This window comes from Eulemur rufifrons, chromosome 27 (genome assembly GCF_041146395.1).
Source record: "Eulemur rufifrons isolate Redbay chromosome 27, OSU_ERuf_1, whole genome shotgun sequence".
Classification (NCBI taxonomy): Eukaryota; Metazoa; Chordata; class Mammalia; order Primates; family Lemuridae; genus Eulemur; species Eulemur rufifrons.
In genome coordinates this window covers 13,522,882-13,767,173 of record NC_091009.1, presented here as the reverse complement: position 1 = coordinate 13,767,173, position 244,292 = coordinate 13,522,882, and the positions used below count along the sequence as shown (strand labels likewise).

General features: G+C 36.7%; 4 protein-coding genes, 1 non-coding gene and 2 pseudogenes across 8 annotated transcripts; 3 read left to right on the top strand and 4 right to left on the bottom strand.

Moving 5' to 3' along the window:
- The first annotated feature begins 34,928 nt into the window (after positions 1 to 34,928).
- RNF2 (ring finger protein 2) lies at positions 34,929 to 70,532 on the top strand. Its single transcript, XM_069459452.1, has 7 exons — positions 34,929 to 34,981; positions 58,286 to 58,374; positions 62,320 to 62,480; positions 63,144 to 63,359; positions 67,739 to 68,011; positions 69,522 to 69,693; positions 69,978 to 70,532. The coding sequence occupies exons 2-7, from the start codon at positions 58,288 to 58,290 to the stop codon at positions 70,077 to 70,079; spliced, it is 1,011 nt and encodes a 336-aa protein (XP_069315553.1). The 5' UTR covers positions 34,929 to 34,981; positions 58,286 to 58,287; the 3' UTR covers positions 70,080 to 70,532.
- Positions 35,230 to 43,135, top strand: LOC138375694 (adenosine 3'-phospho 5'-phosphosulfate transporter 1-like; annotated as a pseudogene).
- On the bottom strand, positions 65,681 to 65,793 carry LOC138375895 (small nucleolar RNA SNORA40; annotated as a pseudogene).
- A 4,967-nt stretch (positions 70,533 to 75,499) lies between the features above and the next one.
- On the bottom strand, positions 75,500 to 111,044 carry TRMT1L (tRNA methyltransferase 1 like). 4 transcript variants are annotated; one of them, XM_069459260.1, is made up of 16 exons: positions 110,425 to 110,856; positions 108,835 to 108,981; positions 105,776 to 105,886; positions 103,495 to 103,608; positions 100,303 to 100,367; positions 99,152 to 99,281; positions 97,660 to 97,783; positions 97,100 to 97,179; positions 95,368 to 95,617; positions 94,566 to 94,778; positions 92,993 to 93,183; positions 84,042 to 84,120; positions 81,232 to 81,398; positions 80,459 to 80,521; positions 77,785 to 77,911; positions 76,516 to 77,676 (listed from the first exon to the last, which is right to left on the bottom strand). In XM_069459260.1, exons 1-16 carry the CDS (start codon positions 110,657 to 110,659, stop codon positions 77,424 to 77,426), a joined length of 2,349 nt encoding a protein of 782 aa, XP_069315361.1. In that variant the 5' UTR covers positions 110,660 to 110,856; the 3' UTR covers positions 76,516 to 77,423. The 4 variants fall into 4 exon arrangements, with proteins under 4 accessions (XP_069315364.1, XP_069315362.1, XP_069315361.1 ...); XM_069459262.1 differs by lacking the exon at positions 108,835 to 108,981 and having other exon boundaries at positions 110,425 to 110,476; positions 110,591 to 110,856; XM_069459263.1 differs by lacking the exons at positions 108,835 to 108,981; positions 110,425 to 110,856 and adding an exon at positions 110,931 to 111,044 and having other exon boundaries at positions 75,500 to 77,676.
- A 151-nt stretch (positions 111,045 to 111,195) lies between these two features.
- On the top strand, positions 111,196 to 182,518 carry SWT1 (SWT1 RNA endoribonuclease homolog). The gene is made up of 19 exons (XM_069459330.1): positions 111,196 to 111,228; positions 116,542 to 116,631; positions 118,385 to 118,468; positions 120,261 to 120,319; positions 123,823 to 124,561; positions 128,818 to 128,877; positions 130,072 to 130,201; positions 131,263 to 131,361; positions 131,777 to 131,965; positions 135,699 to 135,792; positions 137,097 to 137,242; positions 138,707 to 138,870; positions 140,857 to 140,995; positions 144,818 to 144,966; positions 150,727 to 150,911; positions 158,507 to 158,638; positions 174,721 to 174,787; positions 179,331 to 179,395; positions 181,630 to 182,518. Exons 2-19 carry the CDS (start codon positions 116,551 to 116,553, stop codon positions 181,757 to 181,759), a joined length of 2,712 nt encoding a protein of 903 aa, XP_069315431.1. The 5' UTR covers positions 111,196 to 111,228; positions 116,542 to 116,550; the 3' UTR covers positions 181,760 to 182,518.
- Positions 182,519 to 187,396: 4,878 nt separating this feature from the next.
- LOC138375864 (U6 spliceosomal RNA) lies at positions 187,397 to 187,503 on the bottom strand. Its single transcript, XR_011231569.1, has one exon. It is a non-coding gene; the product is annotated as a U6 spliceosomal RNA (small nuclear RNA).
- A 193-nt stretch (positions 187,504 to 187,696) lies between these two features.
- On the bottom strand, positions 187,697 to 208,650 carry IVNS1ABP (influenza virus NS1A binding protein). The gene is made up of 15 exons (XM_069459427.1): positions 208,358 to 208,650; positions 202,420 to 202,644; positions 201,210 to 201,338; positions 200,819 to 200,988; positions 200,612 to 200,687; positions 199,232 to 199,405; positions 198,808 to 198,933; positions 197,326 to 197,433; positions 192,599 to 192,728; positions 192,127 to 192,351; positions 191,601 to 191,722; positions 191,382 to 191,508; positions 191,165 to 191,296; positions 190,853 to 191,026; positions 187,697 to 189,607 (listed from the first exon to the last, which is right to left on the bottom strand). Exons 3-15 carry the CDS (start codon positions 201,318 to 201,320, stop codon positions 189,354 to 189,356), a joined length of 1,929 nt encoding a protein of 642 aa, XP_069315528.1. The 5' UTR covers positions 201,321 to 201,338; positions 202,420 to 202,644; positions 208,358 to 208,650; the 3' UTR covers positions 187,697 to 189,353.
- Between the last annotated feature and the right edge of the window lie 35,642 nt (positions 208,651 to 244,292).

Here is a 244,292-nt window from a genome sequence, read left to right as displayed (position 1 = left end):
GTGTAATCCCCATTTCCATATTGCTCAAAAACATTGAACATTTTTATATCTTTTAAATTACATTATCAATATTATCATTATTCCTTTTAATATTTGTCAATTTGAGGGTCAAAATAGATATCACATTCTATTGTTCAATTTACAAATTCTTAATGAGGAAGATTAATTATATTTTCCATGGGTTTTCTGGCCATAAGTATTTCTTCTTTGTGAATTAATTGCCTTCCATTTTTCTATTGATTTATTATTTTCATTGATATGGAAGAACTTTATATGTATATTAAAGTTATTAACCTTTTTACTATAACACACATTGCAAATTAAACACATTTTTCTTATTAAAGCATATTTCCCTGTACTCTTTGTTGAACTTTCTCCTTTGAATATTGGGCTAACCATAGACAAATTGTAAAATCAATTAAATTTGTACCTTCTCATCTTAGCACTCTTGTTTCCCTCTTATCTTTATATAACTTCTAAACAATGCCTAACTTAATATCACTTATAGGTTGTTATACATAGCATTTTATATAAAATAGATTAACTGTTGAAAGTCATGTTATGATTTTTTTTTTAAAGAAGCTCCTCTATTTACTAGCTGCCTCATAAAAAATTGTTGTAACAATCTTATACATCCTGTCTTAGGGGCACAAGCTTTAGGGCAGAAAAGACTAGGCTCCAATACTCGTTCTGATATTGAGTGGCCTAGTGATCTTGGGAAATAACCGAAATTTTCTAAGCCTCATATTTTTATCTTCAAAATGGGTATCTGTGAAAATTAAATGAGATCATATATATAATACATATTAACATACCTAACATATATTTAGCATGCTTTCAATAAAGCTAGTATGCTGACAGAAAATAAGTGAAAAGGTGCTTTAACTGTTATATAAATGTTAGCTCTTTTTATTCATGTGTTTATTATAGTACTTTTGTTTCATGACCAGCATGTCAAACTTTTCCAGGAGACAGGCATTAGTACCATTTTGGAAAGGAAAAAGGTGTATATATTATATTTTAATTGTATATTTTTTTTTAAAAAATAGCTATTTTCATAATACAAACTATAGAAAGCTAAAACTGAATAAAATCTTCTTTGGAGAGAACGTGTTGAAGATGTAATCAACTGCTCATCAATGATTCTTGAAGTTGCAGGAGCTCCAGGAGTGGGTGGAATTTTTATTAGAAAGGGACTTAGGTTTTTTTTCTTTTAAGTTGAGAAACATTTGCTCAATGTGTTTTTAAAATATGAATCATCACAATTTTATGTAGACCTCCAGCATTGCGTAAGACCTTCAACACAGAGTAGATATCTAAGTACTTTAACAGAAACTGATAAAGTCTTTGAATTAGGATGACAAACTCTAGAACCAAAGAGACATTTAGATATGTAGGTACCAATCTTCAAATCTAACAAAGATCAGACCAGCACACTTGCCCTTGTGAAAGCTGTAGCCATATTTTTGCCAAAGATTAACAGCTTCTATGGGTTCTTCTGAAGAGATGGCTTTGAACTACAGTACTTTGGGGAAGTTGTTAGTTTAGCGTTAGTGCACAAAGGAAAGAGTGCCACCTGCTGGACCAGCAGTGATACTCCCTGTGGGGCCACAGCCTCCTGGCAGCGTGGGAAATAACACTGACCATATCCAAATCAAATTCATATGCCTGCACTTACATCAGTTTAACAGTCACTTGACATTATTCAGCTATTTATTACAAATACTAACATTCCAGATTCTTTTTCTCAGCTGACAAATGAATTATTCTAGAACAGGGCTTTTCCTGCTAAATTTATTTTGGGGATTAATTCAATGATTTTACAATGCAAGCTTGTACACATGTATAAGATTTGTACACACAAAATGTGCTTATAACACACATTTTGACATTAATTATACTTTGTAAAGCACATTTTTTATTCTTTTCTCTTAGAGTCACAGTTCCCTCTTCTCTTTATAGTGCAAATTACCAACACAGTAATTCTAGTGAGGTGTCAATACTCACTGAGAAGTGAGAGCCAGGGCTCTGAATCCTATTTTGGTATGTGTGGATGGGGAAATGGGAGGAAGTATTTGCAATGGAACCCTAAGGGGACATGAGAACAGTGGGACTGATCCATCAAAGTGGGGAGGGGTATCATTATATATCACTAATATTGTTTAGATTAATTGCACATGGTGATTTAAGAAAATGCAAGCTGAGTTAGTCTTATTGCTGCTTTTCAATGCTCTAGGATGCACCCCTTTGTGCCTGAAATAAGGGCAAACTACTCTCTCAGCATTCCCTCCAGGATACCTCTGATGGTTTGCACTCTCAAATGGTGTGGGGAGTGGGGCAGAGATGTCCCAATGTATATGCCTTGGGTATGGAAAGAATACACCATCTTCTGCCTTGGCATGATTTAATGTACCTGATTAAAGCTGTCTTCATCCACACTGCTTTAAATTCTTTTTTCTGTTTTGACATTGTACCAATTATCAGTTCATTTAGGTTACAAATGATAAAGCTATCATATTAAACCCCTTTAGATGAACCCATTTAATCAGATTGCATGCCTCCTAAAATTTAGCTAAGATCATCTCACTGCCAGAATAACAGCATTGAAGGAGAAGAAGGAAAACGTAGGAGCATGGGGTCCTTTAAAACACATTATGGTAGTCTATCTCCAAACCAAGCCAATCCCCATCTTGTCTAGGATTTCTCTATTGTAGCTATTGAAGAAGACTGTTTGTTTTCCCTGGGATTGATAACCTGGTAGGATGTGAACATTTGTCTACCAGAAGGAGAACCCCTGATTAGAAGAAAAGCATTCTCTGATGACATCTCATTAGTTAAGCCCTGGCTTGCCCAGTTACACAAAACAATAAATACTTCCATTTTTGTTTGTTAAGCAAGTTTGAATTGGATTTCTGTCCTCCTTCCCAACCAAAAGCATTTGGACAAATAAAAGGCTTTAAATATAGTGCTTATATGCAAGACTGAAACATTCTATAACTATACTATATCCTTTATATAATTGATTAAAGCAAATATAAGCAGACTGCTTTCTATGAGTGACTCGCATATACCAACAAATGGCAGTTTCCACACTATATAACAATTTACATTTCCAGTCATTTGTCATTCTCTATAGTCAGCTTTGAAAATGGTTTCTTTTCATTCTCAGTGTTTGATTAATTATTGACTATACATATACACGCATTCCGATTCACATTTAAAAGCAGCTAGCTCAAAGAGCCAGATTTTGGTAAGAGAATTAGCAGTCCTTCTGCACATCATGACCTGAATATGTATAAATATAGTCCCATCTTACTCCCATTTTGATAAAGGTTGGATGCTCGGCGCCTCCAAATCTCATGTTGAAATTTGATCCCCAGTGTTGAATGTGGGCCCTGGTGGGAGGTGTTTGGGTCATGAGGGTGGATCCCTCATGAATGGCTTGGTGCCCTCCCCTTGATGAGTGAGTTCTCATTTCATTAGTTCATGCAAGAGCTGGTTGTTTAGAGGAGCCCGGCGCCACCTCCTCTCTCTCTCTCACTCTCTCCTCTCACCCAGTGACAGGCCTGCTTCCCCTTCACATTTCACTTTCACTGGAAGCTCCCTGAAGCCCTCACCAGAAGCAGATGCAGGCGTGATGCTTCTTGTACAGCCTGCAGAACTGTGAGCCAAATAAACCTCTTTTCTTTATAAATTACCCAGCCTCGGGCATTTCTCTATAGAAGTGCAAAATGGAAGAATGCACATTTTATTCATTTTTATAAAAAATTAGATTCATAAAATTCTAACTTTTAGTTCAGATCATGCTGCAATTGAATTAGGAGGCATGGCACAGTTTGGGTTAGAACTAAATCAGATCGGTAGAAATTCTGCAACTTTAATGAATATGCTTTGCATAGTGTTATTAAAGTTATAGCTATATAAATTATATCATTTAATCTTAAAATCTTGGAAATTATCTACTATAAGAGCCACAATAACTTTAATTTAGAGGGAGCCCAGTGCAGACAAACTAAGCAATACTGAGAAAGCTATCACAAAAGTGAGTATAGGTAGAAAACCAACTGGAGAACAGGTTAACATCAATCTTCTGGATTTTCAATGGAATTTTTGTATGTTTTTGTTGTTTTGTTGTTTGTTGGGGGGGGTCTGCTTTGTTCTTTGGTTTTTTGACATATGCACTATGATCTTAATGACTATGGCTTGGTCTCCAATGCCTAGAACAGTACCCGGCTGGCTTACGGTCAGCACTCGATAAATGTTTGTTGAATCAATGAGTGTTCTACAATGGATACAATCCTTGGTGCAACAAGATTTTTTCAGTAATTGCTTTGGGTTATAAGAAGTAGCCATTGTGGACTAAGCCAGAAGGAATTTCATGTGTCCTTTTGTCAAGCTTCCTCATCCTAATGTTAAAGAAACTGAGACCAGAGAAGGAAAAGTGACTCCTCAAAACAGAGATAGGATCCGGAAATCACTTAACAAACACCTATCAAATACCCACTACTTGATAAATGCTTGTGCTGTTACAAATAAGGGGGGTATAGCAGAGCATAAATAAGGCAGACAAGGTCTCTGCCTTCAAGGAGCTTCAAGGAGCTCTGCTTTCCAATCAGGAAGGATGATAAACATGTAATTGAATAACTAAGATAATTTCAGACCTTGATAAATGATGCTATTAAAATACTAATAGAGAATGTTATGGTGGAGAATGATGGAAGGTGGAGAGAAACACGGCTGACTCAGCTAGATTACTCAGCACAGGATTCTCCAAGGACTGTCGTGTGAGCTGAGCCCTGAATGAGGAGGAGGCAGCCGTGGAGGAAGAGTATTCAAAGTGCAGGTGCAAAGGTCCTGAGACAGGTGCAAACTTGATGTGTTTGATAAAAAGAAAAACAGCTATAGCGTTTCAACTGGAATGAAGAGGGGAAGAAAACACCACACCCTGTAGAGCCCTGTTGGATTTTACTACACAGTGTGATGAGACACCATCAGAAAGTTTTGAGGAGACGAGTCATATACAGTTGACCCTTGAAAACCTGGGTTTGGACTGCGGGGATCCACTTATATGTGGATTTTCTTCTGCCTCTGCCACCCCTAAAACAGCAAGACTAACCCCTGTTCTTCCTCCTCCTCCTCTTCAGCATACTCACCGTGAAGATAATGAGAACAAAGATCTTTGTGATGATCCACTTCCACTTAATGAATGGTAAATATATTTTCTCTTCCTTAGGATTTTCTTACTAACATTTTCTTCTCTCTAGCTTACTCTATTTGCAAGAATACAGTATATAATACATATACAAATATGTGTTAATCAACTTACCCATGACTGTTTTGTCATGGGTAAGGCTTCTAGTCAACAGTAGGCTACTAGCAGTTAAATTTTTGAGAAGTCAAAAATTATACATGGACTTTTGACTGTGTAGAGGATCAGCACTTCTCACCCCTGTACTGTTCAAGGGTCAACTGTAATCTACTTTTCATTTTAAGAAAATCATTTAGGCTACCGTGTAAAGAACGGACTGGGGTAAAGCAAGAGAGGAGGCTGTGAGACTGGTTGGAGGACTGTCCTAGTAATCCAGTCACTTGGTGGTCACTGGGACTAGAGTGGAGCAGTAGAGAAGGTGAGCAGCAGCTGGACCCAAGATCTATTAAGTACCAACAGGACTGGCTGCTAGATGCATGTAGGCAGTTGAGCAAATGAAGATGTCATTCACAGTGATGGGAAAGACACTGGGAGGAATGAATTGGGAGGATGGGGAAATAATTAGATCTGCTTTGAACATGTTAAGTTTGAAAATTTTAACAAACATTCAAGTGGAAATGCCAAAAGGTTGTTGGATAAATAAATCTAGACCTCAAAACAGAGGTTAGGGGAAGAGACATGGATTTGGAAGCCATCAATAAATAGATGATATTTAAAGCCATGGCTCTAGGAAGAGATTGCAGGTAGGGAAGAGAGAACCGAGGACAGAGTCTGGAGCACTGTGAGAAATCTTCTGGAGGCAAAGGAGCCAGAAAAAAGGGCCATCAGACAAGTTGGGAAAATCAGAAGAGTCTGGCTTCATGGGCATCTGCATGGGCAACCTAGATAAGAACTGATTCTTATCAATATGGGAATGGAGGGAATGGGGGAAGGAAAGCCTGGCTGCAGTGTATTGAGATGAGAATGGGAGGTGAAGACAAAGAAGCAGCAAGTTAAACATGACCTTCAGAAATTTTTCCATGGAAGGAGGAAGAAAAATGGACTGTTGGTTGGAGGGGAATGGAGAGCCGAGGGAGATACATTAGACTGCTAATACAATGACCCAGCAGAGGAAAGGAGCTTGATGACAAAGGAGAGCAAGGGGAAAACTGAAGAAACAAAGTCCTTGAGAAGGCAAGAGAGGATGAGGAGCAAAGCCATGTGGAAAGATTGGCCTTTGGTCTTGGACAGAGCAGGGATGTTTTTCCCACTGTCATTCAAGGGAAGGATGGGTGACTGAGCTCAGATGCAGGTGGGCTGCAAGATTTGGTGAAGAGCTGAGATGGTTCTTGACCAATTCCATTGGAGTTGGATTCAGTTTTCCCCAGTCCTGCTTCAGAGTATAAGCACATAGCCACCATTAGAATTGTACTGGACACAATAAGTGAAATTTTGAAAGATGTGATTCCTACGTTTATTGATTTGCAGTGTGAAAATAGTCTGCAAATGTGATAATCTAAGCTTAGTGATCCAAAAATGTTGTTACTTAATTAAATGGAATTATTATAGCACTATTCTTGTTTTGAGTTCAATATAAAAGAGACATGCTTCTCAGTTTTTAGTTATTCAAAGGGATAAAGTCGATGCACTCAGGAAGTGGAAAAGATCTGGGTCCTTGAAGTCATTGTTGAACCACTGAATTAACCAACTCTGAAATAGCCCTATTCCAGTTTCTTGTTAGGTGAGTTAATAAGTATACTGATTGTTTAAGCCATTTTTATTGATTACTGTCACTTAGAGCTGAAAGCATTTTAACAGGCATAGTATTTTATTGGAACAACTGGTATCCATTTGGACAAAAATAAAGCTCAGATCTCACACAAAAATAAATTCCAGATGGATGAAAACATAATCAAAACTAAAGGTAGCTATCGCCATTCCTAATTTGGTATGGTCATCAAAGTAGCAGAAATTTTTAACTAAAAGTTGTTTTTTTAAGTTTTGATTTGGTTATTCTAAATGATAGATAAGGCATTTAAACCAGACAATCTATATGGATGGATATTTTGTCATTAAGACATTTTTCATAGTCTGTTGTTCTCTCTTCCCATTTTAATATTTTAATATGTTGCATTTTTCTTAGCTATAAAATATTATGTATTAGATTCTTACAGATAACATCATATCTTTTCCACAATTAAATATGAAACTCTCAGTAGAACCCTAGGTCTACCTCTTTCCATTCTATCTGGTTTTATGAGTAAACACTATTAGTCATTCTATCATTTTTTGTGAGCCCTTGCGAACAAAGACTACAGGCAGTGACCGTAGTGTTGTATCCCCCAGCACCTGCCACGATGCCTGGAGCATGAAGGCATTCAGCAAAGGTTCATTGAATGAATAGATGAACACATGCACACGTACATAAGAGAAAATGGAGGGAAGGTCATTCTTTTTCTGCTTCTGCAGACTTGCACAGTCAGAAAGAAAGAGTAAGTCACTGAGGGTTCATGGTAAGTTCACAGACAAAGAAAGAGAGTTCATCTTCTTATCCAGCTCATAAACTCTAAGGAGATATTGCTCAGGGATTCTCCCTGGTTGCAGTTCTGAGAACTTGTAGGAGAGTCGAAGATAACATTTATTGAGTACTCACTGTGTATTGGATACTGTACTAGACAGTTTAATACATTATTTTATCTTCTCAGCAATAATATGAGATAGAGTTCATCCCTATTTTATAGATAAGGAAGGGGCTGTCTTCTAAAGATGCTGAACAGTCTATTCAACTGTGGGAATTAGCAAAACCTAAAACATTCAAATCTATGTAGCTCAGTAGACTGAACTCTGCCTATCTAAGTTCAAAATTTACTATCTTCCTCAAGCAAGTGTTCTAACTTGGAAGCCAAGTTATAGAGTAGGGTAAAAAATAAATAACACAGCAGTAGATCTATACTATTTTTGATCTCTTCTTAAATAAAAACATCGAAAAACTCTCATTGTAGCTATTCAAAAGGTACTTGCAACAAAGTAGTCAGGAATTCCACTAGGATTTACCTTGTTAGATTTTTTTTTAATTTACCATCCAGCTCTTTTGTGGGGAAATTTACAGATACAATGGATGAATATACTATTGCTTTTTGTTACCCTATGCTAATGAATGTATCCACTAGAGTAGCTGTGATGGTTAAATTTTATGTGTCAATTTGGCTAGGCTATGGTGCCCAGCTGTTTGTTCAAACACTAGTCCAGATATGGCTGTGAATATATTTTGTAGATGTGATTAACATCTACAATCAGTTAATTTTAACCCTCAGTACTGTGGATGGGCCTCTTTCAATCAGTTGAAAGACATAATAGCAAAACTGAGGACTCCTGAAAAGGAAGGAATTCTGTCTCAAGACTATAACATAGAAACCCTGCCTGAGTTTCCAACCTGCTTGCCTACCCCAAAAACTTCAGACCCAAGACTGTAACATCAACTCTTGCCTAGGTTTCCAGCCTACAGGCCTGCCCCATAAATTTCAGACTTGCCAGCCCCTACAATTGCATGAGCCAATTCCTTAAAATAAATCTCTACAGATATATATATATACACACACAATGTATATATAATATACACATACATATGTAATATGTATACATACATATATATAATCATTTGGGTGAAAGAGTGTTCATAATGTTCATCTGTAAGAACTGAAAACATTCAGAATACTTTTGGGTTTTTGGTCAGAAGTTGCACTATCTTTTAAGCTTTTGGCACAAAAATATTAACATAGGGGCAATGAGAAATAATAAGCAGATGCTCTATATGGTATAAATATTTAAGATCCTTGGTTCTGTACATTTTGGCTCTTTTTGCTCCAATTACTTAACCTCTTGTGGATTCGCTCCTCCAGTTGTCTCTCCAGTCTCAGCACTTCTAAATGCATTCTCCCTGCTCACACAAAGCTTTAATGTATATGTATATGAGTTCTGTTTCTCAGTGAACGTTGACTCAGACAGGAGCTACACTATTTGCAACAGATCAAAAATAAACAAGTGTTAAAAAGATAAAGGCAATTAGGAGTCTCTGTCTCTCTTTGATAGCATTTATTCAGAAACATAAATCCCAAATCTGCTTGGGGATCCTGTGACCTCTAATTATAGTACATACAGAGCAAATATTAAAATAAATAAAATTAACTTTGGGCCATTGTAATGTCAGAGATACATGTGATTGATAGGTTTGAGAAAGTGCTAAGGCCATGATGAAGTCAGACAATGAGAAAGGGCTGCAACTTTAAACACTTTGAGGTACTAATTTCAGGGATCCCCTAGGATTTGGTTCAGTCCTCAGCTGGTATCCAGATTGTGTTGCAACGTCCATCTTTAGATGTGCCCTAGTTAGTTTAAAACCACTAAAATATGAAATTAGAGCTATCAGAAAAGCATCTGGAGCCACCAAAAAAGCTGGAAAGAATTGCAACTATGACAACGTACTGAGTGATTAGGTGGCAGCCATTTAGCAATATTCGACAGTGCGGGGCAATAAAACATAAAATAAATTGAATTTTCTGAAGTTCAAGTGTTAGAAACATATCTAGTTCTCTGAAAGCTTACACAGGTAGATATTTTAGCTCTTTAAGGAGCGCCTGCCACAGACCAGGGTGTTTTCCGGAAACTGGACACAGCCTCCACCCCGAGAAGGTGAAGGTCTAGCTGGGGAGACCATCAGATAAGATAACAAGCAAGTACAATGATTCATAACACGTTCAGTGCCATAAAAATGATTTATAATACCATTCCATTTAAAACGATTTACGAGAACACCTTCCACAATGGACGGAATGTTTGCATCCCTTCAAAATTCGTGTGTTGACATCCTCACTCCCAAGGTGATGGCAGTAGGAAGTGGGACTTTGGGGGGTGATTAGGTCACGGAGGTAGAGCCCTCATGGATGAGATTAGTGCCCTTATTAAAAAAAGAAGAAAACAAAAAGATCTGAGAGAGCTCTCTATCCCTCTTTCCACTATGTGAGGATAACACACGAAGTCAAGCAATCTGCAACCTGGAAGAGGTCCCTCACCAGAACTCAACCATGCTGGCACCCTGATCTCGAACTTCCAGCCTCCAGAACTGTGAGAAATAAATTGCTGTTGTTTATACACTACCCAGTCTATGGTACTTTGTTATAGCAGCCGGAATGAACTAAGACATCTTGGGCAAGAAGAACAGAAGGATTATTCCGTTAGAGAGAAGGGGGTTGCAGAGGGAAGGCAACAAATGCATAGCCTTACCCAGACCTTCCACCCAGATCTTGCAGTTGAGGGGACAAAGACTGAGGGAGTAAAGAGAAAAGAGACCAAGAGCAAGGAGTCATTCTGAAACACTCCAGGCAGAAAGAGGTGATTTCTAAAGGCACAGTCAAGTCCAGGGTCAGGCCAGCAGTTTGGCTTTGCTGTGGGGCACATGGTGGGGCACTGCTGAGGGTCGAATGGGAAAGACAGGACTTTGTGAGAGGCTGCATACGGGAAAAGGAGGGAGAGACACACCTGAGTGTCTGGTCTGGGGAACTGTGGCTGGCAGAGAAGAGAACACTAAAGCTTTCCAGAAGGAAATATCTGCTTTGGGAGGAAGATGATGAGTTCAGGTGGGGGATATTGAGAATGAAGAACCAGTGGAGCCTCCAGCTGGTGATTTCAAGAAATCACTTAATAACCTGGTCTTCCTCTCAGGAGAGAGTTTTAGGCTAAAAATATAGGTTTAGTTATCACTAGCAAACTAGATGAGATTCCTCAAAGGAAGAGGGCAGGACAATAAAAGAAGAAAACCAAGGAGCAAACATTGCTTAACCCTAATGTTTAAGAGGTAGGCGAAAAGAGAGCAGCCCTGCAGAAAACTGAAAAAGGTCAAGGAGGTATTATTGGGCATTTTTGTTTTGTTTTACTGAGATAACATTTACCATCTTAAACGTTTTAAAATTTACCATTTGAACCATTTTTAAGTGTACAATTCAGTGGCATTCATTACATTCACCGTGTTGTGCAACCGTTACCTCTGGTTCCAAAATGTTTTCATTATCCCAAACAGAAATTTTGTAGCCATTAGGCAATAGCTCCCCATCTCTCCCTCCCCCACCCCAGCCACTAGTAACTTCCAATCTACTTTCTGTCTCTTTTAATTTGCTTATTCTAGGTACCTCATATGAGTATAATCATATAATCATATTTGTCCTCTGTATCTGACTTATTTCACTTAGCATAATATCTTCAAGGTTCATGTATGTTATGGCATGTATCAGAGCTTTTTATGTATTGTGCTTTTTCATAATCAGGAAACAGAAGCTTGGGGAATAGCAACTGTGGGTATATCAGGACTCATTATTAAGGCTCACACCCTGGAGCTTGCCGGGTCAGGAAGGAAGGAGACAAGTCACCTGGGAGGCCAGAACTGAAAGCTGAGTGCAGAAGCCGTGATCCATTCACCAGAACTCTGTGTAGAGCAGAGAGGCATGTGGGAGTTGGAGGTCACTGAACACAGCTTCATCTGAGAACCAGATAGAAAACTGCATTCAGACTGATGAGTGAACCCAACACAATATTCCCCTCTTCTGATGGGAAGGCCTGGTGGGAAACAGGTCTGGGAACAGTTCCACGGGTCCAGGGGAGGGGGAGGGGTGGGTACCTCTACATGCAGTTACTGGCTGAAAGATAAAGAGCACAAGCCAGAGAATTACATCGAAAATAGGTCATCGAGCAAAGGAGGACAGAGGAACTGAAAGGCAGGTTCGATCCAGATGGAAGAGGAACATCCAGATGGAATCAATGAAATACTCAGACCCTGCTTCAAAAGCTAGACTCTATTAACACAAGCTTTGTGTGAGCAAGGCAACTTCATTGGAGATGCTGAGACTGAAGACACAAGAGGAGCAAATCCAAGAGAAATAATTGGAGCTAAAGGAGCCAGGGGGTACAGGACCGAAGTCCCCAGATATTTATGCCAGATGTGGCACAGCCTATTATAATATTTCTGGTTGCCCCCACGTTAATATTTTTGCCACAAAATCTTATATTAGTGTAACTCCTTATATGATATTGGTGTAACAAAAAAAGTATTCTGAATTCTTTCAGTTCTTACAGATGAGCATTATAAATATCCCCTCACTCGATTGATTAAATTATCGATTGAGAAGTTAAGCTTCTCATTGTACAGCATCTACCTCAATCAATGTAATCTTTTTTACTTACTTGCTTTTGAACTTGGATCAAACAATGTAATTATGCCTTATAGTAAATGTGTTCACTAAGCTCCTGAATCTATAAATTTCTTAATTTTGTTGAATAAAAGCCAAAGAAAATGTAGAAAGCTATAGAAGATACTCCATATGATATTTATCTTTTTAAATCTATTAAGACTTAATTTATAATAGTATCTATCCTTGAAAATGTTCAATATGCACAGGAGAAGAATGTGTATTCTGTGGTTGGATGGAGTGTTCTGTATATGCCTGTGAGATCTAGTTGGTTTATTGTGTTGTTTGAGTCCTCCAATTCCTTACATATCTTATCTGGTTGTTCTATCCCTCATGGAGAGTAGCGTATGCTGTTATTGTAGAACTGTCTGTTTCTCCCTTTAATTCTGTCAATTTCTGCTTCATAGATTTTGATGGCCTGTTATTAGGTACAGAAATGTTTATAATTATTATATATTTTCCTATATTAAACCTTATATTAATGTATTATAATGTCCTTTGTCTCTTGTAACCTTTTTTTTATTTAAAGTCTATTTTGTCTAATATTAGTATAGCCACCTCTGCTCTCTTTTGGTTACTATTTGCATGGAATATCCTTTTCCATCCTATCACTTTCAACCTATTTGTGTCTTTGGCTCTAAAGTAAGTCTCTTGGAGACAACAGATCATTTTTTTTATACATTCTACCAATCTCCATCTTTTTTTTTTGGAGACAGAGTCTTACACTGTCGCCCCAGCTGGAGTTCACTGGTGTCATCATAGCTCAACGCAACCTCAAACTCCTGGGCTCAAGTAATCCTCCTGCCTCAACCTCCCAAGTAGCTGGGACTACAGGCATGTGCCACTATGCCTAATTTTTCTATTTTTCTGTAAAGGCAGGGTCTTGCTCTTGCTCAGGCTGGTCTTGAACTCCTGAGCTCAAGCAATCCTCCTGCCTTGGCCTTCCAGAGTGCTAGGATTAGAGGCGTGAGCTGCCATGCCAGGCCAATCTCCATCTTTTGATTGGAGAGTTTAATTCATTTACATTTAAAGTAATTACCTATAAGGAAGGACTTAATTCTATCATTTTGCTATTTATTTTCCATATGCATTAGAGCTTTTTTGTTTCTCATTTCTTGCCTTACTATCTTCTTTTGTGTTTAGTTGATTTTTTTATAGGGAAATATTTAAATTCCTCTCTTATTTCCTTTTGTGTATATTCTGTAGCTATTTTATTTGTAGCTACCACAGGGATTATATTTAACTTCTAAAGATACAGTGCTCTAATTTGAATTTATACCAGATTAATTTTAATAACTTACAAAAATTCTGCTCTTTTAACAGCTTCATCCCCACCCATTTCAGTTATTGATATCACAAAATTTTCTCTATAAACTTTGTGTCCAAAAATACAAACTAATAATTTTTGATGCATTTGTCTCTTAAATTATGTAGTAAAGTGTAAAGCTACTAAAGTTATAATAATACTATCTTTTAGACACATATTTTTTTTAAAAATGTATTAGTCTCTTAAATCATGTAGAAAACAAAAAGTAGAGTTTCATGTCATTGTTTTAGCAATACCTTTCATAATTGCCCATGTATTACCTTCACAAAGATCTTTACTTCTTCCTATGTGTTTGGGTTATTATCTAGTGCCTTCTCATTTCAATCTGCAGGACTCCCATTAGCATTGAGGGGAGATCTAATGGTAACAAACTCCCTCAGATTTTGTTTATCTGGGAATGCCTTAATTTATTTCTCACCTTTGAATCACAGTTTTGCCAATATAGAATTCTTGGTTAACACTTTTGTGGTTGTTTTAGCATTTTGAATATATCAGCCCACTGCCATCTGGCCTCCAAAGTTTCTAATGAGAAATCTGCTGATAATATTTTTGAGAATCCCTTGTATTGGATGAGTCCCATCTCTGTTGCTGCTTTCAAAATTCTATTTATCTTTGCCTTTCAAGTTTGATTATACTGTGTTTCAGTGTGAGTCTCTGAGTTCATCCTATATAAAGTTTGTTCAGTTTCTTGGATGTTTATATTCATGTCTTTCACCAACTTTGAGAAGGTTTCAGCCATTATTTCTTCAAATCATCTCCCTGTCCCTTACTCTCTTTCTTTTCCTTCTGGGCTCCCACAATGCATATGTTGGTCTGTTTGATGGTGTCTCATAGGTTCCTTAGACCTTATTCACCTTTGTTTAATCTTTCTTCTTTCTGTTTCTCATACTTGATAATTTCCATTGTCCTGTTTTCTAATTCAGTGATTCTTATTTCTGCCAGCTCAAATCTGTCTTTGAATCTCATCTGTCTGTCTAATGAAGAATCTCATCTCAATCTGTCTAATGAAGTCTCATTTCAGCCATTGTGTTACCGAAAACTCAGCACTTGTCCATGAGGCCAGATCAGAAGAACAAGGACAAGTGATTTGAGGAGGAGGAAAGAGAAGTCTTATTACTTTGCTGGCAAAGGAGGAAAAATGGTAGAACTTCTCGTCTCAAAATTCAAATTTCCTGAACATTCACAGAAATACAGAGCTTTTAAAGGATGGGTTCTCAGCTTCAGGCAATTACTTTTCAACTACAGTTTATGATTCTGATCATCCTGTCTCTGCTGAAGACAATCTCATGACCTCCGCCCAGGATCTCCCTTTACCCGGCTGGCTGGACCATCTCCTGTTGCACAAATAAGCAAAAGACTTACCCTACCCCTCCAACCACTCGCCTCAGGCAGAGATGCAGGCTTTAGTTCTCAAAAAGGAGTGGAGTGTATTTTAAAAAGACAGAAAATATTTTTGCCATTTTTTCCAAGCCATTGCCTCTGTTACATATTGCTCACTCTCAGTATTTTCCTTCCGTATCTGTAGGAGGAGGGGTGACCACTCTGTTGCAATTGTACTTTTCAACTCTAGAATTTCTTTGTGGTTTCTTTTTAGGTTTTCTAGCCCTTTACTGATATTTCCATTTTGTTCATATATCATTTTCATGACCTTCTCCATATCTTCCTTTAGTTCCTTGAGTATCTTTAAGATAGTTGTTTTAAAGTCTCGGGTAGATCTATCATCAGGTCTTTTTCAAGTACAGCTTCCATTGATTTATTTTTTCCCTTTTAACGTGCCTCCTTTTCTGTTTTTGTGATTGTGTTGTTGAAAACTGAACACTTGAATTTAATAATGTCATAACTCTGGGAATCAGATTCTTCCCTTTGCCAGGGTTTGTTGGTTTTTGGTTTTGTTTTCATTTTTGTTTTTCCATTGTTATAGCCTGTCTGTTCGCCAAGGATCAGGCTAAGGTGTATGCCTAAGTTCTTCTCAGGTCTTTTCTGAGCCTGCACCTTCCCTTGGGCATGTGTGGTGACTTTTTAACTTCTCACTTATGTGCAGTTGCTTTTAATGTCCTTGTCTTCAATGTCTGGCTCCTAAAATGGAGAAACAAAATAAAGGGGGACAAAAAGTGCCAGCCCTTTAAGTACCCTGGAAGTCACTTCAGCCAGAGGGGAAGGGACTCAAAATAATGGGAGAAGGTACAGAGCAATGGCCAGCACCTCTTTTTCTGCATCCCTGTGATTGGAAGCGGTTATAAGAGCACAGATTCCTGATATTTGGAGGTCAAGGTCTGTTTTTCCCACCTTGGCTCCTGCAATTTATGCACATGCTGCTCCAGGAACACTTGCACAGTTGCCTGCTACGGGACTGAGAGGCGGGGAATGGGTAGCTGCTACTAACAATAAAATGGACCAACATTAACAACTTACCATCCAAGACTTCCCCTAGAAGTTGCAATTCTTTAATAAACTCAAGATTTCCAAAATAGTTATATGAGACAGATTCAGCCAGCGCAATTGTTGTGTACGTGGAGACACAGATTTCTTGTGCTTCCCACTCTACCATCTTCTCAGAATCCTCTCATCTATGCTACCTCTTTGTTCCCATGTCTCATGCTGACCCTACTGAGTCTCACCTTCCACTCAAAGCAATCTATTGAAGTATCTTTCTAAAGTAAGACAATTCCCTCCCTAAGATAAATTCTGGTGCCACTTGTAAAGATAATATTTTTTTAACCTTGCTACATTTCATATAAATCTTCCTATTTATCTTTTCACATATTATCAAATCCTTTATCACTATACTTATAAAAGATCATTATAATATCTATGGATACCAATGAGCAAATATCTTCTGCTTTGTCAGAGAGGCAAACCGTCAACAGAGAACAGATTTCACTAAATTAAGGACACTTACTAGTGGCAATTGAAAAGTATATTACTTCACACATCAAAAAGCACTTAAAGAGCTATTCATTTTGCTGCCTAAAACACGTAAAAATAAAATCACTTGGCTATTTAGCAGATTATGAGTCTGTTAAATGAAATATATTAAAGGCTTTAGCAGTAAACCATGTCCACTCAAAGCACAAAATTCCCTCCACATATCTAATGCTATTTCTCATTTTCAAACAAATGTCAACCTTGAAACAGTTCATTTTCTCAAAATTCTCCAAGAGTTATTTTAAATTCTAGTGTCTTTGGACTTTTTGTCTTCATTTTCTTTCTTTCATCTCCTGGAGCCCAGCTTGGATTCCTATTAGCTGAAAATAATGAGCTACAGATTGTTTACTTCACACCTAATAGTACCCACAGTGAGAATGACAGCTTGTTATAACTAAGCAAATGAAATTACCATAAGGTCAAATTATGATAAGTCCAAAATAGCTAGATGATCACAGATCTGGGTCACTAGTCTATCTACCAAGAACATGCTGAATAATGAAATAGGTAACAGTTATTAGCCATCTATTATGTCTAGTCATTTCAGATACAGATTCTCCTTTAACCCTTCCCACCTGGGCACAAGGTGAGTATAAGCATCCCTATTTTATAGTTTGGGAAATGAGGATGAAAGAGGTTAAGCAACTGGCCCTTGCCCCCGAATTAAACAGCTAGGAAGTGACAGAACTTGATATAAACTCAATTTTTTTCTGACTCAAAAGCCTATGCTCTAAATACTATGAGATTTTGTCATGCACTACTGCTTTTCATTTTAATATTCACATTCACACTCCAAGTATTTTTATCCGAAATTAGGAATTAGGACAGCTTCCTTGTTGATATCGAGGTTTAATCAGCTGAACAGATACAAATTAGGTAGCATTTAGACTTCTTATGAAGACCATGCCACTAGTAATTTTAATATTTCCAAGAAAATATATAATTTATTTTTCAAATAATAATCTTATTTATGTTTTAGTTGATGAATTCTACATATTTTCTGGACATTATTTACTGAATCCTGGAAAGTTTTTATTTCTCCCAAAACATAAAGCAATATACAAAATATTTTTTAAAACTCATTTCTTAATGATGATTAAGAAAAATTCCACTTTTCATCATCATGCCTTCATTTCCCTAAATCTAATTCATACTATACAATAGTACTCCAGTCTCCTGCTCTGCCCCTACAGACATAATCACATACCCAGGACCACAGACACAAGAATATCTGATGAATTCATGTCTACAAAGATAAAGGATAGTGATTTTTTCCTCTCCTCTATAGAAGGAATTTCAGATATGGTTTAGTCAAAAGTCTCCTGATAGACAGAGTAATAGTCTTTGGCTGAGCAATGCTGCTGACCTGAATTAAATAAACTTCAAGGATTTAATTTTTTAAATATGTTTGCATTCATGGTTCAAGAGGGCCAATATAATATTAAGTATGCAAATGAATTGCAATTAATTAATAGAACATTTGTTACTCTATTAAAGACTAATGCCAAGTGAGGAACACCAAAGACTGCTAGAATACCACAAATCTAGGCAATATGGGGGGCTCTGAACTTTTGACATTTTGCCACTAGATTAATAAAAATTTTTTAAAGTTATAGTACCTGTTGTAGGGGAGGTTTCAGGGAAATGGTCATTTTCATACACTATTGGTTGGAGTATAGTTGGTATAACTTCTCAATTGGCAACTTAATAATGTTAACCAAAACTTGAAAATATTTAAACTCTTTGATGACCAATATGTCCACTTTAAGCAATTCATCCTATAGTAATACTCGTTGTTAAAGAAATTCACATGTAAAGATGTATGTAAATTTTATGTATCCAACATTTATGTGCAAGGATGTTTACCATAGATTCTTTTCCCCAGCTTTAATGAGATATGATTGACAAATAAAAATTATGTATATTTAAGGTGTGCACCACGATGATTTGCTACACCTACATATTGTGAAATGATTACCACAATCAAGTTAATTAACACATCCATCATCTCACACAGTTACCATTTTTTTGTGTGTGTAATGAGAACACTTAAGATCTACTTAAATGTTCTTAAGTGATCTACTGAAGTTCATAGATTATTATAAAAGGAACTTTGAAACAACTTAAATATTCAACAATAGGGGATCAGTTCATTAGTTAGTGGTACATTGACAGGATGGCATACAGTAGGAAAGGCAATATAGTTGGAGGATAGGGTTTCAAATCAGACAAACTAAGGTTTCATCTGACTCAATCTGATATTCACTGTGTGACTTTAACATCTCCTAGCCTCATTTTTTTAAATCTGTAAAGTGGTGACAATAGTACCTACTGCACACTTTGGGAGACCGAAGCAGAGGATTGCTTAAGGCCAGGAGTTCCAGACCAGCCTGAGCAACAGAGTGAGACCCCCATCTCTACAAAAATAAGAAAATTAGCTGGGCGAGGTGGTGCACACCTGTAGTGCCAGCTACTCGGGAGACTGAGGCAGGAGGATCACTTGAGCCCCAGAGTTGGAGGTTGCAGTGAGCTACCATGACTCCACCACACTCTAGCCTGGGCAACAGACTGAGACCCTGTCTCAAAAAGAAAAAAAAAAAGAAAAAAGAAAAAGGTACTTATTTCATAAAGATGTTATAAAAATTAAATGAAAGAATGTATGTTTCTAAACACTGAGTACATTATCTAACACTTGAGAAATATTTTCTGTCCAGTACAAATATTTTAAATATTATTTCACAATAGGGGAAATGTTTATAATATTAAGATTTAAAGTATATACAGATAATGATTACAATTATAGACATAATTTAAATATTCCTGTAACCTGTTCATATGAATGCATCAATGCACAATTTTTCCCTTTTGCCTCTTGCTGGGTAACCCAAGCCCTCAGCTCTGCCTTCCCAGTCTTCCCCAGGCGTTTCTGAGAAGCCCCAGGGCACATCTCATCTGCATTCCGTTCCCACAGTACCCAGGCACCTCCTGGTGTCACCTTATCCAGAGCAACTGAGTTGAAATTTCCTTAGCCTCCAAGACTAGTCCTGTTGTTAAATGTGCTCTCTGCACTTCTTGGCTGTGGTACCGGAACCTAAACTAAAATATTCTTTAATTGTTCATGGAGAATTAGTGTTGCCTTACTTCTACTAAATTTCGTAGTAATTACTCTTTTTCATTCCATTTGTTTTTTGGGTTTTTTTTTTTAGTCATTTGTACCCCATAATCAACACCTTATTTTATGGTACTCTGTTTTTATTTTTATTTTATTTTATTGAGACAGAATCTTGCTCTGTCACCCTGGCTAGAGTGCAGTGGCATCATCATAGCTCACTGCAACCTGAAATTCCTGGGCTCAAGCAATCCTCCTGCCTCAGTCTCCCGAGTAGCTGGGACTACAGGCATGCGCCACCATGCCCGGCTAATTTTTTTTTTTTTTCTGTATATATTTTTAGCTGTCCAAATCATTTCTTTCTATTTTTAGTAGAGACGGGGTCTCGTTCTTGCTCAGGCTGGTCTCGAACTCCTGACCTCGAGAGATCCTCCCTCCTCGGCCTCCCAGAGTGCTAGGATTACAGGTGTGAGCCACCATGCCCGGCCTAAATAATTTATATATATATTCTTTCATCCAACCCTCACAGAAACAAGGGTGATGAGGCAGATGTAGTCCCAATGCTCATCAATGACTCCATAACCTCCACTGAATTTCCCAGCCTCCCTTGAGAGTAGATTGGGGCCACGTGACCAGTGCTGGACAATGAGTAGAAACAACATGTGCCTGTTTGGGACCAAGGAAGTTAAAAGCTGGTGAGACTCTTCCATCCCTCTCTTCTCCTGCTGTAATAATCTTGGCTTAGAATCCTATAGCCACAAGAGGAAGCAGAGTGCCAGACCTGCATTGGAATCTGTGATAGTGAGAAATATAATTTCATTGTGTTAAACCACTGAGATTTCAGAATTTGTCTGTCACAGCGGCATAACCTATCCTGTCCTAACATAGATGATATTCAGAATATATGATAAGTAACACAGAATGGGCACTCATCTATTAGAACTAATGCAATCACCGATGAATGAATGGTATTGGTTGTAAACAACTGTCATGGGTGTATGAGTCCATGCCAGTTGAATAGCCCTGAAAACAACCCCACAGCCAGGCATGGTAGTATGAACCTGTAGTCCCATCTACTGGGGAGGCTAAGGTGGGAGGATCACTTGAGGCTTGAAGCCAGGAGTTTGAGGCTGCAGTGAGCTATGATCGTACTATTGCACTGGGCAACAGAGCAAGAATCCATCTCCTAGGAACAAACAAAACCAAAAAACAAACCAAAAAAACCCTGCAAATTTATCCTCAACTTTATAATGGATGAAACTGAAGTCTAGAGGGGATCAAGTGGCTTGCCTAAAACAATGCTTGCAAGTGGCAGAGTACGGATTCAAATCAGCTCTGATACAATGCCTGTTCTTTCTCTCTCAACATTCTGCTTCCTACTTGTTGAATGGTGCCTAAATTACCTCCACAATGCATCCGAAATTAGACCGTAATAGCTTAATTGTTTATTTAAACCATACGGTGTGGCTAAATAGTATACGTTTATTGTTGAATTTCCTATAACTTGAACTCATTCTTCCTTCTGCAGAGGATGTCAGTATTACATCTTGCTTTTCCTTTTAAATTTCCCTTTGGTCATTATTCATCATTACTCCTGAAACTGTGTTATTTAAGCTGATACATCCAACTTTATGGTACAACATATATTAAAAAGGCAAGAGAAAATTAAATTGGATGAAGTGCTTGGCTTTTGGCATAGTTCTTTCACTCCTGCTGCTCATTCTTCATTTAAATTCATAAGTCTCTTTTCTCCATGACAGGATAATCATCTCCACAGCAACTAACTATTATATCACAAAGGACGATGTCTGTGAGTGAGGACAGATCAGCAGGAGCTGAGCAACACTTCAGCAACAGAGATTCTATTTTCATACAAATACCTCTAATTATAATAAGCTAAGGAAGAAATATATCGTTCCCTCCCCTTTTGCCCCCCATAATACAAGCAGAGCTCTTGCTACATAGTTTCTCCCAAACATAGTGCATTCCACCACAAATGTGTTTAATAAGAGCATATTCCTAGGTAGAGATGATATCACCTGTTATCACAAAGCAATTGTGTGTCTAGACTGAAAAGCAGGCACTAGTTGAATTAAAATCACACAGACATACTGCATGATTTAGAGCAGAAATTGATGCAGTATCCGTGTTGTAGATTGCTGATAACATTCAAAACCAAACAAACAAACAAAAACCTCTTTAAAAGTGAAAGGAAAGGTACAGAAATTGTCACTTGGCCAAAGCTTAAGTATTACCAGAGCCTCTCGTTCCAAAGAGGAAACTTAGAAATGGTGTGGTCAGGAAGTTGACTACTCATGACAATGGTAAAATGAATTAAATTTGAAATGGGTTTGAACATGTTACAACACAATCTCAAGGCAGCACTTTCATTGGCTGGGAAAATTCCCCAGGGAAGCTGAAACCACAGTACATACTGGTGATCAAATCTAAGAGAACAGTGGATGACTACCAGATGCTACCTACGACTCATTGTTTTTACATCAGTTTCATAGAGCTTAAAGTCTAGTCATATTTTAATCTATGATACACAATCTTACAAGTGATATGCTTGAAGAATATCAATCTTGCCTCTCCCACCAGAGGTGATAAGCATCTTGAGGGCAAGCACTATGTCTTTCTTCATTTGTTTTTGTTTTTGTTTTATTTTCTTTGGGGTTTTTTGTTTGTTTGTTTGTTTGTTTTGGTTTGGTTTTTCCTCTAATTTTTAAAAAAATGTTATTTATTTATTTACTTACTTATTTTGGTGCTATGTCCTGTGTAGCTATGCTATTTCCTATAATGCTCACAACAATCTATGATAAAGAGATATTGTCTCCATTTAATATTGAAATAATAAGGTCCTTAGACCTATAGGACAGCAGAAAAAAAAAATAACTGAAGTTGACAATGTCTTTTTGCTTTTTTAATCCCAAAGCTCAAATGAGTTGGGTAGCGAAGGGTTCCAGAATATGCCACTGTGTCATAAAAATTATTTTGAGCAGCAGGCAGTTGAGTTTGTGAAATCTCTTTTCTACTTAAAAGCGGAGCCTCCCAAAAGAATTTGAATAAAAATCAATTGTCATGGATCCCCTTCCTGAGAGCAAAGAGATTGACTCTTATCACCACAAAGAGAAGAAAGGTCTCCACGACACACCTAAATGGACATTGTCACAAAACTGTCCTCTCTCCCATCTCTTCCCCTAGGAGCCCATAAGTCTTTCCAAAAAGTCATTTGTTTTCCCATAAGTGCCCTTCTCCTCCTCTCCTTTCCTTGTTAAGATAGTATATTGGCCTCAAATTCTAACTGCAGCACATTTTTCTGTGAACTCCTATATATAAGTGATTAAATCTCTATTCTCTTGCCAATCTCTCCTCTGTCAGTCTAATTTGCGAGTCTTCCAAACTTGAGCCTAAGGGCATAAAGGAAAGGTTTTTCTTCCCCAGCAGTTGTAAGGTGATCACCACTCTGGATTCTGTTGTCACTGGAGACCCCATTTCAACTAAAAATAGAAAAAATTAGCCAGGCATGGTGGCGCATGCCTGTAGTCCCAGCTACCTGGGAAGCTGAGACAGGAGGATCGCTTGAGCCTAGGAGTTTGAGATTGCTGTGAACTAGGCTTGACGCCGTGGCACTCTAGCCAGGCAACAGAGTGAGACTCTGTCTCCAACAAAATAAATAAATAAAAAGGTTTTATAACTCTATAGCCATAACTCATTTTGTGTTAACATGGAAACATTTTTTCCTTTCATGTACATGATTAAAATGAAATAATTTTTCTTTTTTTTTTTTTTTTTTTTTGAGACAGAGTCTCACTCTGTTGCCCGGGCTAGAGTGAGTGCCAGTGCCGTGGCGTCAGTCTAGCTCACAGCAACCTCAAACTCCTGGGCTTAAGTGATCCTACTGCCTCAGCCTCCCGAGTAGCTGGGACTACAGGCATGCGCCACCATGCCCGGCTAATTTTTTGTATATATATATTTTAGTTGTCCATATAATTTCTGTCTATTTTTAGTAGAGACGGGGTCTCACTCTTGCTCAGGCTGGTCTCGAACTCCTGACCTCGAGTGATCCACCCGCCTCGGCCTCCCAGAGTGCTAGGATTACAGGCGTGAGCCACCGCGCCCGGCCTAATTTTTCAATACTTAAATGTTGACTTGAAATAATAGACTTTTTAAAGCTTTATTTAAAAAAAAAACAAAACAGATGACAGACGGAGATGTTTTGTTGAATTCTGGCTATGAAAATGGGATGTCTAAATTCCAGATGAGAATGGAGCAAATGGGGACGTGTAGATGTTAATATCAGAGCTGTAGTTTCCAAGAACGTTTTGCTTTAGATTAAGTAAGAATTACTCAGAGAATCTTGGGTATTTCTAAAAATGAAAATAATTACATTTCAAAAACTAGAAGTTTCAACAATTTCCAGATTAAGAAATGGAGGCCCAGTTAATGTGAAAAGGTGATTGGAAAACTTTTACTCTAGCGTACAACTGGAATAAAAGGAAACCCCTGGACCTGCTACAAGTCCGATTCTCTAATTTCAAGTTGAGGGCATATTCCTGTGCCCTGGTCATGGGATGGCCTCCACCATTAAAATACATCTGGTGTAAGTTCCTGCCATATGTGATAAATCAATGCATAGCAGATAATAAATCTGGAAGGCTATATTCTTACAGGCTTTGGCTTCTAGTCTCTTAGCCTCTGCAAGTTTGATGATTTTTTATCTTAGCTTATCTATGTTATAGTCATAAGAGGAGGCCCCAAACATAGAATGTACTTTAGAATTAAGAGCTTATCTCCAAAGGCATTCAGCAGGCAACTTGAAAGGACCAATCTCTGTTACTGTGTCTTTATGAGCTTTGGAAAATCGACCCCACTACTTCATGGAGCTGAGCTTCTTGTGCTGTGGTCCTTTTTACCCAATTATGCTTAGTAATTAAGGATTATTACTGAAGTATAATGGACATATTCACTATTTGGCTTATTCAGAAACTTATTCTTTTATTTTATTCCAAATATTTAAAAACTTAAGCACTATTTGATTAAAGCAGGGCTACCGATTATAAGAAGGCAATTTAGAATAGTGGTTAAGGGTATGGATTTTCTCATCCTGTTATTTAGAGGTAACTTAGTACTGAAGTGCTTTAAACTTCTATTTTCTAATCCATAAAATGGCAATAATGATAGTAACTTTCTCACAGGGTTGTTGTGAAGATTAAATGAGATAATACTTATACAATACTTGACACAGTACCTGACACAGAGTTTATGAGATAATAGGCTATTAGCACAGTTGGGAATTTACCTACCACTCTTCTAATTTCCAGGATTAAAACTAATATTGCCATGACTGGAGCCCTATGAGAGATACTATTCTATAGTGTGTAATTAATAACAGGGCTCAAGAGAGAGTTATTCCTATTGCTGTTACTCTTATTGGCTGCATGCACATTTGGTATGTGTCTGTCTCCCCCACTAAATGCTGGGTTCTTTGAAGATGAGGTCTACATTTTACATTTTTTTGAATTAGTGAGGCTGGTTATTTGTAGACTCCATAAGGGAATAATGTAGAAATGAAACATGCATGCAAATACACTCAAAACATCAATTTTACACTTGAGTTATTCTGTGGTTTTAAGTAATTGTAAAGAAAAATTTCTTTTAACTCACCTGGGGCTAGTAAAGCAACATAGATATTATAGCTACACATAAAAGGACAGTTAACAATCATATATTACTCTTTGTTTATATTTCGAAGAAGGTCATATCATATTTGAGATACCTATTAGACATCTAAACATAGAGGTGAATGGGGAGTTGGCGTAAGTTTGGAGAAATTTGGAAGTTGTCAACATATGGGTGGTACTTAAGACCATGTAACCGAATAGGATCACCCAGGAAGAGGGTATAAATTAAGATGGAAAAAAGGTCCTAAGACAAAATCCTGGGACATTCCAGAACTTTAGGGTTTGAGGTGATGATGAGAAGCCACAAAGGAGCCTGAGATGGAGTGGGCCAGGGGCTCAGAGAAATTAGGAGAACCATGACAAATTATCCTATGTTCAGCTGTCATTGTCCCTGGCTCTTCTCAACTCATTCTTTGATTCCTCATATCTATCTTGGTTTTGGTTTTTGGTTTTTTTTCCCCCCAATTTTGGTGAATTGTTGGATCCACATCTCCAGTTTTTTTAACTGGCCCTCTGCTTTTCATGACCTTTACTCAATAATTCTGGGTTTTGCATGTGTCTTCAAATTTGTCCCACTTGTAACTTGAAGACCTAGAGTCTGGGTCAGGGATATCCTTTTGCCAGCCTCAGCTCATATCAGCCACATTGTATCTCCCACTTTTTGTGCCTTCTCCCCACTGGAGGAGAAGGAAGGGTAGCTGCTCTTGATAGTCTTGGCTTCAGACCCCCTGATTCAGTTTTCAGGTGAGTCCCTTTTTCCTGCATTTCTTTCTTGCCTGTGTATTGTATTCTTGCTCCAGCTCTGGGCATTTGGCCAATTTGGACAAATATCCTGTCCTTTTCAGCCAGTTCCTGGGTCCCTTTATCTCTGCACAACCCTACCCCTACTCTACCCCAACTGCAGTGGCTAGTGCTCTTGCTGTGACCCCTCAAGCCATTTGTGCCAGATTTGGAGGAACGTCCTGTCTTCTGAAACCAGCCTAATATTAAATACATTGTTCAAGCTTTTTACCAGATGGTGATCTCAAAGTGTCTGGAAAATAAAAATTCCCTGGAATAGAGGTATGTAAGATGGGAAATTCAAATATTAAATTCTCAACCTACAATTGTAGTTGCTTCCAGCAATCATGTGCTAAATCAGTAGGAATTTCTTGAGGGAGTGCTAAGGAGACTAATTAGCAAACAACACCTGATATTTTCCCTAGAGACTGTGGGATATAAATTAGTAGGAGGAGAGTAGAGTGATAATTATATAAGTCCTAGAACTGTTTTGAAATGTCTGCTATTTGAGGGATCTATAATCATCGGTTGGTCCCCATTTAGCCTAAATTCTTACTAAATAGGGCTAGGAATGTTTAGGGGAATGGAGATTAAGGTCTAATAATAAATCATTTGAATGCCTGATTTTCAAGGCCACTACCCAACTAGAAACAAAGAATTTTGGAGTTCTAGTTTTTCTATTTGTTTTGGCTAATGATGCCTGATCTAGAACAGCTATTTTCTTTACCACAGTCCTTTATTTAATAATATGGTAGGTATATGCTAAAATTTTCATTTTATCAGATGAGTTTTCTTTTTATATGTAATTGTATCTTTACTGATTTTATGATTGAAACACAATGTTTTATTTCAGTGTGAAGCATTCAAACAGTATAGAAATTAAGAAATACTATAGAAAGTGAAAGTGTTCAGAAGTCCTCCTTTCCTCAAATATAATTTCTTTTAATAGTTTGGTGTATATTCTTTTGGATTTTTATTTGTATTATAAAAATGGAGTCATGTTGCTGGATAACTTGATTTTTTACTTATTAATATATCTTTGATATCTTTCTATATCAGTACTTGTAGCTCTATCTCATTCTTTTTGACAGCTACATGATGTAGTACTGTATGGATATACCAAAATTTATTTAGCCAGAAAGAGTGGTCTATTTTCAGTTTTTTACAAACACAGCAACACAAAGATTAATACCTATGTACATATTTCTTTGCACACTTGTGTGAGTACCTCTATAGGAGAGATTCCTAGAATTGGACAATTCTTAGGCCAGAAGATATACATGTTTAAAATTTTAAGAGATAACTGCCAAATTGCCCTCTTAAAAGGTTGTATCATTTTTTTGTGCACATCAATAATGTATGCAATATTGGTGTTCATAAACATTGATTAATGATGAGTATTATCATTGCTTTAACATGAGAAGTAGAAAATTCTATCTATTCAAATCTGCATTTTCTAAATGTTACTGTACTGTTTAATTTGATATTATTTGTTAAATATATAAAGCAAATGTATTTAGTACATGCTTTTTACAAATTGTAGTTATTATCACTACTTAGAAGCATACCAGAGTATCTTAGGAACAAGGTAGATATCTACATATATTTAATACATGTACATGGCATTGTGTCAAATGCTAGGGCCCTAAAGATGAGTTAAGACTGGTGTTGAAAGATGAATAATAGCATGGTGTCCTCATGCTACTTTCACTCTGGTGGTAGGGTAGGGATGTACTTGCATACTACTAATTGAAGCAAGTAAACAGGGGAGAAAGACAGATGCTAAATGTGGTCTGAGAATAAAACTACTCAAATTTCAAGTTCCAACTGGAATATTAAGATTAATGTAGAGTATTTTAAACTTTTACTCATGATAGTGTGTTTTGACAGGACTCCTTAAAATCAACATCCAAATACAGTTCTACTTGCTGATAGTTCACCAAGAATAAGCTTTCCTGATGGTCATTATTTTCCTTAGATAACTGCAACATTATCACCCAACGTCATGTAAGTTCTCCTGCCCCAAGATAATTCCCATGGTATTCAATGCCAAAGATAGAAATCTCATTTCTTGTTAGTTCTTTTTCACTTCAGGGCTCTCCATTTTCTGCATTTGTTGATATAAAAGGCTTTTTCTTTCTTTTTTTAAATTTTTTTCAGTACATTACATGGGTACAAATGTTTAGGTCATGTATATTGCCTTTGTCCCACCCGAGTCAGAGCTTCAAGCATGTCCATCCCACAGATGGTGCACATCACACCCATTAGGTGTGTATATACCCATCCCCTCCTCCCCCCTCTCATCTGCCTGACACCCGATGAATGTTACTACCATATGTGCACTTAAGTGTTGATCAGTTAATATCAATTTGATGGTGAGTACATGTGGTGCTTGTTTTTCCATTCTTATGGTCCTTCACTTAGTAGAATGGGCTTCAGCTTTACGCAGGATAATATAAGAGGTGCTAGATCACCATTGTTTTCTGTGACTGAGTAGAACTCCGTGGTATACATATACCACATTTTATTAATCCACTCATGTATTGATGGGCACTTGGGTTGTTTCCACATCTTTGCAATTGTGACTTGTGCTGCTATAAACATTCTAGTGCAGATGTCTTTTTTATAGAATGTCTTTTTTTCCCTTAGGGTAGATGCCCAGCAATGGGATTGCTGGATCAAATGTATCCAGCTCTACTTGTAGCTCTTTGAGGTATCTCCATATTCCTTTCCACAGAGGTTGTACTAGTTTGCAGTCCCACCAGCAGCGTATGAGTGTTCCTATCTCTCCGCATCCACATAAAAGGCTTTTTCTGTACCATGAATGGCATGGTGCTTGTCGGTTATGTTTGTGACACTACCTTATAATGCAGTTTATATTTACTATATGTCAAGTTCCAAGCTAAAGGCTGGTCTGAGGATATGGCCAGACCTAATTAGGGGCCAAGTGAGAGAATGAATAGGTTGGCAACTAGCTAAAAACTGGATCATGTGGAAGAAGAGACAGGTGCATTGAGAACAGGCCCACACTAATCTTTCAAATTTTAGGAAAGGATCAACTAGGGCAGCTAATATGATGAAGTCCAAGAGTGAAGACTGGTAACCAAGGAGGTGTATGTGCCAAGAAGTCATAGAATTGGAAATCCACTAACTATGAACTTAAACACTTATAGGACAAAGACTAATTATAATTAGATCAGAGGAGGAGTGAGTGTCGGAAAGGTTCACAGGAAGGTGAGTTAGGCCACCTACTGATCCCTAACAGGAAGGGTCACTGGCAGCTACCTTTATCCCATCTATTCCTGTGTGGCAGTCTTCATAATGCATAGGAAACCACAGTCAATTCTGATCTTATAAGCATGACCTATGAAATGTGCTTGTTTTAAAAAAAAAATAATAAAACAAAAATTTCCTACAGAAAGACTAGAAAGTCTTAGAAAGTATCTCTTCTAGGATGTAACACATAAACCCTTAGTATTTTAGGTTGACCAGAATGTTTGTTCAGATTTATTCTAAATTATAACCTACTTTAGTATGTTATTCAATGTACATTTAAATGATTTGTTTTCGTGGAGTATACAATGCTAACGTCTCAGCAGATGGATACTGCAGAGGTTTCTAAATCTTAATACAGTTTAAAATAAAATAAAATTTTCTTATATGGGTAGAATTTGGCAGTTCTTTTAAATTCTTTACTGAAAAACATGTGAACTGTATTAGATAAGAGATATCTTCACCCTCCATTCTCTCGCCCCACAAACAATCATTCTAGCATCGTGCTTCTCTTAATCGGGAATAACTAAAATGTACATAAAGGCAGTTTGAGCAAACTATAGCTTGATTTAAACAGTTTGCACACTTCATCTGTACTTTCCTACTGGGATCTTCTAGCTTTCCTTTCCAGAGGAATTTCCTCTTTAGTTCTGAGTTTTGACCTGAATTATCTCTTCTTTATTGGTCTCTAAGATGATTCTTGACATTCCTAGATCAACACCAAGGCACAAATCCCACCTCTTGCAGTAAACATTTTGAAAGAAAAAATAAAAACCTGTGAAGGTTTGTTTGACTGGAATAAACTTTCTTCATGTTAGAAAACTAAAATCCGGTAATTATTAAATCATGCTTTATTTTATATTTGAAGACGGATAGCACAATAATATCTCCCACGTATATACTCCATTATGAACTATAAAGAAACAATAATTTGTGTTGCATCAGAATGAAAATTTTAATTCATTCTTTTGGCCTTTCAAACACATGCTAGTTCATTATTTTAATAAAATTCACTAACAGATGTTAGGCAGAATGTGGCCACATCTGGGACATATAAAATACCATTCCAAGTCTCCATGGGAGGGAAATAGCAATATTGTTTAGTTCTCCCTAAAAGTTTTTCTAACTAGACCATCTCATTTAACCTGTTTAACGCCTTTAAGTTGAACAGTTAGCAAATAAGAGTAGCACCAATTATTTTGGTTGTCTTGGGAATATAAAAAGGCACTAAAATACCAAGGGAAGTATCACGAACAGAAATGCACTATGCTGAAATACAAATAAAACTTCACTAAAGCTTGTGGCTACAGCTATATTTTTTCAGCTGAAAAGGTCATAAATCTTGAGCTGCCAGCTTCCTGAAGCCACCTTGAATTATAGGTCTCTTTAGGCCTTTCTACAATGTCCCTACTTAACTTGGCTCTTTTAAAGAAAGCACAACCCATCTAAAAGATGGCAAATAAAGATATTGGTAGAGGATATATTTTGACAATAGTATATACAGATAGTAGATAAAGCCCAAGCTCTTCCAGTCTTCTAGCCTACCTTTTACTTTTAATTTTGTTTTGTTCTCTTAAAGTATGTTTTCTGATAAGACAAAAACAAAACCTGCCAGTTTCCTGTTAATGGATCAGGGTCACAGACTATTGTATTTAGCGTCATCTGTGGCTTCTTGAAGATAGACTACACTGAGGGTTGGAATAAATAATAATGTTGAGAGGAAGCTCTGGAAATGATTGCCTCACGTACCGCTTCCTCACTGGAGAGGAGAAAGATGCATTTGTGCCTGTGGCACAGAGCAGTAAGGCAGATGTGGCATAATGAAAATATCCCGCACTGGAATCAAATGACCAGGGTTTGAGCCTCTGCTCTGCAACTTACTAACTCAATATGTGGGAGAGTTATTGAACCACAGAAGTCGTAATTCTTTCCACTATAAAATACGAATAAGGCTTGGGAAAACTGTCTGAAGTTTCAGTGAAATAACGGATCTAAAAGTGCTCTATAAACTGTGATACATATATAGCTTAGTATTAACAGGCTCTTGATGGCCTGTTCATTTCAGATGAACAGATGACAATTAGATACTTGGAGCATGGCTGAACAGAAATCCATGCAATGGATAAAGAATAGGCAGATGTGAATTTCCATTTAAGACACACTGCCTAAATAGAGAAAGCCTCTGGAGGGACTAAATGCAATCTTGATAGAAATTTCTGCTAAGTTATAAAAGTGAGGCAAATAGTATATGTGCTATTCTATTTCATATACACAGTGGGATCAAATAATCCCTGTCTTTCATTCTCTTAACATGTATGTACTGAGTGTCTACTAAGAGCCAAGCTAGTTTCTAGGTATATGCTGGCGAATGAGATTTCTGCTCTCAAGGAACTTACAGTCGTATTAGTATTTTTATTCTAAGCGCTGAAAAAGCGATTGGCACACACTAGATACTCAGTAAAAGCTGGTTGAACTGAACTACTCTAATTTTGTAGCATGACCATAGCAGAATGCCAGGAGAGAGGTGATTTTTTTGTGACCACTTAGAGATCTCTACCCAATTCACCATGTGATTAACCTGGTACTACTTCTGAGCCTTGAGAGAAAAGAATCTTTTTAACTAGAGTTCGTCTAGTCATCCATTTATAATATGATACTTCTATTATGTAGTGTTAATTTAATGTTCTACTTAAAATAAAAACACTACTAGTTAGTATAACATGCAGGCAGAGTGTTACTAGAAAATGTTTTTCAGGGTGATATCCTTTATGTCAGTTCAAAACATTAGCAAAAATAATATAGTCTGGATATGGAAAATCACTACTGATACATCGACTGTGGAGTTTATATTGATTTAACATATAACTAAAGCAAAAGGGAAGAAAATGGAAAGTCCACCCTATTTATATGACAGCCAAATCTTAACAGGTACAGAGAGTTTATTTTTGAAAGTATAACTTTCTTGAAGTCACTCAAGGGAACCAGTGTTACGGAATAAAACTTCTTGGAGTTTTTTCATAGCATCTAAGAACCAACTGGTGGCATTGGAGTGGTTGACATTAGTATTGTTCACCAACTTCCCCACTCCTCCTGAACTCAGTGTAAGGACTCAGTCCCCTTGTATATATGTGTGGGGCTATGCAACTAGTTCTAAGCAATGAAATGTGATCAGTGATCTATTTCCCTTCCAAGCTAAGGCTATGAAAAATTCATGGGAATTCTACATCACTTTCTTCCTCTGCCACAGAGAATGGGTTGCTGTGTTCCAGGTGATACAGCTACAGGATGGTGGAGTCTGTTAATCTGGTTCCTGGAATGACTGGAACAGAGTGAATCTGGCTGGTCCACATGAAGCATGATCAAGCAATAAACTTTTATCATGTTACGGCACACAGATTTTGGAGATGTTTGTTACTACACCATAACATAATCTTTCCTGATTAACATAGTCGGGGAAGATTCATAGTACTCTCAATGCCAAATTTTTGAATAAGAGATAAAATAGATAAAATGAGTTCCATTAATTTGTCAGTAGTGTTTTTCATATTAAGGATGTTAGCCTGAGGTCTAGCTTTTTAATCACATTTAATCCAGATATCCCATAAGTTTTCCATTTTTCCACTAATTCTCCTGAGTCTTTTTTAAGCACTATATTTAACTTTCATCCATAAAGTTCCTGTGCTTTTTACAAATGATCGCTTTTCTTCAACATCAATTGAATTGTTTAATCTAACCACACATCATGATTTTCAAAAGCATTTTAATTAGAGAAAAAGTTTCTAAATTATGAACATCCTGTCTTCCTTTAATTGAAATACATATGTAGTCATCATGAATAAAGAAGGGAGATGTTTCTGCAACTGCACTGTCTCTAGAAAGTGGACTCTCACAAGACGGGAGAAGCAGAGCATTCCTGATTAATTTGATTTATTTTTTTCTACATTGGAGGAAGAGCTTAACCTTGAAGAACTTGGAGAGTCAGAGAACTGTCATTTCTTATTTAAAGCTATGGATAGTAGGCGAAAGTTTTCAAGCCATTGAAAAAAGAATAATGCTTTGCTCTTGTTTACTTCGAAGGATTGTTAGGTAGCATACATAATACGCTGTCTTTAATATTTTAATACCTGTCCTCTTCCACCCATCCAAGCCTATCTGTCAAAGACCAACTCAATCCTAGCTCCTTAGGAAACCGTCCCTGAACACACCAGCTGGAATTGCTAGTTTTCTTTTCCAAAAGCCTACGTAAATTCTTATTATTTATTTGGAATCGATTATAGAGGCTGTTAGAGAGTTCAAGAACTAGAAAGACCTAAGAATCAACACAATCTTCTCATTTTACACATGAGGAAAATAAAGTCCAGAGGAGTTATGTAATCTATTTAGTGACATCGTTGGACTCACATTGGCGGCTATAAACTAGTTTGCCCAATTCCCACTGCAGTTCATTCCTTTATGCTACAAGTGCCTTCAGATTTACCATCTGGTATTGTTGGTTACCTTTTCAAGAGAACACGACATCTCACCGATAGTACATCTTGAGGTCAGCGAACTCTTTTACTTCTTCAGCTCATAATTTATATGCATTAAGCGTCGAATAATTTCTTGCTAACTGGTTGTGTTTTAGTAACGATTACATCTATTTAATCTATTACTTCTTAGATCCTCAGGTGCAGAAGGTAATACTGGAAGGGGCCAAAGAAGTAGGAATAAAGCATCAGCAAGGTAAACAATCAGAGCCGATGAGTACAATCAGAATGCTAATATAAGCCTAGAGTTGAAGGTCATTTTCCCCGGAAAAATTAGACCTTGCAGGTTTATCCTGCAAGGATGAAAAGTGTGTGTGTGTTGGACGGGGGTGGAAGGGTGCCGAAGTTCAGGTGAAGTTCTGGAGTTGAAAGCCTAATTAGGATTTTTACCGGGTGGGATGGGTGTAAGAGGACGAAGTCGAGAGAGAGAAGTCTGAGCCCAAAGCCCGGGAGCCGGCCAGGAGGCGTCATCGGTGGGCCGAGGCAGGGGCAGAGGAGCCCGAGGAGCTAGACGTTGAGAACGAGGTGGCGGCGTCGTCGTCGGGCGTTGCCCGGGGGCTGCGTCGGCCGCGGTGGGCGCCGGGGGGCGGGGCCGGCCGGCCGGGGCGGGGCGGCGGCTCGGGCGCTCCAGGCCAGCACGCGGCGGCGCCCCCTCCCCTCGCGCCGCGGGCCTCCCCGCGCCGAGCACGTCTCCGTCCCGCGCCTCCGCCCCTCGCTCGCTCGCTCGCTCCTTCCCGCCCTCCCCGCAGCGCCGGCCGAGCCGGCTTCCCCTCAGTCTCTCATGAATATTGAGCGGCCCCTGTTGTATTTCCCGAGCTCCATTGCGGAAGCCGAGGCTCGCCATATTGTGCGGCGGCGCAGGCGGCCGCGGCAGCTGATACCCGAGTCTCGCTCCGGCCGCGGCCAGCGGAGCCCGGGGCTGGGGCAGGAGCCGGTGAGTGGGGCGGGCGAAGGGCGCGGGAGCGGCGGGCCGGGACGCGCGTCCGCCCGGCCGGGCTGTGGACGGCTGACGCCGGCCGGGCAGCCGTGGGGGTGGGTGTGTGTGTCCGCGGGGGTGTGAGGGGAGATGGCGCCGCCGCCCCCGGGCGCTCTCATGGCGGGGCAGGCGGCTTCTCATTGTTCCCGTTTCTTCGAGGGTCATGGGAAGGGAGTGAGCCAGGTTGGCGAGGCACCCAGTCGGCGATGCGCCAGGATTCGTTCCTCTGCAGCGAACCCCTCGCTGCCCTCGCCGGAGCGCGGAGGCCGGGGCTGCGGTGCGGCCCCCTCGCTTCCCGGGGCGGGGGCCCCATCCTCCCTGCCGCCCCGCTCCGGAGGCGGACGGAGTGGAATGCGGGTTTTTCCTCGGGGCTTCCCCCTCGCTGCCAGGGATATGTGTCTGCACCGTGGGGGTGGGGTAGGGGCACTTTGTGCAGATATCCTTCCTTCCCCCCGGGGGGCTGGAGTCGGGGTCGCGAGTAGAGGAGCTACTCGGCGTCTGGGTTGCTTGTTGGCTTGCGGGGAGACCCCTCCTGTTTCAAACATTCCTGGAGTGCCGCCTTCTGCTCGGGAGTATCTGTTGCTGCTTTCCAGAGCCGCGAGCTTACCTCGGAGGAGTCGTGGGGGGAGGGGGTGTCTCGGTTTGTTTCTGATGGAAGCTTCGCGTTCTGAACCCCGTCGTTTGCGCTGAGATCCTTGTTACCCAGTGTCGCCGGGGAGCCTTCGTCCTGGTGGTCAGGATCGTTTCCCTCCTACAGAAGTTGCTTTCCTGCTCTCAGAGACGGTGTTAGCAAAAATTGGTTTCAAACTTCGAGGGTCATTCCGATTATTTGCTCACTAAAACTAATTATAGATTAATCTCCTTGAAGCCCCTTTGGTTATCTTTTGTGAGCTCGTCTGAAGATTTACAGAATCATTGTAAAATGGTTTGAAAATATCAGATGTCTTTGAGGTGTGTAAAGAAATTTGTTTACTGTGAAAATGATATGCATTTAGCGTTTTAGTAATATACTGTTACTTCTTTTAAAAATTAAAAAATTGAGACGTGGTTTCAGTGTTTTAAACTGAGGAGTGTTTAAAACTAATGTGTGAGCGATTTGCATTACATAATCTACTTGGGTAGTTCCAAGATGATCAACTGGTATACTTAGTGTATAGGTAGATAATCTGCTTTTATTAGGGGTAATTGTTGAATAGTTTAATAATTTAGATTGGTGTTCTTAGTTCTTTTAGTGAAATTTGACCTTTAGATTTATAAAGAATTTAAGTAGCAGCAATATGACTCTTGATTATTCCTTTTTTCCTCTGAAATTTATACTTGTTACAATCAACAGGTATCAAAATCTTGATTGTACACTTAACCTACTTTTTAGTGAAATAAAGGGTAGTTATATAAGACTACATTTTCCAGGGGTAGCACAGCAAATATGGCCCTTCACTTTTCTAAGGGTTTTAGTTATTTCCCTCAGTTACCCTTTTGGAACCCACGTTTGAGGTTAAATATAGTAGATGGAGAATGAAGTGGAGAATTTGTGAAGGAAAATTGCCTGAGTCAGGCTAGTCTGTTTGAGTATTTGAAAAACAAACTAATGATCCTCCAGTGTGCTGCATAGAAAAATTTCAAATTAAAATCACTAACATAATGTAGACAGTTCAGATATTCAAAATACTGAGAATTTTGAGTTTTTCTCTGCCTGTGTGGAACACTGTGCTAGCCAGTTCCCACGTTTGAGTGGATAGACCAGGTCAGCAGACATCTTTGGAATTTCATTACTGACCTTCAGTTTGTGGTGTCAGGTCTATCTCTTTAATCTGATTTATTCATGATTTGTGTTTATATTATGCAGTCTTTGGAGTAAAGGTGATATATGCCTAATGAATAATATATAACCAGATGTTTCAGTGACAGTTTCATTTTCTATACATTAGCAAAGAGGCATAATTCCTTCCAGCAAGAGAAATGAGTTAACATTAAAATGCACTTTATTAAAATTATGGCAGTGTTTCTTGTATGACTTAAAGCACTTCATAGTTTTATAATGACTCATTTGTTAAATTCCGGGGAAACTAAAAATGCATCATAGTTTGCAGTTTTTAAAAAAAGGAAAAAAATTGTGAGATTGTATTCTGCACACACAGATCTACAGTTGATTTTTAATCAGTGTTTATTACACACTCTGCTGACAGACATTGCCATCAGACACCAGTTGTTTAATTTCTTGATTGATTCATTTCTCTGAAATCTTTGCTGTTGTAGTAACTTATTGACCGTTTATTTGCATTTAATTAAGTCCCCATAAAATTGGGGGTACAGAGGTACAGTAACATTTACCCACTGCGTTCTCTAAAGGTCTGCTATCCTGTCTTCCCTCACTACTTTTTGACGCTTTCTACCTAATGTGTCTACTGGGTCTTCTGCTATTTCTTGTGTGGGGACTACAGTTTGGTTGATTTTACATAGGTATACTGACTGTGGTAATGGGACTCCTGGCATTTAAGTAGAAGCTAGTGTTCTTAGGCAGGAGCTAGGTGATGAATCCCTCACTCTGTAGGTGCTAAGAGAGTAGGTTGCCCATTGTTTAATTTTATGCTATGTGGAGGAACTTCAGTGGAACTAGCCATGTTCTTAATTCTCTTTTGCCTTATGGGTTGTTAGGCAACGGAAGTGGACTACTGTGATTGGGCCTAGTGATATGTCTTGTTTGATGCTCAGCAGCTATATACATTGCTAAAAATTCTGAGAAAGATTCCTATTGCATAAATTTGCCTTCTCCCATTTGTTTTTGAGAATGAATTAATAGGTTTGCTGCTTCTACATACCATTTACTGTCATTTTTAAAAATTGGTTTATCTGTATTAAGTGTAATAGTGAAAAATATTTTTTGAAATTAACCTTGGATTAAATTGTCTAAAGAGGGCACACTATTAAGTGTAGTAACAGGCCAAATGAAAGATATCTAAGCATTTTGGTTGTTCGTTTTCAACAGATGTGTTGGTTATGGGCTCTCCTGCAAGGGAGATTTCTTTTTGTTTCTATGTTATAGAGTGAAGTTGTATTTTATGAAGAGGTTAGATTCTAAAGTCAGTGCATAAAATGAAAATCACATGCAGTAAAAAATTACACTTGAAAATTCCTTAAGAAGGCAGAACAACATTCCATTAAGTTCATCTGAGCTTTGTTGTTGGACCAGATTGCCATTTCTTTCCTTGTATATTAGATGAAGTAGCTAGCTTGCATTTAGGGGTCTTGTTGAACAACAGGAAAAAAAAAAGTCTTGAAATACAAGAATCACATTCAGCACGGTCTCATGCCACGCTGTTAGAGGCACATGGGAGCTGGGAACTGAGACCACTGGGGAACAGCAGAACAACTTTACCATTTCACATTATCTGTAGGTTATGTGCTGTAGTAAAGGGAGGAGGGTGTGTGTGCTTGGAATAGCCTGCACTAAAGTATTTCTCATTTCCTCTCTCATTTAAATTATGTGATAGTTTAAATCACAAACATTAAGTGATCTTAGTGCTGTAACTTGAGGGAAGCAAATTTAGAGGGTTTCAGGTTATCTTTTATGAAATAGATTTTATTTATACAATAACTCAACTTTTGTTTACTTTCCCGTTCAGTGAAGCAGCAGGATATCTCAGAGGAGAGCATTTAGAATCTCTGTATTTAACAGTGTATTGGAGTCCTGTAGACAAACCAAACTTCAGTAGGAATTTCAACAGAGGGGACTTAATATAGGGAGTTGGGTAGATGAGTGTAAGAGCAAAAAGGGAACATTGCAGTAATCAGAACCTAAGAGCTGAGAGGAGAGGTTCCATGGACCTAATGTTGGACTTTTGAGTAGGTCAGCATTGTTCAGTTGCTGCTAATACATATAAAGGCATGTGATACAGCTGGTTCTGGGAGAACCAAAAGGAGCTGGAAGTGTGAACCAATTGCTGCTGCCAGGGCCAGGGGTTGCAGTTACTACTTACAGGAATTGGAAAGATGTCCCTTCCAATCCCTTCACCCATCTTCCTGTTTTCCTGTCTCCATTTACTGCTTCCATTGGCAAAACCTAACATGGACCTGGCTGGCAAAGCAGTTGGTGAAATACGGTTGCACCGTCTCAGCCACAGCATAGAACATAATCGAGGAGGATGGTTTTGGTGTTGAGAGACAATGAGTAAATGATCTGCACAAATAGTGTAGGTTAAAATATTATAAACGGAATTCTGTCCTGACTGTGCCTTTCAAAAAGCATTTATTGGTGGGGCGTGGTGGCTCATACCTGTAATCCTAGCACTTTGGGAGCATGAGGTGGTAGCTCAGGAGTTCGAGACCAGCCTGAGCAAGAGTGAGGCCCCATCTCTACTAAGAGTAGAAAAATTAGCCAGGCATTGTGGCATGAGCCTTCAGTCCCAGCTACTGTAGAGGCTGAAGCAAGAGGATAGCTTGAGCCCTGGAATTTAAGGTTGCAGTGAGCTATGATGACACCACTGTACTCTACCCAGGGTGACCAAGTGACACTCTTGTCTCAAAATAAATAAATAAAAATAAAGTGGATTTCTTATTAAAAAAATTTTTATTGATTATCTTCTGTGTGCAAGATCCTATACGAGGGACTAGGGGTAGAAAAATGAAAAAAGGTCTCTGTCCTTGAGTCATTAACAGCCTAAATGGGGATGACAAACTACTGTAAAGTGTTGTGAATGCAGTAACAGATGAGTGATGTGTTTTGGGAGCCCAAAAGACATAACAGCCAACTTGCTGCTTCTCTGCCTACCTAAACTTAATGACTACTGTCCTGATCAAAAATCCAACTTCATTCTTTCTGTCTGCTGTGTTCAGCCCGACTCCTGTGGAAACTTTCTCTGAGATGTTTAAATTTGTCATATTATCCATAAGCATTTGTCTGTGCTTTATTCATCTGGATGAGAAAGACCATCACTTTCTTCACACTTTTAGACTAGTACTCTCTATAGATGTGTGAGAAGTACTTGTTTTTGTAATGGATGATGGGAATAAAATATTGACCATTACCTTTGCAGACATTGTTTCCTCCTTCCAAGATCGTTAGGAAATTGGGTAACGTTATTTGATTTTACAGATGTGAGAATTGGAAGGGTAAAACCATCAATTAATTTAAAATGCATAGCACCAAGAGGTGATCTAGAAATGAGACTTTGGATTCCTGATCTGCTCTATTCCAGAGCCAACAGTTTTGGCAAGGATTCCCTTTGATGGCTGAATAAAATCCTCCCCTGCCTCTTTTATTATTTTATAAACTTATGTTCTAAAATCTCACAGTTATTTTGGGGAGGAGCAGAAGTCTTTCATTTTAGTTCCTGAAAATAAAACATCATGCAGTTTCTTAGTTGTCCACTCTTTGTCTCCTTTTTTTCTTCCGCCTTGTATTGATTGCCGCTACCTCTATCAGCTAACGTGAAATGTACAAGTCTACGGTACTTCATTTTGACTTCTTTTTAGAAGAGTGTTCTGCTTGTTTCCCCCACCATACGCACACCACGTTGATTTAATTTAAAACCAACTAATTCTTCACTTTTAAAAAAAAGATGTATGCCTCCATGCCAGTAATTGCATTAGACTCTCACTATTTACACTATTTGCTATATAGAGTCTTATTCAGTCTGGGACGGCTGTCTTGGAACCCAGCCAAATGTTTTATAGAAGGCTTTACTATATTACAGAAGGGGTAGTGTTGTGTATAGTAGAATTCAGAATTGAATGCAGGAGACTTGGTTTCTAGGCCTGGACCCACTACTGGCAGGATTCTTGGCCTTTCTGAGTTTGTTTTCTTTTCTGTTAAAAAAAAGAACACCCTTACTGATCTTACAGATTATTGGAAAAGACATTAAGAGGTAATATAGGTAAAGGGATTTTTGTAAATAGTAAAGCACATTGTAAATATAAGGGGTGTTATGTGAAGAAAGAAAAAAAGAGAGAGATCCATTGATTCATGACTTGGACCCTGAGGACAGTTTTGTGTCTCTTTTCTCAAGTTTTTTAGTTTCTGTACTTAAAAGAAAATTGTTAGAGTGGTAAAGGGGTGTGGGAGGAGTTATAGATGCCCTGAAACCCTAGTTTTCACGAGTTTGCTTCATAGTGTAACATTCCGCCCCCCCCCAGTAATTTTTTTTAAGGTTGACATATCTCATTAATTTTTTTCCACCTGGGTTAAGTATCTTATTTCATGAGACAATATCTGAAACTTTATGCATGTAGAAACAAAGCTGTCACTTTGGAGGTTGTTTAAATGACAAGGACCTGAGGGAATAGGAAAAACAGATGGTACAGGTTGAGTATCCCTTTTCCAGAGTGCTTGCAGAAGTGTTTTCACATTTCAGACTTTTTTGGATTTTGGGATAGTTGCATTGTACTTACCAGATGAGCATCTCTAATCCAAAATGCTCCAGTGAGCATTTCCTTTGAGCATCATGTTAGTGCTCAAAAAGTTTCGGATTTTTGGATTAGGGTTGTTAAACCTATTTTGTCTGGAAATTACTATTGTAGTTTTGTTTTATATGATAGTTATATCAGTTGCAGAAAATCTCTCTTCTTTTAAAAATATATTTAGAAGATTGGAAATTGTATCTGTTTAGTTTTAATGAACCTATCCTCTTTTATTCTTGATCTTAACACTTTTAGTTAGTATATTTGTGAGGAAAACAGGCTCTGTGAATTAGTGGAAGTGGAAAGTTGTTTTTTTAAATAGCTATGAGGTACTATGTTCTAAGAACATTTCCTCCTGTGACTGTAAAGTAATATATGTTAAGAGCTCTCAAGCATTGGTAGTTAAATACTGTCTAAAATATTAACACTGCCTGGAGGCAGTGGAGGGAGCACAAGGTCTGGGAACTCGCATTCCCTGGACCCTCTCCACCCCATGTGACCTGGACCATGGACGCCAGGTGGTGCTGGGTGCACACCCCTCCCCGGGGGTGGATGGGGAGACTCCTGAAGCCCCTCTGGAGTCATGGACCCAGCTGTGGTTCTTCCGGTATTTGGTGAATGCTGCTGGCGGCCTCCTGGTGCAGTACTTCAGGCAGATGGAAGAACTACCTGGAGATAGGCAGGGGTCTTTGCTTTCCCCTGGTGGAAGCTGTGTGTTTGGCAATGAGCACAAGGCCTTTGATGAGGTTCCTTTGGCTCCCTGGACAGAGACAGCAGAGACCACTCCCATGTGGCAGGCCCCGAAGCTGTTCTTCTGTACTATAGGGCTCCAGGTCTCTTCCCTGACTTGGGATGTGCTACAGGAAGGAGTGATGAACCGCAGGTGCGGGGCCATAGCCGCATTACCAGGTGAGCGCTTCATGGACTCACAGTTTCTGGTGCTAATGAACTGAGTGCTGGCACTGGTTGTGGCTGGCCTCTCCTGCGTCCTCTGCAAGCATCTTTGGTATGGGGCACCCAAGTACTGGTACTCCTTTGCCAGCCTGTCACATGTGCTTAGCAGCTGGTGCCTATATGAAGTTCTCAAGTTTGTCACCTTACCCACCCAGATACTGTCCACAGCCTCTAAGGTGATCCCTGTCATGCTGTTGGGAAAGCTGGTATCTCGGTACAGCTCCGAACACTGGGAATACCTGACAGCCGGCCTCATTTCCCTTGGGGTCAGCATCCTGTAGACCAGAGCTGTGCACCTCCCCGGCCTCCACACTCCTAGGCCTCATGTTACTGGAAGGCTACATTGCTTTTGACAGCTTCACCTCAAACTGGCAGGGCTCTCTTTGCCTGTGTAATCAGTGCAGGTGATGTTTGGGGTCAGTTTCTTCTGCTTCTTCATAGTAGGCTCACTGCTAGAGCAGGGAGCCCTCCTGGAGGGGACCTGCTACATGGAGTGACAGCGAGTTTGCTGCCCATGCCCCGCTACTCTCCTCTGCTACATCATTGCGCAGTTTGGGGCTGCTGTCTTCACCATTGTTGCGACCCTCCGCCAGGCCTTTGCCATCCTTCTTTCCTGCCTGTATGGCCGCACTGTCGCTGTGGTGGGAGGGCTGTGGGTGCTGTGTGGTCTTCGCTGTCCTCCTGCTCTGAGTCTATGCCTGGCGCCATCTAAGGCATCTGAGAAAGAAGGCTGTGCCCGTTGAGTCCCCTGTGCAGCTGTGAGGAGGGTGGAGGGGGGTCTGAGGGGTAAAGTGAAGTAGGGCCCTCTCACCTTGCTTGTTTTCCTCTCGTGTGGTAACTTGTACTGTAACTTATCAGAAGTGCTGGCTCCTAGGGTGTTTTCTCAGTAGCACAGACCAGCTCTGCAGCTGGGAGTGGGGAGCCCAGGAGGTAGCCTTTGCCTTTGCCTTGAGTTACCCATCCTCCCATGGGCAGGTTGTGCTGAGTCATAGGGTAGACAGTCCTCAGTGTAGAGGGGTGGGAAGTAGAGTCAAGAGGGTAGAGGGGATGGGAGGGGGGTACAGGATGAAAAAATTTCTGTTGGGTACATTGTACACTGTTCAGGTGGTGGGTAAATTAAAAGCCTTCTCCACTATGTAGTTCATCCATGTAATAAAAAAACCACTTGTATCCTCTAAATTCACGTAAATAAAAAGTGGAAAAAGAAAAAGAGGGCCTTGAACAGCTCCCTCCGCCTCCTCAAGTTCCTTGAAGTCTTGCCCTGACTATTGGCTCTGCCACTCAAGACTTCCTCCCTCTGCAGATACCTGCATTTCTTACTGCAGTTGGCTCAAAATGCTGCTTTCCCGGGAGGGTGAAAGATGATTCTGTGCTGAGGACGGGGATGGAGATCCCTGCCCAACACCACCCGGTGCTCCTGGTTCCCTAGGCTGGTTCCATGAGCCGGATGCAGGTTGGGGGTACTTTGGAAATGTAACTTTTTGCTCTTATAATTTTACTTTTTTAAATTAAATTGCCACACAAAAAAAATAAATAAAACATTGACTAATTTCTCTATTAATGTTATAATCATTATAGTTGTATTGAAATATAGGTCCTATTTATCAGTTTGGGATAGCCAGTTATAACTTACTAGTGTAGTCCCCTGAAATTTTTTTTTCAGAAGTCTCCTCACTTTTGAAAAGCTAATATTGCAATTATGTGTAATATAGATAACATTATTCATGTCAGTTTAATTTGTTCTGAAACCTTTTGGGTAATCTTTGGAATAATTGATTTAGGATAATTAAGACTATTGGTGTGACAGTAAGAAAAAAAGTTTTAGAGGGTAAATTATCCATCATTCGTTTCTAAAATGGATTGTTTTTAGTTTTAATCCCTCTCTCTGTTCAATGTGTTGCTAGTGCTTTCGGAAGTAATTTAAGAGTTAATAATGGGGGAAATTCATAAATTATTACTTAAATTGTCTTTTAGTCAAATATTATAAGTTGAATTATTTATTCATTTTTAAATTTATTTTTTAATTTTGGAAAATCGAAGAAGTAGAAAAAATCATCCATGCTTTCAGTACTCAATTGCTCTTACATTTTGATATAATTCCTTTTGGAAATAAATTTTAGTTATTTTGGTCTGGTGTGGTTTAAAACATACTTTTAACTATATTCTACATGTAGACCTAAATTGACTTGTGTTTTAAAATCTAACTTCAAACATCCAACATTTTCTGTGCCATAACCAGTTTGGTAACATTTTTAATGATTGCATAAATATTTCAGGAGAATGTACCCCAGTATATTTAACCATTTCCTTGTGGTTGGATTATAAGGTTCCTTTTAAGTTTGTATTAATGTTGCTAGGAGATCCATCATTCATTGTGGCAGTGGGACAGAAGTAACTAACAAACAGTACCTGTTGTCTCCATAAGTTTACCTTTCCAAGAATGAGTCTGAAACTGTTTTTGATGGCAGTAGCTTGTTGTGCAGTACAGTTGAAAAAAACTAAGAAGGAATTAGAAAAGATAATCTGTTTCCCCATTTAGATGTGGGAATTCTTTTCTAGATAGAGTGGAGCAGGTATTTTTGGCCTTCAGTTCAGAAATCTCTAAGGATCTGTGAATACAGCAGTCCCTCTGTATGGGCTCTGCATCTATAGATTCAACCAACTGCAAATTAAAAATATTCTGGGGAAAAAAATAATACAACAGTTAAAAAAATATAGTATAACAACTATTTACATAGCATTTACATTATATTAGGTATTACAAGTAATCTAGAGATGATTAATGTGGGAGGATATGTGTAGGTTATAAGCAAAGACTATGCCATTTTATATAAGGGCTTTGAGTGTTCTTGGATTTTCGTATCTGCAGGGTTTTGGGGTGGGGGTCCTGGAACCAAGGGATGACTGTACTCTGAAATTTTGTGTGAATGTGCTTTTGCATAATTTTTTCCTCCAGAGGTGAGAGTTCCTCATTTTCATCAGATTCTTAAGGGAGTGTGTGAATCCAGAAAGGTTAAGAACCATGGACTTAGAGGACTTTTGTTAGATAATGGAAGTAGAGGGAAAACTATAAAAAGTGCCCCAAACAGTAATCTCTTGTGTTGAATTAATACTAGTTTTCTTTTTCCTTTATTGTTCAGTTATGTGGATTGAGTTTGCTTATGAAAGAGTGGATTTCACTACTTAAGTTTTTCTTTATTTGAAGAACTTACGTTAAGATTATCAAAGTTTAAAAGCAATCGATTTTTTATAACATGCTCATTTTCTATATAAAGAGGTTTAGATCTGTATATTGACTTGGTTAAAGTAATTTTGATTTCCTGAATATGTAAACTGTGCCATATTTTTGCTGCTTTATCAGAGGTGTAAGATTTCTTTCTATCCTTAAAATTTCTGATTTCTTTTTCATACTTCCTCTTCTCCCTAGTACCTGGCTTTCTTTTAGTCTTTGAAACCTCTAGAGCTACTTCTTCTAGGATTAAATTTTTTGATGCAAATTGCAAAAATCTGGAGACAGGGAAGGCCAAAAGAGAAGCCAGATTAACAATTCTAATTTTGGAATTGCTTCAAGAACAAAAAATGAGACTTAGAGGTCTCCTGAATCCCAAGTCTGGCTGCCACTATTCCCTATAATGTTTTTATTTTTTTCTTTTTCTGCAAAAGAAAATCCACCGTGTGTGACAAAGGGACACTGGAAACATTCTTTACTCCTCTGTTCTTAAGACTGTCTTAAACTGTGAAAAATCTATGCTTATTGTAATATGGTAATAATAATAATGGGAGCTGAAAAATGGAAGAGGGAACCCCATAAACTCCTAACAAGTCCATGTTACCTTCTAGAACATAACTTTTTATGTAGCTCCCATTTAGCACAGATGCAAATTATGTCTTTCATCATGTTACCTTTCAAGTATTTCTGATCATTTTGTATATTAAAAATTGTTATTTTTAATGATAAAAAATTTCCTGGTTGCCGCAAACATCTCCATGTTAATGGCATTAATATTGCTGTTATTGTAATAATAATAGTATGTTTGGTTAGTGGTTAAGGGCATGGCTTTAGTCAAATAGACCTACTTGGGTTTGAATCTTACCTCTAACTATTTACTATGAGACCATTAAGCAAGTTGCTTGCTTGCTTGTTAGTTTATATTTTGGCTCAGTTTCCTTGTTAAATGAGGGCATTAATAGTATCTACTCCATGGGGTTGTTAGAATTAAATGAGATTGCATATAAAGTGGTAAACACTGTAAATATTACCTAATACAATATTATTTCCTAGGACTGGGATTACTGGGTCAAAGAATATGGAAATTTTTTTGTCTCTAGAAATATATTCCCTAGCTGCTTTTCAAAAGGGTATCCAAGTTGCTGTTAAAGTGTGGAGGCATCAGCCTTTCAACTTTTTCTTCTTTTGTCTTTCTTAATCTAGTTAGTTTTTAGGTCACTACGTGGCCACAAATTTAATTTGTCAGCAGATTATGCCCTACCCAGAAAAGTAGAACCTGTTAGAATGTTTTCAGTGACACAAAGGAATGTTGCTTTGACTTCCCATGTCATCACTTGCTAAAGCTAACTTGGCACTTGGTGGACATTTCTCTTCCCAGGAAAGTGTAACAACCTCGGCATATACCACTTTTCAAAAGTTGTTAACTTCTGGCATGTGGAGCTCTGGACTAATAACAGTCAATAGTTAGACTTCTCTTTTTAGCTTTGTCATTAATTCTGCATTTCTGTAACTCTTTAAGCTTTGCATTAATTGTGTTTCACACCTCCCTCTGAGAGATACAGATAATTGATCTGTCTGTGCCATTGTCTGTCTGTGCCATATGTATTTATTGGGGGCCAGCCATACTTGGTGATAGCAGAGAGCAGCAGTCAGGAGTCAGTAGTGAGCTGGTTACTGCTATCACACCAGTATGCTATCTTATTTGCAGGTTCCTGTGATCTGGGTAGGGATATGAAATGAAATTGGTAGTGTCCCTTGCTCACTTAGACTCAGAATTTTCCTGTTCTGCTTAGGAAATCACCAGTGTCCTTTGTGCCTCTTGGTCTTAGGGCACTGGGAGAATTAAAGGTAGTCCTGTGTAAATTGTGAATGTGGTGAATTTGTTGTATAGAGTTGGTGTGTGTTCAGGGCTGAGAGTCTGGATTATGCCAAAGTTTGTGATCTAGACTACTGTTGGATCACTAGATTTAAATAGTTGGATGAAGCAGTAGACTGAAAACTTCTTAGGCAAGCAGAGGTTAAAACATCCTTAGAAAAGGTAAAAAGAAATCTAGACTGGCAGGTGAGAACCAGGAAGAATGAGAACCAATATAAGATGAGTACCAGTGTAAGGAATGTGTCTTGTCAGAGGGACAGTTAGAATTAAGGAGACAAAAATATAAAGTTCTTGGCCGGGCGCGGTGGCTCACGCCTGTAATCCTAGCACTCTGGGAGGCCGAGGCGGGTGGATTGCTCAAGGTCAGGAGTTCGAGACCAGCCTGAGCGAGACCCCGTCTCTACTAAAAATAGAACGACATTATATGGACAACTAAAAATCTATATAGAAAAAAATTAGCCGGGCATAGTGGCGCATGCCTGTAGTCCCAGCTACTCGGGAGGCTGAGGCAGTAGGATCGCTTAAGCCGAGGAGTCTGAGGTTGCTGTGAGCTAAGCTGACGCCACGGCACTCACTCTAGCCTGGGCAACAAAGTGAGACTCTGTCTCAACAAAAAAAAAAATATAAAGTTCTGACCAAATTAGACAAAAACAAACAAAAAGACCCACAAGTGCAAAAACCAAAAACCCCCAGGTGTATAGCCTCTAGCACTAAGACTACCAGTTTATAGGAAAATTTATAGCTAATTTGTTGTTTGAGATGTATATGCAATCAAGGCAGGTGGATGTGGAGAAGTATGGGATTAGCTATTTTAAGACAAGGGAGAAAAAGGCAGAAAGCCTTGGGTATGACCTGGGAAACGAGATGTATCGATTTTAATAGGCAATATGCCCTTTTGACTTCTTTAAAAGAAAAGATTGGAGGAAACAGCTGGTTTTGGTTGGTGGAGTTGAAAAAAGTTGCTAAAAGTAGAATTTTTTTTAGCTCAAGAGAAACCGTACTGTCTTTAGGCACTGTATGTCAAGAACATTTAAGCAAGCTTTAATCCACAGAATATTAGAGTTAAGAGGGCTCTTGAGGGTACTTAATATAAAGCCTTAAATTTACAAATGAGGAAATTGGATTATCAGCTAAAGTGACTAGCACTTATTCACCCAAGAATTTAGAAACAGCTTCTTTACCATTAGAAGTATTTGTAGAAAATTGTGGCTATTCCTATTTCAGTAACCAATATTCTTGTTATCAAATTGTCTCCACCTAGTGGCAGCAAATATTTTACAAGGCTGAGTAGAAACATTGGAGAGAACTGATAGGGAGAATTTTTCACTGCTTTTGAGGAAGAGTCGGCCAACCTGGTGACAGTTGTGTTGCTTTTGCAAAGGGGATTGTAGAGACGGTGTGCCCAAAGCTTACTTTCATATTTCGTAACCTTATTAAGGAATTTGTATAATCTGTATAACTGAAATTGGGCAGTCATTTAGTTGACAGTGTAGGAAGTTATAGTGTGTTAGGCTTGCTTTACAGTTTTCATATACACATATATATAAACATAAAATATACATATTCACATATATAAAATTTCTTCTCTTCCTATATTATGAGTTAAAAGCATGGTGACTTTATCAGTGAAGAGAGAACTAAGCAATACATGATATTGGGACAACGTGCCAATTAAATAGGGTGGAAAATCTAGAATCCGACCTCCTAAATGTAAAAAATGAAACTCTGAAAGTATTAGAAGAAAGCACGGGTGAATGTTTTTATAATTTTAGAGTGTGGATGATCTTTCCAAAGAAGCCATGGAAGAAAAGATAAGTACACTAAAAATATACAAATTGTGGGGTTTTTTGTTTGTTTTTGTCCAATTTTGTCAGAACCTTTATGTAAAAATCTATAAAAAATAAAATTTGTGTCCTAAAGTATTCAAAGACAAAAAAGACAGAGCAACAAACTGAGGGAAAATATTTAACACTCATGTTAGGCAAAAGGTCAGTTTCCTTACCAGAAGGAGTTCTTACAAGTTAACTTTTAAAAAAAACTAATAGAAATGGATATGAATAAGTAATTGACAGACCAAAATATGGCCAATAAATCTGTGAAAAGATACTTAACCTCACTTATGATTGAAGCTTGCAAATTAAAACAATGAAGTGTCATATCCTGCTTATCAGATTGGGCAGGCTTTTAAAAAAATTTTGATAATCCCTAATTGGTATAGCAGTTTAGCAGTATTTATCACACACACAAAAAATTCCTTGTCTTTTAACCAGTAATTCCACTTCTAGGAATTTGCCAACCACAACTTTTTGCCAAGGGTAACTTCTTATTGTTAAAGTCAGCAAAACATACACTAAACCAGTGAATGAATTCAGAGCCACATCTTTATTGGGAAAAGGTTTCAGGAACTTCTAGTAGCATTTGAAAATGTTAGTAGTTTCTTAGGTGACTGAAACACTAATTTTTATATAGAATTGTGATTCTCAACCCTGGCTGCATGTAAAAACCATTTGACTGGCTCCCCTCCCCACAATACTGATTCAGTTTGTCTGAAATGAGATCTTAATATCAGATTGGTTTTTTTTTTTTTTTCTTTTTTTTGGAGACAGAGTCTTGTTCTCTTGCTCTGGCTAGAGTGCAGTGCATAGTCATCATAACTCACTGCAACCTCAAACTCCTGGGTTTAAGTGATCCTCCTGCCTCAGCCTCCCGAGTAGCTGGGAGGGACTACAGGCACGCACCACCATGCCCAGCTAATTTTTCTATTTTTTTGTAGAGATGGGGTCTCGCTCTTGCTCAGGCTGGTCTTGAAGCCTCAAGCAATCCTCCCACCTTGGCTTCCCAAAGTGCTAGGATGACAGGCGTGAGCCACCATGCCTGGCCAGAATTATTTAAAGGCTTTCCAGATGATTCCTTACATGAGAACTACTTCACTGGAGGAACACACTTTCCTGTGGGTGCACGTATTTTTCTTTTGGTGGAAGACAAGATTATTGGGCAAATAAACTAAAGTTTATATTTTTCTTCACCTTCTCCCACTCTGTTGTTGTTTTTTTTCCTGATAATTGGGGTGTAGCTGGGGTATTAGTTTCCTATTGTTGCTGTAACGAATTACTGCAATTTAGTGACTTGAAACAACACGTATTTATTATCTTACAGTTCTGGTAGTCAGGAGTCTAAAGTGAGTTTTGTGGGATTAAAATCAAGGTATTGGAAGTCTGTGTTCCTTCTGGAGTCTCTAAGGGAGAGTCCATTTCCTTTCCTTTTCTAGTGAATTCAGCTTTTCATCGCTTCCTAGAAAATGTACGGTAGTCCTCCCTTATCCATTGTTTTGCTTTCTGCAGTTTTAGTTAGCCACAGTCAAACTGCAGTCTGAAAATATTAAATGGAAAATTCCAGAAATAAACAGTTCATAAGTTTTAAATTGTGAACTGTTCTGAGAAGCATGATAAAATCTCACTCAGTCCTGCTTGGGATGTGAATCATCCCTTTGTCCAGCATATCGATTCTGTATGCAGTACCTGCCCATTAGTCACTTAGTAGCCATCTCAGTTAGCAGATTGACTGTGGCAATATTGCAGTGCTTGTGTTCAAGTAATCCTTATTGTACTTGATAATGGCCCCAAAGTGCAAGAGTAGTGATGCTGGCAATTTGGTTGAGCCAAAGAGAAGCCATAAAATGCTTGCTTTTGTAAGTTGAAAAAGTAAAAGTTCTTGACTTAATAAGAAACGAAAAAAAATTGTATGCTGAAGTTGCAAAGCTCTATGGTAAGAACGAATTTTAATTTTAATTTTTTATTGTAAAATATATGTAACATAAAATGTACCATTTCATCCATTTTGAAGTATACAGTTCAGTGACATTAAGTGCATTCACATTGTTGTACATCCACCATCGTCTTGTCTCCAGACCGTTTTCATCATCCTAAACTGAAACTCTGTACCCATTAAACAGCAACTCCCTACTACCTCATTCCCTCAAGTCTCTGGTAACCACTATTGTAGGTACATCATACGAGATCTTTGTCCTTCTATGTTAGGTTTATTTCACTTAGCATACTGCCCTCAAAGTTTATCTACACTGTAGCATGTATGAGAATTTCATTTCTTTTTGAGGCTAATATTTCATTGTATGTATATACCACATGTTCATTCATCCATTGATAGGCATTTGAGTTGTTTATATCTTTTGGCCATTTATTATAAATGATGCTGTTATGAACATGGGTGTACAAATATCTGAGTCTCTCCTTTGAATTCTTTGGGCTATTCATCCAGAATTGGGATTGTTGGATCGTACAGTAATTCTGTGTCGGACTTTCTGAGAAATTGCCGTACTGTATTCAAAAGCTGGTGTCACATTTTCTCACCGACAAGGCAGTGCACAGGGGTTCCAGTTTCTGCATGTCCTCATGAAGGCTTGTTACTTTCTGTTTTGTTTTGTTTAAATAATAGGCGAATGCCCATCCGAATGGGTGTGAAGTGGTATCTGATTGTGATTTTGATTTGCATTTCCCTGATGATTTGTGATACTGAGCATATTTTTCACGTACTTATTGGCCATCTTTGGAGATGTGTCTATTCAAGTCCTTTGCCCATTTTAATTGGGCAGTTTTTTTGTTTTTGAGTTGTAGGGGCTCTTTATATACTCTGTAAACCCTTTATTTTATCAGAAGTGATTTACAAATATTTTCCCCCTTTCTGTAGGTTGCCTTTTTACTCTTGATAGTGTCCTTTGTATAAAAAGATTATAGTTTTTCTTTTGTTGTCTGTGCTTTTGATATATCCAAAGAAATTATTGTCAAACCCAATGTCATGAAGAGTTTCTCCTGTGTTTTCTCATAAGAGTTCTAGTGTTAGCTCTTAGGTTTAAGTCTCTGATCCGTTTAAATTTTGTATATAGTATGAGGCCAAGGTCCAACTTCATTCATTTGTGGGTGGATATTCAGTTTTCTTAGCGCCATTTGTTGAAAAGACTGTTTTTTCCCCACTGAATGGTCTTGGCACCCTTACTGAAAATTATTTGACCATATGGGAGGATTTCTCTGTTCTGTTTCATCAGTCTCTATGTCTGTCTTCATGCCAGGATCACATTACTTTGATTACTGTATCTTTGTAGTAAATTTTGAAACCAGTAAGTATGAGTCCTCCAACTTGGTTCTTTTTCAAGATTATTTTGGCTGTTTGGTAATCCCATGAGATTCTGTATAAATTTTAGGATGGGTTTTTCAATTTTTGCAAAAAACATCATTGGGATTTTGATAGGGATTGCACTGGATCTGTAGATTGGTTTGGATAGTACAGATGGCCCCGACTTGCAGTGGCTTGGCTTATGATTTTTTGACTTTCAAATGGTGTGAAAGTGGTATGCATTCAAGTGTGCACCTTGACTTACAATGGGGGCTACATCTGGATAAGCCCATTAAGTTGAAAATATTGAAAGTTGAAAATACTTTTGACCTTTATTTTATGATGGATCGGGATGTAACCCCATCATAGGTCGAGGGGTATCTGTATTGTCTGTCATCTTAACAATATTTAGTCTTCCAATTTACGAACATGGGCTTTTTAAAATTTGCGTATGTCTTTAATTTCTCTCTGCATTGTTTTATAGTTTTCAGTGTATGGGTCTTTCGCCTCTTTGGTTAAGTTTATTCTTAAGTATTCTTTATGCTATTCTAAATGGAATTGTTTTCTTAATTTCCTTTTCAGATTGTTCATTGTTAATATGTAGAAATGCAACTGATTTTTGTATGCTGATTTTATTTTCCTTGCCACTTTGGTAAATTCACTTGTTCAGCTTTTTACAGGGTTTTTTTTTTTTTTTTTTTTTGGTATAGAATTTTTAGGGTTTTCTACATGATCTTATTTATAAACAGATAATTTTACTTCTTCCTTTCCAATTTGGATGCCTTTTCTTTTTTTCCTCCTCCCCACATGCTCTGATTAGAACTTCCACTAGTGTGTTGAATAGAAGTGGTAAAAACACCATTTCCTGTTTTACTGTCTCTTTTTAGAATCAACATCTACATAGCTACAAACTTGGGAGCCCTTCTTTACTTTCCTTTTTCATTTCCTATATTCCGTGTATTTTACCTCCTAAGTATTTTGAGCTCTGCCCTTCTTATTTCATCCTTACTAACAGCCCTGATGTAGGCCTTTCTCATCTCTTCTTTGGATTATTGCACAAACCAATTAATTAGGATTCTTGATTTTCTCAAATCCATCCTCTAATGTTGCCAGAGGTGATCGGTCTAAAATGCAAATCTAACTTTGTAGTTAGTTGCACTTTCCTGACACCTTTGCATGGTATGTTAGGCCTCGCTTATCTGGTCCACAGTTTAAATTTTTCCACCTCATCCTGTGCTACTCCCTGCCTCCCTCTTTCCACTCATTTAATAGTGAACCACTTGGAGTTTCCCAAACATACTATGCTTAGCTGTGCATTTGCTTATTATGTTGGTCCCTCTGGACTGCTTTCTTCTCCTCGCTTGGTTAACTTCCACTTAACCTTAAACTCCTCCTACAAGGAGGAATCTCTTCTCTAGGAAACTTTTTCTGATATCTCCCATTTGATTGCTTCTTTGTGCTCTTGTAGCATTTACCAAATTGTAGTGAAAATAGGTTCAGAGGTTTTCCTCCCCGTTAGCCAGTAAACTCTTGGAGGTTCTCATTTCCTATCACATGGTAACTCTTGATAAATGTTTCCTAAACTAGTGAATTCATTTGTTTTTTGTTATTAGTCTGTTAACATCTAATATGGATATGGAGAGGGGACAGAAGAAAAACAAGGCTGCTTGTAACTACTGTTGACTAACATTGGATCTTGATAGGTGTATCTTGAAACTTTAGAAATAGATTAGATTGGGCTATTAAGAAAGTATCTGTGTGTGTTGGGGTAGTGTTAGAAGAGATGAGGTAGAGATGAGTGATGGGAGAAGTATGGTAGGAGGGCAAAGATCACACTAAATTATCTAGATACGCTTTTAAAGTGAAGCTTTAAAAATCTCAACATTTATTTTCACTATAACAATAACTTAATTGTAGAGAGACTAGAAACATTAAATTTATTACCAGTACTCAAAGATTTAATTTAAGACTGGGTAATGAAGATTTGGCAGGTCACCTTTGAATGGTTCCTACTATATGTTCCACAGTGTGGAAAAGATACAATCTAACTGGGAATTGATTATATTAGCTTTTTAAATAAAGAAGCTATTAGGTTACCAAAAGTAATTTGGATGCATATTCCAGATGTTTAGTACAATGACAAGTTTTTCTATAAAGAACACTTTCTTTGTGTCTTTAAAAGCTTACAGAAATTAGTGTCTGTCTTACAGCTGTAGTTTTAGATTAAACTGCTGAAAGTGGTTTTTACAAGGTGATAGTCACTGCAGGCAGTGTTGTGATGGCAGTTGAATTGCCTACTCAGAATTTATTATTGCTTCCTAGTTTGCCTAGTCTAGAGTAAATTTCTAAAATCTAATACCTGTATCCTATAAACAAGCAATGTTTTAATTAAGGAAGAAATTTTTGCCCATTCCCATGTTACATAATACAAAGAGGAAAAGAAAAATGCTAGAGATTGGGAGAGTTAATTTGATGTGACCTTTATTTATTTTACTCTGTTCAGATGGCACAATAACCACAGAAGGAAAAGATATATATCTTATTAAAGAGGAGAGAGAAAGCTTCTTAGTTTTGTTTCATAGTGCTTAGGGAGGCATATCTAAAATAAATCATGAAAAATACATTGTAGGAAAATGGAATAATCTAAGAAATTTAGGAGTAATTATATTTTCTGATATGTATTTCATAAAAATAAAACAAAATTTGAAAACAAATTAATGAAACAAATGACATACAGGGTAAAGACGTTGTCTGTGGGGAGTTGGTTATGTTCATTGGTGGGTCATATTTTACCTTTGGCAAGAGGGGTAAGCTAAAAAATGTCCCCCAGAAGATATCCACGTTCAAATCCCTGGAATTTATAAATGTTACTTTAATTGGAAAAAGGCATCTCTGCATATGTAATTAAGTTAATAATTTTGGGATGAGGAGATTATCCGGCTTTAGCCAAGGAGGCGCTAAGCGTCATCACGTGTAGCCCTATAGAAGAGGGGGCAGAGGGTGATCACAGCCACACAAGAGGATGGGGCAGTGTGACCACATAGGCCGGTTGGAGTGATGTGGCCACAGGGGAAGGAATGCTGGCATTTACCTCAAGCTGAATGAGATAAGGTACAGATTCTCCCCTAGGGCCTCGGAAAGATGCACAGCCCTGCCAATGTCTGTATTTTGGCCCAGTGATACTGAATTAGGACTTCTGGCCCCCAGAACTGTGAGAGAATAAATTACTGTTGTTTAAAACCATCACATTTGTGGTAATGTTACAGTAGCCATAGAAAACTAATATAACAGTCATTGTTGAAAACGTAAGTGGGCATTTCTAAATAATCACATTTACCTAAACTCTGCCTCTTTTCCGAGGTTATAATTTATAGCTCGCTCATATTAATCTGTAGTTTGATGTCACGTACTATGAATAACCCAGACAATTTTTTTTTATGATTAAAGTAGCTGGTAAACATTTTTTAGGCACAGAACTCTTGAGAATTTAGCCCAAAATGTTAAAGTTCTTTTCTTGAGAAAAATGTTTTATCCAATCTGGAAGCTCCCTTCTTATAGCTGCTCTGGTAAGAGTATAATTCAGACTCCTACAGTTTTACAACACAATGTTAGCTCTTTTGCCTATACACCTGCTATTTAAATATGAATTCCTCTTTCATCTATACCGTACAAAATATACTCTTGAGGCTCTTATCCAAGAATTGACTTGAGTTCACTATGATCCAGCCCAGCATGTGCTGGGGTCTCACTTGAGACTTCGGTTTATGGAGAGTCTGACCATGAGAATAAAGGCTACGTAGGTTCTCTGTGCTTTAGCAGTATATCCTTAATCGTCAGCAGTGTATTATCTTAAGCCCCTCAAAGATTGCGTATGTGTTTGGGACCAGGGAGTGGGGAGCATAATCCAAGAAACATTTTATAAACAATCCACAAATTTCTAAGGAAATGTGAACCAGAAATGTCTCGTAAGCACGGGACCAGCTCAAACTGGGCCTGCTCTTTTGACAATGTGGACTTAGGTTTTACATATAACAGAACTAAAAAGTGCAAGTCATGTAGCCCGAGCATGCACAATAGAATCTGGCAAGGCAGAGTACCTCTTCAGCAAGCACATTTTGTGAGACAGTAATGACAAAAGCTAAGCTGACTTTCCCATAGCCATGGGGGTGACTTCCCTGGTCACCAAGGCAGTGCATGCATTTTGGAGTTACCTTAACTTTTCCCTGTAAATTGTACCAAAAATACCTACTTAAGTTCTTTCATTTGTATCATTCTTTCAAATACAGAAATTTGATTCAAATGAACAAACTAAAACAAAACAAAACATGGGAAAGGTAAGAGAAAAGAAAGATTTAGCAGTTGGTCAAATATTTTCTGTGTGAAAAGAAAATATTTTTATGTTTCTGTATGGTCAGGGCAAGTTGGTTACATGGTCACCAAATTGTTTGATAGATTTCACCTGCTCATTCAGTTTGTACATCTCAATGAATTCATGCAAATGAGGGTTGTTTTTGTCAGTGGCCAGATCATGTAGTGTTGTTTTGTTTTGTGGTTTTGTTTTGGTTTTGTGGTTTTTTTTTTTTTTTTTTTGAGACAGAGTGTCACTCTGTTGCCCGGGCTAGAGTGCTGTGGTGTCAGCCCAGCTCACAGCAACCTCGAACTCCTAGACTCAAGCAATCCTACTGCCTCAGCCCCCTCCACCCCCGAGTAGCTGGGACTATAGGCATATGCCACCATGCCTGGCTAATTTTTTCTGTATATTTTTAGTTGTCCAGCTAATTTGTTTCTATTTTTTTTTTTTTTTTTTTTTTTTAGTAGAGGTGGAGTCTCGCTCTTGCTCAGGCTGGTCTCGAACTCCTGAGCTCAAACAATCCTCCCGCCTCGGCCTCCCAGAGTGGTAGGATTACAGGCGTGAGCCTACGCACCCAGCCCAGCCCAGATCAGATCACGTAGTTTTAATAGCGACTGCTTCACGCTTTTATCCAAGTGTAATGCACACTCCATTGTGTTCAGCCCACCCTCCCAGGCATCATGGTCTGGTTTCTTGATATCCTGAAGGAAGATGAGGCCACTTCTGTTGGTTGTGCAGCTTCATTACTTTGTCAGCACATTCTTTCTCATCATGAGATTGGTGAAAATATATGTTCAAGTTCTTCAAAGCCACGTCATTGAGGACAAAGTAGTAAGGCATGGACAGGTATATGTGAGGAAGCATAGAGGTCTAGGTTGATCTGGCAGTTGGTGGTCCTGGTGGTAGTACTGGCACACTCGTGGGAGGGGGACATAGTCTTCATGGTGAGTGGCTGAGAGGTGACAGCACTGAAGCTGCAGGAGTGGCGTGGGGAGGATGGGGAGGTGGGAGGGCCTTGGGGCTTTGAGGATCATGGTACCAGCAGATTCAGTGTCTGGCAAAGGCCTGTTCCTCACAGCTGGTGCTTTCTGTCAGTCCTTGTGTGGCGGAACATCAGAAAGGCTTCCTCGGGCTGCTTTGTAAGGGCACTAATCTCATTCATAAGGGCAGAGCCCTTCTGACCTAATCACTGTCCGGAGGCCCCACCTCTTACTACTGTTGCATTGGAAATTAGGTTTCAACATAAGCATTTTGGAGGTGCACATAGGTTCAGACTGTGGCCTTCCCTTTCAAATACTAAAATTGTTTTTGTCTCCTTTTTGTTTCTAGCTATGTCTCAGGCTGTGCAGACAAATGGAACTCAACCATTAAGCAAAACATGGGAACTCAGCTTATATGAATTACAACGAACACCTCAGGTAACACAGACTAAGATAACTTAAGGGGAAATATAAGACATGTAAACTGAGGTACATTTTTAGAAAATGGAAACAAATAGAAGACAAAGTAATGACACATTTATATACAAGCAGTCCTGACTTATATATGTGCTTGGCTAATACTTCATCGATTCAACAATAATTTGAATACCCTATACAAGCTTCTGTGTTAGACATAGGTAAACAGTGGTGAATAAAATAGATGTGGCACCAGCCCATGGCATTTATGGGCATTAAACAAGTAAATATCCATAAAATTACATGTGAGGAGTTGTGTAAAGGGCAAGTCCTCCATGTTGTAACAAGTAATAACAGGGTGCTAGGGAAGACTATTTTGAGAAGGTAAAGATGGCAAAGAATGGGGGAAGAGCAGGTTAGAAGACCGTAAACATGCTTAAAACTGGACGCAGTTTAAGTTTGAGAGTCTAATACAACAGGCAGGTAGAGATGCTAACCATACTACTTAGGAACTACTTATAAAATTTAAGGGATTGTCAGCACATTTTGAGCAGTGGAAATGGATAAAGTCATCCAGAGAGATGAGCAGAAGGCCTATAACTTCATCCAGAGGTGCTTGAACATTTAGCAATTAGGTAGTGGACAAGGAGCCAGTGAAGGGAACTGAGAGGGGCACCATCAGAGTAAAGGAGAGAAAACTAGGAGATTGGGGGAGAGGGGGGATTGAAAATCTGAAGGAACTATTTCAAGAAGGAGGATGTAGTTAATGTGTTCAACAATGCGGAGAAATTGAATAAGATGAAGGTTGAGAAAAGTGTATATTTATATTAGATTTGGCAATACAGTTGGCCCTTTGTATCCATGAGTTCTGTGTCTGTGGATTCAATCAACTGCGGATTTGAGAATATTTTGGAAAATAATTCCACAAAGTTCCAAAAAACAAAATTTGAATTTGCCATGTGCCTAGTACTGCATTGGATCCATGTAAATGAAGTGATGTGTAGGCATTGTATTGGGTATTGTAAGTAATTGAGAGATGATCTGAAGTACACAGGAGGATGTGTGTAGGTTATATGGAAATACTATACTATTTTATGTAAGGGACTTGAGCACCCAAGGATTTTGGTATCTGTGAGGGTTCCTGGAACCAGTCCCAAATGGATATACAGAGAGACGACTGTATGTATTAATACTTAATGACCTTGACAAGAGCAAATTCACTTGAGCAGATTATAGTAGGTTGAAGGTTAAATGGAATCATGATGCATTCTCATTGGTTCACATCATGAATCAAGGATATGATAATTGTATGTATATGTGGTCCAGTAAGAGGGCAGGGGTGAATAAAAGATAAACATACGATTCTTCAGAGAAATCTGGCTGTGAAGTGGAACAGAGCAGAGAAGTGGAACAAAAACTGGAGGGGAATGTGAAATTAAATTTTAAATTTTGTTACATGTCTAAGATGGAGATAGAGTGCCCCTCCCCGCCCTTCCCTTGCACAACTCTGGAGTTCATCATTCACAATTTACTACTTGGCAGCCCAGTTGAAATACTAATCTTCTAGGCTGATTCAATGGAAAGGGATAGATTGCTGAAGCCTGAGAGCAAATAGAATAATCAAAAGAGGATGTCCTCGAGAAGGTACAAAGGAATGTACCTTTGATAGGAAGAAGCATAGTTTCTCTGTGAACAAGAGAGGAGATGAGGATTTAGAGATTTGGTAGAGAAGAAATGAGGGAGCTCTGTTTTAGTGAAATATGGTAAGGTAGTCTACTGAAAGTGTTCAGGTGGAAAAAAGTGCAGATAGAAGAAAAGGTGTAAAATAGCACAAAGAAAGGAAAAGCGAGTTTGACTAACCAGTTGCTGAGCAATGTTGACGCCCATTTAAGGCTGGTGAATTTTTTTTTTTTTTTTTTTTAAAGAGATGGGGTCTTGCTCCGTTGCCCAGGCTGGAGTGCAATCAATCATAGCTCATTGCAGCCAACTCCTGGGCTCAAGTGATCTCGTGCCTCAGCTTCCCAAGCAGCTGGGACTACAGGTGTGCACCACCATGCCCAGCTAACTTGTGTTTTTTGTTTTGTTTTGTTTTGTTTTAGATAAGGGGTCTTGCTGTGTTGCCCATGCTGGTCTTGAACTTCCTGGCCTCAAGCAGTCCTCCTGCCTTGGCCTCCCAAAGTACTGGCATTACAGGCGTGAGCCACCACACCCAGCCTGAGTCTGGTGGTAAAATTTTTAGTGATACCAATGTTGTTTCCCCTCTCCCTTTTCCCCTACAGTGTTACATATCTGCACAGGTATACCCCTGAAGAACATAGAAGGTTGAGTTTATCTAGGGTTGGGATTTTGTTAGCCATGTTTTAAAGAGGGAAAGAACAGACTTGCTTACTACCTGGGTCGTCATCATTCTCTCTGAGTGATAGTTTCCTCATCTATAAAATGAAGGTTATATTTGCATGTAAGTATTAAACTATGTAAAGTAAAATACAAAAAGTACTTTTTTTTTTTTTTTTTTGAGACAGAGTCTTGCTCTGTTGCCAGGGCTAGAGTGAGTGCCGTGGCGTCAGTCTAGCTCACAGCAACCTCAAACTCCTGGGCTTAAGCGATCCTACTGCCTCAGCCCCCAGTAGCTGGGACTACAGGCATGTGCCACCATGCCCGGCTAATTTTTTCTATATATATATTTTAGTTGGCCAGATAATTTCTTTCTATTTTTAGTAGAGACGGGGTCTCGCTCTTGCTCAGGCTGGTCTTGAACTCCTGAACTTGAGTGATCCACCCGCTTTGGCCTCCCAGAATGCTAGGATTACAGGCGTGAGCCACTGCGCCTGGCCAAAAAGTACTTTATGTATAAATAAAAGTTGAAATATAACAGGCACTTAATAATGGTAGTTGTTAGTGTAAATGTAAATATATTTTACTCAAGCCTATTAGGAATACTACCTGTAGTTTCTATGTTTTTCCTATTGGAGTAATCAATCTTTTGACCATATAAAGAAAACACAAGTGTGATGGACAGCTAGTGTCAGGAGCCTACTGGAAGCTGCTTACTTCTGCCTGCACGTTTCTTTATAATACCCACTGTACTAGAGCTCTCCTCAATCCATAGGAGGTGGTATTGGTGGCCTTAGAGCTAGGTTATCTTTGTTCTTGATGCTGGCTTGCGGGAAAGGTGCATAATGGTGGTGAAGCAAGTGGGATTCACTAATTGCTCTGCCGCAGGGGAGATGGTGTCCTGGAATTTTACATTGGAAGTTCAAATGCATTTTTGCAGAGAAACATTTTTAGGCGTGACAGTTGGATATAGTGATACATGTTAGGCTTCAGCTGTATTTTGGTTTAAATCAGCTTGTGAATTAGCCTGAGAACCTGATCACTTGGTATAAAATTGTTCTGTGAACCAAGACTTTTTGAAGTTCAAAAGTGATTTTAAAATGAAATCCTTTTAAACTACTTACAAATTAGAGAATACTTTTTTTGGAATCTTAAAATAGTTTAATGGACAATGCAAAATGTAATGTATGTCAAAATGGTGTAATTTTTGAAGATGAAAATTCTAAGAATCCATTTAGCCCTAACTTCCTCATTTTGCTGGTAAGAAAACAATGTTAAATAATTATTTAGGGTCACACAGCTAGTTAATATAATGTAACTAGAACTAGACCCTAGGGCAGGTGATTCCAAATTCAGTGCTTTTTAAAATTATACCAGGCTAATTTCCCATAGTTGTCTTTTAAATACATTAATATGTTATCTTTAAAATAAGAACATTTATATAATGTGGTGGGGGGGCTGAGGGAAGTTGGAGAAGATCATAGCTATGACAAGGCTGGCTGTGAGATGACGGTGGTGGCTAGGTACACATACATGTTCATTTTTACCATTTCCTATACCTTTATATGTTTGAACTTGTCCATAATAAAAGAAATTAAGTAGCATTTAATTTTAAAGTGACTTGTTTTACAGGAGGCCATAACAGATGGCTTGGAAATTGTGGTTTCACCTCGCAGTCTACACAGTGAATTAATGTGCCCTATTTGTTTGGATATGTTGAAAAATACCATGACTACAAAGGAGTGTTTACATCGTTTTTGTGCAGACTGTATCATCACAGCCCTTAGAAGTGGGTATGTTGAAAAGAGTTATACTGGGTACTTAAATGGTACCTTGACAGTGCTCTCTGGGGTTTGGGAAATACATTATTCTCTATAAGTATTTAGTTGAGAACTAGAAATTTTTCTAAAGTCTAGGTTTTAATTATTGGAGAATCTTTGTTTTGAAACAGTTGGTTTTATACAATTTTAGGAGTATCTATTTTGAGGAAATTATAATTACAAAGCATGAAACCATGGTTTTTCTGCTTCTTAAGTATATAAAAGAATATGCTTATTAAACTGTTATTTCAGTAAAAGAACTGATACCATATAAGTTAATAATGCATAAGTGGTAATTTTTCCTTATATGGCATGCATATGAGAAAGGGGAAATTTAAATTAGTAAAGAGTAGATTTTTATTTCTAAAATGGTTATATATAAATTATTGAGAAATACGCAAATTTTTGTCTTTTGGCAACTGGTATATAGAGTGTCTTGAGGTTTCCAAAGTCTTGCTTACCCATAGTCAGATTTTCATGGAAATTCAGATTAATAAGTTTAAGTTTCTGTGACTTGGTAAAAGTATTGGCATAAAGATGATAACTTTCCAGAAGCTGGATATTTTTGTCTTTAGCCCAGAGATACTGACATTATTTACGTTTGCTTTCCCCTCCTTTTTTTTTTTTTTTTTTTAGGAACAAAGAATGTCCTACCTGTCGGAAAAAGCTAGTTTCCAAAAGATCACTAAGGCCAGACCCAAACTTTGATGCACTCATCAGCAAAATTTATCCAAGTCGTGATGAGTATGAAGCTCATCAAGAGAGAGTATTAGCCAGGATCAACAAGCACAATAATCAGCAAGCACTCAGTCACAGCATTGAGGAAGGACTGAAGATACAGGCTATGAACAGGTATATGGGAAAGAGGGCTAGAGAGGGTAGCTGTTTTCTGAATACTTTATTAAATATTGAATTTGCTTTTGGAAAAGGTAAGAAATATAGTAACAAATAGTAGTTATGCATGCTTACCTTTTCATGTAGGTATAATATATGCCTCTGGGCATAATGGGGCATTCCATTTAAAATTCTGAATCTCTTGTACCTACTTCTCCATCCACTTACCATTCTATTTCTCCTCTTCATAGTGTAACTCCTTCAAAGAATTGCTGTGTCTCTCTCCAAATTCTTTCCCATTCTTTTTTTTTTTTTTTTTTGAGACAGAGTCTCGCTTTGTTGCCCGGGCTAGAGTGAGTGCCGTGGCGTCAGCCTAGCTCACAGCAACCTCAAACTCCTGGGCTTAAGCGATCCTACTGCCTCAGCCTCCTGAGTAGCTGGGACTACAGGCATGCGCCACCATACCCGGCTACTTTTTTCTATATTTTAGTTGGCCAGATAATTTCTTTCTATTTTTAGTAGGTTGGTCTTGAACTGGCTGACCTTGAGCGATCCACCGCGCCCGGCCTCCCATTCTTTTTTGAACTTCCTCCAGTCAGACTTTCATCCACACCATCCCATCATATTGCCTTTATCAAAGTTATCAGTGACCTCCACGTTACCCAGTCTAACTGCTGATCCTGAGACCTCATCTTAGCAGTATTGGACACAATTTCTCCTTCGAATAGCTTTCTTCATCTGGCTTTCAGGAGACCATATTCTTTCTCCTGGTTCCCTGTGTATGTCATTAGCTGTTGCTGCTTAGTTTCTTTTGCAGTTTTTATTTCAATTCCCCTAACTCTTAAAAGTGGAGTGTGCCGGGGATCAGACTTTATTTCTCTCTTCAATACAAAGTCTGTCTCCAGATTATCTCATAAAATTTCATAGTTTTAATTACCATCTACATGCTGATGACTCCCAAATTTATATGTCCAGCCTTGATGTCTCTGAATTTTAGACTCGTCTCCTCTTGGATGTCTAGTAAGCATCTCAAACTTAACATGATCAATACTGAGCTTGTAATTCTTATCCCCTGCTTCCGTTCATTCTTGCTCATTTTAGTTAATGGCAACTCCGTCATTCCACTTGCTTAAGCCGAAAACTTTGGAGTCACCCTTAAACTCTTTTTCTCAGTCTGTGAATAAATATTTGTAGCTTTTTCCACAGTATGTTCAGATTAGTCCAGGCCACCATGATCTTTCATTTGAAGTATTGAAATTGCCTCCCAACTGGTCTTCCTGCTTCCCGTGCTACCCCCATGGTCTGTTACCAGCACAGCAGCTAGAGATCCTGTTAACTTAGAAGTAAGATCAGAGCTTTTTACTCAGAACACTCTTAATAGCTTCTGTTCACATTCGGGTCAAAAACCAAAAGACTTTTATGGTGGCTTCCAAGACACTACGTAATCTGGGCACTTTCCTTACCCCTATCCTTTTTTCCTCTCTGACATTATCTTCTAATGTATTTAGATCCCAGGGAGAATTAGCATTTTCCAAGTAGGAGAAGTAGTAAAGCCCCATCTCAATCTAGTGGTTTTCACCGTGGCTGAAGGTGGGAATCACTTGGGATGCATTTAAATCTCAGGGTTTAGGTGTCATGGCAGACTGAGTAATCGGGGCCCAGGCTTTACTGTTTTTTGGGTTCCTCAGGTGATTCTAAAGTGCAACTACAGTCAAAAACCACTGACTTAAAGGTTAAAAGATGTGCTCCATTCTAAATATGTTACTATTATTACACTAACCTACCACTCTGTCTTAAAGTATTAAATGTTGAATGTATTTATTTTTAAAGAATTATATATTCCCAAGAGTTGGTAGGCCTTTAATGTATTTAAAGAGCAAGAATCCCCTTGGCAAAATCCTTTACAAGTAGTCTTTTGTCTTGTTGGAACATAGAAACTAGAAAGCAGTGGGGCTGTGTGACAGGAGTGCCTTTCATATGTTGGCAACTTGATTACAGCTTCTTAACTGTTCTTTAGACTCACCAAGCACGCTTCTGCCTCAGGGCATTGGTACTTACTGTTCTCTTCTTCCAGATAATCTTCCAGTCCCTCACTTTCTCACCAGATGTCTGCGAAGTTTCCGTCTTCCACCCCAGGACTCTGTACTTCCTTACCCTTCTGGCCTCATTTCTTCTCCACAGCACTTACCATTCTCTGACATATGGTACCTGCTGCAACTAAAATATGAGCCCTAAGAGGGAAGAGGCTATGTTAGTATCATTGACTCTTACAACGCCAGTACTTAGAACCATGCTTGGCTTAAAGAAGCTGCTCAGTAAATATATACATATTTTTTCATAATATTCCTTCTTATATGTATCAAAACTCACACTGAACAATGAGTTCTGCGTTGCAAAAGAGGATTTATTTTTTGCACCTGTCTGTATCAGTAAATATTTTTGAATATGTGAATTTTTTGTGTAAGTTCTTCCTTTATATTGAATTAAAATTAATCACTTATGTGTAGCAGTCTGGCCTGTCTTCTGTCAAAATACTTAATGTTGGATTCTACACATATTTCAGATTCTACTCCTAGTTTTCCAAATACTTTAATATAGATATATATTGTCTTAGATGCTTCTCTAAAGGCTGAACTTTCACATTTCTAATTTCTCACATGACATTTCAAGATTATTGGTGTCATTCTTAAAATACTACTGTCAAGACAGTATGTAGTATTATAGATGTGATTTGATAAGTGTAGGATATAAAATAATAGGCTATAAATCTCCTTTATCTGAATATTATTCTTTAAATGCTGCCTGCAGTTACATTAATCTAGCTCTGTCACTTCGATCTTTTTTTGGAAATAGGTGTAGAATAAAAGTACATACATTAATTCTTAGTAAACCTGTTAGAGCTCTGTAATTTATGGCCAGTAAAACAACTTTTGCTTTAATTATCGGTTTTAGAAAATACTTAAGTGTAGTCCCTGTATGGTCACTGTCGAGAGTTTAGGGGTGGGGGTGGTTGTATGCACGTTCTCGTGTGTGTGTGTGTGTGTGTGTGTGTGTGTGTGTTTTAAGAGATAGGGGTCTCGCTTTGTCACCTAAGCTGGAGTGCAGTGGCGCTATCATAGCTCACTGCAGCCTCAAACTCCTGGGCTCAAGCAGTCCCCTGCCTTAGCATCCCAAGTAGCTGAGACTAGAGGTTACAAGCCACTGTGCCAGGTTAATTTTTTTTTTTTTTTTTTTTTTTTTTTTTTAAGAGACGGGGTCTCGCTGTGTTCCTCAGGCTGGTCTAAAACTCCTGGTTTCAAGCAGCCCTCCTGCCTTAGCCTCCTGAGTAGCTGAGAAGACAGGCACAAGCCACTGCATCTGGCCCCAAGTTTTTTTGTTCCATTATTTTTTTCAATCATAGTTTGTCATTTAATGTGTTAGCCAGTCCCCTCTTGGTTTTGAAATGATCTATAGATTTTATAAGCAGAATTTAATTTTTTTTTTAAACGAGTTCTTAAGCAACTTCCTAACCTGTAAGGCTGCTGTTTCATCGTCCTGGCAATAAACATGATAATGACACTGTTCTTAGAAGTACATGTCATCCTTTCATATTGCTTTTTCATCATACATCCCTTCTTTTTTCTTGTATATAGAAGTAGAGAGACAGGTGATGCGGTAGAAAGAACATGGTTTGGTATAACATCCTAAGGTCTAGCTCTGGCACTTACTAGTTGTATAACCATAGGCCAATTATTTAATCTTGTACCTCAGTTTCTTCACTTTCTCAACTATAAAATGGTGGTAATGCTAACTGCCTTGGCAGGTTGTTTTGAAGAGTAAATGAGGTTACATACACAAAGTGCCTTGCCCGGTAATTGGTTTTAGTATTTGAGCTTGTTAGAGAGCTGCCTCCACGTCCATCCCATTCTCCTGATTGGAATCATTTTGCATCGCATTAGCAGTTAGACTGTGAGGGAGGTGGGGTGGCGGGGTGCTTGCCGTCCTTTTCAAATAGTGTTTCCTTAAGAATTTCTATTTAAAGAGGCATAAATACCTTCCCTCAGAACTTTCACATTTCATACCTAAATCACGCCTTTCTTTAAACATAATTTCATAGTGGACAAAATGATCAAAATATAAGTAATGATTTGCCAGTAATTCTTACAGTCTTTAGTTTAATAAAGAAACTTATTAAATGAATAGATACACTTGTTTAAATCATTTAAATGTTTGTGTGTGAGAGATTTTCTTTGAAGGACAAGTGGGGAACAATGCCATTATCCAACTTGGAGCAAATACAGTTACCAAGATTTTTTAGAATTCTAAAGTTCAGTAGTAAATATGCTTCAAATTTGATGCTTTTCAGGACTAAAAGCGTAAACTTTATACATTCTTTTTTTTTTTTTTTTTTCCTCTAGATTACAGCGAGGCAAGAAACAACAGATTGAAAACGGTAGTGGCGCAGAAGACAATGGTGACAGTTCGCACTGTAGTAATGCGTCCACACACAGCAATCAGGAAGCAGGCCCTAGTAACAAACGGACCAAAACATCTGATGATTCTGGGCTTGAGCTTGATAACAACAATGCGGCAGTGGCAATTGATCCAGTAATGGATGGTGCTAGTGAAATTGAATTGGTGTTCAGGCCTCATCCCACACTTATGGAAAAAGATGACAGTGCACAGACAAGGTAAGCATGTGGGTTAGTTTCAGATTATCTGAATTCAGAATGTTTAATTTGGAGTTAAAAGGCAATTTTTCAGAAGTAGTAGTAGTGGTATATTTCATTCCATTGACTGTTGGGGTTCAGTTTGGATACATTGGCTGCCTAAATTGTTGTTTTTTTTTTTTTTTTTTTTTTTTGAGACAGAGTCTCGCTTTGTTGCCCAGGCTAGAGTGAGTGCCGTGGTGTCAGCCTAGCTCACAGCAACCTCAAACTCCTGGGCTCAAGCGATCCTACTGCCTCAGCCTCCCGGGTAGCTGGGACTACAGGCATGTGCCACCATGCCCGGCTAATTTTTTCTATATATATTTTAGTTGGCCAGATAATTTCTTTCTATTTTTAGTAGAGACGGGGTCTCGCTCTTGCTCAGGCTGGTCTCGAACTCCTGACCTTGAGCGATCCACCCGCCTCGGCCTCCCAGAGTGCTAGGATTACAGGCGTGAGCCACCGCGCCCGGCCAATTGTTTTTTTTTTTTTCATGTGCTTTCCACCTGAAATTGGAATGACCCTTTTGGGTAGGAGAGGGAAAAGGACCATTCAGATTTTTAAACAATCATACTATGGTGCCAATAGGCTCTAAAATTCACGCTGGCAAGGGTGGCTGCTGTGCTACGGTGTCTCTAGCATACTGCCCGCCACTGAATGCAGATAATAATCAAATATTTATTGAATGAGCGGTTGAATGGTATGCCATGCTTTAAAAATCCCAAGATTAACACTTGTCTACTCAGTCTTAGAAACCAGATAGTTTAATTTTTAAACAATAAGAAATTTGCTTATATTCTAACTATTCCTCTTCCTGCTGCAGCCAACAAATTCTTATCATTGGGGTTTGAGGCATATGTTCTTTTTCCCTCCTAAGTACTTTGTGTTTAATTTTTTTTGTTGCTTCATAACACATTTTACTTAGAAGGTAAGGTAGGTAAAGTTTTCATAGGCCAGCAGTCAGATAGTAAGCAGGTAGTTTTCTTCTGTACTTTTCAATAAGAAATTTTTAGACGGTAAAGCAGTAAATTTTCTGATATTATTTTGTTAGTAATTGGGACATTTACATTTTACTTAGCTTTTAAGAAATGTATTAGTTCCAGGCCAGGTGCAGCATCTCGTGCCTATAATCCTAGCACTCTGGGAGGCCCAGGTGGGAGGATCGCTTGAGGTCAGGTGTTCAAGACCAGCCTGAGCAAGAGTGAGACCCTGTCTCTACCAAAAATAGAAAAAATTAGCCAGATGTGGTGATGGGTACCTGTATCCCAGCTACTCAGGAGGCTGAGGCAGGAGGATCACTTGAACCCAGGAGTTCAAGATTATAGCAAGCTATGATGGTGTGCTGCACTGCACTCCAGACAGAGTGAGACCCCGTCTCTTAAAAAAAAAAAAAGAAAGAAAGAAGGAAATATATTATTAGGTCCATAATTTAAGTAAATTTTTCTCATTAGTGTATTCTAGAAGTGAAATTTTTGATGACTTATTCTTCCAGATACATAAAGACTTCAGGTAACGCCACCGTTGATCACTTATCCAAGTATCTGGCTGTGCGGTTAGCTTTAGAAGAACTTCGAAGCAAAGGCGAATCGAACCAGATGAACCTTGATACAGCCAGTGAGAAGCAATATACCATTTATATAGCAACAGCCAGTGGCCAGTTCACTGTGAGTATTTTCAGATAATAGACAGTTTTGAAACTTGGAGCACGTCAATCACCTGAGTGGCAGGTGGTGGGGTGGGGTCTAACAAGACCGTGTAGAACCCTGGGACCCTGAGAAAGAAACTGCAACAGGGTAGTTAACTTTTTAATACCCTTTGTTTATTCTGTTGTGAACAGTGTAAGAGATACGTAGTTAATTCCCAAGATTTTTTTTAAAAAAAGATTCTGTGGATTTCTATTTTTGTTTCATCACAGTTTTCATAATTTTTTCTTTCTTTTTTGTTTTAGGTATTAAATGGCTCTTTTTCTTTGGAATTGGTCAGTGAGAAATACTGGAAAGTAAACAAACCCATGGAACTTTATTACGCACCCACAAAGGAGCACAAATGAGCTTTTAAAAACCAATTCTGAGACTGAACTTTTTTATAGCTTATTTCTTTAATATTAAAGATGTACTGTCATTACTTTTATGGACAGATCTTGGATATGTTGTTCAGTTTTCTTTCTGAGCCAGACTCGTTTACACTATTCAAATCTTTTCCCCTTAATTTAAGATATCCTTTATGGAAGGGACTGCAGTTATTCAGTACTTTTTGTTTCTTTAAAAATATTATCTAAGTTGTGTGTTTTCACAAAGCGTGGTTCCATTTGGAGCACCCTTTGGACCCTGGAATTTTTCATAGTTCTGTATTCTTAAGTAAAGATTCTGTTGGCCGTCTTTCCCTCTTCCCTCAAAAGTTTTTTAGGCCTACAGAATGTTAAATAATATGTATTCTGACTTTTTTGTCCCCGGAGTTGTGTATATTTATAGTTTTCTATATAAACTGTAGTATCTTAATGAAGACCAAGGCTCAAGTTTACTGTGCTTAACAACAATTCTCATAGGATTGTTCTTTTCATGGTATTTTGTTCCATAATATCTCATTTTAAAAAGAAGTTCTTTATGAACTTAGTGTCCATCGTCATGCAATGTTATTTTTTTTTCCCATTCTTTTTCCCTGTAATTTTGGAATTTTTGGTCTTGGAAAGAGAATCAAACAAAATCTTAAGTTCTATGAGAACTTGACTCATTGACAGATTTTCCTTAAAGAAAAATTAAATTGGTAGTAATATGTAGTCTTCAAATGTATATTTAAGAGTGCTTTTTGTTGCATTAATTTGCTGTCACTTCAGTTCTTTTATTATGTGTGTTTGATGTTTTTCCTATTAAAATACCAGAGATGAGATATTTTGCACTTTAGCCTTGATAAAAAGTACAAGATATGTTCAAAGCTTCCCTGATTCTTTTCTTATTGGTAGCCACGGAAGTTTCAAGAATAACATGGCACATGGAACAATGGAGAAAAGTTTGCTTCCATTTGAAAAGTTTGTTTAGCATTTTGGGTTGCCGTACCAGTTTATAAATTTGGTGCTCTGTTAATTACATTCTAGAAGCAGGTTAATGGAGCTTGAGCCCTGCCTTGATAGGTAGTGAAAGATAATTCCGTAGAAGAATGCCAGCCAGTAGGGTAAAGTCATTGTACTCTTCCTAATTTTTATGCTGAAGGACAGTGTTGGGTGTTTGGGAGCTAGAAGGCTTTACGCTGACAGGTCAGAAATACGATTGACTTGTGTGTTATTTTTTGTCCCTGTCCTGATTCTAGGTGTGTTTCCAAGTTTATATTATTGCAGTGCTTAAAAATACATGTTTGCATTCAGAAATTAACCTCAAAGGGTTTTTAGATAGGAGGGAGTACACACCTCCAGCAAGTACCATTGTAACGAAAGTCTGTCTAGTCATTGTAAATATCTATCTGTCAATTTTGACAGATTGGGGCCAGCTTGATGTTTTAAATCTTCAGCCCAATATAAAAAAAACTTATTCAATTTTTTTACCATTTTATTGAAAATATTTAAAATCTGTTTTTACAGTTTTTTTTTGTAATCTGTGCCATGAAATTTGAAAAACCACCAAAAATCAAGGGAACTTTTATATTCGATTCCTTTTCTGGTGTAATGTTAACTTGTATAGATTAATGCATGCCCACTGAATATAACCCTGCTTTTGTGATAAAACTGCTTAGATTTTGTTGGTGACATTAGATTAGTGGTTGCATTAAATAACTAAATTCCCATTGTGATTTATTAATTGAAATTTTGTCTTTAAGCAAAGAGTTATTTGTGAATATAAGCTTTGTGTTTAGAGAATGTATGTGTTTTTATCTGTCAGTATGGGAGGATATAAACTACATCATTAGTGAAGTCCTTGGACGTGTAATCCTTTGTGAAGTTCAATTATAGGTATTTGATAGAGCACTGAGAGAGAGAGAGAGAGGGAGAGAGAGAGTGTGTGTATGTGTGTTTTGGAGCAGGGGGAGGGAGGATACTAATTGACCATCACTGCCAACCAAGATTTCATAAAATATTATTCAAATAATTTCTATAATCACTTTCTCAACTGAGGAACAAAGGGTTGACCAAATGTATTGATGTACAATTTTGCCTGCCTCAAATGTAGCCCTGCCTTTAAAAACCCTGGCTTGTAAGCCACTAAGGAGTTTAGGTCTTAAGCATTAGCTGATTACTCCTTGCTTGACACCATGTAATAAAAATGCCTCTTTCTTCTTGCTGCAATTCTCTATTTCTTTTTTGAGACAGAGTCTCACTCCATTGCCCTGAGTAGAGTGCCGTGGTGTCAGCCTAGCTCACAGCAGCCTCCAACTCCTAGACTCAAGCGATCCTCCTGCCTCAGCCTCCCAAGTAGCTGGGACTACAGGTGCACACCACCATGCCCGGCTAACTTTTCTATTTTTAGTAGAGACAGGGTCTCACTCTTGCTCAGGCTGGTCTCAAACTCCTGAGCTCAAGTGATCCTCCCGCCTCGGCCTCCCAGAGTGCTAGGATTATAAGTGTGAGCCACCGTGCCACCATGCCTGGCTGCTTCTTGCTGCAATTCTCAACTTCAGTGTGTGACTTTGCTTTGCTGGTTGAGTGGATCCCAGTTGGGTTCAGTAACAAAACTAAACTTTTATTTTACATATGTCTTTATGTCCTTTAATAAAGGTATATTTTCAAGTGACTAAAAGCATGAGCTCTGAGGTCTGCTGGGGATTAGATCCTCCTGGCTCTTGCCAGTTTTAGAGTGGCACTGAATAAATTAATCTTGTTTAGCTTTAGTTCCTTTTTCTTTTTTTTCTCTTCTTTTTCTATGAAATACGGATAATAAGAACTGTCACAGCCCAACCAGGCCCACTGCCCCACTGCTCAAGGGGAAACCAATACACTGGAATCGGTGTTACCACAGAGAAATTTAATATTACATGTGCCACGTGAGGAGATGGGAGGAATTTCTCAAATCCGACCCCTCGAAAATTTGAGAGAAAGGATTTTTGAAGATAGTTTGGTGGACAAAGGGGGAGCGACTGAATCCAGTGATTGGCTGGGTTCAGGGTTGAGGGGGTAGAATCACAGGGCTGTGTAAGTTGTCTTCTTGTGCTGAGACGGTTCCTGGGTGGGGGCAGCAAGACTAGTTGAGTCAGTTCCTTGGTATGGGCCACTATTCTGGGTGAGTTGGCCAGTCCACCAGAATGCAAGGCCTGGAAGATATCTCAAAAACTAGCCTTAGGTTTCACAAGGGCAATGTTATCTATGGGAGTAACGAAGAAAGCTAAGAATCTTTATGCCCATCAGCTGTGTGACTCCTGAGTAGTAAGCAATTATAGGAAAGCAAGCTAGGGAACAGTGGCTGGTTATACACACATTTAAACTATACCTATACCTTTGCAGAGTTCAGGCCTCTACCACGGTTCCCACCTTGTGGCCCTTTGTTAATTTTATAAAGGGCAGTTTCAGATCTACTGTTAAAGATTATGATATAAATCTATAAATGTTATAGAATATGTATAAATAGTGATGTGTAGTACTATGTTTCATATAAACTATTACCATTAATACTCCACTTCCTAGGAAATGTTTTTATACTCGGTAAATTTTACTCCTGGGCCTACTTCATCTAAACTCCTCTCAGTCCACTTCACTGCATAAAATTAGGTAGAAGACGTTTGCGGTTTCGGGGTAACTCATGTACAATTTACTCACATTTTAACATTGTCTTATCTTTTCAGGAGAGCTAGGGAAAGATCTTTGGGCTGGAAGAGGGCTTGGTTCTTGCAGAGGGAAAGGGTGGCAGAAGAGAAGGGGATCGTATGGGCATGGTTGATGAGGCTCTGTAGACAAATAAGACATTGTCTTTAGATGTTCATTCTTTGTAACCTCTTCTTGGGCTTGGGGAATTCCCTTTCCTAATGCTGAAGAAACTCTTATCCTGGAGACTAAAATTGTGAGATGTTCACTGTTCCAGCCTAGGCGGAGACAGCTGGAAAACACAGCTTGATCCTGCAGATTGGCTGAATTCCTATCTTGTTGGGTCTTCTGAGAGTAGAGACACTGGTGAGGAAAGTGACACTGAGAATTGAGATAAGAGTTTTAGAAAGACTTGGATGAATGAGTATTCTAAATCCCTGATCCTCACTTTAAGTGAACCCCATAGATACGCTTGTTACTTTGGCTGATGACCCCTTAATAACATCATTTAGAAGAGTTAACTTGCAAAAAGAAGTCCATTTGCTTTATCCTTACAATCCTTCATTGTTTCCAGGACATAGTTTGAGTCAGATCCTAATATAAAGTATAATCTAAAAGAATGCATTTTTGGAACACATATATTGCTATGTGGAGAATACCCATGGAAATAGATCTGAGTATGTAGAACCTTAAAAGAAATAACAATTTTAAATTGGGTTAAATTAGCAATATGGGTTCACCTATAGCAGAGATTCTAGCTCAGTTGTCACCTTTAAACTGCTCCAAATGGTCCTTTTTAATCGGTTGAAAGACATTTTCACTCAGCAATGGCTCATCTAAATTGGAAGTAATATGATAGAAATTCCTTGATAAAATGTAGAGAAAGGAAATCGAAAACAGAAGAGGGGGAATGTTGGAGAGGATTTAATATGTGTGATCCTCTAACTAGATCCCTCCTGAGAGTCCAGTTGACTCTCTTTACCAAGGCATTGGGAAACCACTAGTGAGCAGAGCACCGAACTCATGGAAAGCTTTATAGTGTGTTTGTCTGCCAGGGACGCCACCAGGAGATGGCTTCAGTTGAAATGGACTCCTTGATTCAGTGGGCACTGCCAAGACTATCATGTCAGGACAAAGTAGTTCACTTAATTGCTAGACTAGAAAGGTGGGCGCGGTTACTAAATAAGCAGTAGGACAAGATAATCAGTATAACACAAGGATTGGCCTTGGCTAACTGATCATGTGATTTAAAGGATCAAAATGGATAACCTCCACGGTCCTATTTGATTTTTATAACTGAAAATTATAGGTCGGACTTGAGCCACTATGGTATTTCCAAGCCCTCACCCAGTTCCCAGGCCTGATTTAGCTGGATTCCTGGAGCCCTTTGAGAAAAGACCCTGATATAACATCACAAATAATGCATTCGTGTATCTCTTCACCTTCTACAAAGTAACCTGTGGCCATTTACCAGAGCAATTATGCAATGCAGAAAGAAATTTCTAGATCTTTGGGATTACTGAACTGGTCTTCAGTTCTAATTTGGGGGAACCAGAACATCACACAATTTATTCAGAATGGAGTTTTATGGAAGTTGGTATAAAAGGAATTTTGACTCAAGTCTATCACAGTGATCCTCCCCCTCCAAACCAATCCCTTGGTTACTTCTCCCATTTCCTGAGTGTATGGTTAGAGTATTAACATAAGTAACTAGCAGAGTCGAAACAATAGTTTCCTTAACTGGTTTCTTTTGTTTACCAAATTTTAATGGAGAGATACAACTGAGGTCGTTTTACACTATGGTCAACATTTGCAGTATCTCAAATTACTACTATTGTTAGGGGAACAAGGTTGCTAATGTAGAACTAAATGGAATTTTTAAAGTCATTTCGTTTTTAGACTGATACACTACCTTATCACAGAGTTCCAAACTACTTCCTATCAAACTTTTCTTAGAAAAATCTGTCTTTATGTGTGAAATTAATACACATACATATTAATACATATTTTAGATAATAGTTTATGTTTCTGTATTAAATTAGGCTCCTTGCATTAAACCCAACTCATCATTGATCAATATGTCATGCTGATAAGCATTTAGCAAAATTTGAGACTGATATTCAATTTAATGATATATATTAAATCAGATAAATCTGAATTCTGGTTTACCTTGTGGATTTATAGTAATTTTTCTTTTTAATTGTACAAACAAAAAAGAAGTAACTAATAATTTTTATTTCTTTTTGTGCTCATTTGTAAGTTAAAATTTTAACTGACAAGAATTATCGAGTATTTTTTATGGTCATTACAGAAACTAACTTGCACTACCTATTCCTTTGTTTTACTGAAAATGTATGATTATGTTAATTGGAGAAAGAAAAAAAGTCCTCTTGGGAATATCCTGTAATAGCACAAAGCGATTTTCCCTTATTTCTGCTAATTAATATTCTATGTTCATCTAACCTCCACCCCCCAGATTTTTTGTATATGTCATAGAAACACTTTTTTCTTATGTGGTGTGTGTAATTCAATCTTTCAACTATAACTGTACTCCCACCCCAGCTTAGTGGTTATAAAAAGTTACTTCCCCCAAGAAATACTTTAGGGCAAATGGATTAAATTTTTGAGACAAAATCGTAAACTTTATACCAAATCCTTTCATCTAAAATCATAAATTTAAATGAAGCAAAAATGATTGATTAATGGAGACAAGATTTTTTTTTCCAACTAATTTTTATAGTTATGTTAGCTTGGGCTACTTACACAAAAAATTTGTACAAACACACACACAAAACCCAAAAAACCAAACCAAAGAAACAAACAAAAAAAAAACCCTCAAATCAAAAAACCCTCACTTCATAAGGTGACAGATTTTACTTCTGAGAGGTAGTACAACCAAGCAAATGAGTATTGTACGTGCATTATCCGAGGTGGTACCTGAGATCACCCAACCTGTTTAATTTGTAACAAAATTTCTCTTTTTCAGGGTTTCAGTGCTTGTGAATAACTATTATATTAGAACAGTGGTCTAAATTTGTTTTGACAACATTTTGAAGCTTAGTCATCTAGACCTTAAACTTATAAAGAAATGTGTTTCTATCTCAGGCAAGTATTTAGTTTCTCAAAAGCCAGAAATAAAAGATCAATGTGGGAAGAAGTATGATTTCTTAAAATGGGAACACATTTTAGCTTTATAATTGTGAAATACATTAGTGACCTGGAAGAACACTCTTCTTCCTATTTCATTCAGAGTCATTTTAATAGGTCAAAGGCTTTACTTTCACTTTGTGCACTGTAAACAGAAAAAGAAACATCATGAATCCGTTTAAGATGTGATTAAGAATAGCAAAAGATGGCTTCCATAATGTACATAAAATTCCAGACACTTCACATGTGAAAAATTTCCAAATTATTAAACAGTAGGGTGATCTCAGAAACTTGGCTTCATATAAAATGGTTCTATTAAAATTTTAAGTTTTCTTTAAAATAAGAAAAACCTGAAAAAGCAAAGCTCCCAAACCAGCTAAGTTAGAAACTGCTAATTTTCTGAATGAAAACAATACTGTTTTTTATTTTTACGCCACTGAATTGAAAGAATAGAAAAAGAACTAGAGTTGGTATAGAGAACGATTAGGCCATCTCTACAGACACCTGAGAACAGATTTTCTATGTTTACCATCTTCTGCAGCCACTTGCCTCTGCTTTGTCATTCACTGACATTTCGACCCTGTCAGTTACTGTATCTTCGGAAGCTGACTGGACGTGGCCCTCGGACTGTCCTCCAGTGTAGGTGGGCGTGCTGTACTTTAACAGGATAGATTTAAACTGCATTAGAGGCGCATCTGTACGAACGCCCATTGGGTCAAAATGAGTTCGGCTTACTCGGAAGCCTGCTTGAGACAGATAACACAGAAACTTCTTTAACCTGCAATGAGGAAAGGAAAAAATATAATTAGGATCTTGTATTTTTATTTAAATCACAGTATTATTAAAGTATAAAATAAAACACTTTGCCATTCACTGGCTATCTTACTTTGGCATATTCATTCCTTTAATGCTGTGTCTGTGGATGTTATAATAAAAGGGAGGATGTTCAGTACTGACATCAGTCTTTTGCTTCTTGGCTAAAGTTGTAATCATTTCATTACTTTTTCTCTTTCCTGAAACACATACAAACATACAAAGTTAGCATTCCCTTAAAACTTACAAGCCAAATACTTTCATAATTATATATTGTCTCAAGTTTAAACCTCTGATACCATTTCAACCTATCTATCCAATCTTAATTCTTACAATAAGATAATTTGTTCTATGTATTTTCACTGCCCTTCACTCATGTAATTTTAATATTTAACTGTTAGCTGAGTCAGAACTTCCTTTCCACCTTCTTAAACTTCAAGCCACAACTCTATTTGCAGCTCCTGTAGGAAGCCATTTATGAATTCTGGGCCAATCACTTCAGAGATTCATTATGTTAATACCACACTAATCAGAACTTGATTAAATTCCGTCATTTTTTTTTCTTTCTTGTTTCATGTATGTAGGTCTTTTATACATGTAAATCCTTTCTCCTCAAATTATATTCTAAGTTCCTGAGGACAATGTCCTTCATTTTTATACCTGTACTCTCTGCTAAGTGCCCAGTATTGGATATATAGTGGGTTTTCAGTGAACACAAAGAAAAACACCACTAAAAAAATCTCAAAAGCTTGAACACAAAAACTGACAAAGGTATAATGTATGGTCTCATTGCCTACTTTCTTACCACAGTACTTAGTCTTTCCACTTTAAGTGGAAGGAGGCCAGCACATTAACTACCATGTGAGCTGTATTTAACTCCTACTAGTTTTGAGCCAGGGGCCTTGTGAAGCAAAACCTGGGCAAAACCCTGCAGATGGTTCATGAAAATCTTAATTTGTTGATGTTCTTATTGTTAAAATTAATATTGACAAATTAATTCTAAAAACATGGATTAAATGAACAGAAGTCAATATATTTTGTTTTTCATTAAATTAGAAAGGATCATTTTGTTTTTGAAGTTTTTATTCTATTTTCATAATAAAACACCATGGCCGAAAGGAAATTTTTTTTTTTTTAGTGTGGCAGTCAAATGTGCTAGCCAGTAAGATTCTAGGAATGTAACCTAAAAATCACAAAGGGAAAACAATTGAGATAGCCAATATTATAATGATATTTTGTCTGAATGTTCAACCCTTGATGATTTATATATGAATACTATGGTCAAATTTTATTTCTTCAGGAAAAGCAATTAGCATTTGCTTAAGCAGAAGTATTCAGAAGGCAAATTTCATGCATGAAATGATAAATTACATTAAAAAATAAATATAAATTACTGTTGAATTGTTACCTTTTTACATAAAAATAAAAACCAAAAATGACAACTTGGGACATATCCATTAAGTCATAAAATCTGATTACGCCCTTGCATGAAGTCTAACAAGACACTCAGTGAAAGGATACATAGATTTAGTATAAGTTCTAGGGAAGTCTGAGACAAAAAAGCCTTGACATAATACCTTAATAGTGACTATCATCAGCAGTACATGGATTTTTTTGCCTGGTATTTTCTATCATGGAAGATTTTATGTGTTGATAGACCAGTCTAAGAATAATCATATAATATTACAGTTATAGAAGAGCCCATGGAGATTAGTCTAATTTTCTTAATTTATATATAAGAAAGGCTCGGAAATTTTAAATAATTTTAAAGCTTATTTATGTTTTACTTTATTCTAAAAAGGATTTAAGACAATTCTGCTGAAGGTGAGGGACCTAGCTGTGGTTACATAACTAATAACACAATGAAGTAGAATGATGCTCTTAAATCTGTGCTCTTTATAATACATCATAATGCCTCTTTTTCTTTTTTCCAACAGAGAAATTAAGTGGAATATATCATTTAAAGTGATTTGGATGTTAACAAACTAGTTCAAGATGCTATATCAACAAAACTGTTGGAAAGAGCAGACAGTAATTAAACCATAGACTATTAAAAGAGTTTAAGATTTCTTCTCTTTGAATGTCAAAACTAAACTGTTAAGCAACAAATACAAAATTACAGCTTGTAATCACAGGCCACTACTCTTTCAACCTTAAACATTGTCTATATTTTTACCTATATTAAAAACAGCTGGAATCTAAAGTTGTTTTTAAAAAGTAAAACAAAACCTTAGACATTAAGATACTGAGAATCTTATCACCCCTTTGATATGAATTTGCAATGTCTAATACAACTGAATTTCAAAGCATGCACATATCCTAAATAAGAAAGGTCATATAATTCTTATGGCTGAGAATAGAGTCTTCAGGTTAATCAAATGGAATTGCTATAAATCATATGTTGATGAGCAATTTTTAAAAGAATTAGAATAAAATTTAATATTAACTATAATTTTATCATATATTATTTGATCTTATTTTGATTCACATGGTTCCTTAAGATTGTATAATTCTTTCAAGGGGATCACCATATATTACAGATGTGAACAAAGAACATGTTAACAGAAACCTTGAACTGTAAGAATGCTGATAACCAAGTTTTACTATAGTTTTGTTGTCAGCATATGATGAAAATGTATTTTTAAGTGAGCTACCAAAGCAAACTTTTCCTACCCTTCTGCTACATGCCTTTTTGCTCTGATACATACTATATACATACATATATAAACATATATATACATACATACCTTGTGCAAGGTAATTATCTGTTGTGGTATCATCTGTAGTTTTAATAAGTACACCATTTTCTTCTAAAGTGAAAATAAATGGGAAAGTAAAATACTTTAGAATGACATTAAACAATAATTCAAAGTTTAAATAAAGGTTTATGGAATTCCACCCACACTGCTTTTATGAATATACAAGAGATTCTGTGGCCAAAGCAAGCTGCAAGAATTATATTTTTTAACCGTCCATAATAGCAGCTTCTTCTAATTACTCATGAAAATGCTAGGATGTTAATAGGCTCGCCCCTGTATCAGTAGCTAGATAACACTACAAAAGCCTATTTAGGCTTTCTCTTAAGGAGAAAAAACTTAGCTTTACTGAGTCATAAGTATAAATCTAGTTTCTGTGTCTCAAAGACATTACCAAAATTTTTGGCCATATCACTGTTAGAATTACCTAAGGTTTCTCTTTCTAGAAAGCAGATATAGGGTAATAAAATCACAAAAGACTTTTAGTTTTTTTAATCTAGTAGAATTAAAAACAAAAAAAGGGATATTATCTTAATAAAATCACTATTCATTTCTGGCCTCTGAGTAAAACCCTGAGGAAAACTAGGCAATTAAAAAAAGCTGTTAACAACCAGATTATAATTAGATTCATCAGAGAGGATTTACTTAAAGCGCACTATTCATAATTATATTGCCTCTGATTATAACATCATATAAAGATTAAAAGGATACAGTATTTTTGATAACCAATTTGTAAACTAGTAAGCTAGGCTTCAATTAGTCACCTTGCTTGTTGGGATTTGAAGGTGCATTAACTGAAAACTGACTTTGAGGAGTACACTCTGATTCAAAGATTAATGTCTTTATTAGGGTCTGAATGTCATCTAAGCCATGGTGAAGAGATTCAAATAGCATTCTTTTGAGGAATCCAGTATTGAAAAGGGAACTGGACCTGAAAAAAAAAAAGGAATATATAGAGAATAATTGGATTTGAGAAATGTTTATTTTCTGTAAAAAAAAGTTTTCATAATTTAACCACAACTAAGATATATAATTCATTACAGGACAGTAACACTAAAACTTAAAAAGAATTTATGATTTAATTAAAAAATTTTTATTTTCTGTTTGCCTACTCCTCTTATCATGTCAGTTCTCTAAACTATAAAGATTAGTCAAGGAGATTTCATTCATGTTAAATCAGTAAGAATTCTCCTGCTGTGGCAAATGATGACCAAGAAAGAAATGAACAACAGTTTATGGAGCCCTCATAAGGAGTACAATGCCATGGCACATCGGGTGTGTAGAGAATACACCAAAATAGAAAATACAATGTTGACCCTAGAAAAGCCTAATCTAGACAGGATCTCGACAGGACAATAGTATAATGCAGGGGTCTTCACAATGCACATTCCAGTCAGTAATAGGACATCTTAATTCCAGTGTGTTTATGGTGGTGGGGTAGAGTGGGAGGAGACATATATGGAAATTACATATGGTTCAAAAGTCACCCGGGGGTGAATCTGATATGCTTCCCATTTGAGAATCACAGGTATAATGGAAAAAATATGAAATTCTGAGTCAGATAGACCTGGATTCCAATCCTGGCTTTAATATTACTAGCTATGTAATCTTGAGTAATTACTGCTTTTGAGTGACATATTCCTCATCATGAAATGGCAAATAAAACTTCTCGGCCGGGCGCGGTGGCTCACGCCTGTAATCCTAGCACTCTGGGAGGCCGAGGTGGGCGGATCGTTTGAGCTCAGGAGTTCGAGACCAGCCTGAGCAAGAGCGAGACCCCATCTCTACTAAAAATAGAAAGAAATTATATGGACAGCTAAAAACATATATAGAAAATATTAGCCGGGCATGGTGGTGCATGCCTGTAGTCCCAGCTACTCGGGAGGCTGAGACAGGAGGATCGCTTGAGCTCAGGAGTTTGAGGTTGCTGTGAGCTAGGCTGACGCCATGGCACTCACTCTAGCCTGGGCAACAGAGTGAGACTCTGTCTCAAAAAAAAAAAAAAAAAAAAAAAAAAAAACAAAAAACTTCTCTAAAAGACTTGCTAGGGGATTAAATGAAATAGCATATGTACAATGCCTAGTACAAAGTATATCCTCAAAGAGTAGTAGCTATTGTTATTAGGGTTAGCAAACATATATGAAAAGATATATGATTTTAAAGTTTCAAAATGGGTGAGCAATGTAAGATGTACTAAAGAGAATTTAGAAATTATTTTGGGTTGAAGCACTAAAGAGACACTTCAAAAACGAAGTACAATTTGAATTTGGGCTGTCAGAGAGGGGAAAGGTATTCTGGATGACAGGAAAGACATGAACAATGGCTGTGAGTGAGGAAATCATAAGGGATGACTAAGAACTCAGCCCCGAAAGTCAGAAAACCTAAGTTCTGGCCCTGACTGTGCTAATAACTAATTTTTTTAGTCAGTTTTAGCACTCACTTAAAAACAATATGCTATAATTTCCCCATCTGTAAATCTCTTACAGATTACATATGCTCCCATCATACAAACCTATCTTTTCCCAAGCAACCTTTGCTAGGATTTCTCAGCTCTAGGTCAGCATCAGCAAATGTCCTCTCTGAGGGGCCAGGGCAATCATTTCAAGTTACCAGCAGCAATAAATGAAGAGGTAAAGAAGAAAGAAAACTAGTATTTCCATATTACTGGTATGTTGGGCTAGAAAATCTTCCTTCCAGATTTAGCAACCTGTTATTCTTAATTTCCCCAGTTCTGACATCTATGAGTAGGATCAATATTGTAGCAGATAATACAGGTAAGAGAGAACTAGAAGGTAAGGCTGACTAAGTCATTCTTAACCTAAGAGCATTTACATAGGATGAAGATAAAATAATGGGCCTCAGCACAAACATAATTATCATTTGGGTCAATTTCTAGGTTTAGTAGATGGCTAAGCCTTGATCTTGTAAAGTAGTGTGGAAGAAATTTGCAATGATTCTTGTCATAGTGCTGTTAATGAATCTCGAATTTCTACAAAAATCTCCAGTAACAAACAAGCTTAAGGTAAGGATTTTGGTTAAAAACAATTTAACTTTAAGGCATTAAAAACACAGTACCTTATTACCAATGATACAGAAGCACACATACATTAAATATTTGCAGTTGTGCCTCACCTAAACAGCTTTAAGTAAAACAAAGGCAGATACTTTTACTCACTTCTCACTTAAAAATTAATTCCTCTAAGCCCTTTTATATTAGTTGGCTCGTCTATAAACAGTTATTGCAATCATTTCACAATCACATCCTAGTTCTACAAGGATCAAATGAAAAAAGCCTCTTTCTTACTATTTGGAAATGAATTACCTAGTTTGCAGACCATCCAGACCTCTTTCACCCCCCACTGCCTTTTCAGTTTTGTCACAAATTAGGGAGAATAATGATGGAGAAAAATTTGAAAATAAAAAACACCTCGGGTTCACAGGGGGAGGCTAATCATAATTATTTGCCTAGACTTAAAAATTGAATCTACAGTTGCTTGTCTTCTACCACATAGTCAAAAGTCAGCAATCAAAACATAAATCAATTCTGAATATGTTACTATGTTTAGGCACATACCAGAGAGGTCCAAGTTCTATTGCTGTCTTTCCAGGCATACTTCCGTGACAGTTACAGGGCAGTTGTCTATATGGGTTTTCTGTAAAAAAGATAACAACAAGAGTAATCAAAGGAGAAATGACTAATATAAATAACAGATATTGTTATATTAATAATAATTTGCAGCTACTATACACTGAGGATCTACTATGTGCCAGGTATTATGCAATGTATTTTATACATATTTTAAAATTTAAATCCTGACAGCTCTCTGAAGTAAGTACTGCTAAAATCTTAGTTATACAGATCAGAGGATTAAAGCTTCAGAGAGATTGTGGAAATCCATGTCAAATGGCTTAGTAGAGGCATAAGGATACTAGGTTTTAGTTACCATACTACATGAAATAATATAATAAGGAGAAAGTCTTGTGAAGTCCAAAAGACATCCATGCTTTAAAATTTACTGATTGGGATATAATTTATGTTCAATAAAATGTATACATTTTATGTAACCAACTCTTAATGAAAATATAGCCCCCCCCTTCCTTTTTTTTCCAGACAGAGTCTCATTCTGTTGCCCCAGGTAGAGTGCAGTGGCATCATGAGAGCTCCCAGCAACTTCCAACTCTTGGGCTAAAGTGATCCTCCTGCCTCAGCCTCCCGAGTATCTGAGACTACAAGCACATGCCATGATGCCTGGCTAATTTTTCTATTTTTAGTAGAGATGAAGTCTCATTCTTGCTCAGGCTGGTCTTGAACTCCTGAGCTAAAGCAATCCTCTCACCTTGGCCTCTCAGAGTGTTAAGATTATAGGCGTGAGCCATTGCACCCAGCTGACATTTCTTGTAAGTTAATTTTTCTGCACTTGGGAAGAAAATGAGTTATTCTATTCTCTAGGCTTGATTCATATTCAGCCCCCCAAAATGTAGCCTAGAAGAATCTAATTCAGATTAAAGGGCAATGAAAGGCCTGATATAATCACAAGGAAATTGGGATAAGTACTACCAGTATTCTTAGTTTCCAAAATGGGGCAATATTCTACCATCGGACTTTTAAAATCATTCAAAGTACAGTCATTTATTATTATTATTATTGTTTGAGACAGGGTCTTGCTCTGATGCCAGGCTAGAGTGTAGTGGTGTTGTCATCAGAGCTCACTGCAGCCTCCAACTCCTGGGGTCAAGTGATCTTCTTGCTTCAGCCTCTTAAGTAGCTGGGACTACAGGTATGCACCACTATGTGCGGCTAATTTTTTTTTTTTTTTTTTGTAGAGACAGGGTTTTGCTATTGCAGGCTAGTCTCTGAATTCCCAGGCTCAAGCGATCCTCCTGCCTCAGCCTCCCAAAGTGCTAGGATTGAGTCACCACGCCCAACCCAAATAGTCATTTTAAATCAGAAACTCTCCAACTTCCCTGATTCCAGGCTATTCCTGAGTTGATGATTCACTTTCTTGGAATGGCCTGATCTGATCAATCACTCCTAGATATATCCAGAACTGAGGATTATAGTGGCAGGAACATAAGTCTATTAGCTTCTTGCTATCTGATGATATCACTGTATTATTTAAAGCAATTAAGTGGTATAATGCATAGTTGTAAGATCGTAGTTTAGATTTACTTAAAAGCGTCAATCACTGTTTGCTCCTAGGTCTACTTTTCAGTATTATTAAACTCTAAGCCTTAATGGAAGGATGTGGTTATTACTGACATTAGCTTTGTTGAGAACTATATTCCTCAAATATTATAAATATGCTAGAGAAGTCTTCTCTTGAACCATTAAATAGCCAAACTACAAATACCTTACAGGCAGTCATCATCCAACTCAAGATGGTGATTTACACTACAGTTTTGTTAGTTACACCTACTTACCACAGGCAGACAGCACACACATGAATTTATCTTCATGTACTCTGTAAAATACTCCAATCATACAAACCTGTCTTTTCCCAAGCCCCTTTGCTAGGACTTCTCAGATCTAGGTTGGCATCAGCGAATTTCCTCTCTGAGAGGCCAGGGCTATCATTTCAAGATACCAGCAGTGAAAAATGAAGAGGTAAAGAAGAAAGAAAACTAGTATTTCCATATCACTGGTATATAAGCCAAGAAGGCAATTCCAGATGAGTAATTTAAAAATATTCTGTGACTTATATTTAAACACAATAGTTTAAATACATACTTCATGTCTGCTGTTTCTTAAAGCTTAATTAAAATGAGAGCAAGGAATAAAAATTAAACCACAAAGATAAACAAAATGGGATAGTGGGTAACAAAAATGAGGAAGGCTAATAAAATTTTAGAAGCAGGAATCAGATACACAAATGGGATAACTGATTTAGCAGACCAAGCCTAACCCTGACATGGATAGATGGGCAACCAACAAAAGATCAAGCCCATTAGTGCTGTTGGACCCTGAAAAACCCTGAGAATTGAAGGTACTGATTGTTTTTAAAGATGAGTATAGGGTGTATTACAAAAAAAGAGGCCTAGTTAAACATTTTTAAAGGGCTCAATTAAGACTCACAGATCTTCTCCAATACTCACAATTAGGCTTTTGTGTCTTCCCAACTCAAAAGGTGAAGTTAATCTTTGGTGAGGCTCAACTATTGAGGACCTAGAACCAGGGGGCTTCAGTCATAGGTGAGGAGATGTATGAAAACAGAGGGATTAGAAAAATCTGCATAAATGGTAAGACCTTCCAGTCTCTGTCCCTAGTGTAGCTCTCTGAGAGCTGACAGAATATTGGTCAATTCCCCTCTGGAAAAATTTACCAATCTAAGAGAAAAGACCTATACATGTGTTCACATGTGGGGGTCTCCTGTTATAAAAGCAGACTGGTGTCTTCTCATCACAATAAATCCATCAGTTTATAAGCCTGCCCCAAGTACTTCCAAACACTTTTCAATGTGGACAACCAAAGACCACCAGACATTTGCTATTTACTATGACAGATAGAGAACAAAATTACAAAACAGAAAAAGAAATAGGAAACAGAAGAACTGAACAAAACAACAGTAACAATACAAAAATAAACAACCCCCCCATCCTCCCCTAGATGGAAAGTATACCAAGCTATAATCAATTCTTAGAGAAGACTAGATTTTGCATTCCTGAAACAAGAATAGGACAAAAAAATGGAAAGATGAGAAAATATGAAACAACTCTTAGGAATGAACAAAATATGGCAAATTTAAATAGGAAAGTTCAAAAATAAAAATCAAGGAAATATTCTATAAAGTAGAACTGTCAAAGAAATGAAAAGCAGAGATATTAAAAAAAAAATCAGAGGATCAATTTAGAAGATCAAATATAACTAAAAGTAGTTCCTGAAAGAGAGAACAGATACAATTTGAGAGGAGAAAACTGTCAAAGAAATAATACAAACAAAATTTCTGAGCACTGAAGAACTCAAGTTTCTGATTTAAAAGATGAATTCATACACATATTAGCATAAAATTATTTTATAATATTGCGTAAAGAAGAGATGTTTTAAGAGCATTCAGAGAGAAAATAATATAAAGGACAGAGGAACAACAGCAGACTTCTTTTTGGAGTCTACAAGACAATGGAATAATACCTTGAACATTCTGAGGAAAAACAATTTCCAACCTAGAATTCTACACTTGGCCATGCAATCCTTTTCAGGTATCTATAGGAAAAAGTGTTCACTCAAAATGAGGATATAAACAAGGAAAGTGGAAAAATACATAGGATTCAAGATATGAAATTTATCACAAAAAGAAAGCCAAAGAAAATTTTCCAAATGATGGTTGTTCCATCATGGCATGTGACTGGGTTGGTTTAAGAAGCCAAATACTCTTCTTTCATGAAAGAAAGTTAGAAGCAGTTAAGCATGCTGTTTAGAAATATGGATGTAAACATTAGAAGAAACAGCTATGAGATTTTAACTGGTTACTGTAGGGAGTCAGGTAGAGATCATTATTTTATTAATAAGACTTATGGAACTATTTGACTTTTTAAACTGTGTTACAAATTGATAAAAATTCTGAGAGATGATTTCTTTCAAGGGCATATTCAATACTCTATAAGTTCTGTCTGACTGCAAACAAAATGCAAAAACAAACCATATTGCTTTATAGTTATTAATTGCCAAGTCAAAAATTCTTTAAAATGTTTGATTTAGGCCGGGCGCGGTGGCTCACGCCTGTAATCCTAGCACTCTGGGAGGCCGAGGTGGGCGGATCGTTTGAGCTCAGGAGTTCGAGACCAGCCTGAGCAAGAGCGAGACCCCACCTCTACTAAAAATAGAAAGAAATTATATGGACAGCTAAAAATATATATAGAAAAAATTAGCCGGGCATGGTAGCGCATGCCTGTAGTCCCAGCTACTCGGGAGGCTGAGACAGGAGGATCGCTTGAGCTCAGGAGTTTGAGGTTGCTGTGAGCTAGGCTGACGCCACGGCACTCACTCTAGCCTGGGCAACAGAGTGAGACTCTGTCTCAAAAAAAAAAAAAAAATGTTTGATTTAAAAAAACTACAAGCTAGAGTCCTAAATTATAAAGCAACATGAAGGACTTTTGGTAGAGACAGAAACATGTTAGATTTTTATGGATTCAGGATCAAATTCAAGCAGTGTGTATTGAGTTTAGTTTATTTGCTGATATTGTAAAACAACAACATTCTGATAGACGACAGGATAAAAAACTCAATATAAGAAAGAATGAATTGATCATTTTAAAGGCAAGAACACCATCAGTAACGCTGGGGTATAAGGTAAAGTTGGGTATTCTCCTGATTTTTTTTTTTTTTTCACTGAGGTGAAATTCACAAAGCCAATAACCTTTTAAACACTGAAGATGCCTATTTGTTACATAAAAGAAAACTGAACAAAGAAAAAATAAAAAGGAAACCAAAGTCACTAAATCAATTTTCCATTTGAGGACCAAAATGTTCCAAAGTTTCATCAAAAATATTCATGAAAATCTACTTTCTTCATTTATTTATTTATTTATTTATTTGAGACAGGGTCTCACTCTGTTGCCCAGGCTACAGTGCAGCAGTGTCGTCATAGCTCACAGCAACCTCAAACTCCTGGGCTCAAGTGATCCTCCTTGCCTTAGCCTCCTGAGTAGCTGGGAATACAAGCTCATGCCACCACACCTGGCTAATTCTTCTATTTTTTTGTAGAGACAGGGTTTCACTATGTTGCTCAGGCTGGTCTTGAATTCCTGGCCACAAGCGATCCTTCTGCCTCGGCCTCCCAAAGTATTAGGATTACAGGTGTGAGCCACTGTACCCGGCCAAAAATTTATATTTTAAAAAGCCAGAGTGGATTTTCTAACTCTTCTGATTCTGTTGCATTGAAAACAAGATTGGGATGGTAGATTGAACATTTAAAACTTGCTTTTCTTCTTACTCCAAAGCTCTAGTTATAATAGAAATGATATTTTTGTAAGTAATTCCTAAATAGTGCTAGAAAATAAAAAGGCAGACAATTACATATCCCAAATTGTTCAGTATTTTCTGAAAGCTGAGAGATCACACTACCAGGGGAAAACCACATTGAAGAAAATAGCTCTTAAAGGCAGAAACAGCTGTACAATAGAAGTACTTGAACCTAAAAAACAAAGATGACTACAACCAGAGTGGCTCCAGGGATTGGTTGGAAACTGTTCTTGAAACAACTTATTATATTACTACTTTAATCCTTGATTAGTGGGTTACAGAAGATATCTGCCCTCACTTTGAAGTGATGAGGATAAGTTTAGGTTGAAGAAGCAAGACAATACCCCAAATTTGATGAAAAACACTTATCTAAGATCCGAGAAACTCAGTGAGTCCCAAATATGATACAAACACAAAGTGATCCACTCCTAGGCATGCCATAATCAAACAGCTGAAAGCCACATGGAGAAAATCTTGAAAGCAGTAAGAAAAAAAAATCAAGTATAAGGAAATAATAACATATTAATGGCTGATTTCTTATCAGAAGCAATGGAATAAATTATCAAAGTACTCAAAGAAAAAAAGCTGTCATCCAGCAAAACTATCCTTCAAAAAGGAAGGTGGAATAAAGATATTCCTAGATTCACAAAAACTGGGAGAATCTGTTGTAGCAGACCTGACCTATAAGAAATACCAAAGGAGGTTCTTTAGGCCAAAAGGAAATGATAGAGTATCTTGAATCCAAAGGGAGGAATAAAGAGTACTGGAAAGGTAATTATGTTAGTAACTATAATATATGTATGTGTGTGCGTGTGTGTTTTCTTTTTTCTTGTCTTAATTTCTCGGAAAATCCTAAGATTATTTTAAAAAATAAATATAATACTGTACTGTTGGGTTGGGTTATATAGATATAATTAACATATGGCAAAAACAGAATGGGGAGGTAGGGAGGAAAACAGAATTATACCAGAGCAAAGTTGCTACATTTTGCCAGACTTAAGTATTAACCTGATGTAGATCAAGATAAATTAAAAGATATATTGTAATCCCTAGACAAACCATTAAGAAAATAACTGAAAAATATATAGCTAAAAAATCAACAGAGGAGTTAACAAAATGAAATAATAAAAATATTTAACACAAAAGAAAGCAACAAATGAGGAACAGAGGTGAGAGGACTGCTTGGGGTCAGGAGTTTGAGACCAGCCTGAGTAACAGTGAGACCCTGACTCTACAAAAAATAGAAAAAATTAGCTGGGTGTGGTGGCACATGTTTATAGTTCCAGCTACTTGGGAGGCTGAGGCAGGAGGATCACTTGGTTCCATGAGTGTGAGGTTGTAGTGAACTGTGATCACGCCACTGCACTCTAGCTGGGGCAGCAAAGCAAGACCCTGTCTCAAAATAAATATATATATATATATATATATATATATATTATATAATAGGAACCAAGGAAATTAAAAGGAATCATTAGGCAATACGTGGCTTAACCCTATGTAAATAAAATAGAAATGCTAGGTGAATACTGCTAAACTTTTAAGGAATAAATTATTCTAATGCTAGTTACACTGTTCCGAAGAATTGAAAAAAAGGGAAAAATTCCAAATTCTTTTTGAAAGGAGCATAAACTGATATCAAAGCCCAACTAAAATTATGCTAAAAGGAAAACTATACATCAACTCATTTATGAACATTAAAACAAAAAAATCCTTAAGAAAATTAAATAATAGAATCTAGTATAACATATTAAGAGAACACTTCTTTTTTTTTTTTTTTTGAGACAGAGTCTCGCTTTGTTGCCCAAGCTGGAGTGAGTGCCGTGGGATCAGCCTAGCTCACAGCAACCTCAAACTCCTCGGCTTAAGCGATCCTACTGCCTCAGCCTCCTGAATAGCTGGAACTACAGGCATGCGCCACCATGCCCGGCTAATTTTTTCTATATATATTTTTAGTTGGCCAGATGATTTCTTTCTATTTTTAGTAGAGACAGGGTCTTGCTCTTGCTCAGCCTGGTCTTGAACTGAACTCAAACGATCCACCTGCCTCGGCCTCCCAGAGTGCTAGGATTACAGGCGTGAGCCACTGTGCCCGGCCTAAGAGAACACTTCTTGATGATAGTTTATTCTAAGAAATCCAGGATAGTCCAATATTGGAAAATCTTATTACAATTAATCAAATTAGTAGTTTTAAAGAGAAAAACCATATAATCATCTCTACATATGCATAATGAAAATGCATATGACAAAATTCAACACCTTGATAAAAATAAAAGTGGAAATGAAGGGTACTTCGTTAATATGATAAATGATAGGTACCTCAGATGAAAGGCCAGGATCATGGTTGAATCAGAAAGCACTAGAGGGAACTAAAATAAGGAACATGACAAGGCGTCCTTCATTACCACTATCACTTAACATTTTACTAAAGTACTTGAACAAATGGAAAGCATACTATGTTCGTAGCTTCAAATCACACTAACCATCCTAATTTAAGGTGATCAAAGTAAAATACCAATTGGGTTATTTATTTACTTTTTTACTATTAAAAAAAAGATCCAATACTGGGACCACAGCTTAAGAAAAAAAGAGTTTTGAGGAGGGATTGCTGTAACAGATATTAAATAACACTAAAAAGCTTCTGTAATGAAAATAGTGTGGTAGAGGTGTATGAACAGATAGATATCCAACCACTGGAACAGAACAGAAAATCTAGGAAGAAAGTCAAATACATGTGGAACTTGAGTATAAGATGAAGGTATTCTCAAATCAGTGGAGAAGAGGTAGACTATTCAATAAGGCATAACCTACCCTGAATAACCTAGGAATAGGAAAGCTCTAACTGTGGACAAAATCCAGAATATGTAAGTTCAATTTTAACTTTACAACAGCAACAAAAAACTTCTGCATGACGGATTTTAAAAAATAGATGTAAACACATGTGACATAATGTGAAAGAAATTTGCAACTCATATTAAAAAGGCTAAACTCTAATAAAGAGTTCTTAAGAATTCATGTTAAAAAAATACCAAGAAACTAAAAGAAAGCAATAAGAAACTGTTTCTATGTCCCAGGACAGAAACAAACAGAAACACCTTTATGAGGGCATGAGCCACAGCTTTTTCCTTCTATCCCAGGCCTGGCATATAGTAGAGGCTCAATAAATGTCTGTTGAATGAATTTTATAACTGATGGCTTTTACTATATATTTAGCCAGAGACATGAAAATTATTTTTATAAAGTTAAATTAATGATTTGTAACAGCCTAGACAAAGAGGTAATCTGATTTATGTTCCTAAAATTAGTTGAGAGTGGAAACTAAGTTATTTCTAGATGTTTCAATAGAGGGCAGGGCTAGAGAGCAATTGTATAGCACGAGTAAATAACTTTAACACACTCACACGAATGTCTTGTCTGTTGATGAAAGGAAATCCAGTATAGGAAATAACAAAGTTAGCACTGTAATCTTTAAAATCAAAGGACAACGATATACATAATTAGGGATGTGATAAAGGCTTACTCATTGGAGGCTTATAGATAAACACATATAGTCAAGAGGAACTTGAATTTACCTTCTACCATATTACCATCCTTCTGAAAAATTCTCTCTTCACACCACTGACAATGGATCAGGTATTGAATCTTCTTGGCTGTTTCATCTGCTGAAGTAGGTCCCCTCAAAACTCTTACAACTACCAACACAAAATGTTCCAGAGCCACTGCAAACAGTACTTCTATGCCTTTGTTGCATCGGGCTGCAGCTCTATAACAAATTTTTAAAAGTTATTTGGAGGCTTATCATTTTCTCTTGTTTGGCATTAGATTGACAATACTAACCTGGACAGTAAACTATGAGGGGTGAGGGGGTTATGGGAAATCAGGAAAAATTCAACTCTTAGTAGCAGTGCTTTTAAAAAGATCATTACTGTAACTTTTATACAAATTAAAATACAGGAAAATAAAGGACGTTGGCAGGGTCTTCAGTTTTTGTACATTTTCCCTTATGGTACCCTCTTACTAGGACTATATTCTCTGGTTTTCAGTGTCACTTTGTTTCTTGTCATCACTATCACCTTTCTTCTTTTTTTTTTTTTATCTATTTTTTCTATAAAATTTTCTTCCAAACAATATATATTTATTGAGTAAAGACTATATGCAGGAAAGTATGCTAGTGGCTGAATATTAAGTGAAAAATCAATAGTCAAAGTTCTTTCCACCATTAATTTTATAGACTTTTAGGATTAATTTCTACTAGATATACCATTTATGTACTTAATTTTCCCTCTTCAGTCATCTACTAAATTTAGTTCATGTGTATTAATTTTAATTTGTTGATGTTATATTACAAACAGTTTTAAGTATGTGCAGTAGGTCCCTAGCATGTACAAACTGAGCCTCAGAGTTTCAGTTAATTAGGAATTAACCCTTAAGGTCTATGAAGTTTAATAATCTGTAGTTATGCTGAGGTAGGAATTTTCACCTAACTGCTGTGAAACTAGTGTTAGGTTTAGTGAGTGAGCTGGCTGATCATCCATTATCTATATTCTCAATGTCCACTTATATATTATTATTATTATTCTAACATAATAGTTTACATTTAATAGGTACTCAAAAAAGTCTTCCTTTTTCTCATAAATCTGTTATTAAATTCTGTTTGGAAGTCCTAATGAGAAACAGAGAGAACTTGTTTTGTAAGTAAGATCATTTCGCAGAATCAAGTTTATAAGCCATCATTTTATTCAAACTATATAAATAAAGAAGATAGAATGCATATGAAATAAATAGTTGTTTTTAAATTTAAAGAGTTTTTGCTTTTCCTTTTCATGTTCCTATCCCTTATCTACCCTACATTGTTGAAATAAACTGATTTGAAATTAACTTTCACTTTTAGCTTTTGTTTCTTACTACTTTAATTATCTAATAATATTTCAAGTTAGAGAGTTAAACTGAATATTCCAGGTATAAGCTTTTAAATAAGATTCTAACAGATGCAACATAAAATTAAAAACAAATAAAGATTACAAATACGGAATACAGAATTTATGTTTCATGTATATTTTGAAAAATAAGATAAGCACTTCTTATAATACTGTCTCTTTTTATCATATACTAAACATACTAGGTACATTGCTGGTGATTTGGTACCTTGCCACAGCGGCGACAACAATTCGGGCCGCTAGTTCCTTGTAATACTCAGTTCGGACAATGTTACATCCGTAGTGACGCCGGGCAACGTGTTGTGCCTTGGCATATAAAGAACTGATATCTGTAGAAGTCACTGACACTATGCCAAGGTTTCTTATATTTCTGAATGCAGAATCTAGATAGTTCACTGATGTTCCAAAAGGGTCTAGATGTCTAAAATCAGAAGGAATATAGACATATGTAAACTCATATTAGTAACCAAAATTATACCATTGTAATTATTTCTAATGATAAAATTCCATGGATTCAAAAGTATAATACTTGCAAATCTATTTTACATACACAATTCTGTTTTTAAAGTAAGTAATAAAATGAAAGTATGATATGTAAGACTTGTAAAAGTAAATCAGGCTTAGCAGAAAAGTGTCAGGGCCAGGCATTTTATTTCAAATGCTAGAAAATTTCCTTATTGCACACTGCAGGCCAATGTCAAAAAACTGTATTAATTTAAATATATAAACAACAACAAACCCTTAATTTTTAACTACCTCTACCCCTGAAAATTTCAGATCAGTTTAGAAAGTGACATAGCAGGCTGTGCGTGGTGGCTCATGCTGTAATGCCAGTGCTTTGGGAAGCTGAGACACAAGGATGCTTGATTGAGCCCAGGAGTTCAAGACTGCGGTGAGCTATGATTGCACCTCTGCACCCCAGCCTGGCTGACAGAGTGAGACCCTGTCTCAAAAAACAAAACAAAACACAAACAAAAAAGAAAGTGACATAACAAATCTTTTCCACTTACATGAAATCAAAAGATCTCAAATGCATCAGTACATTGGCATCCATTTTGGTCACCTTAATATTACCAAGGTTTTCTTCTCCTTCTTCAAGAATATCATCATTCTTTTCCTTTTCTTTACTGTCCATCACCACTTTCAATTTGTTTAAATGGCAGTTTTCCTGAATTAATGTCACTGAGTTTTCATTCAAGTCATTGATTGTAACTTTGACTGCATTTCCAAGATGTTTTGCCCACTGTAATCCCATTATCCCTTGGGAAAAATGTGGAAGAAAATGTTTTTTAAATTGTAATAATTAAGTAAAAACAGTATAATACTAAAAATATTTTATAAACAGAAATAAATTGCTTCAAAATTTTGATATTTTTGTAAGTAATTCTTATTGTACTTCCTCACTACAAAGCTTCTGAAGAAAATGTGTCTAACAGATTTTCATTAATACTTCTTATAAAACCATTTTTATGATCCTTGTTCAAATAAAATCTGTTTTTTATTTTTGTGGGATAGTAAGTTGTTTATTTTGTGGAATAGCAGGCAGTTGTTATTTTCTTTGTTGGCTTTCTTACATTCTTACAATGAAATACCTTTTTTAAATAAAATTTTAAAAAGAAACCCAATATACAATACGAATAAGAATGGCATTACTCTGCTTGAAGGGAAGATGGGAAGTTGGAATTCTTCCTGTTCCTCTTGCACCAAAATATGAAAACCAACTTTTCCAGACCAACACTGCACAACAGCACTGTTGTGAATTAAAAAGAGTAACTTTGTATATGTAAGCAAATGATCAAGAAGAATTCACACCAAGAAAGCCCCTTCTCAGAGCTTTCCATACCTACTGGATTTAAGTCATACGGATATAAATTACAAAATGGGAGATGGTAACACAAGCCCAGCAAATATGGATTAGATACCCCCTTATGTATTGGAAGTATTGACCATCTTCACCATACATGTGTCTGATAAATGGGAAAAATTATTATCTCTTGTAAGGACTATTTCTAATATATTTTCTTATTTTCACAACAAGCTTGTGAGATAAGTTCTAGGCTCCCTCATTTTGGGGATGGGAAACATGCAAAATGACTGCTACAAACCTCAGATGTTTACAAAGTTACATTAAAAAGAAAAGGCTAGGAATGTCTTCCTTAGACATTAGCTTTAATGATTTCAGATTAAAAAGGAGAAAAGAAAAAGGGTATCTGTAGGAAAACACTGCAGATATGTCAAACAACTGAAATATATGGTCTTTTGTCTGGATTCTGATTAGAATTTTTAAAAATATTGAGATAATCGGCCACATCTAAACAATTGATCTTAAAGGATTTTTAATTTTTTTTAGGTGTAATAATGTTATCATGGTTTTATTTTCTTTAAATCCTTATCTTTTAGAGATCCAACTGAAATATTTACAAATGAAATGATATATCTGAGATTTGTTTCAAATTAATGGGTATGGATGGACTAGGGTATGACGTATTGGGGATATAGATAAAACAATACTGAGCATAAGCTGCTAAGTTTTCAAGTGAGTGATGGATACACAGGGATTCATTTATTATGCCCTTTAGTATATACTTGAAATTTTCACAATAAAAAAATTTTTACCCTAGATCTTTAATTTTTTTACATCAAAATATTTGGTTAGCTGTGATATCCATATACATTTTCTAAGAAGAGATACTGCAAAAATCTGATAAATAAAAGGGGTTCCAAAAAAGCTTCCTAACTTACCGGTGGCTCCAAAGGCATCTAGACATTCCAAAGGTTTTCTTTCCTCAGCCAAAGCAGCCAATGTACAGAATATTAGCTGCCTAGAAGAAAGTGACAATCTGAAATAATTTTACTTTATCATGGCTTCTTCATTGTAGATTTTATTTCATTTAAGAATAGTGAGAACTGAGGTTCCTAGTTACTATACAAACTATTTTGAAAAAAGGTCTAGTAATATATTCCCAATTTAATTCTACAAGAATTAAAAATATGTGAAATTAAACTACAAATCTAATTGTATTCTACTAACAAGCATTTATTCATTTATAGATAAAACTTGCCCACAAAAGCACAAGCCTGTTCAGTAATTATATAAAGTTAGGTCTGTTTTACTCTCCCATAAAGAAACTGGCTTGGTAGCAAAAAAGAAAGAAAACAATCATTCTGAGAAAATGTTAAAATAGATGACTTTCATTCTGTACCTAGTTTTAAATTTTAATATGTTAGAACATAAAGGTTGAGAGAAGATACATTTATAATAATCTGAAACATCTCATAACCCTATTTTCAATTTATCTTACCGATTTAGTTTCATTTTGGGATTAAAATAGGAATCTGTTTTCTGAGGTATAGAATAGTTGGGACAAACTTGTACATCCGTGTCTGCCTCTTTCAAAATTTCATTAGATGGTTTAGCAGTAGAAGCTAAGATGGAAAAAAAAAAAAGATTTCCAGGGAAACACAAAATAATTCTAAACATCTAAAACAATATACATTTTGAAAAATAACTTTATTATTTTGTGTTAACGTAAATAGGTGGACAGATATAAAAAACCCAAAACCAAAGAACTGATTTATTCAGCACTGTTTCTGGAAAAGAGTAGCACTCAGTTAGGTATTTGGTGAATGAAAGAAAGTTTAACTTAAAATCCTGACTGCCTAGCACATCGATACATCTGTATTACAATATATAAGAACAATCACCCTAAAATAGCACAAAATCCTAAAATACCTTTATGATTCATCAAACACTACATTGTGTTTGCACAGGTTGGATGCTAAATATATTTTACTGTGGTATAATCATTAGAAAATAAGTATCTCTGTATGGTTGTATTCTCTTAGCCAGCAAGCTAGACTTCAGAATACTCTCTCATAGTTATGATTTTAAATCACGAATTACATGCAAATGGCTATAAAGTAATGAAAAAATGATTCTACATTTAATACACATTAGAATCATTTAGCTATAAACTAAAATGAAATACTGATGTATGTTTTAAATATTTAAGAAATGATACATATATAGCATGCGTAGGGAAAAACAATTAAGATTCTTTATGTTTTGATTTCTGAATACAACCATAAGGTTAACTGTATATATTATATATATGGCACCTATATTTCTCTTTCTACACTGCCAAATAATAGTAACCTTTCCTAGCATTGTATTATAAATCCTTCCATACCCACTGAAGAGGCATGTCACCTCAGCCTTTCTCAAACCAGGTTCTGTGAGAAAATTAACCTTTATAGAAAATTAGCTCAGTGACTAATTTTTTCAATTCTTAAAAGAATGGTACATAGTCTCATTCTAGATGTACAGGAGAGAAATCAATCATTATATACAATGGCTGCTTGAGGCCATTAGGGCTTAATTTAATTCTTGAGAAGGGATTCCTAAGTAATAACAAGTGATTAATGATTTGATATCACTCAGAATAATGAATGGCTTTTATTTCATTCTACATTCTTTCTCCAGCAATAAGTATAACACAGTTATTGATATAAAAGCTGCCATGAATATAATTCTATAATCTTTCATTAAGATACCTATATTACTTTAGTGTCACTTGCTTTTTTCTTCACCATTAAATATATGTTAAATTGAGAACAGTTCAATGTTACTGGAAACCTCACAGAAAGAAACCAAAACTTGAAGTAATGGATTAGCAGTCAACTAAAGTATTTGGTTAAATCAGTATATTTTATCTGCCTGATGGCTTTAAAGAATAACTAGACCATTATTTAAGGATTTACTTAGTAATACTTTAATGAGATTTCTCAACTTACCAGTAGTATACCTGGATTTAGTCTCTCCTTTATTCACATGGCGCCTAACATGTCCTAGCATATCAGTCCTTCTGGTGATTGTTGCTGAACAAATGATACAATGATAATGGGCGCCCATTTTATTGGATATCTATCAGAGAATTTAATTTAAATAAGTTACTAAGATAATGAAATACAAGTGTAAGTTTGCAAATGTTAATGTGTCTTGGGTTTAATGGTATAGAAGATAATATTAATTTTGCCATGTGACTTTGAAAGGATCTTAACTTCCTTCCTTATATTTACATATGCTTTTTAATCTTACTTTACCATAGGCCACAAGTTTAGTTTCCTAGTTTTCCCCATTCGTTATAATCAGCACATAATTATACTAGTGCTGCTACCTCCTATTTACTTGGGACCTCAGAGCAAGTAAGGAATAAGCAACATTACACAGGGTTCCTTATCATACTATTGTTATCATATGCAGAATATCTTGGATTGGATTGATGGTTTAGGCACCATCTTGACTACTGTTCACAGAACACTTTTTTCTCAACACTTTATTGTTTTTAGTGACTCAAAAGAAAAATTAATAATGAGGGCTCAATAAGCTAATATCCATTCAGGATATGTCACTAAAAAATGTTATAGTTTGTAGAGCTTGTATTCCCCTTAGGTCAAATATATACTAAAAATAAACACATGTATTTTTTAAAGTTATTAAGATTTCAGAAAGTTTCTTGATTCTGTCAAATTGAACTTAAAAGGAAGAACTTGGAGAGGATTAATATGAAATTGAAACATACTAAGATATTTACTAAATCACAGAAATTGAAGGTCCTAATCCATGATCAAAATTTATTTTAAAAGAAAAAAATTACTAAGTTCTCCATTCCAAAATTAGTAAATGGGTTAATTTTCATTTTAAACATATGAGAGCAATTTATCTGACTGAAATTAAACACTATAAAATGAGAAGTTCAATACAGCAATCCTTTTTTCCATACATTTCATATATCTTGTATATGATCATCTGAAAGCACTCAGATACAGAATTTCAAAGTAAACCACATTGCTGAACACGCACATCTTGGTTTTAAAGTAAGTAAAAATTGCTCTTTCTTTACAGAGGACTAAATTTAAAAATAAAAAATATAATATCTGGTTACCTGTTCTCCAATAATGTTTGGTTTCACTGGCCGACAAGGTAAGTGACAGATGCACATCCTGTAACCTAGAATGGAGGTTCGTTAAATGTTCAATTATCATTAAAAATTATAAACAAATTTTATTTTATAAGAATTGGGGGTTAGGTGCAGTGGGTTATGCCTGTAATCCCAGCATTGTGGGAGGCTGAGGTGGGAGGATCGCTTGAGGCCAGGAGCTAGAGACGAGAATCATAGTGGGCATCATAGTGAGATCTGTCTCTACAAAAAAATAAAAAAAGTTAGCCCGGCCTGCTGGTGCACACCTGTAGTCCTAGCTACTCAGGAGGCTGAGGTTTGAGGACACCTGAGCTCGAGTTCAAGGCTGCAGTGAGCAATGATAATGCTACTGTGCTCCAGCCTGGGCAAAAGAGTGAGACTTTGTCTCTAAAAAAATAAACAAGGAATTGGGATTATTTTTATATTTGTAGTATCATAATTACTTGAATGCGATTGCTTTTGCGTACACATTTGTTATATATGAACTATACATATGTGTGCATGTGTATATATGTATACATACACACAAATACAGGAGGATCCAGGTTCAAATTCTAGTTCTGCTGTGACTGTTTTATTTTTGGATTAGTCATTTAGCTTCTTTGGGACTCAGTTTTACCATTTATTCTCTGCCACTATGACTTTTTCTTAGGCTTCATCATCTTTCCTTCATGCTATATTTGCCATTATACAGACCCTTTTTCATCTATGTTATAGCACTATCTTGGTTCTCTTCTCATGCTTCTTAATCATCTTTACAGATCCTCCTTCTTCTCTCATACCCTGAAATGTAGATATTACTTAGGCTTGGTTGGCTACATGACTTTTTTTTCTCATTTCCTTGGTAACTTAAATTCCTTTCATGATTCCAATTATCTCTCCTGTGGGAAGGAATCCCGAGTTATAGCTCTGGTTACTAACTCATGATTCTAGAAAGCCAGATCCACATTTCCAATTGCCTATTAAGGAAATATAACCGAATATCTGGTCAGCATTTTAAAACCTACTTGTCAAGACTAAGTTGATCATTTCCTCTTAAACCAGGTCTCTTTACTGTTTTTCTTTATTTGAAAGATAATGCCTTACAATCGCTCCTAACTCAAAGCCTGTAAATTATTTTTAACTTCTTTCTTCTTATACCATTTCTTACTTGTGTATGTTGAAGTACCCCAGGAGTTAGCCCTATATGACTTCTTTTTTCCATCAATATGTACTCCTATAGTTAGCTCATCTAGTCTCATGGCTTTAAATACCATCTATATTCTGACAACTCTCAAATTAGTATCTCTGGCCCCAACCTCTCCCCAAAACTCCAGATCCATATAGCCTATAGGCTACTTGACATCTCCACTTAAATGCATCTCAACCTTTACGTGCCTAAGTCTCTGGTCCAGGCCTTCTTTCTCACACCTGGTCCTAATGTAGTCTTCTCCAGATCTTTAAAGGCCAACTCCATTTTTCTAGTTGCTCAAGTTCCAAACCCAAGCATTCTTGGCTGTCTTTCTCTTATATCTCACATCCATTCTTTCAGCAGATCTTGTTGCTTCTACCTCCAACATACTTGTCAACTACTTTGAAGCCTGCTCACTAAGACGAAAACTATCATAGCTTCACCATCTACCAGATCAATATCATGTGAAAGAACCCAACAATCTAACAGACACAAGAGAACCATATCCTTGGGTAAGCAAAGAAATATCACAAACTATTTCGGAAAAGAGAATAACTTGGAGGAGGCAGACCAAACCTAAAGGCTAAACAATGACCTAAATAAAGAATATGAAACAGATTTTTTAAATTAAAATAAGACATTTATTTTTCGAGAAAAAAGTCAATTATTATTTGCTATATATTCTTATATAAAATTAGACTTAAAAGACACGATGGCTCCTGAATTAGTCTAATTCCCTTTCCTCTAAGTGACTAGTGATAATCTTTTATTAGTTCTACTAAGAAAATAGTTCAGGCACAGTTCTGGCTTCTTTTCTGGGTCTCTTACTAACTGTTTCATCCAGTTTGGTTGAAGTGCCAGACAACCATATTTGACAATTTCTATGCTCACATAATCATGGATAAATATACATGTTTAAGATTACTATTTAGGAGTTTTTTTGGAGGAGGGATTTTTTGTTTTATCCAAATGGAATATTATAAAATCTTCCCTGTACATTGCTGTTTCCACTAGTTTACTGTGGAAATACTGCTAAGTTAGCTGGTTATGTACTCTTTTCAATGGCTGCATAATATTTCATGGTATGCATATACCATAATTTATTGATTATCTCTTTATTTTAATTCCAAGCTTTTGTTACTAAGTATGTGCTGCAATGAATGTCCTTTTATATCTGTCCTTGCCTGTTGATTCTATTACTTCTAGGGCACTCCCAGGAGAGAAAATGCCTGGTGGATGGATATGCATATTTTAAATTTTAAAAGATGTTGCCAGATCTTTTAGCAAAAATGCTATAATAATTCATGTAATTCACTATCTCAGAATCTAGGGAGTCTTTTAACTTGAAAAGATCTTGTTTTCTGTCTTTTAACTTTTTATTTCATTGAGTCCTCTTGTTAAATTTATTTCTCCAAATTGTGTCATTTTTGCCATTATTGTAATTGGTGTATTTTTTTTTCTAATTTCCATTTATCTAGAGAAAGGTTATGATGTATGAATATTTACCTTATATCCCACTACCATTCTGAATACTCTTAATTCCAGTAGCTTTTTTAAGCCATCAGCAGAAAAAGAGATGTAATCATGTCTTTTAAAATATTCATGTGAATTATTTTATTTTCTTATTTTACTACATTTATTATATTTTCAAAAATAAGTGTAAAATAGTAGTAGTTCTACTACAAAAGGAAAAGTATAACTTACCAAAACATTGTTCACTAAGTAACATGGACTGCCAAGATCAAACAGAGTACTCAGGACAGAACAGATACTTAAATGTTAATTGAACTAAAGTACTTGTGTCATGTGTATCTATTGCCTATAGAGCTATATGGTCCTTTATTAAATATATTAGAAGTGAGGACATTAAATCCCTCATAATTTCAAACCAAAATATTTGATTATGTTCACAATAAAATTCCAATACTGGTAACAAATGTTAAATTTTGTGCACATTACTTCTTTACACACACAAAAATACTAACCTTCAAATTCAACTGAGACTTTCCAGTGTAAATTCTGAAGGTGACGACGAAGCTTATGGCTATGACAAGCTCTGAATTTTTCCTTAGGGCACAAAGGACAAGCCTGCTTGTTTCCTTAAAAAGAAAAAAGAATCCATAAAGTACAGAATACACTAGTTATTAATGCCTAGATTCAGCTACAAAAGAGCTAACAGGGGGCTCTGTCTGCCACTTCTTAAATAAAGTCTTTCTTAACTTTAGGGGGAAGTCATTGTCCCTGAACCAGGAGGTAGTTAATGATAATTATTGTAGCAAATGACCAGTGATTATTTTTTTACCCTAAAATTCTCTCTGTGGCTATCTGAAGCCCCTGTTGCCACTGAGAAGAGAGAGGTTGAGGATGTGATAAACTGTATGACATCCTTCCAGCAAAACTGCCTGCCACAAAGAGCATCACTCTGTACTTTGGACAGGGGAAAGGACGGCAGTTATCACATTCCCAGAAAAACATGTGCTGAGCAGACAGCACCAGTACCTGCTATGTATTCCTCTACTAATCTGCAGCAACAAAAATTGTTAACATGTGAAGTTAGGAAGAAGGAGGTGGAAGGAGTAGATGGGATCCAACACAGTTGCTGTTGTGAGACTGGGGACATGCTTAGAACCACTGTATCCAATACTGAATTTGTAAGTTCTTCTTCTTCAAAATAGAAGTCTTTTTTTTTTTTGAGACAGAGTCTCGCTCTGTTGCCCGGGCTAGAGTGAGTGCCGTGGCGTCAGGCTAGCTCACAGCAACCTCAAACTCCTGAGCTCAAGGGATCCTCCTGTCTCAGCCTCCCGAGTAGCTGGGACTACAGGCATGTGCCACCATGCCCGGCTAATTTTTTCTATATATATTTTTAGTTGGCCAGATAATTTCTTTCTATTTTTAGTAGAGACAGGGTCTTGCTCTTGCTCAGGCTGGTCTCGAACTCCTGAGCTCCAGCGATCCGCCTGCCTCGGCCTCCCAGAGTGCTAGGATTACAGGCGTGAGCCACCGCGCCCGGCCGTAGAAGTCTTATTTAATTAGAAATGTAAGTTGGGCGTGGTCGCTCATGCCTGTAATCCCAGCACTTTGGGAGGCTGAGGTGGGAAGATTGCTTGAGGTCAGGAGTTTGAGACCAGCCTGGGCAACATAGCAAAACGCTATGTCTAAAAACCCTATCTGTAAACAAAGCAAAAACAGCCAGGTGTGGTGGCATGCCCCTGTAGTCCCAGCTACTCAGGAAGTTGAAGCAGGAGAATCGCTTGAGCCTAGCAGTTTGAGGTTGTAGTGAGCTATGATGACACCATTGCAAACTATACCCCAAGCAACAGAGTGAGAACCTGTTTCAAAAAAACAGAAAAACCCCAACAAACAAAAGAGAAATATAATGTAGCTCAAATAAAAAAAGTATTTGATAAATACTGTATGACCCAGGCACAGTGGTGCATGCCTACAGTCCCAGCTACTTTGGAAGCTAAGCTAGGAGGATCGCTCTAGGCCAGGAGTTCGAGGCTGCAGTGTGCTTTGATCACGCCTGTGAATAGCCACTATAATCCAACATGGGCAACATAGCGAGATCCTACCTCAAAAACAAAAAAGCCAACAAAAAAAGAAGGAAAAAAATTCCATTTACTTTCCTGCAGAGCATGTTTCAGGGCAAAAAAAAAAAAAAAAAAAATGGTGTATGAAAGAATAAAAAGCTCAAATTCATGTTTAAAGCAATAAAATATACAGCAATAACTCATTTAATAATTTTTAATTCAACAAATATCTTTCACATACAGCACAATACGATATAGGTACAATTTATCTTTTTATATATACTGCCTACTTCAAAAAAAATCCTAAGGTGATCTTAGGGATGGAAACCAGCACTAGGTACAGCAGAGCAGAAAGAGAGGAGCTTGGGCCATTGACAACATCGTGAAACTCTTGTATGAGCTCTAAATTGCCTATCTTGGGACTTCTTTTACATGAGAGAATATTAACCTCTATATTATTGAAGACACTGTTTTTTTTGGATCTCTGTTACTTGTGGCCATATGCAATTCCTAACTTACAGAATACACAGCTCTCAGACATCCATGAGTTTATAATTTTCTTGAGAAGTTATAATTTATTCCCATAGCACCTTTGCACATAGAAGGCTATCAATTTCCTGAATAAAAATTTTTATTTTACTACTGTTCTAGTTCAAACAAGTCTATTCTTAGCAAACTGTTTTCACAAACTGAAAGATGATAAACTATTAGACATTAAACAAAAACACGGAAATACCTGCATCAAGATTATCTGAGTTCAATGAATTGGCAGAGTCAAAATCCCCTTCAGTTACAAAAGCTAATTTCTCTAGATCAGCAAGCTGCCTTTGAATTGAGAAGTGTCTCTCTGAAAAGAAATTTTAAGAGTTAGAAGATTATGCTTTAACAATTTGTATTGTAGTTCCATTTTTGTTTTATCACATCACATAGTTTATAATTTTATTTTCTGCAATATAGTCTCCTAGTACCTAGATGGGGAATACTGCCACAATTCAGTTTACAAAATAACAAGTGTGCTTCAGAATGCAAAAAGTTGGGGGAAAACACCCCAGTGAATAACTTGACAGCTTTAAAATTTTATCTAATTAGTCAACATAATTTTACAAAAAATGTTTCCACCCTGTACAAAATGCCAACGAAGGAAATATAAGCCAGTTTCCTGTCTTCAAAGAACTTTCAATCAGGTGGGAGAGGTTACTACATTCACTTTTAACTATAATACAAGGTAGGATGAAATGAACAGTAGAGGTAGGAGGTAATACAATGCAGGCATAGAGAGGAAGGAGTAATTCTAAGAAGTGACTTTGAGAACATTTTTACTGAAGTGCCATTTGATTGAGACTAATTGAGATTTGGTGACTGGACTTATAAATTCAAATAACCTCATAAACAAAGGCATGTGGTATAAAATATATAGTTGCCTCTACCCTACCCTTGGCTGGAATGTAATGTGTTTGGGGGCGTGGAGTGGAAAGAAAAAAATGTAGCCAAAAATGTATTACAGATCACAGAAGGCATATATTCTATGCAAGTTAGTTTGGACTTTATTCTTCAGGCAATGGTCTTTACAAGTTTTTGAAGAAGTGAATAATGATAAGATTTGAATGCATTTCAGGAGGGTTTCTCTGGCAGTAGTACCAAGGATCAGAAAGAAAGGTGAAACAATTAGTAAGGGGAAGGTACAGAAGATCAGAAGGTAAAAGAAGAAAACAGAATTTGGGATGTGAGGAATAAGGATGAAAGATAAAATCAAACACTATTCTAAGATTTTGAGTTTTTATGGGTGAGAATAATGGTACCATTACTAAAGAAGAGAAAGGAAATCCTTTTGGCAGAAAGGAAGAAGAAAGAGAAAAGGAAATTTAATTTTTGACTTAGTGTGTTTGATGCACTATTGGTAGAGTATTCTGTAATAATGCCTAGTAGGCAGTTGACAATTTGTTTTTGGAGTGCAGGACGATTATGGAGATACAAATCATAAGTAAAACACTTTAGGTGAAACTACGAGAATGAGTAAGAAAGCCTATGAAAAAAGTGTGAAAAAGAGAAGGAAATAGTCAAGACCCAGTCCTACCTACTTATGACCGATTTCAAATGACTACACTATCTAAAATTAATTTAAAAATGTGATTAATACATATTTTAATTCTAATTCATTTCAGATTTCTTAATCATTACGTATTTGTCCCAGTAATGCATTTTCAGGTTTCTCGAACATTACACATTCTTCATATTAAATACTTCTAAATTTGAGAACACATGAATAAGTATATTCTTGATTAGGTTGGGAGGATACATTCCTCAATGCTGCTGAACCCATTACTGATTAATATAAACAGATACAATCTGGAAGTCAGATATGAAGTGATGTAGGTATTTATAATAGAAGTTGGTTAAAAAGAATCAGGAAGGTAGATTATGAAAGAATAAATGGTAAGGAAAATCAAAATAATGCAGAAGCCAAGGACGAAGAGCCTATAAAAGAGAAATGCTCAACATTAAGTATCAAAAACAGTTGCAGAGATCAATAAAAGGCTACTGAATTTAGTATGTAGCAAGTCTCTGGTGCACCTTTAAGAAAGTAGGTTCAGTGGTATTTGGGAATAGAAATGGGATTGGAAGAAAGAAAATGTAGAAAATCAGTGTAGATTATTTTTCCAAGAAGTTTGGCAGTATAAACAAGGAGATGAGTGAGATTGCAACTTGCAACTTGGTTTTTTTTTTTTCTTTTTAAGGATGGAGACATTGAGTATGTATGTATCCCAAAAGAAAGGAACATTTACAAAGTGGGGGCCTATATATATATAAGACCATGAGAACTGACAGGTAAAGATCCAAGGCGATAGGAGATGATGGGATAAACCACAGGACTCTCTAATATTCATTATGTTATTAGGTTAAACAATTTAAAACTTTAAGACTTTAAATTCAATTCCTGACACTGCCACCTTCCTGCCTATGCCTCTCTGAGCTGCACTGTCATTTCACCTGTTCACCTATAAGTTGTATCCTTATTTGTCTCCTCCACAAATAAGCAATAAGAAGGAAGGGGCTATGCCTTATTCATCTTTCTGATGGCCAAGTGCCTAACACAGTAACTTGCACACAGAAGGCACTAAAATTTGTTAAGTAATAATTTTAAAAAAATCATTAGACTTTTTGGATGCAGTAGAATATTGTGTCAATAATTTTGGAATCCAATTCAGCACTATCAGACACTCCTGTTCAAATTTATTAAAAGATAATTTTTCACCTTATTTTTAAAGAGCAAAAACAAAGAGCAACAAACATTATATTGGTTTACTTCTTATACTAGATATTCTTCAAATGAGTTATGATGAGATTTAATTTCCATAAACAGGCAAAACTTTTTCCTATTTGATCAAAAACATTTAATTGCTAGATCAAATAGTAGTATTCAGGAAATGAATCCATGTGTACAAACCAACCTATCTAATTGGTAACCATAAAGGCTTTTTGTTTCCATAGTTCAAAGATATGTATATATGAAAACAAGATAAGGAGCACGACATAAAGATGTACTTATTGAAATTATTCTAACTATTAAATAGTACAAGATAAGAGAAAGGAGCCTGGTAAGTTACAGAATTAAAAATCCTGTGGTTCCAGTATTAAAGAAAACTCTCAAAGATCTGTCTAAAAATTCATGATATGCCCATAAATATCTCTGAAATCATTTTCTGGTTCAAGATAGTAGGTATCAGACAATCTGTGTTTGAATCACTCAACCTGCTTTTCATAACACACCAACAATCAAGAAGTCAACAGGCAAACCTCTTGTTAAATCAGATGAGTCCAAGATGTTAGGAGGGTCTTTTACAACTTCTTCTGTTACTTTTTCCTCAATTTTCAATTCTATTTCAGACTGGACATCTTCATCTTGCCTAGTTATGACTGGCTTCAAAGGACTGACTAGACCATCTAAAAATAGTTTTTTAATGTGATTAATATATATTTTAGTTTTAATGCATTTCATATTTCTCAATTATTACATATTTGTCCCATTAATGCATTTTCAGGCTTCTCAAATAGTATACATTCTTCAAATTACATATTTGTAAATTTTTGAATATATGAATAAATCTTTCCAAATTATATTTAACATAATTTTGCTGGTGGGAAGGTGAAGAAAGCATGCATTCCCTAAAGCTGCCGAACCACTTTTAATTAATATAAACAAATACAATCTGGAAGTGAGGTAGGAGGCTACTTAGAGTTTAATACCATCATCCCCCTCCCGAACCACCGTAGTTGTGGCAAAGAAATAATTGGCCTTATTTTGCACCTACAAGCTCCGATCCTTTATGATGAGGAGTGGCCTACTTGAGGCATACTCACTTTGTCTTCCCTGATCAGCCCTACTCTTAAAACTGTAATAATTTTTAGGTGTTTCAAAATTGTAAAATAATTATATTAGACTACAACTATCCAAGTATTTTATAAACATTAAACTCAAAACTAGTCTAGAAGTAGGAAAGACGATGGATTAACTTAAGATATTTTAAATTATAATTCAGAAACAGCATAGAAGTCAATTTATGGACCATAAGATAATTTGTTAAAAGAACTTCATTAAATTTTTCTTACACTTTACACTTAAAAATGTTCAGAAGATCCTTAAGAGTTACTTATCAATCTTTTATATTCCAATGTGGTCCAATAAACTATTACTTAGAAAACATGCAAGCACCTTAGAAGCACAATAATACGGGTTATTAATTTTCAACAGTCAAGTTCCTATGGAATGGAGTATAAAACTCAATGTATGTATGGGGAAGACATCCATAAATTTAGTCGATTGTTTGCTAAACTATTCATCAGTCTCAAATTCGTTTTGGAAGCAAGCTGCTAAAGAAAATGAAATAACGAGAAAAACCCATCTCTTTGTGTATGTCGAAGCAGCAAAGCCAGTTGACAGTCATGGTTTCTAAATCTTGGCAGCCAGGATCTACTAGTATCGTAAACAGGTTGCCTCAGTTGCAATGTCATATTTGAAAGGACATAGGTTAACGATGGCTGACTGGGTTGAGAGGGAACTACCAAATTAGGTGTAACTTCCTATTTTTGTACCATAAAAAGACCCGTTTATCCAAGAAGCCCTTAACTTCATTATTTCCTTCTATCTGCAGCACCCCTGGCCTTCACATATCCTTCACCGTGATGTCCTCAGGTTATGGAGATGCTTTCTCCCATTCTGTACGCCTGCTTTACCCGCTACCCGGTCCCTCCTCCCTCCCTTCATTTCCCTAAACCTGACTTTACTCATAAAAACCATCCCGGTGAAGAAGGGCCTCCCCTGCTTCCCAGCAAGGCGCACTTTCTCGCTTCTCCTGCGGCAGAAAGATCTGGGCCTCCTGCACTTACTGCTTTCAGCCTCCTCAGGGGCAGACGCTAGGGACGGGGACAGGGCCGGAGCCTGGGCCAGGGCAGGGGCTGGGGCTGGAGCCGAGGCCGGAGTCGGAGCCGAGTCCAGAGCCGAATCCGGGGCCGGAGCTGGGACCCGAGCCGAGTCCGGGGCCGGGGTCGGGACCTGGACCTGGGCCACCTCCACCTCCTCCTTCTCCAGGGATAGCAGTTCCTCCTCCGCCATATTCTCCATAGTTACCGCCTCCGTGCCAGGCCCGCCCGGGGACCAACAGGGGGCTCACGGCGGGGTGAGAGAACTGACGTGAATGCCCACTGGGCTGGATCCAAGGACTAGGAAAACAAATGGGGAGGGCGGGATGCGTGCAACAGACAAAAGATGAAGAACCAGTGACCAAATCCTACTAGTAAAAAAATAGGAAGCCAGAGGCAGCAATTCCAGGTCCCCGTCTGCTTCCCTTTCCCCGAGGCGTTACGACGCCACCACAGACTGCGCAGAAGCGTACTGGGGACGGCGTCCAATGGGGTAAGAGAGTTCCGTTTCCACGGTGCGTCTCTTTTCCACCCGTCCGCCACCGAACAGAACAAGACTACAATGCCCAGGGTGCACCGCGCCGCCTGGGGCGGGGCCGGAGTTCCAAGTCCTCGGGGGAAGCAAATACCGATCTAAACAAACGCCCCGGAGCGTTCGGGAGGCAGGCAGGACCGGAGCGCGGAACTACATTTCCCAGCGGGCATCGGGTTCGGGGGTCCTTTCTCTTGGCCCGGGCCTCCGGAGTCGCCGCCGCCGTGGGTGCTGATGAGGTAGGAAGTAGGGGGTGCGCTGACGTTTTTGCTGGGCAGGGTTCCCCTCTTTCCCTGCCCCAAATACCCGAGTGGGCGGCCGGCCGGCCGTACTGGGGACTCAGGAGTCACTCGACCGTGGGCGGTGCGACTCTGGGCTGACCCGGAGTTGAGCCGGCTCTATGGAGGATGAGGTTCTGGCCCGGCCTGCCTCCGGGGTTGCCCCTCGCCCCTCGCCCAGTGTAAACGGGTTCCTGTGGAGCTGGTGGTGGGCTGTAGCGGTTTTCTAGCCGCGGACGAGCTTGCCTGTCTGTACCGCTGACTTGGAGTTGGAGGTCTGCTCTTTAGTTCGCACCCTCACCCACACCACACCTGAATACTCTTACCTTGGGGTTTTTTTTTTTTTTTTTTTTTTTGCTTTAGCCTTCAATATTGCCTGTATCAGTAGCGCTGCGGTGTGGCTATAAGCGCCCAGTGGATGGAATTGTTCTTTTGCCCTGTTTTGCCTTGTTTTTAGGCTGATAACAACCAGAGCTCTGAGTGTGTTGAGCTTCGGGGCACTTGATTATTGCGTTTTAGATTCTCCGAGGCATATGCCAGTGAGTCGACTGTCCCCGGCACTTCTCTCCCCTTCACTCTCTGGGCCTGCTTGGCACTCAAGCCTCTCTTATTCTTTCCTCTTTCTCTCTCTCTCTCTCTCCTTTTTTTTACCGTGAAAAAGCCGCCTGGGGCAGCGAGAGGGGAAAACTTGAGATTTCTGGCTGCCCTGCTTGGAACTGGTCCGAATGTTACAGGCCCGGGGGACGAAGAGGGAAGCCCACTTTAGCCTCAGGTACAATACACACACTTCCATTCGGGTTTCTTAGTTAATAAAACTGATAAATACCTATTTTCTTGGTCTGTGTATTTCCTACTTGTTTCAGAACCCAGGGAAGAGATAGCATACTTAGTTGGCACTTTGAAACTCTTAACTAGAAGTTGGCCTCTGCTTCCTACCATCATAGTAAGGAACTATATCTAGAGGATTTTATTTTTTTTTAACCTCTCCCCGGTTTAAGCGAAACAGATTATCCCCATGAAGCTTCTGTGAATTATAATTTTAAAGCCATTTTAATGCCCCCGCTCCAACTTTTAACTACTATTCCTGGATGTATAGTTGACTGATTGCTTAACAGTCAATTAAAAATGGGATAATAACACTGATTATAATTTACAGAAATGCCAGCTATCTCTGTGCATCATCCAAGAATCACTGATTTTTTGTTTCTAAAAGACTAGATGGTTCACCTGAAAGCTAGATTCAATATGTTTACCTCATCATTTAATACCAGCTGGAAACCAGAAGATGAAAAGGGTTAGATTTAGCATGCGGATTCTATGGGAATTCTAGTAAGAATTTCTGGGCATGGCTTTTGCTCTTGAGACATGCTAAAGAGGGAATCTTTAAAGTTTGAGGAATTATATTAATGGAATGTGTTACTCATCTATTGCTGCTGCGTAAGTTATCCCAAAATGTAGTGACTTACAACAACAATAAACATTTATTACCTCACAGTTTCTGTGGGTCAGGAACTCAGAAATGGCTTTTGTGGTGGGTCTGGCTCTGGATCTTTCATGAAGTTGCAGTGAAGATATCTGCCAGGGCTACTGCCACGTCAAGGCTTAGAGATCAGCTACAAGATTAGTTTCAAAGGTAGCTCACTCACATGCCTGGCAGTTGGTTCTGGTTGTTGGCAGGAGGCCTCAGTTCTTCGCTGGTGGGCCTTTCCATGGGCTGTTTGAATGTCTTCATGGCTGGTTTTCCCTAGAATGAGCAATCCAAGACAGATCAAGGCAGAAGCCTTGATGTCTTATATGATTCAGCCACGTACCACCGTGTAGCAATATCCTGTTGGTTATATAGGTCAGCCCTATTCATTTTGGGAGTAGACTACATAAGAGCGTGATTACCAAGCAGCAGGAAACATCTGGAGCCATCTTAGAGACTGGCCAGCACAGGAATTCTCCCCTGATTTAGTTTGTTTTGATTTGCATAAAATATGAGTTCACACTAAGTTAGATATAAAACATTTGTCATAGTAAATGTATAAATGTTTTTCCTTAGATAGTCCACAATCTGCAGTATACTTTTTCAACGTGTCTTGTGGGTAAGAGGTTTAAATTAGCACTATTTTGTATTGAAAGCAACATCATCATCAGACCAGCATGGATCAGTTTAAATTACAAAAGTAATGTTATAACCAGTTAGTTGTCTCTAAGCAATGCGTTTTATGGAAATTATTATATTTTCTTGTACCTTTTATCCCCCATGGAATGGAATCTTTGGAACAAGAAAGGGAAAAGATAGTTACTACTTTGGAAGCTCAACTGTGAATTCAACTATTACCATAAACTATCTTCCAAAGCAAAATTTCTTGGTAATTTAGAATCTGTTCTTAGAAGTCTGTGTTGAACAGTCATTTATTAATTTTTGTTAATTTTCTGTTAGCTGTTGGCATTTTTTTCTCTTCATATTCTTCAAAGCATTCTAAAAGTTTGAGTTAGTATAATTGATCATTCTTTTATAGAACTTCACTTACACTGATTATGGTTTACCACGAATAATTGGAATTGCTTGGTTGCTTGGTTTCTAGCCTTTGTTGAGTCTCTTTTTTTCTTTTTCTTTTTTCTTTTTTTTTTCAGACAGAGTCTCGCTTTGTTGCCCTGGCTGGAGTGAGTGCTGTGGCATCAGCCTAGCTCACAGCAACCTCAAACTCCTGGGCTCAAGTGATCCTCCTGCCTCAGCCTCCTGAGTAGCTGGGACTACAGGCACGAGCCACCACGCCCAGCTAATTTTTTGTTTCTATTTTTAGTTGACTGGCTAATTTTTTTATTTTTATTTTTAGTAGAGACAAGGTCTTACTCTTGCTCAGGCTAGTCTCGAACTCCTGACCTCAAGCGATCCTCCTGCCTCGGCCTTCCAGAGTGCTAGGATTACAGGAGTGAGCCACCACGCCTGGCCTATTATGTTCATAGTCTCAATATGTGTCACTACCAGTGATTAACTCTATTTTGGGGCTTTGTTTCTACTTCCCTTTTATATCTTCCCGCCACAACAGACCTAGTGATATTGCCAATTTCTGGTCACTGTGTCCCAACACAGGATACTGGTGGGGCACACTAACTTGAGACTGTTTATAAACGTAGGGTGTGGCCATGTTTGTGTTACTGGTTTTTTTTTTTTCTGTCATCAGCGAACAGTATTGACTTGGTCCAGAACAGGGCTGGAAAACTGAACTAGTTTAGGAAGTGGACAGAGGAACTGCAATGAGCAAGAATTGGAAGCAGCTCAGAATGAAAGAGTGAATATTCCGAGGAAGAATAATTCTCTCATTCATTCAGCAGACGTCTATAAGTACCTTACAAATTTTTAATATAGCATACTCTTCAAGGAGCTCAGGTTCTAGTAGAAAGACAACCACATAAGCAAGTATTTACTTAGACCCTGCTATGTACCACCCTGTGCAAGGTATTTTTTACATCCATTGTTTATTGGAGTCCCTCAAAAATCCTCTGGGCCAGGTTATCTATTTTACGTATCATGGAACTGGGGATCAAAAAATGTATAGGATTTATCCAAAGTCTTATTCACTGATGACAGAGGGTGTGTTGGGAAAAATGAAAACTCAAGACTAATTGGTTTTGAAATGTGGATGAGGTGCAATATAGCAAGTTGGGGTGGCTTAGAAATGTTAGGGTGGCCAAGGGATATTGCTGGCCTAGGAGCCTCTGTGGACGTGACAGTTTGCATGAATGTGGCTGGTTTCCAAATGGTAAGGACATTCCAAGGGCAGGAGGAACTGCAAAGAGTACCCCACCTGGGGCGGAAAACTGCTCCAGGACTGCCATTAGGAGCGTCCAACCCACTGGAAAACTAGGCTGGCTGCAGTTCTAAATTTATGTTCTTGTTTAGTTTTAGGCTAGAAATAGCTTTGCTGAGATCAATGTGCACCTGGATATCTTTTTTTTTTTTTTTTTTTTTAATTTTTTTTGTTTTTTTTTTGAGACAGAGTCTCACTCTGTTGCCCGGGCTAGAGGGAGTGCTGTGGCGTCAGCCTAGCTCACAGCAACCTCAGACTCCTGGGCTCAAGTGATCCTACTGCCTCAGCCTCCCGAGTAGCTGGGACTACAGGCATGCGCCACCATGCCTGGCTAATTTTTTGTATATATATATATTTTAGTTGTCCATATAATTTCTTTCTGTTTTTAGTAGAGACGGGGTCTCACTCTTGCTCAGGCTGGTCTCGAACTCCTGACCTCGAGCGATCCACCCGCCTCGGCCTCCCAGAGTGCTAGGATTACAGGCGTGAGCCACCTCGCCCGGCCTGGATATCTTAATCTGTGTAGTAATCTTTATAGTCTGGTTGTATAACGTATACCTGATTGTTGTAGTCATTATGGAAATCTTTAGAATTTGTTTGCTTGTGGAATATCTTTAAAACATGTTTAATTGTATGATTCATGATGACCTTTTGTTCTTGAGATGAATAAATACGAGTGAGGAATTACTCTCGGGACTCTCAGTCTGGAAAGCCTTGAGTCCCCTGACCTCACTCTTTCTCCTCTATTGTCTCTCTTCTTATTCCTGCGCGACACCCTGTTTTCAGCTCTGTCACACCCTGTTTTCAGCCCTGTCCGCTGGGGAACTCCCCGCAGTAGCAGTCCTGCAGACAGTTGAAAATGGTGATCTGATGCTTGAGAGAGGTCAGGGCTCAAGGTGTAGTTTCCGAGTAATTCCTGAAAAGGCGATAGATGAAGCTGAAGGAGGCGAGTAGATCATTATGAAGGAGAATGTAAGTGAAGAAAGGTGGAACAATGAGAGAATCTTGTCATCTTGGGAATAGTTAAAAAATGGAAATCATTTTATAAAATTTCAATCTTTAACTGAAAGAAGAAAAATTTCTAATGTATATTTTATTGTAGTAAAAAAACCCATAATATATTTCTTTTCTTTTCTTTATTTTCTTTTTTATTCTTTTCTTTTCTTGACAGAGTCTCATTGTTGTCTGGGCTAGAGTGTAGTGACATAATCATAGCTCACTGCCTCGAACTCCTGGGCTCAAGCGATCCTCCTGCCTCAGCCGCGATCCTCCTGCCTCAGCCTCCCGAGTAGCTGGGACTACAGGCATGCGCCACCATGCCCGGCTGATTTTTCTATTTTTGTAGAGATGGCGTCTTGCTCTGTTGCCCAGGCTGGTCTTGAAATCCTGCCCTCAATCCGTCCTCCCAGAGTGCTGGGATTACAGGTGTGAGCCACCAGGCCCAGCCATAATATATTTCTAATGTTTATTTTAGCTTTTCAAGATGTTCAGCAAAGAATCCTGTGGGAAAAAAGAGAAGTCTCGGAGAAAAGGCACCACTTCATCACCCTGCTTTGGTGAAAAAGTAAGAATTTTGATTTACTGACCTAAAGATGCCTTTTTTAAACAATTTATTTTTGCTTAATGAAAAAAATATACCTCATGATTATAATGAGTTATGTAAACATTTTGTCCTGCCCAGCTGACCTAGGAGAAATCCTTTGGTTTTCCTGTTCTTTATTTGCGTTATTTTATTTATTCCTCACAACTCTGTGAGGGTAGGTGTTAATATTATTATTCCAATTACATAGATGAAGGAACTGAGGCTTAGAAGTAATTTACTTAGGCATTCCTGCCTTCAATTCTAAGCCCCGCAAATCCTCTCATTCATAGCAATAACTCACCATTGGACCGCTTTCCACATTTTCTTCCTTTTCCATTTCCTCAGCATTGGCTAGGATTGAACTTTCTTCAGTCATAGTGGCTAACACTATGTGAGGGAGGCCAATAGCAGGAAAGACATATTTACCATGTTCCTTTCTCTGTAGCTGTTAGCACATTGCCTTAAGAAGTGTTTTGGGAGATGAAATTTGGGATATCTTATTAATTGAGCTGGGTATTGTCTCCAGGAAAAAGACTGCAATGTGATTGATGTAACCAAAGTGAACAAACAAAAAACCATATAATCAATTTTTATATATGCCTTCTGAATAGTCTATATAGTTCATCATCAGAATTAGATAGTATTTGTGCTATATTACTGTGCAAGATGAGAGACTAATCTGGCAAAGGTGAATATTCACTAAAGAAGTAGTTCTTTGGTAGCAGGTTAGTTTATAACACTTTTTCATGACCTGGATGAAGTATTCCACATATCATTGCACTTTTTGGTATTTATTTCTTGCTTGTTAACTTTATAATTGCTAATTTGGTCTCCCAAGTACAGTGATAATTGGAAAGGGGACTCTGGAGCATGGCCATATGGTACTCTGTACTATTTATATACCCCACCCCCCCATTTGCCATTAATAATTGGCATGCTGTTTGCAATTCTCTCTCATTCCCTCTTTTTAAAATCTTTTATTTGTATAAATTTAAGGGGTACAAGTGCAGTGTTGTTACATGATACATTGCATAGTGGTGAATTCTGGGCTAGTTTAACCTGAAAGTGTACTTTGTACCCATTAAGTAATTTCTCATCCCTTATCCTCCCATCCACACCTCGTTCTGACTATCCAGTGACTGTTATTCCCCACTCTATGTTTTATGTGTACACATTATTTAGCTCCCACTTAGAAGTAAGAACATGTGATATTTGATTTTCTGTTTCAGAATTGTTTCACTTAAGATACTGGCCTCCAGTTCCATCCATGTTGCTGTAGGAGACTTGATTTCATTTTTTTATTGTTTTTTCATTAATTTCTCTCCACTTTCTAGAATGTCTTTGGTACATGGTAGATACTCTAAGAAAGTTTGTCCAAGGTGTTTTGAATTCAGAATCTACTGGAAAATGACTGGATATATAGTTTTGCTTTGTAGAAGACTGAACCTCACCATGGCAATGCCACCTCACAGCAGCCTCCTCTGAACTGTCAACTGACCTCCTGCCCTGACATGTGTATCCTATCTCATCTCTAATTCCTGAACATCTAAGGCTTCTCTATTTCTAGCTGAGTTTCCCTTCCTCTTACCAAAGCTTGTGTATCTTCAAACATTGTTTCCCATGAAAGTTCATTATTTAATGGAAATGTTGATTTATAATAATAATGATGAAATAGTGTTGTTTTATACTGTGCTTTATTTTGTGCTTTCCCCCCCTCCCCCAATGGCATTCTTATGACAAGAAAGAGAAAAAAACCTCAGCAAGTCCTGCTAGTTTGGCTCACTCTATAAGATCAGATCCACCAGAGAAGAGAAAATTGGTGAGTGTTTAGATACCATAACCAACTTAAGTTATTTACATTAAAGTTCTAATCTACAGTTAGGTTTCCCTCCCACTACTTTTCCATATTTTTTTCTTTCTATTATACTTACTTAAAAAAATATATATACATATATTTTATTCCAGAATATTATGGGGGTACAGATGTTTAGTATATTGCTTTTGCCCCACCTGAGTCAGAGCTGCAAACGTGTTCATCCCCCAGACGGTGCGCACTGCACCCATTAGGTGTAAATATATCCATCCCCTCTCCCCATCACCTGCCTGACACCCAGTGAATGTTACTACCATTTGTGCACATAAGTGTTGATCATTTAATGCTTTTTGATAGCCAATAGAAAGAAGACCAATGTTTGGGTTTTTCTTTCTTCTGCTCACTAGAAAGAATTTATTTAGTTCTTTGTTTCTTGTGCTGATAGACCTTACCATGTGGGCTTACATGACATGGATCAACATGGATATAAATTTAGAGAGTTTTAAAGTCTTCTAACATATAAGATTATATTTGTCTTTACAATCTCCTTTTGAGATAGCAAAGGTGGGCGTATTAATTTGCATTTTTAGATTTGGAAATTGAAATCCAGAAGGTTAAATGACTTACCCAAGGACACAAAACTGAATACAGCAGCAGAGCCAAGTCCAGAATTCTTTCCACTTTAACGCAAATAATTAGAGATAGTGACAGCAGATTAAACGTATAAAGCCCCTCCATGGGTGATTGGTGAAGTACCATATTCAAGTTGAAGTTATATGTATATCCAGGATAGCTACATAGTTGTGTGTGTGTGTGGAGGGGGGTAATAAGAGAAAGTAGTGAAAGTTCCAAGGATGCAAAATTGTGTTTTTAAGAATTTACTTGTTTATAAAACAGCAACTCAAAATACTGTTTAAAAAAACAAGAATGTATGTGTTTGTTTCCATATAATTAAACTATTTCAATTTATTTTTGTTATATTTACCTTCTGAAAACACACTGATTTCATCACATTTCTTCTCTGATGAAAAATCTTCACTCACTATTTAATATATCATTCAGGGCTCCTTTAAATTTGCTCATACCTTACTATGCAATTTTCTTGTTTTTTTTTTCTTTCCTCTACGAGTACTTCTGCCTCTGGCTAGGGTGGTTTATTGCTTCTGAATGTATACCAGTCATCCTCAGCTTCTTAGAATTGCTAAGTATTCTTAGCTAAAAATGCCTTCTTTTTTTTTTACCCTTATTTCAGTGTTTAGGATATGTTTTGCCCACCTGTTTTCCTGGGTACCTTTCATCTTTTAGTTGCTCTTTTGAACTCTTTTAGCACTTACAATGATTCTTCCGCTTTGACACTTAGTTATATCTTTATATTTAATATTATGTTATTTGTACATATCCTCAGACTTCTTTCATCTTTAACCTTTTACTTTAAGCTCTTTATGACAGGGACCATATATATCTTATGTGTTTATTGCCTTTCTTGTGACTAACCTTGTGTCTTCAGAGTACATAGATAGGATGATAGATGGATTCAGACAGATCTGGTTTCAAATGATAGCTCTGCTACTGACTTGCTCTGTGACATTGGGAAGATACCCAGCTCTGTTTTAGCCTTGGGTATTTTATCTGTAAAATGGGGATAATGATAAATCTGTCTCACAAAATTATTAGAAGGATTAAATGAATTATGTCAGCCTCCTCACTGATATAGCTATGGGAAAAATATTGTCTAACTAAAGTACCAGTGTATACTTTATATTTCCTAAATGATAGGCTTTTTTTTTTTTAATTTCAGAAATCAGATCATACAGATATTCTGTACTGTAATACAAAAAGAAGACAAGACCTGAAAAGGTAAATTTCCCCTTTTTCTTATCTTTTTACTTTAGATTTGAAAATCCTTTATTTGCTTTGATTAGTACTGCTTTGCATGCAGATATCTCTAGCTATATCACAGATTATGATTACTGACTTTTTTTAATAGTACTATAAATTTAAGAAAAAGTTGAGTAGAATAAAAGTCTATCAAAATATCAAAACTCTCGTGTAAATGACACTCAAATGAAATGTAGATTTTTGTCTCAAGTGATTTGATTTTGGTACATGATTATAAGGTACATAACTTCATTATATGCTAGTGAAAGAAGTCACAAGACTATTATAGAAATTTTGGATAAATCATTTTTACGTGTTACCCATAATCATTTTTATATATTACCCGTAAAGAGAATATATTTCTTATTGAATTGATATGGCTCTAAAACATGTTAATTAACCAGCATGTGGTTACAACTAGAGAACTTGGGGGAATCATGGTAGACATAATGGAAATTATTTTCTTTAATTTCTGCTTTTTTTTTCATATAATTTTTAGAGAATTTTGTGGTAAAAGAATTTCTTTCCACTAAAGGGGATAAATAAATATAAAATATATGTGCCAGAAGTTGATAAGATCAAAGTTTCTCTGGAAATAGGGAATTATGGGAAAACAATTAAGATGGCATTAAATATACAAATAAAAGTTCTGCTTCCCAAACAATCTCAGTTAATATCTGCTAAAAACAAAAAACAAAAACAAAAATTCAACTTGCGTCTGACTTCAGTTTTTCTTTTGAATCATTTTCTTCTATTTTCTTGGTGATACTTTGCTTCTGTATCATTCTCTGTTAAAGTATATTCTATCACAAATTTTATGTTATGTTGACTGTCACTTGCTAAACTTTTGAACTAGATTTTTAATGCCTTTTGCACTGAGAGCCTCTTTTTTTTTTTTAAATTTACATTCTAAAATGCTACTCAACTTTTCATTAGTTACTTTTTGTTTAAAGGCACATTTTTAAGCCCTTGATCTTACATCCACATATAAAAGGGTAAAATGTAAATAGAATTCCGATTGATATTCTATTCCCCTTAGACTTGTCCATATAGTCTTTGGGAGGAAGAAGAAATAATGTTATTGAATTCCTTTGAGACTAGAATTTAAATTTTTCTAAGGATGCGTTGAAGTTCAACTTTGCTTCAGTATTCAAAATCTATTGTATGGCTTCAGGCTTTGGAACACTGAATCGTTGAATGCTTACTTCAATAACATTTACCATGCCTGAAACCCATGTGTGATCAGTGTTCATGCCATTGTGTGGGTTACCATCGTATCTTGTTGGAGTAACAACATCAATAATATGAACAAAGCATGTTGTTAATATCCATATATTCACTTTCAAACATTGTCAAGTACTCATGATGTAACTTTTAATGAAAATTTTCTTTAGCCAAAGAAAAACTACATAGAAGATATTTTTAGAACTGTTTGGTCATGTATGTATACAAGATATTCAAACGATATAGTAGGAGCTATTATATATTTAAAAGATTACTTGGACAAAAGAAAGGTGTAGTACCATGCTTTGTAGACATTGATATCAACAGTGCAGGATTTCTAACAAGTGTTGGTTGGTTACAGAGAAAGTGGTCCATTTGCTGTTGTTATTTACTTGTTGGATAAGTAAATTTATTTCCCTCAAGGTTATAAGTCTTCTGTGGTATAGACAATCTTCTATAAAAGTCTCCCTATTAATTCAACTCCAGGGAAGGTCTTGAAATTGGTATGCAAATAGTGAAAGCTGAGATGCAGATGGAAAATCAGAGACAATTTTATCTGGGAAGCCAGTTATATTATTACATCATTACCATAATTTCTGTTTCATGGGTTAAGTATATATAAATATATTAGCAGTAAAAATATAAGCAAAGACAACAATCTTAAGTCTGCTTTCCATATTCAGAAAGTTTTCAGTACTCAATGCTTTCAATATTTGGAAAGCATTTCTTCGGTTAGTGAATGCAGTTTTATTTTATGGGATTTCTTTGATAAAAAAGTATATCATTACCATTGACCAAATCTTTAAGTCCAGGAGTTGAAGAGGAGATAAATTTTTTACCTCAGTTACTATTAGAGAGATGGCAGTATTCTATCAGCAGTAACCAATATTGGCATAATTAGCCAAATTTACCTTATTCTTCAATTGACCTGAGTTGAAAGTGAGTATATAATTTAGTATCCTAAATGTGCATTGTGATGACCAATAGAGCAATCTTGCAACTGATAATGTTAAGAAATTATTGTTCCTTCAGTGTCCAATTCTAAAATGTTGTTACTAAATTTTTAAGTAATTATAATAAATTTTTGACAAAATTGCATATTTATTGTTATATCCCAGGAATTCAGTCTAGGATAGTGATATTTAGCTTCAGCTGAAAGTTGATTTTAACGCTAAATTATTCACAAAGAATAAATATTTGCTACATGTCCTTTATCTGAGAAGACCTCAGAACTTTAATATTTTGGGCTGCAAATATAAAACTGCATTATCTCTACATAGCATTTGGCAAAACTAGTTGGTAAGGGGTAATCTACCTGACTTTTTGCTACTATAAAAATTCTGAATTGAATATCTTTTTATATATTCTTTTAGTTCATTTCTGATTTTTTTTCACCTTGGTATAGATTTCAAAAATAGGAATTACTGAGAAGTCAAAGAGTATGAGTATTTTTAGAACTTTTAATTTATATTGTCAAATTCCTTTGTAGAACTGTTATATCATTTTGCATTTATACTAGAAACACATAAGAGGGTCCATTTTACATCCCCTTGCCAGTGTTTAATGTTATTTTAAAATCTTTGCTAATTTGATAGAAGAAACTGGTATGTTGTTGTTATTATTAACATGTCTATGATTACTAAGAAGTCAGACTTCTTAAAAAATGTTTATTAGCCATTCCCTTTTCTCTAATTTTCTGTTTATGTCCTATTCTAGAATCTTAGTACTTTTTGATGAGCTTTTAATCTACTAAGGCTAATCAGCTGTCACATATCTAGTAAACACTATTTCCGAGTTCTTTTGATTTTTATTTATTATTAATTTTTTAGTATGCCAACGTTTTAAAGTAAATAGTCACATACTGCTTGTGTTTTCCTTTGTTATTTCTCTCACTGTTAAGTTTAGGAAGTTCTCTACTAAGAAATCAGGTAAACATTCCCTTTTTTCCCTTCTGATTTTTAAGGGATTAATATGAAATATAGCAATTATGATAATTATTTTACACTTAAATAATCCATTTGGAATTTATGTTGTCACATATCATCTACAGCTATAAATTTGTGGATTTTTTTCCCAAATAGCAAACCAATTATTCTAATATCATTTGTTGAGTAATCCTTTCCACTTCATTCTTAAGTGTAGCCATTTCTTTTTATGAAGTTTAATGTCCGCCCAGTTCTGTTGTCCCTTACTAAGATGATACAGTGCACCATTTTGCATAATTGAAATGTAACTTAGGTTTCTGTGCTGCTTTACAGATTGAATGTTGAAATTGACATTCCCAAAAAGAGACCAAAAATCAGTTCTTCATCCGAAGGACCTGTTAATCTCCAAGAAGCATCATATTCAAATGATCAAATTATTTCACAGAGTCCTTCTTCAAATGAAACTAAAAAAGATATAAGTAAATGTGTAGATTTTAAACTTAAAGATATTAAATTGACGAATGTTAGGAGTAAGATTGACCATGGAATTAAAAACCTTAGCAGTTCTAAGATTGCCAACGATGTGAAACCTAAAGCTGAAAGCCAAGAAAATGACAAGAAATGGCCTCATGTACTTGCTCAGAGGGAGAAGATGAAAGAACTCAAGAAAGAAAGGAACAATAAATTTAGAGAAAGTTATGAAAAATACATCTTGGAGAAATGCAAGAGAAATCAACTTTCTCAGGAATATAATTCCAACAAGATAATTAAGGAACACTTCGAATCTAGAAGAAGGAAGATTAGTTTCAAAATCCCAGTAAAATCCTGTGATTCCTTCCAGAAGCTTGTAGAAGAAAATGTCTTCAATTTAGATTTTAGCAAGTCAGAGACTAAGCAGGAAGGAAAAGAATGCCCAGAAAGCTCCCAGATTTCATTAAATTTAACTAAGCACAAAACAGAACATTTATTTTCAGATTCCGCATATAAGCAGACTGTTCATGAGTGGAAAGGAAAACACCATCATGAGCATCAAGAAAGTAATGATTCAAATTCTAGTGAAAACCTAACCCAGGTAAGGTAGTACAAAATAAGGAATATAGGTTTTAGTAATGAGTTTAATATAGTCAGGTTTTAGTTTCTGTTACCAATAATAATCATAGAGGGCTGACTCAAATTTACTCATGAAAATACGTGTTGGTTTCTTTATTTTACTTTCTTTAATTCCAGCTTCCTTAGGAAGATATCTTGGCAGATATCAAGGATTCATAATAGAAGGGAATGTGTAAAATGTGGAAAGAAGCAGTTATAGAGAGTCTTTTGAAAAAAGCGCTATAACAGTCTCTTAAGCTCTTCTCCAACTACAGATACTGGAGAACACTGAGGAGTTGATATTCTGAATAGCTTATTCCTTTAATAGAGTTATTTCTTTTCAGTGCCACTATGTGCCAGGCACTGCAATAAAATAACATATGCAAAATCTCTGCAGTGCATCTTATAGTTTCTTTTGGTCTCTGTATAGAATTACTACATAAACCAAAAGAGGTACATAACAAAAATATTAATTTGTAGGGGAAGCAATTTTTGCATGACTATTCCCAATTATCAGAATTAAAACTCTTTATAAACTGTTCCTCTGATAGCAGAATTATCTGACTTAAAGTCATTTAGACATAGGGTCAGCAAGTAAATATTCTCCTTATCTTGAGTATATTTAGCATATTATTGACAGTAGATAATCATCTTAATACAATGTTTGTTGTTCTGTTTTACTCACTAATTCCTCACTATATAATTATTTTCCTAAAATAATGAGCGTACTTTATAAGGAAATAAGTGTATTTTCTGGATTTAGTAATCCTGTTATGCTTTCTAAAGAAAAAATAACTCATTTTCTTAGGTTTTATAGTCCTTTTATTTAAGACTAGTTAAGTACAGTAGTAAGAAGAGGGGAAAGTAGTGAACAAGGAGTTTAATCTGTAACTGACTGAACAATCAATTGAGATAACTCATTACCTTCCGACCAGTCTTTATAGTCCTTTTATAGAGACCCCTCTCAGATTACAGCCCCTGCCATTGCAAATTAATGTTCTAGAGATTTATGACTTATAGGCCACATTTTAAAAATAGCATCCCATTTAATTCTTGCAAGGCTATGAGGTAGGAATTCATTAGTTTATCAAACATTAATTAAAGGTAGCTATTATATATCAGGAACTTTTCTAGGTATGAGGGATTTAGAGATGAATAAGATGATCTTTACCCTCAAGAAGTTCCCAGGGTACATTTATTGCATGAATATTATATACCCATTAAAAAGATCTAATTGGATCTATAAAAGCAATCTCAAAGAGTTAATGAGGAAGTGCTAATGGGTGAAAAAGCAAGGTGCTGGAGAATATAAAATGATTGCATTTTTGTAAAGTGACTAGTGAACCCCAAACCCTTTAGATGTATTTGTGTACATTTGTAAACTACATTTATATATTTATAAACTATATAAAATTATATAAGCATGAAGAAAGTAAAGAAGGGTCTATAGTAGGTGGTTAATAGGTTCCTGAGAGGAGTGGAGGTACAGTGTTGTTGTTTTGAAGATAAGAAAAAAGGGGAAGAGAAAGCCAAAGCCAAAAAAGAGGAGAAAGGAAAAATAGTTCTTCTTAAAAAAGCATCAGTCTTACAACATTGTTTGTATATTTAAGCATTGTTATATATTTATGTATAATAATAAATTTAAAATTTCAACAACAAAAAAAGATTCTGGTTCACAGAGTGATGGAAATAATAAGCGACACTCCACACAGATACTTTCTTGGTTCTTGAAGTTAGAGCTTCACTACAAAAAGAATTTCCATTCAAGTGCTTTCATCTACCCTGCAGTGTTAATAGCAAATCCAAATTTGTAAATGTAATTTGGGATTATTTCAGAAAATAATTTTTCTGGATAGTATTATGATACTGCATGAGAAAAAAATATATTCAGATAAATACTTATAAATAAATTCCCTTAATAATTTCTGTTTAATTCTAATAGTTTCTGAAGCATAATTTAAAATTAAAATATACTAGTTTTGATGTCCAAATAAGGATGTTCTCAGTATTACTATTTAGCATCTGGCTGCACGTGGCAATTTTTAAAATAATTTTGTTTTGAAATGTAGTAATAAAGTGTGTGTGTACCTAGGAACAAGAAATTTCCAGGGAGGCAGATCAGTAAACAAATATATTAATAATTGTATTATAGTGAAGTAAATATCAGAGCCCTAAGAATTGGGTGTAGTGTCAATATCAACCTCTGGGTGAGTTAAGGAAGGTCTGACTAAGGTGGAGATTCTTAAGTTTCATCTCGAAAGACACGTAGGCTGAGGAACAGAAGTGCTGTCTAGCTAGGGTAAAGGGCCAGTGCGTGTAATGGGACAGAGTTTGAAATTCCATGGCAGGGAGATGTATGGGCACGTAGGTTGTTCAGTATGACTGGAATTGAGATGTATAGAGAATCTATAGGAGAGGAAGTTGGAATGGAAGCCAAGGTCCAGACAATGGATGATTTTATATCTCACAGGAAAGACTGTCATTTTATCTTGTATCTTGTAGATGGGAGAGAGCCACTGAACCCTAATCGGGAAAGCAATATAACTGTGTTTTCATTTAGAATCACTTTGGTAGATAAAACCATTATTACCCTTATTGATATTCCATTTTGTCATCCCCAGGAAAGGCTTTATCCCAGTCTATGTATTTAATAAATTATGGTAGGAGAAGGCAAACAGTTAAATGCTTTTATTTAACTATAATAGGGACAAGGTTTTCAGGGACAATTGACCTGAACTTTTCTGGATTGTTGAATGATAGAAAATTCATTGAAGTCACTGGAAGTGGCCTGTGGTCAAAGTGACCTAAGGAAGAGAATAAAGATACTTAGAATGTCAGAAGCTGCAGGAATTTCTGACTTGCTCGGCACTTCTTAGTTTAAAAGAAGTTTAAAGATCTAATAAGAAGTAAAGTCAAATGGAGAAGGGATTATAAATCCCAGGATCATGGAATAGTAAAGCTATAATGGGCCTATGTGTGTGATGTGTCTGGTGTTATGTCGTGGGAAGTGTGATGTTGGAAAGCTAGGGTGGAAGTTGACTTCCCAGTGAAGCACTTTTACATACGATGTGCTTGTTCAAAGAGGCCTGTAGTTTATACCATAAATAGCGTCCTGTAAAATATATGTGAGTTTGGAGTTATCTTGGGGACTTCTTTTTTTTTTTTTTTTTGAGACAGAGTCTCACTCTGTTGCCCAGGCTAGAGTGAGTGCCATGGCGTCAGCCTAGCTCACAGCAACCTCAAACTCCTGAGCTCAAGCGATCCTCCTGTCTCAGCCTCCCGAGTAGCTGGGACTACAGGCATGCGCCACCATGCCCGGCTAATTTTTTCTATATATATTTTTAGCTGTCCATATAATTTCTTTCTATTTTTAGTAGAGGTGGGGTCTCGCTCTTGCTCAGGCTGGTCTCGAACTCCTGAGCTCAAACGATCCGCCCACCTCGGCCTCCCAGAGTGCTAGGATTACAGGCGTGAGCCACCGCGCCCGGCCTTTTGGGGACTTCTTAAAAGAAGATTTGGTTCAGAAGATTTGGTGCTGAGCTTTTTGTCACATATATGTGGGGTCAGGTAGGTCTCATCCACTCAGCAAAAGTGCCAGTGGAAAGTTGGAATTTTTGAAGAGATTTTCAATCGCTGTTAGGAGACAATAAGTAAAACACAAACCTCTGGCGTTCCAACCACATAAAATACAACCGTGCATTTTCCAGCCTTTTCCCCTTAGCCTTATTATAATCCTCAACTTCCCTTTGTTGTTTTGTCATGTCAGTTTTAGAAGTGGCTCAGTTACTCCTGGATGAAAATTTTTCGCCACTGAAGGCCAGCTCGTTTACCTTTGCCATGGTTCTATTCCTTAGGGTGGCATATAGTTTTATTCTTAGAATATGAGTATTTTTAGGAATGTATATGTGAATAAGTAAACCTTAAAGAATTTCTACTATATTTCATGACTTGATAGAATGGTGCTTTTCTATTCTAGGGGCAGTTTGTTATCTGGACACAGTTTTGCCCCTCAGGAGCCATTTGGTAACATTTGGAGACATTTTTGATTGGGGTGGGTGGGTAGTGCTACTAACATCTGATAGACAGAGGTCAGGGCTGCTGCTAAATATCCTACAATGCACAGGAGAGTCCCCAAAGCAAAGAATTATCTGACCCCAAATGTTGGTAGTGCCAAGCTTGGAAAATCCTACTCTAGGTATATGCTTCATTATTAACTAATAAAAATTATTTTCATTTCAGAGTTTTGAAGCACCATGTTCTTCAGGGTCATCTGAAAATATTCAAGATACAGATCAAGAGGTTACTGATACACTTATTTACTGATATTTTAAATGAAATTAAGTCATACAGTTCGTACTTTTAATAAAAAGACTATAAAACCCTGATAATACGAAAATAACAGTGATTTCTCTATTTAAATCAATATATGTTTTTATGAAGTAATCAAAAACTATTTGGAACAAGTATTTATACTTACTCAATTACCTTTTTACCTATATTTCTAATAAATTAATCTACTTTGAACAAAGAGCATGGAGGTTATATCCCACAAGTTATCTTACTTTTGATTTAATGTTATCACACTTTGACATGTTTTTTATGCCTAGTGTTGCCAAAATGCAGTAGGACATTAACATGCTTTTACCTCATTTTTCTAATCAGCAATAAGATGCAATGTTATTCAATGAAAATGAGAGTTTTATGAGTGTTTTATTTTTTCCCAGCTTCATTTCCCAGCTAGAATCTCCTGATTGATCTTCATAGAATTTTATATTCCCTGGTCCTAAATTAAGACTAGATTCATAGGACACTTTATATTTTCCAACTTAAAGGAGACTTTTAAACTATGTTAACTGGGTTTTATTTGTAACAGTTGTATTTTTCTATCTTGTGGGTCAGTGTTCCTTGATAGATGAAAGATTTCCCCCTCTGCTCTAAAGGTAGATTATATTTTCATTTCTTGGCATCAAAATACATCAGGGAAGTATTTTCCCTGAAGTGAAAAGGATCTTAAGATCTAGATTTCGGTTTATGATGTTTCATAAACAATCTCAGAAATCTCAAGAAGAATGCTTATTGTCAAGATAAAAAAATTTGGCTCCTAAAGTACTTTGCAGTGAGAATCAGAATGAGAATAAAGTTATTTTCATGTCTATGTGCTTGGCTTTGTACAAGGAGCTTCACATAGCGTATTTCATTTAATCCTCACAAAAGTCCTAAAGGAGATAGATATTCCTGTTTTATAGATAAACAAGCTGAGACCCAAAGTTGTTAGATAATTTGTTTGCCTAAGGTCACAGAGGTAATAAGAGAACTATTTTAAAAACCATGTGTATGTTTATAAATCTGTATTCTCTTACTGTGCTGCCTCCATATTTTTATAAAATTTTTCTTTCCACAAACCACCTCAAGTGGATTAAGAATTAATTGCTTTCTTATTAATCTACAAAGTAGATAACTCAAAATATTTCACTGGGGTCTTTTACAATTTAGATGCAGATAGTAGAAGAGCTTCATGCTGCACGTTTGGGAAAAACTTTGGATTTACCCGTGGTTCCACCTTCTGGGGAGTTAATGAGTATGGAAATTGACTTGGTGGAAGATGATGCACATTCTTCTGCTGGTATACCCTCTGTGTTAATGTTTATGATCTTCTATGCTTTTCTAAGAATTAGTGTGCCAACATTTTTTAATAATATTTAGATAAAAATTAAAATGTGTTTATTTTTTGAAATGATAGTATTTTTTTTTGGCTTCAGGAATCAGATTTAATATTTATCTTATTTGTTTCATATATCTCACATTATTAGGCAGTTAGACATATTTTCTCTTTCTCTTTTTGTCAAGAGGCAGTAATCAGAGTTGTGAGTTGTCTTTTATTTTTGCTCTTAATTATACCTTAATAATTTCAGCTATGAAAAGCACTGATCAGAAATAATGCAGATTGCTTGAAGGTATTATATTCATGGATTTCTTGTTCATATATTAATAGTAACATTTTGATAATCTTTTACTACTGGGAGAAGATAATGATAGAGAGAACCTCAATCTATAGTGTACTATTTTGAATTCTATTTATAACCATAGTAATCCTACCTTGCACTCACATTGAATTTTCTAATTCACTAAGTGTTTTATTATGCATTAACTACCAGAGATGCAGCACAGGACTTAGAAACATACTTACTGCCAGGACTAGTCAGTTTATGATTTAAAATCCACCTATAAGCAATTTATAATATTTATTGGTGAATAATTAAACACTGATTACTTTGTCTGAAGGATTAGAGTAAAATTGGAGTGAGAATGCTATCAAAAACATTCTCCTGGGCTGATTCTTCACAGTCTTGGCCCCTAGTCTTCCTGTGTATGTCTGCTTTGCCAGACCTTACCTTCTTTGCCCACTTGGACCTGGATGAGTCCCCACCCCACACCCACCCGAAACTGTTTGCTGACCATTAAGTGATTGGGGAGAAATTTACTTGGCAACAAAGAGATGGGCCAGATAGATATTAGCTTGAGAGTCTAGTCAACTGTGTGATTCTCTGATAGTTAAGTTTACAAAACACAGTTGGGTTTTAAATTTAATTGAATTTTTAATGCTTCTATGATATCACAGTTTTAGTCCTTATGTAAGTCCATAATCAAGTGTCATGAAATCTTAACTTTGCTCTTTTTCACTAGCAAATACTACAGACAAAAAGCTTCTAATTGTTATTGACACAAATATTCTGATGAATCATCTCAAATTTGTTAGAATTTTGAAGACAACAGAAATACCAGGTATGTATAAATCATATTCTGATTTTCTTTCTTGAGGTGATATTTTATATTAATAGTGATGCAAAGGTTCTTTTCTTACGAACACATCTCCATTTGGATATGCTATTGAGCATATTTATATATTAATATATAAAACATAATCAATTTAAGTTTTAAAAAGACCACAGGTCAACCTACCAATCTAGACTTCCTCTTTTTTGATCTCTGGCAATATTTCTTTTTTAAACATTCTTTTGACACTTACCTTCCTTTTAATTTCCATTTTTTGTGTATTGTCTCTCCATTTAAAAAATAAATTGTGACTTTCTTAAAGGTACGGATTATGTGCTTTAAAATGTTCACCACTTCTACAGCAGTTTGATTTAGTAGCTCAATAATTGTTTGTTGAACTCTGAGAAATATTTTTATTTTTTAGGTTTTGACAAACTTGTATTACTAATTCCCTGGGTTGTTATGCAAGAGCTAGATCGTCTGAAGGCAGGAAAACTACTAAAACACGCCCAGCACAAAGCTATACCTGCAGTTCGTTTCATCAGTGACAGTCTCAAAAATAAAGATAGAAAGCTATGGGGTCAGTCAATACAACTTGCATCTCAGAAGTTTTGTAAGTATTGCTGTCTCGTGGTGCTTTCTGATTAAGACTTGTTTGGGGGCTGACTCACTGGTGCAAAATTTATAAAACATTTGTAGCCATTGGAATGTGTAATGGAAAGGGCATTGTGATGGTTTGTGGCTTAGTTTAAGGAATCTTCGATTTTTATTTTTCTGCTTCTCCTAGACTTTCTCCTAGACTTTTTGTGTTTCACAGATAGTGACTGTGTAGTTCTGTGTGCATACTTGTCTACAGATAGCGACTGTGTAGTTCTGTGTGCATACTTGTCTATATTACAGAACCTTGGATTTCTTTCTCTAAATACCATTGTTGAGTGATGAGGCCAGTAGGTAGGTGATCTAGGTTTCTATTCTGTCACTGCATATAGTTAGTATACTGTGGAGACAGATGTTATTTTCCTGTGATTTGTCAGAATCTGTAATAAAGAGGTATTTTTACAATAAAGGTCAATTTATTTCTTCCCAACTCAGAATTACTTATATATGTAGATTTACATTATTTTAAATATCATGGATTTATACTGTCCACTGTACCTATATTCAACTGTAAGATTTGAAAGAATTCATGTTAAAATCAATCTGATCATGGTATTAACTATGGGAAGACTTTTGGCATAGTTGTTTAGTCTTAAATATTTGAAGAAAAAGAGCCTTCACCATTCATTTATTCATTACCTTAACAAATATTTATTCTCAGTATATTCCAGATATAATGCTTATGCATTTTGGGTACAATTAGTCTGTGTTGAATAGCCTTACTTGACTATAATTTTAGCTTTGTCCTTCATTATTTTCAAAATTACATTTATTTTATGTAGTATTTATCTAATATAGTGAGAAGAGCATAGGATTTAAAAGCTGATCAACCTGGGTTTATAACCTAACCTGGGGAATGTTAAAGGTGATGAAACTGAATAAATGAAATGGGAGAATATAAACCTCCATGTCATAAAATGGTTGTAAAGACTGGTTGAGTTAATGTATTAAACTACTTAATAGCTTATGATTCAGAATAGGAAATAATTCTGTTGTGTCATCATTGTATGAAAAGCTTATATAGATTGTTAAGAAACAATCTTTACTTGTTAAGATTGTTAAGAAAAACTAATTTATCACTTTTTTTGGGTGTGATATCTTTTTATCACTTATAAGTTTAGAAAGTTTCTTTCCCTACATCTGGTAGGAACATTACAGTGCTGCGTTGCTTTGGGAATATGAATTGATAACTTTTTAGGAGATAATATTTAGCAGTGTGCCTTAGGGAATCTAAAAGTATAATTCTTTTTCTAGAAAGGTATCCTAAAAAATAGTTAAAGATGCTCACAGTGATCTATATAAATAATATTTGTCATAGCATTATTTACACAGCAAAAAAATTGGAAACAGCCTGTTTAACAATTGGAGACATTTGTTCCATATTTTTATATTTTCTTTCATTACATTTTTGTTGATTCATTTATTTACCAAATATTTGTACCAGGTACTATTTTAAGTGTTGGGACTGTAGCAGTACATAAGAAAGATAAATCCTGTGCTGTTGAGGAGGTTAAATTCTATTAGATATTAAAAAATCTTAACTATAATTTATATAGAATATATTTTTGCATTGTGTGTGAATAAAGGTCATTGCTATTGGGGGGCCATTTAAGATGACTGTTAAAGTAAGAAATATATGGTATTTTTTAAGCACTTTATTGCCATATACTTGGCTAAGTCGTTGATATCTGTTCACATTTAATCCTCATGGTTAAGCACTTTGTCCAAGAATACACACCTAGTAAGTGGGAAAGCAAGGATTCAAAAATCACACTGGTCTGTTTTCTTCACTTCTGAACAGTACCTGTGCTGGTGCTCAAAAATATTTGTTGAATGACTAAATATTTCATCAATATTCTTTCAGTTTTAGGTATATTTTCCAGTTCCATATATCTTAGAAAAATGATACTGTGATACTACGTATTTTTTTTAAAAATTAGCTATTAGCTCCTGATAATATCAGATAATATTGAACTTTGATACCTTTAGAGCAGTGTGCTATTATGTTTAAACCTCCTTTTGTCTGCTAAATTGGATTGCTTAAAGTTAATGATTTTGAGTTGCCCATTTTGCATTATTAGTGGCATTTACTCTCTGAACTTAAAGAAGGAAAATTGGCTGCTGTGATTTCAATCTGTCTGGCTCACTGGTGGTCTTATTAAGGAATTTAATCACATCTCCCTCAGGCTCATCATGCCCTGAGATACTTGAGCTCTTCCTAGATTTCCCTACTAGATTATGAACGGCTAAAGAGTTTGTCTTTGCATATCCAGCTACTTAGCACAAGGACCTGGCACAAATTAAGCCCTATATAAATATTTATTGCATGAATGAATGAGTTTTCTCATTTGAATGATTAGAGGAGTAAGTAATAAAGGCTACAAGTTGAGAGAAAAAAGTTTTTAAACTGGGAACAAGGTTTAAGCCCATCGGCTAGTATGTCTTGAATTCTAGTGTGTAAGAGACTCCCCAAGAGCTTAAATCCGTGTCTGGATCCAGGCTTCAAAGATTCTTATCCAGAAATAAATCTAGGGTGTGGTCCTGCAGTCTGGGGGTTCTGAGACAGGCAGTATAAGGGCCTATGAGAAACATTGTCTTTGGTCCTGTTTTAACACATTGCATTATTTCCACAAAAACTGAATTTTTACTACATGTTTTAAGGGATGGAGAATGCCAGAAGACACCCTGTCAGCAAATGATTAACATGTGATAGAAGTTACTTTTTGTAGGCCAGGCACAGTGGCTCATACCTGTAATCTCAGCACTTTGGGAAGCTAAGGCAGGAGGATCCCTTGAGCCTAGGAGTTTAAGGTTGCAGTGAGTGATGATGACACCACTGCACTCTACCCTGGGCAACAGAGTGAGACCTTGGCTCAAAAAGAAATTACTTTTTGTGTTCTCTGCCTAAGCCCCGTATTTCCTTCTCCTGTACTAAATGTACTGCTTTAGAGACCAAGGAAAAGTGGATGCAAGAAACTGGTTTTGTTGCTGGTGGAGCAAATTGCCCATTAGTTCATAGACGTCATAAGCTGACAAAATTTTAAGCATGATGTTTTTATATAATTTACTTATAATCTGTATGTGACTGAATTGATGTTAGAATTTGTAGTTTTTGGTTTCTAGTATGACATTTAGCCTACTAATCACATTTCTTTCCTTTGAATTTACTAGTAGCCATTTTTTAGTTCATTTTAGTAGTAAATTAACCAACCACTTTATAAAGTGCACAACCATACGCTATGTGAATTCTAGACTCAGAGTTTTCAAGACATTGTTTTGCTCTCTTATCTAATAGAGTGTTTTTTTTTTTTTTTTAAAGAGCAGTTTTAGGTTCACAACAAAGTTAAAGAAAAGATGCAGAGATGACCCATATACACCCTACCCCTACACATGCATAGCTTCCCCAGCAGCAGCATCCCACACCTGAGTGGTACATTTGTTACAATTGGTGAACCTACATTGACATGTCATTATCACCCACAGTCTATAGTTTAAATTAGGGTTCACTCTTGGTGTACATTCTCTGGGTTTGGACAAATGACATGTATCTACCATCATAGTGTCATAAAAAGTAGTTTTAGTGCCCTGAAATTTTAAATGTTTTTGATTTGTAGATACAGCCTACAGTATTCATGTGGCACTAAGATTTCTAGTGTGCTCATTGACAGATGCTTTTGCTAAATTTGCAGATGGCTTGAGTGATGAAAACAATGATGATCGAGTATTAAAATGCTGTCTTCAGCACCAGGAATTATTCCCTTGTTCTCTTGTTATTCTGTGCACGTAAGTTTCATAGTCATTTCACTCTTCCTTTTAAGAAATAACTATACCAAAGAATTTTTAAAACTCACACTGTTGTATCCACCGTACCAAGTATCAAAAACATACATAATTTTAAAATCTGCCAGTAAACATACTCAGTTACATCTGATAGTCATATAATGTGTGAGCTCTAGAGGAATGAGATCTCAAATAGATGAATTTCATTTCAATTTAATTCATATAGTGTTCAGAAAACTTTTGAAAAAGCAGGGTGAGTCAATTTAATATCCCTCCAAACTAGTTCAAAAATCGAAATATGGCGGAAATTTTTAGTCACGAGACAAGAAGATTATTTATTTATTTATTTGTGGAGTGTGGGTAGCTTATGTTGCATTTGTGTTTTGGGTGCTTGTTGTATAGTTAGACTGCCTGGTTTGGAGTCCTGGATCTACCACTCACCAGCTTTGTGACCCTGGACAAGTTGCTTTACTTAGATTCCTCACGTATAATACACGGGGGGCATAATAATAACTGCCTCATGAGGTTATTGTGAGTATTTAATAGTGTATCTCAATAAGAGTTTTTCCCTCCTTCCTCTTGTTTCTTACCCCCCTCACTAATATTTTCATAACATAGTTCTAAGATAAAATGAATGTAATGCTAAGCAAAATTGTATTCATCATGTGTGAGGAAAGACTCTGAAAGGACAGAACAATTTTAATTTGCAGTTTTAGTCTGAATCTTATTCACTGCAAAATGGAGTTTTTACAGTTTCATGATCATGCTAACGTTCTCTATGTGAAATAGTTATTTTAGAAATCAGTAGCCCTAAGATTTTTCTAGTAAAGGGGCTTGGTCAATGTAATTTTTATAACCAATGTTATTCTTTTTGTTAATAAAAGATATATTGGAGATTTTTATCTATAGATTTTAAATTATATTTTGATCTAGGACATACTACCTTAGAGTTTGTTGAAGGTTGAAGTAGAATTAGTAATATGTAAACCATTTTGAATTTGAGGTAAACTAAATTTGAGAAATATTCTTTGTTATATAATTATTATTTTTTTTAGTTCAGCTTAGAATGGTAATTAAATTCGCAAGACTTTATTGATTCCATTATTTATGTAGTCACTGTTTTGGGATTAACAGACAACAGCTTTTACTGATTGAAAATTTGTAGCTAAACCTTACTTTTAATTCTAGTATAGTCATGTTAATATATATGCTGAGAATCACCAAACTTTGACTAGATCCTATGTGTGTTGAGTTGCCATGTGGTTTATCTTTTAAAAAATATTTTTTCCTCCTAACCCCAACCTTAGGGATGATAGAAATTTAAGAAACAAAGGCCTAATAAGTGGTGTGAAGTCCCTCAGTAAAGAAGAATTGAGTGCAGAGTTATTAAACTTATCTGTGAACACAGATGTATGTCATCAGCCTTGTATTTCTAAGCAACAAATGAATGCAGGTAGTATTCTTACTGTAAATAATGAGAACTATATCTTATTTTATGCACTAAGATTATGTATGACATTGGAATTAATAATACAGTTTCATCTTGTATGCTTGAAATAACATCAAGGTTGAAATACTTGCATGAAAATTATAGAAATAAGTGAAATTTATAATGGTAATCTAAAATAAAACATAACGTTGTTGCATTCTATATACACTTTTACAGATTAATTTGTTTTTTGTCTGTACACTCACATTTTTACATATTTATAATCACCACATGCATGCTGATTTGTACCTTGGAGAGTATCCCTTTGAAATTAATAGTTGCTATAGGAAATACTCATTTGAAGTTAAAGAGAATTTTTTAAAATTAGCTCCGTATTTATAACCTTCTATTAATAGAGTAAAAACTCAGCTAGTAATAGAGAAACTTACAGGACTCTAGTAATAGTCTTCTTTTTTGAAATTTTAAACTACTAATACAGGAAGGTAAAGGCAATACTGCTATTTCATCTTTTTTTTTTTTCCCCCCAGAATAATCTGGTGATTAATCTGTTGATATTTGATGAACTATTATATTAATATTAAATCTGACATTACTTATAAATACATCCTACCTTTTCCGTCTGTGGGTGAAATAATATTTGAATTCTCTAATATTGTACATGCATTTTATTAATATATACAATTGTGTAAATATTCATATATACACATATGCTACTTATTTACCGTTTTTGGAAATAACATATCTTTTGTCATAATATTCAAAATGGTGTTTAGATAAAAAGAAACAGGGTATTCTAGTTTGTAGTTTTTCAGGGATATTGTGCTTTCAGTTTGGTCATTATATTACTGTCATTTTGAATTTTTCGTTTGTATTTGTAGAGATAAGCCATTTAATAGTTTGAATTTTGCTGTAAGAAGATGACAGTTGTTTTCAGGTATCTAAACAGGAATGTTAATGAAATGACATCACTGAAAATAATAAAAGCTTCATTCAAAAGAGGAGGTTAAGCTGAAAATTTTGGTCCTGTCAAAACAATTTATTGATGTGGGCTGAGTTTAGAAAAATACTCCATTTTTGGGAAAAAAAAACCATTTTGATCCATAGTTCTTGGTTTTCTGTTATAAATAAATCCAAGGCAATCTTGTAATTCTTTTTTTTAATAATTAAATTGTAATTAAAATATCACACATTTCTTACATCTTTGAGTAAAAATAGTTGCCTTCTTGTCAAAGAGATAAAGCATTTGCTAAATTAATATTTTATATTGCACCTAAAACAACTATCATAGAGATAATGTTTCTAAATATGGTTTTGAAAATAAAGTATTGGTTTATTTTCTAGATAATTCAAATGCTAATTATATACATAAAATGTTTATTGTTTGTGGCCAAACACTAATTTTATATATATGTATAAAATATTTACTATTAGTGCCTTAAATGAAGCCTATAACTATTTGTTTTAAAGAAGCAACAGTCTCGGGAGAGAGCTATGAGAAAGAATCTACAAATTCTGGACTGTCCGTTCTACTTGAAAACATCATATCTGATCTTGAAAAATCTCTTGGAACAGCTTTATCTTCAATATTAGAAACAGAAATGAAAATTGCTTTTGGAAATCTCTGGATGGAGGTGATTAGTTCATCTCTGTTGAAAAATTTTTTTTGTTACTAAAGATTTGTTATTTTAAGAAATGTTATTTGTATGAAATGCATAAGCTTCAGTGTAATAATTTATATTACATTAAATTTTTCTTCAAGTTTTGAAATAACATTTTGACAGTTAAATGATAGATATTTCTTAAAGGTTAGAAATATATGTTATTCATTTTTTCAGTCAACAGATATTTATTGTGCATCTACTATATGTGAGACACACTGCCCTCATGGTGCTTAAATTGAATTCAGAAAAACTTCTCTTATTTAATTTGATTTGAGTAAAATGTCTAAGGAATCCCCTTGGCACTATGTCTTCAGAAAAAGAACTGTATATTTTGGCTTATGCCATGTAAATGTAAAAATCAGAGTAAAAATTGATCATATTATTAATAGCAAGATATTTTGAATTTTCTTTAGATTCATATCTTTTCTGCAATCAGTAAAACACCATATTTAATAATATTGGTCTTTAAAGTTCTGTTTAATGTTTGCTGTTTACATTTATAATAGCTAGGAGAAACATTATTCCCCATCAATTGTACCTTGTATATATTCTAGCTATTCAATGAGATTCTACTATTTGCCAATATGGTGTGTTTGCTACTTAATTACATTATCGGGTGTTGAATCAAAATGATGACCAATTATCAAAAGATACTAGGAAGGCTGGTATTTCATAGATAAGGAAAGTCATTGCAAATAAATGATTCAGAAAAAGGAAGTGTTGACATCTTATAGAACTAAATGATCAATCTTCGTAAAGGTCTTTGCAAAAGTATAGCAAGTGGCAATTATATTTAACATCTTTTTTCCTTTTTTTTTTTTTTTGAGACAGAGTCTCATTCTGTTGCCCAGGCTAGAGTCAGCCTAGCTCACAGCAACCTCAAGCTACTGGGCTCAAGCGATCCTCCTGCCTCAGCCTCCCGAGTAGCTGGGACGACAGGCATGCGCCACCATGCCCAGCTAATTTTTTCTATATATATTTTTAGTTGGCCAGATAATTTCTTTCTATTTTTAGTAGAGACAGGGTCTCGCTCTTGCTCAGGCTGATCTCGAACTCCTGACCTTGAGCGATCCACCCGCCTCAGCCTCCCAGAGTGCTAGGATTACAGGCGTGAGCCACCGCGCCCGGCAAACATCTTTTTTCTATATAGGTTTTCCCACAGTTATATGAAATATTTAAAACAGCGGTCCCCGACCTTTTTGGCACCAGGGACTGATTTCATGGAAGACAATTTTTCTATAGACTGTGAGGAGGGGGGATGGTTTTGGGATGATTCAAGCACATTACATTTCTTGTGCAGTCAAACCTCTCTGCCAATGATAATCTGTATTTGCAGCTGCTCCCCAGAGCTAGCATCACCACCTCAGCTCTACCTCAGATCATCAGGCATTAGATTCTCATAAAGAGTGTGCAACATAGATCCCTCACATGTGCAGTTTACAGTAGGGTTCGTGCTCCTATGAGAATCTAATGCCACCACTGATCTTCAGATGGTGATGTGAGTGATGGGGAGCATCTATAAATACAGAGGAAGCCTCCATCCCTCTCCTGCTGCTCACTTCTTGCTCTGTGGCCACTGACCAGTACTGGTCCATGCCCAGGCGTTGGGGACTGCAGAATTAGATTGATTTTCTCATAGAAATGCCTGTGTTGAAGAATAGATTGAAGACATTTGCTGATTAGAACCATACTTTCTCTGATTAAAACCATGCTTTCTTTTTGTACGTATGGTTACTGAAACTATAAAGATTAATACCTAATATGAATTTTACCAAAAGAGTTTGCAATGGAATTAGCATTTTAAGATTATGATTGACTTTTAATAAAGCATCTTTTAATTTGAAACAAATTGAACTAATTTTGCCCAGAAATATATGTAGTAATTCCTAAATAGGTACTTTTAAAAAATAGGAATAATAAATCCATAGGTGCTAATTTTTTCTAAATATTCTTTAGATTCTGTACTTGAAACCACCATGGACTCTAATACATTTATTACAGTGCTTTAAAAAACATTGGTTGGCTGTATTTGGATTAGTTATGGAAAAGAACTTGCTTTTAACTGTTGAGAGCCTATACGAAAATCTCCGTAAAGGTATGAATCTTTTACTTTTCTCTTTAGCAGTGTTGTACTAAAGTATTAAGTCACGTTAGTGGATATTTTTCATGTGATGTGAAGATGAATTAATGAAAAATTTGTCAATTAGTTCCTAATCATTTATGTTGTAATTTTTAAAGGGAATTTGTGGCAGCTGGGTGAATGACTGCTGCTTATAGAACTTGTGACTATAAATGATATCGGTGTTGATATTCCTGGATATTGTGCTATATTCTTTTTAATGATGTTTACTTTGAAAACTTTTAAAACTATGTTTAACAGTCTGTTCAAGTATGCAAATAGAATTAGATTTTTTTCATTTCTCACTGTTCAACACACAAACTTTGAGCACATTTTATATACTAATTTCCAAAATAGTATGTCAGAATTTCTGTCTAAACCAAATGGATAACGAATAGGAAATATTTGGCTTTCGTGCACAGTGAATTTTAGAACTGGAAGAGACCACAGTGAACCACTTATTTGGTGGTTTTTAAACTATGTTGAACAGAATTTTGGGTTTCTTGAAATGCCTCTGCTGCAGACTGGGGATGGAAAGATTGTTGGGGGGCCTGGTATTGCATAGTGAAGCCTTTGGCTCTCCACCCCAGCTTTAGCCAGAGCAGCTTCTTAAAAATGTGTTTATATGTGGAGATTCCATGTAAGACTTGAAAAAGAGTTTCTCTGCTAAGAAAAAATGCAGAGAAGCACTGATCTAATGTTATTACAGTCTGTGTTTTATGATCAAGGAAACTAGCTCTGAGATGATAAGTGACGTGTCCAAAGTCAAACAGCTAGATTTGTCTTGCTATACCTTTAAAAGGCAAAGTATAACTTTGTTTGAAGCTCAGTTGGTTCTTGACTTTTTTCAGACTCCACACATAAAGTGGTCTGTTTATTATTTAACGTATTAGTTGTATGTAGTCTGTTTCTAAAAAATAACTGTGGTGGCTTATAACAAATAACCTGAGTATAAGAGGGCCATTAAATTAGATTTAACAGCACAAAATCCAGGTAATAAATAACAAGATGATATACCATAAAACATATGCAGACAATTACTGCGACACTTGAGCCCAGATTTTACCACTAAGCTTCCTGAAGGCTAAGACAAAAAAGGCATATTCTATGATAGGTGTACCTCATTCTGTCTTTTCCCTGAAGTGTAAACTCTTTAAAAATGAGTTGTTCTCATAGAATGAGAGAGTAGAATAGTGGTTACTAGAGGATGGGGAAGGGAGGGATGGGAAGGATCATGGGAGGTTGTACAAAGGGGTACAAAGCTACAGTTAGATAGGAGGAATAAGTTTTGGTATACTGTTGCATAGTAAGATGACTAGAGTTAACAATTATGTATTACATATTTTAAAATAGCTGGAAGAGAGGTTTTTGAATGTTCTTATCACAAAGAAATGATAAATGTTTAAGGTAATGGATGTGTTAATCATATGATTTAATCATTATACAATTTATACATGTATTGAAACATCACAATGCTCTCCATAAACATATACAGTTATTATGTATCAATCATAAATAAAATAAATCAACAAAAACTCCTTCTAGGTAATTTAAAGCACCTAGTCAGTCCTTTACATCTTATCCATGGTAGATGTTAGATGAATATCTATTTCTAGAAGTTACCAAGTTTTTAAAGAAAAATATTTTCCCAGTATTTCCTTTAATTGTAGAAGTTGTTTATTAAGGATATTGTTATATAAGAGGCATGAAACAACATATTGGACATACCTTCAAAGCAATTTTATAAAATATGTGGAAACACTTTTCATATCTTTTACTAGGGGCATAATTTAGTTGATTCTTTTAAAAGAGAAAGTCCATAAACTATGTGTGATCTTGAACAAGGTTAGTTTTGAAAAATGGGGTATCTAGTTGCCATCTTCCATTTATTTGTTTTGCCAGGGATGGGGAGTTCTATTCTTACACGCAGCTGAGAGGTGATAGATGGCAGCTCTGACTAGCAATAAGGAGAGAAGTGAAGATGTGCTAACTGTACCTTCTGCTAAAAAATCATTTTTGCAATCATTGTGTGTATAATTTATTGGTCCTCGATCTAGAAGAATTTGATGCCTAATGTTTAGTGACTTATGAAGAATGTGTAATGGGATTGTATTAATAAAAGTAGCTCTAAGCTAATTTTGAATTAGAAAAATCATAGTTTGTGATTTTATTTACTATCTTTTAATAATATCCTCAGCTGTTGAATTACGTGTGTTTTAACTTCAGCATGCCAAACATGTATCCTTAGATCAATTCATAGAAAATTGTGTGAAAAATGACTCTTAGTTTTTTGACTTTGTTATCCATATTAACTTTAATTATTGCTCTGTATAAGCATTAGACTATTTTATCCATGTAAGTTTCTTTTTTGGTTATGTCTGTGTACTGATTTCATCATTGTTATTTTCCCTTTCTCCATAATCTTAGTAAATAATTTTTGTAAGACAGAAATCAAATGACTAATTCAAGGATATAAGCCCTACTAGACATAGCCTACATTGGTGAAGCATCCTTAAAAGAAATGGTGCCCAATTATATCTTCCTCAGGACGTTTACTAGGTTCATCAAATCCACAGTCTGTCCTATGTGTAGCATCTTATATCTCCCATCTCTCTTTTCCCACAGGAATTTATACTAGTCATTGACTTTAAAAAGCACTAAAAGTATTCCTGCAAGAAATACTGGCTTTTTTTTTTCTTTTGGATAAAGGGGAAGGCAGCTTGGCTTGGCTATAACCATCACATTAGATTAGAGTTTCTGAATATTGTGGAATTAATTATTAAAATATACTTTTAAATTTGATTTGACCCTTCAGGATTTCACAAGTGAGTTCTTGTTGTGTGATACAGAGGAACTCTTTATTTTTTAACTCATAGTGCTAGTGAACAACCATGCTGATATTTCAGAATATAATAGAGTCTCTGAAACTGAACATTAAAACAAAAACAAAGCAAACACATTGTAGCATGGTAATTTTGAAAATTGTTACATAACATTCTGCCTTAATAAGAGAAAGAATTTTTTCTGCTCTGAGTTTTGTGACATTAGAAAGTTATGTAATTTCCTTGTTCATGACTTTTTAAATCTCTGAAATTAAAGATGGTGATCTTTCCTAACAAGTTTGAGAATTTAATATACATGATTTTAGTACCTTGAGAGAAAATTGTTATACATTTAAATTATTATTTGTAGATTTTCTCACCTTAATTCATAGGAGAAAAAATTTGCTGGCTTCTCCTGCTTCTTACTGTTCCCCTGATTATTTGTGTTTTGCTGAAGTTTTGTTGTACACACAGAGATAACACCTTTTTTTCAATAAATCTGATGTTAAGGTTCATGTAATGGAATTGAAGGTAAACCACTACATGATAACTGAGTTGATTATGAGAGGTACCACATATAATTTCCATGCTTACTACTTGAGGGTCACCCTTCTGATGCCTCCATAGTAATGTGAAACAACCTCATCTTTGAAAATCTGTGGTTTGACTGACTTGCTTGTTGATAATCTCTCTCTTCTGAAGAGCGTAATATTCTTTCACTTTACTTTCAATTTGAAGTTGATCATGTTGAGGGAACTCCTGGTATCTAAATGCAGAATACCGGAGTCAGCTGTGGAAGGACTTTGTTTATAACTAAATCTGTTTAATTGTTGCTTTGTACGCCAGAGGGATAAATGAGGAGTGCTGTCTAGGTGTAAATGTGTGCTCTTCTTAAATTTCAAAATTAATATTAATGTTGCAAAAACATTTGTATGTTGTATACTCATGCTTTTCTTTCTTAATTTTCTTTTACAAGCTACTAAGACAGTGGATTTTACAACAGTAGAATTCCTTCTACAAGATTCTAAAAGTTTGTTACATGCTTTCAGTACAAGGTCAAATTATGATGGTATTCTTCCACAGGCCTTTGCTCAAGTAAACACACTGCTCCAAACACTTGCAGAGGTAAGATACTTTTGTAATGCCATTTAGAGTAGCTAATTACATATGTTCTAAAAATGTATTTAGCAGACAATAGTAGGTAAAGAATAATTTAATTCTAACTTATTCTCACATACTTAAAGGTATTAACTAAATGTTAAGTGAATTGAATGGAAAGTAAGCAAGTCTTATCACAAGTTATAAAACACACATCCTTTTATGGAAGCATTTTTGCAGTAGTCGTTGGTATTTTATGTTGTTTCATGTATGGATAGAAGAAAGCTAGGCGTTGTTATCTGAGTACTCCTTTCCAGTGCTCTAGGCCAGGGAATCTCACATGCCTCAGAAACACTTAGGAAATTTTTTTAAACATGAAGATGCCAAGACTCTTTCAAGCCTTACTAAATCAAATTTTTGGCAGTGGTGCCCAGTAATGTTATTGTTCTTGTTTTACTTTTTGTTTTGTAGTAATTTCAAACTCACGAAAAAGTTATAAGAGTAGTACAAAGAATTCCTGTATATTTCCTTTATCCTGATTTCCCAAATGTTAACATTTTATCACATTTGCTTTATTGTTTTCCTTATCTGTCTAGTTGCCTAATTATCTGTCTACCTATCTACCTATCCACATTTTTTTCTGAGCTATTTGAGAATATGTTGCAGATATGATACCCCCTTTCCCCTGAATATTTCCATGTGTATTTCCTAAAAAATAAGAATATATCATGTAACTGTGGTGTAATCAGGAAATTAACATTGATATAATAGTTGTCTGTGGATCTTATTCAAACTTCACCAATCGATCTATGAATTTCTTTTTAACAAGTCTGCTCGTATGATTCTTATGCAACTGCCCTAACACTAATGCCTTTTTATCCCTTTTAAGCTTAACTATGTAAATTTTGTCTCCAGTAATACTCTATTTCTACAGTTTTCTAATTTCAAATCTAGAAAAATCTGGGAGTTTTATGTACCAGAAACAGTTCAAAAAAACCTCAATATCACAGTCACTAGAGGAGTTATTAATGGAACTTATATTCAATATAGATATCATATTCTCTTATTTTCTCTGAGTAACTGAATTGGCTGGGTTTTTCTCATCGATTTTTCATGGTCAGATAGGCCCACTGCCTGTGTCGTAATCAGAGGGTTAGATGATAATTAATCTTAGTCATAGCTGGTGAGGAAAGAACATACTTGCTAAGAAGAGTATATCTCATGGAGTAAAAGAAGCATCTTTTTTTTTTTTTTTTTATAAACTAAATAGAAATATATGATAATTCTTTTTTCTTTTCTTTTCTTTTTTTTTTTTTTTTTTTGAGACAGAGTCTCACTCTGTTGCCTGGGCTAGAGTGCTGTGGCATCAGCCTAGCTCACAGCAACCTCAAACTCCTGGGCTCAAGCGATTCTACTGCCTCAGCCTCCCAAGTAGCTGGGACTACAGGCATGTGCCAACATGCCCAGCTAATTTTTTGTTTATATTTTTAGTTGTCCCGCTAATTTCTTTCTATTTTTAGTAGAAACAGGGTCTTGCTCTTGCTCAGGCTGGTCTTGAACTCCTGACCTCTAGTGATCCACCCGCCTTGGCCTCCCAGAGTGCTAGGACTACAGGTGTGAGCCACTGCACCCAGCCAAAATATGTGATAATTCTTGAGGAAAGAATTGATTTAAGGGGTTAAATGATCTTTTGGTTTGAGATGACCAAAACATTGGTAGTTTTATTTTTTTATGGCAAGTGTGATTTTTAGAACTGCTAGTTGGAAAGAATGGACCTACGGATATAGGGGGTTGCAGCTTGAGTATTGTACTTTGTGTTTGGAAAGATATGTTATCCTTTCCCATAGCAGAATTGAGTTCTAAATCATATCTTTAGTGAAACAAATGTAGTGAACAAAATGGAAAGTTCAGGATACTTAAAGGCTTAACAGTCTTTGAATTAAGATTATTGAAAATAAAACAAAATTTAGGATTGATTGAGATAAAAACAATAATGTCAAGTTTTAACTCTTCATCAATTAGAAACCTAGAGATTGGAGGTACCATGAAAATGTGTTATTAAATAGTGTTATTTTTCAGCTAATGGTATGCCTGGTATGTATATGTTGCCCACTGCATATTTAAAACCATTGAATTGTTATTTAGTAAATTATCTATTCCTGGATCTTGAGTTTTCAGTTGCTATGTTAGCAAGAGTTTCATGAAGGTGAGTAGCAGAGAATCTAGCATCCTTCTAAGTGCAGTTCCCTCAACATTTGCCAGTAGTGTGATTACTTGAAATGGCCTGTGTTGTTTCCAGGATTAGAGCTCTGAAATGTTTGCCTTTATTTTCATGTTAGAAACAATTCACTTGTCTAAGTAACAGGAGTTGTTTTGTAGAATGCATTTGATTTGATATATATCTTAAATACTTAGTCATGTTTCAGAAACTTGAGCAACAATAGAGCACCTGTAATGAGAGCATATCTCAATATAGTAACTGTCAAAAAAATCCACCTAATATTAATTTATCAAGTGTAGAAAATTAGGAAAAGAGAGATATTCATTATTTGTTTTCTTCTGAAAGTCCTCTGAGAAACTAAAATGGAAAGATAAACCGTTATCATTTTCTAGATTTTTATGTAAGTAGAGTGGAAATAGGAAAAGAATATGTACTTTTTTTTTTCTTTTCTTTTTTTTTTTTTTTGAGACAAGGTCTTGCTCTGTTGCCCAGGCTGCAGTGCAGTGGTGTCATCGTAGCTCACTTCATCCTTGAACTCTTGGGCTCAAGCAATCCTCCTGTCTCAGCCTCCTGAGTAGCTGGGACTACAGGCTTGTACCATCATGCCCAGCCAATTTATTTTTATTTTATTGTAGAGATGGACTCTCACTATGTTGCCAGGCTGGTCTTGAACTCCAGACCTCAAGTGATCCTCCTGCCTCAGCCTCCCAGAGTGCTGGGATTACAGGCATGAACCGCTGTACCCAGCCACATTTTTGTTTTCCCAACCTTCCGACCACCAAAAAAAGAAGACTTGCTCTCTACTAAAATGGTAGAATAATTAAGATCAGTCTTTTTAATGAGATTTAGACTTATGTGCTTCAGCATCCTGACTTGTGGTGTTTTTAACCTCTAATTATTTATGCCTCAAAACCTTAATTCTCTGTTTTATAAAATGAATATAATAATAATTCTGGCCCCAGAATTGTCAAGAGAATTAAACAAGTTAATATTTGTAGAGACTTTAATACCTAGTGCATAGTAAGTGCTGTGTAAGTGTTTGATAAAGAAATCCATTTGTATACTTATAGTATGTACACTGGTATTTAAGAGCTGAAGAAAAGAGACATTAGGTAGGTGCTGGTCTTTATTTTAGTTGTATGTGGTGATTTAAACAAATTATCTCAGGATAAAATGTCTTTTCATTTATGTGTATTTATTAAGTTCAGAATTTAATGTAAACAGGAAAAAATGGGAAGAATCATCTTTTTCTTTTTTCTTCTTGATACAGAAAGATAATATTTACTTTTACAGTTGGAGAGAGATCATAACCTCATTTGTAGTCAGATTGCTGAAGGTCAGATCTTATTCATGCCTTTCACCATGTGTGTGACCTTGGATGAGTTATTTAATCCTTCTGTTCCTTGGTTTCCTCAGTTATAAAATGTGGACCATTATAGTATCTGTTTCATTAGGTAATTGTTAGGATTACATGAGATAATAAATACAAAATTCTTTAAAAGTACACAACATGCTCAATAAATATTAAATGTTATTACTGTTAATATTGGAAATTTCATTTCTTTAAAATTTAATAAACATGGTACTAGCAACCCATGAAGCTAGTCTTTGAAATAATCCTTTTATCAACAAGGGAATTGAAGCCTAGAAAAATGGAGTGATTTCATTTAAGTTCATAGAGAGCCAGGGCCAAGAAACCAAGTTTTTAAACTTAGAGTTAACATTTTTCTCCCATTCTGTTAGGTACATTTTTTTAAACCTAAGTTAATATTTTTTCCCCAAGGTAATATTTTAAAAAAATCAGTTGAATCAATAGTACATATCTTTTACTCTGCTTTAAAATATACTCAGAACTCTTCTATTCTTAAATATGGTACTTTTCATTGGCCATGCTATTTACTGCAGTCTTCTTCCATCAACTACCAAACTCCTTGAAAAAGCAATCAATAACCATTGTTATATTTTTTTCACTCACTTATTTCTTAATCCTTTACAAGTAGAATTCTCTTTACACAGCTAAAAGCAACTATAGGTTGTCATTTGCTTTCCAATTATCAAGTTCACCCTTTTCTCTTTCTTCCACCTTCTTAGCCTTTCTTCAGCACTTGATGTTGTCTATTATCTTTCCTGAAACCCGTCTCCCTTGGCTTCTATTGGTATTGTCTGCTTCTGGTTCTTCACTTATCTTAGTTTTGCTAAGTCTGACCTTTCCTCCTTCAATTTGTCGACCCTTTACCTTCTTTTTTGCTGTATTCTCCTCCAACAATCTCATCTACTTCTAAGGCTTGTCTTCATGAGAATGATTCTCAACTGTATTTTTTAAGCTGCAGACCTTCATATCCAGTTACTTGCTAGGTATCTTTACCTAGGTATCTTTTTATACCTCAAAGTCAATATATACCTAAAAAACAAACTTGTGTTTTATTCCTCCTCTTTTTCTTATTTGCCAGCAGCCTTTTCCTCTTGGCTTTACAACAGGAGGCCCTAAAGTTTGGAAACATAGACAAATATACATTAAATAGTTTGTTGGTATTATATTATAATATATGATATATTCAGTATATTTTCCCTCATCAGCAATGCATAGTTTAATGTGCAATTTAAAATATGGCATATTCAGTAGCATTTCCATCACCTCCTGCATATGCATCTGAGATTTGTTGCTTCAAAGTATTTATATGTTTGACTTTTAGTAAATAAAACTATATCTGTACATTCCTCTGGAGAAGTAATCAAGAAGGTTCAATCTATTTAAAACATACACACGTTTCTGATTTATGGCCACTGTAAGTTTCTATTATTTGTGTCATTATTCTTCTAGGCATCTAGATTAAAAAAATCTTAGGGTCTACCTCATTCTATGAATCTAGTTTTTGGCCAATTCTTTTAAAACACTTTTTTGCAGTTTTTTTTTTTCCTTTTCATTCTACTGCCTTTTTGTACCTAATTCAAGGTCTCAGGACTCTTTTCCTGGATTATGTCAGTAGCCTTCTAAGTAATCTAGTCTTCTTGCCTCCACTTTTTCTTCTATTCAGTTTTGTCTTAAAAATGCAGTTCTGAGTATATCTGCCTAAATTAGAAACTTTCAATGGCTCACTGTTGTCCATAATGTAAAGTTTAAATTCTGTCTTGATCTTTTTAAACAGCCCTTTCTAGCCATATACATATATATATATATATATATATATATATTTTTCTTTTTAGTAGATTGTAAGGTGCTTCGAGGCTTGATTTCACCTATTTATCTTTGTATTCTAGGTGTCGTTATCTAGTTCAATACCATATCTGTAGAAGTGTTCAAACAGTATTCTTAGATTGACATTATCATGTTAGCCAAGAAAGGTTACTAAAATAAATAGATTGGAGATACTGTTTGATTTAGATGGAAAAGGAAAATATCTTTTCTAGCTCTGATGCTTTTCTGGCAACATTCTGTACATAGTAAGAGAAAAAGAGTAGCCTGCACTTCCTAAAAAGCTAGAACATTTGTAAGGACAATTGGCATTCTGTTTTTCTCATTTACTGATGAAGAACTAGCTGCATTTTATGTAATCTTATTTCCTCAGGTCAAGACAAAATGTAAGCCAAATTCTTCAGAAAAGACAGTGAATAAAAAGCAGGAAGATACTTCCTTGAAGTCTCATAACCAAGAAATCACTGTTTTCTCGGGTTCTCATCTTCCCCAACCCAACAGGCATCAAGAAATCTGGTCTATCCTAGAGAATGTTTGGATTATAATATATGAGAACAGGTATTAATATTTCTTAAAATTGACATTATAATTGTACATATTTAGGGGTACAGTTTGACATTTTGATGCATATATATGATGTAAAATGATCAAATCAGGGTAGTGTATCCATCATCTCATGGATTTATCATTTCTTTGTGGTGAGCACATTCAGAAGTCTCTCTTCTAGCCATTTTGTAATGTGCGATACTTGACTGTTAAACATAGTCACCCTACTATGCAATAAAACACCAGAACTTATTTACAATTAAGATTGTAACTTTGTACTTGTTGACCAACCTCTCTCCATTTTTCTCTCCCCCATTCCCTTCTCAGTCTCTGGTAACTGATGTTCTATTCTCAGCTTCTATGAGATCAAGTTTTTTTTTGTTTGTTTGTTTTATGATTCCACATGAGTGAGATTATGCAGTATTATGGCATTTGTGTGTTTGGTTTATTTCATTTAACATGTTCTTTAGGTTCATCCATCTTGTCAAAAATGACAGGATTTCATTCTTTTTTTATGGCTGAAAAGTATTTCATTGTATATGTATTACATTTTCTTTATCCATTCATCTGTTGATGGACACTTAGGTTGATTTCATTATCTTGGCTATTGTAAATAATGCTATAATAAACATGGGAGTATAGATATCTCTTTGACATACTGCTTTCATTTCCTTTGGATATATACCCAGTAGTGGGCTTGCTAGATCATGTGGTAGTTCTATTTTTAATTTTTGGGGGAATCTCCATACTGTTTACTATAATGGCTGTATTAATTCACAATCCTGCCAACAGTAGAGTAAGTGTTACCTTTTCTCTACATCCTCCCCAACACTTGTTTTCTTTTGTCTTTTTGATAATAGTCATTCTAAATGGAGTGAGGTAGTATCTCATTGTGGTTTTGATTTGCATTTTTTCATATATTTTTTGGCCATTTGTATTTCTTCTTTTGAAGATCTTTATTTATTAAGTTCTTTTGCCCGTTCTTAATTAGGTTGTTTGTTATTTTTGCTGTTGAGTTCCTTATGTATTCTGAATATTGACCCCTTGTCAGATGTTTAGTTTGTAGATATTTTCTCCCATTTTGTAGATTATCTTTTCATTCTTAATTGTTTGTTTTGCTGTGCAAAAGCTTTTTAGTGTGATGTAACCCCATTTTTCTATTTTTGATTTTGTTGCCTATGATTTGGAGATCTTACTAAAACAATTTTTGCCCAGCCCATTGTCACATGGTGTTTCCCCTATGTTTTCTTCTAGTAGTTTCATAGTTTCAAGTTTTACATTGAAGTCTTTAATCCATTTTGAGTTGACTTTTTTGGTATGTGGTTAGAGATGTGGGTCTAGTGCCATTCTTCTGCATATGGATATCCAATTTTCCCAGCTTCACTTATTGAAGAGACTGTCTTTTCCCCAAAGTGTGTTCTTGGCACCTCTGTTAAAAATCAATTGGCTGTAGGTGTGTTAATTTCTTTCTGGGCTCCCCATTCTGTTCCATTGGTCTGTGTGTCTGTTTTATGCCAGTACCATACTGTTTTGGTTACTGTATCTTTGTAGTATATTTTGATATGTGATGCCTCCAACTTTGTTCCTTTTTGCTCAGAATTGCTTTGGCTATTGGGGTCTTTTATGGTTCCATATGAATTTTTGGATTTTTTTTTTTCTATATTTGTAAGGAATGTCATTGGTATTTTGATAGAGATTGTATTAAGTCTGTAAATCACTTTGGGTAGTATGATCATTTTAACAATATTAATTCTTCCAGTCTATAAACATGGGATATCTTTCCATATATCGTGTCCTCTTCAGTTTTCTTCATTAATGTTTTATAGTTTTCAGTATAGAGATCTTTCACCTCCTTGGTTAAGTTTATTCTTAGGTATGTTACTTTTTTTGTAGCTATTATAAATGGAATTGCTTTCTTTATTTCTTTTTCAGATAGTTTGTTATTGGCCTATAGAAATGCTACTGACTTTTGTTTGTTGATTTTGCATCCTGCAACTTTATTGAATTTGTTTATTAGTTCTAATGGATTTTTGGTGGAATTTTAGGGTTTTCTATGTATAAAATCATGTTGTCTGCAAACAGGGACAATTTGACTTCCTTGTTTCCAATTTGGATTTCTTTTATTTCTTTTTCTTTACAAATCACTCTGGCTAGAACTTGCAGTACTGTGTTGAATAGAAGTGGTGAAAGTGGTCATCCTTGCCTTGTTCTTGATTTTAGAGGAAAAGCTTTCAGCATTTTCCCTTTCAGTATGATGTTAGTTGTGGGTTTGTCATATATTGCCTTTATTGTGTTGAGACACATACCTTCTTGTTGTTGAGAGTTTTTATGAAGGGATGTTGAATTTTGTTAAATGCTTTTTCAGCATCTATTGAAATGATTATGGTTTTTGTCTTTCTTTCTGTTAATGTGGTGTATCACATTTATTGATATGCAGTAAGTTGAACCATCCTTGCATCCCTGGGTTGAATCTCACTTGATCATCGTGAATGATTTTTGAATTTGGTTTGCTAGTATCTTGGTGAGAATTTTTGCACTTATATTTATCAGGGATATTGGCCTGTGGTTTTTTGTTGTTGGGTCTTTGTTTAATTTTAGAATCAGGATAATGCTAGCCTCATAAAATGAGTTTGGAAGTATTCCCTCCTCTTAAATTTTCTGGAATAATTTAAGGAGAATTGGTATTAGTTCTTTAAATGTTTGGTAGAATTCAGCAATGAAGCCATTAGGTCTTGAGCTTTCTTTGATGGGAGAGTCTCTATTACTGCTTCGGTCTTGTTACCTGTTATTGGTCTTTTCAGGTTTTCTACTTTTTCATGATTTACTTTTGGTAGGTTGTATGTGTCTAGGAATTTATTTCTTCTTTGTTATTAGATTTGCTGGTGAATTAGTTAATCATAGTAGTCTCTTTGGTCCTTTGTATTTCTGTGATATCAGTTGTAATGACTCCTTTGTCATCTCTGATTTTATTTGAATCTTCTTTTTTCATAATCTAGCTAAAGGTTTGTCTTGGGTTTTCCATTATAGTTATGTGCCACATAATGATGTTTCAGTCAACAATGGACTACATATATGACAGTGATCTCATAAGATTATAATACCATATTTTTGCTGTACCTTTTCTGTATTTAGATATATTTAGATACACAGATATCTAGTATTGTGTACAGTGTTTAGTATAGTACTATACTGTACCAGTTTGTAGCCTAGGGGCAATAGGTTATACCTTATAGCTTAGGTGTGTAATAGGTACCATCTAGGTTTCTGTAAGTACACTCTATGATGTTCACACAATGACAGAATTGCCTAACTGAATTTCTCAGAATGTATTCTTGTCATTAAGTGACACATGACTCTATTACTGTTACTCACTGAATAGTTAGTGTTTGGGTTACTGATGTACTAGATTGTCTGCTGGGTGTGGTGGTTCATGCCTGTAATCCCAGCACTTTGGGAGGTGGAGGCGGGAGGAACCTTCCTTTTAATGATGAACCAAGAAAGGTTGAAGTATACTGTAAATAGTACAATCATTTCTCATTTCTGACTTCACAGATTTAATTATCAGAACAGCCATGGTGTCTATAGGATCTTTGTATATACTTTCCATCCCTATTATGACTGTTTTGTAGCCGTGTTTTATGTATTTGCTATAAGTTGTGGAATCCAGGGAAAACCAGCTTACCAGTCCATGAAGATTGCTTTCAGCCAACTCCTAAGTGAATTAGTATGTAGGCCATCCATTATACTTTTTTGATTTAGCCCAGATGATTTTGAACATATGTATATTTAAGTATAGACATATAGATGTATAGATAGGTAATAAGTTTATACAGAGAGGTGTGTGTTTCAAACTTACTGCACTAGAACTAAAATCAAAATCATCTAAGGTTTAAGAAATGCCAGAGCAGATTCTCAAAGGTAAGAGCAACCACAGAGGTACATTTGAGTCAAATATTCATTCTTTCATTTCATTGTATCTATTCATCAAATGTATGCTGATCATCTGCTATGTGCCAGGCACAATCTAGGTACTGAGAACGTAAATATCAGTGAGAAAAATAGGCAAAAATGTGTATCTGCATTCTAATGGTAAGAGTTGGGCAAATAAAATATAAGCAGGCTATCAAAAGTCTGGAAACCCAGGGTGAATATCTTTACATAGTATGTTAGTTACTTTTAAAAAGTAGCATGCTCAATATATTTTTCTTCAACCTTAAGATACATTTTCAAGTGAAGTATTTCACAATTTTAGCCATGGATCTAATAGTTAATACCTTGCAGAGTGTCTAAAACATACTAGAATCAAGGGAAAATGGTGTATTTATTGTATTTTTTCATACTTTCAGGCACGTGGTAGTATGTCATATGATCATGAAGTTTTAAGAAGAAAGAAAAGAAAAGATGAATATTAGGTTGGTGCAAAAGTAATTGCAGTTTTGGATCGTGAATTTTAAATGATTATAACTAGGCTCAGACACATCTTTATTAATCAAAATAGGAACCATTACAATCATTTTTGCCAATAAGAAATAAGTTTGTTTATTATAGTAGTGTGAAAATCTGTGCTTTGGGATTTGATGAACTCTTGGAAAGCATTTTCTGCATCCAGATGGTTGTGGAAGTCTTTTCCCTGCAAAAAGTTGTCCAGATGCTTGAAGTGGTAGTTGGTTGGCAAGAGGTCAGGTGAATATGGCCCGAAGATGTGTAGTTATAAGAAGATCACTTCAGTGATTGCTCTCTGTTGGTCATTGTCAACTTCTGATTGCCCCGGCCACTGCACTCCTCATCTTGAAGGCTCTCGTTTCCTTTGCAGAACTTCTTGAACCACCACTGCACTGTACATTCATTAGCAGTTCCTGGGCCAAATGCGTTGTTGATGTTGCGAATTGTCTCTGCTGTTTTACGACCCATTTTGAACTTGAATGAGAAAATTGCTCGAATTTGCTTTTTGTCTAACATCATTTCCAGAGTCTAAAATAAATATAAAACAAACAGCAAGTAATAAGTCATTAGCAAAAAAAAAAAAAATAAAAAATAAAGCCAAAAAATATGCATTAAAATGACATATAAAATAACCACATTTATTTAAGAATGTATTCCAATGTAGAACAGCGAATTTCAACAGTGCTAAAACCGCAATTACTTTTGCACCAACCTGATAGTAATGTTTGAGGGAGGAGCAGGAGTTCAAATAAACCCTTGTTTTAAAAAATGACATTTGTGCTGAGTCCTGGAGAAGGTGAGAATGCGAGCCATATAGATATTTACAGGAAAAGCATCCCAGACAAAGGAACCGAATTTACGAATTTGAAGGAACATGTCTAGTAATTTCAGCAAACTGAAGGGAGGCCCGTGTGGCTAGAACAAGAGGCAAAGTAGGATGAGATAAAGTGGGGAGGGTAAGCGTGCGGATGGTGTCAGGCCTTGTTGGCCATGGTAAGAATTTAGGGCTTTTACTGTTAGTAAAAGGTATGGCACAATTTTAAGCAAAGAAATGACAAGATAAGGTTTATATTTTTAAAAGATTGCTCTGCCATATTGAGAACAGACTGAAGTGGTGAGGGTGAGGCCGGAAGTCCAGTTAGGTGTCTTCTGTGATGATCCAAGTGGAAGATGATGATGACTAACTGTGGTGGAGATGGTAAGAACTGGTCAAACGCTGGGTATATTTTAAAGGTAGAGCCAACAGGATTTGCTGATATTATCTCAAGTGATAGCACCAAAAAAGTAATAGTACCTATAGCAATAGATTGTTCCTGCCAATTGTATGACTGCTATGACTATTCTCATTCTCATCTCTTTCACCTTTCTCCCACATTCTGTCATTTAGGGTAAATCCTGGAGGACTTTTTAGTGCCTTCTTCCTTTTACCTAAACTGTTAAAATTCTATGTAAACTGTAATGGAGGTGTTTGTAATAATATCTAGTATGTAGATTTTGATTTACTGATAGCTTTGGTGGAGGATGTTTTCTATTTTCTCTCTAAATCTCTCCCCACGCCCACAATTTACATGTATACCCAGAAAAATATGAAGAAAGAACTCATGAATATTAATAATGCTTATCTCTGGATGGTATACTATTGATATTACATATTCTCTTCTTACATTCCTATATTTTTCAAATTTTCTATGATGAATAGGCTTTAAATGTAGTAAAATCTTAAAAAGTTAAATATTTTTTAAATAAAATAAGTTCATGGTTTTTATTTTAAAAATACATGTACACACAAATATTTGGAGTGGGCAAATTCATAGAGACAGAAAACAGATTAGTGGTTGGAAGGGTTTGGTGGGGGTGGGGGGATAGGGAATAACTGATTAATGGATTTAGGGTTTTCTTTTGGGGTGATGAAAATGATCTGTAACTAGATAGTGGTGATGGTTACACAACACTGTGAATGTACTAAATGCCACTGAATTATACACTTTACAATGGCGAAAATGGTGAATTTTATGTTACGTGTATTTTACCACAATCATAAAAATAATACTTTGGAAAATAATGTAAAGTAGAGGAGAAAATTCCCTTGAGTGCTACTAACTAACCGTAGTTAGCATTGTTAATATTATTAAGTACACCTAGCTTTGTTTTTAGGCACCTGTATTAGTTTCCTAGGACTGCCATAACAAATTACCACAAACTTGGTGTCCGGAAATAGAAGTTTATTTGCTTACAGTTCTGGAGGCCAGACATCTGAAATCCATGTGTCTGCAGGCTTGCTTCTTCTGGATGTTCTAAGAAAGAATCTGTTCCATGCCCTTCTCCTTTCTCCTCGTGGTTGCCAGCAATCCCTGCCTTGTACACGTACCACTTCAATTTCTGCATTTGTCTTCACCTAGAGTAGGGCCCGCTCTAATGCAGTGTGACTTCATTTGAACTTAACTGATTACATCTGCAAAGACTATTTCAAATAAGATCACATCCTGAGATTCTGGAAAAACACAAATTTGGGGTGGAAACTACTCAACCTTGTTACAGTATTTTTTACTTTTTATATGGTTGTTATGTTATATAAGTAAATTTTTTATACCTTTATTTTTCTGTTCCATAGATGGTATAAGCGTCATTTTAATAGTTTGATATTTTGTCAAGTGGCCAATTTACTATTTACTTAACACTTTTTATATTGTTGGACATTTGCAGTGTTACTAATTGTTGCCTGATTGTGAATAACTGTTATTAATTTGTAATAGATTTCTAGAAGTGGAATTACTGTGATAAACTTCCAGTTTCAACAGACACTTAATCTGATATCTAATTTTTTTCTTTATCCTTACCTTCTTGAGTACTGACTTGAATGTAGATTGACAGTATTACTTTCCCTCTATCTCTTACAATCTCTTAGAATGAAACATTATTCACATAGCTTTTACAGTGATACTTTAGATTAGACCCGTATAGTGTCTGACCTAGATCCTTTGTATGAATGTTAGTCCAGACTTTCACATATCACTATCTTTTATTTCTAATTTAAATAGATCAGCATTATGAGAGATGATTTATAATAAATGTTACTTTATTTTATACATTGGCAATGGAAATACTTGAATTACATTAAAAATACATGTGTACCTATGAGTATCTTTTCTTTTTCACTATTTTAGCATGGATGTGTTTCAAAGATTGGGATCAAATTCAGCTCTGACTACTTCAAAAATAGCTTCATTTGAAGAAGCATTTATTTATCTTCAAAAGTTAATGGCAGCGGTGAAGGATATTCTTGAAGGAATTCAGAGGTAAATACTGTTAATTTTAAAGTTTCATTTATTTGTTACTTCTCTCTTTCTTCTAGGTTTCTCAGCTTTTTCAGAGTTGCTGGGAGTCTTCCAGCCAGTTTTATAAATTAATAACTTTTAGATTCAACTCTTTTTCCCTCCTCTGCAAAGAATCCCTACTTCTAGTTTAAACTACAAGAATGTTTCCACCTTTCCCCTTTCTACAAAAATACCCACCAGATTGTAATCTTCATGAAGAACTTTATTTTCTTTATTGTGTAACTATACCTCCTAGAACAGTACCTGGCACATAGTGGGTACTCAGTAATGACTTAAGGAATAAATATATGTTAAGGTAATTATCATTGCCCTTTTAAAATGAATATATATTAATACATTTTTCCACATGATTTATTTCCTCCAATACAGTTTCACAGAATTACAAACTGGAATAAGTTTGAGAAGCAGCACAGTCTTACGGTGCTTTGAGATTTATACTATACATGATTATAATACTTTAAATATTTATGATGCATATAGAAAATATAGTGCCAGAAAGCTATAGAATTGACCATAGCACTTTATAGCATGAAATCAAATGGTTTCTTTTATGGCTCTAAAGGAAGATAATTTTAAATTTTGCTGTTTTATTGGTATATACCAAAATTGTTTGACGTGAATTAGATATACAATTTGCTGATAGAAAAATACTATTCTTTACAAATTAAAAAAATGAAAACAAAACTGAATTGATTTTGAAATGTCCAAGTTTGAGAAACTTGGATTTTTCAAAACAGGTTTTTTTCCCCCCCTTTTTTCCTTAATAGTTTTTGGAAACTTCATCTCATTGTTAATATAAAAGGCATTTTTTACCTCTTTTTAGATCACAGTTGGCCTAAATGACTCTTAAGTAAAAAATTATCAAAGGCTTTTGCCATCCTTAAATTATTAATGAATTAAAAATATGGCAGATCCTAAGGCAAGTTAAATGTTACTTCTAAGTGCAAATAGTCCCTTTATAATTTAAAGCAATATTAAATAAGAGTAGCTCTGTGAGGGTGACATATTCAGTTCTGGTTTTAGCTATATAAAATAAACTGTTGCTCACTCGAGGTTGCATAAAAGCCATGCTTTACAATACCTTCTCTACAGAAAGTAAGTATGTAAATCTGTATTCATTCACTCAACACATGTTAATTGAGCACCAGTTATGCTTGTATCATACTAGGCACTGGGGAACCAAAGATAAATAAGATACAACCTCCGACTCTAAACAACTTGTAGAAATAATGTAGTCATGTTAAACAGATCATTGCAATCAAAAAACTATTAGTGTTTTAATAGGGATATGTATGCCATGGAGGGAGGAAGGGTCTGGCAAAAGATGAGGCTGGATAGAGGTTGGGGAAGAGTGTCTCAGGGCACGCACCAGTTTCCACTTTCTCTTATGGCTAGTATTTCACACGTTCAGAGCCTTTAATTATGACTTGACAGAAGTGTTTCTGGTTCACAAAGCTTTGGAAATATTTGCATACTATACCACCTTCTTGGGAAATCTCTATGTATCTATTAGCATATTAATGGCTCTCTGCTGTAGAGAAACCTTTTTAATTTTAGGAGCTTTAAAAAATATCGATGTCTGCAGCTCCATCCCAAAGATTGTGATGTAATTGGTCCAGGGTGTGCCTGGCTATCAAGAGCTTAAAATTTCTGTAGGCGATTCTAATGTGTAGACAAGGTTGAGAACCACTGGCCAATATGCTTATGTAGCAGTTCCCAAAGTGTAGTCACAAGACCAGCGTCATCACCACCTGGAACCTGATAAAAGTACAGATTCTCAGGCTCTCTCACATTTATTCAGTTAGAAACTGGGCATGAGGCCCAGTAGTCTTTGTCTTCTGGGTGATTCTGGCGTATTAAAGGCTGAACGTCGCTGACCTAAGTGGTTCTTAGCCTTGGTGGGCTTTTATTATAATCACCTGGGAGTTAAAAAAAAAAAAAAAGTAGTTGGGCTTGGGCATAAAGACTCTCTAAGTGAGGCTTGAGAAATTATAGCATGTATTGCTTATATAAGCTGTATCTAAAAGAAATGATTACTTGAATTTTAAGGGTGAAAAATTTAATTATTCTTTCCTCTTAAGGATACATAACCCTAGGAATAAGAAAATGGTGGTGGTTCTGCTACCTTTTGCATGTGACCTGAGGTGAATTATTAAAGCTCTTTTGAGCCTCAGTCATCATTTATAAAGCAGGAATAATAATACCTTCCCATCATTTCACAGGGTTATCGTGCTTTGAAAGTAAGCTGTTGGTAGTACTGTTAATAACCAAACCAGAGATGCTCAACTTGTTTGTTGGGGAACTTGTTAAAAATGTAAAATTTAAGGTCTTAGCCCAGGCTAACCGAATTCAAAATATACGTAGATATTGTGCAGAGTAGGGAAGTTGTATTTTTCACAAGCTTTTCGGAGAATTTTTATGCAGATGGTGGGGGACCACACTTAACTAATACAATCTCCTGTAATGTTACATTAGAAAGTTTTTCTCTTGAGCTACCAGTAGGGGGTGTTGTGAGTAAAAACGTTTGCTCATCTAATCGCTAATCGACAGGCAACTACAAAATTGCAAAGTTTTTTTTAACCCTTCAGACAGTAGGCATTTAAATAAAAATGTAATAGAAGTTAATAATTACATTATTTTTTCAAATGTACACGTGGTCCTTAAAATCTCTCAAGAAACAGAATCATGTTAAATTCCAAATTAGCTCAATTTAAGAAATTTCTTTTGGTTAAATATGGATTTTAAAATTTTTAAACATTGGAAATTACACTCAACTGTGTAGTGGCTGCAAAGTAATTAGCATTTTTTGCTGCTTATTAAAATGTTATAGTTTCATTTGGTTTTGTGATACATATTCAGTGATTGTATGTCAGCTCTATTTCCTTTTGTCTTAAAAATAGTAGATCATATATAGTATTGCATTGGGATTCAATGATAAGGTGATCTGTTAACCTGATCCTTCAGTTAAAGAAGTGAATGAAAATGTATTTGGTAAGAGCTTGGGTTCTAGTTCCAGATTTATCCCCTTGTAGCTGACTTTGCACATGTCATCTACCCTCTCTCTAAGCCATAGTTTCTTTCCTTGTTAAATGAAAATTCTGATACCTTCTTCAAAGGAATGTATGAGATGTATGTGAAAATGCTTTTCAAACTATTATAAGTGTTACTCTTTTTTTCTCCTTACAGCTGATATGTTAAATTTCAAATGTTTAAAATGTGTATTTCAATTTTAATAAAGCTCTAAATATAACTGTGGTAAGATTGAAAATATAGGTAGTTAAGAACAACACTTGGTGGGCTAAGAAAGAAAAGAAAATTTTGGTGAAGTTTTCCAGGCAGTTATACAGTTGGGAGCAAAATATCTAATTTTGCAAAGTTTGACAAAGGGTGAAGATCTTGCTGATTCCTAAACTTTCTTTTCTTATTTTTTGTTTTTTGTTGTTGTTGTTGTCGTTTGTTTGTTTTTAGAGACAGGGTCTCCCTCTGTTGTCCAGGCTAGGGTGCAGTGGTGCAATTATAGCTCACTGCAGCCTCGAATTCCTGGGCTCAAGTGATCTTCCCAAAAGTATGTGGAATTACAGGCATGAGCTATTGCATCTGGCTGATTCCTATACACTTTCTTTTTGGGTAGGAGAGGAAATTTAATCAGCTTATTTACTATTGGTTTAGAAATTGCTTCTTCTCATCTTTCATTTTATGGGTATATAGGATTAATTTGAACACTTTTGTTAATGGTTTCGTTAACACTGGAGCAATGTAGACAATTGTTTTCTTTCCAGATAAAGTGTTTTAAGATTTATTTTTAGGTCAGTACTATCTAGTCTCAATTTATTAATTGGAGAGTAAATGTCTGCATGTGTCTTGTGCTTAAACTGATGTCTCTAGAGTTAACTAAACAGGTCATGTATTCTAACTCTGAGACACACTATAAATGTGTGCAGCTACAACTTGAAAGCGAATACTCAAAGCAACAATAAAAGTGTTTTAGGTATTTTTTTGGTCTATGAAATAGATGATGAACTTTCTGGTTTAGAAGCTGAGGAGAGAAGAGGGGCGGGTAGAGGTGGGAAATTGTAACCTGCCAAGGTTTTATAATATGTTTGTAAAATAAAATAAGGTTGAAATTATTAAAAAAAAAATATTGTAACATTTTGAATGCAAAAATATAACTAGATCATGTCCCCAAGTATGTTTGATTTAATATGTAAAACTTTACATTTCTGTATCAATTTCATGAACACTTAGGTTTCTAGTTCAAGTAGCTTTAGATAAAGTGAGATAATGAATGTTTTCTTAGTTTCATATTTTGAATCATATGTGGGGTGGGGAAGGAAGAGAGGGAGTTACTATTATAAATAACTTGGCACATTTTGAGGGGATGCTTTCATATTAAAGGATATCTCAAGTTTAGAAAACTTGTTTTCTAGCTGTCATTTTATTTGGTTGTATTTAAATGTAACAATACGTGAGTGCATTTGGACATGATCATATGCTGTGTGGGCATTCATGCCTGATCATAGAATATGCTTTTCGGAAAATGAAACCTCTTTTTGGATTCAGGAAAGGAAGATGATTAATTTTTATTGCATTATTTCATCTCCAAAACTTTAATAACCTTTGTCACATTCCTGTGGCTTTGGTTTGAAATACCTTAGACAGCTGTTTTTCTAAAACAATTGCAGTCATAAAGTTTGGGATTTTTTTAGGAATTGCTTCTCTCCTTCTCGTCTTTCATTTTATGTGTATGTAGGATTAATTTGAGCACTTTTGTTAATGGTTTCCTTATCTAAACACTAGAGAACCAGGGGCAATGTAAACAATTGTTTTCTTTCCAGATATACTAAAGTGTGTGTGATTTACATCTATTTTCTGTGCTTTTAGTAAGCCTTTAAAAATTACTTTTCTTTCCATTTGAGAAATTCAGCTAAAAAGAAAAAAATTAATTTTCCTACGGTCTCTTACCACATTTAGCGTAAGAACAGACCATATATTGGTATATTCATACATGATTTCTGGAAAAAGGAATCTTAAAATCACAGCAGCTTTTCAGATCCACTAATGATTTAGCTGCTTCAAAGATAGTGGAGTTTGCATTTAAAAAATATTTTACTAAGTTAGCCTCTTTGACTTACTACTGTATATGTTGATAGCTGACCTCTTGAGGTTTTAGAAAAGGTTATTTAGAAAAGATCATTCTCTTTAAGCTACTTCTTTAGATTAAGCTAGTTGTTGAAACAAAAGTTTCTATTAGAGGCATGCTAATGTTTAGAAAATACAGACCTTAAAAAACTACACCCATTGAGCTTTAGAAGTGACTTTTCAGCATCGTACTCGTTGCAGTGTGTGTTCAGCTGTCAATAAAAGTTTTCTTTAACTATAGTGGAGGGCTTTATCCATGTTTGGGTCTCTGACCTACTTTCATTGAGACGTGGCCTTTCAGCCCTTAAATAATTAGACTTCACCTCCCGCCCTTCAGTTAGGGTTCCCACAAGTCCTCAGATAATGCTGTATCTCTTTATCATTTTGTCCACACACCCCTTGTCCTTTCTTTCTTTTTTTTTTTTCAAGTTCTTTTTTTTTTTCTTTTTTTTTTTTTTTTTTTAAATTTCAGCATATTACGGGGGTACAAAAGTTTAGGTTATGTATGTTGCCCATGCCCCGCCCCCTGTCAGAGCTTCAAGCGTGTCCATTCCCCAGACGGTGCGGTGCGCATCGCATTCGTTATGTAGGTATGCACCCATCCCCTCCCTCCCCCACATCTGCCCGACACCCAGTTGGTGTTATTTCCAAAGGTGCACTTAGGTGATGATCAGGGAAACCAATTTGCTGGTGAATACATGTGGTGCTTATTTTTCCATTCTTGGGATACTTCACTTAGTAGAATGGGTTGCAACTCCATCCAGGAGAACATAAGAGATTCTATATCACCGTTATTCCTTATAGCTGAGTAATAACTCCATGGACCCCTTGTCCTTTCAGCACCAAGTGTATCAGTTGTTTTGTTGAGTAAGAGAAAATAATACAACTTACTGTTAAAAATGAAAGGACTTAGTTGCTTTATCATCATGTCACCATTTTGTACCAACTTTATTTTTTATAATTTATTTTATCATCAGTTCCCTAAGCCTTTAAATGCCTCTAGGGCAGAAACTATCTTACTTTTCTCTATTGAGAGACTTGCACAGGTGATGACACATAGTAGATGGTCAATAAATGTTTACTGAATGAGGGTTTTATAGTTTTTCTGATAGAAGGCAACTTCTTTTAGGGCTACATGCTGCTAATAGTACTACAGAATGACATTAGATGAATAGTTAATGTAGAGATTTTAAAGGAGAGGTACAGAAGAGAGGAGTGAAGCCAAGAAAGGGTAAAGAATAAGAAAATCAGAAGGAAGGAGAAAGACTGGAAGAAAGAGATTGAGGAGATTAAAAATAGCATTTATATCTAGAACAGATGGTGGAGGCTCCAGTAATTCACCCAAATGACTCTTGAGGTTACCTGTTATCCTTGATTGCTCAATCCTACTGTCTTTATGTCAACTATGTTAATTAAGGTTAGTAGAAGGAAATACAGGAGCTAATGGAAGAGATAAATATAAGCAAGCAATTATTTTTATAAGACACTACAGATATATGTAAATTAGTTATTAGTAAGAGCTTTTGTGTTATCTGTATTACAGTTTGGTAAGCAGTTTTAACATTTATATTAAATTTTATATATAATAAAATTTATATTAAATTAACTGACAAAATATGTGGCATCTACATATTGACTTAATTTTTATAACTGGATTTCATTTTACTTATTTGAAGCTCTTGTCTGTGCTTCTCAACATTTGTCACTAAAGAATTGGAAATGAAGACCTTATTTTTATCCTTAATATCAGCAGAGAAATGCCAGAGTTATTCTCACCACCCCTAGGGCATACTAGCTATTGGTATTCCCTTATTTTAGTCAGTAAAATCCAGTTTGGGATGAGAGAGTTAAATGACTCCCATCAAAAATTCCTTGAAGATCACACCAAAATTAAGCAATCAAATATAATATGAAGATTACTTCATAGATACTTAGTTTGCTTCCACCCCTTGGCTATTGTGTATAATGCTGCTATAAACATGGATTTACAAAGGCCTCTGAGTCCTTGCTTTCAGTTCTTTTGGTATATAGCCAGAAGTAGAATTGCTGAATCATAGCTAATGCTATTTTTAATTTTGTGAGGAACTGCCATACTGTTTCCCATAGCAGTTATACATTTACCAGCAGTGTACAAGGCTTCCAGTTTCTCTATATCTTCACCAACACTTATACTTTTTAAAAAATTTTATTTTTTGAGAGATGGGATCTTGCTGTGTTGCCCAGGCTGGACTCAGATTCCTGGGCTCAAGTGATCTTCAGTCTCCCAAGTAGCTGGGACTACACGCTTTCAATGGCTTCTTTTTTGATAGTAGCCATTTTAATGAGTATGAGGTGGTATCTCATGTTTTGATTGCCATACTTTTATATGAAAAGTCTAATATATAAGAAGTGTGCACTTTCAAAGTTGATCAATTAAATATGTTTGTATCACAAAAAGATTTTTTACTCTTTAAAATTTTTTTCCTCAAGCCTCTTCTAAATAGAACATTTCTCTAATGTCTTTGATACATGATCATCAGTCTCTGTATATACAGTGAGGTGTGCTTGTAATGAGGCAGTAATACCATGAGATCTTAACTCTGATTGGGTATATTTTTGATAATCAAGGTGTCTTTTCAGCCATTCAGAGATTCCAAATATTTCTGGTCCACTTGTCATGATTTTTCTGGCAATAAATTGTAACATTGTCTTTAGTACCCGTAGATTCATCCGAAGTCACATAAAGATAAAACTAGGACTTGGAATTTACACATTCTGTACTGGATTCGCCACCACAGCTAAATGAAGTTCAGTAATATGACTTTAGCTAATTATCAGAATAATACCTTTTTACGTCCAGAGGTGCTCCTGGACCCTGGTAATGTGAAACAGTCTCTTCTCATGTAGTTGGTAGTCAGTGGGTAGGGCATAGCCCCTGTATTCCCTCACGTCCAGAAAATATTTTACAGATTGGGTTCTCTATTGCAGTGGTCACCAGCCCCCGGGCTGCAGACTGGTACCAGTCTGTGGCCTATTAGGAACTGGGCCACGTAGCAGGAGGTGAGCGGTTGGCAAGCCAATGAAGCTTCATCTGTATTTACAGCCATTCCCCATTGCTTGCATCATCGCCTGAGCCTCTTGTCAGATCAGCACAGCAGCAGCAGTGTTAGATTCTCATAGGAACGTGAACCCTACTGTAAACTGCGCATGCGAGGGACCTAGGTTGTGTGCTCCTTGTGAGAATCTAATGCCTGGTGATCTGAGGTGGAGCTGAGGCCGTGATGCTAGTGCTGGGGAGCGGCTGCAAATATAAATTATCATTAGCAGAGAGGTTTGACTAGACAGAGACCATAATAAATCAAATGCTTGCAGACTCATATCAAAACCCTATCAGTGAGTGACAAGTGACAATGTAACAATAATAGAAATAAAGTGCACAATAATTGTAATGTGCTTGAATCATCCTGAAACCACCCCCTTACCCCACCCCCAGCCCCCAGGTCCATGAAAAAATTATTTTCCATGAAACTGATCCCTGGTGCTCAAACAGGTTGGGGACCACTGCTCTATTGTTAACAATCATGGTTTTATTAGAATTTGGCTCCACTTTTTAAGCTTATTTGTAATAATTATTAGGGATACATTGGACATCTGCCTTTTGTTTTTCTTGACTTTTCCTATTGATGTTTATATCAATATTCAGGACTAAGGAGCGATGACCATTACCATTCATGTGGGTCACATGAAAGTTCACTGCTGGAGGTACCTTACAAGAAGAGAACAAGTCCCCAGGCAGCTCGAGCTGAATGTTCATTTAATTCTTAGTTGACAAGCTACATTTGATACTTTGGGGCATTTTTTAAGATGAGAGATATAATAGTTATAGCTAACATTTTATTGAGCCAAGAGTTGTTCCAGATGTATTATGTATGTATATCAACTCTTTTAATCCTCTTAACAGCCCTGTGAGATAGGTACTATTGTTGTCCCTGTTTTACAAATGACAAACTAAGCACAGAGAGGTAAAGTAATTTATCTGATACCACTCAGCTGGCAAGTGGTAAAACTCTGATTTGAACTCTGGCAGACTGATTCCAGAGAGACTGTGATCATAACCATTATATTATTATGTTTAAATACCAATGTAGAAAATAAAGTAGAGGAATATCCTGGTGATCCTGGTGATCCAAGATAAAAGAATTAGTATATAGTATTTTAACCCTTCTGCAAAATTGACAGAAAGCTGTAGTATTTATTAGTATATTCTAATTGTATATATATGTCTAACGTGCATATAAGCCATATTATCTTTATCAAAATGATATTTTCCTTCTCTAGAATTGCTTTTATGATTAAATCTCAAATATTGTCATTAAAATTACCCAAAAAATCCTCTTGTTTTTACCACCAACTTTTTAAAAAAAATTTCCAGTATCCTGAATAGATCAAATTTTAATTATGAATTTTGTCCAGACTACTCAAAAGTTTCTGTGTTTAATGCCTATGTGTAATTTAGTCAGCTTGCAAAACTTTGTGTCTCTGAAGGGAGTACAGGAATATGAAATTTTAACAATATTCTTTAAATTGCTTAATTTTTGTTTTTTTCTTTTACCATTTTATTTTATTTTTATTTATTTTTTTTTTTTGAGACAGAGTCTCACTCTGTTGCCCAGGCTAGAGTGAGTGCCGTGGTGTCAGCCTAGCTCACAGCAACCTCAAACTCCTGGGCTCAAGCAATCCTCCTGTCTCAGCCTCCCGAGTAGCTGGGACTACAGGCATGCACCACCATGCCCGGCTAATTTTTTCTATATATATTTTTAGCTGTCCATATAATTTCTTTCTATTTTTAGTAGAGATGGGGTCTCGCTCTTGCTCAGGCTGGTCTCGAACTCCTGAGCTCAAACGATCCGCCCACCTCGGCCTCCCAGAGTGCTAGGATTACAGGCGTGAGCCACCGCGCCCGGCCTCTTTTACCATTTTAAATTACATATGGCATTTTTTCAAAATCTGGGTCCTCTTCCATTTGCATAACGAATTTTCTAAATTAATGATAGAAATTTGATTTTAATTAGGATTTTAATTTTACTTAAATAATGCCCCCAAAAAGTGTTCTAAGGTCCAAGACTTTTTACCTCCCAGTGTTTCTTTATTGATTTTATAAATTTTCACCCCGTTTGTTAATAATGCAGCTTAAATTTATCATCAGCAAAATCCAATTTGATAATATTGTTCAGGTATGTCACTGTATTAAAATCAGAAGAACAGAGCTTTGAGGGCCAGAATGATCTGAAGTTGATTCCTGGCTCCATCCATTTTCCAGCTTTGTCACCTAGATAGGTTAATTTTTTGTGTTTGCTTCCTCATATGGAGTTTATAACAGTTGCCTTATTAAATTGCAGAGATTAAAGGAAATAGCATTTTTCAGTTCCTGTCACCTATAGATGCTCAGTAAATAATAATAATATCCTCAATAATGATGTAATGATAGTTTATAATGATATTTAATCTTTGACTTATTAGCTGTAGAGAATATAAAAATGAGTTTTAAATATAATGCTGTAAACAGACATTTTCACTTCACTTTGCAATTACTTTTAAAACTTATCTTTAATTTTTTAATACTCTCAAAAATGATTTTAAATATTATATTAATGTGAAACGTCTTGCCAGAAGGGACCACAATTTATTTACTTCTGTGGGATATAAGTCATGATTTATAAATATCTAAGAACATATTTATCTTCTTTTGAATTTCTAGAATTAAATATTAAGCTTGAATATTTTAAATTTCTTTCCCTGCTCCTCAGTCTGCTGCTTTCTTTTTCCCAGAAAGGAGAAAAGTTTTATTTGAATTTTTAAAATCTTAATTAAAAAATTAATCAATTTCAGTGCTTTTTTTTTGTCACCCTGGGTAGAGTGCAGCAGTGTCATCATAGCTCACTGTAACCTCAAACTTCTGGGCTCAAGCCATCCTCCTGCCTTAACGTCCCAAGTAGCTGGGACTACAGGCACAAGCCACGACACTTGGCTAGTTTTTCTATTTTTAATAGCGACAAGTCTCACTCTTGGTCAGCCTGGTCACGAATTAATGCATTATTTTTAAGTTTCAGTCAAGTTATTCCTTTAATTTTTGTCTCTAAAAATTTGGCATACTCTTTTTTCTTAAAGAGATGTATTGATTTTTATCAATCGTATATTGAGTGATATAAAAATGAAGTTTGTTTAATTCAGATTAACATTAATGCTTATTATTCGTGGATAAATAGAGAACTCAGAGTACCTGTGTGACTAAGTGTCAGGACTTATAGGGAGTGTTGGTTCTGTCACCAATTTGCTTTGTGGTTTTAAGAAAGATACAACTACTACAAAGGTTTAGTGTTTGAACATGCATGAAATAATTTGCCAGACCATTTGATAAAACGCAAAGAGCTTTCTTTGCTTTTTACATGTAAAAGCAGTATTTTAACTGTTTTAAAAGGATTTTATTTCATTTGATTTGGTAAAATCATTTAAAGGCAAGAAGATGGGGGTGATTATCCTTATTAGTGGGAAAAGCGTGAGCTTCAGAGACAAACCAATAGAGAGTAGGATACCTCCCACCACTTACTGTCTAATCTTGGGTGTCTTAAAACTCTGAATCTTGGTTTCTACACCTGAAAACCGGTTATCATGGTAGCTGATATTTACAGAACATGTACTGTGTGCATTGTGCTAAACACTTCAGATACATTATTTCAAACAGTAATTTCATGAGGTAACACTACCTTATCCCCATTTCACAGGTGAGGAGCCAGAGGTGCAGAAAATTAGGTCACAACACTAAACTGAAGGTCACATAACTAAATTCAGGGAGATACGTGTTCAATAAGTCATTATGTATTATTATCGGTGCCATCATAAAGGAAACCAAAGCACATTCATCTGTGAGCTGCAGATTAAATCCTGCTTCAACATCTGCTCTCCAAAACTCATTCCGGAATTCTAGAGTGAAATTTCAAGATTATGAACAACTTGAAAATAAGAACTATGTCTTATAATTTTCTTATTTATTCCATAGGTCTTAGTATAATATGCATTTGAGCAAATAGTATGCATATACTTACTGATTGTTATGAATTTCTCTTGAAAGGACAAATGTGAATATATTCATAAATAAAAAATGGCCATTTTATGAAAAATATTTCATTCTCCCCAAGAGCTAATTCTTTTATTCTGTCATTCTTTGAAAAAGTTGCCATTGAAGGGTAATTTTAGGACTTTCATTCTAAAAGTCTTTTGTCTTCCTCCTGGTATAAGAAAAAAAGAATGAGAAAACTTTAAAGAAAGTTGACCTCTCAAGAATTTTTGTGTGGGGAATTACTAAGGCATTCAAGTCCATAAGCCATTTTTCTCCATTTTATTTTTATGTATTTTCAACAAGCTGTACTTCTAGCAAGTAAAAGTTTGTAATTTTTTATACTAGGCCAAATTCCATTTTCTTATATTCAGAGTTCATTGGATGTGATGAAGTCTAAATACAACTCCAAGTTGAGTGCATTTTAATAGACTATTTTTAATTTAGCCTATTTTGAGCTAACTTTACCTCAAAACATTCTTTCAAAATAACATTTTATAACAAATCCTATAATGTACATCCTAGTTTCAAAAAATAACGTGTATAGTTTTATTCTGATTATAAAAGTGATATATCTGTGAATGATGTTGACATACCAATAAACCTTTCTTCATTAGAATATAATTCTGTCATATTTTGGAAATAATCAACTATTTAGATTTGGAACAAATGACTTCTTTGTTCACTGTTGCATCTAAGGGCCTGGAACAGTGCTTGGCTCATAGTAGGTCTCAAGTGTTTGTTGAATGAGAGAATAGAGGGTCTCTTGTTCTGATCTGGGCATGTTTAGCATGCATTTTACTTTTGTATTTACTCATCAAATACATTGTGAGGGTTAGGCATTATCTACTGCAGTTTTGCTTTTGTGAGGGAAAGAACTTACAGACAAAGAAATCAATATAGTCCAGAGAAGGCAACTCTGTAGAGACAAAGAGTAGGTTAGGGGTTGACTGGAGTTGGGGCTGGAGGTAAGAACAAAGAATTGCTGCATGAAGAATGAAGAAGGCTTGAAAAAGTAAAAAAAAAAAAAAAAAAAAAAAAAAAAAAGAATCACCACAAATGGGCAAAAGGGATCTTTTCTAGGTGAAGGAAATGTTCTAAAATTGGATTGGGGTGATCCTTACACAGATTTGTAAATTTATTTTAAAAAATCATCAAATTGTTAAACTGAGTACATTTTATGGTATATAAATTATACTTCAGTAAAACTTTTTAAAAAAATAAATAAAACCAAGGTAGGAGTTAAAAAAATTTAATTTTTTGCTAATTGGAAAACTAGAATAATGTAATTTTTTAAAATTTCTTTCTTTGGATATGACTTGTTGCTATAAATAAATAACTAATTTCTCTAAGACTAGTTTTTCTACAAAGGATTTCAGGACAGAGAAATGTTAATTTTATTCCCTAGTTAAGTATGTTCTTTTGTGATACCAGAAACTTGAAACTTAAAAGGCTCTTAATATAAAACATCTTGTTTCATCTAATTTGTTCTCACCCTCTTTTATGAACAGTTTGGATTATTGCTAAAGCCATAAAAAAAGAATAGGTCTAAATTATTCCACAATGTTTATAGTTTGTTTTCACTGGATTGCAAAGTTAGAATACACTCTGGTTTGTTTCCCGTTGCCTTTCTAGAGGATTGGTTTAACTTATCTAGATAGCTTTTTTTTTCATGTTTGTAAGCAAATTATGTCCTCCTCAATGTGTTATCCTCAGAGTTTTTTGTTTGTTTGTTTGTTTTGGCTAGGAGTTTTAGTGTTTTTTATTTTGTTGTTTGGTTTTTTGATAGAGGCAGGGTCTCCAACTCTCCAGCTCAGGCTGGTCTCCAACTTCTGGCCTCAAGTGATCCTCCCACTTCGGCCTCCCAAAGTGCTAGGACTATAGGTGTGAGCCCTCTTGCTTTTGTATTTTAAAATTACTTGTTGGGAGAAAAAGTTTTTCCATGAAATTGATATTCTTATGCAGATTTTTATATATTGTTAAAGATATCCTTTATGTGCACCGTCCAAGGAGGCATAGCATTTTAAAAAAAATTGACTATGTCCTGAAAAATTATTTATTTATTTATTTTTTGAGACAGAATCTCACTCTGTCGCCCGGGCTAGAGTGCTGTGCCATCAGCCTAGCTCACAGCAACCTCAAACTCCTGGGCTCAAGCAATCCTCCTGCCTCAGCCTCCCGAGTAGCTGGGACTACAGGCATGCGCCACCATGCCTGGCTAATTTTTTCTATATATTTTTAGTTGGCCAATGAGTTTCTTTCTATTTTTAGTAGAGACGGGGTCTCGCTCTTGCTCAGGCTGATCTCGAACTCCAAGGCTCAAACGATCCGCCCGCCTTGGCCTCCCGGAGTGCTAGGATTACAGGCGTGAGCCACCGTGCCCGGCCCTGAAAAATTATTTATAAAAGCTTTCCCACAAGTATAATAAAGGCCAAATAGTCTAAAGATGCAATTAAGGTTATCGAGATCAGTTAATTCTGAAATCTGACAGTACTAAGCATTGGCAAAGTCATGAAGACGTAGAGACATTGTTATAATTAAAAGTCACTAGAAATGTAAAAATTAATTAAGTTGGCTTGATTTCTTATGAGTTATATCATCATTCACTTATTTTGTGGTTTGTAACTATAAATGGTTCCCAGTTTACAATGGTTTCATTTAGCATTTTTCGACTTTATGATGGTGTGAAAGCGATTACACATTCAGTATGTTCCTTGACAAACTATGGAGTTTCCTCCCAATAAACCCATCATAAATTGAAAAATGCACTTCAACTTATGATATTTTCAACTTATGATGGGGCTAAGTTGAGGAGCATTTGTATTAGGTGATAATGGTAGTTGTTATTAATATAATTGACATATACTGTATAGTACTTGCTATATACTAAGCACTGTTAAAATGGCTTTTCTGGTAATAACTCATTTAATTCTCTCAATAGCCTTATAGAAGAGGGACTATTATCCTCCTTTAACAGATAAGGAAAATAAAGCACATAGCAGTTACCTAGGACACACAGCTAGACAAACTGAGGTACTCAGAACCACTATACTGTATTATAATGACACGACTGGTTTCCTTTTCTTTTTCTTTTTTCCAAAAGAAAAAAAATTGTTTATGCTAAGGTGACTAAGAAATATTTAGTATAGGAAAATGAGAAGAAATGAGTATTAATACTTTACTGCTAGAAGGAAAAATATTTTCCTGCTGTCTTTATTTTTATTTCTTCTGTGTTTCTGTCATTGTTATTTTTATGAATCAGCTTTGTTTCCAACAATTGACACAGTCTGATAACCACTGGTTTTTCATAGAGTGCTAGGATAATAGTTCAAACATTGTTATTTGAATTTAGTCACAGTCTTTCATTAGGATTTCTTTTAAGTGTCTGATAGTTTCATCAGTTGTCCATTTGGACTGGTTGAACATTTCTGTGGGAAATCTTCAAGCTTTATCTGCAGATTAAAAGATATGGAATGTAAATGCACTTCAGATTTCTATTTTTTGAGAAATTTGTATTATTGAAACTCAAAATGTGAACTGTAATTTCACATGTAAGGATGCTTATGGTTGTTGATTAATTGATGCTGTAAGTATCAAATAAGTGAACACATTTTAATAAATTGATCTCTTTAATTAAGCTCATGGTTTTATAATTTTTAATTGATAAAAAATGTTGCAAACCTTTAAGCTTATTAAACAATAAGTTATTTCTCACAGTATGAGTATGTTTTGGGAGAAAGGTCAAGATATTCTTTTTTTTCTTAAATCAATCATTTCTCCTCCTTTGTTTTTGTTTTGTTTTATTTTTTAGAATTTTGGCTCCTAACAGTAATTATCAAGATGTTGAGACCCTCTATAACTTCCTAATCAAGCATGAGGTATGAGAAATATTTTTAAATGATTATGACGTTTCCATTATAAACAAGTTTTACTGTAAATAAGCATAGTAGGAGTTATAAAACATAATGGAATGCTATCTAATTGATATTTGCTTTATATTCAATTCTTGAATGCCATAGAAGTTTGTTAGTGACATAATTTTTTTCTCCATTTTAAAAAATTGTATATATAATCGCTTCCTGGCCTTTTGGCTAATATCATGTATAAAAAATTGTAGATGTTTAAGGTATACAACATGCTGTTTTGGTATATTATACATAGTGAAATAGTTAAGTAAATCAGTATATCCATCGTATCTCACAAAGTTATCCTTTCTGTGTGTGTGACAAGAGCACCTGATATTTACTCTTTTACCAGAATCCCCAACTACAATACAATATTATTAACTATAGTCCTCATGTTGCACAATCTCTAGGCTTGTTCCTCCCATGTATCTGCAACTTTCTATCCTTTGAAATGCATCTGCCCATTTTCTTCCTCCTTTTCCTTACCACTGACATACTCAGTTCTTTCTTTTGTTCCCTAAGTAAAAATTCTGTAGAGTCCTAAAATAACACACTTTCTCCAATATGGAATTGTTTGTCATCAGGGGTACTATTGGCATTTTGGACAGGTCCTTTCCTCATTGTGGAACATTGCAGGATGTTTAACCTCCATGAACCCCAGGTACTAAATGCCCATAGCTGTCCCAGTTACTGACACCCAAAAACATTCCACCACCCCACCCAACTCACGTATACAAAACGGCCCCCAGAGAGAAAGAAACACCTCTGGTTGAGAAGCAGTAATTACTGGAAAAGAAAATTATATTTTAATTTCCTCTATAGCAGCAGCATAGACCCTGGAGTTAGAGCTGTGATGAGGCTCCAGTGTATTTTGTAAATTAGCCTGCATGCTTTCCTCATTGTTGCTGAACCAAGGAAACTATTCTGTTGATTTTCAATTTCTACTTGCCTGAAGCTCTTTGTGCATGTTCTCTGTGTATACCTACTTTTCAATTTTGTGTTTTTGTCTGTGTGTGTGCTTAATAAAACACTGTTTTTTTTTTTTGGAGACAGAGTCTTGCTCTGTTGCCCGGGCTAGAGTGCCGTGGTGTCAGCCTAGCTCACAGCAACCTCAAACTCCTGGGCTCAAGCGATCCTCCTGCCTCAGCCTCCCAAGTAGCTGGAACTACAGGCACGCGCCACCATGCCTGGCTTATTTTTTCTATATATTTTTAGTTGTCCAGATAATTTCTTTCTATTTTTAGTAGAGACGGGGTCTCGCTCTTGCTCAGGCTGGTCTCAAACTCCTGACCTTGAGCAATCCTCCCGCCTCGGCCTCCCAGAGTGCTAGGATTACAGGCGTGAGCCACCATGCCCGGCCAATAAAACACTTTAAATGAAGAGGTGTGACATATTTTCAGGTCTCACATTTCTTATGGAGTCAAACTCTGTTTCTTTACTTTTATTCCTGGTTAGCTTTATTTAGCTTTTTGTGTGCCACCTCTTCCGTTAGGAACCTAGTGATTAAGAACACAGAATCTTACATAATCAGGAGCTACATCTAAAAGAAAAAGAAACTAAATGGATAAGAGAAAAATTGTTTAAAAAAGAATTATATAAAAAGAAATAACAAAAATAAAAAATAAATAACATATACTCTAAGGTCAGACTGCCTGTGTTTATTTTTTTTATGACTACCCATGTTTAAATGTTGGTGTATGATACAGGAAGTTATTTAATTTTCCTTGTCTCAGTTTCTTCATCTGTAAAATGGGAATAACAACAGTAGATAAATTATAGATATTCTGTAAAGACTAAATAATGCAATATATATAAAGTGTTCCCAACAGTACCAGGCACAGAGTAAGTGTTCAATAAGTGTTACCCTATCCAAATAAAGGCAAAGAATGATGTTCATGTATATTTTTTTAATAATAAGCCTTAACATGTTATACGATTAAGATTTCTTCTTTTGAGATGATTCATATAATTATTTCATCTTTCTGAATTTTGAATTAAGACATTGAGTCTAACAATAAAAATGTTTAGAAACAATAGGACAAATTTTAAAATTACATCTCCTGGAAAATCCTGGGGCATAGGTCCTTTTGAGTTTAGTATCTATTGTTAAGAGTGTTGGCAGAAAATACTTATAAGAATATAGGGGTCTGATTTCGATTCTCAAATTTTTTTTTTTTTAATTTGAGAGATGACTTTCTTGCTGTGTTGCCCAGGCTGGAGTACAGTGGCTATTCACAGACACGATCATAGCTCACTATAGCCTCGAACTCCTGGGCTCAAGCGATCCTTCTGCTTCAGCCTCCTGAGTAGCTGGGACTACAGGTGCGGCCACCATACCCAGCTGATTATCAGATTTTTAAAATCATTTCTCTTAGAAGAATTTCTTCTCCTACACCAATTACTACATTGGAGATATTAGTCTCATATCATAAACAGTGATAGGATCATCTGAATCTTTTAAGAAGTTTAACTATTTTTATACTTAACCTTTGCCTTTTGTTCTTGAATTTTTAAGAATTAAAAATAATTGAGCCATTACTAGTATTTGGCTTTCGTTGTGAGTAGGACAGCTAAAAAAGTAGTGAGACCAATTCCACAATTCACTTTATAGCCACAACTCCAATGTTTAGTGACAAAGACATCTTTTATCATCTATTTGTTCCCTGGAAATTAAAATTGTGCATTTAAGCATGGAGATGATCTTTGCAGTGTAATTTAGAATGTGCCAATGTGAGTAAGTAAAAATGTCTTAATAGTCAAAATTCATGAATATGATAAGATATTTCAGGCTAGACCATCATGTATTTGTGCTTCAGTTTTTATTAGTAAATTAACTGCGTACTTTCTAAGTTATTTGCTATAACCCGGAGGAGCCATGTCACCTTTATATGTCAACTGTGTTCTTAGATAAATTTCTGAATGTATATGGATGGTTGCTTTTAAGACTAAAGATAAATCTAGATACTTAAAAAAAAAAAGATATATTAAAAGCTGAAGGAACTGTTTTGTATTCATATTATATCAGGCTGAAAATCAGTTTTCAGCTGATTTTTCTCAACAGTTGATAGAAAATGTATTATTCCCTTCATCCTCTGATCAAACATCTTCAATGGATTGACATTTGGTGGCTTAAGTTTGGATACATTGTAGGTCCTGACATGTGGAGCAGTAGTAAAACTATCAAAGACCCTTGGGATAAGGGCAGAACATGTAAAGAAGTAAGTGGACTGGTTGATAGTTTAACTATATATTTTAGAACATTTTGAGAAGATTCTTTTAATAAAAATTATAAACTTCATTAAACTTGGGGTAAATTATTAAATATACCAATTTTATATAATGTCATTAAATATAATAAATATGCATCATTAAGTATAGAAATAATCCTCATTTTAAGAAAAATATTAGGACATATATTTGAAAACTATGTATTTTTTAACTTTCAATGAATGAAACATTTTCTACACAAATGTGGTAAACTTTTCTGTGAAAACATTGAAGAAGGTCATGGAATTTTTAAAAATAAGCAATACCCTGACTCTATGGAAGACTTTTATAATATGAATCTTTAAATCAGTATTAATTAAATCAAGGTAAGAAGAACAGTTTTCGCTACCAAAAAATGCATACCAGCTAGTAACATTTAAAAAATACATACATACATATGTATATTTCTTATAGAGACAGTGTCTTAACTATATTGCCCAGGTTGGTCTGGAACTCCTGGCCTCAAGCAATCCTCCTGCCTCAGCCTCCCAAAATGCTGATATTACAGGAGTGAGTCACCATGCCTAGCTTAAAATAATGAAAAAAGTAAATGGAATAGAAAATGGTCTTATTGCGTTTCCTTCCACTAATTCTAAATTTCTGAAAATTTAGGCACTGTGGTATTTGTTCAGTTATCTGATAAAAAGGATTTTCCTCTACAAGTTTCCAGGTTCTTCCTTGCACATAAATAGAATATAGCCTAAATTGGTAGTAAGCTTTAAGAAAAAAAGGATTCCTTCACTGTGTCTTCCATATGTGAGCCACAACCAGTTTTTGTTTGATAAAGGATTTCTATATTTGTGGTAATTGTAAATTATATCTCTGAATTATAACAGATTTTTTAACTTAAACATATTAGTTTAAATATGTAGACCTCAAAAATCTGAAAAATACATTTCTTTTGAAAACGTCTGTAAATCAAACTTTGTCCTAAATAAGACAGACCTTTCACACAGTTTATGTAGCATTACGTTTTTTTCTGTTCATTTGATCTCCACTACATCCAGACTTATCTCACCTCTACTCGTTTTATGAACAGATTGAGTTGTAACAGTAGGACTAATATTTTTGCACACAGTTCAGTGTTAGCTTTATGGTCACTGAATTTCTTATTATTACTGCTTAATCTTTTTTTATGCAATAATTATTGAACTTCTGCTCCCTTAGAATATGGGCCACTCTAATTGTGCTCTTGTCACTCATTGGATTTAATATGTATTTTTAATAGCTATATTTTGGTTCTTTTCAGGTAAATAAAAGTGTCAAATTTACTGCCCAGGAACTTTATGATTGTGTTTCTCAAACTGAGTACCGGTAAGTCACATCTATATATAGATACACCATTGTAACAAGCTTTTACCACATAAAGCACCACTTGGGGTGGTGGTGAAGTGTTCTTATGTCTTTACACTGTGATTTTTTTTTAACCTTTATTAATATTTCTTATACATACATACCAAAAGGCTGTGGGTGGGTGTGAGTGTAAGTGTGTGTGGGGTGTATGTGTCTGTCAGCCATAAGGTTTAAAGTGGTTCTCAAACTTTTTGGCTTCAAGACTCCTTATTTTAAATTAAAAAAAAATTTTTTAAAAATTATTGAAGATTCCCAAAGAGCTTTTGTTTATGTGGGTCGTATCTATCTATATTTACTGTATTAGAACTTAGAATTTAAAAATGTTTATTTATTCATTTAAAAATAACTACATGTTAAAATAAATAATATTATGAAAACATTTTTTCCCCAAACAAAAAACATTACTGTCAAAATTGGCATTTTATACATTTTTACAAATCTTTTAATGTCTGGCTTAATGAAGACAGTGGGATTCTTAGCTTTTGCATTCAGTTGGTTGCAATAATCATGTTGTGCATGTATTGCTGGAAAACTGTTGTTCACTTTTTTGAGAATGAAAATGCAAAAGGCATATGATGTCTTACTCTTACCATGAAAACAGCTTTGACCTCTTTGACTTTGCACACCCTCTAAAAGAATCTTAGATTCCCCGGTGCTCCCGGACCATGTTTTGAAAAACAGCTGGTTTAAAGAATACCCGTATGCCTACCATTCAGCTAACAAAACAGACCTTCACCCGTTCCTAGCTGTATCCCCCATCCCATGTGTTGTAGTTGGGGAGAATATGATTTCTTACCCTAATCTTCAGCCTACCAATTAATTGTACTCTTACATATATATATCTTTACAGATAATCCACATTTAAAGGTTTGTGTGAGATTTGTGTCAAACATAGAACATCTTCCAATCTTAGCCATATTTTTGAAAGTGTAAAAAGCTCACTGTAGATAACATAGAGGCCAAAGTCTCTTGAAGGATGGTCTAATAAGATGTCTAGAATTATTTTGACTTCGGTTTGCTTTTGGAAGTTTTCTTGCGGGGAGAGGAGGAAGGCTCAGGGGTCGAGTTGAATGTTCATATTTAAAATAGTTATACCTATTTTTATTCTTTGTTTTCTTTCCATTTACTATGCCAGGGATTTGAATTATAACGTTAATTAATAAGCCCTCTCTTATGCCCAAAAGAGTGATTTTGAAGAGAAATCAACTATATTTAGTATCTTGAGTGCATTGAAGAATGATGATTACTACTCAGCAAGCTTTCTGTTAATAGCATAGGACCTGGGGGGCCAGGAGGAGGAAGAGCTAGGAGTGGGAAAGTACTGAGTCAGAGTCAAGAAAAATACCTCAGCCACGGGCTCCAACAGGAGGTCTCGGTGGAGGCACCTGGGAAGTGCCTCAGCCGAGCCCCCAGCCTCACCTCCCATGAGAGCGTCTCCAGAAGGATTCGCTGGGCTAGGAGTGCAGACACGCGTGTGAGCACGGATGCGCGGGAGAGTCTGAGACTTTGCCTGTGACTACCTCTGGAAGACAGCAGACGCTGGTATGGGGAGAAAAGGTGTATGGCATTTTATGGCTTCTCGGCGTCGGTTAGTCTAGAGCCCACATAGCAAGTGGCTTTGAGAGAATTTAGCTCAAAGGGGAGTGATGTGACCCTGTTTCATTCTAATGCCTCTCTGGGCCTGATCATTTAAAGATACTCGCATTCCTCAGATAAAAAGTTTCTTTTCTTCTTCTTCTTTTTCTTTTTTTCCCCCCCATACCAGCATATGCTGTTTTCTTGAGGTAGTTACAGGTGAATACTCAGACTCCCCGCACAGCCGTGCTCACACGGGTCTGCATAGGGGAGTGGGGGATGGGAGAGATGGTGACCAAAGGACACAAAACTTCAGTTAAATGAGAGGAGTAAGTTCAAGGAATCTATTATACAACATGATGACTTCAGTTAATAACAATGTTATTGTTGAGGAAAATCACTAAGTAGATTTTAGGTGCTCTCACCACAAAATAAAATCTGAATTAATACATATGTTAATTAGCTCGATTGAGCCATTCCACAATGTATACATAGTTCAAAACATGTCGTTTACAATAAACATATACAATTTTTGTCAATTCAGAAATCTAAAATAAAAGAAGAAAGAACGTTTATCTCTGCAGCTGTCTCGCGGTGACTGAACATGCCTTTTCTCCTAGGGCGAGGTTGACCGTCGGGTGCAGCCAGCTGGTCGAGATGGAGTACACCATGCGGCAGTGCAACGCGTCTGTCTACATGGAGGCCAGAAACCGCGGATGGAGTGAAGACATGCTGAACGACAGGACATAGGTGCTGCTTTATAACTTAAAAGGAATTGCATTTGTCTTCAAGAATAACAGAGTAACTTTCAACCTGGTCACTTTTTTGAGTCAAACCCAAGAGAATTTTAAGAAATGTTTCGTAAGTACAGAAAGGTGATTGCCTCTTACTGACAATCTCAGTGAAGCTCTAAAAAGCCTAATGCATCCACTGTGGGATAAACCGTGGACTCAACTCTTCTGGAGTTGACAATACCTCCCTACCTCTACTCCTGATACTGAGCCAGTAATCTGTAAGGAAAAGACAGCCATCTTTTCAGTCTTCCTAGGGCAGGAGGCACTGTGGCATCTGAGGAAGGCCCAGGGCACAGCATTAGCGTCTCTCTCACCCCTGAGTGTAGTGACCAGAGACACTGCCAAACCCTAGGAGAGAATTAGGATATGACCACGCTTACCACATTCCACAAATGAAATCTTACCATGGACTGTTTTATGATCACACTGACCCATGTGGACCTGGTGAAAATAACACCCACCACCAACACCTCACTCAAGGTAATGAAAGAATTTTACTTCAGCTCCTACTTCCCATACAGCCTCTTCTCTTCTTCTCCGGGCTTGTCTCTTTTCAGTGCATTTCTAATGGGGAAGAGCAGGGTGACCCCTATGCCGAGTTGCTCCTTAAATGTGAAGTAGGATGGATTTACGTGCTTAAATGTGAAGCAGTGACTGATGTTTGCCACTGGCTAAAACCAAGGGTTTATTTGAGTTGTCCAGTAAGTCGGAAATTCCTGTTTACTGGCATGTATTATGCTTTTGTTAATACATCAGAGTAAATCCAATTTGGTATTCTATAATAAAGGTTTATTTTAAAAAAAAATAATTTTTAATTAAGATTTTGCTTTCATTTTACTTCTAATTATATTTCTAAAATATGTATAAGGTATGATTATAAAGATCATCTCCAATAAAAGAGAACTTATTCAGGACGTGCGAAGCTTTCTGTTTGCTGCATTAGGAAACTGTGCCACTGGCTGCGGGGATGAGGTTCAAGGTGCCATTAGAGACACGAGCCTCTGGGCAAACGGAGAAGCTTCAAAGAGTATCTGTGCTCCCTGCTTCTTTCCTTTTCTTCCCTGAGGAGCCAAAAATACACTCCCACTCCACTACCACCACCACCACCACCACCATTGCCACCACCAAAAGAACTTTTTCCAGATCTTTATCCCTCAACTTCTAGTTATTATTGGATTTTTCTTTTGCTGTGCTCTGGTTTGTTTACCTCTGTCTGTTTTTTTTGTTCTCCTTTTAAATATAGGTTATGATTTTCATGAAATTTGTTTTTATTCCTATCGCCTGAATACTTTCACATATTTCACTCTTATGTATGTCGGTTTTAATTGTATCTTAGTCTATATGTCTTTTGCTTTGTACATTAGCTTGTCATTTTATTTAAAGCTTTCTTAAAAACTTGTAAAAAATTTTGAGATGTGAAGATGTTCTAACTTTCTACTTTTTATTTCGATCTTAAAATATTTTAAAATTTTTTGTATTAGCCTTTATTTCTTTCATTTGAAATGTCAGGGCTTTTTTCTTTTTTCCCTTTCCCTTCTTTTTTGCCTTCTTTTCTAATTTTTAACTTTATTAATTTTATACTTGTTTTCCTAATTGTCCAATGCAGGGGTTGAGGGTTCCTTTATGTTAGCCTTTTTCAACTTAATTTTACAAAAGACAGTCTATTTCCCCCCTGGGAGGACCAGGGGAGCACCCTCTGGTTTGGAGGATCCCTAGTTCTCCCCACATTCTGGGCCAAGGAAAAGCTGGCTAAAGAATTGAGGTCCCTTGTGCCCCACCGGGTCCTTTTGTTAGGACCTGCAGTGAGCGATTGTGACAGCACAGAGAGCACTTCCCAGACGGGTTAATTTCACTTTCACATTATGGGTCTTTGCTGTCATATGAAAGATGTGAAGTTCTGTTCCTTGATATATTGAACATCATTTTAAGGGAGAACAGAATTCCTTTCAGGGTCAATCCAGGTTTATTTAAATGGTGTCTTGGTGGCCTTTCAGAGCCTGAGGTCACGTTCTCCACATTCTTAACTTATAGCAATTCCCTAGCTCCCTGGCATGATGCGTTGGGATGAATTTACCTCTTTCCTCAAAGGGAATATAACTCCCTATTGAATAATCAAATACAACTTCCCCTCTCTCCAGATGTAATGCTGCCCATGGCCCTTTTCTGAGTTAGAGATTAGACATGCCAGTCCTATTTGGTAGCTCTGGCTATTTTGCAGATAAAACCCACTCCAGTGAATATAACTCAGCTCCATGAGGGCAGAAACTACACTGTCTCTAGTGTCTAACTCATGGTTGGGTCGGTTAGTATTTTGACAACTTGTCCTTTAGGCTCACCTACTAAAAAAAGGATACACTCCTTTGCCTACCAGAGTTTGACTTGAAAGCTCTAAGTTTGTGGGCTCTATTGGGTGAAAAGCCACTCAGTAGTCAGACTGATTCTCAGTAGTCAAACAGATTCTTCTGGAGCCGGAGTACCTCAAAGTGTTGGCTTTCCTGTGGGTTTTAATGTAATATATACCTACATTTAAAAATATCCATCTCTCTGTATTCATGAAGTTTACTCTTTAATGTCTTTGGCTGTCAATGAAAATAAGAATTGGTCCCTCTGAGAGTTTGTAGACAAGTTTTTTAGCTCGTATGAAAGGAATCGTTTTTAATTCTGATCCAGTTTGGTTTGTGAACTGGATATGATTTGCCTCAAATTAATTCTGGATGCTGAAAACATTGAGGACAGATTCTTGAGCAGAATTACCCGTTACAAACCTGGAAGGTGAAGTGGTGGACACCCAGATCTCAGCTGTTAGCTTGGTTTAGTGTTCCTAACTACGAACCAATTTTAACATCCTGTTCTTTGTTAGTCCTAATCTTTCCTCAGTTTTTGCAATTCTATTGCAGACTAATGGTTATGGACTAAACTACATTAGCTCAGTACAGACCCCTGCGAGGTCAGTGGGAATGGTTTCCCGATGTGATTTCTAGTGAGGTAAAATATGGACATGTCCTAGCCCTTCTTTTAAACCTTCTCTTTTAAAGGTTTAGTACCACTTTTGGTTAAGACAAAACTATTTTTCCTTTTTAAGTGTAGAGTTCTTTGAGTTTGGTCAAACACATAATCATGTAATCACTAGCACTGTTATAGATCACATTACCCCTAAAAATTCCCTTCTGTCCCCTTGTAAACTCATCCCCACTTTAGGAGGCCATCGATGTTTGCTATTCTTGTAGTTTTTCCTTTTCCAAAATGCTATATAAATGGAGACGTTTTTTCTTTTTTTGAGTGATGGGACCTATGTTGCCCAGCTGGAGTGCAGTGGGGCTAGTCACAGGCACTACAAACCTTGAACTCCTGGCCTCAAGTGATCCTCCTGTCCCAGCCTCCCAAGTAGCTGACTGGCTAAAGAGACTTTTGAATCTGGCTTTTCATTTAGCATGATGCTTTAGATTTATCCATATTGTTTGTCAGTAGTTTTTTATTCCTAAGTGGTATAGCATTGCATGGATATACCAATTTATTCATTCACCAGTTGGAAAGCTATTTCGTTGATTTCAGTTTTGAGCGATTATGAATAAAGCTGCTATATTCACATGTAAGTTTATGTGAACAATTTCCATGTCACCTGGGTAAATACCTACGAATGGGATTGCCTTGTCACAGGGTTATTAGAAATGGCCAAACTGTTTTCTCAAAGTGCCTATACAGCTTTGCAATTCTAGCAATTTCGAGTTCCAATTGCTTATATTCAGTTTTAATAGGTGTATGTCATCTTGGTTTTCATTTACATCTTCCTGATGAGACCATCTTTCCGTGTTCTTATTGGCATCCTCTTATCTTTGATGAAGGGTCTTCTTCAAATATTTTATCCCTTTTAAAATAGTTTTATTGAGATTTGAGAGTTCTGGTTACAGATCCATCAGATACCTTTACAAGCCTGTACATTTAAGGGCTTGGTGCCACTTTTGGTTAAAAGAAACAAAACACTTAATACAGAAGGTAAGATTGTTAGGATTTGGGAGTAAACTTAATGGATAGCTGACCTTGTTAATTGTTGATTAGACTAGTTACATTTGGTAGGTGCCTTCCAACTTTTAACAAACAGCAACTCATCCTGTACTGGACTCATCCTGTAACTTTGCTGGACATTTCAGTTCATCTCAGAAGTTTCATTGCTCCAAGTTAGGTGTTCTGAGTGCCTTTTTTCCAGAATAAAATTATGTTATTTTCTCTGCTTACTCTTGAGCAAGTATGTAGCCATCTATTCAGACATATGCCCCTCTTAGATTCCTGTTTCCAAAAGATACCGACCCTATACATACCCAGCATAATGATTGTTTTGCTTCTCTTATTCAATCCCCAATAAGGTCTGGGGCTATTAATAGTAAAAATTCAGTATTTTATTGGCCATTGTGCTAGCTGAAGAAGGTATCACATTTACTGAGTATGTCTGTACCCCTCTTTACAAACTGTAGTTGTTGTTCAATGTATCATTTTAAGAATCTTGGGAAAATTCTGGTTTTATTATAAAGGATATTTGCATTTTCATAGCAATTATTCCTTTTTAACCTAGACACTGATTTAACTTACGAAGACCTGTGTACAGGATGATTTCTGACTTGGTCTTACCAAGGATTTAGGATTCACATATTGGTGTTTCCGTTTTTCTTTCTCCTTTTCACCTAATTTACCTTTTATGTCTCACTGTGACTCCTCAAAACTTTTTTTTGAAACAAAGTAGGATACAAATTACTAATAGAGACTGAGTTTTCTGTGACTCATACTCCTTTCTGAAGGCCACTCTTCATAGAAATGTCTGTCCTGTTGGGACTTGTTCTTTATCCACCTCAATTTTAGGAATTCTGAGGTCAGGAGAGATTACAGGCTACACAAATCTATGACTTATAATTTGTTAAGAAAGGATTCTAGCACTACATCACATACCCAAATCCATGTTTTTTTCCCTAAAATATGATTGTTATGTAGGGAATTCTAAAACATTTTGATCAATGGTATAAGTACATATCATATACTAGAAGCCAAATATCAGAACCCTACACTTTATAACCAATAATATTTGGTTAATTAAAAGTAGACATTTTCTAGTTTTGCTTCCCAGAAAATGTAGTATTTTATGTTTTTTTTTTTCTTTTTTTTTTTAGAGGCAGGGTCTCGCTTTGTTGCCTAGGCCTCTGGACTACAGTGGCCTAATCATAGCTCACTACAGCCTGGACTCCTGGGCTCAAGCCATTCTCCTGCCCCAGCCTCCCAAGTAGCTGGGACTAGAGATGCAAGCCACTGTGCCTAGCTTGTGCACTATTAAAACTGACTGCAAGTATGGTTATTACCAATATTATTTCTAAAATAATCCAAAACTCACACTGGTAAATAAAAAAACAATTTTTTAAAATTATGCTGAGGCTATGCCACATTTTCTCCTTCCCTGAAGAAAATGTATCTTTTAGATACGGATAAACAGGTAACAAATGGTCACCGAGCATGGTTTTTTCTCTTTTTTTTTTTATCATTAATAACAATTTAATTTTACAGAATCAAAGAGTCTAACAGTATATCTTGTTAGATACAGTATGTCCTCATAAAAAATATGGAACGCTTCACGAATTTGCGTGTCATCCTTGCGCAGGGGCCATGCTAATCTTCTCTGTATCGTTCCAATTTTAGTATATGTGCTGCCGAAGCGAGCACTGGTTTTTTCTCTTTATGGAAACTTTGTATGTTTATGAAGACTGGCTATCATAGCTTCTTAAAAAAAATACTTTTAGCCACCAAACTACCTGTTTGTCCTCCATACCAATGCAGGAAAACTTTGACCCCAAGTATTCCCACATATTATTTGCATTAAGCATGTCACTTATGAAATGAGAAGTGATTTCAAGAGTTTTAGTGCTGAATCCTCATCTAAAACTTTATTTCCTTGTGCTGAATAGAACATATACACATCCATATTAAAAATAGTCATATTAGGCAAATTCAAATCTGTCAGTCTAGTTTTAGTCCAGAACCAAGCCAGTTATAGTCAGTGAGAAATTATACAGTTATCAGGTGAACTGATTTCCTTTCTTGGTGGTTCTTTGTGGAACAGATGAGAAATAAGGTGGCAAAGTACCAGTGAACATCTGGAGAAAATACCTAATTTTCTTCCTAACCCAAGTTAGCCACTGAATAGACAGTTGGCTCATTAGGTTCCCATGTACTTCATCTTCTATGAGAAAAAACCGTACATCATTCCTTACTTCAGATGTGAGATGCCAGGTGAAATATTTTCCACAAATACCTTAACCTCGTTACTGGAAAAAAAAATTTTTTTCCCCTAAAACTTTTATCATCAATGAATGAGTGTACAAACAGCATTTGGACATTAATCCCATGGTACAAAGATTTCCTGCAAAGTACCTTTAATATGTTTGCATCAGCAGCAAGCATTAGGACGTGCTTATTTGGCACCATAAGTTAGGTGTGCAGCACTACACATTAGACACCAAGTTTTCCCAACCAGTATTTATCTATGTGAATAGAAAAGCTGAACAAAAATATAGTTCTGATAAAGGCTGCATTCTCAAACCCTATAATACAAAGTAATATTTTTTTTCACAATTGAGGGTTGCCATTTAGGATTGTTTTGTTAATGATAAATAAAAACAGGAATTATTTAGAAGATAAAATACTTCACTGTTCATTACTGCTATACATTAAATGTCTTGCTATATGAAGAAATACACCTTCAACAAGCCAAAATATTTAAAACCAGTGTGTCAAATACCAAAAATCACAGCTATGTTATTGTTCAGCAACCCCATTCAAATGTAATGCATTCTCCCCCAGTCCCTCCCCAAAAGAAAATCATAGCTGCAGCAGAAGCTTAAAGTTTGCATGTTTGCATTCTGGGTTTTTAAATAAACACCCCACTCTGCAAACTTTATGGCTGCCACTGTACTTCAGTCTACCATATTTGACTTCAACAGGTAAAGCACTCTGCTGAGAATATAAAAAGTTATAAAAAGGCAATCATAAATGATTAAATATTGGTAGACATGTTGGCCTTCTTTTAATAAAAACAAAAATAGTTAATTGTCATCTATTTAAATAAGTATCGTTTGTTATAGAGTGTTCCAGTTACTGAAAAAGGGCTCTTAAAACCCAACTGCCTATATGTTTAAGCCTTACCCCTTTCCCCTTAATACATATTTGAGGGAAGTCATTTCATGTGCAAACTGGCAAAACAAATGTGGAGGAGAGGGGACTTCTTGAAATGATGTGCCCAATTAATTCTTGGTTTATTCTTTTGTAATACCAACTTCCAGAAAGTAAAATAACCAAAGAAATCTTAAAAATACACAAACAGACCTTCATCTTTGCATTCCTTTCCAGATAAACACAAGAAGTATATACAGCATGTTTAATAATATGCAATATGCAAAAGCTTTGTGTTGCTGTTAGCAACATCTATACCCACCCACCCTCCTTATTCACAAATGTACCTCTACTAAACACAATTACATCACTAAGCCTGTTAGTTTGAGAGGGTCTTAAATTTGTTAAAACTGGAAAATCTTTGTATAGGGGCTCCACTCATTTGACTCCAGGTTATAGACTTCCACCGTATTCAGAAATTCATTGCCATCAAATCCTCCCACTGCATAAATGGTATTCCCTACAGTTGTAATCCCAGCATTGCTCCTTGGTGAAGTCATATTTCCCATCATCTTCCATTCATTTCTGTTTGGATCATACATCTCCACACAACTGATGGCATGAGAACCATCAAAGCCACCACCTACAAACAGTTTTCCTACAAGAGAAATGAGACAGAGTTAAATCTATAGAGGCTAAAGTACAATAAGGGAAAGAAACCCGAAATCTGTCTTTTGCTTAAAAATCAGTGGTTTTTAAGTAGAAATGCCTGTTCATTCTGTCAAGAAGTATTTGTTAAATGCCTACCAATATGGCAAGCACCCTCTAGGAGCTGGGGACACAAAGTGAATCCAATCGATAAAAACTCATTCCCACATGGAACTTAGGCAACTTAAAAGGAGCAGGGAAAGGCAGCAGTCACAGCATCTAAATAAAGTATAATTCTCACAATAATTCTATGTGGTAATTACCATTACCATTTCACGGATGAAGAAAGGAGGCACAAAGAAGTTGGACAACTCACATAGAGATGCAGCTACTAAATGGCAAACCAAAATAGCTCTGTGCACTGGACTTTCTGTATTAGCCCAGTGTACAGAACTGACACTCAAAAAAAGTTATAGGAAAGCAGATTTCAGATAACCAAAAAAAACCTCAAGAGCTTCTCAATTGTATAAAATGATTTTGGTACAGAAATTTCTTCTGGAAACAAACATGCAGAACAGTAAATAGTTAAATTATCTTCACATGGATAAAAGGTTAGCATTAAATAACTCTGAAGCTTAGAAAATATTTTATTACTGATTCTCAAATTCATTAATTTCTCATCTGACCATCACTTAACCAACTTGCATCCATGTATCTGTAAAACGCACTGAACAACGTTCACAAAAATCTGAAGGCTCCAGGCCAGTGGGCTACTTGCTACCGTGTCTACACTTAAAGCTTTCATCAATTGAGGTATAAAGGTTTTATTTCCAATTAGGTATGGAACAGACAATTGAAAAAGACTAGGGATTAAGCATTTACTTTGTTTTGCAAATCAAATTCTTTAAATTCTTGCTCTAAAGAATGGGAAACTAAAATCTAAGATGATGCATTATGGGTATGGGTTTATGGAAGAAAATGACCCATCACCCATCAAAAGATTGATAAACTAATGTATTTAAGTATTATACATCAATGTGATGGTATTAGAAAACGGGGCAAAAAAAGTTATGTATCAAGGATTATGAATCTCTGATTAGAAAAGACATTTCTAAATGACAAACCACCAATCCCCATCACATTAGAAGAGATGGCTGTTTCTGAATTCTTAATGATACAGGTGAGTAGCTATCACTGAAATTTGAGAACAAACTCTTGCCACTATATAGTCATCTCGCCAAATCCCAACACTTACCATCAAGAACAGCTACTCCAGCTCCTCGCCTGGCCACATTCATGGGTGCAATCAGAGTCCAGGTGTTATTTTCAGGATTGTAACGTTCTACTGTGTTCAGACAATTCCAAGACTCTGCACCTCCGATTATGTACAAATAACCACCAAGCTCACAGACTGCAGACTGGTGTCTACCTATAAGAAGAAAAAGGAAAAATCGAGTCAAACCAAGATTACTGCCACATCGCCCAAAACTTTAAGTGTGTATTTCATACTGTTGATTCACAGGTCTTCTTTAAAAAACCCAACTTTAAGGAAAAAAAATCAACTTACGAATGTTAAGAGGAGCACAGCTTGTCCATGACTTTGTTACAGGATCAAATACATCACAATTTTTCAGTCCTTTTTGGCCATATGGATCAGAGCCACCAACGATGTATAATTTTCCATTCAGAGCACACACTCCTACGTAAGTATAAAATACAGTTATATATTGATAATTTACATATCATATTAAAATACTGGCTATGTCAGAAGAAAAGTTTATTACCTGCATTACAACGGTTAGTTCTCAGTTCTGGAACAGGAATCCAGTCATCTACGTTTGGATCATACATCTCTCCACAACTCAGGTCATCTGAATGTCCATTTGATCCACCTACCACATAGAGCTGGCCCTATGCCAAAGCGAGAGATGAGAGTTTCTGCCATTCTGAAGTTACGGAGAAAAAGCTAAATATGGGTTACTTCTGCAACATAATGCACTTACCATGAGTACGGCCATTTGAAATCGGGCTCTTGGTGTTCGCATAGGAGCAATAAAGGACCAATGATCTGTATGTGGATCATAGCATTCAACTGTTCGAAGACATTCCTCTCTGTTATAGCCACCTGGTAAAAGAAGCACAAAGATTTATGTTTAAAATATGAAACTGGACCAAAAAGTATTAAAAGTTTTAAAGGACCCATTAGTTGATGTTTTCAACTAAGTGATCATTATAGCTGAAAAATAACATCAGTGTGAGTAAATTGCTTAGTCTTGGCTTGAAAATTAGGAGAAAAATTTACCCACTTTACAGTTTTTAAAAAAAGTAGAAACAATGAACTGAAGGTTAGGCGTATTCATTCAGTAGTATTTACTTGTTATTTCCCTGTCTTCTTGGAATGCCATGGAAGAAAGCACATTAAACCCTCTCTCCCAAAGTTTGCATGTCACCAGCAAGTGTAAAAAAATACCCAATTATAAGCTTAGCCAGCTGAATGCTTCTGATAAAGCCTCATCCTTCCGCTCTTACCTGCGGCTATGAGTTTGCCATTCATTTCTGCTGTTCCCAGACCAGACCGTGCGTACTGCATAGGCGACATGGGCTTTTCGATTAGCTCATCTGGTTGCATCTCAAAGCTTAAACTCTTACTTAGTTTTGGAGTACTTGTTGGTGAGCTCTGAGGACTGTTTCGCCCATGAAGGAAAATTACAGAGAATACACCATCCAGCACAGCCAGGCACAAGTAAGTGTTATCTGTAAGCACAAGAGTTCCATGTTTAAGATGGTAAGATGGAATTATTAGCACTTTTGGTTGCTGTATGATCCTGAATTGGACTCCACAGTCTCCAAATGCCAGACTGGAACAATCTGCTATTGTTTTCCAAGTTTAATTGCTTCTGAGTTTTTCCCACAAATAGTCAATTTAAAAGTATTAAATTGACAACACTTCTTCTTAAAAATAGATAAGCTGAAGACAATCTGGCAAGTGTCATATACTTACTTGAAGTCTTTTCCGAAGCAATGATTTTCCACTCATGTTTAAGACTTTGTACTGTAGCATTTGGAGAAGAGAGACATCCAGTAGAACTGCTACTTATCTGCTTATGGCCATTCTCACGTGGTGGCTTTTTCTGCAAAATCAAAAGGTAGCTACAGAAACCTAGCCAAAGACCACACCTGATGTACCTTTTTGTTCCTGAGCTATTCCACGGCACTGAGTATCTTTTTCAATACTCAGTGCAAAAACACTGAGTATCCTTCACCTATGTGTGACACGTATAGCACACCACATTTAACACAAACCGACACTTTCTGATTGACACACTTACTGGCATCCTTCCATCTCCACTTAATAATGAAACAACTACACCCACACAGTAAGCCTGGTCAGAAAAAGTTCAATTTAAACAATTCAAAAATCATGTTGCAAATCAAGTATCAGAATGATACCTCAATAAAGGAAAAAATGGCCTATAATCCATATAAGCTCACAGATTCTTATATTAAGTATAGAATCTTTGAAAAGATGTTATAAATTTAAAATGGCATGAATTAACAGAGAATACATTTAACTTAAACCACTGTCTCCATGAAATTGTCAAACCTAACTACATCATATGTACAGGTACCCTTCATACAATGCCAGCAAAAAGTGAGCAGAGCCATCCAGTCACTCTGACAGTACTTTACAGAAAAAAGTAGCGATTACAAGAAACACTTAAAGGATATTTCTCTAGGGTTACCTTACAGGTAGAATAGAGTGCTTTTCTAGACCAACTACATCAAAATACAATAAAAAATAGTAATCAGAAATGAAACATTACTAAAAGAACCAAATATTCACAGAAGTAGAATATATAGGAACACTAAAAGAGAGAGAAATGAGCAAACTCAATTTCCAAATGACTGTAAGAGAACTATAGACACATGTGTTCTCATACATGTGTGAGTTTTCTTTGACGGCTTCCTTCCAATTACGTTACTCTTTTCCACTTCCAAGGGATATATAGAACTGAAGTCCAGGCTACTCTGAGAACTGCCAAGTGAACAGGTACCACCTTCAGTACCTGGCCAAATATGTTCATCCACTTATTCTGGTCTAGAGGGCCAGACCACATGGATAGGTAAGATTTCTAATGGCAATTTCTGTTGTTTGTGGAAGCAAAAAGCCATGTAACAAGTAAAAGAGAAAAAGATTGTGGTAGCTACTTGGAGCTATAAAAAAAAAACAAACTACCAAACGTTAGGCCTTTTGACTGAATCCAAATTTTCAAGAACAAATTCTTTCAATAAAGGAAGTCTGGATTTGGTCAAGGGGCCACACTTGGGGATCTGCAGGGCCACACGTGGCCTTGAGGCCACAGGTTCCCCACCTCTGGCTGGGCCATTCAGCAAGTGTGGTTACAACATATATAGGCTATTTTGAAAAAGCAGGGAATGTATTATGGCAATGGTTATCATTAAATTCCATTTAGATATTTATTATGTACTTAGGTATTAGGCACTTTATTCACATCATCTCTTTTAGTCCAGGGAGGGTGATATTATCTACCGATTTTAACAGATAGAAATATTGAAACTCAGAAGATATGCATAGCCAGAGGCAATACAGCTAAAATAAAGATTCTTAAAAAGACAGAAAATCACAGATGTTGGCAAGGATGCAGAGAAAAGGGAACGTTTATACACTTGTTAGTGGAAACTAGTGCAAGCTCTATGGAAAACGGTATGGCCATTTCTCAAAGAACTGAAAATAGAACTACCGTGTGATCTAGCAATCCCACTACTGGGTATGTACCCAAAGGAAAAGAAATCAATATATAAAAAAGATAATCATATATTTATCGCAGTACTATGCAAAATAGCAAAGATGTGGAATCAACCTAAGCATTCATCAACAGAGGATGAGAAAATGTGGTGTGTGTGTATACAACGGAATACTATTAAACCACAAAAAGAATGAAATCATGTCTCACAGCAACATGGATGGAACTGGAGGCCATTATCTAAGTATAAAAATTCAGACACAGAAAGACCAATAAATACCACATGTTCTCACTTATAAGTGGGAGCTAAATAATGTGTCCATATGGAAGCAGAGTGTGGGATGATGGACGATGAAGACGTGGAAGGGTTGGGGGTGGGGGAAGCAGATGATGGGCAGTGGCTTGAAGGGTACAATGTGTTGCTCCAGTGAAGGATGCACCGGAGGCACTAACTTCACAAGGCAATACACCAGTGTAGCAAAATAGCACTTGTACTCCATGAATATATACAAAACATTGTGTTAAAAGATCAAGAATTCTGAATAAACTGTACTCTTACACTATGACACAATCTGTCATAGTACAAAATACTAGGAATAAAAGGTAAGGTTAGAGATATCTAACTTTATCTGCTATTAGGAATTACAAGGTACACAAAACCCTATCCCACTCTGTGGAAAGAAGGGGTCCCAAGTGTCACAAATGGATGGTGCTTACCACACTGAGGATGTATTACAGGAAGAAAAACTATTGTAATGCATAAATGAAAAGTGAGAGAAAAATGAATGTGGAAGAGAACGGCACTGTAATAAGGAAGGCAACAAGCCTAACACAGAAAGGATGGTTACCTCCTTTATATGTAAAGGGGATATCCCTAAACCTCCCAGAGAAGGATTTAACAGTTTACTCCTTCAAACTTTCTTCTCCTACCTGAGGTAGCTTTTACAACATGGTTAGATTCTATTTGTCCTCCAACTTTTCTAATGGCTTATCTTCAAACTCCTTTTCCTGTTCCTGAAGCCTAATGTGTGTCCCCTCATCCCTATTCACTTCATGATCTCTATCCATGGCACCACATTCTAATGAGTCACACATGTCCGAATCCCAGTCATTCTCAAATTCTTCCTAAACAATCACTAAGGCCTCCTAAGTTGCCTTTGTAAATATAAATGTCTGTTTATAGACATAAATAAAGAATCCATCCTTTCTCCTCATGCCCTTTGATTAAACCCTCATCATTTTTAAAAAACCTGAATAACTGCTTGCAATTGTCTACAAGTTAGTCTCAGAAGCTTTAATCTACCCTCTATGTCTGATTATAAAAATAGGAAGGGTCCAAGACAATAATTTCGGAAACTAAAAAACCACAAATCAGTTGGTATCCCCCAACCCAGAGACTGTTATAGTTGGAGCTCTAATAATTAGACTGGTTCCCAGTTTTTCATTATTACTCAAATTGTGAAATATATCTGTTCATCTCACTCTACTCCTACCTAAAACTGCATGTAGGCTTCCCATTGTCTGTAGGACAAGGTATGAGCCCCATTCCGGTAGCATTTACCTAATTTCTTAGTCTTATGACCTGCAATTCCAAGAGTACCATCCTTGTACACACATTCTTTGCTAGCTAATGTATCTCCATCTGCTATACAAACTCCTCTAAATTGTAACAGCACTCAAAAGTTTCCTCCTCTGTGAAACATCCTGGTTTCCCTCGTCTCCACTATGCCCTCCTTTTTAGGCCTTTTGTAGATACCTCTTAAAATTCTGTATTATTTCTCTTATAAGGTCCTACAAGCAGAAACTGTCTGTCACACATTTTTGTGACCCTACACTGAACATTATGGCCTGCAACTTAATTGGGCACTCAGTGTCTGCCCTGATAACATAACCATGTAGGCTACTACCGAGTCTACCATTTACCTTCTAATTTTTAAAGGAAAACACCCCTTAATCTGGGTTGACTCTGACTACTTTGTAACTGATCCCTCACTAATACACTACTGAGCTAAAGGTCAAATAAAAAGAATACATACTGTCTGACCATTTACATAAATTTGACTGTGTCAGAAGGTTGGATAATGGTTTCTTTGGGGCAGTGTAGGGCAGTGACTAGGAAAGGGCAACAGGAAGGCTGCCAGGATGCCAGAAATCTTCTCTTCTTGACCTGGGTAGTGTTTATGCTGGTGGGTTCACTACATGGCGCTTATGGTTTATGTACTTTTCTGTATTTGTCCATAAACTAAAAAAGTTTACACCTGGTATGTTTATTCTCTATTAATTGTTGGTAATGTGTTTGAATATGTATGTTTACCTACTAAAGGTAGGGAGAAAGTAAAATTGTATTTTATAGAAGGCAAAGTAACTTAATCAGTGCAATGGAACTCATGTGTTTTAATTCATTTTGTTCAAGAAATTTCTAGATCAGGGTGTAACATATAATGAACCACTTTAAAATTTACTAAACTGTATATAGTCCATCTTAACGATACCATTTCTAATTTGAAATAAAGGAGCTCAGTAATTAAAGAAATATCCAAAATTTCTTTCATAGCTATCAACAATTTAAGTTCCGTTGCACCTTTTTATAAAATTGGGTCTATTAGTCATGCCTGCTGCAAACAACTATTTTTCACAATCTTACTACAATAACATAATTTCTACATTGTTTCACCTTCTTGGCCCCTTTTCTTACTACTTATAAATCCCCTTACTACTTATAAATCTTATCCTATTTAATTAGAAAAAAATTTATATAGGGTTTCCTAATTTGTTAATTTCTTTTCACAGGGCAAAAATGCTAGTAACTCTAAGATATGCTTGTTTTCTCCCAAAAATGTTTTTGTCCAGTTATACCAATGAAATTGGTCTACTTTCCTTTACTAAAGGAAAATTTAAGTATGCTATAAAATTCTCTCGTCAAACTTTAACCTGAGGTTACCTCAGACTGTGCAATGTGTACCTGCACAAACTGAATGTGGTCATCATCACTGCCAAACACCTCAGCCTGTCCATCTAGTAGGTTCCCATCAAGCAGCTTGTGATCAGCTGAGTAGTACAAGGTTTGAACCTGCAAAACAGCAACAGAACACCCATGTGGCTACGGTCACCATGGCTACTCCACTAGTATGCAGATTACACAAACGCCTCAAGGTAACCTCCAGTGTGCTTCTTGAGCTTCTTGACATGTTACTCTGGCAGGATCCCGAAGTAAAGAAAAATACATGTCATGGTAGTAAAAATTTAAAAACCAAAATCCAAAAACCAAAATCAAATACAAAATCTTCCACTACTGGCCGAGGAGTCCTTGGCTTGATTGGCTTGAAAGAAATCTTCACTTTTTTCATAGCTTCTATTATACAGCACTAAGAAAAAAGGCACTAGTACAATATATAGACTCTTAAAGAATATACATGTTTACAATAAAATACTGAATATAGTTTACACCTCTGAAGATAAATGGTCTCATTTCCATAAACATTTCCCTCCTGTAGGCAATGTCAAGAAAAACATAAAGAAAAAACAAACGGCAAAAATTCATGTAAGCTGTAGAGATTATCTCCCTTGACAGATGCAAATATATAGCTAATGCATCTGATTTTCAAGTGGGAAATCATATAGAATTTAAAGATCATCTGTTAGCCCTTTTAGAACATAAGGATGACAGTGCTTTTCCAGGCCTAACAGATTTGGTAAGCCTTTAGGGACTCCGAAAGGCTTAAGTGGAGTGATAAACTCAAGGTTTATTCTACTGCTCCACATGCATATTTTTAATCTCCACCATTTCTCCATTAATTTTGTTTTTCTTATGTGTTTTAAAAAATAGCCCAAGTTAAGTGAGTGACTGCATGTATGAACAACACCATTGAAAAACACAAAGCTTTAAAGATGAGAATCCTGTAAAGGAGTAAACACCATTAAATCATCATCGTTCTCTGCCCACAGCGGATTTTTCTTAGGAGAACTGGGGCAGGACTGCTGCTTCTTTACGTGTCAATACACTTGAAGTTTCTTCTTGTTTCTTCAGTCTTGGGTATCCTAGTTTTGTTAATAAACCTATGGGGAGATAAATCAATGGGGAGGAACAACCATTAGAAGCTTTTACCTACTTGTTAAATTTAAAGCAAAAACCTGTGAAGAAAAATTAAGAATCTACAGAAAATCTCAGTACCACCTCCCATTTCTACAGCAAATTACATGCTACTTTAAAGAAAGTTAATAGCACATAATAAGCAAAGAAATAAAAAAAGAAAAGCAGAAGACCAAACTGAACAGTTCATTCAGCTCACCTGGACACCCCCCCTGTTTCTCAGCTTAGGGGTACCTATAGCAAAATTTAAATTCTTTAGGGTCATGGTTATAAAATAAAAGTGAAAGGGAATCCTTTATGTTATAGCAAAGTAATTTTTAAGAATTGTTGAATCCCATTTACTCTAAAACTAACCTCTTCCATCAGCTCTTCCAGACTGTCTCCATTCTCCCAGATGCTACGCTGCACCCAGTTGATTACCTTTGTATACAATTTGCCATTGCTGGGTAAGCACACATTATCTTCAAGCATTACCTCCAACTGAGTTGAGAAAAAACAATGACACACACATCAGTGTTGAGTTTTTAATTCTCAGCTTCTCAATTTCACAATAAAGTCGTCATAGATGCCCAATTACATTCCATATGTTTAATTTGTAAGGAAATCAGTAACCAAAAACAAAGAAAGTAAACAAACTGGTAGGCAGAAACTCATTATGTGCTAAAATCAACAATAAAATTTCAATGTATTGTTTTTATAACCATTATTCACTTGCTTGAAACAAGGACAAAGATTTAAACTAGATAGTATTAATCTGTTCATAGATTTTCCTCCTTACCTTTAGCCTTGGAAGCTTAAGAAACTCCTCCTCTTCTGAAATTTGTAACAAATGCTCCTGAATATAAGCATCAACCTTATTCAACAAACGGGAGTCTCCCATACAACTTGCAAAATTTCGGTAAGAGATGCAGCTGGTAACATCCATTCTAGATAGTAAATAATCGCCACAAACCTTGGGAAAGAAATATATGTGTGCCAACAATTACATCTATTTTAATCAACAAATATTTAAAGTTCAACGTGTAAGCACCAAGTGCAGATATAAAGATGAATCAAAAATCAGTCTTAATACAACAAATTTAATAGTGAGACTAAAACATACAACTGATAAATATCAAAGAATGCTGCACAAATGTGTAAGTTGTTTAAGGAGAGATGCAACAAACTGAAATGCTATGTAGGTTCAGATAAGTATTTTCAACTATTAGAATAATTCAGTAAGGCTTCATGAAAGGCAGAATCTGGACTGGGCTCTACAGGAGAGGTGATGTTGATGTGGAATGCAGATAGGAAGTAGGGAAGATGCTGCAAACGATTTACTTTGGTTGGAGAAAAGACAACTGGGAAAAAATTTTGAAAATGAAACTACATTAAGGAGAACCCGAAATGCTAAACTCAGGCATATGTGCTGTAAATAAGAAAAATGATTTTTAAGCAGAGGAGTGGCATTAGAGGAAGGGCCAGTAAACCAAACTTTTTTTTAAGGGCCAGACTTTAGGCTTGTGGGACATATTGTCTGTCACAACCACTCAATTCTGTCACCATAGCTGGAAAGCAGCCAGACCATATGTAAATGAATACACATGGCTGTGTTCCAATAAAACTTTATAAAAACAAGCAGCTGGCCCATGGCCTACAATTTACTGACCACCCCCCGCCCCGCAACATTCAAGGATTAAATGCCCTTTTTCCTATGAATTATTAAGTACTTCTCACTGGTATTAAATTCTAGAAGGAATACTTTAAAGAGGAAGCCAGGAAATGTAAGAGACCAGAGAAGTGAGGATATAAATTATGTTATTTACTCTTGATAAAAACAGATGAATTAAAAAAAAAATTTTGTTCTGTTTGTTTTTTTCACTAAAGTCCCGCTTCACAGAACAGATGAATATTTTAATTCATGCTATTAGAGACTGACACAGCCACCCATCCAGAGAAGACTGCTGAAAGAGTGAGACTTTAGCTCAAATTATCTGAGAGGCAGTATGATCCTGCTACCTTATTACAGACAAAGAGTTAAAATAACATATTCAATTCTCTGAGGGAAAAAAAGGGGCATTTTCAAGTTCTTGAGATTAACAAAATGTTTTGTGATAAATTCTGCATTCTGATCATATAAATATTAATAAATCCTTGAATATTACTTCTAATACTCTACCTGCTTTACTCGGTCCATCTTCAGCTTCTTTGCTGCAGAATAAACATCTTTTACTAACTCCTTATCAGCTTTCAACCTATTAAAAAAATTTCTTTATTATTTATGATACCAAAGCCTTAAAACACAGATACTCAATATAAATATATTTAGAGAGACTTGGAATTTTCTGATGTTCCCTAATTATGTGGTTTACTTCAAAGTACTTACTGAGCAGTGTAGGCATAATTCAATAAGACTTCAACAGCTTCTGGATTGAGATCATCAAATTTAACATGAGAAACTCCATGAGGATCACTATCACTATTAAATATTTCAAATAAATAGGGACTGCAGCAAGCCAATACCGCTCTGTGTGCTAACATCTCATGACCACAGACCTGAAATTATAAAGAATTAAAATGAGAAGTACCGTGGATTATGTGTTTCTCTAGCTAATTACGACATCAGACTCCTTTATGTTACATTTCTAGGTGAAGCATTCTTTTTAAAAAGTCATTTCATTAACTGCCTATGAAAAAGAAAACAAGCAAATCTAAGAACTTATGGCTTTTCGTAACAAAAGATCAGTTCTGTAAGTTTCCAATTAAGTTTTAAATACCTGAAGTCGAACATCACAGAACTGGCCACTTTTCCTCAAGGCATTTAATTTGGCAACAGAAGACTCAATAAAATTTTCATCTTCAAACATCAAATATCCGTTAGGAATCATTTTTCCTTATAAATGTGGCTAAAATAGCAGAAAAAGAGCGGAGTTATTTTACTTGTAAATGGTGGTTTTTAAAATGTAAAGAGTAATACAATATCTTTATTCTCAAATTCCAACCTATAAATAACATATAAAAATTTTATCCTTGAGGCCAGAAGTTTGAGACCAACCTGGCAACACAGCAAGACCCTGTCTTTACCAAAAAAAAAAAAAAAAAAAAAAAAAAAAAAAAAAAGCTGTCATCACACTAAAACCTAGCTAAAACAACATTGGCGTTGAATGTCCAAGTCTTTGTACCCCCATACTTCGGTCTTAAGTCCTTTTAAGGATTCATATAGTATCTCAACAATTTTGGCCAGGTTTCCATGCCTATTAGCACATTCATTCTGAAGGGAAGCAAATGAAACTCTGTCCTACCCAAACCCATATAATGAGCAACCTGAAAGCCTGAAAGGATGTGAAGTAGCCATCACTTACAGGTTTCCTTGGATTTGGGCTTCTGTTTCCTTTACTCACACATGAGAAAACTGTATTCATTCCAATTCTACCCTTGTTCACTTTCCTTAAAGGGCCCCCACTATTTGACTCTATTCTTCAAAATTACGTATTATCAAGATTTAGATGTGGAAAATTGCCTGATTCTTCCTTGGCCTAAAACATACACTTAAAAATCGAATACGTCTCTTCACTGTATCTGCCACATGATTTTTATAAATGTTTTGAAATATATAGAGAAATTTAAAAAGACAAACTTACAGTCTGTTCATTTTGTAAGTTTCATATATTTTAAATCACTTAAGATTACATAATAGTAACTTCTTTAAAAGTTTTTGCATTTCACTTTTACTTCTAAACAATTGACTAAGAACTACACAAAATACATCACTAAAAAGCAGTAATATATTTCATTTTGAAGTAACTGATTTATTTAAAGTCAAACTATAGAAAGGTAAATTATGAAAACATTTTCCACATTCATATTCAAATTATTATTGGCTTCTTTGCCTTTTTAAAAATTATGAAAGACTATTAATATACTCTGCACAGTCTTCAGAAAAACAATGTACCTTAATACTGGCCTGGGCACTGAATATTCACTTACCTACTATATTGGTGACAAATATATTTCTGAGAACTCTTAATCCAAAGACAAAGGAGTGTTAAAACACAGCACGTTGTCAAGGTGTGAAGATAGGTGGTTGGAGTAAAGGCAGACGTGTCTTAAGCTCTAATTGTGACTCCAAAACTATCAGGCTTGAAAATGATGTAATCAAGTCCTTAAAAGCTATAGACACAAATTTCTTCGGTGATAATGGTACATCATAATCTGTAACAATGACAAATTAAGTTAGATATTCACAGTGATCAAAGACTGTTACTGTTATTGACCTAGGTAGAGCAGATCATGCAAAACAAGTCCTGATCTTTGATTTTGAGGTAAATGGCAAAAATATTCACACTACATAAAAAAAAAACACAGATGCAATTATACATAAATATTTTTAACTTAACTTGACTACCTAGGTGATCTTAAAAGACAAACTAATACACAAACCTTACCCAGAGGGCAAGAGCTAATGACTTACTGTCTAAGTGGGGTATAAAAGCACAGGGATCACAGAACAAATGTAAACAATGGTTAACTCAATATTCTTTACTATTAGATTCCAACTAATACATAAACATGTGATCTGTTTTTAGGAGCCAGCAAGCAATCCCTGGGCATTATTCCCAAACTGGTACATAATGTTACAAACCAGAGATACTGGTCCTCAAAACCCCGCCTCTGTAATTTTGTTCAAATTGTTCTCTCTACCTTAAATGCCCTTAACCCAACCTCTGCCAGATGCAATCTTACAGTCATAAAGCCTCTTGTAAAATCCTCCCAGTTGGGAAGCAGATTCTCCTCATCCTCCGCACCCAGAATCTTCCCTGAAAGGTAGGTATGTATGATCTTCCAGCTGGTCTATTCTGAGCTAATGCTTCTATATACCTGGTTATCTTCCTTGATTCCAGACCCCATGAAGGCAAAGCCTCTGTTTTGTTCATCTTTTGTATCCAAACCCATTTCCCCCCTACCAGGACTAGCCAAGGAACCTGAACATAAAGATGAGTAATTTGTTGAAACAAACTAAATAAACAAAAGGGAATATACTGATGCCTGTGCTTTGCATGATCATTTTTTTCATACAAAGTAATAACCAGCAATGGAATTTCTGGTTCAAACCTAATCTTCAAGGTAATCAGTACTCCTACTTATTCTTTCCCCCTTCATTTTCACATGTCATCCATTACTAGTGTCAAATTCAGATGGCACTTATTTTTTAATCACCTGAACTGGTCCTACACCACTGTTAATTCTGGAAACCAGAACTAAGTAAGAAATTATTTTAAATATGTGCAAATATATCAATTTTTAGGAATATCTTAAAATGACTTGGATTTGCCTCATGCATCAATCAAGCCCACAATTCTAAATCTAACAATTATGTCAAAGTAAATAATCACTTACCACAGGCTCCACTGCAAGCTGGTCTAGTACTAATGCAACAGACCAACTGTGTTAAGTTCAGCATATTGACATCTTATATGTCTCCATAACTTATGTTTCATTTCAAGGAAACCCAAGTATTCCAACTCAGCTTGGGATTGTTGTGAAGGCTTACCTCTGCATCAAAACTATATTAAACTGTTATATAATACTGATTTCCTTGGCTCTACAGTTTTATCTAGGTTGGTTAATTCAGCTTTTCTTAAGAAATTAGAAATGTTCTCCCAAATACACGTAATTAATTATACACAGAGATAACACACTATCCTAAAGAAGCCAAAAAATTAGCCAGCCACAAGCCTGTAGTCCCAGCTACTCAGGAGGCTGACGCAGGAGGATCGCTTGAGCTCAGGCATTTGAACCTGCAGTGAGCTATGATCCAGCCACTGCACTCCAGCCTGGGCAGAGCATGACTGTCCCTTAAAAATATAACAAAACAAAACAAAACTTCTTCCATGTCCTTTGGGAGAACACATTGGAGAATTTTTGGAGCAACTTGGCATAGAATGAGTCCTACTACATTTAGTACTTGAGTTTTAGTTCATCAAGGTCTTAGTAGGAACCTCAACTCTTTAATATCTACTGATCAGTACAACGCTGCTTGATTTTTAAAAGCTAGGCCAAGTCCAGATGGCATTTAAGTTAATAAAAACTTACTTTATTCAATTATTGCTCTCAATAACTATGTCCTTCCTCCTGACCTCCCCCCAAGTTTGGTGGAAGTCAGATCAACTTCTACCTGTAAAACCATGTTTTTGAAAGTTCACAATCACTTTCATTAAAGTAAGCTTGAGCAAATGAAGTGTTTTAAAACTACCCCTGAAATTCATGGAAGATCTTATGTGGTCTATGAAACTCAAGCACAATAACTAGTGGAATAAAAAAATGGGGAGAATGTTTTTCTTTGAAAATCCAAACCAAAAAGCCCAAACATCCTAGAGTCACATAAGAGTATAAAACTTATTTAAAAAATTTTGTTTGGTATTTAAAATATACTTCCAATTAATCTACTTTTAAGATTAAAACTGGGATCAAATACAATATACTCTGATAAATACAATATATTTCAGTTCTCTTGTACGGCTAGTACAAGAAAAAAGAATACAGAAGATTCATAAATGAGTAATTAACTGCTTAACACCCAGCAGTTCACAAATTACCATAGCCCAGAAAGATTAGCTTAAGTGAAATACAATTCAACAGGTCTTATCAAAGAGTTATAAAAAAGGTAGGCATAATATGGCCTCTCCCAAAATTCTCTGGCTTTCCTTAAGAGCAAGATAAAACACTATAATCAAACTTTCAAAACATCCTTAAAACTTCAAGGCAAATTATAAATATTTAAGTGTAAAGGCAATCTTTTGAGGGCAGTCAATTCCCACAAAGTAGCAATCAACTCCATTTTAAAAGGAGAGACTTTATAATACAAAGTAAATCAACAGACCTTTTTAAAACCAGAAGTTTCAGCTTCCCAATGAACCCTCTAAAAACCACTATCACTATCCATCTGCATCAGAACTCACCAAACTCACTCATTTGCTCCATGCTTTTAACATCAGAGTTTTATAATTCTTTCACTAGAAAACAAACATTTGTGGCACCAAACATATGTCAGGCACAAAGTGAAATGGAATGCTTATGACACAATGGAGTTAACTCAATTCCCTATCCTTAACCACTTCACAGGCCGGACAGGAAGACAGATAAACCAGTAAAAACAGCTTGAACAAAAGGGAAAAAAGGTTATGACAGCAAATATATTCTAGACATGCAGCTATTTCATTTCAATAGATTGTAGATTTGTAAAGTTGCAGGATGCATATGGTAAACGGTGGGAGAGGAAGTAAGAGAGACTAATTCCAAGGTTTAGAACAGTGCTGAGAATCGAGAACAGATGAAGGATTTAAGTAAGGAAGCATAGGGCATTGAAACATACATGTGGGGGATGGATAACAGGAAATAGTGCAGTTAAGTAAAGATTCTGTACACCACTCCTTAACTAAGGCAGTGGAGACTTAAGATATTCTAGCTTGGATGTCCCATCATTATTCAAATACATATCATAATTAAGAATTCCAAGAAGCATAACACAGAGTCGTTTTTAGTTTGCTGCATGGAGAAAGATAGGAAGGAAGGAAAGGAAGAGTTTGGTTTGGGGTGGTCTATTGCTGAGGTACCTGTTAGGCATTCAGGTTGATATTAAAAGTGCAAGAATATTGATCTAGGTACAGGTTCAGAAACATTTACCAAGGTGTTAACTTCAGTTTACAAGATAAGTATGTATTTTTTTTTTTTGTGGTTCTAACAAAAACCCAGAAATCACTTCCTTATTCAAAATACGTCAATTTACACTCTAGCAGAGCACATGGTGGAAGGACCCTAACCTTTAAGAATTCCTACTTGCAGGATTTAACTATACAATCATACTGCTAAAAAGTTGATAAAGTTACTTTTTAGGATACTTCACTTTATCATCAATGATTAAGATAGAGCCTAATAGGGCCAGGCATGGTGGCTCGCACCTGTAATCCCAGCACGTTAGGAGGCTGGGACGGGAAGATTACTTAGGATCAGTAGTTCAAGACCAGCCTGGGCAACTGTGAGACCCTTGTCTCTACAAAAAGTAAAAAGTTAGCTGGGTGTGGTGGTGTGTGCTTGTAGTCCCAGCTACTCAGTAGGCTGAGGCAAAAGGATTGAGTCCAGGAGTTTGAGGTTGTAGTGAGCTTTGGTGACACCACTGCACTTTAGCCCAGGCAACGGAGCAAGAGCATCTCAAACAAAACAAAACAAAACAAAATGGTATTTCCCTAATAGTGAAGACTTAAATTAAAAAACTTATTTGCAAAATCACATTCAATTGCCATCTAATATATCCTTCAGGCAAGAAAAACAAAACCCCATCTTCCAAAAGCAAGTAGCCAAAAGACACTAAATAAATTTGAAATGCTTTGTCATGGAGGGAAAAGTCAGAAATAAAGAATTATAAATTAAGACAACGGCTACAGAAATCAGTATCTATTAATTAATTAGAGGTTTCATCTATTAGGAAAATAGGGTCTTTCTCTGGTTAGTGGTTCAAGTCCTGTTTACCTCATCTACCAAATTTTGATAAGTAAGTAGCCTGCCAGCTGGTATTAAATGATACTAGTCTCAATCCAATTCTAAAGTCAGTTTACCTCATGTCCAGACTTACAAATACAACTGCTCCTTCAGCATCTTTAAGACACATGTTTCAGCAGGATTCAGCCTAAAAGTATTCATCAGTATTTGTTATTCCTAAACCAACAGCTGGAGTAAGAATTATTAAAAGAAAATATGGCATGGTGGTAGTCTAGTCTATGCTGTACTTGTTCAGCTGTTAATAGTACCAGGCTTCCAGAGTTGTCATTTATTACTAGACAGGCGATCACAACACATAGGAACTCAAAGAACAGCTTGACGTTCTAACTCGCCATCAGACATCAGGAAACAAAAATGCGCCCTGTAGGCGATCTGATTTCTCCTTGTTTGAAATGTCAGCTGTCTCAAACCAACAGATTTGTCCACTACGTATTGGGGGGAAAAAGTAAACGTAGTTCTGAAATAGTGGTTCAAGTTCCCCTGCCTTCAACCCTAATCTGAGATACCTTCCGATCATCAAGACCAGAGTCCCTTAGCAAAAAGAGGGGAAGTATGGAAAAAGAGCAAACCTCACCACCTACTTCTTTCGTAAAAAAGAGCGCCCAAGAGTGACAGGCCCGCGCTGCAGCCCCAGGCCTTCCTCCCCGCGCGGCCAGGCCGGCGCCCATTTCGAAGGCTGGGAGGCCAGGCGCCCTGCGCCCGCACACCCCCGCCCCGGATTGGCCGGCCCCGCAGTCATTCAGCGCCGACACGTCAGGGCAGCCGCTCCCTCCCTCCTCCCGCCCCCTTCTCCCCGCGCTTGGCAAGAAAAGCGGGCAACGTGGAGCGGGAACAAAGGACCCCGCGGCCCACGGCGATCGGGGACTCGGTGCCACCCCACTCCAGGCCCGGGGCTGGCTGCCCGCCCACAGGCGCCGAAGCCCCGGAGGTCTCACACAGGAGAACCAGATGCCAGGCAAACCCAATGCGAGGCGTCCGTTCCCGACAGCGAGAACGCACAGTCCCGCGCCCTCCTTCTGGCGGGTCATCCCCGCCCGGTGGCGCCCTGACCCAGGCCCCCAAGGACCCCTGGAGCAAAAACCTCGCGGTCCTCCCACCCTGCCTCCCCTGCCCCGGGGAAGAAAAGGGACCCGAGCCTCCGCGCTCTCCGAGGCGGCCGGCACCCGCCCCCGGCCGCCAACGCGACTCGGCAACCATGGCAGCGGCTGGAGCGCTGGCTCAGCGCGGCGCCAGCTTCTTGTCCCAGAGAGCGGCGACGGCTCGGGGCGTCCTCCGGGGAGACCAGGACACCGCTCCGCGCTTCCCACCCTTTCCCCGGCCGCCTGCGCCCTCTCCCTCATCTGCCGTCTGTAGAACCAGCGCGTATTACCTGGTTCATCTCTGAAGAGACGGAAAAATTCATCTCTAGAGCTTCGATGGGGAGCAGGAGGAAGCGGGCGGATCGGCCCAACGGAAAGCGCCTCGAGGCGACGGAGGGAGGAAGCGGTCGAGCGGGAGGACGAGCGGCCAGTCCGTGGAGGCTGCGAGGAGTGGGGGGAGGGCGCCACCGAGAATTCGCGGGAACTCGCTCGCTCGCTGGCACAGCCGCGCCGAAGCAGCAGGCGGAGAAACTGCGCCCAGCCGCTCCGAGCGACCGACCTCCACAAGCCACCGGGAGACACTGCCTCCGCCGCCGCCGACCGCTCGCGCCGCACCCCCTCGCACGTCACCACGTGCGCAGCCGCTGCCGCCAACACCTCCCAGCCCGCTTCCGGCTCGAATCCCTCGGCAAATCACAGGCGAGCGCCAGAAAAATCCAGCTTTAGGCCCCGCCCCCGCCGGAGGCCCCGCCCACGGCCCGCCCCGCCCGTCTTCGCTGGCACCAGCTCCTTCCATCACAGTTCTACTAGGTCAGCGCAAGGTGATCCGGGGAGGGAGGCGGCGCTTCCTTGGCGCCCCTTTTACTTATCGCGCGCGGCTCCCTCCCTCCCTTGCCCGGTACCCTCGCTTCGCCCTCTCCGACTGTCGCGGAACTGGTTCCCTCCAGCCGCCCTCACCTGTTCTGCCTTCCCCTAGAGGCACAATAGCTACAGAGATCAGACGTGGGAGATTAGATTTCTCGGCGTCAGACTTTGTTCTGGGCAACAGCCCTAGACTGGAGCTGCCCGCAGTGGACCTAAGAGGCACCGGCCCTTACCTTTGGGTTGGGGGGGATATGAGCGTGCAAGGAGATGTGGAGATTGTAAGGAAGAAGAGAGGCACTCAGTGAGAAGGGGCTGGACAACTAACCCCTCCTTTGGCCTGGTTTGGGTGAGAAGATTCAGTAACTTGGGGAAGAAACAATTGGAGAAGGCATAATACTAACAGTGTAGCCATAAAAAACCCATTTCTACTTTTCATCCCCTGGGTTTCTATTTTGTCTGGTTGCAGCTCTTCCTCTCAGGGACACTGAGTCAGTTCTTTACTGGTCTTGCCCTCTTTTGGAAAAAGAAAATAGCCTTGAGAATCGGTAGTCCCTATCCTAACCTCCTGGGGCCTTTTAGAAGAGGTGCCAACTCTAATTATCCACCTCCGCCTCCTCGTCCCCCCCCCCCCCAGTCAAATCTGTTAACAGTGAAACATAATTTTAGCTGGGATCTGGCAGCAACTTCATGTGACTCTGAAGGGCACGCGGGAAAATTTCCTTGATTGAAGGTGAGGAGGGGATTTAGTGAGGTAAAATTATATCCAAATTAGAGTTTGGCGAAGGCTCCCAAGTTAATGTTCTGTTTGCTTATCCTGATTTGTGGAGGGCACTTAGGGTCTAGGCCTAACCTTGTTTGTGTTTGGTCACTCAGCTCAATTTGTAGACGTTTCTAGGATCTCTTTTTCAATGTTTTGTACCATTCTTTGTCGTTACCTAGTTTATGCTTACCGGAGCAGGGAAAATAAATTGGGAGAAGGAGGCCTTCATTTACAATGGAAGCTTTACAACTTTTGTTCTAAAATCTTGAGACAAGGAGACTTGTGGGGTTTTTTTTTTCCTCCTTCAATTGAAGGAGGAAACAGGAACTAAAATGCCCAGTAGTATGATTTTTCTGTCTTTCTCAAGGAGAAAAAGACTAATATTTGCTACTGAGCTCTTGTTTTTGTCTTGCTGATAATAATTGACAACAGTGTTCACTTTTATTACAAATGGAACTATGAGGGTGCATACCTTTTAAGTTCTTTTAATCCTTCCAATGAGACTGTATGAATTGCCCACTTCGGGTAGGCACGTGACTGTGTGGCCTGCTGGACACATAGTCTCACTTGCTGTGCTCTAAATAGTGCCTTTGTGACCTGAAACAGTCAACACTTTTCTTAAAGCTACAGTGTGATCACAGTCAATGCATTTTTGCTTTATATGGAATTTCACATTTATATATTACCTTCTATGAATAATGGCATAATTTATGCATTCCATTTGTCTTCCAGGCAACTCAGTCTATCCAATTATATATTAATAATACCAGCTAAAGCTTGAAAATGGAACATGATGGGTAATTTCAACCTTTTAAAGTAACAAATTATAAGATTTTGCTCTTATAATAATATAGTAGTCCCCCCTTACCCAAGGTTTCACTTCCTGAGGTTTCAGTTACCTTGGTCAACCAAGGTCTGAAATATTACCTCACTGCTCTTAACACTTTGGGGATTACTAAGTAAAATAAGGGTTACTTGAACATAAGCACTGCCACACTGTAACAGGCAATCTGAGACAGCTGCTGAGGAAAGGCAACTGGGCAGAGATGGAATGTGACTGTTCTACTCAGAACTGGACGAAAATTTAAAACTTATGAATTACTTATTTCTGGAATTTTCCATTTATGTCCCAATACCTATGTCATTTACCTCACTTCATTTCATCACATAGGCATTTTATCATCTTATACATCACAAGAAGGGTACACTGAGAGAGAGACCACACTCATAATTTTTGTTACAGTATATTATCATTGTTCTGTTTTATTGTTAATCTCTTACAGTGCCTAATTTATAAATTAAACTATATCACAGGTTCATACGTATAGGAAAAAACATAATGTATGTAGGGTTCAGTACTATCCAAGGTTTCAGGCATCTACTGGGGGTCTTGGAACTTATCCTCGGGGGGACTACTGGACTTAAATTAGACAAGATGTATTTGGAAAGTGCTTCATGAAAAAAATATCAATTTCTTGAGTATCTGTTTTGTGTCAAGCTCTGAGAAAGATAAATTAGAAATTGGTGCCAGTCTGCCATCTTTTCATTTTTCTTCCCGATCCTCCTTCAAATGTTCTCATCCTGAACTCTGACTTGTTTGTTCTTTTGTTTATTCTTGATGTATCAGTTTGCTAGGGCTACCGTAACAAAGTACCACAAACTGAGTGACTTAAAGAACATAAATTACTGTCTCACAGTTCTAGGGGCCAGAAGTCTGAGATCTAGGTGTTGGCTGGGCCATGCTCACTCTGAAGGCTCTAGGGAAGGGTCTGTTCCAGACCACTCTCTCTCAAGGTCAGTCAGGTAGTTCCTTGCCTTGAGGCAGCATCACTCCAGTCTTTACATTGTATTCTCCCTGTGTGACTGTTGTCCCAATTTTCCCTTTCTAGGTGGACACCAGTCATACTGGATTAGGGGCCCATCCTATTCCAGTATGACTTCATCCTTACTAAATCTGCAACTACTGTGCTCCCAAATAAGATTAGATTTTGAGGTACTGGGGAGTTAGGACTTTAACATACAAATTTTGGGGGAACACAGTTCAACTCCTAACACTTTAGTTCAGTGTTTCTCAGATGTGGTCCACTGACCCTATTTGTTAGAATCACCTGGGTATTCTTACTAGAAATGCAGATCTGAGCTTTACCCTAGACTAGTGATTTTCAAAGGAAGGGAGTGATTGCGCCTAAGGGACATTTGGCAATACCTGGAAACACCACTGGGGGAGGGGTACTACAGGGTCTATCGGGCTTGGAATGCTGCTAAACATCTTAGAATGCACAGGACAGTCTCCTACAACAAAAGTGATCTCATCTGAAATTTCAAAAGTGCCAAAATTGAGAAACCTTATTTTGACAAGCATCCTAGCAACATTGACTGTCCAATCTGGATGGGAATCTGGACGACACATGCCTTGTGTTGCTGGGGCCATCAGATGGAGAGAGCCTGCCTCAGTACGGCAACAAAGAGGAAAGTGGGGTTGAGAGATGGAGAGAGGCCTAGGCCTAGGTAAGTGATATTGTTCCTGGGTCTAGCCATGACTGAAGCCAATGCCTAGACTTCTAATTCCGTGAGTCAATTAATTTCCCTGCCTCTTAAGCCAGGTGACTTGGCCTCTCATCACTTGCAACCCAATAGTCCCGGCTGTTGCTATCCCATTTCTCACCTTAAACTGTTGCCTGCGCGTTGCCATCAGAACTGCTATGTTGGCATATTTTCTTAAGATGGACTTTTTCCAGTGAGTGCTAATAATTGAAAGGATTTATTAATGTCCTACTTTGGCCACTGGGAACAATATAAGAAATATTGTTAATTGTTTTGACAAATGCAGCAGTGTTGGTTGTATTTGTGATTCTGAATTCTGTTCTGTATATAGTTGAAGGAGATATTTTCTTATTAATTTTCTATAACAGTCCAAAGTAGTAGGCTTACATTATTTTTACTCATCATTTTCATTAGTCTTTAAAGAAAGTGTATGAATATCTTTAAGTTATTAATCTTTTATGTTCAAATATGAGTTACATACCTAACTCCAACAGTACTAAAAATGCTGTGAGGAACCTGAAGTCCTTTAACATTCAAAAGAATGTATAAAGAGATTTATAAAGTAACAATATATGGCCCAAAGTGGTTTACATCTTTGAAAATTCTTAGCAATGCTACTATTGGGAGAATTAATTTTCTGGAAGAAATCAGAAATTATCACTAATACTTTGATTTTATACATCCACCAAAGTTCTGACTTTATTTTTGACAGCTTTTAGTTGTGCTCTTATTCACCTTAGTTCATTAAAAATGTACTTGTTTTAAAGATCCTATAAATAAAGTGACTACCCACCAATGTGGGATATAGGTCACCTCTCAGCATGGTATATGCTTTTTTAAAAAGCAGTATTTCTGGCTGGGTGCAGTGGCTCATGCCTGTAATCCTAGCACTCTGGGAGACCGAGGCGGGTGGATCGCTCGAGGTCAGGAGTTTGAGACCACCCTGAGCAAGAGCGAGACCCCGTCTCTACTTAAAATAGAAAGAAATTATATGGACAACTAAAAATATATATAGAAAAATTAGCTGGGCGCAGTGGCGAATGCCTGTAGTCCCAGCTACTCAGGAGACTGAGGCAGGAGGATCGCTTGAGCCCAGGAGTTTGAGGTTGCTGTGAGCTAGGCTGATGCCATGGCACTCTAGCCTGGGCACCAGAGTGAGACTCTGTCTCCAAAAAAAAAAAAAAAAAAGTAGTATTTCTTACAGGAATCTTATTGATCATGCAGTAGTTACAACGTCAGATATGATGATGTATACAATCTAAATAAGACAGGCTTATTAAGAATTTGCATAATGTAAGAATATAGTACATATCAAATGATAGACATGTGAACAGATGTGTGCAGTGGGGAGAGGAGGTGATGGGAATCCCCTTTGATGATCTGTCAAGGGCTCATATGCAGTAATATTGTTCTTCCCTTTCCATTATAGTAAATAACTTTCACTAAGAAATACAAAAATTATTCCATACACATCTAAATACACAGGGTAAATTGTGACCCTTTAGACATGTGCAGTCTAAAGTGGTATAACTGTGATCTTTCTGTGATACTCCCAAGAAAATATAATAGTAAGTAGTGAACCCCATGTGTAGACAGTAGGAAACATTGGTAGTTTATTCCAGTTTGGACCTGAAAGATGCTTAACTCTTGACGTTAATATTTGTAAAGAGTATATGTTTCGGCCGGGCGCGGTGGCTCACGCCTGTAATCCTAGCACTCTGGGAGGCCGAGGTGGGCGGATCGTTTGAGCTCAGAAGTTCGAGACCAGCCTGAGCAAGAGCGAGACCCCATCTCTACTAAAAATAGAAAGAAATTATATGGACAGCTAAAAATATATATAGAAAAAATTAGCCGGGCATGGTGGCGCATGCCTGTAGTCCCAGCTACTCGGGAGGCTGAGACAGGAGGATCGCTTGAGCTCAGGAGTTTGAGGTTGCTGTGAGCTAGGCTGACGCCACGGCACTCACTCTAGCCTGGGCAACAGAGTGAGACTCTGTCTCAAAAAAAAAAAAAAAAAACAAAAAAAAAGAGTATATGTTTCCTTTTGCTGTTTTCTTCACAACTGACATGAGTGGGGGAATTTTGATGGCTGTTTGACCTAAGTAATAACTGAAATTCTTTTTGATAACATATTTTAGTCACACACTGAACATAAAACATGGGTCATCTATAACTTTACACTAAGAGGTAGAAAGTAGTGCATCTGAATTTTAATGCTTTTAGTTTTAGTATTCTGTAGTTTCTACCGCTGTCCTAAAAAAATGGAACTGATACAACTACTTCTTTATTTATCAAAGCAGGCACTTAGTTTGAGCTCTTGGATCAGAGAAAATACAAGAAATGTCCCTTTTTTTCTCTAGGATCTTTTAAGAAACTAGACTGAAATTATAAATTATTCAAAGTTCCTATTAAGCAATGGTGTTTTTCTCTGTTTGTAACTGTCTAGAGAACAAACCAAATAAGAACTTTCTGATACTGTAGGAGCACTAACTTTTGGTATATTTCTATTAGGAATCAGGAACTTTTAACAGCAGTTCACAGTCAAGGATGTTTTCTTATATGCCTTCATTTACTCTGTTTTGTGCAAGCTGTTATGGCAAAAGTGTTTTTGGTGGGTTATGCTTGACAACTTCTGCTTAAAGATCCTTAGGGAGAGTTCCCTAGTTAGGTAGAAACCCTTCTATAAAAAGGTGGCAGGTTCTATGAACCTTAACAGAAGACTGAGTGTCTGAATGCCTTTAAGTTACTGCTTAAATTGCAAGTTCTTTTTGGGGTAAAGCATTAAAATAATTTGAAGGTCTATTTCACTGGCAACTTAGAATGCAAAGTGTTTTATTTTTAAACTTCTGAAATTTGAAAACAAGATAGCCTAGGTTAAATAATATAGTTTTCCAAAGCTGAATATGCTCATTTGGAGTTGAGTTTTTCTGCCTGAAATACAAAAACAACTCCTAAAACTCTTAAGTGGGAATACTACTCTTTTGATCATCTGTGCTTAGATGAACTGATCAATATCAATAGCATCCCTGTTTTTCCTTGGTAAGGGTTTGGAAAATTCTAGAATAGATACATTGTTTTTCTGTTCTTACATTGACAATTTCATTCCAAATGTCTCCTGAGAGGCACATGCTGTCATATATAGGGATCAATCTCCATCAGTGGAAACACTCACCGTGCTGTATCCATAGGAAGAAGCCTTGATTACCATTGAGCCATAAGCATCTTCTAATTATCTTGATGAATTTATTCATGTTGACCTAATCATATACAAAGAACTTGGTTTTATTTAGAACAGGAAGGTGATCCTCACCTTTGTATTGTTCTGTTGTCACCAGGATTTGTGCGACATCCTGATTCGAATAAGTGCAACATCCACCATTTGTTTGTTGGAAGGTTGGCACTCCTTGAAAGTCTTCTATGACCACATCATGTGCAAAACTGGCGGGGACAGCTGCTCCTGGTGGTGACAGCAACCACTGTGGGTCCAACTCTAAGAGTGACTTCCCGTGTCCGAAGTTTTAACTTTAATTTCCTACCTATTTTTAAAAGAAAATGTTTGTTGGAAGAAATATTAATACCAAAATTTGATATGAGTTTTGAAATCAAATTCATTGTAGATTCAGCCACAGGAAAGAACTTTGAGGCTCCAGATACCATAAAATATTGCATGAAGTCTAGTTTTGGGTTCCTCCTTCTAATAGAAATGTGGAGAAACCAGAGTTTCCTAGGAAAAACAGGAACAGATTAGAGAGTAGAAAATAGGATACGTAAGGGAAGACCTTTATTGAAAGTGATTCCTTTACTGAAAAAGGAAAAGCTGACCTCAAAGTTCTATGTCTGCCTGTTTAATTCTCTAAACGAATGTTTATGAAATGCTTACTATTATATATACCAGGTACTGTGGTAAGGTTTTGTCTTATGGGATAGGAGTTAGATATTGAAATAAATGGCTGTAATCACTGGGGTATGCTAAGGGAAGTAGATTCCAAATGCTGTGGGAGTCTGGAAGAAGGGCAGGTGATCCTTTGAGGCCAATGATCAGGGAAACTTCCAGAAAAGGTGGGGTTTGGCCTGAGACTTGAAGATGTGTGTGAGTTTTCCTGGCTCATAGGGAAAGGCATTTTAGAGAGTACATGTAAGACAAAAACAGTATGTCTGAGGATTCCCAGGTAGATTATGATAGAGAGAAGGTAAGAAGGGAGCAGGCTGGACAACAGAAGAAACAAAAGTGAAGCTGATGCTCTGGTTTGGGCCTGTAGTCCCAGCTGTGCTGTGGTGGGAGGATCCCTTGAGCCCAGGAGTTGGAGATCAGCCTGGGCAACAGAGAGAGATGCTGTCTCTCTAAAAAAAATTAAAAAATAAATAAAAACCAACCATGAAGGTGGAAAGCAGGTTCCCTATGTTATTCGTTAGAATTTGGATTGTCTTAATGGCAATGAGGAACTAATTAATCTAGGGAGGAACATTATTATATTTGCTCCTAAAAAAAGGCTTTATGGAGGGTTTTCATAAAGAGAAAGCTGATGAGTTCCCCATATCCACAAGGGAGAGAATAAGAGGGAAAACATCAGATGCAAGGATTGGATCATTGCAAGGAAGAGTTTGTTAAGACAAGGAAAGAACTTGACCCTGTAGGGGATTAGACAGAGGTTGTGCAGGGAATCGGTAGGCTCTTCAAACCTGAAGATGCCTTATGAAGGGTGGTCATCTTCTTTCACAGTTTATGTTTCTGATTAAGGCAAGAAGTTAGACATGTTCAGATTTCCTGAAGTGTGTTCTTTAGAAGAGTTTTTCCATCTAATAAGAGATGAATAGAAAACAAAGTTTCAGTACTCTCCAAAAGTTTGGCTTTGGCACAACCGAATAGATCTATCTATTTATTGCAGGACTTTTTTTTTTTTTTTTAACAGCATTTAACATGCTAATGTTCCCTGTGAATATTTGAGTGAAACATTGGATTCAGAGTTTCCAAACTTGATTGATTACAGGATCCCTTTTATAGAGGCAACATATGTTCTTCTGTTCTAAGGAGCATTCTTGGTAAAATACTGAAACAGATGCATTTGATTTGTTAATAAGATTCTTCTGTTAGGTTCTGAGATCCTAAAAAGTGTTTTGGATTTGGAATCACTTTCCCATAGTGCTTATTTATTACAGGTGAATAATCTTAAAGTTCTCAAATCTGTCAATATTTAATAATAACTAGACAGTGACCATTTTTCAGAGCCCTTAGGATGGATAAGTCAGATAAAATATGAACAGATATAATGTCTGCCTTAAACTCATCTCAAATGAAAATCCTAAGGGCCAACCTAGTAGAAAATTTGGGAAATTACAGGTCTACTCATTTAAAAGAATTAAAAGAAAATAAGGAGCCAATAAGCTGTCCCTTAGCTCTCCACCTAAAGATACTTCCTGATACAAGTCGAAATTCAGAAAGGGTAGATTCTAATATGTGTTCAAACAGAGAGATGGAATTTTGGAGTCTCTAAAAAATGTTGCCATTGGGAATGTGACACTGAAGTGCCAGGAATAAGATTTGGAATGCTCAGAAAATTCAAAGTCCTGTAATTCCAGCTACTCGGGAGGCTGAGGTGAGAGGATCGCTGGAGCCCCAGGAGTTCAAAGCCAGCCTGGAGAAAATAGAGAGATCTCATCTATTTAAAAAAAAAAAAACAACAAAACACAAACCCAAAACCCCCAAACAAACCCTGTATTTTGTAGTGATTTAATCTAGTTGTGGAATTGCAAATAGATTTCAATTTAGCTATTCAGATGTAATTTCCAATTAGCGGACAGTGTTGCTTGGAGTATGAGGTTGAGAAACATTGAGACTGAGTCTCAACATCTGCCTTATGTGGGGGAAGTGAGAGTGAAACTCCCCATCCTTGTGGTTGCCATCCCCTTTCTAAGTTATACTTGGAGCTATGTTAGCTCTGAGCTGGATTGGGTCAGAAAAAGCAATTTAAGAAAATACAAGTTATTACAAAAACGATTCAGAATATCTTGCCAAATCACCCACAGTGAATATAACCCTATAGCTCTAAAAGAAACTGGTGTATAAAGGAGCCATGATACATTGATTTAGGTTAGAAATGTGAACTTTGCAGAAATGTGGTATAACTCAGGACCCATCGAAAGGAGGTTTTGACAAAGAAGTACAAATCTCTTTTAGCACATGAAGTGTTAAGCCTTCAAATTTTGTATAATATTTAATATTTATATAAGAGTTTCTGCTGACTATATAGTTAATTTTTCATGTGACTATATCAAATTCATATTACTATCTATACTTTGCCAAGCAGGACTGTAAATCCTTTTTTTAAAATTTCAAAATATTAAGGGGGTACAAATGTCTTTGTTATGTGGATACCTTGTATAATGCTTAAGTCGGGGCTTTTAATGTGCCCAACACCAGAATAGTGTTCACTGTACCCGATGTGTAAGTTTTTTCTCCTCACCCCCTCCCCCACCCTTCCTCCTCTTGGTTTCCAAGGTCTTTTATATCTCTTAGTGCCTGTGTATGTCCATTGTTTAGCTCCCAATTATTAAGAGTACATGTGGTGTTTTTCCATTCTTGAGATATTTCACTTAGGATAATGGTCTCCATTTCCATCCAAGTTGCTGCAAAAGACATTATTTCATTCCTTTTTATGGCTGAGTGTATATATGCGCCACATTCTCTTTATCTACTCATGAATTGATGGGCACTTGGGTTGATGCCATATCTTTGCAATTGTGAATTGTGCTGTGATAAACATTTGTTTGAGTATAGGTGTCTTTCTGATAAAATGACTTCTTTTCCTTTGGGTAGATACCCAGTAGAGGGATTGCTGGGTCAAATGGTAGGTTTACATTTATTTCTTTGAGGAATCTCCGTGCTATTTTCCATAGAGGTTGTACTAATTTGCAGTCCCACCAACACTGTATAAATGTTTCTTTCTCTCTGCACCCATGTGGACATCTGTTGTTTTTTTGACTTTTTAATAATGGTTATTGTGGCAAGGGTAAGGTAGTTCTCATTGTGGTTTTAATTTGCATTTCCCTGATGATTAGTGATGTTGAGCACTTTTTCATATGTTTCTTGGCCATGTCTATCTTCTTTTGAAAAAACTTCTACTCATGTCTTTTGCCCTGTTTTAAATGGGGTTGTTTTTTTCTTGCTGATTTGTTTTAGTTATTTGTAGATTCTTGATATTAGCCCTTTGTCAGATGTATAATTTGCAAATATTTTCTCCCATTCTGTAGGTTGTCTCCTTACTCTGTTATTTCCTTTGCCATGCAGAAGCTTTTTAATTTAATTAAATCTCATTTATTTATTTTTGTTGTTGCTGTATTTGCCTTTGGGGTCTTAGTCATAAATTCTTTGCCTAGGCCGATGTCTAGAGGAGATTTTCCTATGTTTTCTTCTAGAATTTTTATGGTTTCATGCCATACATTTTAGTCTTTTATCCATCTTGAATTAAATCATTAATGAAGTTCTCAATATAAAGAGTGAAGAATTTCCTTTCCTTTAGCAAGTAGGGCCTCTTTTACCTGTAGGGATCCCCAAAGTCCCTACAATGGGTTACACTATGAAAGAGAGGGCTACTTCACTGGGAATGGAAGAGGAAAAGTACTAATTCTGTGTCCTTGCTGATCACACAGCATCCAAACGAATCCTGGCCCATCACCTCCTAGTGGGCTTGTCCTGTCGGTAGGTGAACTGCCGCCCAAGTGGAGTGACGCACCTTGGTGAGTCAGGAACAGTCACAACTTCACACCCAGCTTGCTGCCCAAATTCAAGCCAGGTCTGTTTCTTAGCCAAACAACATAAAAAACAACTTGAGAAAAATACAAAGTAATGCCCTTCTGAGACAGTCTATTTGCAGTAGTGTCTGGTCTGTGGCTAAAATTCAGGACTTGCAATTGGTAGAGCTGAGCAAAGACAGAAATGGAAAGATCTGTGTTCCTTTCTGAGTTTGACCAGGCACTGCCTCAGAACCTCTGACAATTCAGATTTGCTGGGCCTCAGTTTCCTCATATATTTAACTGCAGAAAGAGGGAGACTGGAGGTGGAGGCAGTGAAGAAATGGATTTCCTATTTATGAGTTCTAAACATTTTATATGAAGTGTTACCTGCATTTCCCCAGACCACACACAATGAGCTCTCAAGAACAGCGATGAGATGCTGATCCTACAGTTGGAATGAAATAGAGGGAGCTGGACCCCACTCCCAACTCTTCCCAACTATTGCAAGAAGTTTCCAAAGTTTATCAGACAAGTGATTTGGAATATCTGTGGTCTCTCTGGCTACTCTGGCTACCTTGTGGTTTCAGATATTTGTGTCCTGTGGCCCTTGAGACGGGCACCCTAATGCAGGTAGTGCCTCCACTGTTTGTTTGTGTTAGTCTGCCTTAAAACTGTGCCACTTTGAACCATTTCCCACAGATGTCTGGGTGATGTGGCGCCACGTTTTTTACCAGGACTATCATAGGGCTCTTTTCTCTAGGAATGGACAACCGTTCCGGAGGATCAGGCTGGGAACAATCCAACTGCATTCAAAATCACCTTTTCCTTAAGAAGGCCTGTGCTTGTCATTAAATCATGTGTATAAGCCAGTGTAGACCTTTCCTTAGGTAAAGCTCCTTAGATCAATGGTCTTCAAACTTTTTGTTCTCAAAAGCTTTAAAAGACTTGTAAAACTTTGCATTTCTTCATACATTTTCAAGTCAACATGAATGTGTTGTACAAAGAATCTATTTTATAATGTCAAAGGATTAAATTACAACAAATGTAAAGATCTCAGTTGGCTTTATTGCAATTCTAGAATTGGGCAACACCTCATTCCATAAAACCAAATAAGTGTTCCAGTGAGCTGAGCAGAAGGGGTTGGCTTTATAGACAGAGAAGGGCTGAAGAAAGCAGAAGCAAAGAACAAGAATGCATTAGTCCTTCCAAAGCTTCTTTTCTTGTAAGTCAGAACAGGGAGACAGAAAAATAGAAAAATAACTGATTAGTTAACATCAGATTCCTTCAGCTACTTCCTTTGTATAAAGATTAAAGCAGAAGGAAGTTCATTTTCATGCTGATTAAAGATTTAAACTGGCCTGTTTGGAAAATTGGATGTTACATCTTTCTCCTAATTTCTTGGAATGTCAGGTAACAACTTGGTTTGGGTTTGGTGACGTGGAACTTTAGCATAGGTGACTCCATTTTGATTTTCAGTCTGGTCTGTTGGGGCCTACTATAGAAACTCAGTCCAAAACAATGGTTTCTTATGATTTTATTTAACAATATTGTCTGGGTGCAGTGGCTCACACCTGTAATCTCAGCACTTTGGGCGGCTGAAGTGAGAGAATCATTTAAGCTCAGGAGTTTGAGGCTGCAGTGAGCTATGATCCCACCACTGTACTCCAGCCTGGGTGACAGCACAAGACCCCATATCTTAAAAGAAAAGAAAACAAAACAAAACCAAAAAAAACCAATACTATCATCAGGCTTTAAATACTTTTTTCTCAAAATCACAGAGTTGCAAGTTTGCCTCATTAAGGTCAGACGTTGTTCATAAAGTGAGTGAGCAAAATGTCTGACCAAATTAAGCTGATTGTTTCAGGAAACAGCTGACTTCATTTTCATTTTTTTTTAACTGCAAATAAATGTAATTAAATGCACGTCTGTGCAACCTCACTTATGAATGTAAGAGACATGGGTGGGGAATGAGAAAGAATGAGAGAAAAAGCAAGGAGCCTGGCTGTGGCTTTCTTAGCTTTGCTTTCCCTCTCCTGAAATCTCCATTTCCCCTGGTCCCTCTGCTTGGTGGCCCAGAGGTATTTACCCCTGGACAAGCACACAGAAAGCTTAGGTCCCAGTGGGGCTTTGCCTTCACTTTCTTTTGTGAAATGGTTGGGCAGGGGATGTGGGAAAGGGAAACACAGGCCACTGCAGCGTTCGCTTCAGTAGAGCAGTGTCATGAGGGGACATGTGGGAGCTGAGGATTTGACCTCGATTCTGTTAAAGCTAACTCCTGGAAAGCCTTTATAGACCTCAGGGTTATGAGTACCCCAGTTTGAAAACCACTGCCTTAGACTACCTTACTTATTCCAGTTGAATCTGGGACATGCCCAGGCAGGTCTGATTGTAGTTCTTAGCTTAGGCCTTCAAGTTTATTATTTACAATGTTCACTGGTTCCATAGGTCATTAAATATGAAATGTCCAATTTCAAATCAAAAGTTTAGTTTATTATATCTCAATCAAGAAGCAGTACAATTAACCAAAGTATGCACCTAAACTATTGAGACAGTTTTGCCATCTTAATGGTAGCTTGCTTATGCCAGTGGTGAAGAAGCCTGGAGAGTGAATGGCGATGAAATTGTGAGAGGTGTTTTCCACGGCTTGTTGAGAATTAAATATTTTTCCTTGCAAGAAGTGGTCTAAAGCCTGGAGGAAGTGACTGTCAGTCGGTGCAAGGTCTGGTGAATATGGTGGATGACACAAAGTCTCCAAGTTCAGCTTCTGCAGTTTAAGCAGCGTTGTTTGTGTGACATCTGGTCAAATGTTGTCTTACAAGAGGATTGACCAAGCTTGGCTGCTTAATCACAGCATCTTCATCATTTCATCCAATTAGTTGCAGTAAACATCCGCTGTAATTGACTGACCAGGTTTCATGAAGCTGTAGTGGATAATACCAGTGCTGGACCACCAAACAGACACCGTTAGCTTTTTTTGATGAATATTCAGTTTTACACTGTGTTTCAGCGCTTCATCTTTATCCAGCCATTGTGCTGAACACTTGCAGTTGTCAAAAAGAATCCATTTTCATCGCATGTAACAATACAGTTTAGAAATGGTTCGCCTTTATGTTGTGACTGCAATGAAAGGCAAGCCTCGAGATGATTTCTCTTCTGACGCTTATTTAATTCATGCGGTCCCCGTCTATCCAGCTTCTTTATCTTGCCCATTTGTTTCAAATGGTCCAATATTGTTGCAATGACAACGTCATACCTTGCTGCTAATTAGGTTGAGATGGATTTGCTTCCACTATAGCTGTCAGGTTCATCATTATCCACCTTGGTCTCTGGTCACCCATGTGGCTCATTTTTAAGATTAAAATCACCCGAATGGAATTCTCAAACCATTGATGTGCTGTTTGTTCAGTAGCCATGTTCTTCCCAAACACTTTGTTGATATTTCAAGCTGCCTGTGCTGCATTCGTTACACGACAGAACTCATATTAAAAAATAACACAAATTTTTGACTTATCCATGGTTTCACAAAAATGGTTGTAAAAAAATTTGAAAGACAATCACAAGCCAAAAAGTGTGTTTGAGAGACTGAGGATGTTCCTTCACAATAAAAATGAAAAAAAAAGAAGTGTCAAAGTGAAATGACAGAGATATCAACTGTCAAACTTAGTACTTAAGGAAATTGGACATTTCACCCTTAATAACCTAATACCAGGCAACTGACCTCTATAAGGTCTTCCTGAAGACCTTGTTACAGATAATCAACTGGGCCATCCAAAGTCATATCAGAGGACTCAGGAGGCAGACTGGGGTACTCTTAGTGCCTAGATTGGCTTTTGTTCCTACCACAAAGGCTTTCTTTGTTGCGTAAGACATGGTCAGCTGAATATGTGAATTGAGAGGAGAATTTCAAAGGAAACCCCAGCCTTTGTAGAACATTTCCTATTTCTGGACACCAACTTACGAAGAAGAAATGAGCCTTTTCTAGAGCCGTATCTGTGCTACTAACAGAATCTCCCCTGGATCAAACTTATTCGGGCTCCTCTGAGCCTGACTAGACCCCATCCTTTAGCAAGAATCCTGCTAAATCAGTTTAGCCAGAATGTCCCACCTCAGTATCTGATCACCCTCAAAATCTGATCCAAATTGGAATCCTCCTCCATCCCCTAGGGTTATATCTGACCACCCTGACCTTTCTTCTTCGGCAAGAATCCTGTTAGGTCGGTTTAGCCAGAACACCCCCTTGCCCCTTAGGCTTCCTCATAGTAAGTTTCCTTCTACCTGCTTTCCCACTCTGCTCCTTGGATGTAAATTCCCACTTTTTCTTATTGTATTTAGAGTTGAGCCTGATCTCTTTCACCTACTACAAAATGCCATTGTAGTAGCACCTCTTGAATAAATGCTTCCTTAACCTCTTTAATAAGTGTCATTAATAATTTTTTTCTTTAATACTCCAGTAGGGCTTTAGATAACTTTGTGAAGCATTTTGATTTACTTGGAGAGACCTGTATAATATTATATCATTTTGATATGGTAATTCATAAGACAATTTTGTAGTTTTAGTTTTCTAATTTAGAACAAAAGATCCAAGAATTTTTAAATAGATTTTATTTAAAAACAAAAAAGATAAATCATCTCCAAATTACTCCCAAGTACTTTGAAAAACACTTCCTTTTTAAAATAGCTGGGTAAGAATCCAAAAAAACTTCCTTTTAGAGAATCTCCTTCCCTCTTGCTTATTGTTCTCTTACCTGGTATCAGTCATTTTACTTGCTTTTCCTACACAGTCAGAAATTAGTTTTTACTTTGAAATTAAGACTTTTTGTCTTTAAAAATTTTTAAGTATAATGTTTGTTTTTTGATAGTGTCTTAGGCTAACTTGATCATCTCTAGGTTTTTTTTTTTTTTTTTTTGTTAATTGAAAATTACTAGTTTTACTGCCTCTATCCACCGGATAAAACAAAGGAGTAGTATCTAATTATACTCTGACTCCCTACTTTTTTTTTTACTTTGAACTGTTTATTTTGTTTTTTTAGAGACAGAGTCTTACTACGTTGCCCAGGCAGGAGTGCACTGGCTATTCACAGGTGTGGTCGTAGTACATTAAAACCTCCAACTCCTGCACTCAAGTGATCCTCCTGCCTCAGCCTCCTGAGTAGGTGGATTGATTACAGGTGTGTGGTGCCACTGCACCTGGTTTTATTTTTTACCACTTTTTAAAAATTGAAATATAACTCACATAGGATTAACTCTTTTAAAATGTACAATTCAATGGCCTGAATTCCGACTTGAAGATAGCATTGTCAAAAGAAACATTTCAACAAATGTAGTTAAAAGATCAAATTGGCTTTTATTTGTAATTCATAAATCAGTAGCATCTCATCTAAAAATAGGTGCTATGCTAGGCTAGGCAGAACAACCAGTTTTTATAAGGTAGCTTGAGCAGGAACAAGGAAACAGCATAGTAAAAAAAATTAGGACTCATCAGTTAACATTAGATCACTTCAAGTTATTTTTTTGTAAGAGTTAAAACAGGAGATTTCCTTTTCATGCTGGCTTAAAAAACTGGCCTGTTTGGTGGTTTGGCTATTCTCTCTCTCTCTCTCTCTCTCTCTGTCTCTCTTCTGATTTCTCTGAAGGTCAGATAAGCAACTTAGTTTTAGTTTGGTGGCATGGAACTTCTGCATGAGTGACTCCATTTTGGTTTGTTGGGGGCCTAGTGCAGAAGCTCAATCCAAAACTATGATCTTCCATAAATTTTAACAGCATCTAAGGCTACTTTCTGAAAGCATGGTTTTCTACAGTATAGTTCTTCCAGTTTACATATTGTAGGGGCAGAGGGAAAACTTCCTCTCTGCCCGCTGAAGATTTGCTGAAAATGAACTAACAAGAGGCAAATGAATAGGAGAAAAGGGCATGCAAAATTTATTTAACATGCATAAACACAGAAACCATACACAAAGTAAAAAACTCAGTTGGTTGAGGCTTCTGTACTCTCTTCATAGGCAGACATTATTTTGTAAGTGATTCTTTTTGGAAGCTGGATGGGACAGGTTATGGGAAGGCCAGAGGCAGGACTGCACAGGGGCAAAGGTGACCTTATTATACAGATGAAGTCTCCTGGATAATCTCTCCAAGCTGCCCTCAGAAGAATAAATGAAAAGTCTGTCTGTGACAACGCCTAGTTTTTCTGATGGTTGAGGTTGATCTTTCCTGGTTATGTGATGAGATTCCTAGGGAGGGGGTGTTAAGACAATTGCATTTCTTTTTTCCACCAGGGAGTACCTCCTGGTGCTTTGAGAAAGATGATCAGAGAGATGGGATGGGGGAGGGGAGGATGTGCAGGGGATACTCAGAGAGAGACCTTGGTTCTGAGGCCTTTCTATTTTCAAAGCACTCAGCATGCCAAAGCACCCTATTTTGGGGAATCATTTTCTATGCCCCAACAATATGAATGGCCTTTTTTATTCTTAAAGCACAGAGCCCAGCACAGTGTCTGGCACTTTCTTGGCTCTCAATAAATATTTATTGAATGAATGAAAGAATTGAAATGGCTGCCATTGGTTACCGAGTTGCCCATGACATGCTTAAAAATAAAAACTTTGAATACTTTCAGCATTCCCTTTAACTGGCTATGTTGCACTCTTCTTGCTTCTTTTTGTGAATCACATTGGCTAACAGAACAGAGATTAGCATGACTGTCCTCATTAAAGTTACATTTGAATCTGAGTGTTGAAGATGTCATGTGATTAAATGGCAGATGTCACTCATGTTTCTTTAATCATGTTTCTATTACACATCTCTTTACAGGTTTTAAAAAATTCCTTTGCCATTATAGACATTTCTGCTCATGGAACCTGGGCCTGCAAAAACCAAAAAGCTTTCATTGTGGGACCTGCCAGTCCACTCTGGGAATGTGTGCATGTGTACACACAATTGTTTGCTCTTTCCTGGGAGCCATCTGGAGTCCCAGCCCAGGGACAATGAGGTCTTCGGTATTTGCTGATAGATCAAGGCCATGGAATTCCATTTATAGTGTGTATTATGTGAAACTTCAGGGGAGTAGGAGCCCAGCTGCCCTGAAAGAAGAAAATATTATGTATTTTGAAGTAGTTTTGATATATTCCATTTATTTTTATTTTGTTTTTCCGTGGCTTTTCTGTTAAGCCAAATTACTCAAATCACGGATCTATGTATCAAAACTGTGTGCGGTTTAAACATCTTCCTGAAGGAAAGTTCTGTCAACAATAGGACCATTCAGTTTTTGTTTTTATGTCAAGTTCAGCACTGTAGACAAATTCTGTTGAAGTGAAAAATGTAAACAAAACTTTCTTCCCACAGATAAGTCCCTTTAGGACAGCCAAGACTGGGTGTTAACTCTCAACGTGCTCTCTAGGGCTCCGTGTTCTATGAGACACTGCGGCCACCAGTGGAGCGTGGGGCCCATGGGAGCCTGAGCCACATGCTCTGGACACCAGGTACACATCCTGATCCTGACAGAGAGGTGCTCTGCGGGATGTCATTGTGCTTATAATTAATTCAAAGGTTAATGATTCAAACTTACATTTGAGAATTTGCACTTGTCGCCATGGAAAGAATCCCACGTGAAACACTAGTTTTAGTGCTCTCTTACCTCTTCCCTGGATTGTTGTCATTGTGTCCTAACTGGTATGTCTGCCTCTCTTCTCAGGGGACTCGAACACTAATTAAGATTGCCAGATGAAAGACAGGATGCCCTGGTAAATGTGAATCCCAGATAAACAACCATTTTTCAAATATAAGTTTGTCCCAAAATATTACATAGGGTGATTATGTAATCACATATTATGGACTGACTTGTCATGGAATCCTTCGGAGATTTTTTTCACAGTTAGTGCTGACCACTTCCACGTCTCAGTACCCAGCCCCATTGTGTGTTCTAAACTGAAGATCCCCTTTGTGAAGTCTTGCAGGCAACATGTTAAAAACCTGCCTTATCTTCTCCCTCATCCATCCTCTCAGTTTCAGTGATGTTGCCACCATCCATCCATCCATCCAGTCCTTGAAGCTGCCCTGGCCGCCCCCTTTGCCCCATATCCATTAGTGGGTCTCTGGAAGTTTTCCTGGGCCCTTTTCTTCCTTCGCCTGTTTAGTCTCAGCAGCCAGAAATGCCTTTACTAAGATTACAGCACAGTATTTCTACCGCTCTCCCCTTTTATGTGTCCTTCCTTCCAATCGAGTGACTTTCAAACTTTGGACGTGAAGTGTGTGCACAGAACCAAGTTTTCTGCAGCCATGCTCACGCTTACAACCTGTGGGGTATTCTGACGTTTTCTGTTCTGTTTCATTTAAAAACAACAACAAAACGCTAGCTGGTAACCTCTTGAGTTGATGAGTTATGACCTGCAGTTTATTTTTTATTTTTTTATTTATTTTTTTGTTGTTGTTGAGACAGAGTCTCACTTTGTTGCCCAGGCTAGAGTGAGTGCCGTGGCGTCAGCTTAGCTCACAGCAACCTCAAACTCCTGGGCTTAAGCGATCCTACTGCCTCAGCCTCCCGAGTAGCTGGGACTACAGGCATGCGCCACTATGCCCGGCTAATTTTTTCTATATAGATTTTTAGGTGTCCATATAATGTCTTTCTATTTTTAGTAGAGACGGGGTCTCGCTCAGGCTGGTCTCGAACTCCTGACCTTGAGCAATCCACCCGCCTTGGCCTCCCAGAGTGCTAGGATTACAGGCGTGAGCCACCGCGCCCGGCCTTGACCTGCAGTTTAAAAAACACTGCCTATCATGCGCACTGTCTGGGGGGTGGACACGCTTGAAGCTCTGACTCGAGGGGATGAGGGGGCATGGGCAATATATATAGCCTGAACTTTTGTACCCCCATAATAAGCTGAAATAAAAAAAAAAAAAACAAAAAAAAAACACTGCCTATCCCACTTTATAAATAACCACCAGAAGAGTCTCTATAAAACCTTGGGCAGATCACATCATTCTCTTCCTTAAAACGCTTCAGTAATTTTTATACTCATTGTCCTTAAAGTACAAGATCTTACTGTAGCTCTAAAAGCCTCCCACTTGCTCTGTTCTCCCTTCCGTCAGCTGGTGCTCTTATCTGGAGAGCACTTCTTCCTTTTCTTCAGAGCTGATTCCCCACCGTGATTAAGTGCTTCAGGCCTAAATGGCATTTCTTCAAGGAGGCCTCGCTGACCTCTGAGCCTAGGGGAATCCGTTTACCGGATGTTCTTCCATACTCAGTGCTTTCATAGCAGAAAGAAACTTCTAAAATAGTAGTCATTCAAGTGCTCGAAACCCTTGAGAGGCTCTCCATTTCATTCAGAGCAAAATTCAGTCCTTACAGTGGCCTATGTGGTCTTATGTGAGCCCTTCCTACCTCATTGACAGTGTCTTCTAGGACTTTTTCTCTTTTTTTACTTTGCTCCAGCCACACTGGCCTCCTTGTTATTCCTCCAGGGTGGCCAGGCACCCTCCTACCTCAGGACCCTTGCTGTCCCCTCTGCCTGGAAGCCTCCCCCGTATTTACATGGCTCTCTCATTTCTTTCTTTTTTTTTTTTTTTTTGAGACAGATCTCACTCTGTTGCCCAGGCTAGAGTGCCATGGTATGAGCCTAGCTCACAGCAACCTCAAACTCCTGGGCTCAAGCAATCCTCCTGCCTCAGCCTCCCGAGTAGCTGGGACTACAGGCACGCGCCACCATGCCTGGCTAATTTTTTCTATATATATTTTTAGCTGTCCAAATCATTTCTTTCTATTTTTAGTAGAAACGGGGGTCTCACTCTTGCTCAGGCTGGTCTCGAACTCCTGACCTCAAGCAATTCTCCTGCCTCGGCCTCCCAGAGTGCTAGGATTACAGGCGTGAGCCACCGTGCCTGGCCTTGGCTCTCTCATTTCTATCCGTTCTCTCAAACGTCATCTTGTCAGTGAGGCCTTCTCTGACTGCCCTATTTAAAATTGCATCCACCACTCTGACTCTTCCTTTTTTCTTCTCTGCTTTTTATTAATTAATTTATTTTACTTATTTATTTTGCTTGTTATCTATCTCCCTCCACTAGGATAGAAGCTTTGTGATGATAAAGATTTTTCTCTGTTTCATTCACTTCTAAATCCCCAGCTGCCAGAATAGTGCTTGGTCTGTAGAAGGTACTCAGTAAATTTATTTGTTAAATAAACAAATATGTAAATAGATGAATCTTGTATATCTACTTTCAAATCATTGTTTTCTTACCAGAGAAAATATGTGTTCACCAATGTATTCACCTTAGTGCCTGGCACACAATAGTGTATCAAAAAATGACTTTTTGAAGTAAATGCATTGAAATTGAAAGTGGTAAGAATGGAAAGAGAAGAGTGTGTATAGCTTTAAATATACTTATGTTTAGATTCATAGTGTTTGTACCCCTGATGTTGCTACATTGTACACAATCCCTCTTAAAAGAGAAACTCATTAGGACAATGTATTCATTTGTTTACTTAGGCTTATACTATTTGCAAACACTAAAGAATTGAAGGGGATATTATGTGGGAGTGTTGTGGAAAAAAGAATTTGCTGGTTTCAGGGTAGTGGCACGTGCATGGAACCCATTTTGCTGTATTCATAGTCAAATGGAACGTAGGCTGACAATGCTTACTGAAAACCTTTTGGACTAGCTATGTTCAGAATTCGCATTTTTTTCCTTCAGGTTTTAGAAGGTAGCGTGTGAATACTCATTCGTCACGCACTCAGCAAACTCCGGGGCAGCGCCCCATAACCCACTCTGCAGGGGAAAGCGTGAATAGCTACGCTGGGTGGGATAAAGGCAGCAAATAGCAATTGCATTCAGGTTTTTCCACAAAAATGAATTTTGGTGCCGAAAGCATGGACAAACTCCCAGTTTTCAGAGCTTTTGAGGTGTTTTTCTGGCTGGGCTGTTATTGCTGGGTGGTAAATCTCTGTGCTGCATGACCCAGAGGACTGTTGGCTTTAGGAAAGTTCCTGTTCCTGCTCTCAGTTCCAGTCTCAGCGATAGAAAAAACGCTGCCTGATTCTGATTGAATGACATCTCTGTGCTACACAACCGATTGTTTCATCTGTAACAATTCAAGCAAATCGATGCAAGAAGGAAGACGTCCTTTTCTTTTCATTTTCCCAGACCCATGTCTAGAAGCACTTACTCACTTCATTAGTTATGCAGAAAACAAGGTTCTGATTTGCTTGCTGACAAGTTTGCAATCCTTAAGGCAGAGGCTCTCACAGTTTAGTATTTAGACTTGAAAACAGGAGTTGACAAACTCTTTCTGTAAAAGGCCAGATAGGAAATATTCTAGTCTTTCTGGGCTACATATATTCTCAGGGTGTGTGTGTGTGTGTGTGTGTGTGTGTATGTGTATTTTCCATACATCTACCACACCACCTCCATTCTCTGTCCAGAAATTGTCTGATGCTCAAATTATCAATGTGTTAAGATAGAAATGTCAAAGGGAAATCCTGATGGCATTTGGATTTATAAAGAGGTTTTGTAGGCATTATCCTTGATCACATAAGCTGTCTTCTCATTCCAATAGATGATAACCAAATCATTTCCTGCTGGTGAGAAAACAGCTTCTCAATGAAAGAGCATTCCTTGGAAGAGGTTCACTCTGGAAGCAGGTGGCTCCTGATGATGACAGCACTGCCATCATCAGGATGGGTGAGGGGCTGGGTGATGTCATAACCTTCCTCGTGAGTTCTAAATTGTTACCGCCTAGATGTCCTCTGTTGGATCTATGGCATGTAACTAAGCAAAATTCTGATTTTCTACTTATTAAAAGTTAACTGCCAGCCTGGGATATTTGTGTTAAATGTACTTTTTAAAATAGAAAATATTTCTATTAAAACAAATAAATAAAAAGCTACTTAGAACAAAAGCTAACATTGTGCCATCCACTGTGCTAAGCACTTCACATCCATTCTTCCATTTATGCCAAGCCACAACTCTGTGAAATAGGTACTATTAGGAAACTGAGACTTAGATTAAATAACTGGTCCCAGGTTACCCAGTTGGTGTTAGAGCTGAGCTTTCAACCCAAGTCTCATGGTCAGCCCCTATTCTTTTGAATATTATAGAATATGGCCTCATAAATCTATATATGTTTTTGCATGAGAAGAGGAAGGGCTTATTGGTCATGTCATGATGTTTTGTGCAGATGATCCTACCATGAGAAATACTTTAAAATTGTTTTGCATTTGGTGTAATTGATGTCACTCTTTTTATCTGAAAAATGATGGCGTGAATCTTTTCTTTTTAGGGATATTGGCTCTTTGCTTTTCAGAACATTAAAATAATTTTAATAATGCTTGAACCTTCTCCAATACACATGAAAAACAATGAAGAAATAAAAAACAAGTTGTTAATTTAGTACCTACAGTATGACTAATAATCTTTTTTCAATTAACTTATGATTAAAGGCTTTAAATTTCTAGGTCCTTAGGTTTTCTGTATCTAAAGTAGGGAAGCGACACTAGTACTAATTGTTTTAAGCTCACTGAAGTCTTTTAAGAGTCTATATTTTATCATTATTCCATAGGTTAAAGACTATTTTTCTCGTTATGTAGGTGAAGGCTGACTGAACCTAGAGGAGTAATAAACATCCCTTTGGAGACTTACTCCTAGGAGAGGAGGTAAGAGGCTTCATTGTAAAGGTTATATGGCAATAAATATGCTGTTACAGAAAGTGATGAAAGAGAAGGAAAGAGCTCCTGTGCTCCTTTTGCCTTTTGCACCAAATATAGGGAATTTCAGGTGCCAAAACCAACAGAAAGGATTTTCTTATACGATATTTGGAGATGTTGGGGATGGTCTTTTTCATATAATTATACATATATATTTATTATTGTTATTATTTTTTTTTTGAGACAGGGTCTCCCTCTGGCACCCAGGCTAGAGTGCAGTGGCAAAATCATAGCTCACTGTAACCTCAAGCTTCTGGGCTCAAGAGATCCTCCTGCTTCAGCCTCCTGAATGCCTAGGACTGTATGTGCGCACCATCACGCCTGGCTAATTTTTTAAATATTTTGTAGGTTTGGGGTCTTGTTTTGTTGCCCAGGCTGGTCTAGAACACCTGGCCTCAAGCGATCCTCCCACTTTGGCCTCCGAAAGTGCTGGGCCTAGCTGATAATTTTAATATTTTTTAATCAAGGTGATTTATTCAATAGTTAACTGGGTTTTTTTTTTAACATTATACTCCAGAAGACATTTTCTATAATATATTCATAGCTCTGGGAAAAAACTCATTGTCAGATTTCACATCTCAGTTTGTAGTTGCGAAAATATGGCACTTATGTACTTAGCGTGATATGTTAAGCAATTTTATTTGTGAAGCTAGGAACTAAAATATAACTTTGGTAACTCTACTACTTCTGCTTCAAAGAAGGCAGAACTCCTTAATGTTTTATATTTGGTGCTATCTTAATTTTATAGGTCACATTCTACACATCTTTCCTTTTAGGCTAATTCCCATTTGCTTTTATTCAAAGACGCAGTTAAACCATGAACGATGACTCAACATAAAAGGTCTGTTTAAGCGTTTGATGGGATTGCTCCAGGTAGCGGGGTGGGTAGGAGCTGTGTATCAATGGTGCCTGAGCAATGTCAAGATTTCTATCAAATAGTAGCCTTTTTCTAACCTCTCTCTCTCTCTTTTTCTCTCTCTCCTCTTCCTGTTTCCCTCCCCATGCCGCCCTCTCAGGCACAAATAATTTAAAAAGAGTATAGAAGAAAAAACGGACATTCAAATAGTATAAAAAGTATGAAAGCATAGTCAATGAAAATAAATGTCTCCTTCTCCAGGTACCCCTTTGAACCAAGCCTCCTTTTGTAGAGGCAACAATTTTAAGTTCCTCTGCTAATTTCTTATCCTTGATTTATCAGCTCTGGGAAATATCTACTGACTCCTTGCTGCAAAGGATGGGAAGCATTCTCACAGAAAATTCTGCCTACGTTACTGTCTTTTACCTCCCGATATTTGTTAGCTCCTGTATAGTCAGTTCTTCTTGTGGCTGCCTTTTATGACTTTGGATAATATAGATGGCCTCTATTTTCTAACTGATTTTTAGATGTACCTATTGATTCCTTGCTTGGAAAATTCAGTAAATTAGCACATGTATCTGTTGTTCCACTCTCTTCTTCCAAGATTCCTTGGTTATGTTTTTACTTTTATATTACCATGACTCATAACATTCACATGTTTCATTGTCTTCTAGCATCTTTATCAGCTCCTGGTTGTCCTCAGGATAAAGTCCACATTCTCTACTATAGTAAATAAAATCATTAAACACCAGCCCCATCCTATCTCCCTGGCCTAATCTGCAGTACAAGGAGTTGTAACTGAACTCATATGACCCATGGCCTTTTATCTTCCTGGGACTTTGCACATATTGTTAACTGGAACTTAAACTTCTTTTCTTTCTGGCAAATTTATACCCATGCTGCAAGACCCAGCTTCAGTGTACCTTTTTATAGAAGCCTTCCTGCTTCTTAATTTCCTAGATGGGCAATCCCTCCCGTGGGTTCCCGCTGCCCTCTTCCTACCTCTTACCTCCATGAGGCTTTCACATTAAGCTGCAATTTCAGGTTTATGCATCTGCTTTTTCTTCTTGAGTGTGAGCATCCAGTGTGTGCATTTTTCATTTCTGTTTCTCTAGCATCCAGAGCAGTGTCCTCACAGAGAGTGAATGATTGAATGAACAAGAAAAAGTTTTAATAAAGAGATCAACCAGTGCATTAGGGCTTTTCTTTCTCTCCTGAATTGATTTTGTTCAGCAAAATTTTCAGTGGTCTTATTCAGATTTTTTGTGTTTTTCTTTACTTTGAATACCTTATCTACATTCTTGGGGCAGTAATGGAAGGAGAAAATCATTTCTGCTTGTACTGCTGGTAAACATTTCACCTCTTCTACACTGGGCCCAAAAGTGAGGAAGGATAAAAGAAACTTGTAAGTTTCCTTTTGGAAATTTATAAAAAGCTACCACAAAAAGCTATCAAAGTTTTGGAAACTTTGATAAAAAGCTACCACAACATAGTTTTTTTTTTTTTTTAATCAATATATACCACTTTAGAAATTTAAATGGCAGTGCAGAGGGAGGGTAAAATGACTTTAAAGGATATTTGTTATCAAGTGCTCTAAGTGAAAATAATTTATCATTTATTTCTTTAGTGAGAAATATGGAATTTATTGAAGAATTCGTAGAGACAACTGAGGAAAAGTTCTATGTCACTTATAACATTTCCCCTCCAAATACCCACTGGACATCTCTTCTCTGCACCCAGTTAGTTTGTGTCTCTCTCCCTTTCAGTCTTCCTCCAATTTTAAAAAATCTTACATTTTCTCCAAAATTTCTGTGCACGTAGCTAGCCTGCAGATGTGCAAATCCTTGTCAGTTCAGACTCTCTAAGCAGACCAGTCAAAACACTTTCTGAACAAATAAGATCTCCTTAAGGTGATATCTCACTCCAGATGCTGAGAAAAACAAGGTTTGTCTTTTATTCCTTTTGTGTGTGTACATCTAAAAGTACATTAAGTACATCTAAAAAAAAAATCACTAAATAGACCCTTTAAGAAGGAAATCAATTCCTAGAAGTGATATTTATTCAAAGAGATTCCTTAGAAACTTCTGTAGCTGCATGATCTATTTTGAGTAGGCACGTGGCCACAGGTTCAGGTGAATTGACACAATTTCATTTCTCTGTTGACTAAAATCAGTCCAGATGTTGATCCTCATCACTCACTGGATTTCTGTTATGCTCTTTATTCCTCCTGGTGTAAAACTGATTAAAGGCAATCGTGAAAAGCCACTAATGAATTAAGCACCCAGATACAATTGTGTATGTTCTGAGGCAGTGTAGTGTTTTAAAAAGGTATTTAGGCAATATGGGAGCCACTGTGTAAAAGGCAGAGTAGTGAAGTGGTGAAGACCTGGAGCCTCACTGCCTGAGTTGGAATCCTGACTCTCTTGCTTTCTAGATGCATGACCTTGAGCAAGTTACATAACCTCCTGGAGCCTTTTTCCTCATCTGCCAATGGGGAATGCTAATGTGAGTTAATACGTGTATTAAGCTTAGCACAGTGCCTGGCACTTCATTGACACACAATAACTACTAGCAATTATTATTTTCTTTGTAAAGAATACAGAGAGACAAAAGCAAATGGCCATTTCCCTATCATAGTCACTATTAACCTTTTGGAGTGTATCCTTCCAGAGCAAAGACAGCAGTAGAACAACAGGAATGTTAATACTACTTTAGGAAAGCCTTGGTTCCACAAAACCTAACTATACAGTTCACAGTTTTCCAAAAGAGATTTGCTTTAAAAGTCTGGCTTCTATATTGCTCCCTGATTTTTCAGTAATGAGGAAGATAGTGGAATAAAATACAAGATGATATAGTTACCTAAGAAGTCATACGTCAAATATATTCGGAATTCACAAATTGTTATCATGAATTCAATATTCATAACAAGAATTCTGGACAAATAGCTAAACTATGGGGCTGGGTCTCTCTTTAACTTCACATATATGTATATTATGGGTTTAAAAATTGGCCTTCTATATATTCTATTTCTGGGTGTTGAGGGAAACGCTGTTGCTTAGCAACCAGTTGTTTCTGCTTGGCTGATGTGTAAAATGGAAAACCATGCAAATAAGAGGCAAATAATTCTCTTTATTAGGAGTGCTGAGTTACTGGTTTAACTATTAAGTTGGCTCCCAACTTGGTTTAGGGTTCCTTGTGTGGAAAAGATAAAATATGAAACTGTATCATGATATTTACTAATTACTTTAAAGAACACAGATAAATTCACAAGATGTAAACTAGTATATAAAAAAGGAATCATTTGGAGATTTTTTAAAAAAAATTACCTAAGTTTTAAGGTAAATGTTAAAAGTTTTACATAGAAAGTATTTACATCTTAAGACAAAAAGAAAAAATTAAAATATATGTACTAAATGCTTGAGTTATAGCCAACAAAAAACAGGTTTATACCCTGTAAAACTTTTAAATATAATTTTACACGTATTTTCTTCATTTATTTAGATTTTTACCAAAGATTACTTGCTAGGAAAAGATAGGTTAAGTCATAGAAACGTGAGTCTCTTAGCTGTTGCCGACAAAAACTGTCAACTGAAGCTAAAGAATCTTTATTGGAGTGAAAGATTTGGTGCTGGTAGTGGTGTGCTCAGAATGGGTGGGATATTGGAGAAGCAGGCTTGGAGATAGACTGGAACCTTGAGCATGCCACAGACTTCTTGAGGTCAGAGCTCTTGCTGTTTCCTTGTGTCTCTCTCAAGCTTCAAAATCCCAGGGGAGAGCATTGCCTGGCTGATTCCTCAAATACCTGCCCCTTGGCTGGCTGAGTCAGGGGCCAGGAAGGATCTGGTTCCTTCAACTTCCATGGAAGCGTGCATCTGGATTTACAGGACTGAACACTTCATAGGAGATTTCCTTTTTCCAAAGGGAATTCTGGGTGCTGTTAGGAAGGATGAAATTAATGCTGGAGATGTATATATGGAGACATAGATATATACTGTAGAGATATTATATATACTTGACCCTTGAACAATGTGGGGGTTAGGGATGCTGACCCCGTGCATAGTCAAAAATTTGCATATAACTTTTGACTCCCTCAGACTTTACTAATAGCCGACTGTTGACTGGAAGCTTTACCAATAACATAAACAGTCAATTAACACATACTTTGTATGTTATGTATTGTAGACTGTATTCTTACAATAAAGTAAGCTAGAGGAAAGAAAATGTTATTAAGAAAATCATAAGGAAGAGAAAATACATTTACAGCTCTGTACTATGTTTATCAATACTTCAGGCTTACATTATTTGTTTACAAGATGAATCATCTGTCTGAAATGACAGGCCACTGCGGCTGCAGATGTCAATCCATGTACTTATCAAGCAGTTCAACTTGGGGAATGTCATGACTTTTCTCTGTTTCTTGGGAGCACTTCCGGCATCACTAGTGGTGCTTTGTATGGGTCTTATGGTGTTATTCAAGGTTTATTGTATTGCACTAAACATGATGAAAAATATGTGAGAACCATGAGAGATCGATTACTTTTTACTGCAATATACAATTTATTGGAGAGAACAACTGCTCTCATGGAGATGATTAGTGTCACATGGTGTTTTCAGTGGAGACTCACAACACTTGAACTTACCACAATAGCAACAGGAGGTGGCTATGAAATTATTACAGTGGTACAGTATGTACTCCAGTTAATTTTATGCAGTTATGATTTAATATTGCATCTTTATGTTTGTTTACATTGCTCTCAAGTGCAAATGGTGCCATGAACAGTCTCTGTGTGCATAAATTTTGATAAATTTTAACTTTTTATAATAGATTTGTATATATTTTATGGCAGTAAATGATACAATAGACTACATATATTTCATGCATTAGTGACACACCTTTTTCTTAATTTTTTTTTGATATTTCTAGGCCACACGTGGTTCATCTATGAATTTTTTTTGAATTTTTCAAATTGTCGCAAATCTCCAAAAAATTTTCCAATATATTAGAAAATATGCACATAAGTGAACACACACAGTTCAAACCCATGTTGTTCAAGGTTCAATGTAAAAATCCCCATTATGGTGCGTCTCTAGTAACCCATAATGAACTCATCTGTGACCTCGTTGCTTTTTTCCCTTCATGTTCCTCAGTTCTGAAGTATATGTGAAAGTCACCAAAGGCCAAAATAACAGGCAAGAGAGAAGTCTATTTCTTTCTCACAAAATAGTCAAGCTTAAGTAAACTACGCCTGTACAGAAGTACAAGGGATCAGGCTCTTTCTATCTAGTTGCTCTGCTATCCTCAACATGAAGTTTCCATCTTGTGGTCTAACGTGGGTACTCCTGCACCTGCTGCCACGTCTGCATTCCACCCAGTGGGAAGGGGAGAAGGGCATAGGGGAGGGCATGCATCCTTTCAGCTTACGTATCATTGGCCAGAGCTTAGTCACATGGCCACACCTAAGAGAAGTGGGAAATACAGCTCTTAGTTGTTATACACGGGTAGAGTGAAAGTTTTCTGGCATACCATTTCATAACAAACTTAATCACTGTCTTACTGTGCTAAAACAGAAAATGTCTACTTCTTAAAAAAATAACAATAGCAACCTAAATGTTAACCCAAAGAAACAAACCCTGGACCAAATTAACTAATATTAGAAAATGATGAATAAAATTCTTATAATGTGGGTTCTCTACATAAGCAATAAACCATTGTCTTTCAAACTATGAGGGTAACATACGTTGTACTAAAGAAGTAATTGACCTGCTGACATCTCTGACTTCTATTGTCCTCAGGAAGTGGATGATTAAGGGCATCCTTAGGTGTAGTTCTGCCACTTTCAGACTCCTTATTTCACTAGCATGTTGCTAAAATCCTACACAAGTGCTTTGAATGATCCTCAGAAGAACATATGATCTTATATCAAAAGCCTTACAAATGTACATTCCCTTTGACCCAGAAATACAACTTCTATGAGTTTATCCTAAGGAAAACATTGAGGATGAAGGAAAAGATTTATAAGGATATTTATTGCAAAATGGTTTGTTGTAGTGAAAGATTAGAAACAACCTAAATATCCCAAAAAAGGAAAGTGTGTACATAAATTATGTTAAATCCATACAATAGATTTCCACACTGCCATTAAAAATGGTAGGTGGAGAAATATATTTATTGACATGGAAAGATACTCATAACATAGTATTAAATGAAATATATAGATTAGAAAACAATATGTATAATATTATTCAAAGTCTATAAATTAAAGCTGTAAATATTCTTTTACTTATTTATTTTGTTTATAATTGACACATAATTGTACATGTTTATGGGGTACAGTGTGATGTTTTAATACGTGTGTACATTGTAAAATGATCAAATCAGGATAGTTAGCATGTCTATCACCTCAAATCTTTATCATTTCTTTGTGGTGATAACTTTCAAGATCTTCTTTTCCAACTCTCCTGAAGTGTACAAACATTGTTATTAGCTATAGTCAGCTTACTATGTACTAGAATGCTAGGGCTTTTTCTTCTTGTCTAACTATAACTTTGTACCCCTTGACTGATAGCTCCCCATCTTCCTTTTCTCCCTCCCCTCCCTAGCCTCTGGTAACTACCATTCTACTCTCTACTTCTATGTGATCAACTTCCTGGATTCCACATGTAAGTGAGATCATGTGGTGTTTGTCTTTGTGTGCCTGGCTTATTTTATTAACACTGTGTCCTCTAGGTCCGTCCATGTTGCTGCAAATGACAGGATTTAATTTTTTTTTTATAGCGCAGTAGTATTCCATTGTATATACATACCACATTTTCTTTACCTATTCACCAGTTGATGAGCACTTAAGTTGATTCCATTTCTTGGCTATTGTGAATAATGCTGCATTAAACATGGAAGTGCAAATATCTTTCTGACATATAGACATCATTCAGTTCCTTTGGATATGTACCTGGTGGTAGAATTGCTGGGTCATATGGTAGTTCTATTTTTAATTTTTTGAAGAATCACCACTGTTTCCCATAATGGCTGTACTAATCTACATTCCCACCAACAGTGTATAAGAATTCCCCTTTTGCCACATCCTGGCCAGCATTTGTTACTTTTTGTCTTTTTGATAATAGCTATTCTAACTGGAATGAGGTGATATCTCATTGTGATTTTAATTTGCATTTCCCTCATTCTTAGTGATGTTAAACATTTTGTCATGTACCTGTTGGCCATTTGTATGTTTTCTTTTGAGAAATATTTATTCATGTCTTTTGCCTATTTTTTAATTAGAGTATTTTTCTTTTTGCTATTGAGTTGTTTGAGTTTTCTAAATATTCTGGATATTAACCCCTTGTTGGATGCATAGTTTGCAAATATTTTCTACCGTTTAGTAGATTGTCTCTTCACACTGTTAATTATTTCCTTTGCTGTGCAGAAGCTTTTTAGTTTGATGTAACCTTATTTGTCTATTTTTGCTTTTGTTGCCTGTGCTTTTATGGTCCTTTCTAAAATAATTCTTGCCCAGACCAATGTCATGAAGCACTTCCCATTTTCTTCCAGTAGTTAAATAGTTTAAGGTCCTGTAACTTTACTAAATTTATTTATTAATAGTTTTTTGGTAGAGTCTTTGGGATTTTCTATTTTCTATGGTCACGTCATCTCCAAACAGGGACAATTTGACTTCCTCCTTTTGAATTTGGATGTCTTTTATTTTTTTCTCCTGCCTAATTGCTCTGGCTAAGACTTCTGGTACTATGTTGAACAAAAGCAGTGAAAGTGGGCATTTTTGTCTTGTTCCAGATATTAGAGGAAAAGCTTTCAACTTTTTCCCATTCAGTATGATATTAGCTGTGGATTCATCATATATGCCCCTTATCGTTTTGAGATATGTTCCTTTTTACTAATTTGTTGAGAGTTTTGTCATGAAAGGATGTTGAATCTTATCAAATGCTTTTTCTGCATCTATTGAAATGATCATATGGTTTTTGTCTTTGATTCTTAATTTTAACGTGGTGTATTACATTTATTGATTTGTCTATGTTGAACAATCCTCGCATCCCTGAGATGAATTCCACTTGGTCATGGTGAATGATCTTTTAAATGTGTTGTTGGATTTGATTTGCTAGTATGTTATTGAGGATTTTTGCATCTGTGTTCAGAAATACTGACCTATAGTTTTCTTTTTTTGTTGTGTCTTTGTCTGGTTTTGGCATCAGGATAAGGCTGGCCTCACAGAATGAGTTTGGAAGTATTCCTTTCTCATCAACTTTCTAGAATAGTTTGAGGATAATTGTTATTCTTTAAATGTTTGGTACAATTCAGAAATGAAGACTTCAGGTCCTATGCTTTTCTTTGATGGGAGCATCTTTATTACTGCTTCAATCTTGTTATTTGTTATTGGTCTGTTCAGGTTTTCTATTTCTTCATGATTCAATCTTGATAGGTTGTACATGTCCAGGAATTATTTATCCATTTCTTCTAGATTTTCCAATTTGTTGGCATATAGTTGTTCATAAGATTCTCTTACGATCATTTGTATTTCTGTAGTATCTTTGCTTCTTTGTATTTTTGAAATTAGAAAAAAAAGAACACATATTATTTGTATAATCACCCTCCCTATTTTTAACATAGAAAAGAAAGTAAAAGCTGTGTTCTCTCACTTCTCAGCCAGAATCAGAATGATACAGGAAGACAGGGGTTCTCCCAGCCAGATATCCAGGGAGGATCTTGCTCCAGAAGCAGTCCTTCCCAAAGCCTCTATCTTTAAAAAGCAGATCGGTCCCTAAACTGACAGAGGAATGAAGAGGCTCAAGCTGTGGGGACTAGTAGGCATCAGATAGGTCAGTATGAGGGGATGGAAGCTAGATTGAAAGGAATCAAAGAAAGAATAGAAAAATAGAAAATGGAATATAGGATACTCTTGAGAAGTTTGTCAGTTTAAAGGGCAATAATAATAGTAATAATGGATAGTGATAATAATCATTTTTTTAGTTATTTTATGGAGAATCTAAACAACTTTCAGGCAGATAGGAAGGAGTCACTAGAGAAACAGAAAACAGAAGGGACACAGTGGCAGTGATTCTCTGGAGAAGCCAAGGCCTGGGGAAGGGACGGGCTGGGGTCAGGATCACAGGTGGAATACTTGATCTGGGAAAATGCAGAGATTATTTATTTTTTCTGAGGCAAGACAGAAGAAAGAAACATGAGTTAAGAGCCATTTGAGGCCGGGCGCGGTGGCTCACGCCTGTAATCCTAGCACTCTGGGAGGCCGAGGTGGGCGGATCGTTTGAGCTCAGGAGTTCAAGACCAGCCTGAGCAAGAGTGAGACCCCGTCTCTACTAAAAATAGAAAGAAATTATATAGACAGCTAAATACATATATAGAAAAAATTAGCCGGGCATGGTGGCGCATGCCTGTAGTCCCAGCTACTTGGGAGGCTGAGGCAGGAGGATTGCTTGAGCCCAGGAGTTTGAGGTTGCTGTGAGCTAGGCTGACGCCACGGCACTCACGCTAGCCTGGGCAACAGAGTGAGACTCTGTCTCAAAAAAAAAAAAAAAAAAAAAAAAAGAGCCATTTGAATTTTGAGTGGGGGCCTTAATCTCAACTGCAAAGAGGGAGGTTGGTACTAGAGGCTGGAGAGTTGTGACTTACAAACAGAGAACAGTGGGAATGCAATGGGCTAAGTTTGACATTGTTAATAGTATGTGGGATTTGAGTTTCAGGATCACCATAGAAATTGGCTGTTTTATTTCAGTTTGTCCTCAAAGAATTTTGTGTGGGAACCCAAACACTATCATAGTTGGTAACAACCATATTTAACTTTCTTAGGTAACACAGGAATCTATGTCTAAGTTACTGGGTTAAGAAATAAACTTCTTGGCCTTAGGAATATTCTTTGGGAATAGACTTGTGAGTCAGAGACCAAACCCGTTTCCTTAAATTTAAGTAGATTCTGGAGAAGATAAGAAAGATGTAAATGTTTGTCACATATGTTCATTCTTAGAAGCTGTTCTGAATTTAGTCTAAAGTCAAGAATATAGGAATATAAGTTAGGACTTATAGGTGTAGACTTGTGGAAGACCAAGAATTTGGACCTATCCTAGTCATATGCGATTGAAGAAATGCAACTTGAAGAGCCTTCATGAAGAGTCACATTACTGGCCCCTTCCAAAGTCAAAGTAACCTTTGGAAAAACAAAGGCTTTTGGAAAGTTGTTATTTGTCTGGTTAAATTTATTTAGGCATGTGTCTTTCAGATCTTTTTTTTTCTTTGAGATAGAGTCTCACTCTGTTGCCTGGGCTAGAGTGCCGTGGAGTCAGCCTAGCTCACAGCAACCTCAAACTCCTGGGCTCAAGCAATCCTCCTGCCTCAGCCTCCCAAGTAGCTGGGACTACAGGCATATGCCACCATGCCCGGTTAATTTTTCTATATATGTTTTTTAGCTGTCAGTATAATTTCTTTCCATTTTTAGTAGAGACAGGGTCTCGCTCTTGCTCAGGCTGGTCTCGAACTCCTGAGCTCAAAGAATCCGCCCTCCTCGGCCTCCCACAGTGCTAGGATTACAGGTGTGAGCCACCATGCCCAGCCCTTTCAGATCTTTTAAATATATTTTTCTACCTAGCAGCCTTGGCTCTTGATTACCATTCATTTAAGAACAATAGCTTCTGTTCTTTTTACATTGCATAATTAAAAAAAAACTATTTGACTTCTTTGGGCTCTACCTTTTTAAACTATAAAAGATAAAACGAATAATATTGGCTTTCCTCACCAAGGTTCCTGTAAAAATTTCTCCTGAAAG

Excerpts from the sequence above, each read along its gene's own strand:
- RNF2 (XM_069459452.1), top strand. The coding sequence starts at position 58,288 with ATGTCTCAGGCTGTGCAGACAAATGGAACTCAACCATTAAGCAAAACA. Across the intron at positions 62,481-63,143 it reads ATCACAGCCCTTAGAAGTGG|GAACAAAGAATGTCCTACCT; the intron begins GTATGTTGAAAA and ends TTTTTTTTTTAG. Across the intron at positions 68,012-69,521 it reads GATGACAGTGCACAGACAAG|ATACATAAAGACTTCAGGTA; the intron begins GTAAGCATGTGG and ends TTATTCTTCCAG.
- TRMT1L (XM_069459260.1), bottom strand. The coding sequence starts at position 110,659 with ATGGAGAATATGGCGGAGGAGGAACTGCTATCCCTGGAGAAGGAGGAG. Across the intron at positions 108,982-110,424 it reads CCCTGAGGAGGCTGAAAGCA|ATGGTCTAGTCAGTCCTTTG; the intron begins GTAAGTGCAGGA and ends AACTATTTTTAG. Across the intron at positions 99,282-100,302 it reads CAAACATTATTGGAGAACAG|ATATCCAATAAAATGGGCGC; the intron begins GTAACCAGATAT and ends ATTCTCTGATAG.
- SWT1 (XM_069459330.1), top strand. The coding sequence starts at position 116,551 with ATGTTCAGCAAAGAATCCTGTGGGAAAAAAGAGAAGTCTCGGAGAAAA. Across the intron at positions 124,562-128,817 it reads CTAGTGAAAACCTAACCCAG|AGTTTTGAAGCACCATGTTC; the intron begins GTAAGGTAGTAC and ends TTTTCATTTCAG. Across the intron at positions 140,996-144,817 it reads ATACGAAAATCTCCGTAAAG|CTACTAAGACAGTGGATTTT; the intron begins GTATGAATCTTT and ends TTCTTTTACAAG.
- IVNS1ABP (XM_069459427.1), bottom strand. The coding sequence starts at position 201,320 with ATGATTCCTAACGGATATTTGATGTTTGAAGATGAAAATTTTATTGAG. Across the intron at positions 191,509-191,600 it reads TTCAAATGGCCGTACTCATG|GGCCAGCTCTATGTGGTAGG; the intron begins GTAAGTGCATTA and ends GCTTTGGCATAG. Across the intron at positions 191,027-191,164 it reads CTGTGCTCCTCTTAACATTC|GTAGACACCAGTCTGCAGTC; the intron begins GTAAGTTGATTT and ends TTCTTCTTATAG.